Below are 271,804 nucleotides of genomic sequence, written 5' to 3' on the forward strand. Positions count from 1 at the left end.
TTATTATTATAAGGAAATCCTGTTGTCTTCTTGAAATCTCATAGCATCCCATGTTTCTTGGATACAGTAATATTATCACATAAGTTCATGTTAAAGCACATATTACTTAAAATCTAAGATTCTGTTATTGTTACTTAATAGACATTAGTAATTAATACAATAGTAATTCATGAATTAAAAAGTGTGTGTTGAAAAAAACCGCTATTTTAAAATGTTTATCTCTTTTAGAACTGGAAAATGTCAAACAAATCTTGTGAAGATTTTATTTGTGTTCCGCAGCTGGTGCTCCTTTCCAGTCTAATCGCAAAGAAAAATGCAAACAAATGTGTCCCCACTCAAGATATACATCCAATGAAATGCGGATGTGATCTTTGTTTATTAAAATATAAAGTTGCATCTGAGTGGATTAGAAACCGGAGCTTCTGCTACAAAAGGTGAATATGTTACTTCTTGACCACCCAGTCATACTCAAAACAACTGAGCTTATTGATGTACTTGTCCACTGACCAACAACATCTCATGAATGAAAGTAGCTGTCAGGGTTGTATGTGTTTTGTTCCATGCCATGTTTGTTCCTGTCATGTGATCTTGTCATGTGGTCCCCTGGTCATGTGATTTCATGTTTCCCTCCATGTTCATGTGTCTTGTTTTCATTGGTTTATTGTCTTGTTAACTCGTTTTCAGTTCTAGTTTGTTATTGGTTTAGTTTTATAGTCTTGTTATCTTGTTTATAGTTCTGTCTCTTCATTGGTTGTCTTGTTACCCATGTCCGTGTATTTAAGCCCTCATGTTTGCCATTGTCTCTGGTCTGGCATTGTTAATGTAACATTGTTTTGTGTAACGAAGTCAAGTCAAGTCGTTTATATTATTTTATGGTTTGGATTCACGTTTTTGGTTATCACTTATGTAAATAAATGCACTTCGGTTCTTCACATCACCCTCTTTTGCCCCGGATCCTGAGTCTGCTCCATGCCATGTCACAGAAACGCCTCAGCCTGCTCCATGCCATGCCACAGCCACACCTGAGACTGCTCCATGCCATGTCACAGCCAAGCTTCAGTCTGCTCCATGCCATGTCATAGCCAAGCTTCAGTCTGCTCCATGCAATGTCTCAGGCTCACCTCTGGTCAACGAGCCAACGCCCAAGCCTGCCACAGTCAATAAGTCAATGCCCACGTCAGCCTCGTCCGTACCAGAGCCATCACTCACTGGGCTATTTGAGTTGGAATTGGTTCCCGCCCTTGTGCCCACCCTGAGTTCTCCTGATCAGCCGGTTTCCCCCAAGCCACCGGCTCGATCATCGCCCTCTGAGATATCCCAGACATGGAGAACTTTTGAACCTCCGACTCTGCCTAGACCCTCCGAGCCCTGGGCTCCGCCTTGGCCTGTCGATCCCTCCACATCACCTCGGCTCTACGTTCCCTCGGCTCCACCACGGTCCTTCAGCCTGTCGGCTTTACCGATCCCTCGTCCCTCCAGCTCCTCCTTGGTCTGTCGGTCACATGGCTCCCCCTTGGCTCTCCGATCCTCTGGCTACACCTCGTCTCTCCAATCCGTCAGCTCCACCGGGGACCTCCATCCCTAAGGCTCTGCCTTGGTCCTCCGAGCCTTCGGCGTCGCCTTGGTCCTCCCTGCCTCCGGCTCCACCCTGGCCCTTCACGTCAAGTTGCCCCCCACCCCGCCAGCTCCCTCTTGAATGACGTGTTTTTGTTTTGGGGTGTCAGGAGCCACCCCTAAAGGGGGGGATATGTCAGGGTTGTATGTGTTTTGTTCCATGCCATGTTTGTTCCTGTCATGTGATCTTGTCATTGTCATCTAGTTTGGCACTGGTTTAGTTTTATAGTCTTGTTATCTTGTTTATAGTTCTGTCTCTTCATTGGTTGTCTTGTTACCCATGTCTATGTATGTAAACCCTCATGTTTGCCATTGTCTCTGGTCAGGTATTGTTAATGTAACATTGTTTTGTGTAACAAAGTCAAGTCGTTTGTTTTGTTATGTTTTGGATTCACATTTTTGGTTATCACTTATGTAAATAAATGCACTTGGGTTCTTCACATCATCATCGTCTTCGTCACTGTCATTGCCAGCGGCAACATTACAGTTGCAGACGTAGAGCTAAAGTTATTTAAAAAAAAAAATCACCCCAATTTGGAATGCCCAATTCCCAATGCACTCTAAGTCCTCTTGGTGGCGTAGTGACTTGACTCAGTCCGGGTTGTGGAGGACGAATCTCAGTTGCCTCTGCGTCTGAGACCGTCAATCCACGCATCTTATCATGTGGCTTGTTGAGCGCGTTACCACAGAGACATAGCGCATGTGGATGCTTCACGCTATTCTCCGTGGCATCCATGCACAACTCACCATGTGCCCCACCGAGAGCGAGAACCACATTATAGTGACCACGAGGAGGTTACTCCATGTGACTCTACCCTCGCTAGGAACCGGGCCAATTTGGTTGCTTAGGAGACCTGGCTGAACTCGCGACTCCAGGGGTGGTAGTCAGTGTCTTTACTCGCTGAGCTACCCAGGCCCCAAGTTATAACATTTATTATATGAAATATTTATTTTAGAGCTTGTAAGAATCTCGCAAGGATGATGATAAAAGGATCCCTTCTAGACACGACTGGGAGAAATGGAACGGTCAACAAGTGTAGAAAAGGAAGTCCCACGTTACAGGTAAAAGCTATTTTAGAGCTCCTTGGGTAAAAGAGACTAGAAAAACTTTGATGTTGACTAGACAAAAGTCTTGTCTGAAAGTTAAACGTTTTAAAAGTTTAAAGCATGAGGCCACGTCAGAGTCTATTTAGAATGTGAGAAATTGGAACGGTCAACGGATGTAGAAAGGAAGTCCCGCCTTACAGGTAAAAGCCAATCACCTTTTAGATACAGACATTTCCTTTCAGTCAGCTTGAAAACACACATGCGCATTAGCTATAAAAACCGGGGAAATTACGTTTTGTTTTTTTTTAGGTAAAGAAGCACAATGTGATACCAGTGTTGTCAGATTTTACTACCATTTTGAAAAAAATTTTTTTATTATAATCTTGAACGACATTTTTTGAGATTTCAGTCTTTCCCCATTCCTGCAGAAAGGAGCTGCACTTTTTGAACTTTATACCACTGGTTTACATAGAAAAATAGCTGCCCTAGAGCGTACCAAAGATGGCCGCCAAGGGGACTGACTTGCTAAAAAATACTTTGATTTAACTTCATTAGCTATACATTTGACCAGCAGAGGTCGTTAGTTTAGCAAGTATCTCCTGTGAATTAACTTCAGGGATCTCATGTAAATTCCTTATGTCAGGTCTTCTCATGTGTTTTCGTGCCTTACCAGGCGAATGACAAAGTTCACAACATAACAAGCATATACGGGCTGCTACAACACCAGACAGTGTAACCAAAGTGTAATTGGGCCTATAGATTAATATTATATTCACAAGACCAACTTGTTTAAATATATGTAAGAGGCTTCATTCCCAGTCGGTGTTGCAATTGCTGTTGTGTCAAGTTTTATCAATGGATCCACGTTTGTGCTCCAGAAAAAGGGGCTACTATGAGCCCGCAAATCAAGCATTTCCAATCAGAGGACCCTCATATCCCTACTCGGTCACAAAGAAAATGTATTGGTAAAATTAAAAATGCATTTCTATTATTGTGCCTTTGTTATGGATCAACTGGGGATGTGCATGTGCAAGTGAATAATTAGGGCCCAAGCAGTGAAAGTGCGGAGACCCTATTGTTCTTCTAAGGATTATTATTATTAGGGCCCGAGCACTGAATGTGCAGAGGGCCTATTGTTCTTCTAAGAAAACCTTTTCAAGGTTTCGGGGGCTTTTGGGGCACTTAACATGCTCAAAAACTCATGAAATTTTGCACATGCGGTCAGAGTCATCGGCTATTAGGGGTTGGCAAAAGTTCATACATGGGTGGGTAGAGGGGGCTCTGTAGCACCACCTACTATATGGGCATGTTCGAGGGGCTCTGTAGCACATCTCTTTTGAGCTACAGTCACCAAACTTTGTACATATGTAGATCTCATCAAGCCAGACAACTTTCGCCCAGACAGTCATAAGCTCCGCCCAACAGGAAGTCGGACATTTTGGATTGTTTGAAAAATGCATGCTTTGGCATTTGAAATACTCTTAGGGGATTCATGTTACAGGTACCAAATGTGGGCAACATCATGCAAAGACATTGACGATGCTAAATTGTGAACAGATTTTTGATATATCGAACGGTGTTGCCATGGCAACACAATAAATTAACGTAAAAAAATGGGAAACAGGAAGTGTCTCATATCTTCTACGGGCATCGTGTGATTTACATCAAATTTGAGCTGTATGTTTGGCCTTACGGGCTGATCACATTGATGTGGCTAGTGTGGGTCATGGTCATAGCGCAACCAACCGGCAGAAGGAAGTGTAGCACTTTAAACAGACTTTGAAATATCCCTCTTATGTTTATCTGAATTGCTTCAAAACATTTTTGAATAATGTCAAGACAGGGATTCTTGATATCTTAAATAGTGTTGCCATGGCAATGCAGTAAATGTCATTATTCCTTTTTATGTATATTGACATGTTTTTGAGGTACTTGACGCTTGAATTTTCATGATATTTTGCACACACATCAGAGTTGTCTGCCATTAGGCCTGGGAAAAAGTTAACATGGTTGGCATGGTTGGGGAGCTCTGTAGCGCCACCTTTTGACAAAAGTGGTGGGGTCAGTTTCTTGTACGGTCACCAAACATGCTACATATATTGTTCTCATCAAGCCGGACAACTTTCAAAATTACAGTCATTAGCTTCACCCAAAAGGAAGTCGGCCATTTTGGATTTAATGTGCATTTTTTGAAAATTGCAGGCCCTGAACTTTTGAATACTCCTACTAGGGGATTCATGTGACTGTCACCAAATTTAGGCAACCTTATGACAAGACATTGAAGATGCTAAATTGTGAATAAATTTTTTATATATCGAATGATGTTGCCATGGCGAGGTAATAACTTAAGGGCAAAAATGTGAAACTGGAAATTCCTTATATCTTCTGTGTATATTGTATGATTTTGATGAAAATTCAGCTGTATGTTTAGTAATGGGGGCTGATCACATTTATGCGGCTATTATGGGTAACAGTCATAGTGCCACCAACTGGCAGCAGGAAGTAAGGCAATTTTAACAGACTTTGAAATTGCCCCCTTGTGTTTACATGAATTGCTTCAAAATTATTTGGAATAATGCCAAGACACTGCTGGTGTAAAACTGTAAAGGGATATTTGATATCATAAATTGTGTTGCTATGGCAACACATTAATTGTTATTATTCCTTTCTTCCTATATTTGAGTGTAAACTTAAATGGTTGTAACTCGTTAACGCTAGGGAGTACAGACCTAAGACTGATCTCTTTTTAAAGAAGACACATGGCAGTTTATAGTGCAAGTGAAAACAGTTTTTAAAGTGAAATAAAAAAGTTATAGAAGTTTAAGTTTATTGTAATGAAAATGTACATCACAAACTTTTTATTTTTTATACAAATAAAATATACTAAAAATATCACCTGAAATGTAAAAATAATAGAAAATCAAAGCCACATGTCTAACCCAGATCTGATCCAATTTTTAGGTTGATATATCAAAAAATGACCTTTTAGTGGCAGTTTATATTCAGAGACAGTACCAGAGGACAGCCAAGCTCTATTGGTGAATGATTCCCAAAAGACCACATCTGCACAATTATCTGAGTAAATGTGATTTTAATGCATCCATTTATACAGTTTATAAAGATGCATAGAGCACATTTCTGTGTGTGCGTTCCTATTAGATCACCCTCCAGCTTGTTGCCGATTTCTCATATTATGTGATGGTCAAATATGTACTCCTGCAATAGTTTTTCTAACACAAAACAAATCGCCTTGACTGACAGTACTCTTCAATTGGTTATATATATATATATATATATATATATATATATATATATATATATATATATATATATATATATATATATATATATATACTTAAATCCTGTGAAATCCAAATTAAAGTTTTGCTGCTTTTCATCTACATCTATTACCTTTAAGGTCATCTATTTGCTAGTGTACTTCTAAACATTGACAAAATTAGATTTCATAAGATACAAGCATTTAAAATCTGCAGTCTCTCTCTTCCACCAATACAGATCAAAAATTTTTATGACTCATTCTACACTTCAGACTTTCATCAAACTTTCTGTCCAATCAAATGCTTTTTTAAATGAAATCGCACCCCACCCTTACAACGTCTGGCTGTGTTCTAACTGGTGCTGATCAAGCCTTCATAGGGCACTTTGAATGGAACAAAATCCATGAAATATGGTCATACTGAACAGATTTTCCGATAAACATTGCTTAAAAAGTGAGTTCTGACCTTCAGTTATCACCTTTCACCTCTCTGAAGCTCTCACAGTGGAGGGTAATTGTCTTCAAAGGAAATAATTCATAGGGGTGTCTGGGTGATCATTTATGAACAGGACTCACCAACGCTGGAGCTAGATGAAAGGACAAGTGGCTGGAGTTTATTTTTATTTTTTTGTGCAGTCGGAGGTTTCCTGGACTGTAGAGTTCTAGTAAGTGTTCTCTAATTATTATGCTTGGTGTAATTGTGGTTCATAAAATGGATATATTATTTTTTATTCCTTTGTTTTTCATTCATCTGTATTGCACAGCGGCTCCCACCTTGTCATAAACAAAGACTGAGATTTACTGTGTGCATTTGTGGGCAGGTTATGTAGTAATGTTGACATAGATCATCGTTCGTTGTTTTGTTTTTTTTTGTTTGTTTTTTTTTTTTTTGCAATTAACAATTTTTTTTTATTCCAATGACAAATCCAATAAACATAACAGGAAACATGGAATCATATTATATAAACCAAAACCCTTCCCACCAAACATTCCCACCCCCCACCCAACACAAACACACACACACTAGTGGCCTGACATCAAATCAATAATAACACACAAAATAAACAATAAATCAACAGACAGTATTCAGAGAGAAAAAAAAAGAAATAAAGAAATAAGAAAAAATAAAAAACAAAGAGAACGCACACACATACCCATCTCCCTCCACTGTCTCCCCCCGAGAGCCCTCCACAAAATCCAAATACCTACCCCATTTTTTATTAAATAATCCTGTGTTGCCCACCCTGCCCAACTCCTCACACCACTCCAAAAACAAGGGCGCTCCAGCTGATTTCCAACCCCTAAGGATGACTTGCCTTCCGATCATGACACCAGCCAGAACCCAACTCTTCATGAACCCATCTCCTACATCATTGCCTAGAACACAGAGCCTGGGGCAAAATGAAACCTGAGCAGCCAACACCTCACAAATACAATTCTTGAATCTTTACACACCCCCAAAAAACATGGGTTATAACCCCATCTTCTGATTGGCATCACCAGCAGGTGGTGTGTCTTTGAGACCAAGTCTATACAATATAGAGGGGGTCCAATAGAATCTATGTAAAATCTTAAATTGCATCAGACGCACCCTTGCATCTCTAGATGTAGACTTGATGTTTTTTAGAATCCTAGCCCACACTCCCTCCTCCAATACTAAATTTAAATCTTTCTCCCATACTCTCTTAAGAGAAGTTGAAGCTGCATCACCCAGGCTCTGAATTAACAGGGAATAATACACTGATGCCTCATGGCCTTTTCCAAAGGCAGTAATCACCACTTCCAGAGTATCTGCTGCTTTAGGGAGATGTGTGCTACTCCTAAAAACAGTGCAATGCAGGTGGCATGGCTGTAAATACCTGTAGAAATTAGATCTGGGAATCCCAAAATGTTGAATAAAATTTTCAAAAGATCTCAATACTCCACTCTCATACAGTGTATTAACCCCCCTCACAATCCAGTCAGTCCAGCAGAAAGGGGACTTAGTAATACATAGTTCAGGGTTCAGCCATAAGCTCGAGGCAACATTTAGATAAATATCCGAATTAAACACTCTGGACACTTTTGTCCATACCGAGTACAAATGTGAAATAACGGGGTGTGATTTAACTTCTCTGGTTAAATTGATAGAAGGGCTTTGCAATGGCAAAATAGGGGCAAGAACTTCCTGTTCAATAGAAAACCAGGGAGGGGCTCTTTCAGGTGGAAGCGACCAATGAGCCAAATGCCTGAGACCGAACGCATAATAATAAAACAAAATCTTGGGTAGGCCTAGCCCACCTTTGTCAATCGGCCTATGTAATTTGTTGAAATGTAGTCTGGGACATTTACCATTCCAAATGAAGAACTTCACTATGCTATCAAATTGCTTGAAATAAGAGAGGGGGACATCTATAGGGAGTGATTGTAGTAGGTAGTTGAATTTTGGAATACAATTCATTTTAATAACATTTACCTTCCCAATCACTGATAAATGTAATGAAGCCCACCTGTCCACATCGCTCGAAAACCTTTTTTATTAAAGGGTCAAAATTAACTAACTAAATCACACAAATTAGCTGGGAATAAAATACCCAAATACTTAATGCCCTGTTTGGGCCACTGGAAAGCGCCCAGCTGGAGGGCCGTTACTGGACTGTATGCTGTCAGAGCCAAAGCTTTGGATTTAGACCAATTGACTTTGTATCCTGAGAACTTGGAAATGGAACTAATAATTCTGTGGAGGCAAGGCATAGATCTAGTAGGGTCAGAGACAAATAATAAAATATCATCTGCGTAAAGCAGAAGCTTATGCGCCACACCTCCCGCCATCACCCCTGGAAAATCATCCTCCTTTCTTATCGCGACTGCTAATGTTTCCAGGGCAAGACAGAACAATAATGGGGAAAGAGGGCAACCCTACTGAGTGCCCCTATCCAGAGTAAAATAATCTGAAATGAATCCATTTGTTTGTACCGCTGCTACAGGGTGTCTATAAAGTAACTTAATCCAACCAATAAAAGTATTCCCGAACCTGTACATTTCCAAAATCTTAAAAAGATAATCCCATTCTACCATATCAAACGCCTTTTCGGCGTCAAGTGAGATGGCAGTGACCGAAGACCGATCATTCGCCACTGACCACATGATATTGATGAAACGCCTAATGTTATCAGAAGAGCTATGGCCCTGAATAAACCCCACCTGATCTATATGTATAAGGGATGTCATAACTTTACTTAATTGGTTAGCCAAAATTTTTGACACAATTTTTACATCTAGCTGGATCGGGGAAATTGGACGGTAAATTGGATCTTTATCCTTTTTTAAGAATCAGACTGATCCGGGCTTGTTTCATGGTTGGGGGAAGCTTTCCATTCTTTAATGATTCCATATAAATTTCTAACAAAAGTGGAGCCAATTCTGTGGCATAAGATCTAAAAAATTCAGCTGCAAAACCATCTGGCCCTGGAGCCTTGCCTGTAGGTAAGGCCTTTATTACCTCGTCAAGCTCCTCCAAGTTTATCTCAGAATCAAGAGAATTTTTTAGCTCAGTCGTCAATTTAGGGAATTCTAATGGTTCCACAATTTTCTAATATCTTCATCAGTAGATGAAGACGTGGAACTATAAAGATCAAGATAGAACTCTTTAAAGGCATTATTAATATCAATGGCCGAGGTAAAAATTACACCACCAGCAGATTTCACTGAGGGAATGGTAGAAAAAGACTCTCTCTGCTTTATATATCTAGCTAAAAGCTTCCCTGCTTTGTCCCCCAATTCAAAGTATGACCGTCTTGCCCTGAATAACCAAAACTCCACTTTCCGCGACAAAACAGTATTATATCTATATTTCAATCAGGTCAATTCTCTGAGGCCATCAGATGACATTTGGCGCTTCAGCTCTGCCTCTGCACTTTTAATATTCCCTTCCAACTCCACGAGTTTACGTGCTTTGGATTTTTTGGTGAATGAGGCATACGGTATGATCCGACCCCTAAGAACTGCCTTAAGTGCCTCCCAAGCCACGCCCACAGAAGATACTGAGGACCAGTTGGTCTCCATATAAACATTGATTTCAGTCTTTAACATTTTTTGGAAATCAGGATTTTGCAAAAGGGATATATTAAAGCGGCAACTGTATGATTTCTTTTTCTCTGTATGTGGCAACATCTCTAAACTCACCAGGGCGTGATCTGAGACTAAGATGTTTCCAATTGAGCAATCCACAACAGATGAAATGAGGGATCTGGATATATAAAAAAAATCTATTCTAGAATAAATCTTATGGACTGATGAAAAAAATTTATAGTCCCTACCAGATGGGTTCAAAAGTCACCAAATATCTGCATGACCAAGATTTTTACACATCCTGTGAAGCGTCAATGTTGCTCTAGGGGGCTATGGCAGCGGGGGCGTGGTCAAGCGCCCATCCGGAGAGAGAGAAAGCGGTAAGCGCGCTTACACCTGAGCTAAATTATGCCTAACACCTGTTTCTAATTCCAGTGAGCATGGGGAGAGTGACATAAATCAGCCACACAACCAGCAGACGAAAGAAAGTTATTATTGTGAAGCTGAAGTGATTATTATTGTGAAGCTAAGAATTTATTATTGTGAAGCTGAAGAGATTATTATTGTGAAGCTAAGAATTTATTATTGTGAAGCTGAAGAGATTAGTGTGTGAAGCTGTGAGCACTGAAGGGTGGTCATTAAAATCCTTAGCTGTGAGTGGAGCAACCTGCCTCCTGTGTCCTCCTTATCAACCTCCTTCACAGGGGCTTACACACTTTTGCTTCACTATGAAAAAATTAAAGTCTCCTCCCAATATTATATCATGAGGGATGCCAGTGGCTTGCAACATCCCTTCAAGATCAATAAAAAAGCCCTGATCATCAACGTTAGGTGCATAAATATTAGCCAAAACCAACCTTTGCCCCTGAATTTCTGCTAAAACAATAATGATTCTCCCTAATTTATCTTTAATCTGTTTGAGAGATTTGAATTGTAGATGTTTACTGATCATTGTAATGACTCTCCTGCTCTTACTTGAGCCAGCACTAAAGAAAACATGTCCACCCCATATCTTCCCAAATTTTTCAGCTTCCTGCAGGGAAAGATGTGTTTCTTGAAGATACACTATATCATATTTCTTACGCTTAAAAAAAGAAATAACCTTCCTTCTTTTTATGGGGTACCCCAACCCATTCACATTCCACGTGAAGAAAGATAACCCACTCATATTAACATTTGACATTTAGATATAATATAAAAAATAAACTGTGTGTCAAAAACAAGATTATACAGACCACATTTCAACATTAGTGCAACAATCAATCCCCGAACTCCCCCCTACCAAACCAAACAAACAGAAAAAAGAAAAATGTGCGCATTAACCCTGCGCACGACAGCGCCAACCGCCATCAATCACTCTAAACTCAAAAGGTCCATGTACGCCTACGAAAGCCCCCGCGACAACTTTGCCATCGGATTGCTCAAATCTGGTGCTTCTGCAAAAATTTTGTGAGGCAAAATTACATAACAGAAAATACTTTGTAAAACAAACCCCAACAATAGGCAGAATAAACACAAATAACGTGTAGATTCATTCACAGAACTGTCTCGAAGGTGTGTTCCTCCACAAAACAAATTCCAGCTGATATAAATCCATTCAGTTTCCTCAGAGAGACAAACAAGTGTTCAGTGAGCCGGCTGTTTATGAGTGCAGCAGATGACGTAATCATTCCAATTTCCCGCAAAAATATTCCACGAAACAAACTCCAGCCAACAGGAGGCATAAGCACAAAGAACGAACAGATTCATCCACAACTGTCCCGAAGCAGTGTTATTCCACAAAAAAAACTCCAGCCGCTAGGCGGAACCAGCACAAAAAGAAACAAAACAGGCGTCCCGGTTCCTCGGATGGTCAAGAGTGTATTGAGCGGGTGACGCCATGCAAGGAGCAAACGTGTGAGCGACGAACTCTGCGCACTTTGCTAAAATTTTTATTATTCTCATGTTATAATCTGGTGAATTTTAATACACCCAGTTACACATTTGCTCTTTGATGCAAAACATGGCAAAGATGTCAAAATCCTGATATAGATATAATACTATTTTGTCGTGGAAAGTGGAGTTTTGGTTATTCAGGGCAAGACAGTCATACTTTGAGTCGGGTGACAAAGCAGGGAAGCTTTTGGCTAGATATATAAAGCAGTGAGAGTCTCTTTCTATCATTCCCTCAGTGAAATCTGCTGGTGGTGAAATTTTTACCTCAGCCATTGATATTAATAATGCCTTTAAAGAGTTCTATATTGACCCTTATAGTTCCACGTCTTCGTCTACTGATGAAGATATTCGAAACTTTGTGGAACCATTAGAACTTCCTAAACTGACGATTGAGCAAAAAAACTCTCTTGATTCTGAGATAACCTTGGAGGAGCTTGATGAGGTAATTAAGTCCCTACCTATTGGCAAGGCTCCGGGGCCAGATGGTTTTGCCGCTGAATTTTTTAGATCCTATGGTACAGAACTGGCTCCACTTTTGTTAGAAGTTTATACTGAATTATTAAAGAATGGAAAGCTTCCTCCAACCATGACACAAGCCCAGATCAGTCTGATTCTTAAAAAGGACAAAGATCCAAGTGAGTGTAAACGTTACCGTCCAATCTCCCTGATCCAACTAGATGTAAAAATATTGTCCAAAATTTTGGCTAACCGATTAAGTAAGGTTATGACATCTCTTATACATATAGATCAGGTGGGATTTATTCAGGGCCGCAGCTCTTCTGATAAGATCAGGCGTCTCATCAATATTATGTGGTCAGTGGCGAATGATCAGACTCCAATCGCTGCCATCTCACTTGACGCCAAAAAGGCGTTTGATATGGTAGAATGGGATTATCTTTTTAAGATTTTGGAAATGTATGGGTTCGGGAGTACATTTATTGGTTGGATTAAGTTACTTTATAAACACCCTGTAGCAACAGTACAAACAAATGGATTAATTTCAGATTATTTTACTCTGGATAGGGGCACTCGGCAGGGCTGCCCTCTTTCCCCTTTATTGTTCTGTCTTGCCCTGGAACCATTAGCAGCCATGATAAGAAAGGAAGATGATTTTCAAGGGGTGGTGGTGGGAGGTGTGGCGCATAAGCTTCTGCTTTACGCAGATGATATTTTATTATTTGTCTCTGACCTTACTAGATCTATGCCTTGTCTCCACAGAATTATTAATTCCTTTTCCAAGTTCTCAGGATACAAAGTTAATTGGTCTAAATCCGAAGCTTTGGCTCTGACAGCGTACTGTCCAGTAATGGCTTTTCAGCCGGGTGCCTTGCAATGGCCCAAACAGGGCATTAAGTATTTGGGGATTTTATTCCCAGCAAATTTGTCTGATTTAGTTAGTGTCAGTTTTGACCCTTTAATAAAAAGATTTTCGAGCGATGTGGGCAGGTGGGCTTCATTACATTTATCGATGATTGGAAAGGTTAATGTTATTAAAATTTATTGTATTCCAAAATTTAATTACCTGCTACAGTCCCTACCTGTAGATGTCCCCCTCTCTTATTTCAAGCAATTCGATAGCATAGCGAAGTCCTTCATTTGGAATGGTAAACGTCCCAGATTGCATTTTAATAAGTTACATAGGCCGACTGACAAAGGTGGGCTAGGCCTACCCAAGATTTTGTTTTATTACTATGCGTTCAGTCTCAGACATTTGGCTCATTGGTCACTTCCACCTGAGAGAGCCCCTCCCTGGTTTGTTATTGCACAGGCAGTTCTTGCCCCTATTTCGCCATTACAAAGCATCTCTATCAAACTAATTGGAAAAGTTAAGTTACACCCCGTTATTTCGCATTTACACTCGGTATGGACTAAAATGTCCAGATTGTTTTAATTGGACACTTATTTAAATGTTGCCTCGAGCATATGGCAGAACCCAAGATTATGTATTGGCAAGTCTCCTTTCTGCTGGCCAGAGTGGATTGTGAGGGGGGTTGCTACACTCGGTGACCTATATGAAAGCGGAGTGTTGAGATTGTTTGAAAACTTGGTCCAACATTTTGGGATCCACAGACCTCAGTTTTATAGGTATTTACAACTGCGCCACCTGCTTTGTACTATTTTTGGGAGTAGCACACACCCCCCTAAGGAGGCAGATGCTTTGGGAGAGGTGATTGTGGCTTTTGGAAAAGGTCATGAGGCATCAGTGTACTACTCCCTGTTAATTCAGAGTATGGGGGATGGAGCTTTAACTTCTATTAAGAAATTATGGGAGAAAGATTTTAATTTGGTATTGGAGGATGGAGTGTGGACTAAGATTCTGAAAAATGTCAAGTCTGCATCTAGAGATGCAAGGGTTCGCCTTATGCAATTTAAGATTTTACAAAGATTTTATTGGACCCCCTCTAGATAATATAGGCTTGGTCTTAAAGAAACACCCACCTGCTGGCAATGCCAATCAGAAGTTGGAGACACAGCCCATGTTTTTTGGGGATGCATTAAGATCCAAGATTTTTGGTTAAAGATTCAGAATGATTTGCATGACATTCTGGGCACTCAAATTTTACTTTGCCCCAGACTTTGCATTTTGGGCGATGGGGAAGTTATAAATTCGGGCAACAGATATATAAAAAATTGGGTTCTGACTGGTGTGATGATCGGTAGACAAATTATTTTAAGGGGATGGAAGTCAGACAGAGCGCCACCATTTCCGGAGTGGTGTGCGGAGATGGGGAGGGTGGTGGCTTATGAGAAGAAGATAGATGAAAGGCTGGGGCTGGAGGACTTATTTTTCAGGAAGTGGGGTGGGTATTTGGCAGTTTTGGAGGACTCTAGGGGAAGGGATGAGGAGGGATATGTTTAGTTTAACTATGTATGTTTATTATATATTTTATTTTTTATTTATTTTTATTTATTTATTTTTTATTTTATTGTTTGTGTGTGTGTATTATTTTATGTGACCACAGGGGTGTTCTTTGGGGTAGGGTGGGGTTGGTGTTTGGGGATGGATGTTAATGAGTGTTCAAAGTTAAATGTCAATTCGGTGTGTATATGTTGTGTTTCTCTGTTGTGTTTTCTCTTTGAATCAATAAAAAATGTTAATTACAAAAAAAAAGAGTGTATTGAGCGAGTCAAATTCACTCGGAGGCCGCATAAAAAAATACACCATGACTTACTCAGTCCGTCAACTTTATTAAAGACATCCTTTATGTGGGCATGTAGATATTTTGCGGCCATCCTTAGTATCCATTCTCAGTCTGGCCAGGAACTTCAGTGTAAAAGCGATCTACCGTCAATGCAAGTTATTCTGAGTGTTATTCCACAAAACAAACTCCAGCTGCTAGGCGGAACCAACACAAACATAAACAAAAATGGCACCCAGCTTCCTCAAACAGCCAAGAGTAAGTACAGCGAGTTAATCCACTCTGGAGCTACATGAGAAACACCAAATGGCTTACTCACCCATTGTTTCTATGAAGGACAGTGCTTGCTTGGGACACGTAAATTATTTGCGGCCATCCTGAGTATCTATTCTCAGTTTGGCCGGAAACATCAGTGCAAAACTGATCTTCCGTTGATGTAAGAGTTTTTTACATTCCTTGAATCGATCGCGTTTCTCTCTTGTCGAATTCGCAAAGTCCGGGAGCAAGAAAATATTGTGATTCTTCCAAGAAAGCTTTCTTTTGCTCCTCTCCTCGTGCAACACGAGATCTTTATCGGATGATCTCAGAAATTTGGCCAGAATTGATCGAGGCCTGTCCCCCTCAGCAGATCTGCGAGCCAGGACTCTGTGAGCTCGCTTGATTTCCAGCTTATGGCCTGTTATATCGAGCAGACTTGGGAAGAGCTTGTCTAGGAATTTCACCTTATCTCTGCCTTCTTCATGCTCAGGAATTCCAACAATCCGTACGTTATTTCATCGACTCCTATTTTTTCCAAAATGCTTTCCACATCTATCTTGGTCGCTAACAGATTAGCAGATAATTCCCTTTCCGATGACGTCCAAACCGAATCCCTGGTCCTCAGGCCCGCCAGAGTTTTCAGCTTGAGCACGTAAGTGTCTTTTAATGTCTCCAGAGCCCGAGGATTTTTACTTCTTTACCATGTTTACCTCAAAGAACAAATATGTAGCTAGGTGTATCGAATCTCACCGGATTATAACATGAAAATAATTTTAAAAAAACTAGCAATGTGCGCAGAGCTCTCCGTTTACACGTCTGCTCCTCACATGGCGTCACGTTAGATCATCATTTGGTTTTAAAATATTTGGAAAAGCTGGCCGATATTGAGATAACCTCTAAAGCTTCCCCTGTAAGAGTGCTCTAGCTTGATCAGCATGATGGAAAGGGGTGTGTGTCATTGTGTGGCTTTTGACTAGTTTTAAAAAAGGGGCGAGTAGTTTGACATGTCCTGCCCCCACTTCCTGTTTCATTAGGAAGTACGTTAAAACAATTACTCCAACCTCGCTTGTCAAGGCACTTCAGGGCAACTTTAAGGGAAACCAAAAGGGATTATGACGTTTTACTTATAAACCCCTTAAATAACACATAATGGTTATTTTCTGCAGCTCCTTTCATTTTAAGGGAAACTTTAGGGCGTTCTTAAGGGAAAATTAAACTTAAGGTGCTTTATGCAACCGGGCCCAAGTATTTTAAAAGTTCATATGTGACGTTGTTTCTGTGACAGCTCCAGAGGTCCGACGTTCTGTGTATACTCAGCGTCTGAATTCACTCACTCATTTTGTTCACTCACTGCTGAGATATAGTGCTCTCACTGCCATTCACTATATAGGAAATAGTGAATGAGTGACTGATTCCGGACACAGCAATCAATTTTGATTGCAAAAAAATTTTGTATCAATATTTTATTGAAATTAGACATTTCTGATTACATGATAACAAAAAAAAAAAAAAAATAGAGGATACGTTTTTTTCCCCCCCATTTACTCCCTATTTTCGATGTTTTGGATAAAATGGTTGAGTCCATTTTCATCAGTGGACCCTCATGTTAGGATCGTTTGAGATGCCAAACGCCTCTCCTTGTAAGTAGAAGAGAGCAGGCTGGTGCAGTCTGGAGAGGAGTGAAATAAGAGCTGTCAAGTCAGACAGTTCTCACTTCTCGTAGTGGATCAGCTTACAAAATCAAAGGCAGATATCGTGTGATTCACGTTCAAGTGCTTTATTGTTAATAAAGTGGATGCAATTTAAATTCTGTTGCTTTTAAATGAAAATAGATATGATGAAAAAACACTCAAAGTACCTGTTATTTAATTCCCTCATATGACCTGTCTTTCCATAATTTTTTTTAGTATAATAGACACGTGTTACGTCCCAGGGTGTAATTATTATTTTTATTTGTATAATACATTGGCAGTGATAATTGTACTCATTTCTGTGTATGTGTTATCTGTATTGTGGCAGTGTTTGGTGGTGTTTTGCTCTCTCTCTCTCTTTCTCTTTCCTTCTCTCTCACTCTCCTCATTGCAAAGGTCAATGGACACCAGCAAACAATGGTTACCTTTGATTGCTGCCTTGCTCTGATTGGTTGCTGGACGGAGAGCTTGAGGATAAAGCTGGAGAGTTAACTTATTTCAGAGAGGCTGTTTGTCTCCAGGCTGCTGAGATGGTTTTCTCCTGCCCCAGACAACTAGCAATTGTTGTATTATACTAAGTGTTTCTTCAACTTATTTTAGTTGTTACCTGTTGTTTATGGTACAGCCTGTTGCTTATTGAAGTAATGGTGGTGAGTGTTGATTCCTTGTTTCATATTTTTAGATATTGATACTCCCAGAGAATCCTTTTATTCATTGTTTCTTTTTGTTCCTTTTGGAAGCCATAGGGAGGAGGATACCACTTTTATTACTGACCATGTTTTCTCCTGTTTTTGGCTTAGAGAAGGAGTAAGGAAAGTTGTTTGTAAAGGTTAGAAAGTACTCAGACAGAATAAGTTGTTTTTGGCCTGGTCCCCTCCTGAAGTGTGTGCGTGTGCCCTTTCACATTCAGTCACCAAAATTGGTACATATGTAGTTATCAAACTGGATAACTTTCATAGTTTTAGTTATTAGCTCTGCCCAACAGGAAGATGGCCATTTTGGATTTGAATATTGCAGTCTCTGAAGTTTTGAATACTCCTAGGGGATTCATGAGACTGTCACCACATTTAGACAACATTATGCCAAGACACTGAAGATGCTAAACTGGGACAGGGTTTTTTTTAATTTTTTTTATATATATATATTTATATATAATATAAAATATTGAATGGTGTTGCCATGGTGAGGCATTCAATTAATGGTGAAAAAATGGGAAACAAGTGTCTGAGTGCAATGTGTGATTTCAATCGAAATTGAGATGTAGATTTAGTCTTGGAGGCTAATCACATGGATTTGACTATTTTGGGTCACGGTCATAGCGCCACCACCTGGCAGCAGGAAGTGTGGCTCTTACAACAGATTTTAAAGTAGTCCTCTTATATTTACCCAAATTGCTTCTGAATTGTTAAAAATAAATGCCAAATGCATGTGTCCACCTTGCGTTGTTTTATGAAAGCCACCGGGAGGAAATTGACCCATGGTGCTTGGGGCCCATCATCGCTGTTTGCAGCTGTATTTTTACTTGCTATTTCAGCAGATTCGTTTAATATGAATTGTCAAGGAGCAAAGAAGAAACATTTAGCACAAGACATTTTGGTATCATTTATTAAAGTTTATCAATGTCTGTTCTAATGAATTTGATAGTTTAAGAGCGATTTTAATTTTCATATAACACGGTTGCCCATGTTAACGTGGGACATTGGTTTGAATGGGAAATGGCGATTACATTTGTCGGAGCAGTAAATTGCATGTTCAGTTTATTTTATTTGCAACAAAAGCATCATATGCTGATATGTCAATAATATACGTTCAATTGCTTTTAGTTCATTATTATAATGGCTTGAAACTCTCTAGTTAGTAACTTCCCCCCCGACCATTAAATAAAACAAAATGAATATCTACTTATAGATAGGACACGGGTCCAGTGGTACTACATAATCGTAGTAAACACTGTGATCGGAGTTCAAATCCTGATCAATCAGGACAAATTTATAGCTTTGCTGCAGAATGATGTATTTTTAACAGGTCTATTGAAGACAATTTAAGTGTCAGACACAATTTGTTTTAAATATCAGTCAGATTCAGTTGCAATTTTGACGGCCAGTAACTACAGTATACCCTACTGAATTTTCTGAGAACGGTTGAATTACTGGGGGGAACGTGAACTACATTTTCTAAAGTTGACAGGCTTTTTAAGATTTTGCTTAATCATTGTTTCTTAAGAACTTTCGCATGCTTTCTCAGAGTACCATTTATTCTTACCAATTGGTCAACTTGCTCTCCACCAAAAATATTGCACTTTTCTGAAAGATCGTCTTTTGGCAGTGTCATGGGTAGTCATAAACATACGACATTGTCATGCATAGAACCTTTGAAAAGTAAAATGTTATTTATTTAAAAAAAAAAAAAAAAAAATGCAGACGCCCACAGGGAGTTGCATCCAGGTCTGTATGCATGGAAACAATCACACTATCCCTAGACCAACAGATCTTCTACGTGGTCATTTTATGAACTTTATCAAGCTTATATTTTTTTTAATAACAAAGTAATTGAAGCGTATAGGCCAAATGTTGACACATCAGCCTATAATGCTTTTGTGTTGCAAATAAAAGCCTTCCACATGCGATTTATTGCTCTGACAAGTGTAATCGCCAGTTTCCATTTAAACCAATGTCCCACTTTAACATGGGCAACCATGTTACCCTGTGAAACCACGTTAAAATCACTCTTAAACTGTCAAATTCATTGGTACAGACATCGATCATAAAAAGCAAGTTAAAAATGATACCAACATTTATGATGTGCAAAACGCCTTTTCTTGGCTCCTTGGCAATTCACATTGAACGAATCTGTTGAATGCACGTAAAATTATTAATGTGCATGCGCACATCCCCAGTTAATTCGATCACCAGATGATCCATAACACCTTCACATTATGGTAGGTCGGACTTACCTGGCTGACTGTGTGTGGTACACACCAAGTGAGTAATTTCTGTACAAGTTTAAATTAGTTAAGTAGAAATAATTGCTTTTTATAGGGTTAATAATGGCTTTTAAGTGTATATTGACGCTGAATTTATAGCGATTGTGGGACAATCAAATTGCTGTAAGCAATCTCGAAGGAAATGGTTTACGTTGACAACATTTGTGGATCATACTTTTACTCTGCTTTATCTCTTCATTATTAACCAGGGTCATCCTGGATGCTACAGGAGCACTTAAATGTTTCTTGGGAAACTTGGCTGCACATTGTGCTGCTGTGGTTCATCATTCACTCACCCAAGTCTGAGAATGTGTCATCAAGAGCAGAAGTAGCGGAGAGACTGATGGACCAAGATATGAATAATCTATATGTTTGATGTAGCCATAAATTGATTCTTAATGGGAGCCCAGTGGTAAAGGCTTGGAGCTGATACATAACATTCAATGCCAGTTATGGAAATCTATCCTCATTTTATTTTGTGCAAATCACTGAACACCTGCTTGCAAAGTGTACTTTGTTGCTTTAGAGCATTTAAAACAGATTACTCATAGGATTTCCGTGAACGCCTGGGATAATTCCATGGTGACATTTTGGTCAGTCTACCATCAATAATTAAATGTAATTGTAAACGAGATGAGATGTCTGGCAGCAAGGGTTTTTTTCCTCGCCTTTGTACACAACTGCTTCCTAGTCGCAGGACAGGGATGCAAAAGTAAAGTCCAATCTCAGCAGAGCACGGAAATGAAACCCAGTGTAAGTTGTACTATGTCTTATTTTTATGTCCTCCATAATATCTATTTTTTCCACTGTAGTTACAGTTTGCGTTTTAAAATGTCTTTAGTGACGGTGCTTAAGTACACAAGTCCATTTGTTTTTTCTCACACTTTTAATTATTGCATGAACGTGGCTATTTTTTATTTGTTTTGAATAGGAGGCGTCATATTTTTAGTCACCCAAGAGAGTATCTTGAATTAGTTCAATCGAATTATTTCAGGTTATGATTGCACCTGCCACAAAGAGCATTTACCTATGGGCAACTACGTCACTAGGTTTAAACAAAGAACTCATACTTTGATCTCAAGAGAAGCGAGGACATTTTTCAAAAGGCGATAATTTGGATGCTAGAAACATGTAACCAAAACAACTTTTCAGCTCAATGATCCAATCAAACAGTCTTAAATTCTCCTACAATATTTAACCCCACGAGAGGGAGACTCTGTATCGTTTTGAAGGCTGCGTCCTCCGGAGGTCGCATTTCTCGGCCGTATACGTTTCAGAAAAGCGAGTAGGACACTTCGAATGCGACCTTTCACGGGAATTCGGAGGATGCATGAGGTGTATCCTTCGTGGGCACTCGCAACCCACAATTCTTTGCTTCAACGGAAATGTCTAAAAAAAAAAAAAAAAAATTACGCCATTTTGCCCGTAAATATGATGTTCAAACGCTAGGAATGTTAATTCCCAAGTTGAAGTACCTCAGATGGGTGCAGAGTATATATGTATAATAGTATTAATATATAAAGTATTAGACTACAAGTACACCTGTAAAATCTATTTTCTTTTCTCTTTACATCATTATAACTCTCCTAAAATGTACCTCATACATTCCCATCTAAAGGGACTTTGTTCCCTTCTCACTCAAAGCGCTCGCGCTTGTTAAAGAGTGGCGTGCTGTCATAGCAACCATGTTACGTTTATCCTACGAAGGTCGTCTCGTTTAAACGAGGCTTGTTTAAAGGAGGACACTCGGTATACTGCATTCTTCAAAGGACGCGTCCTACCTAGCACGCAGCCTTCGAAACGAGACATAGTCTAAGGGGCTGTTCAGACCGAACGTGTTATCGTGTTAAAAAAAAAAGAAAAAAAGCAAGACGCTTCGCAACGAATGGAAGAGCGCTGATGTCTCGAGACGCGTTTTTAAAAGTTGACGTTCTTTTAACTTGCAACGGTGTCTGAAAGACGCGGAGCTGCTGCGCGAGACGCTGAAAAAAACAAACAAACAAGAAAATAATTGATAAACAGCGCGGACGGATGTAAATACGAGTTCGGTGGGAACTGCCCCTTACACAGGACGTAAGGAGAATAGGGCCTTTCAGAGGAGAAATTCTGCGCATGCGCAAGCGCGTACTCTTGCACCGTGTAGGTGGATCCGCAAAGGTTCGCGTTAACATCGCGACTGATATTCATGGTCGCGAGAGAATCCGAAAGTCAAAACCGTGAAATCTCCGCGACACAACACGATGTCGAGCTGATTGCTGGAATACGACTAGGTATTCGGAAGGAGTTCATAACCTTCGTTAGACATGCATGCTCTTAGGGTGTCTGTTTTGCTGTGAACTATGAAGCTAATTGGCTAGGCTATCCGACTGGGTTTGGCTGTGTGAATAAGGTAATTGTAATTATGTTGACATGTCAAGAGGATCTCGACTAATGTTGTGACTAAGATGTTGAGACTTTAGGAATAGGTGGTTTATACTTCATTAAATAAGACATGGCTTGTTGTACGAGTCAGTAATTGCTCTTACTTGTACTGTAAAGTTTGCTGGATCAGCTGTATGCCCATGTCTCACACCTTAAACGGAGACTTTATCACTTGGATGACTGACCTAACGATCAAAGCTGATCAGTTTTCCTTAATGTCAACATGATGTCCGCATGTAATAGGACTTCGAGCCGGCGTGGTTTATAGTCATTTCCTGCACACCTCTGCTTATGTCATCATGTCACTTATGATGCACTACACACACAGTCATTACTCATTCTTCTTCTGAGCAGTGTGTGTGTTGTCATGAATGTAACCTCAGATGTTATGAGCTGTAATGTGTGCAATGTTTCTTATGAAAATGGTATGTTATAGGCTTTTGTTCTATTAGGAACTTTTACTTTGAATCAGTGACATTTACATACCTATTATTATTATTATTATTATTATTATTTTATATAGGTATTGCAGTTGGCCAGGACTGCTCCTCTGGACTGAATCTTTTGTGTGTAGCTGTCAATGTGACTGGAGGAAACTCTACGGACGACACCATGGGTCAAGACAGAGGAAAGTATGATTTCTATATAGGCCTCGGCTTGGCCATAAGCTCCAGTATATTCATCGGAGGTAGTTTCATCTTAAAGAAGAAAGGACTCCTTCGACTGGCCAGAAAAGGCTCTATGCGAGCAGGTATGCCTGTTTTTTTCTTTCTACAAGTTAATATCTTTGATTTAATGAAACCGGGTCATGAAACTAGTGGTTTTTAAAACGTACACAACTCCGTCAGAGAGGTTAAACTGGTATGGGTGGTAAAGTATTTTAGATATTTTATTCGGACACCTGTTTGGGCTTGTCTCCAGTTATAGTCATTGTTTAAACGTAAAGGTGCAGCATGGTACAGATCACTCAGTCGTTACTCACTTTTGTAAATCATTAACAGTGTTTCCATGTACACCTTGCCATACTGAGATATTTATCTATGGGCCCATGTCATCTATATAGAAAAAAGCAATAAGAAATTACTTTTCACTTTTATTTAATCTTAGTTTTATGTTCTGTAATGTGATCGAATTAGCTGTGAAACATACACAAGCAATGCAAGCATTTGAGACATTTTTGAAGTGTTTAAATACCACAAAGTTGAATTAATGTTTCTGCTTTAAGATGTTTTAAATAATTTACATTGTGTACAAATGAAACATTATGGCTTTTTTAATAGTTTAAAAATGTTTCATGAATGAATAGCAATGGCCCATAATGTAATATATTTAGTGCAGATTTTTTAGGTTATATTAACTAGTATTGATAAAGGTTAATATTGATTTTGTTCTCATGTAGAAATGAAACGGGCATGATTATGAAGTAGTGTTCGTTTATTTTTTTTATTTTTTTTTCTCTCCATTGTGGTTGAATCTAATGAATTAACAAAATAGGATTGCCAATGATCAAATGACTAAAAACAAACAGAAAAATAATTTCAAAGAGGTTTACAGTCCATTTCTGAGATGGACACATACTAAGTCTAGGACATTTAAGTAGGCTTTTTAAATTATTGTAAAACGTTAAACTTTGTGGTCCATTGTCATGTATAAATGATGTTTGCATTAAACAAACAATCTTTGGTACGTATAGTAGTTGACTTTAAAATGCATTTAAGTTGATTTTGACAAGTTATTTAATAATGTGCTCCATAGAGGGTTAACAGAACACGTGCACAACCTCTGTTTGGCATTAATACAAAGTTCAGGGTTGGCAAAGTTTGTTATTTATCTTTTACCTTGTAGCAGTGAAGTTGTCTGTCTGTTGACAGTTAAAATAATTTCTTAGTGATGATAATGTGGCAACACTTTACAATTATGTTCAATTTGTTAACATTAGTTCACAAACTAACAATGAACAGTACTTTTACAGCATTATTAATCTTGGTTAATGTTAATTTCAACATACAACTCTTGATTTTAAAAAAATTTTACTATATGTGAACATTAGTTAATGCACTATGAACTAACAAGAACTAACAATGAACAATTGTGTTTTTATTAACTAGCATTTTCAAAGATTGATAAATGCTGTTAAAAATATATTGTCCTTTTGTTTGTTCATGATCCCTAATGCCATAACTAATTTTAACGAATGGGACATTATTGTAAAGTGTTATCAGTAAGGTTAGTTTCGAGTAGTGATCGACTGGTATTCGTTTTTCAGTGGGTGATGTCAGTGCTGATATCTCCAGAGCAGGCTGGCTGATGGCGTTACAATGCAGATATATATATATACAGTGCTCCACCCCCAACCATTATTTCACACAAATGATTTGCACAGCCTGAGATTGAGTAATTCAGTTGATTTTAAATTTATGAATAACTGAACTCTGCAACAGTGCAGAAATTAAAATTAAGCATATAATAATAAAATACAGAAATGTCAAAATTTAAAAAGTATTCATCTCCCTACTTTTAAGACTTGGTTGAACCACCTTTTGCAACTATTAATGCCATCAGTCTGTTTGGCTAATTCACTATCAACTTTGCACAATGTGATGGAGCAATATTAGCCCATTGCTCCTTGCAAAATTGCTCATACAGTACCAAGTTAGCTGGGGATCTGCAATGGACAGAAATGTTGGTCTCTTTACAGATCAGAGGTCAGGACTCTGACTAGGCCACTCAAGGACATAAGTTTTCTTCATTTAAAGCCACTCCAGTGTTGCTCTGGCTTTGTGTCATTGTCCTGCTGAAACACAAACTTCCCAATTTTACACTTTCTGGCAGAGGGGAGTAGGTTCTTATGCAAAATCTGTATAATTTGCAGCATTCATTATCCCATCAGTCTAAACAAGATTGCCAGTCCCTGCTGCTTAAAAGCACTCCCATAATATGATGCCACCACCAGCGTGTTTCACCTGTAGGGATGGTGTTATGTGGCTGATGTGCAGTGTTTGCTTTGCACCATGCATACTGATTAGTGTTTAAGCCACAAAGTTCCACTTTAGTCTCATCAGACCACAAGACCTTCTGCCGCACCTTTGCAGTATCTTCCAAGTGATATATTGCAAAGTTTTTGTGGGCAAGCATGTGCTTTTTTTCAGCAAAGGCTGCTCCCTAGCCACCCTCCCGTACAGCCACTTTTTGTGCAATAGTTTTGAGATTGAGCCATAGACATTATTTTCAGTCACAGCCACTGACTTCTTGCTGTAGTTACATATTTCTTCCACTTCTGTACAATGGACTGCATTGAGCTCCAGTGTATGTTCATTGGCTTTGAAATGGCCCAAATTTGTGCTTCTCCACAATCACTGTATATACACTGTGTGTGTGTGTGTGTGTGTGTGTGTGTGAGATATATGTATATGTCAAGCCTTTAGGCAATTAGCTTCTGATAGGCAAATTTGAGTCAACTGGAAGTGTACCTGTGGATGTATTTTAAGGCCTACCTTCAAACTCCATGCCTCTTTGCTTGACATCATGGGAAAATCAAAAGAAATCAGCCAAGACCTCCGAAAAAAATTGTGACCCTCCACAAGTCTGGTTCATCCTCGGGAGCAATTTCCAAACGCCTGAAGGTACCACATTCATCTGTACAAACAATAGTACGCAAGTATAAACACCATGGGACCACGCAGCCATCATACCGCTCAGGAAGGAGACGCATTCTGTCTCCTAGAGATGAACGTAGTTTGGTGCGAAAAGTGCAAATCAATCCCAGAAAAACAGCAAAGGACCTTGTGAAGATGCTGGAGAAAATAGGTAGACAAGTATCTATATCCACAGTAAAACGAGTCCTATATTGACATAACCTGACAGGCTGCTCAGCAAGGAAGAAGCAACTGCTCCAAAACTGCCAAAAAAAGCCAGACTACAGTTTGCAAGTGCACTTGGGGACAAAGATCTTACTTTTTGGAGAAATGTCCTCTGTTCTGATGAAACAAAAATTTAACTGTTTGGCCATAATGACCGTAGTTATGTTTGGAGGAAAAAGGGTGAGGCTTGCATGCCGAAGAACGCCATCCCATCCGTGAAGCATGGGGGTGGCAGCATCATGTTGTGGGGGTGTTTTGGTGCAGGAGGGACTGGTGCACTTCACAAAATAGATGGCATCATGAGGAGGGAAAATTATGTGGATATATTGAAGCAACATCTCAAGACTTCAGCCAGGAAGTTAAAGCTTGAGTGCCATGACACTCAAAATTGAGCTCAGGTGCATCCTGTTTCCGCTGATCATCCTTGATGTTTCTACAACTTGATTGGCGTCCACCTGTGGTAAATTCAGTTGATTGGACATGATTTGGAAAGGCACACACCTGTCTATACAAGTTCCCACAGTTAACGGTGCATGTCAGAGCACAAACCAAGCCATGAAGTCCAAGGAATTGTCTGTAGACCTCCGAGACAGGATTGTATCAAGGCACAGATCTGGGGAAGGGTACAGAAGAATTTCTGCAGCATTGAAGGTCCCAATGAGCACAGTGGCCTCCATCCGTAAATGGAAGAAGTTTGGAACCACCAGGACTCTTCCTAGAGCTGGCCGCCCGGCCAAACTGAGCGATCGGGGGAGAAGGGCCTTAGTCAGGGAGGTGACCAAGAACCTGATGGTCACTCTGACAGAGCTCCAGCATTTCTCTGTGGAGAGAGGAGAACCTTCCAGAAGAACAACCATCTCTGCAGCACTCCACCTATCAGGCTTGTATGGTAGAGTGGCCAGATGGAAGCCACTCCTCAGTAAAAGGCCCATGACAGCCTGCCTGGAGTTTGCTAAAAGGCACCTGAAGGACTCTCAGACCATGAGAAACAAAGATTGAACTCTTTGGCCTGAATGGCAAGCGTCATGCCTGGAGGAAACCAGGCACCGCTTATCACCTGGCCAATACCATCCCTACAGTGAAGCATGGCAGTGGCAGCATCATGCTGTGGGGATGTTTTTCAGCGGCAGGAACTGGGAGACTAGTCAGGATCGAGGGGAAAGATGAATGCAGCAATGTACAGAGACATCCTTGATGAAAACCTGCTCCAGAGCGCTCTGGACCTCAGACTGGGGTGAAGGTTCATCTTCCAACAGGACAACGGCCCTAAGCACACAGCCAAGATAACAAAGGAGTGGCTACGGGACAACTCTGTGAATGTCCTTGAGTGGCCCAGCCAGAGCCCTGACTTGAACCCGATTGAACATCTCTGGAGAGGTCTGAAAATGGCTGTGCACTGACACTCCCCATCCAACCTGATGGAGCTTGAGGTCCTGCAAAGAAAAATGGGAGAAACTGCCCAAACAATAGGTGCCAAGCTTGTAGCATCATACTCAAAAAGACTTGAGGCTGTAATTGGTGCCAAAGGTGCTTCAAAGTATTGAGCAAAGGCTGTGAATACTTATGTACATGTTTTTTTTTTTTTTTTTAAATTTGCAAAGATTTCAAACTTTTCACGTTGTCATTATGGGGTATTGTTTGTAGAATTGAGGAAAATAATGACTTTAATCCATTTTGGAATAAGGCTGTAACATAACAAAATGTGCAAAAAGTGAAGCGCTGTGAATACTTTCCAGATGCACTGTACACTTCTGACCCACTGGGAATGTGATGAAATAAAAGCTGAAATAAATCATTCCCTCTACTATTTTTCTGACATTTCACATTCTTAAAATAGTGATCCTAACTGACCTAAGACAGGGAATGTTTTCTATGATTAAATGTCAGGAATTGTGAGAAACTGAGTTTAAATGTATTTGGCTAAGGTGTATGTAAACTTCTGACTTCGTGTGTGTGTGTGTAATAATAATATATATATTATATAAGTGTGAAATTTTGGCATTGATTTTGAAAATATGTCTGATCATGCAAAAATGTTTTAAGGATAGTGATCATATGAAGCCATTTATTTTAACATAGTTCATTGGCTCCTTTTTAAGTCATAATGGTAACAGAAATCACCCAAATGGCCCTGATCAAAAGTTTACATACCCTTGAATGTTTGGCCTTGTTACAGACACACAAGGTGACACAAACAGGTTTAAATGGCAAAGGTTAATTTCCCACACCTGTGGCTTTTTAAATTGCAAGTAGTGTCTGTGTATAAACAGTCAATTAGTTTGTTAGCTCTAACGTGGATGCACTGAGTAGGCTAGATACTGAGCCACTGAGATACTGAGGGAAATTAACCTTTAATTGCCATTTAAACCTGTGTGTGTGTCACCTTGTATGTCTGTAACAAGGCCAAACATTCAAGGGTATGTAAACTTTTGATCAGGGCCATTTGGGTGATTTCTGTCACCATTATGATTTAAAAAGGAGCCAAACAACTATGTTATAATAAATGGCTTCATATGATAACTATCCTTAAAATACTTTTTTTTTTATTTTTTGCATGATCAGTCATATTTTCAAAATCATTGCCAAAAATTCACAATTTCTGCCAGGGTATGCAAACTTTTGAACTTTCAAAAGTTTGCATACCCTTGGAGAATTGGTACTAAATGTACCATTTTTAAAGAAAACATGAGTGAGCAGGCAATATACATTTCTCTTGTTTCTTATGGGATTCATATTCAACTGTAGGTTATAACAGAATGGCACAATCATAAAACAAATCATGGCAACAAAGAAAAAAAATGAAATGACCCCTGTTCAAAATTCTGCATACCCTTAGTTCTTAATACTGTGTATTGCCCCCTTTAGCATCAATGACAGCGTGCAGTCTTTTGTAATAGTTGTCTATGAGACCCAGATTCTTGCAGGTGGTATAGCTGCCCATTCGTCTTGGCAAAATGCCTCCAGGTCATGCAAAATCTTTGGTCGTCTTGCATGAACCGCACATTTGAGATCTCCCCAGAGTGGCTCGATGATATTAAGGTCAGGAGACTGTGATGGGCACTCCAGAACCTTCACCTCTTTCTGCTGTAACCACTGGAGGGTCAACTTGGCCTTGTGCTTAGGGTCATTGTCGTGCTGGAAAGTCCAAGAGAGTCCCATGCGCAGCTTTCGTGCAGAAGAATGCAAATTGTCTGCCAGTATTTTCTGATAACATGCTGCGTTCATCTTGCCATCAATTTTCACAAGATTCCCCATGCCTTTAGAGCTCACACACCCCCAAAACATCAGTGAGCCACCACCATGCTTCACAGTGGGGATGGTATTCTTTTCACTATAGGCCTTGTTGACCCCTCTCCAAACATAGCGCTTATGGTTGTGACCATAAAGCTCTATTTTGGTCTCGTCACTCCAAATTACAGTATGCCAGAAGCTGTGAGGCGTGTCAAGGTGTTGTCGGGCATATTGTAACGGGCTTTTTTTGTGGTATTGGCACAGTAAAGGCTTCTTTCCATGCAGCTTGTTTTTGTTCAATTATCGTCATATTGTGCTCTTTGAAACAACCACACCGTCTTTTTCCAGAGCAGCCTGTATTTCTCCTGAGGTTACCAGTGGGTTTTTCTTTTTATCCTGAACAATTCTTCTGGCAGTTGTGGCTGAAATCTTTCTTGGTCTACCTGACCTTGGCTTGATATCAAGAGATCCCCGAATTTTCCACGATCGGTGGATCAGATCAACTTAAATGCACGATCAGTCATATTTTCAAAATCAATGCCAAAATTTCACAATTTCTGCCAGGGTATGCAAACTTTTGAGCACAGGTGTGTGTGTGTGTGTGTGTGTGTGTGTGTGTGTGTATATGTATATATTAGGGCTGCAAATAACGATTATTTGGCGATTTGCAACGATTAATCATTAGCCCTTAACCAATTATTCAGCTTGTGCTCTGACTTAAAAGGTTGTATTAAATGTGCTTACTAACAATAAAGAGCACAAAATTATCTTTTAAAAATACCTCTAAATGAAATTACTTTTAATTCAATAAAGAAATTCACTGCAAAAAATCCTATTGTTATCAAGTGTGTCTTTTTTCCATTTTCTTTTTCACTTGGTTATACTTCTGTGAGTGCAGGAAAGACAAAATATACTTCTGTTCGAGATCTATTCTCTAAAAGCAAGTCTAAATTTTTTTAAGGATTTTTAGATATTTTGAAATTGTATTTTTAATATTGTTCAACATTCTCAGATAACAATTTTTAGTATAGCTGCTATAGAAAATGTACGTTGTTTTAAAGGAGTTTTTGATATTTATATTGGGAAAACAAGCCAAAACTTAAATGAAAAACGTATTTTGTTGCTGTGTATAATGGGGCGAAGACTACCCTCCCTCACCTTTCCGTTCACTTCAATCATTAACTCTGTCTTATTAATAAAGCTGCGTATTGCCAATTTTCTTCATGATAAGAAATGCACAGTGACATATATTAGGATTCAATAAGTTGCGAGCCATCACGTTATAATCTAGCTGCATTAAGCCTGTATGCTCGAGGGATGAGCGTCCCCTGCGACAGAGTGTGCTTCAGCTGGGTGCAGTATCATTCTCTCCCCCTTAGATCGGGACACTTCGCAACTCATAGAAAAGGCGCTGACTGCAGAGAAATGCCAGTTTCGGAGTTTGTAGTTATTTACATGATTTGCTTCTGTATTATTTGAACTTTATTAAAGTTATAATGCATTAAAACAACTGCATTAAAGATGTAACGCCAGGGTGTTTCCTTTAAAGATGCTCTGCAAGTTTTGCTTCAGCGGAGCGGCAGCTCCAGCTCCACTTATTCCACAACAAGAGTGCTGTATGTACTTATTTTGTATTTTTGCATTATAATTTCCTCATACTTTACTATCTACATCACCTGAAGCTGTGAAAGTTTAGAGTGCATCTGGACTGTGAGCTGTGTAATTCTTCCTCTCCTCAGTCAGGCGCGCACTGCAGTGCTGCTCTCGCGCGTCAGCAGTACAGTTTAACGACTATTCGACAAAAAATGTTTACTTTTTTTTTGTTGTCGACTAATCGTTTCAGCCCGATAATATATGTAGTCAATATATAACGTGTATTTAAAAAAAATATATATATAACACACAACTATAACATATTTAATATATAGGTCTATCACTAGTTTCAAGCATGATGTTTTATAAATGTTGAAATGATCATGATTTTCCTTTCCAGGCCAAGGTGGTCATGCATACTTAAAAGAATGGCTTTGGTGGGCCGGCTTGTTATCAAGTAAGTGACATAGACAAGAAAAGTTTCAGGCAGCATTTCACATACAGTGAATATTTATCATGTTTTGTGGCTTAGCTCAGTTTTGTTATAACAATTCCAATTCTGTCTGCTTTTGACAGTGGGGGCTGGTGAAGCTGCCAATTTCGCTGCATACGCCTTTGCTCCTGCCACTCTCGTCACTCCTCTCGGGGCCCTCAGTGTACTAGTGAGGTTTGTAAACCTTTTGTGAATTCCTCAATGTCACACACATATTTGCTATTTAATGTTCAAATAGAATTTACAGGTATGGGAGGTGGAAAATACTGTAGAAATATTTTAAAGAATGCAACTTGGGAGGGAGTTACTTGCACTGAGAACTAAAGTGTGACTCCATGAGTGGTTTAGCAGTAAGCTTTGTACACCGGACACATCTGGGGGATGACATGGTGCATTCTAAAATTTGAAACAATTATTTTCTATGAATTTATGCACACCGCCCAGCTACGACTCCGAAGGCTGCTCAAATTTCTGCTGCACAACGGAGCGTAACTCAAAGTTTTCCATGAAATTTGACCCAAATCATAAATCAAAGGACATAGATTATTTACTCTAGCCATCACTGGATTATACATTTTGTATGTTTCTTTCATATAGTCTACACAATATTTTAAGTCTTGTGGTGTGACAGCTCAAATGAAGCCCACATAGAGAAATTGCATAAACGTCACCATTTTTTTTTTTTCGTCTCCCCGATTCCCAATGCGCTCCAAGTCCTCGTGGTGGCGTAGTGACTCGCCTCAATCCGGGTGGCGGAGGATGAATCTCGGCTGCCTCCACGTCTGAGACCGTCAATCCGCACATCTTATCCCATGGCTTGCTGAGCACGTTACCATGGAGACATAGCGCGTGTGGAGGCTATTCTCCGCGGCATCCACGCACAACTCGCCACGCGCCCCACTGAGAGCGAACCACATTATGGCGACCACGAGGAGGTTACCTCATGTGACTCTACCCTTCCTAGCAGTCGGGCCAATTTGGTTGCTTAGGAGACCTGGCTGGAGTCACTCAGCACACCCTGGATTCAGACTTGTGTCTCTAGGGGTGGTAGTCAGTGTCTTTACTCGCTGAGCTACCCACACCCCCAACGTTGCCATTTCTAATCATTTAGTTTGCACAGTTAAACCAGTTTCATACACTAACCTGCAAACTCATTAACGTCACTTTCTTCATTCTTGAAGAAGGGAAGAACCTTGGTAACTCTTGTGTGTACTGTCTGCCACCTGAACCGTATCAACATGCCTTGTGTTTGATACATGTGCCTTGTCCTACCCGCAACACGGCATGGCGCTTCTCGCCCGGTGTGTGACCACCTTCAGTCAAGTTCAGTCAATTAACACACTGGCATGCAGAGTTATTAGTGAGCTGGTGCAAATTTACCTACATCTGTACGATTGTTTGCATGGATACATTTTCCATGACCATGTCATGTGATTTTTAGTTTGTTTAATTAGGCTACAAAAGGAATCCAATCTACTCATACTCAAGTTCCCATTCACTCATGTGCCATCTGCAGCGAAACCCATTCAAACATCTGCCCATAGTAAGGTGTCTTACCATCATTCTGTATCTCCTTTATACACCTATCTTTGCAATAGTATCAGTGTCATCATAAATTACAATAACAGAGTGTAACCGGCGCATTGTATAGTGTGTGAGCGCATTAGCTTCATGAATTCAGAATGTAAACAAGACAAATTAAAAATGTTCTACTGTGTGTGTGTGTGTGTGTGTGTGTGTGTGTGATATATATATATATATATATATATATATATATATATATGTATGTATGTCATCATCGAGTGGTTAAAACCAAATTATTTTACTGACCTCATGTGAATTCTTCTCATAGAATGAAGCAAAGTTATTGATAACACATTTTAATGGCATATTAGTTTAGGTTTTGCATGTAGCATCCTCATATTTAAATGCTCCTCTAAACGCCTCCTGAGTGGCGGGTGTCTAAATGTTCTCAAAGTATACCATTGCTCGGCTGCTTGGAACTTTTTACCCCTGAACGAAGTAGAACTTCTCCAGAAGTATTCCGGGGTCTTAAGTGGTCACAACTATTGTGCTGGAGGTCATCATTTACTCACACTCATGTCATTCCAAACCCACAAGACTTTCTTTCTTGTGTGGAACACATAAGGAGAATGTGTGCAATATTCTGTTCCATGCAACAAAATCATGCAGGGGCTGATGAGCTCCAAATTGACAAACTACCAAAACTAGTCCAAATGACTCATTCCAAGTCTGGTATATTTCATGTCTTCTGAAGCCATATGATAGCTTTGTGTGTGTTTTCACAAAAAATCTTGCACTTCTGCATTTTTAAACTTGTCACCAGTATCGCAACAGGTTTGATGTTAATGGTGCTAAACGGCATTGGTTTTTGTGTGTCTCGGAACAGATTTTGACATGCCAAGTTTGAATATGCACAATTGCAAATGAGATTTAAGAGCTACTGTGGAGGATATTTCTGTGAATAACTACTGTTAATAACACAAAGCTATTGAATGGCTTTGGAAGACTCAGAATACAGCACGAGTAGTATGGACTACTTTTATGGTGCTTTTGTCATTTCCCCTAGTCACTATGCTTTCAATTGCAGTGTGAATATTTATTCTAACATCTACTTTTGTGTTCCACGGAAGACATGAGGGGAAGGAAATGATGACAGAGTTTAAGCACATTAGGTTTAATGTGTGACTGTTTTTGCAGTGCGGTCTTGTCTTCATACTTCCTGATGGAGAGGTTGAACCTACACGGGAAGCTTGGTTGTTTGCTCAGTATCCTGGGCTCCACTACCATGGTGATACATGCACCTAAAGAAGAAGAGATCGACAGCCTGAAAGACATGGCCAAAAAACTGGTTGATCCAGGTAAATGATTCTGTGTAAAGACAACAAAGGGCACTGTGGAATGTGACACTTATCACTCAGCCGTCACATGCAAATTTACTAAACCAGGGTTGTTAAAGAAACGTCCTATAGGCTGAAAATGGCCATTGAAGGGGTCCAATCCACCCCATGGTATAATTTGTGGGATAAATTAAGTATAATATGCTACCAAAAGATGCGTCCAATTATTATATTGTTTTGATGTATTCACAATATTTTGTTTAATTTGAGTTGCAAGATGTAGCTCACAGCTTAAAGTTTTAACCATTTTTTGGGGCCTGTGTTAATGTTCAGTTTTAGATGGCTTTCAAAATCTAAAGTTATTGAAGCAAGGCATTGAGTGATTTTTATCATTTCTGGTCAATATTGCCTATTTACCTATTTTGTATTTACAGTTGCAAGAATAAGTATGTGAACCCTTTGAATTAGTTGGTTTTCTGCATTAATTGGTAAAAAACACAATGTGCTTAAGCTAACAACACACAAACAATTATAATCTTTCATGTCTTTATTGAACACAACACATTAAACATGCTGTGGAAAAAGTAAGTGAACCCTTTAATTGATTCTTTTGCAGCAATAACCTATACCAAGCGTTTCCATTAGACCTGCACAACATTCATGAGGAATTTTCTTCCTTGCAGAACTGCTTCAGCTTAGTCATTCATCCCCTTTTTCTCCCAATTTGGAATGCCCAATTCCCAATGTGCTCTAAGTCCTCAAGGTGGCGTAGTGACTCGCCTCAATCCGGGTGGCGGAGGACGAATCTCAGTTGCCTCTGAGTCTGAGACCGTCAACCCGCGCATCTTATCACGAGGCTTGTTGAGCGCGTAACTGTGGAGATATAGTGCGTTTGGAGGCTTCACACCATCTACCGCGGCATCCACGCACAACATGAGAGCGATCGTGAGGAAGTTACCCCGTGTGACTCTACCCTCCCTAGCAACCGGGCCAATTTGGTTGCTTGGGAGACCCAGCTGGAGTCACTCAGCACACCCTGGGATTCGAACTCCAGGGGTGGTAGCCAGTGTCTTTACCACTGAACTACCCAGGCCCCCAGCTCAGTCATATTCTTAAGATGTCTGGTGTGAACGGCTCTCTTGAGGTCATTCCACAGCATCTCTATTGGATTAAGGTCTGGGCTCTTACTGGGCCATTCTGTAGTGGATTTACTTTGATGTTTAGGGACATTGTTCTGGTGCATCACCCAACTTCTACTGAGCTTCAGCTGGCGCACAGCAACCCTGACATTATCCTGTAGGATATCTTTAAGCTTTTCAAGGCCCAAAGCAGCCCCAAATCATGATGCTCCCTCCACCGTACTTCACCAATGGGATGTTTTCATGTTGGTACGTGTTGCCCTTTTTTTACACCTTACGTTGTGCTGTGTTTTCTTCCTAAACAATTCAACCTTAGTTTCATCATTCCTCAAAACATTTTCCCAATAGTGTTGTGGAGTGTCAAGGTAGTCTTTGGCAAACTTTAGGCACGCAGCAATGTTTTTGTTGGAAAGCAGCACCTTCCTTCATGGTGTCCTGCAATGGACACCATGCCTGTTTTATGTTTTCATACAGTAGACTCATGAACAGAGATGTTAACCAGTTCCAATGATTCTATCAAGTCTTTAGCTGTCATTCTAGAGTTCTTTTTTTTGCCTCGTTGTGCATTCTGCAGTGTGTCCTTCGAGTCATCTTGGCTGGACGGCCACTTCTAGGGAGAGAAGCTACTGTAATCATTTCCATTTATAGACAATTTGTCTAACTGTGGACAGATGAATATCTGAGCTCTTCAAAATAACTTGGTAACCCTTTACAGCTTTATGCAAAGCAACAATTGTTGATTTTTAGTTCTTCTGAGATTTTTTTTTTTTTTTGAGGCATTGTCCATGTCAGCAGATGCTTCTTGTGAATAGCAAACTCAATGTCTGAGTGCTTTTTATAAGTCAAAGTAGCTCTAACCCACACCTCCAATCTCGTTTCATTAATTCGATGCCAGGTTTGCCAACTCCTAACTCTAATTAGCTTTTGTTGACGTCATTAGCCTAGGGTTCAAATACTTTTTCCAACCTACACTGTGAATGTTTGAATGTATACTATATGTACAAGGACAATACAATAATTTGTGTGTTAGTTAAAACAGATTGTGTTTGTTCAATAGGGAATGAATAGTGAAAAATATGTTTTAAAGTGTGAAGCAATAAATCAGTGTTTTTCAACTTTGGGCACTTTTACAACTGCGGACTGCTAGACAGTAAAGTCTCATTAAAAAATTTTTCACACTCACTAATTTATTTGTATATTGACAATGTCCAACAGTGTATGTACATGCATCACATGAGATTATTTAATTTATTTTTTTCTTTCTCCAAGTCATGAAAATTTCCACAACAGTCATTTCCACCACATCTCAAATCCTGTAATGTGTTTAATAGAATTCCATGGTGGAAATGACAGTGATGGAATGACATTTTTAATGTTTTTGTAATAAAATGGAAGACTTCATATTACTATGGCTAATTTAATAGCTAACATTTTATGCATCCTAAATGCACACAATTTAAAAAAATAAATTATTTGCACGCTTCTTGCACAATTTAGCAAAATTACAGCTTAACTGGAAATGATGGCCAATTAAAATATTCATTGTCTCTTAACTTTTTTTTTTTTTTGCTTTGTACACTCACTTTAGAAGTTGTTTGTGTTGGAAATGATGCCACAACTGAGGGACAGTTGTAATGTTTGAAGAATGTATATGTTAATTTCACTCTTTGTTTAGATTACCATAGTTTTTAACATGTAGTAATTTGTATTGTATCAGGCCTTGTAAAATGTTTCCAAGTCAGTGGCCTTCATATAACAAAAATAAGTTAAAATCTGTTCATTTTATTAAAAATCAACCCTTTGGACATGAAATTGCATGAAGTTGTAGAAACACCCATATATAATGGTGCATTATTTCAGTCTTGAGAGAGTGCAGATAAATAAATATTTCTGTTGATACTGTTTGGATCTTTAAGTGATCTGTTTTGATAGTGATTTTTATTTGACAAAAAGATTGCTTTATAGAACCTAATCACATTTGTTATCTTTCCTCCATCTGTCTCCAGGCTTTGTGGTGTTCGCGACAGCTGTCATCATTGTAGCTCTCATTTTTATCTTCGCATTTGGCCCACGCAACGGGCAGACCAACATCCTGGTGTACATCACTATCTGCTCTGTGATTGGTGCCCTATCCGTGTCTTGTGTAAAGGGATTGGGCATTGCCATTAAGGAGGCCATTGCTGGAAAGCCAGTAGTGCAAAACCCTTTGGCTTGGCTGCTGCTCCTGAGCCTGATAGCCTGTGTCAGTACACAGATCAACTACCTGAACAAAGCTCTGGACATATTTAACACATCTCTAGTAACACCCATCTACTATGTGTTCTTCACCACCTCGGTGCTGTCGTGCTCAGCCATATTGTTCAAAGAATGGGAACACATGGGTGCTGATGATATCATCGGCACGTTGAGTGGCTTCGTCACTATTATTGTTGGCATCTTCCTATTGCACGCCTTTAAGGATGTTAGTATTAGCTTGGCGACACTTGCGGTGTCCGTTAGGAAGGAGAGGAATGGGCCTGTATTAAATGGCATGGCAGCTCACAACCACTCCAATTATGAGCTGCTACATAATGAAGTCACAGAGGACATTGAGGATAGAGAGATGGGCTTGCCATTTGACAGCATTTCAAGAAGAAATGGCACTATGACAGCATCTTAGGGCCAAAAAAGTAACCAACGTGCAGCAGGTCATTAATGAAAATTATTTTTTGCTGCTAACATTTTTCCTTTTCGAATTTTTTTTGCTGCTAGCATTTTTCCCTTTTCCGATATGAGATTAAAAACCTAAGACAATCAACTCTAGAGGGCAAAAAAAAAAAAAAAAAACCTAATGGACCAATTGATTGTACTAAGGGTTTTGTCTTATTCGCCTTACTTTTTGTTTTTCCCCCCCTCTTGTTTCTGACTAGACTACATGGTAAGGCTTTATCTCATTCCTCATGTAGCACTGTAAATATACAACTGTGTGATTTTAAGAGACTTTTGTTTTATATTTATGTACAGATATCTGTATTTACATGCACTGAATTCCTTTCTACAAAAATTGGTAGTTGCTTTCATTTTGTAATAAAGATATCCAAGTGGAATGAGTTGACCTTATGTAAATTTCAGTCTAATTTAAAGGAAAAGTTCACTCAAATGAAATTTTAGATATCATTTACTCACCCTTTTGTCACTCAAAACCAGTATAATATTTTCTTTATTCTGTTGAACATGACCTTTTTTTTTCATAAAGTAATAGTTCACCCAAAAATGATAATTTTCTCATCATTTATTCACACTTCTGCCATCTCAAACTTGTATGACTTTTTCTTCTATGGAACACAAAGATATATGTTTGTTCATTCAATGTGGGGTCCAAAAAAAAAAAAAAAAACACTTTAAAGTTCGAAAAGGACAGAGGCAGCATAAAGGTTTTTGAGTGGTTTAATCCATGTTTTCTGAAGCAATACGATTGTTGTTAGTTGAGAAACAGACCAAAATGTAACTCCTTTTTCAATATTAATCTTGACATCTGCAGTCTCCTTGGCGCGTTTGAGAGGCGCTAGTTGTTCTGCACGTGTTAACTGCAAGATTACACTTGTGTGGCAAAGAAGTCTAAGGGTGAGTAAATAAGAGAATTACACATTTTGGGTATACTATTACTTTAGTCTATCAAGCTCCAAAACTGACAAAAAAAAAAGCCACTAAGTAGTCCATAGAATTTCCCTCTCTGTAGCAACTTAAATATCATTTGCACTTACTTTCAGTTCAGAAATGGTGCGCTAAACATGTGTAACTACAGTTTGTCATTGATGTCAAACCTGGCTCAATGTTTCTTGATGCACCATATCTGAATGAGGGAGAAGACTTTCAGCTATCATATGGACATGGCTGTCAGCCTCCAAAAATATAATCTCCAAAGCACTCTGTTAGATATCTACTTTTGTATTTCAAAGGCAAATGGGTTTAAAGCGAAATTAGGGTGAACCTGCTTATTTGTGAAGAAATCTTGAAGAAAACATGATTTGATACATATTTATTGAATTAAAATCTGGTTACATAATACAAAAAGGCACTTTATCAAGAGTAAGAACTTGGTTATGGAAGAAAAAAATCTAGCATGCAATTGTTCAAAAACACCAAATAGAAAATAAATGCGCTGGTCTCTCACCACAGCAAAACTTTAAATAATCAATTAATAAAACACACTTGGCCATTTTCATACCCTCATCCCCAGCTTTCCCCAAGTATAAAACATGAAAATGCATTGTTCTATCATTAACATACAAAAGACAAGTCATTTGTCTATAATAAGGCACGTGTGTGTGTGTACAAAAAATCAACCTGAAATACACTAAGTGAAACTGGGCCACTTTTGTCGACATCAGCCGATTTAGGCTGATTGACCAAAAACTGATATATGTGCAAAACCAATGATTGGTACATAACAAATCATGTTACAGATCACAAGGCAGCTTACTGGCTCTGTGAACACTGCAGGCTTACATAAGGAAAGTGGCTCCATAAGTAGAATGTGACAGTGAATCTGGTCGCTAAATATGTTCCCCACTATCATGATACTCTTCCACTGGTGCAAATATACTGTAATCTCAGTTGCTGGCCAGTGACTGATGGATGGGTGGCTGGAAGCATCGCACATGTTCTACTGGCATGTTCTCTCCGTCCCCAGACTTCAGATACTTGTTCAAAATGGCAAAAATTTCATCATTAAGAACCTGGAACTTGCGAATTCGGTCAACCATTTTCTTTAGAGGCTACAGAGGGAAAGAGAAAATGACGATACAGAATCAGGATTTGGGTAGTGTCTTAATTGCACAGGTTATATTACTAAATACACCAAGCTGACCGAGACAAATAAGGGCACTTTTTAATACTGTGGGAAATTGGGAATGACACTGTCTTAACCAATGCTGGTGAAGCTACTTTAAAACTGTAGCTTGCTACAAGCTACTCATAACTTAAAGTAGTTAAGCTACAGTCAAGCAACTGGCTAAAATAAAAGCTACTAACAAAAATTAGCTTCTGCAAGATTGCAGAATTCAATAATATCACCTGATACATAGTAACTGCAAAATGAACCATGTTTACTACAGTCATGGTTACTACAATATTACTATTGTAAAACCATAGTTCATTTTCATAAGGTAAAATAAATAGGGTGACAACATTAAATTGCATTAAAGGTGCACTCAGTAAGTTTCTGTTCATGTTGTCTTGGACTTGCATTGATACCTAGGGGCACGGATGCAGCATCATTCAAACACAATAGTTTTCAGGTATGCCATTGTCGAAAATCAGTATTCCACAGTAAGCCATGATTAATTTAATCCACTAGTGAAAGTGTCCAATAACAGGGCGGTTACTGAGATTAAGCGAGTAGTGTTCAGGTCATGTGATCCTAACATGGCACCCCCAGTGAGGGGACTCCATGTAAAATAAAACATCAGGATTATATACATTTCTTTAGGAGTAATACTTTGTTTCATGAGGAAAAATTACTGAGTGCACCTTTAAATAATATACTTAATATACACTAATACAACTTGAAAACAGCGGTAAACTACTTTGAGTTAAACACTGGTCCTAACCAGAGGTTGCGCTAGAAAAAAATAGTTTTTTTTCTAGAGTTGTAAAATTTCCATCATGGTCTATTTTTATCCCTCATAGTTACTAGAGCTACATTCAGGAGTGTAGCATCCATTATAATAGTAAACACATGACAGTGGATATACAGTATAATAGGTTTTTGCTCCTCAAGCGAGTGGGGTGAAAGTTCTACATGTCAATCAACTAATGCGCAACAACAAGATTTTGCCGATTACGTGCGGCTTAGAAATAATTATTTCGAAATAATCGTTAGATCGGAACATTTAAAAAAGGCGCATACATACATGCACATGTTCACAGAATGTTTATTACCTGCTATCAACATAAAGTGACAGATGAGAAGCACACATGTAAATCTTAGTTATTTTAGTGGAGTAAATGTATTGAGAATTCTGCTTTAAACTTCATGTTTGCACTCAGATTGAATGCAAGTATAATTAGCAGTTGGATGCACAAGTTTTTTCGCAATTTCTTTTTGTTCCAATACTTTTTGCAACCAAGTATCATGCAGTAACACACTGACGTAATAACTGATGTATGCAGTCATTAAATTAGAGACCCCCCCTCGAAATCCCAACAAAAGTGGTCAAAAGATGCAAATGACCACATATGGCAATGGCACCTGTCCACTTGTGACCGGATCGCCCAAAACACATCTTTAATACCAGGCAATAAATAGGGCACACACACACACACACACACACACTGGGAGAGTGAGAGAAAGAGTTAAGTAAAAACAGATGCACTATGTTAAAATGGTTTTCTTGTTTTTTTAAATCTGTCAAAATGACTGACAACATTTAGAATTATCCGTCAATGTTTAAAAAAAAATCTGTAGGGGTCCTGGGTAGCTCAGAGGTAAAGACGCTGGCTACCACCCCTGGTGCTAGTTTGAATCCCAGGGTGTGCTGAGTGACTCCAGCCAGGTCTCCTAAGCAACCAAATTGGCCTGGTTGCTAGGGAGGGTAGAGTCACATGGGGTAACCTCCTCATGACTGCTATAATGTGGTTCGTTCTCGGTGGGTTGCGCGGAGGCAACTGGGATTTGTCCTCCACCACCCGGATTGAGGTGAATCACTACGTGACCACGAGGACTTAAAGCGCATTGGGAATTAGGCATTCCAAACTGGGAGAAAAAGGGAGAAAATCCCTTGTAATGATAATGATGTATGAAGTATGACACAGCTCGATAACAGCCAATCAGAAAATATTTGATATGTACAGTGATGAGTGGGATTTTGGACCAATGAGACTTCTCCATGGGCAGGGCTACTCAGCAAGATGCAACAGAGATGGAAACCAAAGAACCAATAAAATGTCCCGTCAATTGTCGAGACTGGTTAAGGCAACTCAAACTAACATGGAATGGTTAGATTTTATCACTTTTTTTCTTTATGGCGTGACTCTTTGTTTGAAGATGCAACAGTTCCGTTAAAAAAAGTTCCGATGTTAAACTCACCACACTCTTGATGATCTCATCCTTGCCATCGTGTTTCTGCACCTTGAGGAGATGATAGCTGAAGTCGAGGATATCAAAGCGTCTGTGCTGACCCAGTAGCGTGATAATCATGCAACCAGCCCAATTCAGTCCATCTCCAAAACATTGCCTATGAAATGATCAAAAGCTGCTTATCAAGTGTTTCGAAGTCAAAGCAACAATACAATGATATTTTAACTGCTGCAATAAACAGTGCCGTATCAAGTTAAATTATACAGCAACATCTCACTTTATACAGCCTCTCAAACAACTGTTAAAATAGAATGAGATATGAAAAGAGTTTCCATTCATTCACTCACTCGACAGTGAACTCGTGTGCTCCCACAGGAATGCAGTACACAAACTGCATGGCACTCCACAACCTGTGAAACTCCACGCACTCGTCCACGTGCATCACACCATTACTGGGCAACGGGCCACGCCAGATAGGGTCGTCCAGATAACCGCGTATGCGAGTCAGGATGACCTCAAACATGGAGAGACCACAGCATAGCCTCTCTTTGGTCAGAAGGTCACCTTCACGAGCAATGGCAATTTGCTGATGAGAGATTATAAGGGATAATGATAGAAATTAGACCATCATAACAATTCTCAGATTAAACAAAACATTGTTCTGACAGCAAAGACTTTTCTTCTAATAATAAAAGTGATAATCTTTTGACATCCATTAAATGTATCACATAATTTAAAGCCACATGAAGTAATTCTGTGTTTGTTTCACTTAAAGGAATATTCCAGGTTCAATAAATTAAGTTCAATCTAAAGCATTTGTGGTATAATGTTGATTATCACAAAAATTTATTTAGACTCATCTCTGAGCAAAAATGACTGGAGTCTCCAACACATGTGACTATAAATCAATAAGTAAACATGTCAAAAGTACTATTATTTTCATTTGGTGTAAAACTTTTAAGATGCACCTTAAAATTATAACACAGAATGAATTTGCCCCTTGACATAACAAAAAAACAACAAATTTGGAATGCTTAGGGATGAGATCCAAGAAGCAGCTTAGTGTGTAACTGCTGATGCTAATGACAATAAGTACAGTTGAAGTCAGAAGTTTACATACACCTTAGCCAAATACATTTAAACAGTTTTTCACAATTCCTGACATTTAATCATAGAAAACAGTCCCTGTCTTAGATCAGTTAGGATCACTACTTTATTTTAAGAATGTAAAATATCACAATAATAGTAGAGAGAATGATTTATTTCAGCTTTTATTCCTTTCATCACATTCCCAGTTGGTCAGAAGTTCAAATACACTTTGTTAGTATTTGGTAGCATTGCCTTTAAATTATTTAACTTGGGTCAAATGTTTTGGGTAGCCAAAAGCTTCTCACAATACGTTGCTGGAATTCTGGCCCATTCCTCCAGACAGAACTGGTGTTACTGAGTCAGGTTTTGTTAGTGTACTTGTTAGGCCTCCTTGCTTGCACACGCTTTTTCAGTTCTGCCCACAAAATTTATATCGGATTGAGGTCAGGGCTTTGTGATGGCCACTCCAATACCTTGACTTTGTTGTCCTTAAGCCATTTTGCCACAACTTTGGAGGTATACTGGTGGCCAAAAGTTAGGAATAATGTACAGATTTTGCTGTTTTGGAAGGAAATTGGTACTTTAATTCATGAAAGTGGCATTCAGCTGATCACAAAGTATAGTCAGGACATTACTGATGTAAAAAAACGGCACCATCACTATTTGAAAAATGTAATTTTTGATCTAATCTAGACAGGCTCCATTTCCAGTAGCCATCACTCCAACACCTTATCCTTAAGTAAACGTGCTAAATTGCTAATTTGGTACTAGAAAATCACTTGCCATTATATCAAACACAGTTGAAAGTTATTTGGTTCATTAAATGAAGCTTAACATTGTTTTTGATTTCGAGTTGCCACAGTATGCAATAGACTGGCATGTCTTAAGGTCAATATTAGGTCAAAAATGGCAAAAAAGAAACAGCTTTCTCTACAAATTCTTCAGTCAATCATTGTTTTGAGGAATAAAGGCTATACAATGCTTGAAAAGATTTCATACAAAGCTAGACTGTAAGGTGCGTGAGAAGTGCCCGACAAGACAGCCACATCTATGGCAAGTGCTACAGGAAGCGTGGGGTGAAATGCCACCTGAGTATCTAGACAAACTGACAGCTAGAATGCCAAGGATCTGCAAAGCGGTCATTGCTGTAGAGGATTTTTCTGATTAAAAATCTGTATTAATTCATACAGTAAATAAAGTAGAATATATACATAGAATCAACATTTAACCCCCACTATTACCCCTCCCAATACTCACACCCGCCCTGACCCTCAACAAACATTCCTGTGGTCACACGAGTATATACACAAAAAACAAACAAACCAAAAAATATATATATAATCATCACACACATTTATACCTCTTTCTCCACTGCCCCTCCCGAGAGCTCTCCAAAAAATAGTTGCCCCATTTCCCAACAAACAAATCCAAGTTACCCGGTTTTCTAAATTACACTTCCTCAAAAGCCGCCACCCTCCCCATCTCCGTGCACCACTCCTGAAATAGGGGCGCTCCAGCCGACCTCCATCCCTTTAAATCAATTTGTCTGGCGATCATTACACTGGTCAGAACCCAATTTTTTTATGTGTTTATTCCCCACATCGATGACCGCCCCATCGCCCAAAACACAGAGTCTAGGGGCAGAACAAAATCCGAGTGCCCAATACGTCACACATAAAACTCTGAACCTTCAACCAAAATTTTTGGATCTTAACACACCACCAAAAAACATGGGTTGTGTCTCCATCTTCTGATTGGCATCGCCAGCAGGTGGGTGTGTCTTTAAGACCAAGCCTATACAATCTAGAGGGGGTCCAATAGAATTGATGTAAAATCTTGAATTGCACAAGGTGCACTCTTGCACCTCTAGATGCAGACCTGACTTTTTTAGAATCCTAGTCCACACTCCCTCCTCCAATACCAAGTTTAAATCTTTCTCCCATAATCTCTTGATAGAAGTTAAAGCTCCATCCCCCAGACTCTGAATAAGCAGGGAGTAATACACTGATGCCTCATGACCTTTTCCAAAAGAAGTAATCACCATTCCCAGAGTATCTGCCACTTTAGGGGGGTGTATGCTACTCCCAAAAATAGTACAGAGCAGGTGGCGCAGCTATAAATACCTAAAGAACTGAGATCTGGGAATCCCAAAATGTTGAAACAAATTTTCAAAAGATCTCAACATTCCACTCACATATAGGTCACCGAGTGTATTAACCTCCCTCACAATCCACTCTGACCAGCAGAAAGGGGACTTATTAATACATAATTTTGGGTTCAGCTATATGCTCGAGACAATATTTAAATAAATGTCAGAATTAAAACACTCTGGACACTTTTGTCCATACCGAGTGCAAATGCAAGAAAATGGGGTGTAACTTAACTTCTCCGGTTGGTTTAATAGAAAGGCTTTGTAATGGCGAAATAAGGGCAAGAACTTTCTGTACAATACAAAACCAGGGAGGGGCTCTCTCAGGTGGAAGCGACCAATGAGCCAAATATCTGAGACCGAATGCATAATAATATAACAAAATCTTGTGTAAGCCTAGCCCACCTTTGTCAATCAGCTTATGCAATTTACTGAAATGTAATCTGGGACGTTTAACATTCCAAATGAAGGACTTCACTATGCTATCAAATTGCTTGAAATAAGAAAGGGGGATATCTATAGGGAGAGACTGTAGCAGGTAGTTGAATTTTGGAATACAATTCATTTTAATAACTTTAACCTTCCCAATCATAGATGAATGTAATGAAGCCTACCTGCCCACATAGCTCGAAAACCTTTTTAATAAAGGGTCAAAATTAACTAACTAAATCACACAAATTTGCTGGGAATAAAATACCCAAATAGTTAATGCCCTGTTTGGGCCACTGGAAGGCGTCTGGTTGAAAAGCCATTACCGGGCAGTACGCTGTTAAAGCCAAAGCTTCAGATTTAGACCAATTAACTCTGAGAATTTAGAAAAGGAATTAATAATTCTGTAGAGGCAAGGCATAGATCTAGTAGGGTCGGAGACGAATAGTAAAATATAATCTGCGTAAAGCAAAAGATTATGTGCCACACCTCCTGCCACCACCCCTGGAAAATCCTCATCCTTTCTTATCGCAGCTGCTAATGGTTCCAGGGCAAGACAAAACAATAATGGGGAAAGATGGCAATCCTGCCGGGTGCACCTATCCAGAGTAAAATAATCTGAAATTAATCCATTAGTTTGTACCGCCGCTACCGGGTGTCTATAAAGTAACTTAATCCAACCAATAAAAGTATTCCCGAACCTGTACATTTCCAAAATCGTAAAAAGATAATCCCATTCTACAATATGAAACATCGGCATCAAGTGAGATGGCAGCGACCGGAGTCTGATCATTCGCCACTGACCACATGATATTGATGAAACACCTAATGTTATCAGAAGAGATATGGCCCCGAATAAACCCCACCTGATCTATATGTGTAAGAGATGTCATAACCTTACTTAATCAGTTAGCCAAAATTTTTGACAATATTTTAACATCTAGCTGGATCAGGGAAATTGAATGGTGACTCTTACACTCGCTTGGATCTTTGTCCTTTTTAAGAATCAGACTGATCCAGGCTTGCGTCATGGTTGGCGGAAGCTTTTCATTCTTTAATGATTCCGTAGAAACTTCTAGCAAAAGTGGAGCCAATTCTGTAGCATAAGATCTAAAAAACTCAGTGGCAAAGCCATCTGGCCCCGGAGCCTTGCCTGTAGGCAAGGCCTTAATTACCTCGCCAAGCTCCTCCAAGGTTATCTCAGAATCAAGAGAATGTTTTTGCTCAGCCGTCAGTTTAGAAAGTTCTAATGGTTCCACAAAATTTCTAATATTCTCATCAGTAGACGAAGACGTGGAACTTAGAGGTCAAAATAGAATTCTTTAAAAGCATTGTTAAGATCAAAGGCTGAGGTAAATATTTCACCACCAGCAGATTTCACTGAGGGTGAGGGTGAATGGTAGAAAAAGGCTCTCTCTGTTTTATATATCTAGCCAGAAGTTTTTCTGCCTCGTCCCCCAACTCAAAGTATAACTGTCTTGCCCTGAATAGCCAAAACTCCACCTTCCGTGACAAAATATTGTTATATCTGTATTTCAATCGAGGCCATCAGACGACATTCGGCGCTTCAGCTCTGCCTCTGCACTTTTAATCTTCCCTTCCAACTCCGTGAGTTCTCATGCTTTGGATTTTTTAGTGAATGAGGCATACTGTATGATCCGGCCCCTAAGAACTGCCTTAAGTGCCTTCCAAGCCACGCCCACAGAGAATACTGAGGACCAGTTGGTCTCCATATAAACATTGATTTCTGCCTTTAACATTTGTTGGAATTCAGGATTTTGCGAAAGGGATACATTAAAGCGCCAACTACAGGTGCATCTCAATAAATTAGAATGTCGTGGAAAAGTTCATTTATTTCAGTAATTCAACTCAAATTGTGAAACTCGTGTATTAAATAAATTCAATCCACACAGACTGAAGTAGATTAAGTCTTTGGTTCTTTTAATTGTGATGATTTTGGCTCACATTTAACAAAAACCCACCAATTCACTATCTCAAAAAATTAGAATATGGTGACATGCCAATCAGCTAATCAACTCAAAACACCTGCAAAGGTTTCCTGAGCCTTCAAAATGGTCTCTCAGTTTGGTTCACTAGGCTACACAATCATGGGGAAGACTGCTGATCTGACAGTTGTCCAGAAGACAATCATTGACACCCTTCACAAGGAGGGTAAGCCACAAACATTCATTGCCAAATAAGCTGGCTGTTCACAGAGTGCTGTATCCAGTGCTTGTATTCCTCTTGTCAAGCCACTCCTGAACCACAGTCAACGTCAGAGGCGTCTTACCTGGGCTAAGGAGAAGAAGAACTGGACTGTTGCCCAGTGGTCCAAAGTCCTCTTTTCAGATGAGAGCAAGTTTTGTATTTCATTTGGAAACCAAGGTCCTAGAGTCTGGAGGAAGGGTGGAGAAGCTCATAGCCCAAGTTGCTTGAAGTCCAGTGTTAAGTTTCCACAGTCTGTGATGATTTGGGGTGCAATGTCATCTGCTGGTGTTGGTCCATTGTGTTTTTTGAAAACCAAAGTCACTGCACCCGTTTACCAAGAAATTTTGGAGCACTTCAGGCTTCCTTCTGCTGACCAGCTTTTTAAAGATGCTGATTTCATTTTCCAGCAGGATTTGGCACCTGCCCACACTGCCAAAAGCACCAAAAGTTGGTTAAATGACCATGGTGTTGGTGTGCTTGACTGGCCAGCAAACTCACCAGACCTGAACCCCATAGAGAATCTATGGGGTAGTGTCAAGAGGAAAATGAGAAACAAGAGACCAAAAAATGCAGATGAGCTGAAAGCCACTGTCAAAGAAACCTGGGCTTCCATACCACCTCAGCAGTGCCACAAACTGATCACCTCCATGCCACGCCGAATTGAGGCAGTAATTAAAGCAAAAGGAGCCCCTACCAAGTATTGAGTACATATACAGTAAATGAACATACTTTCCAGAAGGCCAACAATTCACTAAAAATGTTTTTTCTATTGGTCTTATGATGTAATCTAATTTTTTGAGATAGTGATTTGGTGGGTTTTTGTTAAATGTGAGCCAAAATCATCACAATTAAAAGAACCAAAGACTTAAACTACTTCAGTCTGTGTGCATTGAATTTATTTAATACACGAGTTTCACAATTTGAGTTGAATTACTGAAATAAATGAACTTTTCCACGACATTCTAATTTATTGAGATGCACCTGTATATGATTTCCTTTTCTCCATATGTGGCAGCACCTCTAAACTCACCAGGTCGTGATTTGACATTAAAATGTTTCAAATAATCAACAACAGATGAAATGAGGGAATTTATATATATATATATATATATATAAATCTATTCCAGAATAAATCTTATGGACTGATGAAAAAATGCATAGTCCCTACCAGATGGGTTCAAAAGTCTCCAAATATCTGTAAGACCAAGATTTTTACTCCTCCTGTAAAGCGTCAATGTTGCTCTAGGGGGCTTGCACATTTTTGCTTCACTATGTTCAAGGACTGAGTCCATCCAAAGACTGAAGACTCCTCCCAATATTATATCATGAGGGGTGCCAGCAGCTTGCAACAACCCTTCCAGATCTATAAAAAAAGCCCTGATCATCAAAGTTAGGTGCATATATATTAGCCAAAATAAGACTTTGCCCCTGAATTTCTGCTAAAACAATAATGACTCTTCCTAATTTATCTTTAAATGTTTGTTTGAGACATTTGAATTGTAGATGTTTACTTATCAATGTAATGACTCCCCTGCTCTTACTTGAGCCAGCACTAAAGAAAACCCAATATCTTCCCAAATGTTTCAGCTTCCTGTGAGGAAAGATGCGTTTCCTGGAGAAACAACCTTCCTTCTTTTTATGGGGTGCCCCAACCCATTCACATTCCACATGGAGAGAGACAATCCACTCATATTAACATTTGACATAGGAGAAAAAATAGATTGTGTGTCAAAAACAACATTAGTGCAACAATCAAACCCCGAACTTCCCCCAGAACCAAACAAACAGAAAAAAGAAAAACGTGCGCATTAACCCTGCGCATGACAGCCCCAACTGGCGTCCATCCCTCTAAACTCAAACAGTCCATGCACACCTAATTTGAATTTGGCCCCTGCGACAACTTTGCTGTCGAATTGCTCAAGTCCTTTGTTTCTATACAAATTTTGTGAGACAGAGTTACACAACAACAGATAATCTATAAAACAAACTCCAGCCAATAGGCAGAATAAACACAAAGAATATCTAGATTCATCCACATAACTGTCCCGAAGGTGTGTTATTCCACAAAACAAACTCCAGCCGCTAGGCGGAACCAGTTAAAAAAAAAAAAAAAAAAAAAAAGGCACTCAGTTTCCTCGGACAGTCGGCCCATTCGGCTGCTACATTAGTGCAACAAATGACCTAATCACTCCAATGTCTTTCAAGAAATACTCCACAAAACAAACTCCAGCCAATAGGAGGCATAAGCACAAAGAACGTGCAGATTCATTCACTCAACAGTCCCGAAGGAGTGTTACTCCACAAAACAAACTCCAGCCACTAGGTGGAACCAGCACAAAAAGTAACAAAAAAGGTGCTCAGTTCCTTAAGCAGTCAAGTGAATGTTCAGTGAGTCGGTCCATTCAGCCACAACGTGAGTACCACAAAATAACTTACTTCATTGACTTTATGAAGGACATCATTTGCTGGGGACATGTAAATGTTTTGCTGCCATCCTTAGCATCTATTCTCAATTTGTCCAGGAACATCAGTGCAAAAGCGACCTTCCGTTGATGTAAGAGTTTCTTGCATTCCTTGAATCGATCACATTTCTCTCGTCGAATTCGCAAAGTCTGGGAACAAGAAAATGCTGTGGTTCTTCCTTTACTCCTTGCCTCACGCAACACGAGATCTTTATCAGATTATCTCAGAAATTTGGCCAGAATTGATCGGGGCCCGTCTCCCTCAGCGACAGGTTACAGTTCTCCATGTCCTCCATTTTCTCCCAGACGCGCTCCAAATCCATCTTGGTCATTAGCGGATTAGCAGCTAGTTCTCTCACCAATGACTCCACATAATCAATCTGTTTCTCGACATCCCCCACTCTTGTGACCACCTCAGTGAATTTCGTCTCCATGGCAGTGATCAATCGACGTATTACAGCAAGATCTTCCAAGTCAGCAACGATCTTCGTCAGCATTGTCGACATGTTCAACATTTCTCGCCGAATTTTCCACACTTCCCTGACCAAATCGAGTCCCGGGCTTACAGCCTTATCAGGTGTATCAGCTTGAGCACGGAAGTGACTTTTAATGTCTCCAGATCCTGAGGTTTTTTAATTCTTTGACATATTGTCCTCCTAGAACAGTTATGGAACAGAGTGTATCGAATCTCCAAACATAACGATGGTCATTATGGCTGAAAAGTTACATTTTTGTTTAATTAGACCAGAGGACATTTCTCCAAAAAGTAAGATCTTTGTCCCCAAGTGCACATGCAAATTGTAGTCTGGCTTTTTTTATGCCGGTTTTATAGCAGTGGCTTCTCCCTTGCTGAGCAGCCTGTCAGGTTATGTTGATATAGGACTCGTTTTTACTGTGGATATAGATACTTGTCTACCTGTTTCCTCCAGCATCTTCACAAGGTCATTTGCTGTTGTTCTGGGATTGATTTGCACTTTTCGCACCAAACTATGTTAATCTCTAAGAGACAGAATGTGTCTCCTTCCAGAGCGGTATAATAGCTGCATGGTCCCCTGGTGTTTATACTTGCGTACTATGGTTTGTACAGATGAACGTGGTACCTTCAGGTGTTTGGAAATTGCTCCCAAGTATGAACCAGACTTGTGGAGGTCCACAATTTTTTTTCTGAGGTCTTGGCTGATTTCTTTTGATTTTCCCATGTTGTCAAGCAAAGAGGCACTGAGTTTGAAGGTAGACCTTAAAATACATTCACAGGTGCTCTTCCATTTCAGTACACCTCCTATCAGAAGCTAATTGGCTAATTGTCTAAAGGCTTGACATCATTTTCTGGACTTTTCCAAGCTGTTAAAGGCAAAGTTAACTTAGTGTATGTAAACTTCTGACCCACTGGAATTGTGATATAGTCAATTAAAAGTGAAACAATCTGCCTGTAAATAATTGTTGGAAAAATGACTTGTGTCATGCACAAAGTAGATGTCCTAAACGAATTGCCAAAACTATAGTTTGCTAATATGAAATCTGTGGAGTGGTTAAAAAATGAGTTTTATTGACTTCAACCTAAGTGCACATAACCTTCAACTGTAGATGTGTGCTGTGTGTGAAGTAACAATCATCTGTCTAAAGCGCATGCCAACATTGATGTTACTCCCACCTGTGGGGTCCCCAGACGCTCAATTAGAGGCACCAAATGCAGCGCTGTGTATTTGGCCTCCAACCGCTTCATCTTTGCATCCAGCCGCTCACCCTCTGCATATAGTGGGGGGTAAAGAGGGATTATATGGTATGTATGAGGAACTACTCATATAAAGCATGCTAAAATCTTTGCATAAATACAATTCCGTGAACTATTAGCACAATACATGCAGGCATTCGCATTAATGTTAACTTTAACCTTTAAAGTTCAGATGTTGTACAGTACATACCTGTATATGTACAGTATATATGTGTATGTATGTTCTGTATATACATTATATTTTACTGTAAAAAAAAAAAAACATACTGTACATACCTTTAACATGAACTCTTGGCAAGATGTTCTGGAAGGGTGCTGCATGAAGCAAGTCACATACTTCTTCTTGAGACTGCATGAAAGAGGGAAAACATTTAATTTTCAGAAATAAAGAAAAGCACACAAGAGGTTTTTGGTCTTATGAGAGCAGAAAGCCAAGTAATCAATGGAACTGCTGTTTCAAAGCCTGGGTTAAATTCAAATAAGTAATCCGAGAGAAGTGTCCATTACTGCTCCGACATGTACACACAAAATCAGTCTTGGTGTATTAATTTAGCTCTCAAGATGAGAAGGATAACAAATTCTGACTGGTTAACTAGAAGAACACTGAAGCCATTTAAGGGATTCTGGTATCATTTGCTGTTTCTTATGTTCTGAGGCAAAATGCTAGCCTAAATCACCATGCATTTTCATTGTATCTTTTTTCCCTCATACAAAGAAAGTAGAGGGCTGGCTAAGGCTATCATTCTGCCTAACATATCTTTTTGTGTCCCACAGAAGAAAGGGGTTGAGACAACATGAGTGAATAAATGATGACAGAATTTCCATTTTCAGGTGAATGTTCCTTTAATCACTGGCTTAAGGTAATATGCATCTCTTCAAATTTAGAAAGGATGCTTTAAATCACATCTGATGCAGCCTTTTAGAAATCCTCTGCACAGGTTTCGTTAACTAAGTGCAGTTCCAGTAGATGGAGCCATGCAGTCACACATCCCATTTACAAGAGCACCATCTGAGACAAGTTGTTTATGCTAGAGTCAAAATGCCAAGAAATAAAACTGCCACCCTTGATTGCACTGACCTTGCCATCAGGAATACAGATAACATTACAGGAGGTGCTTTCACACCAGAATAAAAAATTCCTTCAGGTGTGAAAACAAGACTTAATTTAAACATTTGAACAACCCTTGATTGCTGACACTCTATAATTTGAAATTAATGTGGATTCAAGGTAATGGAAGAGAGCATTTCCCTAGGTAACTTTTATAATTGTGTGAAGAGCCTCTTGAGTGTCTGGATTAATGTCAGGTTATTCTAAATAATTCTCAATTGATGTCCATTCATATTGGAATTAAAATCTGACCCAAGCTTCACCTAAGATTGAAAAGCTTTACGATCGTATGATTTTTAGATTTGCTTCATTATTGGATAACCACCAACATAACAAGCTGTTATTTGTTGATTTGATGCATGAATGAATTAAAACTTTAATCAAATGAAAATATAACAATTAATTTTCAACATATTATATTATTTTTATCAAATGAAGTGCTTTTATACAGAACCTCACAGCACAGTCCAAAATACAGCACTGGAGTTGTATTTTGTCAAATAGTGCATAAAAGAGCATGTGAGATATTGATTAAATATAATACAATTACTATTGATTTATTGTTGTTGTTATTAGTAGTAGTAATACAGTGAATATTACATAACTTTAGAGTAGTGATATATTTCTCTCATACATTTTCATTTAAATTGAGCTTTTATTTTAACAGAGCTTTTATTTTTAAGTGTTTCTGCGTGATGACAGTAGCTTTCCAGTCCGGAAAAGCCGGTCGCTATGTGACTCAAAGTGATTATTAAACCACAAAGGCTGCTATTTATTTAAATAAGTATGTACTCTGTTTGTGCCTTGCACTACAATGTAAATTTGTGCTCTGTTTGCTGACATCTGCTACAAGCCGAGCCTGTGATGCTCATGATGGTGTTTCCCGTGTATGAGCCAAGGAGAAGCTTTAAAAGGTACGTGCAGCCGGTGTCAGCACAACACTGTCTCCACACACTCACAAGTGCTCACATTTGATGCACGCCGCACATGCCAACTACATATTTATTTAATTAAATTACAGCTTTTGCAGTGAAATAATCTCACTAGGACATAACGTGATTTTGATTTGTGCGCTGAATGTTTACGGAATGACATTCGTACATCAGATGGTATCGGTTTTTGGTATCTGAGCATTTTTACGAGCACATGAGAGTGGTATATCCCTAATTATTATGTATGCCATTGATATATGAATAATATGACCTTATATTATTTACATACAGGTGCATCTCAATAAATTAGAATGTCGTGGAAAAGTTCATTTATTTCAGTAATTCAACTCAAATTGTGAAACTCGTGTATTAAATAAATTCAGTGTACACAGACTGAAGTAGTTTAAGTCTTTGGTTCTTTTAATTGTGATGATTTTGGCTCACATTTAACAAAAACCCACCAATTCACTATCTCAAAAAATTAGAATATGGTGACATGCCAATCAGCTAATCAACTCAAAACACCTGCAAAGATTTCCTGAGCCTTCAAAATGGTCTCTCAGTTTGGTTCACTAGGCTACACAATCATGGGGAAGACTGCTGATCTGACAGTTGTCCAGAAGACAATCATTGACACCCTTCACAAGGAGGGTAAGCCACAAACATTCATTGCCAAAGAAGCTGGCTGTTCACAGAGTGCTGTATCCAAGCATGTTAACAGAAAGTTGAGTGGAAGGAAAATTGTGGAAGAAAAAGATGCACAACCAACCGAGAGAACCGCAGCCTTATGAGGATTGTCAAGCAAAATCGATTCAAGAATTTGGGTGAACTTCACAAGGAATGGACTGAGGCTGGGGTCAAGGCATCAAGAGCCACCACACACAGACGTGTCAAGGAATTTGGCTACAGTTGTCGTATTCCTCTTGTTAAGCCACTCCTGAACCACAGACAACGAAGAAGAAGAACTGGACTGTTGCCCAGTGGTCCAAAGTCCTCTTTTCAGATGAGAGCAAGTTTTGTATTTCATTTTGAAACCAAGGTCCTAGAGTCTGGAGGAAGGGTGGAGAAGCTCATAGCCCAAGTTGCTTGAAGTCCACTGTTAAGTTTCCACAGTCTGTGATGATTTGGGGTGCAATGTCTTCTGCTGGTGTTGGTCCATTGTGTTTTTTGAAAACCAAAGTCACTGCACTCATTTACCAAGAAATTTTGGAGCACTTCATGCTTCCTTCTGCTGACCAGCTTTTTAAAGATGCTGATTTCATTTTCCAGCAGGATTTGGCACCTGCCCACACTGCCAAAAGCACCAAAAGTTGGTTAAATGACCATGGTGTTGGTGTGCTTGACTGGCCAGCAAACTTCACCAGACCTGAACCCCATAGAGAATCTATGGGGTATTGTCAAGAGGAAAATGAGAAACAAGAGACCAAAAAATGCAGATGAGCTGAAGGCCACTGTCAAAGAAACCTGGGCTTCCATACCACCTCAGCAGTGCCACAAACTGATCACCTCCATGCCACGCCAAATTGAGGCAGTAATTAAAGCAAAAGGAGCCCCTACCAAGTATTGAGTACATATACAGTAAATGAACATACTTTCCAGAAGGCCAACAATTCACTAAAAATGTTTTTTTTATTGGTCTTATGATGTATTCAAATTTTTTGAGATAGTGAATTGGTGGGTTTTTGTTAAATGTGAGCCAAAATCATCACAATTAAAAGAACCAAAGACTTAAACTACTTCAGTCTGTGTGCACTGAATTTATTTAATACACAAGTTTCACAATTTGAGTTGAATTACTGAAATAAATGAACTTTTCCACGACATTCTAATTTATTGAGATGCACCTGTATGTCATATTACATTGAGAGACTACATGGAGTATTTACTTAAACATTTGTCATATTGCAGGAACATTAAAAGGTAATTAGAATTGGTGGGGAATGACAAAGAAATGGTGACCAGTGTATAAGGGAAAGAGTAAAATATATACTTTCCCGTATGCATATAAATTATAACCCCAAATCTTGTTGAAAATACAGTTCCCTATCTGTCACTCACTCGACGTTGTGTCAATGTAGTGACACTAGGGATCACTCTTGGGAGCCCATGACACCTCTAGTCTTGTATAAAAGGCTATTGAATATTGGCCAGTGGTATTTGCATGCCACTCCCCCGGACATACGGGTATAAAAGGAGCTGGTATGCAACCACTCATTCAGATTTTCTCTTCGGAGCCGAACGGTCATGCTCATTGAGCTGAATTTCTACTGTTCATTCACCTCTGCTGGATCTGATGGCGCATTTCAGCGGCTTCTCCCTCCTCTGCACTGGTGCACTGCAGAGAACGGCCCTGGGTGCTTCGGCAGAAAAAAGAGAGTATATTTTCTGAAAGAGTTTAATTCTCTAAAAGAGTATATTTCTCTAAAAGAGCGGCACAAACGGAATGTCTTTTTAAAGACGCGTCTTTTTAAAGATGCCTTTCCGATTGTGTGTTATTCTTGGTTGCGGTCATTATCTCTCAACTTCGGATGGTCATGATCGCTGTCTTTCGTGTCTGGGCGCGACCCACATGGAGGCAGCGTACTAAGTATGGATGGTTCATGTTCTCACTGTGAGAACATGACCATGGCAACGTTGCGGTTGCGGCTTGCTTTCTTTTCGTAAGAAAGCAAGCCACCCCAGCGGCTCCCCGCCTCGGTCCTTCTACCTACGGGTATAAGGCCAGCGCGGCTAGCACTGGGGGCGATTTGGGGACCCCAATGGGATCACCTCCACCGGGTATCCCCCTGCGGACCTTCGCGGCTCGATGATTGGTTCCTGGGCTCGCGGTGCCGCTCAAAGCAGCCACGCCCTGCTCCAGTGCCTTTTGTGGGGAGCACGTTTTACTGCCCAGTCCCAATTCCTCAGTTCCCCCGCCCTCACTACCTGCGAGGCCCCACCTGCCGGTACGTCCGACGACGTTGTCCCCTTGGTCCCCCTTGCGCGGAACTTGGATGCGTGGCTTGCACTTTCCAATCCGTCACGATGGCTGGTCCGGACCGTCCGACTTGGCTACGCGATTCAGTACGTCAGGCACCCGCCCAGGTTCAGCGGTATCCACTTCACCTTGGTGAAGGACGAAAATGCTGCTACCTTGCGTGCGGAGATTGCTACCCTCCTACGGAAGGGCGCGATAGAATCTGTCCTTCCGGCCAAGATGAAGAAGGGGTTTTACAGCCCCTACTTCATCGTACCGAAAAAAGGCGGTGGGTTGCGGCCAATCTTGGACCTGCGAGTACTGAACCGGGCTTTACACAGACTCCCGTTCAAGATGCCGATGCAAAAACGCATTTTGGCGAGCATCCGGCATCAAGATTGGTTCGCGGCGGTAGACCTGAAGGATGCGTACTTCCACGTCTCGATCCTACCTCGACACAAACCCTTCCTGCAGTTTGCATTCGAGGGTCAGGCGTATCAGTACAAGGTCCTCCCTTTCAGCCTGTCCCTGTCTCCTCGTGTCTTCACGAAAGTCGCAAAGGCAGCCCTTGCCCCGTTAAGGGAAGTGGGCATTCACATTCTCAACTATCTCGACGACTGACTAATCCTAGCTCACTCTCGGGACATGTTGTGCGCACACAGGGACTTGGTGCTCTCACACCTCAGACGACTAGGGTCAACTGGGAAAAGAGCAAGCTCCTCCCGGTTCAGAGCATTTCTTTCCTCGGTTTGGGGAAACAGAAAACAGCGGTTCCACTGAAACTTTTTCAGAAGCTCCTGGGGCATATGGCATCCTCAGCGGTAGCCACCCTGCTCGGGTTGATGCATATGAGACCACTTCAGCACTGGCTTCAGACTCGAGTCCCGAGATGGGCATGGTGCCACGGTCGCGTGGTCATCACGTCGGTCTATTACCGTCTTTTCAGCCCTTGGACTGACCTCTCGTTTCTACCGGCAGGTGTTCCCCTAGAATTGGTCTCTAGGCGCGTCGTGGTCATGACAGATGCCTCCAAAATGGGCTGGGGCGCTGTTTGCAACGGGCACACAGCCGCTGGCTTGTGGATGGGCCCGCGACTGCACTGGCACATCAACTGCCTCGAGTTGTTGGCATTTCTGCTCACCCTGCGGAGGTTTCGGCCATTGATCCATGGCAAGCACGTGTTAGTTCAGACAGACAACACGGCAACGGTAGCATATGTCAACCACCAAGGTGGTCTGTGCTCTCGTTGTATGTCACAACTCGCCTGCCGCCTCCTCCTCTGGAGTCAGCAGCACTTCAAGTCGCTGCGAGCCACTCACATCCTGGGCAACCTCAACACTACAGCAGATGCGCTGTCACGGCAGGTTACCCTCAGGGGAGAGTGGAGACTCCACCCTCAGGTGGTCCTGCTGATTTGGAGTCGATTCGGACAGGCACAGGTGGACCTGTTCGCCTCCCAAGAATCCTCCCACTGCCCGCTCTGGTACGCCCTGACCGAGGCACCCCTCGGCATAGACAAACTGGCACACAGCTGGCCTACGCAAATATGCGTTTCCCCCAGTGAGCCTACTTGCACAGACTCTGTGCAAGGTCAGGGAGAACGAGGAGCAGGTCGTCTTACTGGCACACCCAGACATGGTTATCGACCTCACACTCCTCACGACAGCCCCCCCCACCGGCGAATTCCCCTGAGGAAGGACCTTCTTACTCAGGGACGGGGCACCATCTGGTACCCACGACCAGACCTCTGGAATCTCCATGTCTGGCTCCTGGACGGGACGCAGAAGACCTGCGGTGGTAGACACGATCACTCAGGCTAGGGCCCCCTCTACGAGGCGCCTTTAAGTGGCGTCTGTTCGCTAAGTGGTGTTCTTCCCAACGGGAAGACCCCCAGAGATGTGCAGTCGGATTGGTGCTTTCCTTCCTGCAGGAGAGGTGAAGGTGTACGTTGCTGCTATAGCAGCACACCAAGACACAGTGGACGGTAAGTCCTTAGGGAAGCACGACCTGATCATCAGGTTCCTGAGAGGCGCCAGGAGGCTGAATCCCTCCAGACCGCGCCTCGTTCCCTCATGGGACCTCTCTGTAGTTCTTCAGGGTCTACAGAGAGCCCCCTTTGAGCCTTTGCAGTCAGCTGAGCTTAAGGCACTCTCTTTGAAGACTGCCCTCCTGACTGCGCTCACTTCCATCAAGAGGGTAGGAGACCTTCACGTGTTCTCTGTCAGCGAAACGTGCCTGGAGTTCGGTCCGGGCTACTCTCACGTGATCCTGAGACCCCGACCGGGCTATGTGCCCAAGGTTCCCACGACCCCTTTTAGGGACCAGGTGGTGAACATGCGAGCACTGCCCAGGAGGAGGCAGACCCAGTCCTGTCGTTGCTGTGTTCGGTGCGTGCTTTGCGCATCTATTTGGATCGCACGCAGAGCTTTAGGATCTCTGAGCAGCTCTTTGTCTGCTTTGGTGCACAGCGGAAAGGAAGCACTGTCTCCAAGCAGAGGATCGCCCACTGGCTCATTGACGCCATAGCTATGGCATATCACGCCCAGGATATGCCGCCCCCGGTTGGGCTACTAGCCCATTCTACCAGGGGTGTAGCGGCCTCCTGGGCCGGGTGTATCACTTGCACATAGCGCCTTCCACCTCTTTTGAGCTGAAAACGTGCGCCATTAATTCCCAGTAGTGTTCACAAACTATGTTCCCTGGTTGACTTCCTCCGAGCCCTGTGGCAGTCGAGTTTTCGGAGAGACTCGCTGCCGGCCCTGTTCTGGGGTAGGTGCTCCGCATGTGGCTGTTCCCTGTAAGGTAACCCTCATGTGATGTATATCTTCCGCTAATTCGTTTCCCTGTTGGCAAACTGCATCTTCCTTGGGCAGAGCCCCTCTGCCCCAGTCTCCATGTTTGTAGTAACTCCTCCTCCGTTGGGTAGGATCTACCTTGAGACTCCATGTGACACATTTTTTCCACTTAAATATCCCCCCCTCTCTTTGGGCGAGGTGTGGTCTACGCGGTATCCTCCCCTTGGGAGGGACACTCCCCGACTAGACCTGGCGGCCCAGTCGGATAATCCCCCTTCTTTTTTAGGGAGTGGAAAAAAAGAAGGGGAAAAGAGGCCACGACTGGGTTAGCCTGTCTCTATCTCTTGGGTAGTCGACTTGTCCCCAAAGGGCCATTCGACACTCATAACTATGTTGGGGGAGGTTACGTGTCGGCCTGGTGCACTGGCTACGAGGCACACAGTGGTCTGCCCGTCACACACCGCCAGTTCACGTAACACAGTTCAGCCAGTTGTGGCATTTTGTATAGGGACCCCTAGTGTCACTACATCGACAGAACGTCGAGTGAGTGACAGATAGGGAACATCCTAGTTACTTGCATAACCTCCGTTCCCTGATGGAGGGAATGAGACGTTGTGTCCCTCCTGCCACAATGCTGAACTACCCGCTGAACTGGCCGGACCTTGTCTCGGCTCCTCAGCATAAAACCTGAATGAAAGGTTGCATACCAGCTCCTTTTATACCCGTTTGTCCGGGGGACATACCCAATTCAGGGGACATCTTATCAAAGACCAGAGGTGTCTCGGGCTCCCAAGAGTGACCCCTAGTGTCACTACATCGACACAACGTCTCGTTCCCTCCATCAGGGAACGGAGGTTACGCAAGTAACCAGGACGTTTATGTCCATGTTTATTGTGAATTTCCCTTTTAAGTAGAGTTTAGTATAGATGATATCAGTCTTTTCACTCAACAACCACAACTGTTTACTTATTTGTGCCCTAAAGGGGGTAAACTCTAACAAATTACGAATCAACCCAAACACATTTAGTGTGATGGAAAAGATATGGAAAGCTTGCGAGGAGCCAAATGGTCTGACACTGTGGGGCAAACAAAAAAAACAAAAATGATAATTATACAATGGAGTGCCAAAGTATGTGATAACTCTTCAGTTTTGATTATTAAAGCTACCATTCAGAAAATAAAAGACATTGAAAGGAACATAACATGAAACTCTTGTAATTTGATCACACATGGTAAAAACATGTACCGAAACCGAACAGTTTGTTCAGATGGAAACCAAAATCAATGCTTTTTCACTTCGTAAGACTGCTCAAATGGGTTTGATTGGTGTTAATAACAGATTTCACAGTGAGCAGTTTAAGTAAAGGTTTTTCTACTCAAAAGCAAAGTGAAGCTGATCAGCAATTTAAAAGGGTCAAAATCTGACATGGAAAAACTGACAGTGCTGCTACTTGCAACACAATTGCAGAGGTGTTCCCATGACACCAGTGTGTCTGCCGCAAGTAACTCCTGTCAGAGTCAGACATCCTAAACACTGAGCAGGTGGCAGACTAAATGATAGTGTGTGTGGAAGTCTCTTTTATATCTTTAATCATCTGTGCTGTGTACTCTTTTTTTATATTCCTTTTACTTGTCATGAGCTCTCTCTTTTTTTTTTTTTGCAATTAACATTTTTATTGATTCATATGCACATGACAGTGGAAAAAACTCAACACATATATAAAGAATCAATATTTTACATTTAAACCCTACTAATACAATCCCACCCTGACCCCTAACGAACACCCCTGTGGTCCCACATAACACACAATCCAAAAAAAAAAATAAATAAAAAAAAATAAAATTATATAATATATATATATATATATATACACACACACACACACACATAAATATATATACACAAATAAATAAAATAATAATAAACATACATTATTAAACTAAACTACACTCTCCACATCCCCTCCCCGAGAGTCCCCCAAAAAAAAATTTTTTTAGCAAATATGTCCCTAAACCCCAGACTTCTACTTACCACCTCTTCAAATGCAGCTACCCTTCCCATTTCCACACACCACTCCGAAAAAGAGGGTGCTCCACTTGACTTCCAACCCCTTAAAATTACTTGCCTGCCGATCATGAGACTGGTCAGAACCCAATTTTTTATGTGAATATCCCCTAAATGCATGACTGCCCCATCACCCAAAATACAGAGTCTGGGACAAAGCAAAACCTGGGTGTTCAAAACATCACACAAATACCTCTGAACCCTCAACCAAAACTCCTGGGTCTTAACACACCCCCAAAAGACATGGGTAGTGTCTCCAACTTCTGATTGCATCGCCAGCAAGTGGGTGTGTCTTTAAGACCAAGCCTATATAATCTAGAGGGTGTCCAATAAAATCTATGTAAAATCTTAAATTGCATAAGGCGAACCCTTGCATCTCTAGATACAGACTTGACATTTTTAAGAATCTTAGTTCACACTCCATCCTCCAATACCAAATTCAAATCTTTTTCCCATACTCTCTTGAGAGAAGTCAAGGCTCCATCCCCCAGACTCTGAATTAGTAGGGAGTAATACACTGATGCTTCATGTCCTTTTCCAAAAGCAGCAACCACCTCTCCCAAAGCACCTGCCACTTTAGGGGGGTGCGTGCCACTCCCAAAAATAGTGCAGAGTAGGTGGCGAAGCTGTAAATACTTATAAAACTGAGATCTGGGAATGCCAAAATGTTTAACCAAATTTTCAAAAGGTCTCAATACTCCACCCTCATATAGGTCACAAAGTGCATTCACCCCCTTCACAATCCAATATGACCAACAAAAAGGGGACTTATTAATACATAGTTTTGGGTTCAGCCATATGCTCGAGGCTGCGTTTAAATAAATATCCAAATTAAACACTCTGGACACTTTTGTCCATATCGAGTGCAAATGCAAAATAACGGGGTGCGACTTAACCTCTCCGGCTAGTTTGATAGAAAGGCTTTGCAGTGGCGAGATAGGGGCAAGAACTTCCTTTTCAATACAAAACCAGGGAGGGGCTCCCTCAGGTGGAAGCGACCAATGAGCCAAATGTCTAAGACCGAACGCATAATAATAAATCAAAATCTTGGGTAGGCATAACCCACCATTGTCAATTGGCCTATGTAACTTATTGAAATTTAACCTGGGGCGCTTACCATTCCAAATAAAGGACTTCGCTGTGCTATCAAATTGCTTGAAATAAGAGAGGGGGACATCTACAGGGAGAGACTGAAGCAGGTAGTTGAATTTTGGAATACAATTCATTTTAATAACATTAACCTTCCCAATCATCGATAAATGTAATGAAGCCCACCTGCCCACATCGCTCGAAAACCTTTTTATTAAAGGGTCAAAATTAACACTAACTAAATCAGACAAATTTGCTGGGAATAAAATCCCCAAATACTTAATGCCCTGTTTGGGCCATTGGAAGGCACCTGGCTGGAAAGCAGTTTCTGGGCAGTACGCTGTCAACACCAAAGCTTCGGATTTAGACCAATTGACTTTGCATCCTGAGAACCTGGAAAAGGAATTAATAATTCTGTGGAGGCAAGGCATAGATCTAGTAGGTTCAGAGACAAATAATAAAATATCATCTGCGTAAAGCAGAAGCTTATGCGCCACACCTCCCGCCACCACCCCCGGAAAATCAACCTCCCTTCTTATCGCGGCTGCTAATGGTTCCAGGGCAAGACAGAACAATAATGGGGAAAGAGGGCAACCTTGCCGAGTGCCCCTATTCAGAGTAAAATAATCTGAAATTAATCCATTTGTTTGTACCGCTGCTACAGGGTGTTTATAAAGTAACTTAATCCAACCAATAATTGTACTCCTGAACCCATACATTTCCAAAATCTTAAAAAGATAATCCCATTCTACCATATCAAACGCCTTTTTCAGCATCAAATGAGATGGCAGCGACCGGAGATTGTTCATTCGCCACTGACCACAAGACACTGATGAGACGCCTGATGTTATCAGAAGAGCTGCGGCCCCGAATAAACCCCACCTGATCTATATGTATAAGTGATGTCATAACTTCACTTAATCGGTTAGCCAAAATTTTGGACAATATTTTTACATCTAGTTGGATCAGGGAGATTGGATGGTAACTTTTACACTCGCTTAGATCTTTGTCCTTTTTAAGAATCAGACTGATCCGGGCTTGTGACATGGTTGGAGGAAGCTTTCCATTCTTTAATGATTCAGTATAAACTTCTAACAAAAGTGGAGCCAGTTCTGTAGCATAGGATCTAAAAAATTCTGCGGCAAAACAATCTGGCCCCGGGGACTTGCCTGTAGGTAGGGACTTAATTACCTCGTCAAGCTCCTCCAAGGTTATCTCAGAATCAAGAGAGTTTTTTTGCTCAATCGTCAGTTTAGGAAGATCTAATGTTTCCACAAAGTTTCTAATATCTTCATCAGTAGATGAAGGCGTGGAACTATAAAGATCAATATAGAATTCTTTAAAGGCATTATTAATATCAATGGCTGAGGTAAATATTTCACCACCAGCAGAATTCACTGAGGGAATGGTAGAAAAGACTCTCTCTGCTTTATATATATAGCCAAAAGCTTCCCTGCTTTGTCACCCGACTCAAAGTATGACTGTCTTGCCCTGAATAACCAAAACTCCACTTTCCGTGACAAAATAATATCATATCTACATTTCAATCTCTGTATGTGGCATCACCTCTAAACTCACCAGGGCATGATCTGAGACTAAAATGTTTCCAATTGAGAAATCAACAACAGATGAAATTAGGGATTTGGATATTAAAAAAAAAATCTATTCTAGAATATATCTTATGGACTGATGGAAAAAAATGTATAGTTCCTACCGGATGGGTTCAAAAGTCTCCAAATATCTGTAAGACCAAGATTTTTACACATCCTGTGAAGCGTCAATGTTGCTCTAGGGGGTTTACACACTTTTGCTTCACTGTGATCAAGGACTGAATCCATCAAAAGATTAAAATCTCCTCCCAATGTTATATCATGAGGGGTGCCAGCGGCTTGCAACATCCCTTCAAGATCTATAAAAAGGTCCTGATCATTAGTGTTAGGTGCGTAAATATTAGCCAAAATCAGACTGTGCCCTTGAATTTCAGCTAAAACAATAATTACTCTTCCTAATTTATCTTTAGTCTGTTTGAGACATTTGAATTGTAGATGTTTATTTACCAATATAATAACTCCCTTGCTCTTACTTGAGCCAGGACTAAAGAAAACATGTCCACCCTATATCTTCCCAGATTTTTCCGCTTCCTGCGGGGAGAGATGTGTTTCTTGAAGAAACACTATATCATATTTCTTACATTTAAGAAAAGAAATAACCTTCCTTCTTTTTTATGGGGTGCCCCAACCCATTTACATTCCATGTGGAGAGAGATAGTATACTCATATTAACATCTGACATTTTGATATATTAGAAAAAATAAATTGTGTGCCAAAAACAAAATTATACAGAACACATTCCCCATTAGTGAAACAATCAAACCCCGAACATCTCCCCGAACAAAACAAACAGAAAAAAGAAAAACGTGCGCATTAATCCCGCGCATGAAAGCGCCAACCGGCGACAATCCCTCTAAACTCAAAAGGTCCATGAACGCCCACGAGCCCCCACGACAACTTTGCCATCGGATTGCTCAATTTTGCCTCACAAATTTGTAAAGCAAAATTACATAACAGAAAATACTTTGTAAAATAAACCCAGTCAATAGGAAGAATAAACACAAAGAATGTGTAGATTCATTCACAGAACTGTTTCAAAGGTGTGATCTTCCACAAAACAAATTCCAGCTGATATAAAACCGTTCAGATTCCTCGAACAGACAAATTAATGTTCAGTGAGCCAGCTATTATGAGTTCAGCGGATGTCGTAATCATTCCAATGTCCCGTAAAAAAACTCAACAAAACAAACTACAGCCAGCAGGAGGAATAAGCATGAAGAACGAACAGATTAATCCACAGCTGTTCCAAAGGAGTGTTATTCAATAGAATAAGCTCCAGCCGCTAGGCGGAACCAATACAAAAAGAAACAAAACCGGCATCCTGGTTCCCCAGATGGTCGAGTCAATTCACTCGGAGGCCGTATAAACATATATACCATGACTTACACAATCCGTCAGCTTTATAAAAGACATCCTTTGTGTGAGCATGTAGATATTTTGCGGTCATCCGTAGTGTCCACTCTCAAACTGGCAGGGAACTTCAATGCAAATGTTTCTTTAAGGAAAAGTGTTATTCACAAAACAAGCTCCAGCCGCTCGGCGGAGCCAACGCAAAAAACCCAAAATGTTGCCCAGCTTCCTCAAGAGTAAGTACAGCGAGTTGACCCACTCACATGAGAAACATCCAACGGTTTACTCAGTCATTGATTCTATAAAAGACATAGCCAGATTTAGACATGTAAATACTTTGCGACCGACCTTCGTTTCTATTCTCAGTTTGGCCGGGAACATCAGAGCAAACGAGATCTTTTTCTGATGTAAGAGTTTCTTACATTCCTTGAACCAATCGTGCTTCTCTCTTGTCGAGTTCGCAAAGTCCGGGAACAAGAAAATATTATGGTTCTTCCAAGAAAGCTTCCCTTTGCTCCTCGCCTGGCATAACACAAGATCTTTATCGGATGATCTCAGAAATCTGGCCAGAATCGATCGTGGCCTGTCTCCCTCAACAGATCTGTGAGCTGGCACTCTGTGAGCTCGCTCGATTTCCAGCTTGTGGCCTGTTATGTCGAGCAGACTCGGGAAAAACTCGTCTAGGAATTTCACCATATCTCTGCCCTCCTCATGCTCAGGAATTCCAACAATTAGAACGTTATTCCTGCGGCTTCTATTCTCAAGATCTTCAAGCATTTCAAGGAGATGTTCCAAATCAACTTTGGTCGCGGGCGGATTAGCGGTTAATTCCCTCTCCGAAGATTCCAGAAAATCGATTCGTCTCTCAACATCAGTCACTCTTGTGACTAACTCAGAGAATTTTATTTCCATCGCCGTAATCGATTGACGTATTACAGCGAGATCCTCCAAGTCAGCAAGAACCTTCGTCAACATCACCGACATGTTGGACAACTGACGCTGGATCTCCTCTCCCGCCGCGCCATCCAAATCTGTAGGGGCTTTCATCCTGAACACGTAAGTGTCATTAATGACTCCAGAGCCCGAGGATTTTGACTTTTTTGCCATGTTTTGCATCAAAGAGCAATTGTGTAACTGGGTGTATCAAATTCACCAGATTATAACATGAAAATAATTGAAAATTTAGCAAAGTGCGCAGAGCTCGTTGCTCACACGTCTGCTCCTTGCATGGCATCACGTGACCCCTCTGTCATGAGCTATCTTAATAATTCATAACAAGTCAAAACAGGATCGAAGACTTAAGTGAGTCTGAGTGATTATTTTGTAAAATATGCCTCGTGTATCAATTGTTACAGTACAAAGAGGAGAATATGAAATTAGCTATGAAAGAAAGTTTGGGATGTGAAGTGACTGATCTGTTTGGTGACTGTTTGTGTCTGTGTGTTAGTATGGTGTATATGGTAAACAATGACTTGGTGACAGTAGTGATGTTGTCTTACCAAGCTCTGTTCACTAAGTAGGCAGAAGAGGACAGCGTTTCCAACCTCCCTTAGGTTCTGGAAGCACACAGTCTTAAGCTCAGCATACTCCACAATGTCCTTCAACTGGTGGTGGAAGAACTCCAGAATACCTATATTCAAGGGACACCAATATAGTTTCAGTTTTATGGTAGCTTTGTTTGGGATGTTTTAGGAAACATTAAAGTGTTTTATTGATTAAAAATATTTGCTTTCTTTCTTTGCAAATTGCACCATGATTTAAGTAGAACATGTTCCTGGCTCAACATCGTCTTGTCAATAATTGGTCAATAGGAATGTTTTTCCAGACCAACAAAGATGTTAATCAACAAAATGTGTTGATCCACTGACATTTTTGAGAGCTATTTGTGCGTATGTCTTCTTCTAATGCCACTATTTCTGTCTTTTCACTAAAGTCAAATACGGCATTATTGCTGAAGAACAGCAGGATTTCTACTTACCAGTAATTGCATATTCTTGAATTTCTTATTTGTCAGACTGTTTCAGAAGTGACTTTAGCATCAAAGAATAAGTAACACTCCTCTAAACAGAGGCTTTAGCAAAATGCTGTTTCTTTTCTGTTTTTCTAACCTGTGCCGGCCTCTCTCTCTTCCACCCACTTTCTCATTCTTCCTTTCATTTCTTTTTGTGCCAGCTTTCTGAAGCCCACATAATCAGACACAGTCATGATTTCAGTGTGGAATGGACCCTCTCAGTATGGTCACCAGGAAAAAATAAATAAACAAAGAGAGAAAGAGAGTCTCTGAGAGAATGAGTGAGAGGCAATTACTGTACCAAGCCTTCTCATGTCAAGAGGGGTCTGATTATGGCTTATAAAACACCCAGCATGTACGTCTGCCACATAAACACAGCAAAAAGACACTGTGCCCTGTCAGTCTACCCAGCTGCACTGTTGGACTTACGAAACTTCATAAGTTAGTGGTTATCTTATGCTGTGTGATAGTGGGAGCTGATTTTGTTAACAGGTACAAGGTTGCACTCTTGGGTATGAAAAGTGTCATTTTCACCTGGCGAGCCATACTCATGGCGAGGCAGACGGCAGATCTTGGGCATCACTTCCATCAGGGTCTTCACATACTGCAGGATGGTGCCTTGAAGCTGCACCAGGTAGATCAGAGAGAAGACTATTTAATTTAAATAAAAATGCTTGTTAATAATACCCAAAAAACCACAAAATGAATTTAAAAAGATAGATTTATAATTAGGATTGTAAATATTTGCTCTGACAATGAACAAATACGATTACAATTCTTTACTAAATGATGTGATTCATAATGGAATGTAAAATTTGGTCATGATTTGGTTCGATTTGATTATTTTTGAGCAATTCATAACTTTACAACTAAAATTGGTCAAGAATTGTATTTTGGTTGAGAATTACATGCGTAAAGGGGCTGTTCACACCGGACAATGTCTGTATTTTCTATGTACACATGAAAACCCCTAGATCTTCCGGGTTTACTTCAGGGGGCGTGGCTCTGCTGCTGACCCTGTACTACACCTGCCTGTTTGTACTTTTCATTGTAATACTAACAGTTTTATTTGTATTTTCCTGAGTTTAAGTTTGTTTTTCACCTGATCTTCGTGTATGACGAAATTCGCAAGTAGTTGTATGAAATGGATCTTTTAAAGTTAGTTTTGAATTTATGCTTGGTAATCGGCCTGATAAAATGCATACGTCGACTTGGATACAGGATATTAACCTACATGCGTGAGGATCCATTGTCTTTGACACATCGCGGCTCCGTTGAAGATATATAAAGCTTCTGAATTATTGCTGGAAAATAAGGAAAAGATCTAGACTCTCTGGGAGAGCTAAGATTAAAGCTAAGATGTGCAACCTGTACATACAGGGTTCCCACTCTTTTCAAGGCACAACTTTACAGGACATTTCCAGGACATTTTATGTGCCCAACAAGTGTAATATTTAAGCAAAAACACATGCGTCCATTTAAATCGTGCTTTTATTTTGGCGTTTCTGTGTGTTTTGGAATGTAGTTTCTTTCCTCCAGATAAGCAGTTCGCTACATGGCCCAGTGTGATCATTAATCCCCATAAAGCTGTGATTCAAATAAATAAATACATTGTCTGCATGTGCTGCACACTTCAGAGTGCTCTGCTCTCTGTCATCTGACACAGACAAGAACGCACGTGATGATCACTATGAGGTGTTTTCTGTGTGTAAGTGGCCGTATTTACACATTAATTTTGAAGCGTGCATTACTTGCAGGTTGTATATTTAATTAAATCACAAACTTTTGCAGTTTAATTATCACACTAGGACATATCTTTAATTTACAACTTTAATTAATTGTGCATTCAAACATTAATTTTTGTCCAAATATGTCATATGACATTCTGCATTTTATATCCAATGCCATTTTTATTACTAGATTCCATGACTCAGTCTGTGTTTTTCACATACTACATGTGGTAACCATTGTATAAGCAGACTCTTATCGTTGAATTATTTAACATTAATTAACATCTCGAGGTGTGAAGGCCGAATCACCATGCTACCAACTCTGGGTGTGAATTATTTGTTTTTAAAAAAAATCAGTGGTCAGACCGTCAAATGTTTTTTTGGTTAGCATAACAGCAATGTTGGAACGAAAAAAAATCGTACTTTGTACTATATCAATACTTCAACTATTTTGTTGGAGCAAAGCAGAAATGACAGTAGATGAGCAGAAAAAGTATGTGACAGAGATAACGTTTATAACAGTTAACCGTTGATGTTGTTTAAGAATGTGCAACCGCCAGCAGTGACAAAATGCTACGAATGTGTATTTGACTCCTATTCCAAGTCCAAATCAGTACCATGTTTTTGTACATTTAACAAAATCCTTGTTAGCAACACAGTTAAACAGTTCTAGTATACAAAAATATTTTCCAGGACAAATCTTTATTTTCCAGGACATTTAGATATTTTTCTAATTTTCCATGACTTTTCTATGACTGGAAAACTGCACTGCAAAATTCCAGGTTTTCCAGGACGCGTGGGAACCCTGACATATCTGTTAACATCTCAAATAATGTGTTTTGGGGTTTCATGACCCTTTAAAAACGAGTCTTGAGGCACTGTAATATTAGTCTAGCTTTTGTTTTTTTTAGCGCAAGCACACACTCGCACGACTTACTCAGGATTCTCTTGATATTGTGCCGTAGACTACTTTTTTTTTTTTAACGCTATAGAGGAAGTCAAACATCTCAAACGGTTAGACAACCCCATTCTAACTACCACTGATGAGCAAAACAGCTACAACATGGAGTAATGCGCAAAATAAATGGTTTTTAAACTAAACATTATCACCTTTACACTGTAAACCCTAATGTAGTCATTACTTGAAAAAGTAATGTCTTCATTAAACAATACTTAAAATGTCAAGTTTTAGGCTCAAAATGAAAAAAAATCTATGTTCCTTGAACTGTTTTTTTCTTAAAACTGCATAGACTTAAGTTTTAAGTGTTAATAACTCAAACTATTGAGTACAAAACCGAGGCTATGGGGAATAACCATAATGCCTTGCTCTTTAATTATTTAATTATGTTTCCTTGGTCAAAGGGAACACACGGGGCATTTAAGTAGTTGTTATTAAGAATTCATAGAGGTTTTAGTTCTTTTTGTAGTATTATTTATGTTGTTTTGGGTGATATCACCATTATGGTGATCTGTGTCCCCTTTGGTCAAGTTGGACCCTTTTAATACTATCTCAGTTCTCCTTGTGCAAGTGCAACTGATGTACATGTACATGTATTTCTGTGGACAAATACGTTTATTTAATGACTGATCTAGATTCAGTTATAATCTTTATTTAAGCAACCTTGAGGTCTTAAAAGGCGCAATATAAATACAAATTATTATTAAGCTGTTATTGTATAACCTAAATTTGAGTCAAAATTATTAAGTAGAAATGTCAACATTTAAATAGCAAGAATTAGATAAGTCTACTTGCATCGAGTTACCTTAACTTAAATAGTTAAGTTAGTCTAGCTGATTACCAAGTTAAGTGAACTGAATTACACAAGTTTTGGAGATGCCATTACTCAATTGACGGAGTAATTTTATTGAGTAAAGTCTAATTAGGGTTTTCAATGTACACAAATTTATCATTGTAAACTATAACAAAAATTTTAAATGAAATGATCTCTTGGGGAGAATCTGACACTTAATATTATGTAAAATAGTTAAATTTACTCATTACCAATACCCCAGTAATAAGGACACATTCATGGTCTTATCTGTGGTTATGACATTACAAATGGCACAATGAAATAAATATGGTAAACATAAGGGCACGTAGAATGTAGAATAAAAGGGCTTTAAAGTCTGGACCTCCAAGAATTATGAAAAAATTATGAGCAAAGTTGTCCTCCTCTGTAATATACTGTATGTTCTGCTCAAATTATATTTGGTATTAGGAAACAAAATGGCAATTTTGCCTTTAGATATTCATAGAGATCATTAAAAGCATGATGAAAATAATAAATAACTGTTTAGTAGGAAAAAACATTTTCACCTAAAAGCATAGTTTCACCTAAGTAAGGTGCTACGTATTCATGTACAGTCAGAATATTATAACTAGCCCTATAGAAATCAGGTGTTGATTAAATTAAGTTTGGTTTGACACCTTAAAAAGTAAAAAACACAAAACAAAACAAACAAAAAAATAACTAACTTCTTATCCAATGCACACATGATACATACTAACGTTGAATATTAATTAATTGCAATTATGTTAAAAAAACAACAACTTCACCATGTGGTTGACCGTGTACATCAGCTACCGAAGACCATTTTTGGCACAGGAAAAACCCAGTTATAATCAATTGTTAAATTCTGTAACCGATACATTGAATTGTTACTGTCAGATCAAAGCTTCACAATGTGTCAAAGCATTTTTATATGCCTATTAATAACAAATCAATTTAGTAAAATAAAGAAGCCATTTAGGTCCAGGCTTTTCTATTTTTTTAATTAAACTACAAAGTAGGCTCACTTCAAAACACTCTTTTCAAAGGCTTACACCAGTTAAAAAAATCCTACAACTAAGACATCACTGGAGAGGTTCTTGGGGGAATGTAGCTATATATATATATATACTTAACTCAACATGTATGTGAGCCATTGATTAGAACAAAGCATATGTATAGGGTCTTGAAAGATCTCCACTCTCCATAAACAAAGTGTACTTGCATGCTCGTGCACGTACCAGGCTCTTGACAACCTTTAACAGCTCTTCCATCACCACGGCGATGCCCTGATATCCCAGCAGTCTACAAATAGCCTTGATATGTGGGGGTCCCAGGAAGTTCCGGTAGAGGCCGTATACACTACTGTAAGCCAAATTCATGGCCTGCAATCACAATCAAAAGAAAAGACAGAGTTAGGAAATGTACCAAGCAAAATTTATGATTTCATGTTGAGGCAGTGCTTCATTTTTGTTTCACAAAAAGTTCAAGAATTTCCAGAACAAGAATTTACATGACCTTTCTAGTTTTGTGATTATTGAAAAGAATCAACTCTAAAGACCGATTCACTCACAAATCGAACATTACTTTGGCTTGTGAGCACGTTTTATCTACACAAGTCCAATGTATGACATTTCCAGGCCTGAATTTTAAAATTTCCTGATATTTCCTGGTTTTTAGTGACAGTGTTAACCACGCTGATTTGATCTCCACATATTTTGTTAAAAATGTACCCCCCACTCACAAGTGTTAGGGTTAGTCAACTGACCAGTAAAAAATATATCAATGAAACAAAATCTGCAGACTTTTTTTTTTTCATGCCAGAACTGATTTAAGGAAATCTGTGGAATTATCCAGAACACATTTAATTATGTTAAAAATGGTAGACTGAACTAAGAATACTGCACTTTTATTGATAGTTAAAGCATTAAAATCAAGCTGGGAAAAAAAAAAAAATTGTACAAAAGGGGTAGGGATGTACAGACCATTGTGAATGATGGGTGTTTTAATTCTGTGGAAATCTACAGTTTCATTCACGTTCAAGTTTCATTCACCTTTCGTAAGTGTCATACAACTGAAACAAAATGAAAACAAAAACAGGGCTATATTTGACTCTGTAAACTACACTAGCTTACAGAGTTAAAATACTGTTATGGGTGGAAACAAAAAGGGAGAAAAACAAGTTTCTGCCTGTTCCTCTAATTAGTGTGCAGTGGTTGTCTGTTGGCTGATTAAAGATTAATCATAAATTCATGAGCATACAGGCTGTAGTTGGTGAGGCAGTGACTCCAGTCACCAGTATGAGGGAGTAATTCAAATGAGAGTGGAGGAGGAAAAATGCCACAAGCGCCACCATTGGTGGAGAGAGAGCAGGGATGCAAGAGACGGAGGATGAGTGAGAAAGTTCAAGCTCTCTCAGCTGTTATGCTGTTTAAAATTCAATCTACGAAGAACGCTGATGTGGTCTCCCCCTCCCCATACGCACTAGCGCTCTCTCTCTCTCTCTCTCTCTGCTTTATGTGTTGTCTGCTACCCTAATCAGATAGAAGAGCTTTTCCTGTGCAGTTGTGTGGATGTGGAGCTCTTGCAGCGGGACACTTGAACCATGCCAAAGAGAGGCTGCTACTGGTCAGACTTTCCAGGGGGTTACTCTCTACAACGCGACGGCAAGACCATCTGTCCATGAAGTGACTCTCTTCTCATCTCTTATGGTAAGACTGTTGCTCATTTATATCTCCAACACTGATTTCTACACCTTGCTTTCACTCTCACTTACAAAAAAGTACCATGGTAATAGTGCTTTGTTTTTGTTTTTTCTCATGGCATCATGGTACTACTATCTTTTTTTTGGGGTTTTTTAGACATGCACAATGGTACTACGTTTTTTTTTTTTTTACATGTACCATGGAATTACCATTGTTTTTGGACATGAACCATGGCACTACCGTGGTTTTTAGACATGTATTACCATGGTTGTTTGGACACATTCCATGGTATTACAATGGTTTTTGTACATGCACCATGGCATTTTCATGTTTTTCTTTGGACACGTATCATGGTATTATCATGGTTGTTTGGACATGTACCATTGCACTATCATGTTTTTTTGTACATGTAGGATGGTATTACCATTTTTTTTTGTACATGTACCATGGTACTACCATGTTTTTTTTTTGTACATGTACCATGGCACTACCATAATTTGGATTTTTTTGACAAGTTCCATGGCATTACCATTTTTCTACATGTAAGATGGTATTACCATGTTTTTTTGGACATGTACCATGGTAGCACCATGGTATTCTTAATCGTACCATGAAGTAGCATTTCAATACCATGGTACATGACCTAAAGTACTTTGGTATATATCAAAGTGCTATGGTTTTAGCATCTGATACCATCATTGTACCATAGTACCACCACAGTGCTTTTCTGTAAGGGTCGGTCTCTTAGACTCCCAAAGAAATCATTCTGTAAGAAATATGGATGTGGTTTACCTATAAACAGCGGTGAAAGAAAGTCTTTTGACTTATTACTAAAATCACTCCCAGCTATCTGGATTGGTCAAGAGTTGAAAGGGTGACAGAATACGTGTCTCACACATGAGAGACTTTTGTGAGTGCTGTTGACTGGTTGCTTCTGAAAGATCAAAAAGATTAGTGCTCAAACTCTCGTGTGGTTCAGACTGGTGAGTAATTACAGTGTGCTTGTGTAACGTACAGGGTTACCACTCATTTACAAGTCCAACGTGGCGATTCACTGATTATTTTAGTTAATGGGCATCAAAGCCTTTAGTGACAAGAAAAACAAAACAGATGGTGTGTTGCATTTTTTTACAAACAGAAAGATTTAATCCAAAAGTGAATTTCCTTTTTCAGGAATTTCAAAGTAGCAGAATTCTCGAGGATGATATTTAAAAATTAAAAAAAAAGATGGCACATGGACAAGAAAAATATCTTCTGCTACAGCTGAAGTTTGCCATCTCTTATTCATGAGATAAATCATGCAGTGTTAATCCAACTGTGTTTGTCCAAGCTTAATCCATGGCAGATCTTAAAACGGTACAGATAGAATAAACACAGTTATGACATCAATCATTTCTCATGTTATATATGTACCATGATATTTACATAATTTCAATCTCAGAATTATATTTGGATTGAGTGGGGAGTAGTGCAATTCAATAATAATGACACAAGAGAATCCCTTAAGAACTTTCCTCTTGGCAAGCAGCTATATGGATGTAAGTCAATTGGAAACTTCACTCCAACTCATTCACATAATCCTGCTTTAGATACCTTGATACATAGTTTTTAGCTACAAAGCAATCAAAGCAGATAAATACAATCTGTTCTTGTACCCTCTCTTGTTCTCAATAACCCAGTGCTTTTCCCCACTAGATAAAGCTGCTTTAGCTAACACTGAGATGGAGCAGGGAAGTTGTACTTGAATGTAAAATAAAATTAAAAAATTAAAAAAAACAAACAAACAAACAAACAAAAAAAAAAAACATTATTAGTTGCCTGCTTATAGAATCATTTTAAATGCACAGTTCACCCAAAAATGGTGCACTAATGGAAATATGGTAATGATATTATGGACAAAAGATGCAATGAAAATGAATGGTGACTGAGGCTGTTAGCCCTTAACATTCTACCTTTTCATCTCCTTTTGTGTTCCACGACAGAAAAAAGTAACACAGGTTTAAAACAACATGAGGGGTCAGTAAATTATGACAATTTTCTTTTTTGGGTGAACTATCCCTTTAAGGTCAAATAAGACAGAAAAGCAGCCAAAGAAAAGAAAAATCAGTTTTGGTCAATCCTGATTTTACACAATGTAAGACTAGATGAGTCAAAAAGGGTCTTTACAGGCCAAAACATATTAAGTTTTCATATCATAGCTGCAGTTATTTTTATATCCCTGCCCTTTGCTGTCAGTGTTACCGGTAAAATCCTCTGGATACAAAACACTTCAGTTCAAAATCTATTTCAGCTTTAAACCCAACAATTGAAGGTTCTCACACTCTCTTGCCTGAAGCAAGCCTATTATTAATGTATTAGGGTCGCTAATTCATGTTCAAGGGTTGGAAGTGGTCTGAATGAAGATATTTTCTCTATTGTTCCAGATTCTTCAATTTTGCTGCGTGTCTATTCAAAACAGCCTTCATCATCAAACCGTCCATTAAGCCCCAACACATAAACCCAATATGACGATCACCATTCAGAACGTCACTGCCACCTCCGCCATCGTCAGCTGGCCCTCATCTCCTGGTTGCATTGACACGTTCTACAGCATCATGTACCACCCAAACTGGAACAACCTTCTGATGGGTTATACTCGCAAGAGCTTCCTACGTGAGGACAGGGTTCCTGTAAGCCAGACCTCAACCAGTCTGGGCAACCTCAGTCCACAGACTACTTACATCCTGTGCGTCACCTGCCAGTCTGCGAACCCCACCAGAGAGCAGTGCCAGGTTTTCAGTACCCTGGATGAGGGTACAAACCTTGGGGAGAATGGTAGGGAGCTGGCCATGGGAGTCTGGTTGGCCAGCAGTATCCTTCTATTGATTATTGCTGTGGCTCTACTTTGGGGATGTCTCCACACAATCTGTCCAGCAAAGAGAGACTCAAACCAGGACAACCAGCAAGGTTCTAACCCTCCTCACCTGGCTCTGGCACCCATGGGTGGGAATGTGGGAAGCGAAGGAAGAAAACATCTCTACACGCCAAGTTGTAGCGAGGAGGACTCTCAGAATGCAACAGTGATTGAGAACCCTTTTCGAGCAGAGCACGGACGAGAGCCAGGAAATGGGCCAAGCCGTGAAATTAGAACGCAGGGTAATAAACAGTACTTTGGGCCACAGTCAAATTCATAGGCCCGCAAAACCATCATAATATAGTTACCCCAAGAGTTCAAACTATTAGAACCTACACTATGAGGATAATCACTGGGGTGGAAACTATTTTGAGGAAATGAGACCTTAACGGTCAAAGCAATTCTGTTGCTGTGGTACATTTAAATGTCAGATGAAAACATGCCTTCCTAATTAACCTGAAGAAATTAAAGAAACCCCTTTCGCTTGCATCACAATCCTAAAAACTTTAAAGTGCTCCAAGTAATTTTTTCACAAAAAAAAAAAAAAAAACTTTCACCAGTGAAGTTTTACCTAATATTACCTTTGACAAATATGTTTAAAATGAGGCCAAAGTGTACTTTGGTTTTCCGTGTTGCGGTATCTCGGTATCTAGCAAATTTCATCATCAGCACGGTACGCATGGACTTTCCGTGTGCAGCCTAGTTTGCTAGACACATGGACAGTCTTTGTTTATGGTCAGTGGATGCGCCTGCCATTGACTGTGCAAAAAGAATATCACAAAGCAGTCGAAAGGCTCAAGTGCTCGAAAATGTGTGAGATGGAACAGCACATGGAAAAACAAAGTACACACAAGGCCTTAAGACTTAAATCATATCAGGTATCTAGATACAACTATTTTATTCTACATAAGGTAGGTTGCCCCCTCATGGTGGCTGCCACTTGAGATCAAATGACTAATCTTGTCTTGCATTTCGAGTTAATAAAACTTCATGCTTCAGCGAAATGTAAACATAAAATTACTTAGTGCACTTTTAAAGCATATATAAGTGTTTATTTTATTGCCCTGTGTAAACTGAGTCTCTGTTGTGTGTTAAACGAATAGAAATCCAATGTATCTTGCCTGCCTATCTGTCTTGCAAATTAAAAAGCATCTCATGGTCATTATGAATGTATGTCAATGATGGCATGTTAATGTTAAATAGAGTTTTATAAACAAAGTTCGGGTGGAGCATGTTCATTTAATCCGACCAATCACAACAATAGAGTAAGCATATATAAACTGCTGCTTACCTCACTGCTATGACCATTCTTATGGCATCCCTCCTCCATCCCAAATCCAGCTTCTGTCTATTATTTCCAAACTCGATTTAAAGGGTTAGTTCATCCCAAAATTAAAATTCTCTCATTATTTACTTACTCTAATGCCATCAGATGAATATGATGTTCTTTCTTCTGCAGAACACAAAGATGTTTTGAAAAATATCTTAGCTCTGTAGGTTCATACAATGCATGTGAATGGTGACCAGAACACCAAAAGCTCAAAAAAAGGGGATAAAATCAGCATAAAAGCAATCCAAAAGACTCCAGTGGATTAATCAATGTTTTCAGAAGTGATCTTGTCTGTTTTGGGTGAAAACAGACCAAAATATAACTCCTTTTTCACTTTACATCTTAATAATAATAATAATAATAATAATAATAATACGTATATTTTATATAGCGCCTTTCTACAAACTCAAGGTCGCTTTACAAGTAATAAGCAAGCAGTAGACAGCAGTATTCTTGGTGATCATGATTTCAAGCTTGATTACACTTCCTGTAGCACCATACACATGTGTCAAGCAGTAGGATGTGTAATTGAGCTTGAAATCATGATCGTGCCTAGAGATTGCAATGATAAGATGTAAAGTTATTTTACATTTTGGTCTGTTCTCACCCAAAAAACTGGATCGCTTCAGAAGACACTGATTAAGCCACTGGAGTCTTATGGATTACTTTTATGCTGACTTTATCTCCTTTTTGGAGCTTTTGGAGTTCTGGTCACCATTCACTTGCATTGTATAGACCTACAGAGCTGAGATATTCTTCTAAAATTTGTGTTCAGCAGAAGAAAGTAAGTCATACACATATGGCATGAGGGTGGGTAAATGATGAGAGAATTTTCATTTTTGGGTGAACCATCCTTTTAAGTAAAGTCCGGTGAGGTGTTCAGAGCTTGGGTCGAGTCTCGAGCTCGAGCCCTCTCCACTATGAACAGTGAGCCAAATCGGTTTACCTTCACTTTCATTCAAGGATTACATTAACACAAAAATTACTGAAACAATTAAACCCACCTTTGAGCCGTACAGGTAATGAGGCTGGGCATTGGGAGGTTTGTCTCTCTGGAACTCTTGTGAAAACTGCAACACAGTGCGAACAAACCTAAAAGGAGGGACAAATTTTATTTAAAAAAGCTTCAGTCTGCCGGCATCTACATTATTTGCCCTGTCATCCAACTATTGTCATCTCCGTTTAATCAAGCTATGCTCAGCGTGTCCAACCTGGACCAATGCACAGGTAAGCATGGAGGGAAAAACTCAAAGTGTCAACTTGAAGCTTTCAGACAAAAATAATTATGTCTCTAAGGTGAAATGACAAAGTTACAAATATCTGCTCTGACATGACCATCTTTTGGGAGCCAGATAGTCACTTTGGTGTGAGGGTAATATAATAAGAGGACGTGAGGAGTGATGGGCGTCTATGTACTCTCTCCATCACTCTGAAGGTCTCCAGGGAATCACCCAGACAACACTGAAATGAGTCATCCTTTATATAAAAAAAATAAATAAAATAAAAACTCTTCTCTGCAATACACAGTGACCTTATTAGCAGGCTGAAGCCAATAATGTGTCTTTGAGTTTCCAGAAGCTGAAAAAGAAATGATTGTGGCCTGCAGAGGCGGCATCCTCCTACCTGTGCTGTTTTGAGACCACAGCTAAATCCTGATGGCTTCAGCTCACTTTGATATTATATGATGCCATTTAAGATGAAGTTGGCAGTCATCAACACGTCTAACTCCACTGAAAGGCCACAAAATGCTGCATTTATGAGACTCTCTCTCCCTGTATACTGTAGTCAGCCACTTTCCTTTTTTCCCCCCATCTCAGTGAAATAAATTTGAAATATGTAATCCTACTCCACACTCTACATCATCTGCTTCTTTACAAAGCAAAGGCAGCACAGAAGCACATCTGAAGCATAATACACTATCAGTCAAAATATTTTTTCACGATCTTAAAAATAAAATAAACCTTTCTGATCTAAAGGCTCATGAAGTTGGTTGAGATAATGTGCAAAGCTGTAATCTTTGCAAAGGGTGGTTACTTTGAAGATAAAAATTAGCCAGTTAATTCATAGTTTTTATGATTTTACTATTGTTCTGAAATGTTGACAATAGTAATTATAAAGAATGTGTCCAAACTTTTGACTGGTAGTCTATATAACACAAAAAGTTGAGTTTAAACAGAATGCAATTTGGCAGTGATATAAATTTTCATCCTCATTCAGCTTATTTCCTCACCTATCTGCCCATCTTCTCCATACACAGTTTAGTCCTTGAAATATTTCACTATGGTTCTTTAATATGTTCTCTTACCTTCTTTCACTCACTGTCTTACAGTTTTTCAGCCAGCATACACTAAAATAAAGTGTTGTGTTTAAAAAATTAAGATACTGGTCAGACAGTACCTTGTGTTCAGAAACCGAATTGTGTCTGTGCTATGTGACAGTAAAAAATAAGTTATGGATCCAGCTGCACAGGGTATACCAACACTACAAGAAAAAAAGACTAAATGTTCAAAGGGATGACTGAATCGCCTTCAATTTTTTTTGTAGTCTCGTCTCAAAAGCTGCCAAACAAAAGCCTTTCTAAATGTGTCTTAATTAAAGATAGAATAAAATACAATAACAGGGAGCCCTGCAACGTCCGGAGTGGTGGTGGTGTAGTGGACTAAAGCACTGAACTGGTAAGTGGAAGATTGTTGGTTCAATCCCCACAGCCACCACCATTGTGTCCTTGAGCAAGGCACTTAACTCCAGGTTGCTCCAGGGGGATTGTCCCCGTAATCAGGGCACTGTAAGTCGCTTTGGATAAAAGCGTCAGCCAAATGCATAAAATGCAACAGATGGCATGGTCCCCACAGATCCCCCTACTGAATACTGAGTCAGTCTGGGATTACAAGAAGAGACAGAAGCAATTAAGACAGCTGAAATAGATAGAAGAACTGTGGTAAATTCTTCAAGAAGCTTGGAACATCCTATCTGCCAACAACCAAGAAAAACCGTGTCCAGGTGTACCTAGGAGAATTGGTGCTGTTTTGAAGGCAAAGGTGGTCACACCGAATGTTGATTTAGCTTTATTATGTTTACTGGACTTTGTATGACGTTAATTGATAAATGAAAACTATTTATGGCATTATTTTTGAAGACATCCTCACTATGCAACATTTTTCTCAAGTTTCTCAAGACAATACAAAAAGTGGCTTTAGAATCCAGTATATTGTTTATTTCCATATTACTGAACATTAGCCTATCATTGGCCTACAGTTCACAGCAATGCATTTTGCAACTGAATTCGTCAATCAGTCCGACTACAAATAGCCCATTCCTACAATGACATCGGTAACACAGAACTTCTGTTTTTGCATGATGCTGCATCTGTGCCGCTACGTGTCACACAACATGAACACAAATTTTACTAAGTGCATCTTTAACGAATATAGAAAATATGACCTCAAGTGAGTGCACTGATGTACCTGTTTGTGGAGCCATTGTAACAGTAATTGGGCAAGAAGTCATAGTTGAGTTCCCAGAAGACATGCAGAGTGATTCTGCCATAGGGTGCGGACACATTGTGGTTTGCCTCGCGGAACATGGCGTCCATGCTGTCCAGTGTCAAATATTTACTGAGGAGCTTATGGGTCAACCTGTTGATATCCAGCAAACCCTCCAACTCCTGATCACACAGAGAGAGAAGGAAACTGATTGTCAGAACACAGACATTGTTCCATTGCAAAGCACTCTCACTATCTGAAACCACAATGGTGTTCGCCCACAATGCATTTCTGTGCCCAAGCACATACAAACTTCCCACAGCTGTTTGTATTAAAACTGATAATGAGCTGTGGAACAATTTCATGGCATTTTGAAATGCATGTGTCACAGTCAGACGTTTACTTGGCCAAATACCTACAAACAAACACACACACACACACCTTCTCTTTCATTAAAAAAAAAACAAAAAACAAAACCTGTACCAGCAACACAGTACATACAAATTCAACAAAAGCTGAGATGATTCACCATAATGGAGGTAAGGTCCTCGCTCTCAAAGCGGTTGATGGCCAGCTCTAGGGATTTGTAAAGCGCAGAGGACACTCGCTGAGTGATCAGGCGGTTCAAATCGATTGATCGACCCAGGAGCTGCAAGAGAGAAGAACAAAACAAGGTTAGTGGACATTTTAGCATCAATGGACAGAATCAAGACAGAATCAATGAACAGAAGGATGGCCATCCATACCTGAACATGCCTCTGTTTGAGCAGTGTCTCATAGCGGTTGGAGGAAGGCCATGGAATGTTGGCACCCTGATTCTTACATTCAGCTCTTAGCCTCTTATCCAGAAGAAGACTACAGAGAGAAGCCATGTCACCAAAAAAAAAAAAAAAAAAAAAACAACAACCCCCACAGACATACTTAAAGACCCCATGAAATCAACTTTGAGGGTTTTGTGGCTTCTAGTCCATGTCTATTAGCTTTGAAGCCATTGACAAAATACATATTTAAATGTAGTCTTTCTCTTTGGGAAAAATGGACCAAAAATATTGATGGCTCATCTTGCCCTACATAGATCATAGGCCAAAGAAATGCTCTCAAAAATAAGATTGTCCCTCTAAGAAAGTAAGAAATCATGGTTCATGTCTGTGTTGTAACTAAAAGCCTATTGGCAAAAAAAAAAAAAAAAAAAAAAAAAAGTCATTTGATATATCCCACCCAAACCTTCCATTTCAATAGGACATTCGTCAACACAGGAAAGAAAACAGTACTTATCAGGTGATTAAATAGGGTTTTTAGAAAGACTTGAAGTACACTATACAAGGATGAGCAAGCAAAATGGCTTCTACCTTCCAGCAAGAATCTTGTAGTAGGCGAAAATTTGATCGGCAAGTTTGTAGACAAACTGGTCAAAGCAGAGGTTCACCTGACAGCGAGAAAAAGGACAGAAAGCCAGAAGCATCATCACTAAAACCAAAATGAGTTCTGGCATGAAACATTCTACAAGAGATTTGCTGGATGAATGCAGAAAAACAAGGGTCTTACCTCAGCCTCAATCTCATCATAAAGGAACTGCTTTTTAAACTTGGTGAGAGCGTAGTGTGCGCTGTCGTTGTACAGGTCCAGTGAATACAACACATACCTGTTGTGACCAGACAGATGCAGAATATTTCAATGGCTAACCAGTTTTTTTTTTTTCAGTTGGAATAAAATCTGACACTAACAAAAAGTACCAAAATGTACCATGGTAATACCATGTTTGTTTGCGTTTGATCACGTACCATAGTAGTACCATGGCACTTTTGCCTTGGAGTACCATGTAAATACTATGGTATAAGTATATTGTAAACATTCATGGCCATAAATGTAATTTTCAGTGTCTGTGGAAGTCCATTTGATACAAGCATTAAAAAAAACAATTGTCCTCACTCCATCATAGAGGCCTCTTTAGTCTCCAGGATGTGGTCGGTGAGAATCCAGGGCACGGACATCTCAATGGGGAACTGGATGCGGCGGCCCATTGTAAGCTCCAGGAAGAACTCACGGAACCAGAGCTGGGACAAATCACAGCACTGCTGCAGTGTCTCTAAAACAACACACATAAAGAAGGGCCAAAACATTAAAGGGATTGTTCCCCCAAAAAGGAAAATTCAGTCATTGTTTACTCGCCCCTGTGTTGTTATAACCCCATATGACTTTTAACACTTTCGGTAAGCGAAACCTCCAAACCACTTTGGTTTCCTGTACTCTCTGTCTGACTGCAGCTTCTGGGTGTGTATGTGTAGTTTTCTTAGCCTCCTTATCTCTGTTTAATTTCGGAGTACTCCGGTTCAAACAAATAAGGCTGGGCATAGAAATGCATATATTCTTCGACCACACACTCTTTAGACATGTTTTGTAAGTTCTGTACTCTGGTTTGTATGCAACTGTGTTGTGTTCTGTTGTTACTATTGAAGTGGCGGACCTGTTTTTAGATAAACAAAATGAGTTTTCACTTGAACACCCCATATTGCGAAAGGGTGCAGCATAACTACTGCTCTCATGCACTCTCATGAACAGTACAGCAAAGGAAGGTCAAGAGTTTCACTAATAATACATTACATTTTGGTTTCTTTCTCACCAAACCTTATCGTATGCCTTCGGAACAAGTCATGAGTCGCATACAATAATTTATTAGACTTCTGAATTATACTTTTGTGTCCTTTTGAAGCTTGAAGAGGTGGTTACCATAATCTGCCATTGTATGACATCTTTTCACAACTTTTTCCCTTTGTGTTAAGAAAAAGAGTGCAAGTCATATGGGCTCATAACAACATAGGGGTGAGTAAACAATGACTGAATTTTCATTTTTGGGTGATCTATCCCTTTAACACACTGTGTCACCACATCCAATACATTAAATGTGTCTTTTCAACTAAATACGGATATTCATACTCACAAATGACATTTCTCAGAACTAATTACATTTTTCTATGCCATTTTTACAATAATTTTAAACAAACAGATCCCAAGATGATTTTCAGTGGATGTATGAAGTCAGGTGCCCTAAAATTCATGCGTCTTAGCAGAGTAACCACAGGTGCAAGTCATCACATTAACTATGCACATGTGCTACTAATGTTTAACAACCAGAAAGTGTCCAAATACTTTTTCTTAACTTTAAACAATATCTATGGTTTTATAATGTAGATCCTAACAAAAGTAATAAACGTTTTGCTTGAAAAGCGCTTAATAAATGCCACTTGCTTTAATATTTTGTTCCCTTATGCAATGCCATTCAAAAACTTTTAAGTGCTTAAGTTTCCAAATACTTTTAAGGGCCACTGCAGGTGCACAAAAGATCAATAATGGGTAGAAGCATTGCTCTACACTACAGAAAATGTTTGCAGATTTGCACTTCAACAATTCATGTTTACCATGTGGCACTTTGAACGGAGTACTGTTCGTAAAAGGTGTGTTGTTAATAAACATCTTGATGAGGCTGAACAATCCTATAGCTTGTTTCTTACCACTGAAGTTGAGCAGGTGAGTGTAGAAGAAGGACTCGCGATGGAACTTCTCAATGTCCAGGATGGTAGGCCCCTCCAGACTGCTGCGTAGAGTTTTCTTAGCGCCGCTCTTATCAGCAATCAGAGACTCCAGCATAGTCCTCACCATATACAGCTATACAGAAGAACAGACCAAGGAATAAGATGAAAGTAACACGAAGTCTGATGTACTTTCAAACCCACATTTCCATTCTGCGACCTCTCGGTAGGTGGCTTTGTAGGGATACGTCAGGATGGTCAAGAAGTCAAGTAGTGAGGTCAACTAGTTTATAAAAAAATTGTGTTATAGCGTTAGCATACATTTTCAGATGTATATCTTTGACAGTTGCATCTCGCATCATTGCTTTCTTAAGATGACGCTAAGTTAAAACAGTAAAAATTTTAAAACGCATCTCAAGAGTCATTCACTCGGTTCAATTCTGTTGCACTCTGTCCAAATATTTTTGAACATAAAGAACGTGTCTTACATGAACAGCACATAAGAAACACAACTGATCGAAGTGTGGTGGATATGCCACTAAATCAGCCTTATTATATAAGTCTTCCTTAAGACTGGCTCGTTAACATGCCATTCAAACAACCCAATGTCTAGTCGATTGTGAAAATATGTAGATTTGCACATCCCTATTGGTTTCCCTGTGGAAATGGAGACAGTCCTTCTTGGCATTCTGGTCTGAGAGCATCAATGTGCTGACAGAGGGCACGCAGGTGGCAAAGCCTCCCTAGAGATGTACAAGCATGATCAGAGGACTAAACTCTGCCCTATTAGAATCTAGTCCCATCTGGAATTGTTCATGTGTCTGTAAAATGAAATGTATTTAAATACTGACATGCTTTGTTCACACAGTCAGTGTTCGGGAGATGGCAACCATATTTACTTACAGGAACATTCTAAGACCACACAATACCCCTATTTTCTGACATTACCTAAGAGATGTTGCGAGCCTTAACATTAGTGATCGAAAGCATCCACTTATCTTAAATGTACAGTGGCAACAAGAAGTATTTGGACGCTTAAGCTGAACTTAAAAATGCATGAATTTGGGGGCCTGGGTAGCTCAGCGAGTAAAAACACTGACTACCACCCCTGGAGTCGTGAGTTCGAATCCAGGGCGTGCTGAGTGACTCCAGCCAGGTCTCCTAAGCAACCAAATTGGCCCGGTTGCTAGGGTGGGTAGAGTCACATGGGGTAACCTACTCGTGGTCGCTACAATGTGGTTTGCTCTCGGTGGGGCATGTGGTGAGTTGTGCGTGGATGCCGTGGAGAATAGCATGGAGCCTCCACACACGCCATGTCTCCGCGGTAATGTGCTCAACAAGCCACGTGATAAGATGTGCGGGTTGACGGTCTCAGACTCGGATTCATCCTCCGCCACCTGGACTGAGGCGAGTCACTACGCCACCACAAAGACTTAAGAGCGCATTGGGAATTGGGCATTCCAAAAAGGGGAGGAAAAAAAATGCATGAATTCCTTTACATTTGAGAACAAAATATCAAACAAATTTGCATTCATTGTAAAGATAGATAACATTAGCACATTTTTCAAGCAAAACAAAGATGACAGTGGCAATAACTTCACCTTGGACACGAGCGTGAGTAAGCGTGCAGTGTAAACAAAGATGCAAATGAATTCCTTGCAATCAGCTGTCTCCTCAAAAAACGCCATTTGCGAGCAGCAGCAAGCCGCCTTTCCCTGGACATCTGATGAGTTACACCATGAAGCGCACATATACGCAGTTGTTGTTCACTCTGCTGTGCATAATGGCACCAAAATAACAAAAAACAAAGTATGATGAGTCGCGTTGTGTTCTCCATGCGTGTTTGTGATGACGTAAGATGAACGCAAATGGACCGGGGTTCGATAGAATCAAGTGAGTGTGAAACCAGACCAACGCTGCGGGGGGGCACCGGGAACAATCACACTCGGAATCGGACCGCAGCAAACGTGCCCAGTGTGAAAGCCCCCTTAGTTTTAAGTTTGCAATCTTTTCATCTGCAGAATTTCTTGACAACGTCTGGGCAAGAATCAACAAGTTTCTGTAAAAGCTGTGGTGAAAGTTTCCTCCAGGTTTCAGCCACCAAAGCTTTCAGTTCATCCACACTAGAACATCAATGATCAGACATTTTCTTCACAGGTGCTCTCGCCAGATAAGCAAAACAACTAAATCTTCCATCCTCCACAGTTGGGTATATTGCAAAAAAGTTCAAAGATGAAGACTTGTGAATGAGAACAGAAAGTGCACAGGCAGACCCGGAAAGACAACCAGCAGACTAGACAGGATAATTTTAAGTCAAATCAAGAGACACAGGCAAGAAACAGCTCCAAGTTTTGCCTCACACTTCATTGAGAATTACCAGATACTTATAACTTAGTTAGCAAACCATTTGAAACAGGATCAATGAATATGGGTAAAGAGGGAGAGTAATGCAGGGAAACCCATTCATTAGCTTAAAGAATAAAAAAGCCAGGACAACATTGGCAAAATAACATGCACAGAAAGACAGCAGCTTTTGGAGAACTGTCTTATTTTCAGATGAGTCCAAATTGAACCTGCATGGATCTGATGGCAGAGTATTTGTGTGCAGAAAGGCAGGGGAAGAATTCCAGCCACAATGCACTAAAGGCACCTTAAAGCACAGATGTGGACATATAAAAGTATGTGGCTGTTTCTCTTAGAGTGGTGTTGATGAGCTTGTGTTCATTGATGGAATCATGAACTCTGAAGTGTACAGAGAAATTCTGGATGCAAACTTACAGAAATCAGTGAAGAAATTATTTAAGACACAGAAGAGATCTTTCAACAGGCTAACGATCCAAAGCATACCAGCCTCCTATTGAAAGAATACTATGCAAAAAAAGAAAATGTAGGTCCTAGTAATGGCCCTCCCAGAGCCCTGACCTAAACCTTAGAGCACTTATGGGATGCAATGGAAAAGAAAATTTCAGATCGTCGATGTTCTAGTGTGGATGAACCGAAAGCTTTGGTGGCTGAAACCTGGAGGAAACTTTCACCACAGCTTTTACAGAAACTTGTTGATTTTTGCCCAGATATTGTCAAGAAGTTCTGCAAACGAAAGGATTGCAAACTAAAAACGAAAACACTTGAACTTGTAATCTTTAATGAAGCCATTCTCAAGTGCCCTTGAGAATGTCTCAAGTCTCTGTCATAACTTTAAACCATATATCTGTTGTTTTATAATTTAAAATGTAACAAGCTTCTTTTTGTTAAATGTTTTGCTTGAAAAGTGTGCTTCTGTTATCTTTTTTTTTTTTTTTTACAATAAATGCAACTTGGATTGATGTTTTGTTTGCAAAAGCAAAGGCATTCATGAATTTTTAAGTTCCGATTAAGCGTCCAAATACTTTTTGGAGCCACTGTATGTCAATGACAGAACTTAACTGCGGTTGATGATGAAACTGCGGTTCTGTTCATACAGCATCTTGAAATAGATTGTTGTGAAGCTCAGAGCATGAACACAGAGCTTGAGGCAATGATAGAAAAGCTGTCCTTCGTGCACACCAACACAAAGCATTGATGAGTCAAGCATCAACTCCACCTAAAACTACAACAAACAAACAGCAAGGGAGGAATCATCACCATCTACTCTGTCAAATTGAATTAACTGTTAAATCGGCATGCACGGATGAATTTCTCTTAAAATGCCAGTAGCAAAGAACTGAAATCACATTTAGAGGCTGCAGCAATTACAGCGCAAATCCCAAAGGCGCTATTGACATTCAATACTTACGCCCTTCTACGACATATCCGATCAACCTAGTTTCATATAACATCTGTGGCAGAATTGAGGCAAAGATTACAAGCTCTTCTGAATGACACTGGGGAGCCACGTGTGTGTGTGTGTGTGTGTGTGTGTGTGTGTGTGTGTGTAACAGGTAGAGATAGCATATCAGTTGAACAAAGAAGGCTGGTTAGGTTGTTTCAGGTGAAAAGTTGTATAAGGTAACAATGTGGCTATCCTTTCAGTGGCTATTATGTTAAATAGCTTATAGCTAACAAGCTAATCACGTAGCTACTTTCATTGCTTGTCAGCTAAGTGGAAGCTAATGTGCAAACATGTATTCACCAAACTGTTTTGTTCAGGATTCACAGTTTGGTACCCCCTTCAAGCGAACAATTCCAGTCGTTGCATTTATAAAATTTAATATTTAAAAGTCTGGTTTTCCACCGTTGAAAGTTTCCCCTGAACTTGTATAGCAGAATACGGTGTAACACCGCTGCCACCGTTTTTCTCTTGACTCGGCAGGTGTAAAATGCTTTTTGTTTTACAACCTGCCAATAATTGACTGGCAGTATTAAAATAGTCAGTATTTGACTGATACTAAACAGTACTGATGTTTATTTAGCTATTTATTTTATTTATTCTTTATTTTAATGGTCAGCATTTGACTGATACTAAACATACAGTCCTGATATTTATTTAGCTAGTTATTGTATTTTTATTTATTCTTTATTTTAATGGTCAGCATTTGACTGATATTAAACAGTACTGATGTTTATTTAGCTATTTATTTTATTTTTATTTATTCTTTATTTTAATGGTCAGCATTTGAATGATACTAAACAGTACTGATGTTTATTTAGCTATTTATTTTATTTTTATTTATTCCTTATTTTAACGGTCAGCATTTGAATGACACTAAACAGTACTGATGTTTATTTAGCTATATATTGTGTTTTTATTTATTCTTTATTTAAATGGTCAGCATTTGACTGATACTAAACAGTACTGATGTTTATTAAGCTATTTACTATATTTTTATTTATTCTTTATTTTCTCAGTGTTCATTTCTAGAATTTGTAGACAATGTATAATAATAATGTCAAATATTCTTTGACAAAAATATTTAAGAAAGCCGCCTTCTGAGTACCTTTGCATAGTCATACCGGTGCAAAATCGGTGAAAAATCCACATAGAAAAAAATTACCTATATCGGCCACCATATCGGTAATCGGTGAATTTTCCCTCTCTAAAATCGGTCTCAAAAATCCCATATCAGTCAGGCTCTATTTATAACTGCGTGAGACTGTGACAAAGGCATGATTTAAAAAGACAGTTCACTCATTTACTCACCTTCATGATGTTCCAAACCTGTATGACTTTCTTCCATGGAACACAAAAGGAGATGTTAGGCAGAATGTTAGCCTCAGTCACCATTCACTTTAATTGCATTTTTTTTTTTTAATGAAAGTGAATGGTGACTGAGGGTACATCTCCTTTTGTGTTCTACAGAAGAAAGTCATCTAGGTTTGGAACAACATGAGAGTAAGTAAATGATGACAGAATATTAGTTTTTGGGTGAACTATCCCTTTAAGAGTGAACTCCGTGTCTGCAAAGGGAAGCCATACTTGAGTGCTAGAGGGTCCAACAGCACGACGAGGAACTTTTATATCAAATCCTCCTTTAGGGTCCTTCTCGCCCCGCAGCGCCGGGTCATTATGTGGCTCTCTGCCCGTCTCCCAGTCACAGATGGTCTTACGGATGGCCTGGAGTACACTGCAACAACATTACTGTTACTCTAAACAGACATATGACCACATTGACAATATACCAAAAGTTATTGCTTATTATATATTAAAGATGAAATCATTTACTCACCCTCATGTTGTTCCAAACATGTACAGTATGACTTACTTTCTGCCATGGAAAGTAAAAGTAGATGTTATGCAGAATTTCACCCTCAGTCATCATTTACTTTCACTGCATGAAAAAATATGTAATGAAAATGAATGGTGACTGAGGCTAACATTCTGCTACTGAGGCTAACATCTTAAATCAACGGAAAAAGCCATACAAGTTTGGAGCAACATAAGGGTGAGTAAATGATGACAGAATTTACAGCATTTGTATTTACAGATTTTTTTGGGTGACCTGTCCCATTAAAACTATTAACTTTTTTCCCAGAACCTGTTACTAATGTCTTCTAAAGGAGAGTTCACACTGAAAGCAGTTTGCAGCGACAAAGCAATCGGAAGCTATTAATTTTCAATGAGAGACAGCTAATACTGATGCAGCCAAGTTAAGCAGAGTTTAACATCATGCCCCAACTCCTGATACATTTGGATAATGTTATCAAGTAGGAATGCCTATCAGTGACCAACAGTACAGCAATTCAGCGACCACAAGTCATTAGATTGCTTTCAGTGTAAAATTACTTAAACTGGCATTTAATAAAGATGTATAACAGTTGTGGTGCTTTGTCATACCTCTGGATGACATTCTTCTTCTTCTTGACGGCCTGGCGTAGCGGTTCTCTGAGTGTGACCTGGGCAAAGTCCTGCAGGGCAGAGTAGATGGTGTGACGGATGGCATGGTTGAACACACTCTCCATTCGGCCCATCAGCACCTGCAGGCCCTTGATCATGGCAATGACCTGAAAAAAAAAAAAAAAAACAGACAAAAGTACATTCAGACTTAGCACTAGAACAATAATGCTGCTTGTGTCCTCACGTCACCTTCAGGACAATCAATTTTCACATCAGAAGTATTGACACCTAGTCCAAATACCAAATGTTTGTCATTCTCAGTAAATGGTTCAGATAATTGAATGAATTATTCTGATTTTTTTTTTTTCTTTTTTGAGAAGGCACTCAAAATTATAGCTGAATATAATTAGAAAAATGTATTTTCACAAAATACATTTCAATGACATTTAAAGATTTTGTAAATGTCTATGATTCTTCCAAGCCTGGAAGAGCATTGATCTTGCCTCTGAATAATTAAAAGATAGATTATTGCAGTACAATCTTTCAATTTCAGACTTGTGTCATGTGGAGTTCATTATGACGCATTGACTGTGCAGAAAATTCATACTTGCTGTGAATAGGCTAAGTTATAAGCAATAAAGATCAAACAGCATGTTGCATCTCACAGTGGCATTAAAGCAGCTCTTCGCTGTATAGCAGAGCTTTGGACATTTGGAGTACTAACCTCCACCAATGCAAACTTCTCCTCACTGGTGTAGTTGTATCTGGTGGCACGTTCATACTCCTCGGCATTGTCGGGGCAATCTTTGTTGGAGTATTTGTCAGTGGGGTGCACCAATTTCCAGGAATACTGTAAAAAGAAAAATATCCCATAATATTTCCACACAATATTAAATTTGCAATATATGTGGCATTCAAAGATGCTTTAAAATCAAACAACCAGCCAACAACCAGATTTACACAAATTTCATGATCCATCGCCAATCATTTCCAAAAACCTAATTAGCTACAAAGATCAAATTCATTTTTGTTATTTGGCAAGAACCTGACTGGTTTCAATCTGTCTCCAAGGCAACCATTTTTCTATGCCCAACAGTATGAAACATTTTAATTCTAGCCTTAATGCATGTTCCAAGAAAACAGTTGAAGTGTATAAGTGTTGCTAAATCCGTCCATTAAAGTAAAATGAATCATTCTAATGAAAGGTGAAACCAGCTGGCATTGTTGAGGTATGAAGGAACACCCACTAGGAGACTGAGGGGCCCTGTCTACTTAATAAATAACGTTCAAGCTTTTTTCTTGAATGGGTGGGTGGGTGGTGTTGAGAAAAATATATTTATATATATATATATACACAAGTCTTCAGAGAGTGCGACACTTCTGTAAAGACAAGATGCAAAAGCAAAGATGCAGTATATTTAAAGAGCTGCATTATTATTTTACAACTAGTAATTATAACTGTGATGTACCTTTTTTAATTTATGGGCTTTTTGTACGATTAACAAACAGGACAGTTGAGATCGATAGGATAATGTAGAGATCATGATGCGATGCAGACCAGACTCAAAGTAACTTTCCAGTGAGCACGACGACTCAACATGTGTATGGATGGACGACTAGTGGGATTATCAGTTGAATTTTATTATGATACAATATAACAATGAATTATTATTATTATGAGGATTGTATTTGTATTGTACAATAGTAATATATTATTTACTTCATCTGGAGCTTTTATTTTGGTGGAAAGCTAAAAGTGCTGTTATATTTACTTCACCTTCACCTGGAGCTGTTTTTAATTTATAGTCTAATTATTTTTATTTTCTGCTGTGAACTCCTTTTCTGTGATACCGTGTCCCCTTTTTAATATTAATATAATAACTTGTAACGGCTACAAATGTTTGAAACTGCGTGTATGTGTTGACCTGCAGCTCTTCACTTTCACAATGCACACAAACTACCCCGAGACCGCTTAAAAGAGCACATAATGATCTCCCCACGCTCACACAGAACAGCGCGTCACCTGTTCACAAAGACCATGCTTTCATTGACTTAATGACAATGCTGAGATTTTGATGTTATTTAATAATTTTGTAGCCCTGAAAAATCATGAAATGATTGACACACTCTTCAGGAGATACTTGTCCAAAAAAATCTTAGCCAATCGTTGCGATATTCACACTACTGCTTAATTTTAAATTGCCAGCAAACTCATCACAATAATATTGTGAGTATTTGATATAGTGCCCAGCTCTACTTTCACTGCATGGAAAAACAGCAGCATCATGTTCCACAGCGGAAAGAAAGTCATACGGGTTTAGAACGACATGAGAGTGAGTAAATGACGTTTGAATTTTCATTTTGGGGGTGAAATATCCCTTTACGTTTAACTCACTGGTGGTCACATATATAAATCTTGGTGTGACAGATGCACTTACCACTTCCATGACCTGAGCACTCCACTGAGAAAGCAGCTGCAGGCCCTGCAAAGCCAGATCAAACAATTTCCTGTACTCAGAGTCCGTCTTTTGAGCATCCTGACGCCCTGAACCCGTCACCACCTGAGAACATAGGAATGCCAGAGAAAGCAAGTTAGACAAAGTCAAAACACTAAGCAAAACAATATTTCATCTAATATAACAACTACAATTAGAGAACAAATAAATGAACCATTGAAATGTCTTCTTCAAACAAGCTAATGACAAAAATCAAGACCACTAGAGTATCTACACAACCTGACCCACTGGATAGCGTTGCATGAACCACAAAGCCTGCGCAAGCCAGTGAGAGGTAATCTAATTTCAATAGGGGTCGGTAGACATGGGTGTTTTAATGGCCGATGCCAATACGATTTCTTAAGAGCAGGGTGGTCAATGGTTGATATAGTGATGCAATTTAATAATAGCAAATACGATATGCACACATTTAAATAAAACACTTATTTTACACAATATTTACTCAAAATTCACCAAAAAAATAAAATAAAATAACATTTGAAAACAGAAAATGCACAGTATATGTTAAAAAATATGTCGAAAGATTTTGGAAAATGCTATACCTAATGCTATATCCAACACGATAACTAATGTTAACAAATAGAACCTTATTGTAAAGTTTTACCTTGATTTGTTGTTTTTTTGTGTGTGTGTTTTTTTATTTTTTTATTTCCAAACTATTGTATTCTGACAACTATGGTTGGGTGGGCCAGCCATCACTCTGAGTGGACAAGTGCCACCCTTGCCCTTATATGGCCTGGCCTCTGATCTGCACTTCTGCTTGCAGCAGTTCAAGACAGCACAAGACACAAGCACTGTCAAAACCCCTGACATCTGACAACCAGTGATGCGCAATGAAAACAAATTTCTCCCCCCCTTCCTTCTCCTCGTCACCCTGCTGCCATCACAGATAGCGGCGCTCAGTTATCCTCTGGCTGACAATGCATTTTCATTAGTTTCCACATCTTAATTCAATCCCAGGACACCCACCTCCCCTCACATTTCCATATTCATCCCTGTGAATTCCGACCCGGGTTGTTCTGACTAACAGCGAGCTAGCAGTTGCTGAGATTGAGCCATGAAACCAATCATTTGTGGAAAAGGGAATCTTGTATAAAGCAAGAGCTGTTCGCACTCCTAACATGAATGAATATTCCTGCATTTATACAAATGCGCTCATGTGAGCAAAAATGAGCTCAGCAAGAGCCACGCAGCCATTGTGGTATCTTATTCTCATGAAGCTGTACGATTCCAACCATTAGTGTATTGTGGAAGAGACTTAGTTTCACAGCTTCCAATATGGTGAGCCTCATTAACTTTAATTGTCAACTATTAAGCTGAAGAAAATTAGATTCACCATAAGGAAAAAAGTCAAGGCTAGCCGACACGTAACAGCTTGATTGTGGTCGGGGTGTCACACCAACAGACTGTTTTAGCTTAAATCTTCTTTTAGTCTTCTTTTGGAGATCGGCCACACACACAGATTATGAATGGTAGTGGGGTGACAGATTTAATGGCTGCCTCAGAGCTCAGACTTTTCATGAAACAAGAAGAGGTGAAACACATGAACATAAATTTGTGGTGCATCTTCACCCTGTGAATGTGATTGTAAAAGCATGTATCAATGCACAGCTTCAGTGACAATAAGAATTCAATTCAAAATTCAATAAACACAGACTGCTTTTCCTCTGCTTTATTGCATTAGTCATTTAAGATGAAGTGAACCCAAGGAAAAATATAAATAAAAATAAAAATGCATTTCATATTAGACCAACAGTATTCCACCAAATGTTGTCCCAGCTAGCCTAACAATGTTGTCTGAATGAACATTTTCGCTGATTTGCACCCAGCATGCATTGTAATATGAATAAATTATCCAGTTAGTTTTATACGCTTATTTTTTGCTGTTTATTGACTATGCTGTTATTGTTTTTTTTGTTTTTTTACCACTGTCAGTTGTTGTGTGGTGATGTTAGGAGCTCACCTTTTGACTTAATAAGGTTTGTTGATTGGCACCATTATTGAGGTTTGTGTGTTTAGGGTTGAGGTTCATGTTAAATCAATTGTACATACTGCCTTGCAAGACATAACTCTCTTCAGAGGCAAAGATAGCAGTCAACTTCATGTAAAAATAATTGATACGGTGACAAAATGAAAGTTCTCGCATTGCGAATTGATAGTTGGCTGAACAAGAAATGAGTAGTTCTCTCAACAGGAATGTCTGCATTTAGTGAACAAAAAATTCACACTGATTAAACAAAGCATTGTTGAAGACAACTATTAAGACAGTTGTTGAGAAAACTCAAAAATCTTACTGCATCAGAATGGCTTGATTTTTTAAAGTTTGCTCAATTCTTTTTTTACAGAGTGGGTTATACAATCACCGTTGATAACAACCAGCATTATTCATATGTGGCCTTGTGTTTGCCAAGGACAAAATTTGGATCAGCAGGACAATGGCGGCGACTACCTTGGATTCTCCAACGACTATGTGAATGAAGTTAACGATTTAAAAATGTCCTAGTGAGATGCCAGCATAACTGGTTTGATCAGTGAAAAAAAAGTTTTTTGTTTGGTTTTAGTGGGATGGGGGGTGTTCATTCACCTCATTGTTGCTGTAGCGAGCCAGCTCAGAAATGAAGCGCATGTGGTCTTCACGGATTTGAATCATCTGCTCGCAGATATTATACTGTGGGCTACTGCCTGCAGATGTGCATGACCACCTAGAGGATGGAGAGGGAGGGAATCAAAGAGTTTAGTATTAATTAAAATAAGCTAAAATTAATCTGCAGCTAAAGTGTTTCCATTTAAGGTCACAACCTGACTTGATGTGACAAATGTTGTTAAACGCAACGACCATGTACGTGGACTTTAGGTTAATTTTCCTTAAAATATCCTACATTCACTGTGCACTCACACTAAGAATCAATGGATGCATCCAAAAGCAGGGAAATGTTGCTTTCAGAGGCTGTATACAGAGTTAGGATGAAAATAAGGTGCATTTCAAACTGTTCTGAGACCAGTGCAGACAGACAGCGAGGTTAAGTCACTCTCTAATTAGGGAGCCTTTAGCTTTCCTATGCAGCCAAGTGCATTCACTCCTAACATCTGGTCAAAAGTTCAGTTTTAGGCTGCAGATGATGTTTGGACCACTCAACATGTTTGGCAGACATGGGACAATGGTAATCAGTACATAGATTCAGAATTTTTATGCAAACTTTTATTTTAACATGGTTGGCAGTGATTGGATGATGCTGGACATTACTTTGAATCAGAATTAATTATGCTAATTTCTGATGTTGTGTCTGTAACATCTCAAACATGAATAACCAACAGTCCTGGAAACATAATAAACAAAATCTTACTTTCAATAGCTTGGTATTATTTAAAGTCCCACTAAGCCCACATCGATTTTTAGAAAACTATTTAGTCAAAAAAAAAAAATTTTACAAATCAAAAAGGGGAATGAAAAAAATAAATAAATAAATAAATAAAATTCACACAGCAGTCACGCTTGGGTCTCAAGAGGATAGAGCACTCACCTGGACTTGTTTTCCTCATAGTGAGCACTGGTTTTGATGTAGCGGGCCAGTTCAATCTGCATGTCACCAAACAGAGGTACTACCTGCAATTGCTGTAGAATGCAGAGCAGAATGTCGAATAGCATTAACATTGCAGTAAAGATGGATGAGCAAAAAAATCCCTTTTGTTTTCTTCAGGTGTCAGAGATCACCATTTACATCTTCAAACGTGAACACACACAAGCACCTTGAAAAACTTGTCAATCTTGGTGAGGTTGATTCTCTTCTTGGCATCCAGTTTGTAGATGTTACTGTTGGTTCCATCCATCAGATAGAGACCAAAGCCCATCACCTACAAGACATAGCCACATAAAACCATATCATGTCCAGATCTGAAGATTCCTTTATGAACAGATCCTCTCCCTCAACTAAAAAAACGGAACTGTCGCATATTAATATACCATCATTTACAAAGTACACTGAGGTACTTGTTATTACCATGAAATGACAATGGTATGACTATGGTACGTCCAAAAAAAAAAAAAACATGTTACTACCATGGTACATATTTTGGTACATTTATGTTCATGTAAATACAAATACTTAAACTTTTTAAAACTGTAAATGAAAAAATATATGTACATAAAATCCATAAATTTAAACTTCACAGCAATTGTCAGTTTTTCTAAACAGTAGAGGACAGCATGTTAAATGTGTTCATGCTTACTTTGAGTAGCATGTGTTTCTCGCTCGGGGTGAGGTACATCTTGTTTTCGTAGTAGTCCACACACAGGTTAACAATGTCTGCCAGTAGCTCGTCATATCCATTAATCACCTCAAGCTGCTGCTGAAGGGACTGAAACAGAGACACCAGTCGATATTAATAGCACTCTACATGTCTGAAGCACTGAGGTTCGTATTTGTATTTATTATGCAGCTGTTTGCAGGGACTCTGAGTCAATTTAGTGAGTTTTAGACTACCTAAAATGGTGAAAGCAGCATAAAATGCAAATATGCTTTCATTACCATTACAAATTATTATCAGCACTCCTGTTTTCTTCTAATACTGTGAACTGAAATCTGTTCATCTGTACTTGATTATATCCAGTACATTTTCTCTGTATTAAAGGTGCACTCAAGTAATTTTTTGTTTATGTTTTCCTGGCCAATATGAAAGTGGTTTTTGACTTCATATTGACACATTGTGGCATGGATGCAGCATCCCACAAAAGCAAAACCTTTTCAATTAACTATTGGCAGGTGTATTTGTGGGTGGGTGATAAATTTATTCCCGATTCAAATGTTTCCCATAACAGTCGGATTGCTAAAGCTGGCTCTACACTAGCAGACCCAAAACAACTAGTTTTGGCCGAGTGTGTCACACATGCAGACTGTTTTGCTGAGATCTCACTCTCTTCAGTCAGAGGTATGACACACTTAATGATTAAAAACGGTGGAGGGGTGACACACATAACGACTCACCACAACTATCTCTCTCTGATTCTTGTCAAGTGGCACTCGCCCAAAATAACAACATGAGTAAAACTGCAATTGCAAAAGAGTGATTTGGGGCATTTTCAGACCTGTAGTTTGCTTGATTGTTCCGAAACAGGGGCAAAAATAGTTACAATGTTTCATTTTCTTCATGGTTCGACTGGCTTTCACATGGTTATATTTTAAAATGCACCAAAACTGTAAAATGTCCGTCAAGGTTATTTTTATCTGTCAATAGTTGCTTTTGCATTATTTCTGCAGGATGACAGAATCACTATGGATTTTAATCAGCTTTGGTGATATGCAGCTGAGTGTGATAAAAAAATTTAAATTCCGATCAGCTTGTCATCTTGTCAGTTCTTCTCATTGACAGAATTATTTTTTCAAATAAAACAGATGTGTTTTTTCAGTGCTTGAAGCCATTAACTCAGCAGGGAGTGCCGATGGTCAAGTAATTAACACCTCTCGCTGAGAAGTGCTAATGGACGCTCTGTCTCCCTCTGCCTGGCTGGTGATTATGTTTATGAAGCTAACACCTGAAAATCATTGTAAAAATCAAGATAGTGTAGAGACAGCTTAAAATTCTAAGCGAGTAGTAGTGAGTGACACCAATTAAAAACATGTTCAAAAGTACTATGGATTTCTTGGGGGCAAAACTTTTTTACTGAGTAAAAAATGACTATGTGCATCTTTAATTATTTCACATAAGATGTGGTGGTACCTGAGTGATCTTATTGTGGTTGGCCAGGAACATGGATAAGTTTTGAGATTCCTGAATGGAGGACGGTTCTGACATTTTCCTCAGGAACTGGGCAGCTCTGATAGACAGAGATGAAGATATACAGTTGAAGTCAAAAGTTTACATTCACATAGATTGAAGTCATTAAAACTCATTTTTAACCACTCCACAGATTTTATTTCAGCAAACTATAGTTTTGGCAAGTCGTTTAGGACATCTACTTTGTGCATGACATAAGTCATTTTTCCAATAATTGTTTACAGACAGATTGTTTCACTTTTAATTGACTATATCACAATTCCAGTGGGTCAGATGTTTACATACACTAAGTTAACTGTGCCTTTAAGCAGCTTGGAAAATTCCAGAAAATGATGCCAAGCCTTTAGACAATTAGCTTCTGAAAGGAGATGCACTGAATTGGAGGTGTACCTGTGGATGTATTTTAAGGCCTACCTTCAAACTCAGTGCCTCTTGGTTTGACATCATGGGAAAATCAAAAGAAATCAGCCAACAATTTCAAAATTGTTGACCTCCACAAATCTGGTTCATCTTTGGGAGCAATTTCCAAATGCCTGAAGGTACCACGTTCATCTGTACAAACAATAGTACGCGAGTATAAAAACCACGCAGCCATCATACCGCTCAGGAAGGAGACGCATTCTGTCTCCTAGAGATGAATGTAGTTTGGTGCGAAAAGTGCAAATTAACAAATTAACAGCAAAGGACCTTGTGAAGATGCGGGAGGAAACAGGTAGACAAGCATCTATATCCACGGTAAAACGAGTCCTATATTGAGATAACCTGAAAGGCTGCTCAGCAAGGAAGAAGCCACTGCTACAAAACTGCCACAAAAAAGCTAGACTACAGTTTGCAAGTGCACATGGGGACAAAGATCTTACTTTTTGGAGAAATGTCCTCTGGTCTGATGAAACAAAATGGCCATAATGACCACTGTTATGTTTGGAGGAAAAAGGGTGAGGCTTGCAAGCTGAAGAACGCCATCCCAACCGTGAAGCATGGAGGTGGCAGCATCATGTTGTTGGAGTGCTTTGCTGCAGGAGGGACTGGTGCACTTCACAAAATAGATGGCATCATGAGGAAGGAAAATGATGTGGATATATTGAAGCAACATCTCAAGACGTCAGCCAGGAAGTTAAATCTAGGTCACAAATGGGTCTTCCAAATGGACAATGACCCCAAGTATACCTCCAAAGTTGTGGCAAAATGGCTTAAGGACAACAAAGTCAAGGTATTGGAATGGCCATCACAAGGCCCTGACCTCAATCCGACTTTGTGGGCAGAACTGAAAAAGCATGTGCGATCAAGGAGGCCTACACACCTGACTCAGTAACACCAGTTCTATCAGGAGGAATGGGCAATTCCAGCAACTTATTGTGAGAAGCTTGTGGAAGGCTACCCAAAACATTTGACCCAAGTTAAACCATTTAAAGGCAATGCAACCAAATAACAAAGTGTATGTAAACTTCTTACCCACTGGGAAGGAATGTGATGAAAGAAAGAAAAGCTGAAATAAATAATTCTCTCTACTATTATCCTGACATTTAACATTCTTAAAATAAAGTAGTGATCCTAACTGAACTAAGACAAGCAATGTTTTCTATGACTAAATGTCAGGACTAAACAAAACTGAATTTAAATGTATTTGGCTAAGGTGTATGTAAACGTCTGACTTCAAATGTAAGAGAAGAGAGACTGAGGCAGTAATTTAATGAGGACAAAAAGTAATGAGGCCAGTTCAAGTGTGTGGATCAATATGATGAAGAAACAAAAGTTTTCCAGGTCAAAAAGAGAAAGAAATACATAACTAAACAAAATGAATGACAGAGACAGAGAGAGAGAGAGAGAGAGAGAGAGAGAGAGAGAGAGAGTGAGTGGACTGCAACGTGTGGAAAACTGCATGGGTGGATGGCAAATTTGACATTTCAAACAGTGTGTTCAGCAGGTGGGCACACTGAAAATAAACTTAAATCGACGCAGACACACTGACACATATACACACGCACTTTGAAAGAGAAGCAAGGGTAAAATGAGCCCACTCTCTTTAGAGTTCTGTGCAGTTTCTCTGTTCCATTTTCACATTTTATATTGACACTGTGGATTCTTGCATTCCTAGTGATAACGGGAGAGATAATGAGTCTGAAGCTAAAATAACACGACTGCATTACTAAGCACATTCTATAACAACATGTCTTTAGCTTAAAGAAGGATGCAGACTTTGACAGCAAGAGACAAAATATATGCATGTGACACTGTGCTATAATGATCCTGTTACTGTAATGAATCAGGGTGTACTGAATGACAAATTGAATCACAGTGTATTCTCATATCTCAATATACATATGCAATATCCTCTCTTATTCAATATTATCCAAACAAAAATCAAGACATCCATGACTGTCAAAAAAATACCCGTTGGCACAGAAATGCTGACATCTTGTCTTATATAGTGAGCAGATTTACTCTTATTTCCCAATTGGAACCAATAAAGCACCAAACCACTAATGGAGCTGGAAAACACTGGGCTAACTTAATCAGGTTTTTAAAAATCCTTTTGATTCATACCAATTTGCAAATTAATCATTTAGTGAACTGTTTTGACAAATTTATTGAAAAGAACTGACTTAAAAGGACGATTCACTGACAAAGTGGACATTACTATGGCTTGCGAGCAAATTTTACTCTCTCATATCTATCTCTCATATGTAAATATTTTAGAGCAGAGAAAAACTAGAAAAAGATACATTCACTATAGAAATGTCCATTGCTTTTGAGATTTTATTAATTTCCATGACTTTTCCAGGTCTGGAAAACAAAATTCTTAAACTCAGGTTTACCATGACCATGGGATCTATGCTGCATTACTGACCAAAAGAATTCAGATATAGATTGACTGCCATCTAGAGGCCGCATGTATTAACGAAGAGACTAGAGGCAGAACTGAAGCTCAGAGAAAGCCTGTGGTTACCTCTTATAGGCTGAGTGGTCATTTTTGACGCTGCACTTCATGTTCTTCAGTTCATCCAGCACTGCAAACATGTTGATGAACTTCCCCAGAGTGAGCAGATAAGCTTCAGACACAAAGTCCTTCCTCCGCTCAGCATGACAAAGACGACGTACTTCCCCACAGAAACGATCAATTGCTGTCCGCTGAGAGAGTGAAGTAAACAAGAAAGAGAACATAAGCACTTTAGTGACTCAGGCAACATAATTTATTCAAATCCAGAAAATAGTGTCAGATACAAGCTTTACCTGAAAATACATGAAGTTCATCAGTTTGGTGACTTCAGGCTCTAGCACCTCCACCGTCTTCTCATAGATCTCCACTCTGTTGGGCTGTTCGTTACATTTCACCTGAGAGAAAACAGTACGTAGATAGAGATCAAAGAGAAGACCACTAGAAATGCATAATATTGTAGCAGGCTATGCTCTTTTTGAAACTCGAAAGGCAAAAGTAACAGCTTTTAGAGCACAACAGGCGTGTCTGTGGCATGAGGTGTGACTTGCATACCTGAGGAATGGCTCTTGAACAGCTCCTCCACGTATACAGCATCGTAGCATACTCCTGTCCTTCTTCTAACATTTCATTCTGCAATAACAGCAAGAGCTTATGAAAATAAATAACACTAGAGAAACTGAATGCATACAGACGTATTGGTAACACTTTACAATAAGGTTCCATTTGTTAGCATTAGTTAAACTACATAAGTTAACATGAACAATGTTTTTACAATATTTATTAATATTGGTTAATGTTAATTTCAACATATACTAATACATTTTTAAAAACAAAAGTTTTTGTATTTAGTACTGTATTTAGAATTTTGGGATAAAAAAGAAAAAAAAGTGACTATGTAAAATGAAGAAATATTTATTACATTTACACATTAATTCTGCTGTATTTCTTCACTAATCAAATGTAAGCAAACTTGTGATCATGTTAACTTCGTACAAAAAGGTCAGATTGGATCATCAGATTTCGAGAACTTGCAAAGGGCATGCTATCATTACAGCAAAAGGGGGGAATACCAAATACTGAAACCCATGTTAATTTTTCAATTTAACTTCTTACAAATTATATACAGTAAGTTGTAATGAAAAGAATGCAAAAAGAAACATTTTCGCTTTAAGTCTCAGACTTTGACGCTTTACACTTGATAGTATACTAAGACTGTCAAATTAAAATGAAAAATTCAAATATTTGTCGAATTTAGAATAAAAATGCACAATAGAATGTTAAATGAGCATTCGAATTTTAGATGTGTGCCAAGCACTGACGATGACTTCAGGCTGTTAAGACTGATCACATTATTGGGCTAAAACAGATGCAGCGCAATGAATAGATCAGGATGCGGATGTCTCTAGACATGTTTTAAAGGCTGAATTTCCTTTTAAATTGATGCAGTGTCTAAAAAAATGCTTCGCTTCTGCACGAGAAGCTGAAAAAACAGCGAGAAATGGCGCAACAGTCAAAGAAGTCTGTCTAGCGCAAGCTTACATAGAAAAAGACAGACGCATTCGGAGTGAACTGCCCCTAAGGTGGAGGTCTTTGGCGGTTGTGTCTTGACTATGCCTAGCTCTTATCAGCGTCTTGCCGCATAAGCATTAGGTACATACATACAACTGGATTTAACGAAAAACGCTGAGGTACTGCCGGTATTAAGAAGCTTGAGTCTGTGGTAGTGCTATGGCACCAGTATAGGCTAGTATGCAACACTAAGTTAACACAGAAACATCTATTGAAGCGTTAACTTTTTCGTTTTACTTTTATGTTTTTTTGCCATAAACAAAAGCTAAAACAACAGGGTTACTGCACACTTTTTAAAATCAAATGTATGACTTAAGACCTTTTTTTCAAGACTTGAACAAATAAAATGAATACCATATGTCGATACCAGAACAACTCCACACAAACTCAAAATAAACAGATTCTTCTACTTGAACAGTCTGGGGCACATTCAACAAAACCTTAACACTGCTTATCAGAGTTTAACAGGGTATCTGCAAGTTTAAAATACTCAGAGATGTTTTCCATTTGCAGTTTTTACATGAGTTTATTAAAAATTTATATTTAATCATATATCATATTAAACTTGGTTTTTGTACCAATATATCAATGCATATGAATTACAGGTCGACTGATATTGGATCTTGCTGATGTGATAATAAGGTGTTTGAAGAAAGGAGAGAATTGATTTATCAGCCGATAAGTGTTTAAAATTGAAACATTGAATGTGTTAAAACATTTTCTTAATCTTTCCTTTCTATGACGGGGCAGCCTAGACAGACACTACAAGGGTCCAAACTGACTAAAATACCAGATTCAGATAGCTAACTATGCAACCAAAATCCCAATAATTACTAGAAATAAAATATTTGATGCATAACGAGGGACATTTAACTATAAACTAGCCCAAAATACACAGAAGACTCTTATTTTTTTAAATGTCTGCTTCCAGCTGCTAACTAAACAGATAAGGGAAATCAAATATTCACTCTTACAATCAATCATTTGCAGCTTATTACAGTATCATCACTATAAAGTAAACACTGTCACACCGTATAACAAAACTGAGCAGTAATTCATCAATAGCAGATCATCAACAATCGCTTGTAATAAATGTGCAGTACATACTAATTGTGAACCGCTCTGAAATCGTTAGAAACACCGAATCAAGAGCCCACCATGTACTTGGTTAATGTGCACTTTGAAGCGCGCAGCACATGCAGACTATGTATTTAATTAAAACGCAGCATTTTGCATTTTAAAAATCACATTAAGCTAAATTGCAATTCCTGTCTTTCTGTCCTCAAATTTAAGACCTATTTAAATTATAGTTTTTAGACCATATTAGTTATTCAAGACTTTTTATTACCTTAAATAAAAAAATAAAAAATAAAAAAACATTTCAAGATTTGTTAAGGATCCTCAGGAATCCTGAACAAGGTGGTGGTTGGTTTATATTGTTTCTTTGCATCCTCTTGTGGACGTAGGAGACAAAGTAGATTGAAAACATCAGATGTCTTGTAGATTTTTCCCCCTACCTGAAATAATGTCTTTAAAATTTGAATATAAATTCAAATTTTGGTAATATTTCAGTGAAAAATTCAAATTTAGTTTTCAGCACTGTTGACAGCCCTACAGTATACTCACATTAAGTCCACAATACACCCTCATCACATACTGAATGCATTCCCAAAGAACAGATTAACCCACTAACAATGATAAAAAAAGAAACTTTGGAAAAGAAAAGCTCCCCTCTAGTATAAAGAAAGGCCAAAAAAATCCTTTCATTCTCTCACAGACACACTGTGCCCTGATTGTGTGTGTGGCACTGCACCACTTCCACACACTCTAATTCCTCACTGATGCCAAACCCTCCCTGACAGCTATTACCTCTCACTAATAGAGCACACAGCGGTTCACATTCAATACAGCTCCATTCATTGCAGCCCACTCCGCTTCACCAGGCTCTTCAAATCTGCACTGTGAACGAGGACAATGAAGGCCTTTAATGCGCCTTTTTAAAACCATTAGCGGGGCTTCCAGAAGGCATGATGGACTGGTTTGGTCAGTTGTTCAGCACAGGTCAGGTTTTCAGAGCTGTGATGGAGCTGAGGTTTAGACTCAACTCAGTGAATTAAAGAAGAGCAGCTTGAGGAGGTGGAGCGTTTCACCCCACCTGTTTGTATGGATACCATCACAGGGATCTAATCTTGCATAAACAGAAAGGTCCGGTCTATTCTGTGGGGAGGAAGAGTGGTAGGGATGTGCTAAACGACTAATTTCACTGATGTTCTGAAGCTGAATTTCACTGAAAAGGGGCATTTATCTGCAATGTGCTTGCCTTGCATTATGATCACTGTACATTATACAGTTGTGCTCAAAAGTTTGCATACTCTTTGAGAATTGGTACTAAATGTACCATTTTTAAAGAAAACATGAGTGAGCAGGCTAAACACATTTCTTTTATTTCTTATGGGATTCATATTCAACTGTAGGTTATAACAGAATGGCACAATCATAAAACAAAACATGGCAACAAAGAAAAAAATGAAATGACCCCTGTTCAAAAGTCTGCATACCCTTAGTTCTTAATACTGTGTATTGCCCCCTTTAGCATCAATGACAGCGTGCAGTCTTTTGTAATAGTTGTCTATGAGGCCCCAAATTCTTGCAGGTGGTATAGCTGCCCATTCGTCTTGGCAAAATGCATCCAGGTCATGCAAAGTCTTTGGTCGTCTTGCATGAACCGCACGTTTGAGATCTTCCCAGAGTGGCTCGATGATATTAAGGTCGGGAGACTGTGATGGCCACTCCAGAACCTTCACCTTTTTCTGCTGTAACCACTGGAGGGTCAACTTGGCTTTGTGCTTAGGGTCATTGTTGTGCTGGAAAGTCCAAGAGCGTCCCATGTGCAGCTTTCGTGCAGAAGCATGCAAATTGTCTGCCAGTATTTACTGAGAACATGCTGCATTCATCTTGCCATCGATTTTCACAAGATTCCCCATGCCTTTAGAGCTCACACACCCCCAAAACATTAGTGAGCCACCACCACGCTTCACAGTGGGGATGGTATTCTTTTCACTATAGGCCTTGTTGACCCCTCTCCAAACATAGAGCTTATGGTTGTGACCATAAAGCTCTATTTTGGTCTCATCACGCCAAATTACAGTGTGCCAGAAGCTGTGAGGCGTGTAACCGGGCTTTTTTGTGGCATTGGCGCAGTAAAGGCTTTTTTCTGGCAACTCGACCATGCGGCTCATTTTTGTTCAAGTATCGTCGTATTGTGCTCCTTGAAACAACCACACCGTCTTTTTCCAGAGCAGCCTGTATTTCTCCTGAGGTTACCTGTGGGTTTTTCTTTGTATCCTGAACAATTCTTCTGGCAGTTGTGGCTGAAATCTTTCTTGGTCTCCCTGACCTGGTATCAAGAGATCCCCGAATTTTCCACTTCTTAATAAGCGACTGAACAGTACTGACTGGCATTTTCAAGGCTTTGGATATCTTTTTATATCCTTTTCCATCTTTATAAAGTTCCGTTACATTGTTACGCAGGTCTTTTGACGGTTCTTTTCTGCTCCCCATGGCTCAGTATCTAGCCTGCTCAGTGCATCCACGTGAGAGCTAACAAACTCATTGATCATTTATACACAGACACTAATTGCAATTTAAAAAGCCACAGGTGTGGGAAATTAACCTTTAATTGCCATTTAAACCTGTGTGTGTCACATTGTGTGTCTGTAACAAGGCCAAACATTTAAGGGTATGTAAACTTTTGATCAGGGCCATTTGGGTGATTTCTGTTTTCATTATGATTTAAAAAGGAGCCAAACAACTATGTGAAAACAATTGAATGAATAGCGCAGGATCAATGGAACAACCATTAAAAGCCTGTTCTAAATGGAATTCACAATGTAAAAGTTACTTAACATATTAAAACAGTCAGGACATTGCTGAAAATAATTAACAGGTAAACCAAATCTATGAGAGAGAAAAAAAAAAGTGCTGAAAAGTTGTGCGTATTTCACAACGTGCAGTTGTGCATTAGCCATTGATCTAATGTCACGGCTCCGGTGAATTTGTCGGTTTATTCTGTGTGTTTTGTTATTTTCTCTCCCTCACATCTCGCATGCATGATCAGTGTTTTCATGGGAACATTGATTGTTGCCAGGGGAACACTGATCATGCCACTAATTAGTGTGCTAGCAATACCCGGTTCTCCTCTAATTCACTCCCTACTTAAACCCTCTGTGTTCTCAGTATCCTTACTAGATTGTTGTTTGATGTGAAGTAACTTACCTCACTCTCTCTGCCTAGTTGGTCCTGTTTCGTGTATCTGTTTGGTTGCCCGTCTCTGCCCATGTGTCGGGAGTGTGGTTACCTTCCAGCTTGCTGTACGCTTGTTCTCTGTGCTCACGAATCTTCAATGGAGGATTCCTCGTCTCTGTCCGCGTGTCGGGAAAGCAACTGCATTCCAATCTGCTGGCCGTTGTTCTCTGCACCTCACTACGCTTCTACGGAGGATTCCTACGAATCTGCTCCTGACTTCTACAACACACGCACTCGTCTACAAACACACTTTTCATGGATCTACCCATTGTGCAGCTACGGCGCGCACTCATCCCCAAAACTCCTTCCCCCAAATGCAGCCGGTGCCTGGATCTCCAGTCTTCATCAGCACAGTTAAAGTCATCATTTATTGTTAATAAATCCTTTGAACTGTTCCTCTGCTCTTGGGTCTCTTTGTCTTGCTCTCACTCTCTGACATCTAATATGACAGCTGTTCGGTAAAGAACAACAGCTACGATGTTAAAAAAAGTAGCCATAGGATGAAAAAAATAGGCCTGTGGTGTAGCCTACAATAAACCTAATGTATTCTAAACATGACGTGCACACAGAATAAAAGATAGTTTAACCCGTTAAACAGTCGGCACATCATTGAAAATAAACTTTCTAGGCTACTTACTCAAAAGCATAAATATTTTGATGAGCAAAATTAACACGTCGACATGGTCCGGTGAAAGACGGGATTTGACTTACCTGAGGCTGCTATCCTGTGCTTGAAAAAGTCTGCACAGCAGAAAAATAACATACAAGTATGCACAGATGTAAAGAAGACTCAAATGTAAAAACATCTATAGGGACTTTCAAACGTTTGGAAATCCGATTCCTGCGCCACCACCATAGTGATTTCATAACTACTTTGCTGAGTTTGCTTGTCTAGCGAGAGGACATTTTCCTGCACTCACCACGAGTGAGAGAGGGAAGCAGCACGCGCAGCCTGAGGTGAAATGAAACTTTGTATCTGCTACAGATATAAACTTTTAAAAATAATATTTGTATTATTAATTCTATTTTAAATATGTAACATTAATATGACAGTAATTTAAGCGCAGCCTCTGTAAAAATATAAAGCCAAATGTAAATGTGTAAAAATGATGATCAGTTTAATGGCGGAAAATATTAACTGACTAGTAATTCTAGTGTCGACTAGCAGCATCAGAACCGTATAGTCGACTAGTCTCCCACATCCCTAAAGAGTAATTCACCCTTGCACAGCTGAGACTGAGCCATGAGTGACATGTAAACTAGCGTGGAGATGACCAGTAGGTCTTACCATGTTGGAGTGGATGGTGGCCTGCTCGATGTAACGGGCAATGCCTGTCACAAAGGCATTGCGGTCCTCAAAGTTGGTGTTGAAGTTGGGCTGAGGGTGACAAAATGATAAAGTATGTTGGACATATTGGGAGTTATATTAGCAGTCCTTTAGGTACACAGCAATAGAAAGACATGGGTTGAGCATGTATTATGGGTTTGAGTTCAAAGAGCTGATCTGGGGTCAGCTGCTACCTGGTAAATGAGGGAGGAGGGCAGAGATTCAATGCAGGGCTGCTGATCTGGGAGTGGCAGTTCCTCCAGCAGGTCCACATTGGACAGAGCATCTTCAAGAGTCACTGTAGACGCCATGAATCTAGAGCAGGTGAGAAAACAAAGATCATGAAATATATGCGAGACACGAACAAAGCCACACTTTGGCAAAGTTTGGAATCACATACTACTTGAAAATACATTTGCAACATGCACTGAATATCCAGATGACCTACTACATTTTTGTATACTACAAAGTGTGCAGTATACAACAGAGCATGCAGCAAAGAATACTATATAGCCCTTATTCAAAGAAGTGACATATTTGATTTTTGATTGGAATGAACACTAGGCTGTGAGGAATAGACTTATGTCTCTTTAATGGCATGCACTGTATAAAGCTACTAAACACATCTAATTGTACACAAGTCAGGTTTTCAGAATTGTCTTGGAAAGATCCCATCAAACAACAAAGTTGGCATTGCTGTGAATAAGGTCAATATCACAATGCAATGCTTAACTTGACAATGAATGCTTGAAAAAATATGAACTGTGATTTTAAATATCTTTATTAATTTTTACTCGACTGCCAGATGTTTCTTAAATCACTAAGAAATTTTAAAGTTGGTATAAAAACTCAAAATAACCATTTTCATTTCTGAGATGACAACTGGACACCACTCGCTGAATGCATCGTAATGAGATTGCTATGTAGTGTGCTGCCGTTTCAAACAATATGGCTGCATGTTGCATACTGTTTTAAATACTTTCTAAATAAACAGCAGGCATTACACAGTTTGCAGTCAATAGTACAGCCCGACCGATATGGGATTTTTGAGCCCGATACCGATTTTAGAGAGTGAACATTCACCGATTACCGATATGGTGGCCGATATATTTAATTTTTGAGCTGGAACGAAAACAGACCTTTTCTATGTGGATTTTTCACCGATTTTGCACTGATATCAGAATCAGAATCAGCTTTATTGCCAAGTATGCTTACACATGCTTGAACAGGAATCTGTCTTGGTGACAGGAGCTTCCAGTGTACAACAATACAAAAACAATACAAAAACAGCAGCAAGACATAGATAATAATAAAAAATAAAAACATACACATACGTACAGACACACACATACATACATACACATGGGTAGTGCAAATCAATTACAATCTGTTATCTGTTATGTACAGTGCAAATACAAATCTGTTATGTACAGTGCAAATGTTTTTTGTTTTTCTTCAAAGGAATGAAATGGCAGAAGAGGTTGGATGTGTTGGATAAATATAAGAAAGACTAAACTGTGTATTGCACATAGTTATTGCTCAATGGGGCAATTTAACTGTTCATGAGATGGATAGCCTGAGGGAAAAAACTGTTCCTGTGCCTGACGGTTCTGGTGCTCATAGCTCTGAAGTGTCGGCCAGAAGGCAACAGTTCAAAAAGGTAATGGGCAGGGTGAGTGGGGTCCAGAGTGATTTTTCCAGCCTTTTTCCTCACTCTGGAAGTGTATAGTTCTTGAAGGGGGGGCAGGGGGCAACCAGTAATTCTCTCAGCAGTCCGAATTGTCCTTTGTAGTCTTCTGATGTCTGATTTCATAGCTGAACCAAACCAGACAGTTATTGAAGTGCAGAGGACAGACTCAATGACTGCTGAGTAAAACTGTATCAGCAGCACCTGTGGCAGGTTGAATTTCCTCAGCTGGTGAAGGAAGTACAACCTCTTCTGGGCCTTTTTCACAATGGAGTCAATGTGGGTCTCCCACTTCAGGTCCTGTGAGATGGTAGTGCCCAGGAACCTGAATGACTCCACTGCTGCCACAGTGCTGTTTAGAATGGTGAGGGGGGTCAGTGTTGGGGTGTTTCTCCTAAAGTCCACAATGATCTCCACCGTTTTGAGCGTGTTCAGCTCAAGGTTGTTTTGACTGCACCAGACAGCCAGCTGTTCAACCTCCCTTCTGTATGCAGACTCATCATCATCTCGGATGAGGCCAATGACAGTGGTGTCGTCTGCAAACTTCAGGAGCTTGACAGAGGGGTCCTTGACGTTGCAGTCATTGGTGTAGAGGGAGAAGAGTAGTGGGGAGAGCACACATCCCTGGGGGGCACCAGTGCTGATTGTACAGGTGCTAGAAGTGAGTTTCCCGTCTCACAAGCTGCCGCCTGTCCGTCAGAAAGCTGGTAATCCACTGACAGATAGACATGGGAACAGAGAGTTGGTGTAATTTATTCTGGAGTATAGCTGGGATGATGGTGTTGAAAGCTGAACTGAAATCCACAAAAAGGATCCTTGCATATGACCCTGGTCTGTCCAGATGTTGCAGGACATGACGCAATCCTATGTTGACTGCATCATCCACAGACCTGTTTGCTCGATAAGCAAATTGAAGGGGATCTAGAAAGGGTCCAGTGATGTTCTTCATGTGGGCCAACACCAGTCTCTCAAATGATTTCATGACCACAGACGTCAGGGCGACAGGTCTGTAGTCATTAAGTCCTGTGATTTTTGGTTTCTTTGGGACAGGAATAATGATTGAGCGTTTGAAGCAGAATGGGAATTCACACTGCTCCAGTGATCTATTGAAGATCTGTGTGAAGATGGAAGCCAGCTGGTTAGCACAGGATCGAAGACACGCTGGTGAGACGCCATCTGGGCCTGAAGCCTTCCTTGTCTTTTGTTTCCGAAAGACGCGGCTCACATCATCTTCACAGATCTTAAGTGCAGGTTGAGCAGCAAGAGGGGGGATGCAGGAGGTGTTGGTGTTTGTGTGGTCAGAGTGGGTGTGGGGTGTGAGATTGGGCCTTTCAAATCTGCAGTAGAACACATTCAGGTCATCAGCCAATTGTTGGTTCCCTACAGGTTTGGGGGTAGGAGTCCTGTAATTTGTGAGTTGTTTCATGCCACTCCACACTGATGTAGGGTCGTTAGCTGAAAACTTGTTTTTCAGCTTCTCAGAGTATCTTATTTTAGCCACTCTGATTTCCCTGTTCAGTGTGCTCCTGGCCTGATTGTACAAGACTTTATCCCCACCCCTGTAAGCATCCTCTTTGGCCTGACGAAGCTGCCCGAGCTCTGCTGTAAACCACGGTTTGTCATTGTTGAGCTTTAAATAAGTCCAAGTAGGAATGCACATATCCTCACAGAAACTGATATATGATGTAACAGTATCTGTGAGCTCGTCCAGGTCTGTGGCTGCAGCCTCAAAAACACTCCAATCCGTGTAATCGAAGCAGGCTTGTAGTTCCCGCTCTGCTTCATTGGTCCATCTCTTTACAGTCCTTACTACTGCTTGGTTGATTTTAATTTCTGCCTGTAGGTTGGAAGATGAACCAGACAGTGATCAGAGAATCCCAAAGCTGCTCTAGGGACAGAGCGATATGCATCCTTTATTGTTGTGTAACAATGATCCAGTATGTTCCTGTCTCTGGTGGGGCATGTGATGTGCTGTTTGTATTTGGGCAGTTCACGTGTGAGATTTTCTTTGTTAAAATCCCCAAGAATAATAATAACTGAATCCGGGTATTGTTGTTCCATGTCTGTGATCTGATCAGTTAGCTGTTGCAGCGCCACATTCAAACATGCATTTGGCGCGATGTACACATTCACCAGAATAAACGAGGAAAACTCCCGCGGCGAGTAGAAAGGCTTACAGTTAATAAAGAGCGCTTCCAAATTAGGACAGCACATCCTCTTTAAAGTTGTTACATCTGTACAACTTTCATTAATATAAAAGCATGTTCCACTGCCTCTCGCTTTCCCCGTTAACTCCGTAATGCGATCCGCTCTGAACAGCTGAAAGCCCGGCAGATGTAACGCGCTGTCCGGAATGGCTTCACTCAGCCAGGTGTCTGTGAAGCACAAGGCAGCAGAGGTTGAAAAGTCCTTGTTTTTGTGGGTGAGGAGATGTAGTTCATCCGTTTTGTTAGAGAGCGGAGATTCGCAAGATGAATGCTCGGCAGCACTGTTCGAAATACGTGCCGACTGAGTTTAACCAGCGCACCGGCTCGTCTCCCTCACCTGCATCTCTTGAACAGCAGAGCTGCGCCTCCAACTAAAATGTCTAACAAAACGTCTGAATATTCGAAAACCCAGAAAAGATTGTCTGGTACATGCTGTCGAATGTTCAGCAGTTTGTCTCTGTTAAAAGTGACTTTAAAAAGATTACTAAACACAGGACAAACAAACAAAAACAACAAAAGAACTGAGGAGCTCCACACCGAGGCAGCCATCCGCAGCAGCCATCCGCGGCGCCATCATGATGATCATAAATGACCATCCTGATATGACTATGCTCATAGGTACTCAGAAGGCTGCTTTCTTCAATATATTTATCTAAGAATATTTGACATTATTATTATACAAATTCTAGAGATGAACACTGAGAAAATAAAGAATAAATAAAAATAAAACAAATAGCTAAATAAACATCAGTACTGTTTAGTATCAGTCAAATGCTGACCATTAAAATAAAGAATAAATAAAAATAAATAGCTAAATAAACATCAGTACTGTTTAGTATCAGTCAAATGCTGACTATATTAATACTGCCAAGACAAGAGATAAACAGCAGCAGCGGTGTTACACTGTATTCTGTTATAGATGTTCAGGGGAAACTTTCAACGGTGGAAAACCAGACTTCTAAATATTACATTTTATAAATGACATGACAGGAATTGTTCGGTTGAAGGGGGTACCAAACTGTGAATCCTGAACAAAACAGTTTGGTGAATACATGTTTACACATTAACTTCCAATATATCGGTCGGGCACTAGTCAATAGTATGCTAGTATTCCATTCTGAACAGTCTCATTCTATTCTAAATAAATTTTAAGAGCATTCAAATAATAAGAGCATTCGATAATTTTATCATTTAAATGCATTCAATAAAAATGACAACTTACCTTAAGGCCTAACACTATCAAATAAATGCAGTTATTTGCCATTAAAAAACAAAACCATTACAAAAGCAACTTACATTTACCATCAGGATCTCATAAAACCATAAATACTGTAGTTAAAAAAGCCAACAGTAGCTTAAAAGTGTGTGCACTTTAAATAAATAATAATAATAATAATTATCATTTCTCCCCATCACTGAAGAAGCCATTTTGAAAAACTCAACATCTCATCCTGGAGCTCTGTATAAAATATTACTTTACATCACTTTGATTTCACAGATGACAGGCATTGTCAAGAATAAAGAAATATTTGCTGAAACCATCGCAACAGGGAAAATACAAGTGCGAGTTTGAATAGTTGACAGGAAACAAAATAAGATCTACAAACAGCATAACTCTTCCTTACTGTGCCAAATGCAGCGCAACTTTTTCACACCTCACAGAGTTTACTGTCAGAATGAAAGTGCCCTCCTACGAGTACAATTTTCATTATTACCGCATGATTCTTTTTCCCCCTTTATGAGGCAAAATCTAAGGCCGAACATTTGTTAATGCCCGACATGCTCACAGCAGTGAACAGGGACAGTGAAAATAAAAATAAAAGAGACATCAAAAGAGGAAAGACGGCACAGGGCTGAGGAAGTGGGGTCGGACTACAGATAAACAAATGTAAACTTGAGTCAGAAAAATACTACAGGGCTCCTCAGTTTGCTCTGGACATTAGAAGCACATATCTAGACATGGCATATCTGTACCTGATCATGGAGCATTGATAGAAAGTTAGGAGAGTGCGAAAGAGACTGTGAGACAGGAAGTAAACATAAGACAAAAAGAGAAGGAAAAAGAGGATCAGGAAGTGAGGGACTGGAGGAAATAGTCAGAATGAGTAGAGGAGAGTGAGGGAGTGAAGTATCATAAGGAACAGAATGTCTCTAGAGAAAGAGAAATGTTATCAGACATATTTACACAGAAACACAGCTGGGGTGAAAACCAACTGCTGCTTCTGCAAAGTGCCTTTGACTGACCAGCTGCACTCTTGAAGCACTGCGAATGACATACTGATTATTTTCAATGGTATAATACTTTCCACTATCTCAGATTAATGCACAGAAACTAGAGATGAGAATCGTAATGAATTTTTACTATTCCGGGTCGAATTCCTCAACGATTCTGGTTCCTTCACGGTTCCACTAATGATTCTTTTAGTACTTTTGAGGAAGAAATCATTGGAATTATTGCCCTCAGCAGTCTGTTACCAAATGACAACATCATTTCATTTGTAACAGCACAGATTCTTGCAAATCATGTGTTTACACAAACTTTATTAATTTCTTCATTTTTATAAAATAACACTTAATTACAACTAAATTCATAGGAAGCGCTGTATGTTTTAAACTGTAGATTCAATCAGAGTCAGTCTTTCAGGAATCAGGTTACACTGGTCCTGCATCTGTATGTTGTGCGCTGTAGATTCAAAAGAACCGACTTATAGGTAGGGTTGGGTATTGACACAGATTTCGATATGATTTCAATTCACAAGCTCTCGTTTCATTTTGATTCCAATTTTGATTAGATTCATTTAGATATTGATTCTTATGGGTATAGTTCAATTATAATGTCCGTTTTGCTTACGTATGAAAGAAACTGTCTCCCAGCTAATGCTGTTAATTATACAGGGAACCTTCTAACTAGGTACATTACGAAAATACTAATTATTCATAACAAATTATATCATTTTGGTCACATTTTAGCTTATTAAAAATTTACAAATGCATGTTTTCCATCAATAAATATATTTTATTGCATATATTATATTTTGTTACATATTTATTGTTTAATACATAATTTATACTTTACAAGTATTTACACTGATTTGCAGAACACATGCTAAAAATCTGTCTCTTTAAGAAAACCAGCAGTTCTGTAAAGAGCACCTATAAATGAGCACATATTAAAGAGAGCGGACTCTAACGGCTTCTGTACCTCATTCGCGCTATTCGTGATTAGAATTAAATGTTTAAATGCTTTGTTATTTTTTATCAGCAATTGACTGTAAAGAACATCTTCGCTACTCAAATCACCGGTGAGTGAAATCTGAACATTTACCAGCCGGTGGCTAAACAAAGACATTTTTAGTTGCATAGCGCAAAATTTAGTCTCATATGCGAGTGATTTACTCGCATTGTAGAGAGTTGCACATATAGTAAAAGATCGATCTTGGGATTTAGGAATTGTTATTGGTATCGTTTAAATGAAAACCGCAATGCATCGCAAAATCTATATTTTCACTCTGTCCTACTCAAAGGAGTGATTTGTTCAGGAATCGGACTAAACTGGTTGCACTGCATGTTTTGTGCAGTAGATTCAAAGAACTGGCTCACAGGAGTCATTAGTTCTGGAAACAGACTACCCTGGTCTTGCGGTGTTGCTGTGCCGTTGGCAAATTTCCGAAACGCAGGATGGCAGACGAAAAGTCAGTGGGAAGTGGCAGTGATAACTGATTGGACAATACAGTTATATTCATCAGGAAAGTGCTACTTGATTGGTTAGAGAAACTATAACCCAACCCTAACAAATCAGGTAGCACTTTACTCATAAATATAAATGAGTCTTCCTTTGTGTTACATCCTGTGACATAGTTTTGTACATGTTTAGTTTTTTTCCACTTTCTCTTTCAGTTTTTATTTTTTGGTCTCACTTGCACTCCTGCATCTCCACATTTTACAGGACTGGGCCCTCCATGATTGATCTCCACCTGTGATTGGTGTAGCCCAAGAGACCAGGTGCTTAAAAGAGCTGCTGCACCTGTAGCGGGAGCTCTGCTAGATTCTGTGATTTCCTGTTTTACCCTTGCTAAGAATACACATTCGAGAACCGTTAATGGAACCAAAAGTCATATAAATCACATGGTTCCTGTATTCTTAAAAAATATATTTTTCTCATGACCTGTTAATGTTCAGGAATAAACCGTGGGAGCTGGCAGTTTAACTGACTGTTGGTATTATTGTCCTAAGGCACTACAGCATTCCTGCAACACCTGCCATTTCTGGCTGCATTAGGAAACCCCACAAGATGAATTTTCATCTGTTCATATTCACCACAGCATGTTCAAACTCAACAAGGTGTACTTTTTTATTCAAGAGCTAGAAACAGCATCTAACCCTGGAGGTCTGTATCTTTCATCATTCTTTGCTTAAAAGGGAAGTGGGATTGAAGGAATTTGAGAAAAACAAGACATTACATTTGAGTGTTGTGGTTTAATCCACCCTAAACTGGGTGTTTGTCACTGCCAAGCAAATACAGTTGCTGATGAAGTAGCCTAGGTAAAGCGAGTAGTCTAGCACTTTTTACTGGTGGCCCCTTCCTTCAAAAAATAACACTGCAGCTGTTAGACAAAAAGGAAGCAGTCTTAAGAAAGCTGACAAGCGTTCCTCTTCATTACAGCAGCAGTTCAAGTGTCCATAGCACAGGAACTGATGTGATGACTACTCGACCTGTAGTTAAGTGTTTTCATTTTTTAGAGAGGCTGCATCCATTCCACAGGCCTCACAAGCCTGGTCGTGCCCTGGAGAACCACATGCCTAAATATTTATCTTTTGTGCAGAAAATGAGGAAAACAGTCAAACTTTTGGAATTCCTCTACATGATTCTCTATCCTGTGGCATTGCTAGTAGGGATGGGAGAAAAGAAACTGATTAACGATGCATCGCGATTCATTCTACAATGACTTGATTCTGAGTTCAATTTAAACTGTAGCAGGGCAGTGACGCTTGTGCACGCTAGAGACAGAGTTGCTAAAAACAGATGGTTAGACACTAGCGATGGGTACCAGTACTTGACTACTCGGAAGTGACAGCAATGATCGATCATGAAAACGACGATTGAATATTATAATGCATGATGTGACTTTTCACTATATTTGTAATTCAGTGACAACTATGCACAACCTTGTCCAAGAGGGGACTTATTTTACATTTTAAAATTGAAAGAAAAGAAAAAGTCATTGCTTATTGTTTTCTGATGAAACTCCTGCCATACAAAGGCTGTAACTACACCAACAAAACTTTTGGTTTGATTTTAGAGTGAATTTTGTAGTTACTGTATTTTTCTCAAAATCTGGGCATAGTTGAGCTAGACCTGCAAGGCACAAGACAAATCAAAGTCTAAGAAACCCGATGTTGGTCAAAATGTGAAGTGATTGTATTTTGCCTTTGCATAGCAGAATAATCAATTAGATGTAAATGTATCAGGAATCATTTTGTGCCCCTAATCCCTAGCTACTGGATTATTCCACCATGGTGCTTTGGGGAACACTAATGGAGACCTTCTCTCTCTTCTGCCATTAAGCAGCGCAGCACCTCCTCCTTCACCTCCTCCCATGCTTGTCATTATGTCATGTATGACTGTTAGTGCACTCAGGAATGACAACATTGAATGTTGGCCTTTTTAGTGGTGCTTGCTAAGGCAAGCGTCAATACTACTACTGCGCATATTTAGGGTAGATGAACAAACCCCTGATCCCAAGAATAAAACTTTGACGTGTAACTCATCCCGCATCATTTATGCTATGGACGTAAATTATACCCCGAAGGACTAAAGGCCAAAGTGTAGTTCGGTCATCCGCGCTGTTGATCGGAACGTGCACAGTATGCGTGATGCAAATTTCTTCATCAGCACAGTCTGTCCGTGTGCGGCCCGGATTTTCACGACACACGGACTGTGCTCATCTGTGCGCATCATCGGCCAAGTTCGTATACGTTCACGATCAAAAGAGTATACATTGAAAGGCAACACGGTCGACCGGGCGTGATGTGATACAGAACAAAGAAAAACAAAGTGTACCCGGGCCTTTAAAGAGTTTTGGGTGGTCTCATCCTTCCATCCATTTACTTGGGCCAGTAAGCAACCACCTAGAAACCACCCAGAATACCCTAGCAACCGTATAACAATGCCCTGGCAACCACCCACTGCATCCTAGCATCATTGTGGCAAGTTTTACATAAGCAAGCGCAAATGTAAAAATCTAGTTTCTCTTTATTTATGGACCAAGCTACAATAAATGCACTTTTGATTAGTGGTCGACTGATTGGATTGCTTTTTTTTTTTTTGGTTGTTGGCAGATAGGATGTTCCAAGCTTCTTGGAGAATTTGCCACAGTTCTTTTATCTATTTAGGCTGTCTCAATTGCTTCTGTCTCTTAATGTGATCCCAGACTGACTCGATGTTCAGTGGGGGGCTTTGTGGTGGCCATGACATCTGTTGCAGGGCTCCCTGTTCTTCTATTCATTTCTATTCTATTTGCAAAAGAAATGTTTGGGAGTCTAACATTTTTATTTCCTATTGACACACTAAAGCTGAAGATATAAATAACCATCTTAAGACAAATCTTTTTGTGAAACATCTTCTGTGCTGAAGACTTTTGCAAATTACTGTTTATTTCACCAGACGAGGATTATTGAGGAATAAGGTTTATCATTATTCACAAGATATGAGAATGGAAACATATTCCATATAGTCACATTTTTCTTTGCATGCCCTCGCTTCAATTTAAAGCACTTGTTTATCTGATCAAAATAACTAAATATATTGATTTTTGCCAATAACCGATAGTTCCAAAAAGCAACTATCGGCACCGATTAATCTGTAAAACCGATATATCAGTCTACCTCTACTTGTAATTTTTTACACTATCAACTGTTCAGCTGCTTTACAGATTGAATCTGCAAAGGTGATAACTGCTCACTTACATTTCTGCTACATAACTCTATTCCTCCAGAGGAAATCAGACACTTTATCCTGCACAACTGTGACTTTACACAAATGTCTCCAGTCCTAAAGTTAGGGTGAAGGTAACGTATTAAAGGAATATTCTGTGTTCAATACAAGTTAAGCTCAATCGATAGCATTTGTGGCATAATGTTGATTACCACAATAATTCATTTCGACTGGTCCCTCCTTTTCTTTAAAAAAAAGCAAAAATCTGGGTTACAGTGAGACACTTACAGAGGAAGTGAATGGGGCCAATTTTTGGAAGGTTTAAAGACAGAAATGTGAAGCTTATAATTTTATAAAAGCAATAAAATGAATTCTTCTGCTAAAATATATGTATTATTTGAGCTGTATAGCTGTTTGAATTGTCCATTTTGGGTTTTAGGGTTTGTTGACATTACATCGTCATAGCAACAAAGTTATAAAATTGGCTATAACTTTACACAGAAAAGGTTAAGTGATTTTATAAAGTTAAAAAGTGAGTATTTTTAAAATTGGCCCCATTCACTTCCATTGTAAGTGCCTCACTGTAACCCAGATGTTTGCTTTTTTTTAAAGAAAAGTAGGGGCAAGACAAAATACATTTTTGTAGTAATCAATATTATGCCACAAATGCTGTTGATTGAGCTTAAATTGTATTGAGCCCGGAATATTCCTTTAAGTGGGTACATGACTCACAACCTAAAACATAATTATAATACTTAAGCTATTCTCTAAGTCACACAAAACTTGATACCCAACTCTGTGATAAAAAAAATATCAACGTAATCTTACATACTCCCTCCATCACAAACATCCCGGGCCAGACACTCCCTGACACGCTCTGCATAACAGCCCATCTGCCCTAGTCTGCTAAATTAAACAAAGTACAGGCTTTTAAAGGGATAGTTTACCCACAAATGACAATTCTGTCATCATTTACTCACCCCTATGTTCTTCCAATTCCATGGAACACAAAAGGAGATGTTAGGCAGAATGTTCAATCTCAGTTACCATTCACTTTTAATTCACTCCAATTTGCTGTAGATGATCTGCTGAATCATGAAGCGCACTCAGGCTCAGAGGAACAAACATCCTCCAAAAGCATCATCAGCATTTCAAAAGGGTGTGGGCTACATGAATGTCCTGCCTGAACTTCTAACAGTCCAACAGACCTCCAAACAGTGTAGACAACTGTGACTGTTGTCTCTATTTTCAGCCCTCTGACCACACAAGAACTGGATTAAAGTCAAGGAGAGAGGGACAAATAACATAAAGCTGGGTTTACTGACAGACTAAACCCAGTTCAAGACTTTAAGGGATTTCCAACATAATAGCGTCCCTGACAGAGCAGATTAATCCAAATTGAGTCTTAATCTGTATTCAGGAACAAACCAACAGTGTTTCCAGATGACAAACTGAAAAGTTGAACTGTGCTGTGATTAAGTTGGTTGCTTTGATTAGAGGTTGCCCAACTAGAGAAACCCAATCAAAATCTTTAATTATCTTTCATTTATGCCATTATAACATAGTAGACCATACAATAATAGATAGACAGACAATGGATGGATGGATGGATGGACAGATAGATAGATATACGGACGATGTATGGATAGGAAGATGGATGGATGGATGATAGATATATAGACAGACATACGATGGATAGACGGACAGACAGACAGATAGATAGGAAGATAGATAGATAGATGGATAGATAGACGGACGATAGATAGATAGATAGATGGATGATGGGAAGATGGATGGATGGATGGATGATAAATAGATAGACGATGGATGGATGGATAGGAAGATAGATGGATAGACGGACAGACAGACAGAGAGAGAGACAGACAGACAGACGGACAGATAGGAAGATAGATAGATGGATGATAGATAGATAGACGATGGATGGATGGATGGATAGATAGATAGATAGATAGATAGATAGATAGACAGACAGACTGACAGACGATGGATGGATAGGAAGATGGACAGATGAATGGATGGATGGTAGCTATATAGATAGATGGACGGACAGATCATAATCAATTATATTACAATAAAACTAGATAATTACCATTCTGGGCCAATATAACATGCCTTTCTATGCCATATACAAGACTACAATTGCCCAAACAGAAACACTACTACATAAAGTGTCTATATGTTTTAGTGTCTGACAAAATTGTGCCGATTTCAGCCCATTACAATCGTCTTGTTTATTCATTTGCGCAGTCGCGCGCACAGGCCCACCTCACTTGCGACGTGAAACTTCAAACAACTCAAAGGAATTCAACCGGGCAATGCCTTTCCTTCCCCTTTTGTCCTCCACTTACTAAAACATTGCATTTAGAAAAGAACTATGAAAAAAGGCTACCATTTAAAACTTACTAGAGTGAGATTGGTTGAAAAAAGACAACACCCAGAAAGAAAGTCAAGGCTGCACTCTACCCAACCTTACTTGAGTTTTCCAGGACAAGCTATCCGCTCCAACTATTCACACAAGCATTTTTCGAGGCTATGTCGAAGTTTGAGGAAGCTGGCGGGATGAAGTGAACTCCTAAAGCCGTTTTCAGTAGTTAATCTCCGCCGGTTTGAAGTAGTTGAGGGAGCATGCGAAGGAATCCTGCTCGCGGTGAGCGTTGTCGCAGGTTCAGAGCTCAAACTGGAGTTCCTGTTACTGCTCTACAGGGAAATTCAACAGGAAACTCCAGCGGCGCGATACAGCACAACACCAGCAGAGGGCATTCAGGATCAGAGTCACTCAGGAATGGAATTCACTCACTGAGGGATGAAAATTCTCTCATTTACTCACCCTCAAGCCATCCCAGATTTGTATTACTCTCTTTCTTCAGCTGAACACAAACGAACATTTTTAGAAGAAGTGAATGGTGGCCAGAACTTTGAAGGTCCAAAAAGCATATAAAGGCAGCATAAAAGTACACCATACGATTCCACTGGTTAAATCCATGTCTTCAGAAGTGATATGATAGGTGTGGGTGAGAGATGGATCAATATTTAAGTCCTTTTTTTTCAATAAATTCTCCTCCCTGCAATCGAATGTGAATCGCCATAAACAAAGGAAGAATGTGAAAGTGAAAGTTTAGATTTATAGTAAAAAAAAAAAAAAAAAGGACTTAAATATTGAAATGTGCTTAAGTTGGATTTGTCATATGGCACCAAATGTGAAATGTAAAAACAGGTGAGTTATCTGAAGCGAGAGAGACATATTTTGTACTTCTGTTTTTATAAAAAAAGAAAAAAGTAAAAAAAGCAGCTTTATATCTCAAGGGAAAGGACTTTAATATATGCATCTTTTCATTCAGCACAATAAGCAGCATTAAGCAAACAACACATACAAAGTTTTAAATGCATACAAATTTACTCTACAATTTCCAAATGTTGTTTATATTCTGTACAGTTCTTGACTGAGTTTTAGTTAGGATGCTATTCATTGTTGAGTTTATCATACATATTTAAAACACCACAACATTGAGTTGTTATTGACATAAAAAAAAAACAAAAAAAAAAAACAAACAAAAAAAAAAACACACAGCTTACACCAGCCTAAGGTGGTTTGCTGGTCTTGAGTGGTTTAAAGCAGGTCTCCCAGCATCAGCATATCTCACAGCCTGACCAATGAAAGTGTCCAAGACCCCTCTAAAATCAGCAAACGGACCAGGCTGATCAGGATGGGAGACCAGCTAAAACCATCTTGGGTTGTTTTCAGAAGGGATGTCTACTTTTCTCGCATATCCACTATATTCACGTTGTGGACACTGAGATTTTACATACAATCTGACATATTCAACCATAACACAGGCCAACACAATGATGAAAAAGTACCAGTCAGACTGTCCACAAAATGCTAATTCATCTTGTAGCATTACCTGTGCTGTAGACAGACAACTGTAACACAAGTTTTACTCTGTTTACAGACACAAACTGCGACTTCTGATGTACTATGATGTCAAACATCCTGGTCGAGACAGACAACAACAGTACAGCAGCCATCATACAGAAGTACAATACATAATTGGTCTTGTGTTCAGTGCTTTGGATTGAATAACCATGTTCTGTTTGTTAACACTGTTCAAATCCAGCCATCAGCGACAGCGCCAAGGACTCCACTGTAACAAAACACAGGAACATACATTGTGAGTAATAGGCTTCCAGCTTGAAGGTTCAAGGTTAAAGCTGCAAAAGTGTGGGAGAGAAAATTTGAGTGGCTCTGACAAAAATATGTCTGGGTCACATTTTTCATGACAAGCACATTTCCCCCCAAATTTCTCATTACGGTAATATGTCTGGATGTTTTACTTTATTGTTTTTATTTCTCAATGATGATTGTTATTACAGCAATGAAAATCATGACTTTCTAGACATTTTTATTTTATTAAAATCTGAATAAATGCAAGTACAAACAATACTACCATAATTTATAAATACTTTACCATTTAATTAATACATATTTTTTGCATTACAACAGAATTATATGTTTTTGTATTACAGTAATGAGAACTGGACTGTGAGGTGCTTAAAGGGATAGTTCACCCAAAAATGAAATTCAACAGGAAACTCCAGCGCTGCGATACAGCACAATGACAGCAGGGGGCATTCAGGATGGAATGGAATTCACTCACTGAGGGATGAAAATTCTCTCATCATATACTCACCCTCATGCCATCCCAGACGTGTATGACTTTCTTTCTTCTGCTGAACACAAAGATTTTTAGAAGAATATCTCTGCTCAGTCAATGCAAGTGAATGGTGGCCTGAATTCTGAAGGTCCAAAAAGCACATAAAGGGAGCATAAAAGTAATCCATAAGGCTCCAGTGGTTAAATATATATCAGAAGCAATATGATAAGTGTGGGTGAGAAACAGATCAATATTTAATTCCTTTTTTACTATAAATTATCCTCCCTGCCCAGTAGAAGAATGTGAATGTGGAGATTTATAGTAAAAAAGGACTCTCCCACACCTATCAGATCACTTCTGAAGATATGGATTAATCCACTGGAGTCGTATGGATTACTTTTATGCTGCCTTTATGTGATTTTTGGACCTTCAAAATTCAGGCCACCATTCACTTCCATTGTATGGACCTACAGAGCTGAGGTATTCTTCTAAAAATCTTCATTTGTGTCCAGCAGAAGAAAGTAAGTCATCTAGGATGGCATGAGGGTGAGTATATATGATGACAGAATTTAAATTTTTGGGTGAACTATCCCTTTAATTGTCAATGTTGAAATGCAGGGAAATATTATTCGTACAAAAAGTCTTTATTTTTATGCAATAGAGTAAATATATATTATATAACTTGTATAGTTTATTTTTTTCCTTTTGAATTTGGGGTAAAATGGAAATGTTATGGACAGGCTTTGTTAGATTTACCCAGTCACTTAAAGTAATGGAGTGGAGAACTTACAATGAGGAAATGAGCCTCTGCACACAGCCTTGTTTAAAATAGTCACCAGAAACATGTGACAGTTTTTCAAATCCGACTCCATTTTGTCAATCGACTCAATTCTGCGGAAGAAAAGAAACACATATAAGGAATTGTAAAAATGAAAAGCAAAAAAGTAAAAAAGGGAAGTGAAACCTCAAAAAATGAAGTGAAAATTGCAAGACATCTGTGGAGAACCCACAAGTGATATAGCTCTGAACTTACTTCCAGGCCCCAAAACCAGCCTGCCATCTGTCAGAGAAGATGAGCACCAAATTTAGCACCTTCGTGATGGCCTCCTTCACAAAACTGACCTGCAAAGACACAATAACCTGAAGTGATGAATCTAAATATTATGTAAATTGGACACTGAATTGAATCAAATGTAATGTTGACAACATATAAAATGCTTTCAAGGTATTTCGGGGCTTTTTGTGACAGATGCAATATCTGGTCAGTGTAATTCCAGCATACTTTCTCTCGGAGCAGGCATCGGTCATGAATGGTGGACAAGTATCTATAGTGGATTTTGATGAGCTGGTCCAGGTCCTTTGCCTCCTGTACTTGATGCTGAAATTCAAGACCTGTACTATGAAGGATCTGAAGAACATAAAAATTGATTAACATTTTGAAAGAGTGAACTGATACTAATCTACTCATCAAATGTAACACATACCCTTGTCATAATGTAGGTGTGCAGGCTGTTGACAAAGTGCATAAGTTTGACTCTCAGGAGAAACATTCGGTGAATCTGCTGGTTTATGGGCTCTTTGGCTGTGCTCTCCTCAGACTGGCCTCCTTCTTGCCTTTTAGCAGCTACCGTCAAATCTGAGGGAAGATTCTATTTTAAGATCCCGTATGAACTAGTGAACTGAAATCACCCTGATCTGTCAGTAAAGTAAATAAAGATAGTTCCTGTGTCACATGGGAAAAGATAGAGAAGACCCGTGACAGCTGCATGGAAAGGAGTTACAATGGCTCTATGAACTAAAGATACAAAATTAAGTGGGCAGGGACGTGACGCCATGCAAGGTTTGGACGTGTGAACGGCGAGCTCTGCGCACTTTGCTAGTTTTAACACTATTAATGACATAAACCAGTGAGATTCGATACACTCTGTTCCATAACTATTCTAGGAGGACAATATGTCAAAGAATTTAAAATCCTCGGGTTCTGGAGACATTAAAAGACACTTACGTGCTTGGGCTGACACCCCTGGGCAAGCCCCGAGCCTGGGAGTCAATTTGGTCGGAGAGGTGGGGGAAGTTTGGCAAGGGATGTTGGGCATGTCGGCGATGCTGACGGGGGTCGTTGCTGACTTGGAGGATCTTGCTGTGGTGCGTCAATCGATCGCTGCCATGGAGGTGGGATTCTCTGGGGTGGTTTCAGGAATGGGGGATGTCGAGAGACGGATCGATTGTCTGGGGTCATCGGAGAGGGAATTGGCTGCTGGTCCGTTGGCGACCGGGGTGGATTTGGAGCGTGTCCGGGAAAGGGTTGGAGGACGTGGAGAACCGTGGCCGGCGGAGTGGCGTCCGAGTCGTTGCGGTTCCTGAGGCCAAGGAGGGTCAGGATGTGGAGGAATTCCCGGACGGGCTCTTTCCGAATCTGCTTGACATGGCAGGCCATGGGCTGAGGGTCGGGCGGGCTCACGGGGTTCTGACTCGGTGGTCCGCTGGGGGAGACAGGCCCCGATCGGTTCTGGCCAAATTTCTGAGATCATCCGATGGGGATCTTGTGTTGCGCGAGGAGTAGGGGAAGGCTTTTTTGGAAGAACCACAAAATTTTCTTGTTCCCAGCCGGATCATACAGTATGCATCATTCACCAAAAAATCCAAAGCATGAGAACTCGTGGAGTTTGAAGGGAATATTAAAAGTGCCGAGGCAGAGCTGAAGCACCGAATGTTGTCTGATGGCCTCAGAGAATTGACCCGATTGAAATACAGATATACAGTTGTGCTGAAAAGTTTGCATACCCTGGCAGAAATTGTGAAATTTTGGCATTGATTTTGAAAATATGACTGATCATGCAAAAAAAAACTGTCTTTATTTAAGGATAGTGATCATATGAAGCCATTTATTATCACATAGTTGTTTGGTTCCTTTTTAAATCATAATGATAACAGAAATCACCCAAATGGCCCTGATCAAAAGTTTACGTACCCTTGAATGTTTGGCCTTGTTACAGACACACAAGGTGACACACACAAGTTTAAATGGCAATTAAAGGTTGATTTCCCACACTTGTGGCTTTTTAAATTGCAATTAGTGTCTGTGTATAAATAGTCAATGAGTTTGTTAGCTTTCACGTGGATGCACTGAGCAGGCTAGATACTGAGCCATGGAGAGCAGAAAAGAACTGTCAAAAGACCTGCGTAGCAAGGTAATGGAAATTTATAAAGATGGAAAAGGACATAAAAAGATATCAAAAGCCTTGAAAATGCCAGTCAGTGCTGTTCAATCACTTATTAAGAAGTGGAAAATTCGGGGATCTCTTGATACCAAGCCAAGGTCAGGTAGACCAAGAAAGATTTCAGCCACAACTGCTAGAAGAATTGTTCAGGATACAAAGAAAAACCCACAGGTAACCTCAGGAGAAATACAGGCTGCTCTGGAAAAAGACGGTGTGGTTGTTTCAAGGAGTACAATACGACGATACTTTAACTAAAATGAGCTGCATGGTCGAGTTGCCAGAAAGAAGCTTTTACTGCGCCACAAAAAAGCCCGGATACAATATGCCCGACAACACCTTGACACACCTCACAGCTTCTGGCACACTGTAATTTGGAGTGATGAGACCAAAATAGAGCTTCATGGTCACAACCATAAGCGCTATGTTTGGAGAGGGGTCAACAAGGCCTATAGTGAAAAGAATACCATCCCCACTGTGAAGCATAGTGGTGGCTCACTGATGTTTTGGGGGTGTGTGAGCTCTAAAGGCATGGGGAATCTTGTGAAAATTGATGGCAAGATGAATGCAGCATGTTATCAGAAAATACTGGCAGATAATTTGCATCCTTCTGCACGAAAGCTGCGCATGGGACACTCTTGGACTTTCCAGCACAACAATGACCCTAAGCACAAGGCCAAGTTGACTCTCCAGTGGTTACAACATAAAAAGGTGAAGGTTCTGGAGTGGCCATCACAGTCTCCTCAAACGACATCTCAAATGTGCAGTTCATGCAAGATGACCAAAGACTTTGCATGACCTGGATGCATTTTGCCAAGACGAATGGGCAGCTATACCACCTGCAAGAATTTGGGGCCTCATAGACAACTATTACAAAAGACTGCATGCTGTCATTGATGCTAAAGGGGGCAATACACAGTATTAAGAACTAAGGGTATGCAGACTTTTGAACAGGGGTCATTTCATTTTTTTCTTTGTTGCCATGTTATGTTTTATGATTGTGCCATTCTATTATAACCTACAGTAGAATATGAATCCCATAAGAAATAAAAGAAATGTGTTTAGCCTGCTCACTCATGTTTTCTTTAAAAATGGTACATATATTACCAATTCTCCGAGGGTATGCAAACTTTTGAGCAAAACTGTAATACTATTTTTTCATGTAAGGTGGAGTTTTGGCTATTCAGGGCAAGACAGTTATACTTTGAGTTGGGGGACAAGGCAGGAAAACTTGTGGCTGGATATATAAAACAGAGATTAATTTCTTTTTTAAAAAGAAAGTGAAAGGCCAACACGGAGCGGCAGCAGGAGAGAGAGAGAGGAGAGAGAAAGAGAGAGGAAAAAAAAAAAAAAACGTACTCGCCGGTTCTCCGATACGCCATAGCCTGGTCCTCGGCCACTCCTCCACCCTCTAGTGGACGATAGCCGCGCCTCCCTGGGCGGATCGGAGGCAGTCCTCCGGACCCTGGCGGAAGGAAAGCCCCGCCGCGTTTCCGGTGGATGGAAGGGGTCTCCCCCGCCCCTGCAGAGGTTCTCCCGCTCCAGGTGGTCAGCCAGGAGCCCCTCCCCTCTCGCGGTCCCCGGTCTCAGACCCCGCCGCGTTTCAGCAGCTTGTAGGGGTCTCCTCTGCCCCTGGCAGCGGCCCTGACAGCTCTAGGCGGTTGGTTAAGAGCCCCTCCTCCCCTCGCGGTCGGCGGCCGTTCCTCCGCTCTCAGGCGGCCGGGCTCTTCCGTCCCCCGGCGGATGGCCGCTGCTGCTCCGTTGGGGTGGATGGTAGTGGCGAGGACTCTACTACGGCGCATCCCTCCTCCTTCCCAGATTTCGGCACCAGTGTAACACATTTGATGGAAAGGAGGCGGCGAGAACCGGCTTGATAACATAAATAATATTTTAATAATAAACTAAACCAAAAAGACAACCACACACACAGGTGTCAGACAGCTGTCCATAACTCTCTCTCTCGCACTGCCGTCTCCGGTTGGCCTTATCCCTCTCAGGCTTAATCAGCCTAATTAGGGGCCGGGTGTGTGGAATCATGACCCGGCCCCGCCCTCCGCCCTGCCACATAAGGTTATGACACCTCTTATACATATAAATCAGGTGGGGTTTATTCAGGGCCATAGCTCTTCTGATAACATTAGGCGTTTCATCAATATCATGTGGTCATTGGCGAATGATCAGACTCCGGTCGCTGCCATCTCACTTGACGCCGAAAAGGTGTTTGATATGGAAGAATGGGATTATCTTTTTAAGATTTTGGAAATGTACAGATTCAGGAATACTTTTATTGTTTAGATTAAGTTACTTTATAGACACCCGGTAGTAACGGTACAAACGAATAGATTAATTGCAGATTATTTTACTCTGGATAGGGGCACCTGGCAGGGTTGCCTTCTTTCCCCATTATTGTTCTGTCTTATCCTGGAACCATTAGCAGCTGTGAAAAGAAAGGAGGATGATTTTCCAGGTGTGGTGGCGGGAGGTGTGGCGCATAAGCTTTTGCTTTATGCAGATGATATTTTATTATTCGTCTCCGACCCTACTAGATCTATGCCTTGCCTCCACAGAATTATTCATTCCTTTTCTAAGTTCTCAGGATACAGAGTTAATTTTTCTAAATCCGAAGCTTTGGCTCTGACAGCGTACTGCCCGGTAATGGCTTTTCAGCCGGATGCCTTCCAGTGGCCCAAACAGGGCATTAAGTATTTGGGTATTTTATTCCCAGCAAATTTGTGCGATTTAGTTGATTTTGATCCTTTAATAAAAAGGTTTGAGCGATGTGGACAGATGGGCTTCATTACATTTATCTATGATTGGGAAGGTTAATGTTGTTAAAATGAATTGTATTCCAAAATTCAACTACCTGCTACAGTCTCTCCCTATAGATGTCCCCCTCTCTTATTTCAAGCAATCTGATAGCATAGCAAAATCCTTCATTTAGAATGGTAAACATCCCAGATTACACTTCAGTAAATTGCATAGGCCGATTGACAAAGGTGGGCTAGGCCTACCCAAGATTTTGTTTTATTATTATGCATTCGGACTCAGACATTTGGCTCAATGGCCGCTTCCACCTGAGAGAGCCCCTCCCTGGTTTTGTATTGAACAGGAAGTTCTTGCCCCTATTTCTATCAAACTATAGGATAAGTTAAGCTACACTCCGTTATCTCGCATTTGCACTCGGGATGGACAAAAGTGTCCAGAGTGTTTAATTCGGACATTTATTTAAATGTTGCCTCGAGCATATGGCTGAACCCAAAATTATGTATTAATAAGTCCCCTTTCTGCTGGTCAGAGTGGATTGTGAGGGAGGTTAATACACTCTGTGACCTATATGAGAGTGGAGTGTTGAGATCCTATGAAAATTTGGTTCAACATTTTGGGATTCCCAGATCTCAGTTCTTTAGGTATTAACAGTTGCACCACCTGCTCTGTACTAATTTTGGGAGTAGCATACAACCCACTAAAGTGGCAGATACTCTGGGAGTGGTGATTACTGCTTTTGGAAAAGGTCATAAGGTATCAGTGTATTACTCCCTGCTATTTCAGAGTCTGGAGTTCGAAGCTTTAACTTCTATCAAGAGATTATGGGAGAAAGATTTAAACTTGGTATTGGAGGAGGGAGTGTGGGCTAGGATTCTAAAAAACATCAAGTCTGTATCTAGAGATGCAAAGGTGCGTCTTATGCAATTCAAGATTTTACATAGATTCTATTGGACGCCCTCTAGATTGTATAGACTTGGTCTCAAAGAAACACCCACCTGCTGGTGATGCCAATCAGAAGATAGTGACACAACCCATGTTTTTTGGTGGTGTGTTAAGATCCAAAAATTTTGGTTGAAGGTTCAGAGTTTTATGTGTGACATATTAGGCACTCAAATTTCATTTTGCCCCAGATTCTGTATTTTAGGCGATGGGGTAGTCATCAATATAGGGGATAAACACATAAAAAAATTGGGTACTAACCAGTGTTATGATCGGAAGACAAATTGTTTTAAGGGCATGGAAGTCGGCTGGAGCACCCTCATTTCAAGAGTGGTGCACAGAGATGGAGAGGGTGGCGGCTTTCGAGGAAGTGTCATGTAGAAAGCTGGGGATCTGGGATTCGTTTGATGGGAAATGGGGCAGCTATTTGCCATTTTTGGAGGGCTCTCGGGGAGGGGCAGTAGAGAGAGAAGCATAGTCTTAAATGCATGTGACTATTATATATGTATATATACTGTATACATTTTTTTTGTGTGTGTGTGTATATACTTATATGTGACCGCAGGGATGTTTGTTGAGGGTCAGGATGGGGTTGGGGATTGGGGAGGGGTAATAGTGGGGGTTAAGTATTAATTCTGTGTATATGTTTTGCTTTTCTTTGATATCTGTATGAATCAATAAATAAATGTTAATCAGAAAAAAGATACAAAATTAATCTGCCACTCAAGAATAAAGGAAGATTTGTGTCTGACCCCCCCCTTTTAATTCGATCAAAGAATACAGATTAATGTAACCTTGTTGCTTTTCTTGGCTTGTGCATACAATAGTGTAATAAAAGAGTATTAGTATTAGTAATCCATACTAATTGCTTCTCTCTGATTTTATTCCATATAACCAGAAGTAGTGAGAACTTCTCCATCATAACTTACCACTGAATCGCAATGTGTCCAAACTATATTTAGCCCATTTGATTTGAAGTAACAGTAGGAAGACCTGATTGTAGATTTTCTGACACTCTGAACTAATAACAATATCTACAGGCCATGGAACCTGGTGAGAGACAGACAATAAATACAACCATTATATGATTACAATAACTCAAAGCAGAATAGAATAATTGCAGTAGTCAAAATCAAATAAATGCATTAAATAAATGTTGGATGTGCAACCTTATAACTCAGCGTAAGACCATCAAGGTTATTGACTGGCTGTTTTTTTCTTGCAGGGTCAATCGTTTCGAGAAATATTGACAGCCTGTGGAATTGAGAGAAAGATTTTTATTAAACCACAAATAGGAAGGATATTGAGTGGTAAAAGGTAGGTTTGAATGGTAAACCACAGAATCTCAAGAGCAGCATTGTTAGATAAGTGGCAGTACCGACTGCTGTCCTCTGGGTGGCGCTGTCCAACAGCCTCTTGCAGCTGAACATTAAGAAATGCCAGCTGCTGCCAGCTCTCCTTCTCCAGAACTTTGTCAAAGATGGCTGTGTAGAAATCATACATAGTGTCCCCAGCCTCCAAGAGGAAGTAGTTTCTCATTGCCTGCAAGTATCCCAGTAGCCTTAGATAAAAAAAAATATATATATATTGATGAACTAAATGCTCTTTAAACCATCTAAATCTACATTTAGGTTCATGTACAAAAGATTCTTCAGCAGTATTTCACCTATAGTCCTTCTTCAGGGTTCTCATGAGGTTTCCGCAGCATTCGATATATCTCCTCTCAATATGTGGGTACAGACAGGAGCGTAGAGTGAGCTCAAAAGTTTGACATGTAACAGACTCCGAGGAACGGTCCAAAATCACACTACCGCCAGAGAATTTCTCATGGAAGTCATTCTGCTCTAAATATAGCCTACAAGAGTTGGGGAGGGAATTACTTCAGGTGGAAAATGATATAATGCATCCTAATGATATAATGATCCACACCAAACACTGTTTAGAGTCTTTGTTTACAAGTTACAATGAGACTGAAGAAAGTTTTAATCTTTTTTACAAACACAAATTTGAGTTAAGTTTCTGCTTAGCATTTTGCTTTTTATATGAAATGTTAACCAACAGCAAATCATTATGCAATTTAACATGCGCCTGCCGTCACCTTGCAAAATTGATAGCCAGAAGGGAGTCATGAATGTCGTCCAGCTCCAGATGCCGTGCCACAACGGACTGCATCTTGATAAGGCTTTTCTTAGTAGCCTGTTGCTCTGTAACTGTATTTGTGGGTGACTCTTCTCCATGGCGAAGGCGTGTCTGTACTGATTCCAGGAAAAGCGTGTACAGACTCTTCCTTTCGGCATCTGTAGAAGAACACAAGTGTGGGAAATACTAAAACAATCTTGTTTGTTATCTAACAAGTCTAATTGCTATAACAAACATAGACAAAACAGGACAAATTTAAGCGAAAACAGAAACATAAATAAAACAACTATTTCAAAAATTAAAAAAGAAAGACTAAAACGCATAAAACAGCTGTTTGAGGTGTTTCCTTTCCCCAGATCCTCACTGACCTCTGGAGGAGCCATCTGGCTGCTCGGTCTCCTTGCAGTCCAGGTTCTTCAGTAGCTGCATGGATTTGCCTGCCATGATGATCTGCTTAAGTACAGGCTTGAGGAAAGACACCATGGTGTGTTGTCTGCTACTAGAGGCCTGCTCCCCCCCAGAGCTTCCACTGGCAGCATCACTTAGCCTCTCCTCGCTCTCCACAGGCTCAGATATGCTGTACAGTGTGTAAGTGGCATACCAGAAGTCCCTGTGGTTTACTGGTACATCTTTGTTCCTAGTAAACACCACCAAACATGATTTAGGCACATTATGCAAAAGCATGTATGCATGTCCCACTTATATGCTGTACATACATATACACTTTATTGGGAACAACTGTACACCTACTTATTCATGAAATTATATAATCAGCCAAATGTGTGGCAGCAGTGCAATGCATACAATCATGCAGATACAGGTCAGGAGCTTCAGTTAATGTTCACATCAACCATCAGAATGGGGAAACAATGTGATCTCAGTGATTTCGACCGTGGCATGATTGTTGGTGCCAGTATTTCTGTAACTGCTGATCTCCAGGGATTTTCACGCACAACAGTCTCTAGAGTTTACTCAGAATGGTGCCAAAAACAAAACAAAAAAAAACATCCAGTGAGCGGCAGTTCTGTGAACAGAAATGCTTTTTTGATGAGAGAGGTCAACGGAGAATGGCCAGACTGGTTCGAGCTTACAGAAAGGCTATGGTAATTTGGATAACCACTCTGTACAATTGTAGTGAGCAGAATAGCATCTCAGAATACACAACACATCGAATCTTGAGGCGGATGGGCTACAACACCAGAAGACCACATCGGGTTCCACTTCTGTCCACCAAGAACATAAAGCTGAGGCTGAAGTGGGCACAAGCTCACCAAAACTGGACAGTTGAGGACTGGAAAAATGTAGCCTGGTCTGATGAATCTCGAATATCTGCTGAAGCACACAGATGGCAGGGTCATACTTTGGTGCCAACAGCATGAATCCATGGACCCAACCTGCCTTGTGTCAATGGTCCAGGCTGGTGGTGGTGTAATGGTGTGGGAAATGTTTTCTTGGCACACATTGGGCCAGTTAATACCAATCAATCATTGCTTGAATTCCACAGCCTATTTGAGTATTGTTGCTGACCACATGCATCCCTTCTTGGCCACAATTTACCCATATTTTAATGGCTACTTCCAGCATGATAATGCACCATGTCACAAAGCAAAAATTATCTCAAACTTGTTTCATGAACATGACAATGAGTTCACTGTTCTTCAGTGGCCTTCCCAGTCACTGGATCTGAATCAAATAGAGCACCTTTGGGATGTGATAGAATGGGAGATTCGCAGCATGAATGTGCAGCTGACAAATCTGCAGAAATTGCGTGATGCAATCATGTCAGCATGGACCAGAATTTCAAAGTAATGTTTCCAACATCTTGTGGAATCCATGCCACGAAGAACTAAGGCTGTTTTGAGAGCAAAGGGAGGCCCTCTGCAGTATTAGTATAGTGTTCCTAATAAAGTGCTCAGTGAGTGTACTTGTGTGTATATACATGTTTCTTGTACCTCTGAATTATAAACTCTTTTGCTGGGTCAAATAAGTGACCATGAACAATCCATTCATCCACAATCTCAAGGTATGGCCTGACCGTTTCTACCCAGAGAGAGAAAAGAAGTGCCACCTGAGAGGAAGGGGAAAATGGCATCATTTTGTAGGCATAAATTAAAATACTTCTATAATAACCAATGCCAGACACAGTAACACTTACGGACTGCTCGGAGGCCTCACCCACACTGTCATATTCTATGATGGCCTTGTAAAGGGTGTTGAGTAAGTGTGAGGCTCGTAACACATTGGGCGTTCCGGGCGGGACCTCAGCCACTCCGGTGCAGAAAACCCTGTGAAGCACTGTGATCTGAGCCAAATGAGGGCTTAATCGTTCTAACACGGCTGACAGGGTCACAGTCTCATCTGTGGAGAATTGATTTGTCAATATTCATTAATAATAACATGATCAACTTGTTTTTGTTACATGCAGACACTTCCCTAATTTAATGTTCTCAAACTATAAATAAATACATAAGACAATGGATAAGACAATAAGAAGCTTGTTCAAGTGAAGCCTGCCAAGATTATATCATGACACTAATACAAGGCAAAGCAAGCATCATTATTACTATTGCTCATACTTTGGGTGGGAGATTGAATAAAGTATTAAATATTAAACATATTTTGTGCTACGGACATAATGATACCTCAAATCATGTGGATTGTTGAGGAGAAGTGTGCTATTACTATTGGCATTAATCAGTACTCGCATTGTAAAAACTCTAATGTAAATATCTTGTTAATATTTACTGTTAACATATTTTTATTCAAAGTGTTGCATGCAAACACACAGACATAACAGACACCAACCTTTGCCAATAATGTCTCTCTCTATCGTATTGAGCTCTTCTTTAAAGGTGGTAAAATATTTATACAGGGCCCAAACAAATGCTTGGTAAGTCCTGAAGGGAGGCTCTGAGCTCTTCTTGGAGGAAGCAGAAGGGTTGAGTCCTGGAGGACAGGGCTCTGCACTGTGGCCAGTCACTTCATCGATAAACCTCTGCAGTCGGGAAACAGCCTGCCCATAAGCTGCTATGTGCTCCAGTACTGACTGAAGACAGTTCTGTAAACACACGTATGATTACACATGAAAAGTACCTGAAACCCAGAATCCTTTGATTCCGTCTTACACAATTAAAAAATATATTTTAAGTAATGCTGTCAATTAAATGCACTAATTTAGTGCGATTATATGAAAAACAATGCGTAAATTTTTTTACGGAATTAATCATGCCACCGACCCATACGTAAATTCCGTAATAAAGAACGTTCCTACTATTGGAGCAATTTGGCAGTAGGGGACAGTCAGCTCCAGCTGTACAGGCATCAAGCCTCATCAAACTAACGAGAGCAACAGGCAGCCCAGCGACAGCTGGATTGAGCAAGGACTTTTTTTCTTTTTTTTTTACCCAATTTGGAATGCCCAATTCCCTATGTACTCATGGTCGCATAGTGATCTGCCTTAATCCGGGTGGTGGAGGACGAATCCCAGCTGCCTCCGCGTCTGAGACCGCGAACCCGCGCATCTTATCACGTGGCTTGTTGAGCGCGTTGCCACAGAGACATAGCACGTGGAGGCTTCACGCCATCCATCGCGGCATCCACACTCAACTCACCACGCGCCCCACCGAGAACTAACCACATTATAGCGACCACGAGGAGGTTACCCCATGTGACTCTACCCTGCCTAGCAACCGGGCCAGTTTGGTTGCTTAGGAGACCTAGCTAGAGTCAGAGCAAGGACTTTGACCAAGTACAACAGAATGCAGAATTCTCTTCCTTTTCCTTTTCCTTTTTCAAAGTGTCAAACTATGCTTAACTTAACACAGCATCCTAATCACAGAGCTTATGACGAGATGCGTTGCAACCAAAGCTAGAGGCTCCAAAAAGCATCTAGACCAGTGCTTCTCAACCCTGTTCCTGAAGCCCCCCCCCAAAACTGCACATTTTGTATATCTCCCTTTTCTGACACACCCAATTCAGGTCTTGGAGTCTCCACTAACGAGCTGAATCAGGTGTGTTTGATTAGGGAGATATCCAATATGTGTAGTGTTGGGGGGCCTCCAGGAACAGGGTTGAGAACCACTGGTCTAGACCATCAATTAAAAATAGCACAGATGGAGCTGTTCAGCCATGACGTTCATTTGTAGGCGAACACGCAAGTCTAATTCGCCAGGGGTTCCCTCGAGATTTTCCTTTTGGTTTTTATAATGGGGTTTTTGAACTTATTTGTAAAATAAGGTCTGCGCTAACATTACTTGAAGATAAAAATAAAAAAAAGGATGTAATACAATACAGCTTTAAAATTCACGTTTGAGGTAAGAAAGTGTGTCATAATTTATGTTGTAGAACAAAATGTTTACCACAGACCTTATTTTCCTCATAAGTTGAAAAACCCCATTATAAAAACCCATAGGAAAATTCAGAGAGAACCCATACCCAATTCTCTTCCAGGTTTTTGGACTACAACCTGAAAAGCTCTATAGGGTTATGTTCAATTTGGAAATAAAAAAACAAACAAAATTTTGATGTTTAATGCCACTTTTTTTTTTAGATGCTAAATGCTTTACTTTCACAATATATGTTTATTTTGTAATGTATTTGAGTTATCTACATTATAATATATTATTATATTTATAATTGTTTAAACTGTTATATACTAAATTATTTTATTTGGGGGTCTGTCTCAGTAAATATTTATATGCAATTAATTTGATTAATCAGCACATCATGTCATTAATTCGATTTAAAATGTTATTTGATTGACAGCCCTAATTTTTTTAGCTTTCTTTAAAAAATAATAGTAACTTAATTCAAATAGACCATTGCATATATACATAATATAATATAATATATCTTAAAATAACTAAACTATTAGTGAATGAATGGTAACTTGCCAAAACCAAGAATGAATATATATGTAAATATATGTTTTAATGTTCTGTAGGTTAAAAGGTTTCATCTTAAAACAGAACAATGTAAATAATTAGTCATATTTAGTATAAAAAATAATAAGAGTATCATATATTACATTGGTGCCATATTCAAATTAGTACCATTTTAGAAATCCTCCACATCTTCCGCAAAGATTTTAACTCAGGAAATTCTTTAATTTAAAGGGATAGTTCACCCAAAAATTAAAAGTCTCTCATCATTTACTCAACCTCATGCCATCCCAGATGTGTATGACTTTCTTTCTTCTACTGAACACAAACAAAGATTTCTGTAGATCCTTTAAATGCAAGTGAATGGTGGAGCTTTGAAGATCCACAAATCACATATAGGCAGCATAACAGTAATCTATACGACTCTAGTGGTTAAATCCATGTCTTCGTGGAGTCACGTGATGCCATGCGAGGATAGGATGTGTGAGAAGTTGGAGGACATGGAGAACCGTAGCCGGTGGAATAACGTCCATATTGTCGGAATTCCTGAGGCCGAAGAGGGTCAGGATATGGTGAAATTCCTGGATGGACTCCTTCGGAATCTGCTCGACATAGCAGGCCATAAGCTGGAAATTGAGTGAGCTCACAGGGTTCCTGCTCAGCGATTCGCTGAGGGAGACAGGCCCCGATCAATTCTGGCCAAATTTCTGAGATCATCTGATAAAGATCTTGTGTTGCACGAGGCAAGGAGTAAAGGACGGCTTTCTTGGAAGAACCACAGCATATTCTTGTTCCCATACTTTGCGAATTCGACAAGAGGGAAACGTGATCAATTCAAGGAATGCAAGAAACTTTTACATCAATGGAAGGTTACTTTTGCACTGATATTCCTGGCCAAATTGAGAATAGATGCTAAGGATAACCATAAAACATTCACATGCCCACAGCAAGCGATGTCCTTCATAAAGTCAATGGAGTAAGTCATCTTGTGGTACTCACGTTGCAGCCGAGTGGACCGGCTCACTGAACATTCACTTGACTGTTCGTGGAAACCGAGCGCTTTTTTTTTTTTGTGTGTGTGCTGGTTCCGCCTAGCGGCTGGAGTTTATTTTGTAGAGTAACACACCTTCAGGACAGCTTTATGGATGAATCTACATGCTCTTTGTACTTATTCCTCCAATTGGCTGCAGTTTGTTTTGTGGAGTATTTTTTGCAAGACATTGGAGTGATTAAGTTGCACTCATGTTGCAGCCGAGTTGACCGGCTCACTGAACATCCGCTTGACTGTTTATGGAATCAGAGCGCTCTTCTTGTGCTGGTTCCGCCTAGTGGATGGAGTTTATTTTGTAGAGTAACACATCTTCAGGACAGTTTTATGGATGAATCTACATGCTCTTTGTGTTTATTCCGCCTACTGGCTGGAGTTTGTTTTATAGATTATCTTTTGCTGTGTAATTCTGTCTCACAAAATTTGTATAGAAACACCGGACTTGAGTAATCCAACATCAAAGTTGTCGCGGGGGTTCTCGTAGGCGTGCATGGACTGTTTGAGTTTGGAAGGCTGGACGACAGTTGGCGCTGTCGTGCGCGGGGTTAATGCGCACGTTTTTCTTTTTTCTGTTTGTTTGGTTCTGGGGTATGTTCAGGGTTTGATGGATGCAATAATGCTGGAATGTGGTCTTTATAATCTTGTTTTTGACACACAATCAATTTTTTTTTATATGTCAAAATGTCAAATGTTAATATGAGTGAACTGTCTCTCTCCACGTGGAATATGAATGGGTTGGGGCACCCCATAAAAAGAAGGAAGGTTATTTCTCTTCTTAAGCATAAGAAATATTATATAGGAGAGTTGCGTGGCACAATGCGAGGGTCGGATGTGTGAACGGCGAGCTCTGCGCACTTTGTTAGTTTTAATACATTTTATGTAATAAACCAGTGAGATTCGATACACTCTGATTCTTAACTGTTCTAAGAAGAAAATATGTCAAAGAATTCAAAATCCTCGGGCTCTGGAGACTTTAAACATTAAAGATTAAAACATTAAACATTAGAGATTAAAAGACATTTACGTGCTCAAGTTGAAGCCCCTGAGCAACAGGCCGAAAGCCCGGGACTCAATTTGGCCAGTGAGGTGAAAGAGATTCAGTGTCCACTATTGAACATGTCGGCAGTGCTGACAAAGGTCGTTGCTGACTTAGAGGATCTTGCTGTAATACGTCGCTCGATCACTGCCATGGAGACGAAATTCACTGAGATGGTTATAAGTATGGCAGATGTTGAGAAACTGATCGATTATCTGGAGTCATTGGAGAGGGAATTAGCTGCTAATCCGCTAGCGACCAAGACAGACTTGGAGCGCATCTGGGAAAAGTTGGAAGACCTTGAGAATCATAACCGGTGAAATAATGTCCGAATTGTTGGAATTCCTGAGGATGAAGGCCGAGATATGGTGAAATTCCTAGACGGGCTCTTCCCGAGTCTGCTCGACATAACAGGCCATAAGCTGAAAATCGAGCGAGCTCACAAGAGTTCTGGCTCGGAGATCCATGGAAGGAGACAGGCCCCGATCAATTCTGGAAAATGTCTGAGATCATCCGATAAAGATCACGTTACACGAGGTGAGGAGTAAAGGAAGACTTTCTTGGAAGAACCACAACATTTTCTTGTTCCCAGACTTTGCGAATTCGACAAGAGAGAAACGTAATCGATTCAAGGAATGCAAGAAACTCTTACATCAACGGAAGTTCACTTTTGCACTGATGTTTCCGGCTAAATTGAGAATAGATACTAAGGATGGCTGCAAAATATTTACATGCCCACAGCAAGCGATGTCTTTCATAGAGACAATGGGATGAGTTAGCCATTTGGTGATTTTCATGTTGCTCCCAAGTTAGCTTGACTCGTTGAACATACACTTGACTGTCTGAGGAAGCTGGATGCATTTATGTTCCTTTTTGTTTTGGTTCTGCCTAGCGGCTGTAGTTTGTTTGGTGGAATAACACTCCTTCAAGAAACTTTTGCATCGATGGAATGCAAGAAACTCTTACATCAACGGAAGGTCGCTTTTGCACTGATGTTCCCGGCCAAATTGAGAATAGATACTAAGGATGGCCGCAAAATATTTACATGCCCACAACAAGCGATGTCTTTCATAAAATCAATGGACTGAGGAAATCATGGTGTGTTTCTCACGTTGCCCCCAAGGGAGCTTGACTCACTGAACATACACTTGACCATCCAAGGAAATGGAGCGCCTGTTGTGTTTCTTTTTGAGCTGGTTCAGCCTAGTGGCTGGAGTTTGTTTTGTGCAATAACACTCCATCGGGACAGTTGTGGATGAATCTGCACATGCCTTGTGTTTATGCCTCCTATTGGCTGGAGTTTTTTTTGTGGATTATATTTTGCAGGACATTGGAAGGATTAGGTCATCTGCTGTACTCATGAACAGCCAGCTCACTGAACATTCGTTTGACTGCCCAAGGAAACTGAATGTTTTTTATTGTATTTATTTTTTGTGCTGGCTCTGCTAGCGGTTGGAGCTTGTTTTGTGGAGGAACACACCTTCGGGACAGTTTTCTGAATGAATTTACACGTTCTTTGTGTTTATTCTGCCCATTGGCTGGAGTATGTTTTATAGATTATTTTCTGTTATGTAATTCTGTCTCACAAAATTTGTATAGAAACACCGGACTTGAGCAATCCAACAGCAAAGTTGTCACGGGGGCTCTCGTAGATGTGCATGGACTGTTTTAGAGCAATGGATGCTGGTTGGCACTGTTGTGCGTGGGGTTAATGCACACGTTTTTATTTTTTCTGTTTTTTTTTTTTTCAAAATTATTGTATTCAAAATTTCTCCTGTTAATTATTGATTGGGATTGGAGTAGCACAATAAACTGCATCTGGGATTTCATTCAGTTTACACTCTTGTATTCTCTGTGTGTGGGCCTTCTGGTAACAGTAAAGAAATTTATATAATGTACACACACACACACACACACATACATACATATATATATGTATATATATATATATATGTGTGAGATCAAGCTTTTGACACTTGAGGGACTTTCACAACTGCTACACAAGGTGAAAACATTAATTGATGCTCAAGACAACAAACTACTATATGCATACTATACTTTATGTAATTATCTGTAATGTAGATTGTGAAGAGCAGTATAAAATAAAAAATATTTTTATCTCTTATATTTGTATAAATTATGAAAGGGGTATGAACATTTATGAGACAAAAGGGAATGCAAACATATCTTCTCAACTATATACTGTATACTATTTGTTAAACCTCAGATTAATGGGTTATCAACTGTCTTCCTTTTCTTCTGCTTTCTATCTTGTTTTCTGAACAGCAATCTAAATCGAGCAATTCTGTGATTTGTCGAATAAAAACAGCCACTTGGCTCCTTAATGTTTCAGTTTAGGAACCAATGGCTCCTTAGTAATTTTTTAGTCTGGAGCCCTGATAATACATTTCAAAATACTCAAACCAGTGTTTGGAGGGAATATGCTTGGAAGATACAAATGAGATTTTTTATAACACCTGTTATTCAAAGTAAATACAATAGTTTGGTAAAAGGGGATTGTTGGCGAAACTTTGGAGAAAATAAAGCTCATTACAGTCATATTCTATATGGTTGCTCTAAGCTGACAACTTATTAGAATTAAGTGTTTAAACAGATTAACTTAATATTTAATTACACAATAGAAATACATCCAGAAAACCTTATTTTGGGTAAAATGCCATTGTCCTTAAGAAATAAAACTAAACCATATACATTTAGGTTAATCACACTAGCTCTAAAACAGATTAAAAATTGTTTTGGTTTAAACCAGAACCCCCTCAATCTCAAAGATGGAGTGAAATGATTTCGAAAATATACCAAATGGAGAAAGTAACATTTAAAATAAATTATATAAGCCTGGAATGTGAACATAGCCACAAGTGAACATGGGATTTGCTCAAAAACATTATAATTAATAGACAGACTATTCTCTTCCGATCCTTGATTTTAAATTTTTGAACATAATTATTGAAATAATTATGAGGTATGATGTCTGATGTATGATGATCTCATTTAATACTTAAAACGAGTATGTGATATTTTAACTTTCCTGTTCATTTGAAATAAAATATAACATTTAATGAATGAATTACACATGCCATTTATGGAATATGCTTGAAAATACTGTATATAGTTACTGAAATTACCATCCTGTTTTTCTTTTTTTTTTTTTTTAAATGTATGCTTGGATGTATACATACATATATACATACATATATATATATATATATTACATAAAGTATTTTATGCATATAGTAGTTTGTTGTCTTGAGCATCAATGAATGTATTCACCTTGTGTGGTAGTTGTGAAAGTCCCTCAAGTGTCAAAAGCTTGATCTCATATATATATATATATATATATATATATATACATATATATACAGGCGCATCTCAATAAATTAGAATGTCGTGGAAAAGTTCATTTATTTCAGTAATTCAACTCAAATTGTGAAACTCATGTATTAAATAAATTCAATGCATACAGACTGAAGTAGTTTAAGTCTTTGGTTCTTTTAATTGTGATGATTTTGGCTCACATTTAACAAAAACCCACCAATTCACTATCTCAAAAAATTAGAATATGGTGACATGCCAATCAGCTAATCAACTCAAAACACCTGCAAAGGTTTCCTGAGCCTTCAAAATGGTCTCTCAGTTTGGTTCACTAGGCTACACAGTCATGGGGAAGACTGCTGATCTGACAGTTGTCCAGAAGACAATCATTGACACCCTTCACAAGGAGGGTAAGCCACAAACATTCATTGCCAAAGAAGCTGGCTGTGCACAGAGTGCTGTATCCAAGCATGTAAACAGAAAGTTGAGTGGAAGGAAAAAGTGTGGAAGAAAAAGATGCACAACCAACCGAGAGAACTGCAGCCTTATGAGGATTGTCAAGCAAAATCGATTCAAGAATTTGGGTGAACTTCACAAGGAATGGACTGAGGCTGGGGTCAAGGCATCAACCACACTCAGACATTTCAAGGAATTTGGCTACAGTTGTCGTATTCCTCTTGTTAAGCCACTTCTGAACCACAGACAACATCAGAGGCGTCTTACCTGGGCTAAGGAGAAGAAAAACTGGACTGTTGCCCAGTGGTCCAAAGTCCTCTTTTCAGATGAGAGCAAGTTTTGTATTTCATTTGGAAACCAAGGTCCTAGAGTCTGGAGGAAGGGTGGAGAAGCTCATAGCCCAAGTTGCTTGAAGTCCAGTGTTACGTTTCCACAGTCTGTGATGATTTGGGGTGCAGTGTCATCTGCTGGTGTTGGTCCATTGTGTTTTTTGAAAACCAAAGTCACTGCACCCATTTACCAAGAAATTTTGGAGCACTTCATGCTTCCTTCTGCTGACCAGCTTTTTAAAGATGCTGATTTCATTTTCCAGCAGGATTTGGCACCTGCCCACACTGCCAAAAGCACCAAAAGTTGGTTAAATGACCATGGTGTTGGTGTGCTTGACTGGCCAGCAAACTCACCAGACCTGAACCCCATAGAGAATCTATGGGGTATTGTCAAGAGGAAAATGAGAAACAAGAGACCAAAAAATGCAGATGAGCTGAAGGCCACTGTCAAAGAAACCTGGGCTTCCATACCACCTCGGCAGTGCCACAAACTGATCACCTCCATGCCACGCCAAATTGAGGCAGTAATTAAAGCAAAAGGAGCCCCTACCAAGTATTGAGTACATATACAGTAAATGAACATACTTTCCAGAAGGCCAACAATTCACTAAAAATGTTTTTTTTATTGGTCTTATGATGTATTCTAATTTTTTGAGATAGTGAATTGGTGGGTTTTTGTTAAATGTGAGCCAAAATCATCACAATTAAAAGAACCAAAGACTTAAACTACTTCAGTCTGTGTGCATTGAATTTATTTAATACACGAGTTTCACAATTTGAGTTGAATTACTGAAATAAATGAACTTTTCCACGACATTCTAATTTATTGAGATGCACCTGTGTGTGTGTGTTTCCTTCTCTTTTTTTCTTTCTCTTTGATGTATGATTTGTATATTGTTCTTAGTAAAAATATGTACAAATAAAAATTATTAAAACATGTTTTTTTTTTAAATAAATATGTTACTTTGCCTGAATTTGTTCAATTTCCAACAATCAATCTAAATTTGGGCCTGATGGGGGTGCTGAATGTGGTACTGTACAAAAAAAAAATTTAAACAAGGGATAAATATTTGAGATATTTTATAACAGCATTTTATATTTATATCGCTCACATTAGTCAGATGTGTGACCACGACATCATTCCTTACAGTAACCTTGCCATCACTGTGCTGGAAAATGAAAAGCTTCTTAACCCCAGAGAGAAGCCTGAAAAGGAGCAGAAAAGACCAAATGATTGCATATGAAAGTTGAGTAACTTGAGAGTAGAAGTATTTTGTTCCATTATCCCTGCAATCTTGGCTGATATAGGCAATTGTATGGGGTTCACGTTCTGTCAAACAGGTGTAATCAGTGCTAAAAATGTATTTATAGAATCAGACAACATTCTTGGGAGCAATCAGCTATCCTTATAATGCCTTCCCTTATGGGGTGAGTACACACTCTAGTGTCTTTAAACGTTGCAGATGTAATCATAGAAATATCTCCATTCTAGAACCCCTCATTCCTTGTACCGGTTTCAACTTGCATCCTAATCCTTACCCACTGATGCAATCTTCAAAACACTGTACATTCTTTTGGTAAACACGTGTCTGTCAAGATTATAAAATGTAAACACGGCAACAGATCTAGTCATACCACAGAGTTTCCCGAATCACTTGAGTCTCTGTAACAAAAGACTTCTCCTCTGGCAGGTAGAGAGGCCCAGTGTTATACAGGTGCTGATCCCTGGAGAGAAAGATAGTGACTTAAAAAAATGTATGCAAAATGATAAGTGTGAAGTCTGAATTGCATTTGCTTCTAAAATCCCACAAAATCATTAAAGAAAATCTGAATCAATGGACTTGTTACAAAAGCAGTAAAGTTAGAGAAAAGTAAATCACAGATTTATGTATCCTGTGTGTTTGTCTAAGGATGTCTTACCAAACATTATAGAGGTTGGAATGCAGGTGGAGGCTGTGTGGAAACCGGGGAGAGTTAGGAACCCAATACGAGGTGACAATATGCTGCTCCAACCAAGCCCTGGAGTCAGGCTCACCCACTATAAGAGAAAGGTTTGGTAAAAACTTGGAGTCTTGACAAGAACTTTCATTAGTTAAAAAAATAATGTGTGTTGTTGGTGCTGTTCCTCACTAGTCCAGGTGACTTGGACGGTCTTGTCATTCTGCTCGTGGTCCTCCTGTGGAGTCCTGTCCACCTGTATACCAGAATCTTCTCTGCTCAAGGGCTGTTGACTATCTTCCTCTTCACTTTCATCCTCAGACCACTCCTGCCAAAATAAAAATCAAATTACTTGTGCCACTTTGTTCTTGTATATTCAGCATAGTATAGAATAATATTGAGAAGTTAGGCCTCGACAGCCTAGATGGAACTGGAAGAGTTTATTTACATTTTCTGCACTGAAATCTCAATCTGTGGGATGGATATAAACATGGTCTGATGTGATAAACAGAGCTGAGAGTACTACACTCTTATTCTTAATCTTATTTCATAAATGAAAATGCAAAAAAATGGATGAGTGTTCTTCGAAATTTGTAAATGATGGATGGTTAAAATTCTGCAAAAATCAGTGGAGATTTCCAGTAACCAAGATTTATCATTGGTAAGGCTACTAGATATTGTAGGCTTTCCTACCTGCAACTGTTCTGCCGCAAATACAGAGAGGGACCAGACTGAACCGAGTAAATTACCTCAGTAATTTTTAAATAATACTTTTATCAACTGTGAGGAAATTTACTCCCTATGGTCTGAATGGCCGGGTCTAAGGGGGTATTTTGTAAAATAATTTTAACACAGAACTTATCTGATACTAGTGTAATAGAGTTCACTCACTGGAGTGTCTGGAAAGGGTCCAGTATCAATATCTTCTCCCTCCATGAGGTACTTGGCCCAATCAAACGTGTCCTCTTTCTCTGTAGGATTAAAATGTAAATGTATTTAGATCAACTGTCTTAAAAATATATTAGCCACATTTCTGTCCAACAGTATGCATTTGCAACCTCTTACCCGTTTCTTTCAGTCTGGGTCTTTCACAGAAGTTTGTGTTGGATGGAGAGTCAGACAGGTGGAGTAGTAAAGCCACCATACTGTAGTGAACATCAGTCTGCAAGTACACAGAGAGAGTGACAGAAGTATTTAGTGCATTTACTAAGGTGGGTGGGTTATTCTCTATATGGATGTCAGTGTTTCTTATAGGGATGTGCACAAGTAATCGATTAATCGAGTACTCGTTCAGCTTTAAATATTCGACTAGTAAAAACACTACTCCAATATTGCAATTTGATTTTCCTTTGTGCCTTTGCCTGCCGTGGGCAACACTGAAACTACTTTTCTCACCTAAATCTTGCCATTAGCTCTCCCAAAAAGAAAATTCTGCCATTATTTAAAGTGACTGTATTGCTTCAGAATACTTGGAAAGTATGTTTATATGTGAGAGTGCAAATGTTTATTATTTTTGTGTTCATTTTTTAATCTAGTTCTTGTTGTTTATGCATAGTGCTCATTTTTTTAAAAGACAAAAGTACGTTTTTTTTATGTGTTAGAGTACTTGACTGCAAAATTACTCTAAATGTCCATCCTTAGTTTCTTATCTCACCTTGATTCCGTCAGTATTAGGAAGAGGAGAATTGAGGAATTCCTCAGTTAGCCGCTGCCAGCTCTCTGCTTTACCCAAGTCAGAGTGGACCATGAGTTTCTCGTGAATCCTGAGAGAGAGAGAGAAATAATAATTTCATAAAGATATCAGCGAAACAGAAAAGGGGGGAAAACAGTCAATGAACGTGTGCAGAATTGTGCAAAGCCTCAAGTACATTCCTACCCATTTATGGATCGCTGTACATTGTGCCCGTTGACATCAAGAAAACGGTGAAACCTATTAACATGGGGGAAAAAAAACATGATAAGTTCCTTCTCATTTTAGGTGCAAAGTAGGTGCCTGCCCAGTAGGCGATATGCACGAAGAATGTTTATCACCAAAAACAAATGAAAAAAATGTGAAAATGAAAGTGGAGATTCATAGTAAAAAAAAAAAGGTCTTAAAGATATATCTGTTTCTTACCCACTCCTATTATATCGCTTCTGAAAATATAGATTTAACCACTGAAGTCTAATGGATTATTTTATGCTGCCTTTATGTGCTTTTTGGACTTTCAAAATTCTGGTCACCATCCACTTGCATTGTATGGGCCTACCAGGCTTGCATATTTCTCTAAAAATATTGTTTGTGTTCAGCAGAAGAACATGTGAATCAAACCTCTGGTATGGCATGAGGGTGAATAAATGACAGAATTTTCATTTTTGGGGTGAACTATTCCTTTAAGTGTACAAAAGTATTTCTTGTTTTCTGTTTCCCACCAGGGTTTCATTATTTTATTGTTCCTTATTCTTTTCAGCATTTATCTATTTATTACACTTTCATTGAAATCTAATGAAATTTGTTCAGTTCCATTTTCGCAAACACCTGAAAGTGCACAAGCCATTCAAGTGATAAATAAATGGATTAAATGTACCCTTACTTGAAATTGGACCAGGTAAACTTAAGTGCCATTTGAAAGTTCTGATCCTCCTCATCTTGAATGCCAGTTAAATGTGAGATCAGTCTCTTGGTCTCCAGATCCAGCTCCTTCTCAAATCTGCTCCAGTGAGCCATTTTGATGATCCCAACTAAGCCAAAACAAATAGCGACCTATATTAATGCATGTTAATGCTTTCTACTTCCTTTGCTTTGTCCCACGGGTTTATTGCATGTCTTTTGTATGTAATTAGTTATTTATAAGCACAAACCTGCTTTGTTTGTTATGCTGTGACAGACGAGCCGTTGACAACAGCTGAAAGCTAGCAAAATAAGAAACCCATGAGGACAAGGGCTGTGGCTACATACGTGACAGATAACTCCCAGTAATAATCCTTCGGCGAAAGTCGGGTTCAGGACTGAGTTTAATTTTTCTTTTTTTTTTCTTTTTTTTATGTCGTTTTCGATATTACATGTATTATGATTTCTCCCGTTGCCGCCTCTATGGCTTTAGACGCTTCTTCTGTGGTGCCATGAAGAACAATCATAGCGCTGAGGTGAACTTTACTGCCACCTACGACAGGTCCCGAACATGACGAGATGCAGCACATCAACACTGCTCGAGAAGAAACCTAACACATACACTATATTGCCAAAAGTATTCGCTCACCCATCCAAATAATTGAATTCAGGTGTTCCAATCACTTCTATGGCCACAGGTGTATAAAATGAAGCACCTAGGCATGCAGACTGCTTCTACAAACATTTGTGAAAGAATGGGCCACTCTCAGGAGCTCAGTGAATTCCAGCATGGTACTGTGATAGGATGCCACCTGTGCAACAAGTCCAGTCGTGAAATTTCCTCGCTACTAAATATTCCACAGTCAACTGTCAGTGGTATTATAACAAAGTGGAAGCGATTGGGAATGACAGCAACTCAGCCACGAAGTGGTAGGCCACGTAAAATGACAGAGCGGGGTCAGCGGATGCTGAGGCGCATAGTGCGCAGAGGTCGCCAACTTTCTGCAGAGTCAATCGCTACAGACCTCCAAAGTTCATGTGGCCTTCAGATTAGCTCAAGAACAGTGCATAGAGAGCTTCATGGAATGGGTTTCCATGGCCGAGCAGCTGCATCCAAGCCATACATCACCAAGTGCAATGCAAAGCGTCGGATGCAGTGGTGTAAAGCACGCCGCCACTGGACTCTAGAGCAGTGGAGATGCGTTCTCTGGAGTGACGAATCACGCTTCTCCATCTGGCAATCTGATGGACGAGTCTGGGTTTGGCGGTTGCCAGGAGAACGGTACTTGTCTGACTGCATTGTGCCAACTGTGAAGTTTGGTGGAGGGGGGATTATGGTTTGGGGTTGTTTTTCAGGAGCTGGGCTTGGCCCCTTAGTTCCAGTGAAAGGAACTCTGAATGCTTCAGCATACCAAGAGATTTTGGACAATTCCATGCTCCCAACTTTGTGGGAACAGTTTGGGGATGGCCCCTTCCTGTTCCAACATGACTGTGCACCAGTGCACAAAGCAAGGTCCATAAAGACATGGATGAGCGAGTTTGGTGTGGAAGAACTTGACTGGCCTGCACAGAGTCCTGACCTCAACCCGAAAGAGCACCTTTGGGATGAATTAGAGCGAAGACTGCGAGCCAGGCCTTCTCGTCCAACATCAGTGTCTGACCTCACAAATGCTCTTCCGGAAGAATGGTCAAAAATTCCCATAAACACACTCCTAAACCTTGTGGAAAGCCTTCCCAGAAGAGTTGAAGCTGTTATAGCTGCAAAGGGTGGGCCGACGTCATATTAAACCCTATGGATTAAGAATGGGATGTCACTTAAGTTCATATGTGTCTAAAGGCAGATGAGCGAATACTTTTGGCAATATAGTGTATTTACCCAAGACAAAAAACGTGTTCATTGTGAGGGCAGAATAGAGAATCCATCCAATGTACAAAAAGCTTAGTTCATGTCTGTGATTGTTTACTATCATAAAGTATTTACCTCCTAAAGAGACAGAGCAGGGACATTAAAAAATATGATGTTCTGTCTTCAACTGATATGTTACAGACTATGCATTTTTCATGAATGTCTCATATATTCCTTATTATTTTAAGTCGTTTTAAATAAAATCATCTGCCAAAATAAATTGTGTGCCCTTTATAATTGTCCCGTTTATAATATTTATCACTAAATAAATAAACAAATAGAAAGCCTCAAATGGCTGCTGCTAAAAGTAATCCATACTTTTAGAAGCGATATGATAAGTGTGGGTGAGAATCAGATCAATATTTAAGTCATTTTTTTACCATCAATCACTACTTTAACTTTCACATTTTTTCTTCTTTTGTTGTTGACGATTTGCATTCATCGTGCATTTTGCCACCTACTGGGCAGGGAGGAGAATCTATAGTAAAAAACTGTTTCTCATCCACACTTATCATATCGCTTCAGAAGATATAGATTTAACCACTGGAGTCTTATGGGTTACTTTTATGCTGCTTTTTTGTGCATTTTGGAGTTTCAAAGTGTTGGTACCCATATTCTTCTAAAAATCTTCATTTGTGTTCTGCAGAAGAAAGAAAATCATACACATCTGGGATGGCATGAGTGTGAGTAAATGATGAGAGAATTTTCATTTTTGGGTGAACTATCCCTTTAAGTCAAGTACATTGGTTGTGTGATTTGTTTTGTTTGCTATGCTGTGTTTTTATATATAAAAATTTTTTTTTAGATTCTGTAGACTGTGTATATAAAGTCTAAACACAAGTTAATCTGCCCAGGAACATTATATATGAAAATTAACCATCTTGCACATTTATATCAAAGTGATGAGATATAAGTGTATGGAGTTAGAATTGTTTCTAATTCAGAGACAATTGGAAAGAGATTCAAAAATAGAAAGTTGGTTCACAAATAAATTGAATGAGATCCACATATAAATGTAAGGAGTTTCACAAAAATGAAATTAATTCAAAAATAAAAAGAATGAGATTTACAAATAAAAAAAATATTTACAAATATATTTTTTAACTCACATACAACTCTGTCCAGCATTTATTTGTGAATCGCACACATTTATTTGTGGATCGCTTGCTGTGCATTTGCGGATCGCTACACGCATTTGTCGATTTTGAAACAAATCTAGCGTCAAGATGTGCACACAAATCTGCAAATAGGTGGACTCCACCCATCGTCCACTCAAGTCAATCAGATAACGGTCACATTACTCTGACCAATTATAGCACGTTCTATCTTGAACCAATCACACTTTGTTTTAATATCAGGGCAGGACCAGAGTCACAGTGCTCTCATGAGCATGGAATCAAGCACATACACTCAGTTGTGCTCAAAAGTTTGCATACCATGGCAAAAATTGTGAAATTTTGGCATTTTGAAAATATGACTGATCATCCAAAATAAACTGTCTTTTATTTAAGGATAGTGATCATATGAAGCCATTTATCATCACGTAGTTGTTTGGCTCCTTTTTATATCATAATGATAACAGAAATCACCCAAATGGCCCTGATCAAAAGTTTACATACCCTTGAATGTTTGGCCTTGTTACAGACAAACAAAGTGACACACACAGGTTTAAATGGCAATTAAAGGTTAATTCTCCACACCTGTGGCTTTTTAAATTGCAATTAGTGTCTGTGTATAAATAGTCAATGAGTTTGTTAGCTCACACATGGATGCACTGAGCAGGCTAGTTACTGAGCCATGGGGAGCAGAAAAGAACTGTCAAAAGACCTGCGTAACAATGTAATGGAACTTTATAAAGATGGAAAAGGGTATAAAAAGATATACAAAGCCTTGAAAATGCCAGTCAGTACTGTTCAATCACTTATTAAGAAGTGGAAAATTTGGGGATCTCTTGATACCAAGCCAAGATCAGGCAGACAAAGAAAGATTTCAGCCACAACTGCCAGAAGAATTGTTCGGGATACAAAGAAAAACACACAGGTAACCTCAGGAGAAATACAGTCTGCTCTGGAAAAAGACGGTGTGGTTGTTTCAGGGAGAACAATATGACGATACTTGAACAAAAATGAGCTGCATGGTCAAGTTGCCAGAAAGAAGCCTTTACTGCGCCAATGCCACAAAAAAGCCCAGTTATAATATGCCCGACAACACCTTGACACGCCTCACAGCTTCTGGCATACTGTAATTTGGAGTGACAAGACCAAAATAGAGCTTCATGGTCTCAAGCATAAGCGCAATGTTTGGAGAGGGGTCAACAAGGCCTATAGTGAAAAGAATACCACCCCACTGTGAAGCATGGTGGTGGCTTACTGATGTTTTGGGGGTGTGTGAGCTCTAAAGGCACGGGGAATCTTGTGAAAATTGATGGCAAGATGAATGCAGCATGTTATCAGTAAATACTGGCAGACAATTTGCATTCTTCTGCACAAAAGCTGCGCATAAGATGCTTTTGGACTTTCCAGCACGACAATGACCCTAAGCACAAGGCCAAGTTGACCCCCCAGTGGTTACAGCAGACAAAGGTGAAGGTTCTGGAGTGGCCATCACAGTCTCCTGACCTTAATATCATCGAGCCACTCTGAGGAGATCTCAAACGTGTGGTTCATGCAAGACGACCAAAGACTTTGCATGACCTGGAGGCATTTTGCCAAGATGAATGGGCAGCTATACCACCTGCAAGAATTTCTTTGTTGCCATGTTTTGTTTTATGATTGTGCCATTCTGTTATAACCTACAGTTGAATATGAATCCCATAAGAAATAAAAGAATTGTGTTTTGCCTGCTCACTCATGTTTTCTTTAAAAATGGTACATATATTACCAATTCTCCAAGGGTATGCAAACTTTTGAGAACAATTGTATATGCTCCAAGGCCACAACTTTTAAAGAAATGGACGCCATCAGAGGAATACTGTGACTTAAGGTTCGTATCATTTTCTCTTGGTTATAAACGTGTGTAGTGTCTTGTTAAATGTTGACAACTGAAAATTTGCCCATTTGTAGAGTGTCCTTATCATTAGCTTTATAGCTAACCTGGCTGACTTTATGAGTCTGCTATTTTAATTTTAACCAAGTTTCTTGACTGAAATGTGTCATCAAAACCTTTACTCATAATGTTACATGGCAGATTCAAACAGACACACTACTAGACACTGCAAAATATCAATAGTACAGATAATCTTTATAAAACATGAATCATATTAGATGATCTTAGGAGCACAAACCATATGTTAATACCCTTTATTACACAGTGTACAAGATCTGCTATGCCAATAATTTGGTTTCACATTATGTTAATGTATTTAATAAAAGCAGTTGTATGGTAATATTTATTAGAATTTTGCATTTTAACACTTTTGTGTGAATGTTTTAGGAGGTACTATTACGGGGTCCCTTCATAAAATAAACGTGTAATATGAGATTGTTTATTTTTCTGTTCTGTCAGATTTCTTTTAGTTACAATTTCATGTCTTGGAATTAAAGTGTAATACAAAATGTTAATAATCGTAACATTGTCTTTGGATTGACTTATTTGAAAATGAAAATTCTGTCATTTACTCACCCTCATGTTTTTTTTTTTAAACCTGTACTATTTAGTTTCTTCTGTGGAATATGAGAATACATTGGAAAATATAGATTCTGCTAATGAGGCTGAAATGAAAGCGAGGTTGTCAGTCCCTATCATAATTCCTGACATCTTCTTTTGAGTTTGTCCCACAGAAGAAAGTCAGTCGTTTAGGTTTGGAACAACATGAATATGAGTATAAATGATGACTCATCTCATTTGACAAAATATTTTTTGTCATTTAGTTGACAAATCTTTTACCGAGTTCTATCAAGGCATTTTGGGGTAAATAGGTTTTAAAGAGTGTCTGGTTTTTTTTTTTGTTTGTTTGTTTTTTTTAACACTTTAAAGCAAGTCTGTTGGCTAAAAGGTATGATTTTCTGGTTCCAAATTACAGGTTGTCATGCATGAAACTACAAAAGACAATAGATTTGAGTACATGCATTTACACACACAAACACTGGAACTGAACATTTCAACTGGAGTGCTGGCATTTTGCTCGAGTTTGTTGTACATGAACATCCTCATTGCCTCGTCATGATGTTGTATCAGTTGTCTGGGATGGATACTCCTAGTCAGGGTAAGGGCATTCTGCACAAATTATTGGAAAAAATAACAATTACATGTTAAAACAAGTACATTACTGTATAAAAAAAGAACACGTTACACAAACAAAATTGGGCCATGGAGCTTTGTGATGTCTTACCACAAGTAGCACAAAAGTCTCACAACTGTTTCCATCTTTTTGTGATGTGGAGCAGAGAGCACCAGTTCTCCAGTATCCTCGCAACTCTTTTATTATTATTATTATTATTATTATTATTGTCCTCCTGTATCTCACAGCCCATATACTTCCTGAGTAAATAAGTGAGACACGCATTTTTTTACAGGGTTAACATAATTATTTCTTGTGAGAAACACTGGACTGGTCTGCCATAACACTAAGTGCCAAAAATAGAAATCCCTTGAAATATTACTTATATATATATATATATACTGTATATATATATAAAGATTAACATAATGTGAAACCAAATTATTGGCATTACAGATGTTGTAAACTGTGTAATATAGGGTATTAATTTATGGTTTGTGCACCTAAGATCATCTAATATGATTCAGAATCAGAATCAGCTTTATTGCCAAGTATGCTTACACATCCAAGGAATTTGTCTTGGTGACAGGAGCTTCCAGTGTACAACAATACAAAAACAATACAAAAACAGCAGCAAGACATAGATAATAATAAAAAACTTAAAAATAGTTATACACATATGTACATACACACACACAGACACACACATACATACATACATACACACATAAACATATGTAGTGCAATCTAATTCATGTTTTATAAAGACACTATCTGTACTACTGATCTTTTGTAGTGTCTAGTAGTGTGTCATTTTGGATCTGTTATTTAACATTAAGAATAAAGGTTTTGACGACACAAACATTTTCCATTATCTAGCTAGGAGTTTCAGTCAAGAAACTTGGTTAAAATTAAAATAGCAGATTCATACAGTCAGCCAGGTTAGCTATAAAGCTAATGATCAGGACACTACAAATGGGCAATTGTCAGCTGTCGACATTTAAAGACACTACACATGTTTTTAACTGAGAGAAAATGATACGAACCTTAAGTTACAGTATTCCTCTGATGGCGTCCATTTCTTTAAAAGTTTGTGGCCTTGTAGCATATCTGTAAGTGCTTGATTCCATGCTCATGAGAGCACTGTGACTCTGGTCCCACCCTGATATTAAAACAAAGCGTGATTGGTTGAAGATAGAACGTGCTATGATTGGTCCGAATAATGTGACCGTTATCTGATTGGCTTGAGTAGACGATGGATGGAGTCCACCTGTTTGTGGATTCCCCACAGCTCATGCAAGAAATGTTTCAGAATTCACAAATGTGAGCCGCCATTCACAAATAAATGCGTGCGATTCACAAATGAATGCTGGACAGAGTTGTTTGTGAGTTAAAAAATATATTTGTAAATCATTTTTTTATTTGCAAATCTAATTTTATTTATTTGTGAATTGACTTTATTTTTGTGAAACTCCTAACATATATTTGTGGATCTCATTCAATTTATTTGTGAACCAACTTTCTATTTGTGAATCTCTTTCCATTTGTCTCTGAATTAGAGACAATTCTAACTCCATATAAATGTTACAATGTTTATTAGTAACTTCTCTAGACCAATACACATTAAATATATGCAGTTTGTTGTTGCTGCTGCTGCTGGTGGTCTTGTGCACAAATTGTCGTACATGTCAGCATTTGCGCTCTTATTTTGGTAGGCAGTCAACGCTTGTTTATATCCAACTGCGTAATTTATTTCCCCCGCCTGTTTTCCGACAAGTCCCGCCTTTTACTTGATCAGTGTTTACCATGATTGGTTCAAGCAACATGAACGACGTCTGAACTGTCCAATCGCAGACTGCTTATAAGTACACTCACTAGCCAATCCTGCAGCAAGAGGCGGGATTTGTCAGAAGGCGGGGGCCGTTCACATCGAAAGTGTTTGTGCTTCTGTCTGCGCTGTTTTTCAATTTGTTGTCGATGTAAACATGCGCTAGACTGACGCCAATGCTTCTCGCGCTGGAACGCCAAGTTCTCTAGACGCCTTGACAAGTAAAAAAAGAAAACGCGTCTCGAGACACCTCTGTTCAGTTCCATTCACCGCGCAACGTCTAGAGTTTTTTAGACGAAAGGACGTTTCTGTGTGAACGGACCCCGAGTAAAAAGATTTCAGCCTCTAAACTTTGCTGCGCCTCATCTGGAGTCGAGCAGTTCGCCGGGATCCGCGTCCCTCACTCCGCTGAGGCCATGAAGAGAAGGCTTCAAAAAAAATACATCATCTTAATTCTAGGATATTCCGTGGTGCTGCTTTTGATACCCTACGTACTAGACTACCGAAGTAAAACGACTCACATTAAAGATGGATTTCAACAACAAAAGTGTCCCGATCTGGAGAGCACCATCGCCCTGTGGAGCAGCAGCAGAGACAGGACGGGCAACTCAACGGAGATGGAGGACTATGGCAACAGCAGGAGTCACTCCAGAACAAACATATACCTGCATGCAACCTGGAGGACAGGTTCTTCTTTTCTAGGGGAATTATTTAATCAGCACCCTGACGTGTTTTATTTATACGAGCCCATGTGGAATATGTGGCAGGCTCTCTATCCAGGAGACGCGGGCAGCTTACAAGGAGCGGTTCGAGATATGATGAACTCGCTGTTTAGATGCGATTTCTCGGTGTTAAAACTCTACGCGGGTTCCTCCAACGTAACCACCTCGTTTATTTTCGGTTGGAAAACGAACAAGGTCATTTGCTCCGAGCCTCTGTGCAAAGCATATAAAAAACACGAAATCGGTTTGATTCGAGGCGACGTGTGTGGCAAATGCCAGCCCAGGGATCTTAAAGAGTTGGAAAGAGAGTGTAAAAAGTACCCCGTGATGGTAATTAAAGACGTGCGGGTTCTAGATTTGGGTGTTTTGGTACCCCTAATGCGCGATCCCGCGATAAACCTGCAGATCGTACAGTTATTTCGCGACCCGAGGGCTGTGCATAATTCTCGGCTGAAGTCCAAACTGGCCCTGGTGAAGGAGAGCATCCAGGTACTGAGGAGCAAGAAACAGACAGATAAATACAAGCGCCTTCTGGTGCCTAGCAACAGGGTGAATCGAGCCGAGAACTACGTCTCGAGCGCAATGGAGTTAATATGCGACAACTGGTTGAGCGACATGCTGCTGGTCTCGAACGCGCCGCCTTGGGTGAGGAGAAACTACTTGCAGGTCAAGTATGAAGATCTGGTCATGAGACCCGTGGGCGAGCTCCAGAGACTCTATCGTTTCTCCAACCTCACCCTCTCTCCAGACATGGAGAAGTTTGTGGTGAACATGACCCATGGACAGGGCTACTCTTCAGATAAGCCTTTCCTCATATCGTCCAGAGACGCGAAAGAGGCCATATTCGCCTGGAGGGAAAGGCTGAATGTGGAGCAGGTGAACCAGGTTGAAGCTTACTGCAGTGAGGTCATGAGACAGCTGGGTTATCAGAAGAGGAACATGGACAAGATCTAAGTTCATCAAAACACGAGTGTCTGGTAGGTTTAAGTGCCTAAATGTGTTTTTCTGTCCACTTAAAGTGCAACAGGATGCTCGTTTTATAGAGAGAGGATTGGACTCAACCAGCATTTTTGGCCGAAGGTTGTCAGGTCAAGTCACACTCTACATTAGTGTCCATGTTACAGTGTTATTACATAAGCATTATTCAAATTGATTGAAAATAATGAAAAAATTACAGTAACGGCATTTATAATGTTACAGTTGACTCTTTCTTTTAAAATAAATTGTGTATTCTTCAAACTTTCTGTGACGACCTGTGAGGAGTCTTTTTCTCAAATTAGAGACTCCGATTGTCCAATTCCCAGTGCGCTCTAAATCCTCGTGGTGGCGTAGTGACTCGCCTCAATCCGGGTGGTGGAGGACGAATCTCAGTTGCCTCCGCTTCCGAGAACCTCAATCCACGCATCTTATCACGTGGCTTGTTGAGCACTACCGCTGAGACCTAGCGCGTGTGGAGGCCCAAGCTATTCTCTGTGCATCCACACACAACTCACCGCGCGCCGCACCGAAAGCGAGAATCACATGCTATAGCGACCACGATGTGGTTACCCCATGTGACTCTACCCTTCCTAACAACCGGACCAATTTGGTTGTTAAGGAGACCTGGCCCATTAAACGATTTCTTAAGGATGATGTGACACATTATTTTCTTAGTAGACTGGAGTAATGGCTGCTGAAAATGAGGCTTTGTCATCATGGTTAAAACATTTATTATAAATAAAAACATAAAGCACTTATTTCAGATTGTAGAGATTATATCTCTGTAATCTATAACCACGTTACACTTGATAAATGAACATTCTTGGTCAATTATGAAGACTTTTTTTTTCTTCTTAAAAAAATAAATAATAATAGCCAGATCTACTGGATGTTTCGCTTCATTTTGATGAATGGGCATTTGATGTCAGTCATGTTAAACCACGCCCCCAGCATTGCGCATTTAGGTCAAGACCGCAGAACAGACGTTCTCGAAGAAGAATACCAATACAAACTGCTCAGCATTTATTTGTGCATTAAATTACACATTCACTTATGTACTTGTGGATAGAAGGATTTGTGAACAAAGAAACCCGTATATTTGTGCATTCTTCTGGTGCGTGGATTGTAAATTGAGCACGAGTGGATCTGTTGTGTGAATGTGTTCTGGCCACTCACGCTATTCAACTCTGTGCAACCACAGATGCAGAAGATCCCACGCATTTAAGTTTTTGTAGGCTATTTAGTGGAGAAAAGACAGAAATACTCTTTATTCCCCTAACAAATGTAGCCAGTTTGAACGGGAACACCGTTCCCCCACGAAATTCACTCCGGTTCCCCTGTGTTCCCCCCATTTCCAGCCCTGCATGTATTTAATGCGTAATTATATGGGTGATACCATTTTGGACATGAACCATGTTAATATCATGGTATTCTTAGTATTACCTTGGAGTATTCCATGTTATGTGAATGTGGTATTTATTAATGTTATTCTTTGATGTACCATGTAAATACCATGGTATGTGAGCATGGTAATCATTCAGTATAAATGGTATACACTTACTGAGCATTTTAGTAGTTACACCTGTATACCTATGCCATTATCTAATCCGCCAATGGTGTGGCAGCAGTGCAATGCATAAAGATGTGATCTCAGTGATTTTGACCGTGACATGATTGTTGGTGCCAGATGGGCTGGTTTGAATATTCCTGTAACAGCTGATCTCCTGGGATTTTCACGCACTACCATCTCTAGAGTTTACTCAGAATTGTGCCAAAAACGCCTTGTTGATGAGAGAGGTCAACGGAGAATGGCCGGACTGGTTCGAGCTGACAGAAAGGCTATGGTAACTCAGATAACCACTCTGTACAATTGTAGTGGGATGAATAACATCTCACGTCGAATCTCCAGGCAGATGGGCTACATTAGCAGAAGACCATGTCGGGCACTTTATTAGGACCATAGTGTTCTTAATAAAGTGCTCAGTGATTAAAGTTCCATACCATGTTTTTTGGACATAAAACAAAAATACCATATTATCATTTGGAGTACCTTGGAGTATAATGAATACCATGTTATGTGAATATGGCAATCATGCAGTATAAATGGTATATATTGAAGTTCCATATTATTACCATGTTTTTTGAACATAAACCAAAATACCATGTTATCTTTTGAAGTACCTTGGAGTATCATGTAAATACCATGTTATGTGAATATGGTAATCATTCAGTACAATGTTATTAACCTCACTGCACCATGGTACTGTCATCGTACTTTTTTGTAAGAGGAAAAAGTATTACTATAGTAATTAATTATATTTACATGTAATACATGTAACAAGGACACCGCAAAGTGTTACTACTAACTATATCAGGACAAACAGCAATGGTCAAAATAAATGTGACCTCCACTATAAGAAAGGGCATGTTTTCAATGGTTTCAACTGACCACCGTTAAGTATAAAGTTAGGGTTTAGCTACACTTATAAAGCAGAAATGTACATTGATGATTTCATCAGATACATGACAACATTGTATGTCGGAGATTGGTTACAGTATTGCATAACCAGTCTAGTTGTAAAATGATAAAAATGGATTATATTGGCAGTATGCAGTTATGCAGTGGGACTGAACTCTATGTACATATATAAAACTAAGTGACTGACAGCTATAACAAGGGATGAGTCACACTGTCTGGAGTCTATTTTGGTCTATACTGAGCGCCGTCTTTTAAAGAGAACAGATACGATTTTATAATGCTCATCTGCCCCTTGGGATGAGGAAACATGATGTTTATCAAATGATTGATTTCGTTATAGGGGGTTGAGCTCTTAACCTCCATAAATATGTCCACATCATTGCTTTGTAGGTGTGTTTTTGCACTCATTTCAGATCTTCACATCTTTTTGCTTTTATGTTTTAAATATTACACAATGCTGTTACAATGCTCTAGTAGAGTGGATATCAAAAAGTTACTTCAAGTTTGCTATTCTGAATTTCTGCAGATTAATGTTTCCCAGAGAAAGGTTAATAAGACAGTTACAGCGTCTGAACATTTTAATCAATAATTTTTACATAAATACACTGGTTTGTTAACTGACTGCAGAATCAGTGAACTACAAGCATTATACAGCATTAATAATTCCAATGTTGCAATTTAACATTTAAAACAAGAGAAAAGAGTTTAGTTAATGTCAGTGATCCATTTTGGATCTAATAGTACATACATGGTGCCAGTGGACTCATGAGGTTTTAATACTCTTCTTGTGAATTTAGGGAAGTTCTCAAGTGGTGTAATTTTGTGATTTGCCAAATAGATCACAGTCAGCAATATCATCAGTTTTATTTCTGTTCTAGCCTATATAATGACAAAGAAATGCTGTACATGGAGTCAGCATTAATTAAAAGTAATTTCCAGCATATACAAAATTATCTTCTCAGCAGTGTGACTGTTAAAAATATCTACCCATTTCAGTGACAGTGATACACAGCTCTGTTAGTAAAGTGTCACAAATCAATTAACTATCATTCTAGTGTTTAATTTCATGGTGAGGTATTTTTAACTGTGCTGTATAAAAGAATGGTGGATCGTGATTCAAGTTTCTTTGTTAGAGGTATGTGATGGGAGTCTGGTATGACCTAACACAGACCAATCACACATGGTTGTGACAGGCTGAAACAGGGACTGCTTTGTGTTGGGTGGAAGAACCAGGCCTCCTGCGCCTGTCACCAGCTCAATCTGTGAGGGCTTTAGAGGGTTTGCAAACAACATTACTCAACCAATAGCGTTAGTTGGGGGTGGGATTATCTCTTTGTTTGACCAATGGCAGATGGTAGGCGTATTCAGAAAGCTGTTTTGAAAACAAAGTTAATTTTGCAATTCTATTTGGTGGCGCAGAAATTACATACTTCAGCTTTAAACTCAATCAACAGAACTTGTGGCATAATGTTAAGGAGCACAAAAAAAAGTTTGCTTGCCCTTCGTTTATTTTAAAATAAAATCACGGTTACACTAAGGCACTTACAGTGGAAGTGAATGAGGCCAGTTCATAAACATTAGAGACTGTTTCAAAAAGGTTATTCAAAAAGATGTAAACAATATATGTTACTATTTTAGCGAGATCAGATCTATTAATAACTTTTATCTGTAACCTTTTCTAACTACAAGTTATATCCAGTATTACAACTTTGTTATGACGATGTGACACCACTAAACCCAGTAATCTTATAAATGCATAAATTGGTAAATCTCAGATTTTATCACACTAAAATAATGTTAACATGAAAAATGTTTGTCTTGTGGCTGTACAAATGAAACAGTGTGGGGGGGGTTTTTATGTTTATGGACTGGCCCCATTTACTTCTTTTGTAAGTGCATTGATTGAAATCACAATATTTGCCTTTTTTTTTTTAAATAAAAAGAGGGGCAGGTTGAAATTATTTTGTGTGATAATCAACAGTGAGTCACAAATTATATCGATTAAGTTTAACTTGTATTTGAACACACAATATATCTTTAAGACTAAAATGTTGTTAACATTCTATACAGCCTCCATGTTTTCAGTAAACATTGAAAATATCACTTAGTCTGATGATGAAATCATAAAAACACCAAAGCTTAAATCAAAATGTTATTTCATTGTAGATTTTTTTTTTTTTTTCCCCCTTGGTTCAGGAACCTGATGTACAGGAAGCAGAAGAGGATAGAGGAAGAACCTGACATGAATATAAAGCCACCTGTGTTGAAACACTGACAGAGTTGAGGAACGACACCATGAGATCTCCCTCACAGTGCCATCATGGGATGCAGAGTGGACGACACTATGGTTTGATAGGAGACTTCAAATGATACTGACAAAAGTCCTATGAGACAGACACTAACAATAACAGGGTGGAAACATAGATGAAAAAGATAATGGATCAGCTATGAAAGGCTCAGTCTCAGCTATGTCCTGACAGCCAGATTTCATCAGCAATAATCCCTGCCCCAATCCCTAGCAGCCCCAAATCAGCCACAGGAGACAGACGCTTGGGTCTTTGTGTGCGAGAGCTCATGTGCTTTTGCACATTCACAAGGCCTGAAGAAGGGGCTAAATAAAAGCAACATTTTTAACTGTCCAGTTCCATTTCTTGGCAAACAATTGAGTGTTCTCAGTATGTTGGAAGGAATCAACGAAAACTCAAACATTTCTAGGCGTTCCTGGATTCCTCAATACGGGAAAAGAAGATTATCCATCATGAACAATCCAATATCAGTGTCACTGCCCTTTAAATGAATACAGACGTTATTTGTAGTGTAAAGCGCAAAGTACAATGTGGTGAAATGAAGATTGAGAGAGAGGTAAAGGAGTAAGAGTTTTCCCAAAGGAAGCGCAAACACCTGTAGCCTCTTTTCAGCTATTTACAAACCGCCACTGGAGGTGTGAATTTTCCCAGTTCCCTCTGGAGATCATCATTTCATTCTTTTTGTATGAAGATGGCTTGAGTTTGCCCTGGGCTGTTAGTCTTCACGCATGTAAACAGGCCATGAAAAGGATAGTTTTACAATTTGAATACGTAAATGGGCGGAACATTTAGCCTATACTTTAATGGAATTAAATGGAAATGCTACTTGTCAAAAACGTTGACAGTATTATCATTTTTTTTAGTCAAAGTTATTTTGTCGACTAGTGTTCTTTTAATCCGCTGCATCACTTTCACTCCGATGGAATTAACAAATAAACCCTTCAATGAACAATTCTGTTATTTATAAGACTTATGTAAATAAAATTTTATAGTAATGTTTTCTTGCTTTATTGTTATTTAATGACATACAAAAAAAAAAAAAAAAAATTAAATAGCTTTGCATATTACTACTGAAGACCACTTTGATACATTGGCTATTTTTATATATGTACAGTTTGTTGAACTACAATGCATACCACAGATGTGTCACATTTCTTGACAGGTATAATAATAATAATAATAATAATAATAATAATAATGAGGACTCTTAGGGAAAAATAGAGCATCTTGGTAATTCAATACATCACAGACATGGAAAATGGCAGTTTGATTAAATATTTGTTTTGTTTGTTTAAATGGTGGATACTGACATATAGAAAAGCAAGTGAAAAAAGTTACATAAAGGTTTTACATGTACATACAAATCCACCATTACATGGTGAGCAAAACGCTATCAGACATGTGCCCAGGTTAATTCAGTCTTTTGCTACAAGCAGTTAAAAGGAACAGTTCACGCAAAAATTTAAATTATGTTATCATTTACTCACCCTCATGTTGTTCCAAACCGTATGATTTTCTTTTTTCTGTGAAACACAAAAGGAGATGGTATGTGGTTGGATCTTTTTGCCATACAATAAAAGTGAATGGTGACTTAGACTGTCATTCTGCCTAACATCTCATTTGGTTATCTTATGAGTTTGGAACAACATGAGGGAGAGTAAATGATAACATAATTTCAATATTTGAGTGAACTATCCCTGCGATTGCCAAAGTTTCTCAGGTCATCTGTTAGTGGAAACTACATTTAAATAGTGCAAATCTCCATTTTCATTCCCGCTTGGAAACCATATAGGAAACAAATATTCTGAGGTGTGAAACTCGATTCTTTTGAAGTTGTCTAATTATGCCGTTAAAAGCGAACGGCAGCCAGACGCGAGCAGACAATATTGGAGGCAGCTGTAATATTATCCCAGTTATTTCACAGAGAGAGTGCAAGGTTAGTTTATTGTAAAGTTGGATATATTAGAATGAAGGATGACTTTTCAAACTTTTTCCAGAACAGATAAGAGGTGACGTTATTCATTAACTTGAAAAAGCACTCGCACTTTAGACTCGCATTCATTATTCAGGAGATAATCCTTCTCTAGATGCAGTGAAAATATAATTTGCTTAGAATAGTAGGAGTGCACATTGGCGGTAAATGGAATGGAGCCATCCATTTACTGTAATGACTGAGAAATGGCCCACTGCCTTCTGTCAATCTCGTAGAGTTGGGGTACTCTAATTCGGAGTCGAGTCCGAGTCACGAGTCCAATTATAAGACTTGGACTTGTAGACTCGGATGCATTTTTACTCGGACTCGAGCCTTTGTGACTCAGGATTTTTTTCAGAGTCCAAGGCATTTGATTTGTGACTCAATGAACAAAATAAATAAATAAAAATAACGAAACAGAAATAAATGGGACACTCTGTCTGCAAGCAGTTGTAGTAGCACCCAGGGCCGTAACGAGGTAATCTGGGCCACTTTCCTATTAAAAAATACAGTTTATAATTTGTTGTGGGGACCTTTGGGCCCCTAGAATCATTGCCATCTTTCACCCCACTAGCTAGGGCCCTGGTAGCACCCGTGTTGAGCAAATACACAGAGTGGCACACTCAGTCAACCAATACACTTGAATGTTACTACAGAGACTAGGCTACTGTATAACATTGATTATCGAGGTGGCTGGCTCGACTAACACATAAAGACAGGTATGTGTCCAATATACTAGACACTACAGGGCAGTTTCGCATGGGACCTGACAACTGGTCAAATCGCACGCTCTGTTTGGGCAGTCAAGATGGTGTTCGCATCGCGGTTTCGTCATGGTTAAGAACTTCGTTAAGTCAAGTCACCCACATCATGTCTCTCACAGTTTACTAAAAAAACATAAAAATAAAAAAAATCTGAAAAATATTATTAATATTGGGCTATTAAATCTTTTCAGGCGTAATGTATCCACACATGTAGGCATCTGTAGTCTCTTGTGGTCCACGCAGTGTTGTCAGCTTAAACTGGTCCTTGATGAATTAACTGTAACTGGTATAGTTTGCAGAGAAGAAAATCAATTTTGTTGCATCGCATGTTGATTTGACGATACATTCATTCTAGTCTTCAGCAAATCAGCTGAAATGTGTCTGGTTACCATGGCAATGACATCATGCACTTAGCATTTGCACTGTGTCGTCCTGTCAGTCAGCACAAATGCCCAAAATAACGCAAAAACGCGTTTTCAGCAACGAGCTGAAAGCCGATCCATGTCTTCGCGCAACAAGTGAAAATGTAAGCGGGGTGTTTCCTGAACGTTCATTTTCCCACGAGCACGGAGGAAAATCAGACAAGTGTCACATTCAGACAGCTACACTGCACTTTTTACATAGTACAGGCACTTAAAGGAATATTCCGGGTTCAATACAAGTTAAGCTCAATCGACAGCATTTGTGGCATAATGTTGATTACAACAAAAATACATTTTGACTCTTCCCTCCTTTTCTTTAAAAAAAAAAAAAAAAAGCAAATATCTGGGTTCCAGTGAGGCACTTAAAATGGAAGTGAATGGGGGCCAATTTGTGAACATTAAAATACGCACTTTTTCAAAAGTATAGCCACAAGACAAAGGATATGCGTGAAACACGATTTTAGTGTGATAAAATCACTCACTAACCTTTTCTGTGTAAATTTATATCCAATTTTAAAACTTATTTGCCATGATGATTTGATGTCAACAAACCCTAAAACGACTGTAAAAATGACTATTTAAACAATTTTACAGATCAAATAATGCATGAGTTTTAACATAAGAATGAATGTAAGTGCTTTAATAAAATTATAAGCTTCAAATTCCTTTGTTTAAACCCTCCAAAAATGGGCCACATTCATTCACTTCCAATGTATGTGCATCACTTTAACAGATTTTTGCTTTTTTTAACGAAAAGGGGTAAGGAGTCAAAATGTATTTGTGATGATCAATATTATGCCACAAATGCTGTTGATTGAGCTTAACTTGTATTGAACGAGGAACATTCCTTTAAATGTTGAGATGTGGGGATTGGAACCTAAAATTCAAAAATACAATGTTGTGAACTTTGTGTTAAAATGTGTACCTGACATGACAAGTTTACTCATTATTACACATGCAATATGACATCATATGGATAGAATAGGCTAGGTGGAATATGTAAATAAAAAATTAAAAAACGCTAAAATGTGGTTAAATAGTGAAAAACAAAATATAAAATAAAATATAAATTCACAAACTATATATTGCAGAAGTTTGCATACCACATTTGTTTTAGCCCTATACGTTTTTACACCCCATTCAGAATGTATGTAGTACTTGTAGTACTTCCCTTCAAAAGCTACATTACACAAAATGTACTGTAATTTACACAAATCATGCTGTTCAAAAGTTTGCATCCCCTTGGTTCTTGTGTTGCCTTCTTGAGCATCAATGAATGTTTGCACCTTTTGTAATAGTTGTGTATGTGACCATCAATTGTCCTAAGTGTCAAAAGCTGGATGTCTATATCATTTATCCACTTGTTCTGAAGATCTCAAATGTGCAGAAGATGCTGGGAAACCAAAGAATGTACAATATTTTTGTAGAGAAAAGTGGGCAGCTTCACAGCTCAGGACAAAATAGGGACTCATGAACAATTATTACACAAACAGTCATTAATCATAAAGAAAGCAACACGCCATATTAAAGGGTTTGCTCTCGTGCCAGTAGCTCTAAAGCTTGCGTTCAGTCTGTCTCATGAACGCGCACAGGTCTCATTATTTTCCCAAACCAGTTGGCAGATATCTCAGTATATATTATTTCTTTAGATAGGGATCATTTTCGATAAAAGTAAACTAAATTGAAAGGACAAATTGAAAATGAAGTAGAAATAAAAAACAAAATTAAAATTTGAAACAATAATAACTCTGGTTTTAATGAATAACGCAGCTTTCACTTTCTTTGGTGTATGTTTGAGTGGAGGGGAAAAAGCAACAAATAATTGAAATGTCAACAGAACGCAATAAGAATTGTGTTGAAAGACAGTTTTGTCTTCGTACACCTAAAGCATATGCTTTCATTCTGAAACCACTTTGAAGTCTGTTCAGCAGAAAACGAATCATAAAATATAAAGGTGTTTTTGTTACATTTATATTGACGATTGTGTTTTCTTAGTTGTGAAAGTTAAAATAAGCTTAAAATATTGATGTTGAGTTTACGGTTAAATTTGAATTCAGATTCATGAACAGATTAATTCGGACTCGGCCTGTTATGGTTTCGGTCTTGAGTCTGACTTGGCCCATTTTGGACTCGGAGTCGATTGTTTAAAGACTCGGACTCGAATGAGGTGGACTCAAAACCAACACTACAATCTCATGCCATGGATTCCACATTCCACGATTGCGTAGTCATCAGCTGCCGTATAGTGGAAACTCATACATAATGCAAAGATCCAACTTCATGAACATTATATACATTGTGTGGAGGCGTGAAGGGAACACCACACACACATTTGATGCAGACATGTGGTCTTTTTGACAACTGCAAAATTCCTATCACTTCCAGCTCTGTGGATGTTAAGGTAAGCTAATAGAATAAGTAACACTCCTTTCAATTGCAATACATGCATGTAAGGACTTCAGCTAAAGTGCATGGGTCATACACTCTGGTTGTATCCCACTGTAAAAAAAAAAAAAAAACTCAGCTGTGAAGATTTACAGATTCATATTTACAACGATTGGCCAGGAGCCAACAATTCTAATTTGATGTCAGGAATGCAGCTGAGCTTCCACTTGACCTTTTAAAGCAAGAGGCGTTCACACAACCAAAATGTTGCTGGAAAATTTTTGAACTGAAACTCACTACATTGAAGTTTTACATGGTTTGAGTAGGCAGTCATGAGATGAGGCATGCACTCATGTCGAACAATGTTGCTATTGTGTTTGTAGGCTTTCATGTCCTGCCTAGTGTATTTACAAACACTATCAGCATTCGCTCATTTGCCTGATGGGAAAAACAATCATTTAAATGCAAATGATTGAGCGAGGTCTGATGTAGTACTGGTATGCCGGTTCAATGTTTATATTTTAGAAGAGTGACTCTGTGTGTGTTTATCAGTCATATTTCCAGCTTCTTCTATGTATTCAATTTTGTAGCAGCACTGCCAACAGAAAACAAAGAATGATTGACCCAACATGTCAATATGTGGCATGTGAATGTGAAGGGAAGCAGAAAAACACACTGCGACCATTCAATCCATTACCAAAAAGCATGTCAAGTCAATTTATGCCCAAAGCTTTCAATATTCAGTCTAAACAGGAAAGCTGTTTCTTTCCAGTCAGTCACATTATATAACAGGGAGTCACTGCTTAAAGTCTCAAGTCCTTTTGTCTGGAGATGATCAGACTGCCCCAGCATCTCTAACGTCACCTCTGCTCAAGAAAACAGATGAGAATGAAAAGCTCTTCGTCCAAGAGCTTGAAACCCTCCTCCTCTCCATCCTGGTCCATTCACATTTTCCGCCCGCCTGTATGAGATCTTTTGTAGGGTCCAGGGTGGTTAGATGGAGATATGTACGAGAAGAGCGGAGGTATGGAGCAAAAGGAGGTGTGGTTTAAAGTTTGAGGTCTTTAATCAGCTGTGTGTGAAAGGGAGGAGTCAAGCAAGGTCCTCGATGGGGAAAACAAGACGCGTGCCACGGCTCAAGAGCTCATGTTCACGTGTGTCCAGTTCTCTCTCCAGAGCGTCCTCTGACGTACTGTCACTGCGTTTGCCATTAATGCCCCAGCTCCAGGCCGATCCCTCGGGGCCGCAGGAAGATGACGCGCCATTGGCTGTGATGGCCGTGTCGCCGTATGCAAGCGTCAGGTCTCCTTCATTCAGGATGAGGTCTGAGTCATTGTCTTGCAACGGCTCGTGGTTCTGCAGAGCATAGTGACAAATCGGACATGAAGGGAGGAGGACGGGATGCTTGGATCACGATCACACACACACACACACACACACACACACACACACTGTTCAGTCTCAGCACAAAGGTTCATGAGGGACACTGTGGAGTCACAAGAAGACAGGGTAAAAAGTGAAGCTACACTTAGATGTTCTTCTTAGATGTAGAAAAAGCATTCACACAAACTTACCTGTGCGTAATAATCAAATACAGTAAAACAACAAATTCACATAACAGTCTGTTCACAAATGATGCATATGTAAAAAACATGTTGCAACACATCAGAAGCCTCCCACAGTTTAAAGGAATAGTTTACCCAAATATGAAAATTGTCATTTACTCACCAGTTTGTCATTCCAAACCCATATGCTGTTAATTGTTTCGTGGAACAAAAAAATAAACATTGTTGAATAATCTCAAAGGGGAGGTAACGCGCGCATGCGGGCTTTTGATTATAATAAATAATAAAATCACAAATAGCAAAAATATTATTATATTCAAAATGTTGAAATGATGAGGTCATTGTGTGATGAGTCACACATCTTCCAAATCGGGGGGGTTGTCAGTGAAGCACAATTACACCAGACCGCAGCGGGGATTACACACTGTGCCAACAGATTACGCAAACTAAACTCTGTTACACAACAGACAGCTTCACATTTAGCTGCTGTTAAATCCTTTGAGAAGGATGTAAATGATGCCTGTTCCATGTTAATGGCATAGTGGGGTGTAATTTTGTCTGTGAAGATCACATACATAATGAAATTGTCAATGCTTGGCTGTTGTCTAGGGCTTAAAGGAATATTCCGGGTTAAATACAAGTTAAGGTCAATCAACAGCATTTGTGACCTAATGTTGATTACCACAAAAAATAATTTTTACTAGTCCCTCCTTTTCTTTAAAAAGAACAAAAACAATGGAAGTGAATGGGGGCCCAATCGGTAAAGGTTAAAATACTCACATTTTTAGTATGATCGCGTACTAATCTTTTCTGGGTAAAGTTATAGCCAATTTTACAACTTTGTTGCCATGTTGACTGTGGCAGCAGGGGCGTGGTCAAGCGTCCGTCCGGAGAGAGAGAAAGCGGTAAAAGCGCTTGCACCTGAGCTAGATGATGTTTAACGCCTGTTTCTAATTCCAGTGAGCATGGGGAGAGTGGCATATAAGCACCAGCAGAAGGGAGAGAGAGAGTCTGGCACAAGGAAGGCCAGGGTGCTCCTGAAGCTGTTACATTTATTCTGTTATGTTTGTGAAGCTAATGAGTTGAAGTTACTACGTGCCTATGAAGCTCATGAGTTTGTGAAGTTGTAAAGCACTGAAGTGGCTGATTAAAAGTCTTACCTGAGCCTGGAAAACCTGCTTCCCTGTGTTCTCCTTTCACACTAACCCCCTTACACTGACGTAACGCTGTTAACCCTGCCATCTCTGTAATTTACTAATCTGCTTAAAAAAAAGATTTTTACATCTCAAATAATACACAAAATTTAACCAAAGAATTATTGTAAATGCTTTTATAAAATTATAGACTCCACATTTCTGCCTTTAAACCCTCCAAGAATTGTCCCGATTCACTTCCATTGTAAGTGCCTCACTGTAACTCAGATTTTTGCTGTTTTTAAAGATAAGGTGGGACAAGCCGAAATAAATGTTTTTGGTAATCAGCATTATGCCACAAATGCTGTCGATTGAGCTCAACTTGAACTGAACCTGGAATATTCCTTTAAAGCTGAAGAATGTAACTTTTTCAGTGTTAAAATACTTCTTTCCCAACTTAATATGCAGAGACAATTATTAGTAAGCTATTCACAGGTTAATAAAAAAAAAAAAAAAAAAAAAAAAATTGTGAACAGCGTCTCTTTGGCACTATAAAAACGCTGGTGTTTGTTTTGAGCAACACACTTAGACCCACCTCAACAACATTACTTAACCAATGGCGTGAGTTGGGGGCGGGACTATCTTACTGTTTGAACAACTGCATGCAAGGGGCATATTCAGGAAGCAACATTTTTGCAATTATGTTTGGTTGCGCTGATGTCGCAGAAATTACATCAGCTTCAAAGACAAAAAAAATATGCGGACACTAATAATAATTTAAATCTTTCTTATCTCTTATTACATGGCTCTCTAGAACACTTGGTTCAGATTTGTCCATCGTGGCATTCTGTGGACAAATATTTTTGTATAATCCCTACTAAACTGTGTAATTGATAGCCGTTCCAGTCAACTAATTTTGTACAAATCTGTGCAAGCTTTGTGTCAAGGTTTATTTTTGCGATAATGGCCAACTTACTTCACATTATCCCTTATCCTTCATAAACTAACCAATATAAACAAGAGAACTTCTGCACCTCAAAATAACATGCCCTTTAGTTGCATAAGGAACTGAAAACCAACTTTCAGTTCATCACAAAAGACTTTGACAAAAAGGAAATTTCAGTGAAAAATGGCTGTTTTATACATTTCTAACAGATTAACAAAGGCTCAACTTGCAAAACATAAAAATAAAGAACAAACAGCAAAATTAAGAACAACAAAAGAGAAGCAAATTAAGAAATAAATATTTAATGAGCTAGCAACTAATAAACAGATCAAGAAAGTGAATATGGGAACCAACATTTTTTTTAACCTAGACGAGACAGTGAAACAAAGGGAGAGTTGTGGTGAAATGAGTGGAGGAACAGCATAGAACAAAGACTTGATAAAATGATAGTTCATTTTCAATTACATTAAAGATATACACTGGCGGCCAAAAGTTTGGAATAATTAACAGATTTTGCTCTTATGGAAAGAATTTGGTACTTTTATTCACCAAAGAGGCATTCAACTGATCACAATGTATAGTCAGGACATTAATAACGTGCAAAATGACTATTATAATTTGAATTTTTTGTTTTTTTACTTAAACTACTTCAAAGAGTTCTCATCAAAACATCCTCCACATGCAGCAATGAGAAGTTTGCAGATCAATGGCATTCTAGCTGTTAGTTTGTCCAGATACTCAGATGACATTTCACCCCACGCTTCCTGTAGCACTTGCTATAGATGTGGCTGTCTTGTCGGGCACTTCTCACACACCTTACAGTCTAGCTGATCCCACAAAAGCTCAATGGGGTTAAGATCCATAACACTCATTTCCAATTATCTGTTGTCCAATGTCGGTTTTTTTGCCCACTCTAACCTTTTCTTTTTGTTTTTCTGTTTCAAAAGTGGCTTTTTCTTTGCAATTCTTCCCATAAGGCCTGCACCCCTGAGTCTTCTCTTTACTGTTATACATGAAACTGGTGTTGAGCGGGTAGAATTCAATGAAGCTGTCAGCTGAGGACATGGGAGGCGTCTATTTCTCAAACTAGAGACTCTGATGTACTTATCCTCTTGTTTAGTTGTACATCTGCCATCTGGCACTAAGACTTTAGTGTACACCTTTGTATGAAATCTTCAGTTTTTTGGCAATTTCAAGCATTGTATAGCCTTCATTCCTCAAAGCAATGATTGACTGACGAGTTTCTAGAGAAAGCCGTTTCTTTTTTGCCATTTTTGACCTAATATTGACCTTAAGACATGCCAGTCTAGATTGGATCAAAAATTACTTTTTTTCAAATAGTGATGTGCTGTTTTTACATCAGCAATGTCCTGGCAATACTTTGTGATCAGTTGAATGCCACTTCAATTGTAAATTTAAGTACCAATTCCTTCTGAAAAAGCAAAATCTGTACATTATTCCAAACTTCTGGCCACCAGTGTACATGGCAGCTTTTAGGAGTGCTAAAGAGAGAAAACAAATCAAGACAGGGAAAGAGCAATAGAAATAGATACAGAGACACACGCACACAGTGGGGCATTTCGAGAGACTGATCCAGTTCAAGAGGATGTACACGACAAACATTATGACTCATGTCCTGAGGTATAACGATGTTTATCATTGTTCTGAAAACAGATAACAATTGCTCTTTGCTGACATTCATACCGTTTCGCTGCCATTATGAAAGGGATAACAGTGTTGGGGGGAGAGAGGTGGGCGATCAAGCAGCCCTTCAGGACATTTAGCTCATTGTGGCCCAACAACACAATGAAGGACTGTAAGGTGCTTGTATGCTCAGCCAATCAGGCCCAGCTACAGTATGAGCATTGTGATGAATAGGGGAATTTGCTGAAATGAATGGAGCACTGACTGCTGTGAATAGCAGTGTTCTCCATGCTTGAGATATTGGAACGGAATGCCTCTCAGGCTCAGGATTATCAGAGTGCCATCAATGAAAGGCTCTTTTGTGACTGAGCGTACACTGAGTCTGTCTTCCTTTGCTCTGTGTCCAGTCTAAAAGCCCTAGTGCTTTTGTGCGTCTGTCTTTCTCTCTTCCCCTTTTCAAACAGGGCTTTAAAGAGCCGCAATAACATTAGACAGCAAACTATGGAAACCAAACTGCTGTTGAGAAACTCAGAAAGAGCTACTTTCTAAAAAGCACAGAGAGACCAATGTACACACACTGACTACTTTATTAGGTACACCTGTACACCTACTTATTAATGTGATTATCTAATCATTTAATCGTGTGGCAGAAGTGCAGTGCATAAAATCAGCAGATTTTTGTTTTTGGCACCATTCTGATTAAACTCTAGAGACCGTTGTGCGTAAAAATTTCAGGAGATCAGCAGTTACAGGAATACTCAAACCAGCCCGTCTGGCACCAACAATCATGCCACGCTCAAAATCACCGAGATCACATTTTCCCCCCATTCTGATTGTTAATGTGAACATTAACTGAAGTTCCTGACCCATATCTGCATGACTTTACGCATTGCACTGCTGCCACACGATTGGATGATAATCACATGAATAAGTAGGTGTACAGGTGTACCTAAAGTGGTCGGTGAGTGTATGTTGGCCAGGCTGATGAATCAGCCAACATATGGGTGATTTGAAATGATCAGTGAATTTTTAATTATGACATAATTAACCATTGTGAGTGAATCATGCTCAATCGATTCTTTGAAAAAATCTGACTCAAAAGAAGGATTTGTTCATGAATTGGGCCTTGTTACTTCTCTAATGAAGGTGCCAAGGAAGCTAGTGCAGATCTACAGTCAATAATTTCTCACAAAATGTATTGAGTGACTTCAGAAAACTTAAAATTTAGCACACATCATATGCACCACTTATATGATACATTTATGATGCTTTTGAAAACTTGAGCTCAAGTTCCCATTCATTGTAATTGCATGGACAAGAACGACCAGTACATTCGTCAAAATTTCACCTTTAGTGTTCATCGGAAGAAAGAAAGTCATATGTATTTTTAACAATTTGACAGAGGTGGGTAGAGTAGCCAAAACCTTTACTCAAGTACAATTACTTAAAAATAATAGTTACTCAAGTAGAAGTAATAATGTAATAAATTACTTGAGTAAGAAAGTAGTAACTAGTTACTTTCACATATAACATAATGGATGTTTACTCTCCTATATTCCAGTACATGATACACATTTAGCATGCATTACAGAATGATTAATAATAATAATAATAATAATATTATTGTTAATAATGGAAATTGTCATCATTCACCACCATGTTGTTTCCAAACCCATATGGCTTATTTCTTCCATGCATCAAATTAAAAGGATAGTTCACCAAAAAATTAAAATGCTCTCATTTTCTCACCCTCATGCCATCCCAGATGTGTATGACTTTCTTCTGCAGAACACAAATGAAGATTTTTAGAAGAATCTCAGCTCTGTTGGTCCACACAATTCAAGTGAATGGTGACCAGAACTTTTAAGCTCCAAAAAGCACACAGAGGCAGCATAAAACTAATTCATATGACTCTAGTGATTTTCAGAAGCAATATGATAGGTGTGGGTGAGAAACAGATAAATATATAACTTTAATAATATATAATGTCCTTTTTTTTTTTTTTTTTACTATTAATTCTCCTTCCTGCCCAGTAGGTGGCGATATGCACAAAGAATTGGATCACCAATAACACAAGAATAAGAATGTGAAAGTGGAGATTTATTAGTAAAAAAGGATTTAAATATGGTCTGTTTCTCACCCACACTTATCAGATCCCTTCTGTAGACATAGATTGAACCAGTGTCATTTGAATTCCTTTAATTCCATTCCAGAGCAGAGATATTCTTCTAAAAATCTTGGTGTCCAGCAGTAGAAAACACATCTGGGATGGCATGAGGGTGATTAAATGTGAGAATTTTCAATTTTGTAAAAATGATTTCTATAAGGAGATGTTAGATAGAATGCTAACCTTAATCATCATTTACTTTCACTGCATGATTTTTCCCCCCTCCATATTTTGAAAGGGAATGGTGACAGACTGTCAGTCGCTAACATTCTGTCTAACATCTTTTGGTTTCAACAGAATACATAAAGTTCTACGGGGTTGGAAGAACATGAGGGCAGGGAAATGATGATATAATATATATAGGCTGAACTATCACTTTAAGGATGCACCTCAGATTTGGACGAAACTGTCAGTTAGAAGTTTGGAAACCATTTTCTAGTAATTATTAAGGTGAAAAACGTGAACAATGTCACACAGCCCAAGTTACATATGTTTAATTATACACTGAAGTAAGATTATGCATTATTCATGCCTTCTGTCATTATTTCACAGCCTTATACATCCTGCATGAATTTATTTCAGTGTAGTTCCATCATTTTCAGTGTCGAAAGAATTTAGATAATTAGTTCTTTACACTAAGGGTAAATTGCACCTTTTCTCTGTGTTTGGAAGCTTGTTGTCCACAAGACAAACCAGCCCGCATCTGTCAAATGCTGTGCACGCGCTAACCTTGCATATGCAGAAATGGTCACAAAAGCGATAATCAGGGCAAAACATTTGCACTTAATATGGATGTTTACAAGGATTTACACAGTAGGCACTGATATATTGCAGTGCTGATATAAAAATGCAAACTTAGAAACTGAGGTCATTAGAGCCCACAGTTACAGATTCACGCTGAAAATTAATATCACCATAACACAAAACTTACCTCAACGTGTTTTAAGTTGGAGCTGCAATTTTAGCTGCAAATGAAGGCATTGTGTGAAGACATGTTTGTTTTGTGCATTTGCTGCTGTAGTGTTGAACGCAAGTGACAGCATGCAACTGTGAAGTTCCACTGTCTTAAGAGTCTAGTTCAAAAATCACAAGTTACGCATTTATTAACACTTATTACATTAAAACCAGTAATGGCAGGAACACTACTTATTGCAATGAAGTAGAAAAAAAAAAAGAAAATCAGAAATTTACTCGAGTAAGAGTGAAAAGTACCCACCATGAAACATACTCAAAGTAATTTCTTCCCAAAAAGTTACTCAAGTAAATGTAACGGAGTAAATGTAGAATGTTACTACCCACCTCTGTGACTTGAGGATTAGTAAATGATTACAAAATGTTTATATTTGGGTGAACTATTCCTTTAACAGAAGTGTTGGCAACCCCATGTGTTAGTTCCTAAATATTTTGTGTAAAATGTGTTAAATAAAAAGTTTCAGCAATTTTGTGTCCATATCATTTGCCATTATTAAATTCAATGGTCAACCATTAGCATGAAGACATAAGAGAAATCTGAGGAAAAGGGGGGTGGGGATTATTATAAATACAAAGCTGAACTTTAAAATGTATTTAAATACATTTACTGACAATGAGTGCATTAATGTGTGTGCTTACCTCATAAGCCTGGGGGCTGGTCAAACAGCGAGCCAGCGGACCACAGCAGGCCGGCAGGGTGGAAGTCAGAGGAGGGCCGCTGTGTGTCAGGATAGGCTTCAAGTAAATGTGCTTAGGTTAAGGAGAATAGAGAGTGTTGTCTAATTATGATCTCATCAGCTCAAGTGCCTATGTCAGACAGCAACTGGAATGAACCAGGAACTTACGAATCTGTATTGCCATATGAGGATTCTTAAATTCACTTTCATATAGTACATAATAGAGTTAAAGAGCACCTATTATGGTTTTTCAAATATTATCTTTCATGTAGTGTGTTATGTAGCTGTTTGTGAATGTAAAAAAGTCTGCAAAGTTTCAAAAATCAAAGTGCATGACAAATGGAGTTATTGACTCCCAAAAGGAAGAACCAATTCTGAACACCTGAAACAAGTCGTTAGTAATTCCAGACTTACTTCCTGTACTAACCTACATAATTTGGTAAAAAAAAAAAAAAAAAACACCTCTGGTCTTCATTGGCTGCTCACGAACAGCTTTGACCCGCCCTCAAACACTACACTAAGCGGTAGACCAATCACAACAGACTGGGACATTAGAACGGATCATTGAACGAGTCGTTTTTGACACTGGGAAAAAAAAAAGGTAATGCTGCAATTTAAATTATGAGCAAATTAAAGTGTTTTTTGACCATGGATGCATGTAACACTATTGTATGAGACCTTTAAAACAAAATTAGGCACGTTTAAAAACCATAATAGGTGCTCTTTAAGGTATCTTATACTGTATTATTCTGGTCCTGGAATCTTCTGACACAAATCCTTGACATCAGCACAAACGCACAAGACCTCTTCATACATTGGCAGCTTACAAAGGTTATCACACTAGCTAATGATATCTTATACCTGGTCACACAGAATTCTGCATTTTTCCCCAGAATTCAAACATTATTCACAAAGTCCAAGACGCTCCAACTAGGGCTGGGAACCGCTTCACTTTTGAGAAGAAAAAAAAAATAAATAACAAAACCAAATTACTTTATGACTTTCGATTCTGTTAAATGTTCTCAACCTTGCACTGTTCCGCGAATGCGGGCTGATAACCATGACAAAAAACTCTGACAGTGTTTCCTGCAACACTATTAAGCAGCACTGTAAAACTGCTACTGAATCAGCAGCATGAACAGTATAGTCTGATGTAATGACTCTTCATAGTCTGTTGAATCTACACTGCAAAACATACAGATCACAAAATACCACCGCAGTCTGTTACCATTTGGTAACAGGCTGTGGAGGGCAGAAAATTCAATAAGAATGACACTTATTTATTTCCAAATATTTATTGCTCAAAAGTACTAGAAGAATCAATAATGTAACCATTAAAGAACCAGAATCATTAAGGGGTATCGTAACCATAATCCTAACCCCCAATCCATGTGTGTTCATTAAATTAATATTTCAGTGGTCACACCTTACAATAAGGTTCCATTCATTAACATTAGTTAATGTATTAGGTATCATGAACTAAAAATGAACAATATATTTTTACAGCATTTTTTAAATTTTTTTTAATGTTAGTTAATAAAAAATACAATTGTTCATTGTTAGTTCTTAGTACATTAATGTTAACATATACAACTTTTGATAAAAAAAAAAAAAAATGTATAACTGCAGTAGATGTTGAAATTAACATTAAAAGTTAATACATGCTGTAAAAGTATTGTTCATTGTTAGCTCATGTTAACTAAATGTTGTTAACTAATGTTAACAAATGGGGGCCCTATTTTAAGAGCACAAGCGTTATGCGCAAGACAATGCCTTAAGTCATAAGTGCAAAGTCAATGGGCACGGCCATGAAGTTCTGGTATGTGCTAAGTCTAAGCGCAAGTGGGTTTGGCGAAATCGTTCGTGCAACGCACAAAAGGTGTGACCAAGTGCTATTTAATTCTGAGATTCTTCTCTGGTTATTCAACGTCTACGTCCTATAATATAGTCCATTCTCACAAGCACCAACGATTTAAACAAAGACAGCACATTAATAAGAATTTGGCAATGTAAGTGGACTATATGCAATTAATTAGAAGAATTACAAATTACGTTCTGCATCCTTGATGAATGTCGGGCATATTTATATGACAGCGACATGCTCCTTTTATACGCATGGAAAATTTGATTCTTGTCAGAATTTGGATGTATGCGCCTTTAAATTCATTATTATTAATCATTTTTATCTACTGACACACAAATCATGACTAGTATAAACAGTGATTGTATCAGTGCGCACTTCACTTCTACCAGTTGATTGAAAATTTTTATTCATTTATTGAAACAAGAAAATATTTAACCAAAATATATTTCGAAATTCAAATTACACTTCAAATGAAACAAATATATAATAAAATTTTTACTCTCTCCAACTTGTTCCACCGGCCCCTTTTGCAGTGACTTAATCATTTTACGACAACTGGTGGAAAATTACTAGTCAAAATGAAATCATAAATACAATTGTAAATATACAATAATAATAATATATAACAAATTATAATAGTTGAAAAATAAACCATGGATTCTAGAATTTTTAACACAAATCTCACAATTTGTTGTTTAAACAAACGGCTTCTTCAGCGATTAAAGGGACATAATTTGATGTTCTGTACTTTCAGAATTTGGACATGAACTTTATTACCACCTGCTGGTGAAATCTCCAAACTGCAAATGCAGGAACTGAATTTGGACTTAGCAGTTAAGAGGTGGTATGAAACATCTTAGCTCAATGACCAAATTCTTAGGAAAACAGCAAATTGCGCTTTGAGCCACTTCATTTACATTCAATACACCCACATTTTGCGCGCCTACACCCACTGTAGCGCAAAAACTCCCACCCACGCGTGCGCTGGCACGAAAATTGCACTAAGAATTAGCGCTCTCATGAAAATTGGATAAGATGTTGCGCACAGTCGTAGCGCATTGTGCTGCGCTTTGTGCACTCACGAAAATAGAAGCCTGGAACCTTATTGTAAAGTGTTACCATTTCAGCTACCAACAAGAGTGTTGTATTCTCAGTTCTGTTTAAAGCATTTTACATTTTGAAGAATACCACATTTTCCTCCAAATACAACACACAAAATAACATGCAAGAAAAAGATATGCCGATTCTGGGTTTTAAAAGACATTTGGGTGACATTTGATGACAGGATTATCATTTTTGTGTGAACAAACTCTTAAACATTTACACAATTCATACCAGCCATAAATCATAATTGACTGCATGACCTTTGAACCAACGTTCAACCATGAGCTAAGAAAAACAAACCAATACAAACAACTCAGAAACAGAAGTGCCTAAAATTGAATTTTCCTTATTTAGCATGGCAACGAATGTGATGGAAAGAACCAATATGATTGTCAGCCTCATGAACATGGAGTAAACAGATCATTATCCTCTTAAATCCTTGACAGAGAGGCCAGCACACAGATCCATGCAGGACAGCAAGTGCACATTTGGCAGCAATGCCGAGTTTCTTATTTTGACAGACGGGGATAAAATTGAAGGCGGCGCGATAGAGTGTTAATGGCTTGAACCCAAGAACACCATGTGATAGATTTGGAAGGGGGACCAAAGAACAGAATGCCCCCTGTCGAGTTAAAGAGAGGTTGCCAGATATACACTCTGAAAAAATATCCCTGTAGGATGTCCAACAGCATGGTCCAGTACCCAAAGAGAATGAACAACAGGCTGCTTGCCAACCCAATAGCACTGGCCTTTTGCAAAGCACACAAACACACACACTTAACTTGATGCTCAAAAGGGTTGTGGAAAGGAACTAAATACCTGTTTTGACAACAAGGTAACACAACCCACTTGTACATACACAGAAACACACAAAACTTAAGCCGAGACCCTAATAAACGTCTGACACAAGCTTCGAGGGCCTGTGAGTCACCACATGTGGAGATGGTAGCCACAGCTGTGCAGGAAGTGTTTTAAAAAGAGTGGAAGAAAGTATGTGTGTGGTACTTTCACCTTTGAGCATTATTTCCAGTAACCACATGCTTTTTTATGCTATTCTGTTCCTCTCACCACTCAAGACTGGCAAACTCAAAAGGTCTGCCGTTTTCTATTATAAACCACTCAAGACAAAATAATTACAGTTGAGGGGCCCTGCTGAGATCTCAAGAATCACAGATTGCACTTCCTCTGTGAAAATGGATTGCAGTCATTTCATTTAACTTTCCATATAAAGAACGAACATAATGACATTTCCAGGGGCTCGTATTGTAGAGGTGCAGAGCTCAAACTGAGCTGGGGAAAAGTAGGTTTTTTGGAGTAAAAGAAGCATTAGCAGGGTGAGGTCTGTCAGTTCAGGACTTTCGAGGTACAGTTAAAGGAATGGTTTGCAAATGAAAATTCCACCATGATTCACTCATTATCGTGTTCTTACAAACCTGTATCCTTTCCTCCTTTCTGCCTCATAACATATTTTGGGTTCCATGGAAGACAGTACATCATACGGGTTTGGAACGACATGATGGCGAGTAAAAAATGACAGAATTTTCATTTTTGGGTAAACTACTCCTTTAATGTCTCAGAGAATCTCAATTACTGATCAAAACAGCTATGCTATTACAGACTGGAATTATTCATCATTTCCTCAATCTCACTCCACATTTATATTCATCCAGATCCACTTCTGTAAAAATACCAGGTCTTGTTAATATGCGTCATTAATATGAATAGAGTGGAGCTGTGAAAAGAGTGGATATGGGGAGGAATCACTGCCCGTGCTTGAGCTCTTAATGACAAAGCCACTGCGTGTTTTGAATGGCATCCTGAAAGGATACTTGTGGTCAAAAGTGTACCAGAGTCTGAAAAGCCAGGCGCTCTCCTGCTTGGTCTTGCTTTGCCCCTCTGATTGGCTCCCATCCTGAAGAAAGAAATATGACAACAAGTGAATCTAAAGCCCTGGATATAGGTTTTGGTCATTTATACAATTCTGGATGGATAGACGGACGGGATGGATGGAATTACTCAACCTGTGACCTATAATAAAAACAATTTCTGTATCCATCCACTGAATTTCATATTGTGAAACTTCAAAAAGTCGCACTCTGTTCTCCAGATGCTCAGTACGTTTATTCAAACTCATGTAAACTCATGAGTGCAGCTTCTAACATTGCATTTAAAGAGATTAAAGATTAATGCTATCAGATGCAAGCTCACAGTAACACTATACTTCAACCAATCTAAGCTTGCTACATTACTGTTAATACTGCAGTGAGGATCACTGTTACTAGAAGGTGTGTGACTCTGTGTGTGTGTGTATGATAGAGACAGAGCAAAAAAAGAAGAAGAAAAAACACTTAATTAAAAAAAGCTAAACAATGGATTTGTAAGATCAGATATTTTGCGGTGTATGCTATGTACATCATATACATCTAAACTTGTGTGATCAGATTTTTGTCATTGTGCTATTGTGGAACTAATTTAAACCAGGAGGATGAGAGACATGTCATTAGTTTCCAAGGCATCCACTCCCAATTAGCTTTGCTATTCTAATTCGAGTAACAATTTGTGATATATAAAGCAACTCCTCTCTCTGCATCGCTGCATGTATACACACACTCCTTCAGAGAGACGCACACGGGTTTCAAATACAGCACTGGCAGAAGTCCTGACACACTGTACTATCTAACAGATAAGAAATGTCAGAGCTGTTTGTGTAAAGACAAGCAACTGCTTTTAAAGGTCTTCTACAGTCCTTTATCTTTAGAAGCATTGCTGGCAGGCTGGTTTCTTCAATAAGCCACATGGTTTGAGGTAACACTAATGTCCATGGCACAATGGTGAATACTTAAGGCTAGAGGTTTGTTCAAACCATGCCTTTGCAAGCCCCACAAATGTCATGTTTGAGCATTGAGAGTTTGAGCACAGTTTTGCTTTCTATACCTGGGTATTGATCCACTGATTTTTGTTTGATGTAATGTCTGTTCTACCATCAACACTTCTAAAATGGTGAAAGCAAAAGCTTCAGTGGCAAGAGAAAATCACATTTAGACTTACTCCCTGAAGAACCTGGAAGCTGTCCCCACAAGACTGAAGATCCTGATCAGGGTCCACTCCAACTCTAAAAGACATAAAAACTTCATGTCATGCTCTGGCTGTTTGTTTGTGTGCATCCATGACATGAGCAATTGACCCCAAATAAGAACGTGGCCTTTTACCAAAGCCCAAAATCAGCAGCAGCATGATGAAAATATAAAAGCGCAACATGCACTCATTATCTTATTTCACAGATCATGCTGATTGCAATGTTCAATGTTTTCTGCACCGCTATGCTATACAGAATCTACAGTTCCACGTCATAAGGAAACACATTTTAAGATGTGTTTTTGTTGTGAGTTTGCAGTCACAAATGAATGTGATGAGATACAAACAATAGTGCCATTTTTGTATGGTGTAATCCATTTTGTTAGCAAATAACTCTTCTGAGCCGGTTCTTTTAATGACTCGGTCAAAACCACTCACAAATGCATGCATTATCAGTTTGAATCAGTCTAACAAGTAAGTCGCTGAATCTTTTAAAAGCGGTAACAGACACACTGATAAAGTTCTGTGAAGTTTTTGTGCATGTACATGTAATTGCTTTTTAAAGTTTAAAAATTTTGTTTTAGAGCAGCAGTTGATTGACAGGTCAGCGGGCAGCACTTTGCTGTTGTTCGAACACATTCAGAAGGATTGCGTTTGCACTATGAGCGCAATGAGGTCACATGCATTTTCCAACTACTTCTAACCACATCCGAATGTGAGAAACACACTGCTGCCTTGTGTTATTATTAGTCACCCATGATCTAGCATTCTAGTTTGAATACCTGAAATATGAGAACCCAGAAGACCTTAAGTGCTCAGAGGGGGTGAGATAACTCTGCTGAGATAAATGATACACTAGGTGAACTTTCACTTTGACCTTTACTGTGGATACATTTACTGATTCTTAATCCAATGGCTTGAATTTCATTTTCAATCTCATTGAAAACACTGGATATGATTAGGTTGAATTTAGGCTACCTTTTAAACCCTGTGGATCAACAGAGACCTCATTGTCAAGTTAGACTTCGTTTGAAGATAAGCAGATGCTTAGGCATTCTGCAACTCTAGTGACACCCATGAGGACAAGTGCCAATTTAAACAGAAGAAGCTGACTTTTTATCTGTCTTGGCACTTAAAACCTTTACTCAATGTATTATCTTTTCACAGTCACAGTCAGCAAGAATATCTCAATAGGTGGACAACATTAAATTTAAATTGCAAAGGGAAAAAAAGGATAACATACTCCTCCTAAACCCATTGACGAATATCTGCGACAGACTTGGTGTTTTAACGAGCTGCTGCTATTTCTACCACATCTGGAGGAGTACTATCTGTGAAACAAAAGACAAGAGATTTCCTCTCCAATGGTTTATAGCAAGGGGGCTTGAGCCATCCAAACAGAAATATGGCTTAGAGCTCTGTGTAGAGATCAGGGGAGATTTGCTTAACTCCACCACTGGGGACTCGCGTGAAAGCTATATAGGGAAAGGGGAAAAAGAGGGAGCTTGAACCCGTGTAGTAGAAGGAAAAGCCTGAAGCCAAAGATTGCTTAAAGGTTGAGAAGGGATAATATTGAAAGAGTTTGAAAGAGCTGGAATGTAAAAGGAAAGCAGAGAGCCAGTGGTCAAGGCTATTATAGCTTTGATTTTTTTTTAAAGGTATAGTTCACCCAAAAATGAAAATTCTCTCATTATTTACTCACCCTCATGCCATACCAGATGTGTATGACTTTCTTTCTTCTGCTGAACAAAGATTTTTAGAAGAATATCTCAGCTCTATGTCCCCACACGCTTCTGAAGATGTGGATTCAACCACCGGAGTCATATGGAATAATTTTATGGTCCCTTTATATGCTTTTTAAACCTTCAAAGTTCTGGCCAGCCTTCACTTGCATTGCTATGGCCTACAGTGCTGAGATATTCTTCAAAAAAAAATCTTTGTTTGTGTTCAGCAGAAGAAAGTCATACTTATCTGGTATGGCATGAGGATGAGTATATAATGAGACAATTTTCTTTTTTGGGTGAACGCTCTCTTTAATTTAGTCTCAACTTTGTCACCATTCCCACATCTTTGCGCCTGCCGTCGCTGTCGACAGTGTTGCCAAATATCGCTCTGTTCTAATAAAAAATTAAAAAAAGATTACATTTTGTCTCTTTGTTGCTGCTTGTTGCTGGCCTTGTGAATGGAGCTGCAGGCTGGAGGGTGGGCTACATTTTAGGGTCACAAGGTCGTTAGAGGGGGTTATGATGACAAAAAGGCAGTGCAAAGATCAAGGAAAGAAAACATACAAAGATAGAGAGGATATAGAGTAGCGAGCCCCGTACCTAACCACAGTTCACACAGTAAGCACACGGTTGCTTGTATGCAGAGCAAAAGTGTGTGGTGGACAGTCAGCATTTCCTTCCTCCAATATAGTCAAAGCAACTCTTGCTATCAGCTGCAGAGGTACTTGAACCAAGCAAACCAAGGGCTGCAGATTCTTTGTTTTGAATGCAGGTATAAGTGGAAGCTGATCAATATCAAATGATTAATGTGCTTTTGCTGCCCTGGTCTTACTCATCAGTAGTGTTCTGTCAGGAGGGTGAGTGTTTGCCAGTGAGTTTTGTGTGAAGATTTCTCACCTCAATGTGAAAATTGGAGCGACAGCAGAGAGGGAAGAGGTCCCCAACTCTATCGTTCCCACATACATACAAATTCCTTCAAAAGGTGACACCCACAAGCATTAGCAAAAGTGCAGACACATCAGGGAGACCAACGACTAAGCAAAGACATCTGAGTGCAAAGGAAGTACTTGCTTGTAAAGAGGTGATGAAGGACTTTATAGATTATGAGTAGAAGCAGACCAGGAGTAGAGATGTTTGTGTGGAAAAAAGTGCTAAAAACGAAAGACCAGGACATTTGTTATGGTTACAGTTACACACACACGCCAACAAAGCACTGTTCCTGAAATTCAAATTGCCACATAAACCCCAAAAGTCACCACCACTTGTGACAAGAATGCAAAACATATCACCTGAGGTAATTCCACAGTTTAAGCAGGCTCTCCTTCTCTGCTGTTGAAGACTCTCCAACCCTGAACACAACACGGCAGCTCTTGAGACCAGCCTTTCATGCACCAAACATCCTGACAGCCTTATTACAAAAAGTAAGAAAGGCTTCAATCTCTGATGTCTCTTGGACCAGACCTTCTAAGATTGGTGTATGTGTCTATTTATTAATATTTGTGTATTTTGGGAAAACAGTTAGCCTATATATGACAAGTTTAAGACTGAAAAAAAAGAGATGAAATGAAGATATTTCAGTTTCAAAATCAAGACATTTATGAAAAAGTGATGGTTTATCTCAATTTAAAATAGTTACATTAATGTTTCAACATTGCAATTCAGTCTGCATTTTAAACCAATTCAATACAGCAGAGAGAACACAAAATGGCTCAAGATTTATGCAAAAACTATGAGCAGTTTCTCAGTTGACAAGACCTAAGTGGCAATAAATTAGCCATTCACTGTATGCAATGGATAAATGGTAAATTATTGCCCCTTGCCCAATAAAGAGAAAATCAAATTATGAAGTTTTAAATACTATACATACTATATACTCTTCCTGCAAAACAGACATCTCTTTTACCATATATAAAATCCACCAAATGTGTTTGGGTCATGGTTTGGTGGTTCACATTCCTGCTCTGAATTGGCTCTCTGTGCACAGAGCTCAATGTTTATAAAGTCAGTGGAACCTCCCGGGACTGCTCTAGAAAGGAGAGAACTGGCCAGCACAGAGGGAAAGTCTAAACCAGGCTTAAGAGAGCAGTCTAATTAATGCAAGAGCAGAGCATTAATGTAAAACAAAAAGTGCAAATAAAGCACTAATATCACTTATGCAAAAGCCACTTGAATACTGTATATTTGTGAGAAAAATGGGGAATTGAAAATGGCCTTGCTTTGGATTCTGATGTCTGTTTTTCCTCAGCACTCTGACATTACACTGATCAGGGGACTAACAGTCCAACATTGATTTCAGTCTCAAAAGGGAGTTATGCAAAAGCCTTTTTAATCTCTGGTGACCTGGTCAGCTTGAATAAACGCAATGGTGTCCCATCTGTTTCTTGGAGCAAAACATGAGCCACTTCTCTCACTTCCTCATATATACAGTTGCACTTTTTTCCCCAATGAGTTATCTGATTGCTTTATTGCGCATTGATTAGTCAGCAGTCGCCCAAAGCACAAGACAACCACAGTCAAGGATTGCCAGTGCGTGTGTGTGTGCGTGCGTGCGTACAAAGTATTGGAGACTAGCCCAGCCTTTACTCAACATGGAAAATTGTAGCCTGAGCCACTCCAGAGGTCAATTGTAGTGCATTTCTAGAAATGGAAACCCACCCCTGAATGAGAGAATTAAATCCATCAAATTTTGTTGAAATGTGAAAAAAAAAAAAAAAAAAAAAAAAAAAAAAAAAAGGTCAATGATGCAATCCCTTAATGCTCAGCCAACACAGCTGGACAAAATATTACAACAGTTAATACACTAATGTACCATGTGACCAGAGGAATACTCTCCAAAGACTAAAGGAATAGTTCACCCAAAAAAGAAAGTTATGTCATCATTTACTAACTCAAACCTGTGTGGTTTACTATCTTTTGTGGAACACAAAAGGAGATGTTAAAAGAAAGTCATACAGGTTTGGAACAACATGAGGGTGAAAAATTATGACAGAATTTGCATTTGTGTGGGAATTATCCCACTAAAGCATGGAGTTAATGAAGGAATGTGCATTTTTATAAATGAAGCCTCTAACAAATGAATAAACAATTAATGTCCAGAACAACAGCCCCACTGTAAGTTACAAAGGAAAATTAAAGGGATAGTTCACCCAAAAAGGAAAACTGTAAAAGGTTTTTAAAAAATCTCAGCTCTGTAGGTCCATACAATGCAAGTGCATGGTGGCCAGAATTTTTAAGGTCCAAAAAGCATATAAAGGCAGCAAAAAAGTAATCCATAAGAAGTAATTTATAAGACTCAAGTGGATAAATTTATATCTTCAGAAGCGCTACAATAGGTGTGGGTGAGAAACAGATCAATATTGAAGTCTTTAAGTATAAATATCCACTTTCACTTCTTTTATGTTTAGTGATTGGCATTCTTGCATATCGCCACCTACTGGGCAGGGAGGAGAATTTATAAATAAAAAGGATTCAATATTGATCTGTTTCTCACAGACACCTATCATATTGCTTCTTAAGATATGGATTTAACCACTGGAGTCATGTGGATAATTTTATGCTGTCTTTATATGCCTTTTGGACCTTCAAAATTCTGGCCACCATTCAATTGCAATTTATGGACCTACAGAGCTGAGGTATTCTTCTAAAAATCTTAGTTTGTGTACAGCACAAGAAAGTCATACACTGAGTAAATGATGAGAGAATTTACATTTTTGAATGAACTCTCCCTTTAAAACATTTTTATTGCAGGAACTCTCACTTCTCTGCTTTGCATGAATGTGCACTTGCATGATTCCATCCTTTACAAACAAACTCACACACCACACCAAAGAGCAATAGTTAAACAGTCCTCTCAATTAAAGAAAAGTAATAATGATAATAAAGTGAAGTAACTCCAAATATACAAGGTTACTCTGCCTTGTCATCCTGGACCAGTGAAGACAGTCAATAAGAAAAGAAAAATCATAAACTAAAATAAAACTTCCACTCCACTTCAATCAAGCCATTTAGACATTTTCAAGTTATCTTAAATGAATAGTTCATCCAAAAATGAAAATTCTATCATCTACTCACTCACCCTCATCTCATTCCAAACCGGTATGACTGACTGTCTTCTGCAGAACACAAATAAGTTATATTCTACAAAAAAATTACATGACAATAAACTCAAACCTCATTGGTTCTTATGTCATGTTGTCATGACGTTTGGTCACAAGACGCGCAACAGCCAATGAGGTTGATATTACTGATATGTCGCAATAGTTGATGTTAATAACTGATTTGTGAGTGAATAACAAATAAAATTTTGATCCGTTCATCATACAACGTGATGGAATGGATTCAAAAGACTACTTTTACGACACTTGAGTTCCTTCAAGCTGTAAATAAGTCATTATCCGCTGCTATCGCATGGAAATCAGTGATCGTAACATTCTATAAAATATCTCCTTTTGTGTTCTACAAATAACGAAAAAAGTCACAAGGTTTTTGGGACGACTTAAGATTGGAGTAAATAATGACAGAATTTAAATTTGTGGGTGAGCTGTTCCTTTAAGAGGCAAGGGAAAAAGTTTACAACATTGAAAACCTTTTTCAAATTGAGAGAAAAAGTAAAATAAAATTTAAAACAATAGCTAAACTTGGTGGGTTTATGGTGAATTCAATGGACAGTAACTAATACAAAAGTTCCAGTCTGATAGACAGGAGATGGGCCAGCATTTCATGGTTTTCTGTATAGTGATAAACCATTCATTGACTACTCTGCTTTGTTTTCAGAGATATTTTTTTGGTCATACAGAAATCCTGATCAAAGTCTACACTGTTAATTTCTCAGATGTTGTCTATACAGCATGCACCATTATTTAAATGTGTTACTATTTCATAAAATTACCAATTTCAGATTTACCTGCCCAAAAAAAGTCACATAAAAACAAGGTGAAATGTGGTTGGTCACTTAATGTCTGTCTGATAGTCTCTTCATATTTAAGTGGGAAGTCATTGGACATAATAAACTGCCTAGTAGACCAGATTTTATGCAGAGTCAAAAGTCTACTTCAGTACAGGCAGTTTTAGTGGCCTTCCAGTATACTGTATGTGGAAGTCCTTGAACAAAAACATCCTTTAATAATGGAATTAAAATGCATGATTGTTTACACAATATAAAAACTTCCTTTTTGGTTGCTCAGGTTTGGCAGTGTGGCCAGAACATGACTGTCAATAATAATCCAAGATTATGCTGACTGATAGATTTGTTTCCTTCTTTGAACCATCCAAAATCCCTGTACTCAGATTTCCTCCAGAGAGAGCACTGCTTGAGTTGCTGCTACCACAGTGTTGGGTGGTGTGGGTGCTTGCTTATGCATTCTGAGTGTATGAGCAATATTAGTAGTGATGCCTTAGCAATCGCCGATTTAAAAGTATAAAATAACCTCTGTGGTGGTATATAAACACAGCACTATCTGAATTTATCTGTTTGGCCTACAAACAGTGGTTTATATGATTGACCCCACACACTGCTTTACAACACTGTTCCACCACATGCCTCATGTAACCTAGAAAACAAACAGCTTTGTTGTTCCAAACTAACAAACTACAGTCCCTTTAACTAAGGTACAAGGAGTTTGTTGTTTGTTTAAATGGCTGCATCAGCTGACACACCAGTGCACTGACCGCATGGCATCTGAACAGCTTCTCCTTGCACACATTTTGGTAACACTTTATTTTACAGTGATTTGTTACACATATTACATGTATTAACTAAAGTAATAACAATCAATTATGCATAATTACAAGCAACTAATCCTAAACCAAACCCTTACCCTAACCCTAAACCTATAGTAAGTATATGTTGTTAATTAGTAATAATCAGTAATTACTTGTGTAATTCTACTGTAACAAGTACACTAAAATAAAGTGTAACCCACATTTCATCAAGACAGTGATGCACATCTGCATTCCACTTCATGTAATCCGCTTTCCCTGTCTAACAGTTTTACTGTACTAACAGTTTTTTGAGGAATGAAGGCTATACAATGCTTGAAACTGCCAAAAAACTGAAGATTTCACACAAAGGTTTACACTACAGTCTTCAAAGACAAAGGATAACTGGCTCTAAAAAGTATAGAAAGAGATGTGGAAGGCCCAGATACAACTAAACAAGAGGATAAGTACATCAGAGTCTCTAGTTTGAGAAATAGATGCCTCACATATCCACAGCTGACAGCTTCATTGAATTCTACCCGCTCAACACCAGTTTCATGTACAACAGTAAAGAGAAGACTCAGGGGTGCAGGCCTTATGGGAAGAAAAGCAAAGAAAGACACTTTTGAAACAGAAAAACAAAAAGAAAAGGTTAGAGTGGGCAAAGAAACAGACATTGGACAACAGATAATTGGAAAAGAGTGTTATGGATCTTAACCCCATTGAGCTTTTGTGCGGTCAGCTAGACTGTAAGGTGTGTGAGAAGTGCCCAACAAGAAACATCTTGAAAAACCACATCTATGGCAAGTGCTACAGGAAGCGTGGGGTGAAATGTCACCTGAGTATCTGGACAAACTGACAACTAGAATGCCAATGATCTGCAAAGCTGTCATTGCTGCACGTGGAGGATTTTTTTGATGAGAACTCTTTGAAGTAGTTTAAGAAGTTCTGAATTTTTTTTTTCAAATTGTAATAGTAATTTTAATGTCCTGACTATACAGGTACATCTCAATAAATTAGAATATCATGGAAAAATTCATTTATTTCAGTAATTCAACTCAAATTGTGAAACTTGTGTATTAAATAAATTCAATGCACACAGACTGAAGTAGTTTAAGTCTTTGGTTCTTTTAATTGTGATGATTTTGGCTCACATTTAACAAAAACCCACCAATTCACTATCTCAAAAAATTAGAATACATCATAAGACCAATAAAAAAAACATTTTTAGTGAATTGTTGGCCTTCTGGAAAGTATGTTCATTTACTGTGTATGTACTCAATACTTAGTAGGGGCTCCTTTTGCTTTAATTACTGCCTCAATTCGGCGTGGCATGGAGGTGATCAGTTTGTGGCACTGCTGAGGTGGTATGGAAGCCCAGGTTTCTTTGACAGTGGCCTTCAGCTCATCTGCATTTTTTGGTCTCTTGTTTCTCATTTTCCTCTTGACAATACCCCATAGATTCTCTATGGGGTTCAGGTCTGGTGAGTTTGCTGGCCAGTCAAGCACACCAACACCATGGTCATTTAACCAACTTTTGGTGCTTTTGGCAGTGTGGGCAGGTGCCAAATCCTGCTGGAAAAATGAAATCAGCATCTTTAAAAAGCTGGTCAGCAGAAGGAAGCATGAAGTGCTCCAAAATTTCTTGGTAAACGGGTGCAGCGACTCTGGTTTTCAAAAACCACAATGGACCAACACCAGCAGATGACATTGCACCCCAAATCATCACAGACTGTGGAAACGTAACACTGGACTTCAAGCAACTTGGGCTATGAGCTTCTCCACCCTTCCTCCAGACTCTAGGACCTTGGTTTCCAAATGAAATACAAAACTTGCTCTCATCTGAAAAGAGGACTTTGGACCACTGGGCAACAGTCCAGTTCTTCTTCTCCTTAGCCCAGGTAAGACGCCTCTGACGTTGTCTGTGGTTCAGGAGTGGCTTAACAAGAGGAATACAACAACTGTAGCCAAATTCCTTGACATGTCTGTGTGTGGTGGCTCTTGATGCCTTGACCCCAGCCTCAGTCCATTCCTTGTGAAGTTCACCCAAATTCTTGAATCGATTTTGCTTGACAATCATAAGGCTGCGGTTCTCTCGGTTGGTTGTGCATCTTTTTCTTCCACACTTTTTCCTTCCATTCAACTTTCTGTTAACATGCTTGGATACAACACTCTGTGAACAGCCAGCTTCTTTGGCAATGAATGTTTGTGGCTTACCCTCCTTGTGAAGTGTGTCAATGATTGTCTTCTGGACAACTGTCAGATCAGCAGTCTTCCCCATGATTGTGTAGCCTAGTGAACCAAACTGAGAGACCATTTTGAAGGCTCAGGAAACCTTTGCAGGTGTTTTGAGTTGATTAGCTGATTGGCATGTCACCATATTCTAATTTTTTGAGATAGTGAATTGGTGGGTTTTTGTTAAATGTGAGCCAAAATCATCACAATTAAAAGAACCAAAGACTTACTTTAAACTACTTAAACTACTTCAGTCTGTGTGCATTGAATTTATTTAATACACGAGTTTCACAATTTGAGTTGAATTACTGAAATAAATGAACTTTTCCACAACATTCTAATTTATTGAGATGCACCTGTACATTGTGATCAGTTGAATGCAACTTTGATGAATAAAAGTACCAATTTCTTTCCATAAGAGCAAAATATGTATATTATTCCAAACTTTGGACGCCAGTGTGTATGTATATAATCGAAGTGGCTGGTAAAAAAAAAAAAAAAAGAAAAAGTGCCTGTTAAAATTGGGCATTCACCCGCCACTGTTGCTGGTGGGCAAAAAAGTTAATTTCATACCCTAAATGTATACCTTTCTAACATCTTTATTTTTTGAACCGATTCTGATTGGTCAGTCATGGCATTTAGCAGCTGAATTGTTAATGGATTATGTACAGTCAGCCGGTCGTTATCGTGAAATAAAATAAAGTAAATAAAGCGGAGGGGTCTTGTATTAACCTGAATGGATTTATTTTGCGATAACAACTGGCTGTCTGTATATGATCCCGCTTATTACACTGCTAATAACCAAATACATAAATGTACATGAAATATTGATTTGCACTGAAATTATGTTATGCGAGTAGAAAAAAAAAGAAAAAAAAAACCATACAAAACCACCCTATTGGGTTTATTGTGCGATAATGGCTGGCTTATTGTACATTTTACCTTACATCTGTTTCTACGTATTATACTGTGTTATTGTCTGGCTGCTAATCCACCACAAATTGAAAACACATGAAGTAAATATAATATCTATCTATCTATCTTAAATACCATTGTTATAATTGCTTAGATTCTTGTTCTTCATTCTTATTAACATTACCATACCTACCAAGCATGATTTAAACTCTGAGGACACAGCAGTTTTGCAGATAATAACCCAAGCTTCTCAATCCCATTCTGCAGCAGCTGCCATCAGCATTGGTCCTCAATAATCCTCTTTATTCTGATAAACTAGCAGCTCTTATTAATGGCCCCGTTGTGTCCAGTCAGCTCCTGCTGAGAGATGACCAGACAAACACTAGCGCTCTGCGATATAAACAACTCCAGCTTCTCTCCCATCTGCACTATGTCTACCAGTATATCTGCTTTGGAGTGTAAATCTCAGGTTTATGTTCTGTTCATATCTTCAATTTCAGACTAAACCAGACAGTGCAAAAGGGAAACCTGTCTATTTTGAAAAATAGTGTGAAATAAGACACTGTCCAAAATCAAAAGGGTTAGTTCATCCTAAAATGAAAATTATGATATCATTTACTCACCCTCATGTCATTACAAACTAGTATGACTTTCTCTCATGAGAGGAAATTGTGAAGAATGTTGACAATGTTTTTTTTTTTTTTCCATAAAGTGAAAGTATATGGTGACCGAGGCTGTCAGTCCCTAACATTCTGCCTAATACCTCCTTTTTGTGTTCTATGAAAGAAAGTCATAATGAGAGGGAGCAATTATGACAGAATTTTCATTTCTGTGTGAAAATAAATGTACATTACACCCTGTATATCACACTCCAACCCTTATCATAAGATTAATCGATTAAGTCCTGAAGTTTGCAGACGACACCACTGTCATCGGCCTCATCCGAGATGACGATGAGTCTGCATACAGAAGGGAGGTTAAAAAGCTGGCTGTCTGGTGCAGTCAAAACAACCTTGAGCTGAACATGCTCAAAACGGTGGAAATGATTGTGGACTTTAGGAGGAACCCTCCAACACTGTCCCCCCTCACCATTCTAAACAGCATTGTGGCAGCAGTGGAGTCATTCAGGTTCCTGGGCACTACCATCTCACAGGACCTGAAGTGGGAGACCCACATTGACTCAACTGCGAAAAAGTCCCAGCAGAGGTTGTACTTCCTTCGCCAGTTGAGGAAGTTCAACCTGCCACAGGCGCTGCTGATACAGTTTTACTCAGTGGTCATTGAGTCTGTCCTCTGCACTTCAATAACTGTCTGGTTTGGTTCAGCTATGAAATCAGACATCAGAAGACTACAAAGGACAGTTCGGACTGAGAGGATTATTGGTTGCCCCCTGCCCCCCCTTCAAGAACTATACACTTCCAGAGTGAGGAAAAAGGCTGGAAAAATCACTCTGGACCCCACTCACCCTGCCCATTACCTTTTTGAACTGTTGCCTTCTGGCCGACGCTTCAGAGCTCTGATCACCAGAACCGTCAGTCACAGGAACAGTTTTTACCCTCAGGCTATCCATCTCATGAAAAGATAAAACTGCCCCTTTGAGCAATAATTAATGTGCAATACACAGCTTAGTCTTTTTATATTATCCAACACAACCTACCCCTGCTGCCATTACATTCCCTTGCGATGTACATAACCGATTTGTATTTAGATTTGCACCATGTATGTATGTATGTATGTATATACACTACCGGTCAAAAGTTTTGAAACACTTGACTGAAATGTTTCTCATGATCTTAAAAATCTTTTGATCTGAAGGCGTATGCTTAAATGTTTGAAATTAGTTTTGTGACAAAAATATAATTGTGCCACCATATTAATTTATTTCATTGTAAAACTAAAATCTAATTAAAAAAAAAAAAAGTTTTTGAAATTGATGACTTGGACCAGATAATAAAGAAAAGCAGCCAATAAGTGCCCAACATAGATGGGAACTCCTTCAATACTGTTTAAAAAGCATCCCAGGGTGATACCTCAAGAAGTTAGTTGAGAAAATGTCAAGAGTACATGTCTGCAAATTCTAGGCAAAGGGTGACTACTTTGAAGATGCTAAAATATAACACAGTTTTGATTTATTTTGGATTTTGTTTAGTCACAACATAATTCCCATAGTTCCATTTATGTTATTCCATAGTTTTGATGACTTTACTATTATTCTAAAATGTAAAAACAAAAGGTAGTGTATATTCATATATGTGTATATATGTATGTGTGTGTATATATATATATATATATATATATATATATATATATATATATATATATATATATATATATATATATATATATATATGTGTATTCCATGTATATACTTTTTTCTTTTCAATATTTATCTATTTTCAATTCAATTGTAATAATTTTTTAGAAGTCTTGTTGCTGTTTTTGTATTGTTGTGTACTGGAAGCTCCTGTCACCAAGACAAATTCCTTGTATGTGCAAGCATACTTGGCAATAAAGCTCATTCTGATTCTGATAAATCTACTGGATTATTCATGTGAGAGATCTATGTTTACAGTGAGCTTTTCCACCACCTGCTGGACAGTCTAAGTAACTGACTGGCTCTCTGCAGCTAGGCTAGTCATTCCTCACTAATAATTGAAAACCTACATTGGTACTTGCCCATGCAAACCCGCCGCCACAATGCTAGGATGCTCTGGGTTGTTGCCAGGGCGTTGTTATGCAGTTGCTAGGGGGTTTTGGGTGGTTGTCTACTGTCCCAAGTCAAAATAGACAATAGTCAAGTTTCTATGTGTTCACTGTGGTCCATAAATATGGCTTGGGTCCCTCCTTTAACATAAGTCTATAGGATTTTTCCAACCACTTTAGTGTCCACTGAAAGTCTGATAACTTACAAATGTAACAGCACTACACTTCTCAACAAGCTGCATGATTTGAGGTATCATTCATGCCTGTGGCCCAAATGGTGCAGGAAAATTTAAGCACCAAAGTTTAACACTTGAGGTTAGGGGTTTTGAAAAGTAATAGTGAGTGCAATAGTAATAGTGATGCTTGCCTCTGCAAGCACCGCTAATAAAAAGAAGGGTCAAACAGACAGGGCATTGATTAAGACAAACACAGACTAAAGCAGGGCCTCTGGAACTCTGACCTGATATGTAGCCAGGACAGCATTGGCGTGGTACCTCCACCAAACACCCAAACGGTGAAGAACACGATCAGCAGGGTCGTGGTAAACATCATCTGCCGTGCATACGTGGCAGTGTCACGAATCGCCAGTGCAAATGCCATTGCCCCTCGCAGCCCTGCAGAGCACAAACACACAAACCACACAGTTGCAGTGTTTCCCCTATATGCAGAATTATGCATTCCCTATAAGTATTCCCTATATGTAGAATTCAAAATTTCACATGGTTAATTTACATTCTTGACGCAACGTAACGCTCGCTAGCCTTAGACAGCTGCACGCTTTCTACACTGTGCGCAGTAGTGATGTTTGGTTTGTGAACGAATCTGGCTTTTTGAACGAATCATTCTTGTTCACCGCCATATACTGACTCATATTTCTCATTCGCTGATGTCTCTCCCTTTCAAAGCCCATGAGCTCTAGTTTGAAGCATAAGATTGATTTGGTGCTTTTCATGCCTGACTATAGCGTGAGCCAACAGCATTTGAGTGCAGGCTGTGAAGGAGCATATCATTGGGCTGACACACTGAACAAATACACCCATTCACTGAATGAGCGTAGATGAGGATCTGTTGATCGACTAAGGGAGAGGAGGAGGTACTTCCTTCATTTTCTTCAGTAATCTCATTCAACAAGGAGAGAAAGTGGTTGGATGAATTATGAGTAAAATTGACTGATGACATTACAATGACATCAGGACGTAATTGAGTCACTTATAATTTTTAGGTTAATACTTTCTTTTTGTATAGTCAAGCACAGCAGTTCACAAAATGATAGCTCTGCTTTGTTATCAGTTGTAGGGAAAACACTTATGATGCTTAAACGCTCTGAGGGACAGACTTACCGTCTCTTCAATGGCATGCATGGTATAAATCTGTAAAAAGCTCCAATATCCCATCTGATTTTCCACAACTCATGTTGTTTGGAGTTTTTTGAAAATATATTTTTCCAATGTTTTGTCTGCGGAACGATCCAAAAACACTTTAAACTGCAGTACAGCCCATTGAAGAGACTGTACGTCTATCCCTCACAGCCTCGTTGTCATTCTTGTCAAAAATTTAATATGCCACTGCTGTGAATAAGGTCTAGCATGTGCTGAATAACATTTATAAATTTTTTCTTGGCAGATACCTTTACCAAATACTTTAACAGGTAGTTAAAGGGCAGTTCATTTAAAAATGAAATTTCTGTCATCACTGGTCACCCTCAAGTCTGTATGAATTTCTCTCTGCCATGGAACAAAAAAGGAGATGTTAAGCAAAACGTTTAGTCTCAGTCACCATTCACTGTCATTGCATCTTGTTTTTCATTCAGTGTAAGTGAATGGTGACTGAAACTCCCTAATATCTCCTTCTGATATCCACTGAAATAGTCATACAGGTTTGCAACAGCATGAAGTGATGACAATTTTAATTTTTGTGTGAAATATCTCAAGTAAAAGTCCAAACTCGTAAGTTACCTTAAAAATGCCCGTTTAAAGTTGACAATTATGTATTGAAAATGTTAACTTATTAAATTATGAAAGAGAACTGTGCTGTATAATTAGTTATGATGTATATTGAAAACAGATTGTATACTAAATATTATAGATAATATATTTTCATATTATGTATATTATTAATATTATAATTTTATATAATTATATTATTATTGTTTTGTATATTATTTAAAAAAAATAATTAATTGACTGATTCAGATGGCAGAGAAAATACCTGTATATGTCAGATCTAGAGAGATGGGGATAAGAGATATAACAGGTGTAACTCTGCAGCTGAGTAGTTCTGTTAGCTTTACAATTATTGTCAAAGATAATGTAAAATAAGGAAGCACCAAGATTTGCAAGGCATCAAAAGACGCTCCAACCTAGCGCGCTTGCAAATTGTCACGTTGACAGCTTTTTCGATTATAAACAGGAGCAATAGTGTTAGTGCATCACTCGCTTATAGAGACGCAAAATAACGCATTTCTGATTAACAGGTTTATACATGTGTAACATCGTAAGTTCAGTAAAAATGCACTTCCCTGCACGTGCTCACACTAAACTCAAGCGTCGGCTTCTAAATGACAGATGGAGAGAGAGAGATATGATTTTGACTCACGCACATTCTGCTGTTTTAAGCGTCTCCTCTATTCACACCCTAAAATTTAAGACCTCAGCAAATGAAATTTAAGACTTCTTGTAATTTAAGATATTTAAGACTTTTTATGGCCTTAAATTTTAAAAAGTAAATTTCAGACTTTTTAAGGACCCGCGGAAACCCTGTGTGGTCATCTTACCTGCGAACATCATCATATGCTGAAAGTTTCCACTGATTTTGTGTCTTCGGCCCAAGTTAATCAAGAAGGAGAGAGGGTAGATGTTTAAGGCCCGGCCGATAAAGATGGCAATCTGGTAGTCAGGATGTGGTGAAGGGAGAATATTCTACTCATGAATTACAGTCAATTTAAGCTTTGAAGTAAATTATGACATGTATAGTTTGTTTTACATTTAAAGAATAGTTTGCCAGAAATGATAGAATCATTCAATCATTTAATCGTTCTTTGAACTGGATTAACCAATTAATAAAAAATAAAAAAAATCAGACTTAAATTAATTGGACATCGCAACTTCTCTTATGAATGTGCCAAGGATGTCAAGATATTCATTGAATAATGACTTAAATTTCAATCCACTTTTATGGTGTTTTTAGGTCCTTTTTGAGGCTTGAAGGCTCAAGTCCCCATTCATTGTAATTGCAAGAAAATAACGACCAGTACATTATTCAAAATGTTTTCTTTTGGGTTCCAAAGAAGAAAGGAAGTAATATTGGTTTGTAACAGCATGAGGGTGAGTAAATAATGTGAGAATTTAAATATTGGGGTGCTATATCTTTTAAGTGGGCAGTTTAAGGTTTTAAATTACAGTAAACCCTGATGATTAAATATGTAAACTGGCAAAAAGTGCAGATCCAAGTTCGGAAACAAACATCTGCATTGTTGTTTTTCTCAGACACTCTCACTTGTGCTTTTTCTGAGAAACAATTATGATCCTCTTAAACCTGAACAAAATGCCTCCTAATGGTCAGTATGACATAAATCAGGAAGGTGATAAAAGCCGTATTGCAGATGTGCTTGTGCCTTGAAAGTGCTTTGGTTAGCCTTTTTTTCCTCCACAAGTACATGACCTGTAATGCGCTGTTAAACTCTCAGAAGAAAATGCTGCACTGCTGATTAAGCAGACAGACTATTGAGCCGAACTCGGTGCAGTCACTGATGTAAATGCTGAGGGTGAACAAGAGAAAGCCACCACTGCGATCATACAAAGAGATTCAATTACATTTCAAAAGCTTCATTTAATATACATTAGCGCCTACTCTTGTTTAAAAAAAAAAAAAAAAACAGCCTCTGAAACTTTCATTTCAAATGCAGAATGAGGATACAAAGGCTCCAATTATGAAAATGGGGCTGAAGACATGATTCTGGAAGGTGAAGAGAGCCAGTCCCATGTACGAGAAGATGAAATTCTCAGCCAGGAAGTGCAGCACCTCAAAAAGCTGCAAATATGAGCAAAGAAACATGCCACATATCATGCCTTCTGCAATTTACAACAGCATACATATGGCATAGACAGCTGAAATAACATTCACAAGCAAAATGGCAGGTTTGGGGTGGCAGGACTATGCAGTCCCCCACCCCTCAAAAAACATCCTTGCCTCTTTTTTCCCCCCATACCTTTTTCATTTTCACACAGTTTTCATCTTCGTACAGTTTGTAGTTTTCAACTGTACTCTTAAGAGTTTTGATTGCCCTTGTTGAATGATCTTGGTCCATTTTAAAATCACAGTGAACTCCTACACTTACAAAAAGTACTGTGTCGTAAAAAGGTACTGAATGATGACAATGTTCACATACTATAGTACTTCCATTCTACTCCAATGCACTTCAAAGAATACCATGGTACATGCCCAAAAAACATTCAAATCCACTTTTCTGAACAGTAAGAAAAGCTTGTACCTGTTTACAGCGTTTGGTTGACTCCTCTGAGAGATTGTTGTAAGTATAGTGAGCCTGTGTGATTCCACAAAACAGCACAGCAACAACACCTGTAACAGTAATAGAAACCAGCATCAGTAGAAATATATACACATTTAATCCATGTAGAGAATGGGATGAAGTTTCTATACAAGCTGGAAGTTTACCACAATCAAGCACAGCTAAATGACAAGTAACTAGATATATCGGTTATTGATTGGCATGTTATTTTATCGATATATTTTTGAGGCATCAATATATTAACATTAGCCGGTATTTAAATTAGAAGCCTGTGATGGCTAGAGTAAATAATCTTTGTGCTTTGATAATGATTTGGGTCGAATTTAAGGGAAAACTATGCAAGCTGAGCTCTGTGGGGTTGAAGAGTTTTGAGCAGCCTCCGGAGACGGCGAGCGGCAGTGTTTTTAACCACCGTAGAAAATAATTGTTTTGATCGCGCCATGTCATCAGTCAGACGCGTCTAGTGTGCGACCATAGGAAAGTAGGGTAGAGAATAGGGGAACGGGTTGATTCAAACTTGTGTCCCCATGAGCACTGCCCACTCTGCCATGACTCCAATTTATGGTTATTTATCAGATGGTTTTTATGCAACAAAATAAAAACTGTTCTGCTGTCAGACACATTTTCATCCCTAGTATGAAAAGGTCAAGAGGAATGCATGGTGTCAATATAAAGTCTTGCTTGTGATAAATATTTACAGTGAATATCCAGTCTCAGTGTGGATAGACCTTAAAGGGTTAATTCACCCAAAACAGAAAATCTGTCATTTACTCCCTCTCATGTTGTTCCCAACCTGTTAGTCTCAGTCACCATTCACTTTCATTAAATATTTTTTTCCATACAATGAAAGTAAATGGTGACGAGGCTATCATTCTACCTAACAACAACTTTTGTGCTCCATAGAAGAAATACATGTCATACAGGTTTGAAACAACATGAGGGTGAGTAAATGATAACAGAATTTTCAAGTTTGGGTGAACTTTCTCTTTAACGGCACACAGTAAACCCAATGGGGTAAAGAGCATACGGTACATCAAACTCACACTGGATGGTGCACAGCAATACCCCAGTTCCTGAATCACCCCTTCCAGGGTTTAAACAAAGGACCTTTTGGTAAACAACTCAGATGTTTATCCACTATTCTTTCGCTAACTTACACAAAAACACTCACCTGTGAATCCACAAGCTTCAGCTAGTAGGAAGGTACTCCAGGACATGAGGAAGAACAGAGCAGTCTCCAGCAGAGGGAAACAGTGCAGCTTGGTGAATTTTGTCACGTGACTAGAGTTAAGACTTTAATCCACATATCTAAAAACCTCATGAGACAATCTAAGAAAATAATGTTATAATTTCATTAATTTTGCAATGCAATGAACAATCTACACACCTCATTTACATTAAATCGACATATATTCAGCCTGATTGTAAACATCCAAAAGGATATGAGGGCAGTGACTACTCCAGTGACTGCACCCATAGCAAAGGAGCCACTGAAGATGCCAAGGAAGATTCCCACTGATTTGAAGAAGGCAGAGGCATCGAATGTGTGCATGTTGGCTCCTGTAGGCTGATATGCCACAATCGACCTAAAATCAACACAAAACAAATCAATTGAGTATGTTCTAGGGCCAATGCATTCAATAAAAAATTTGATTGATTCAGAATACACTTTAACATTGCATTCATTTCAGTGAATTAGGAAAATAATATAATAAATAATAAACATTTAATATAGTTTAAGACATAATGCTATGATGTTTTGACTACAGTAAATGGGAAATCAGAAACAGAAAGATCATTCTGTCCACAAGGGGGAGTCACAATTCCATTTCAGGTTATTTTCTGGAAAGGCTTTAGTGTTGCAGTGTCATTTGTTTTATACTACACTACAGTGAGAAATTTCCCCAACATACACACTGAGCTGGCAGCCTGGAAAACCCCACCAGCTTCTGCAGAAAAACGTGTGATTTTACTCCTTTTTTCAAGCGACAAGAAGGGGAACAAGAAAGTGATACTGTGTGGGAAAAAAAACAAAAAAAAACAACAAAAAAAACACTTACGATGAGAGGACAAAAGAGACTGCATCGTTCATGACGCTCTCTCCAAACAGCAGTGCATAGAGATCACCATCAGCATGGAGCTCATTAAAGATTGCAAGTACAGTGACTAAAATCATCCACAAACAACACACAAAGGCAAAAAAACCACAACAATGTATTAAAGGGATAGTAAAAAAAAAAAAAAAAAAAAAAAAAAAAGGTCACATACCCAAATGTTGTTCCAAAACCATTTGACTTTCTTTTTTCCTTGGAACACAAAAGAAGATGTTAGGCTGAATGTTAGCCTCAGTCACTATTCATTTTCATTGCATCTTTTTTTCATACAATGAAAGTGGAAAGGGACTAGGGGTGGCACAACTACTGATTTTTGATAGCCGACCAGTCAAGCCCATTAGTCGAGTCAAATTTGACTAGTCATGAAATCATTCCACCCCAAACCACTGCACACCCGACCCCGTAACGTAGCTATAAGTTAACATGGGTGTCTGAACATATTTAACAGCCTGGATTACCTGTAGCTGCAGGAGATTCCCTGTCCTCTTCAGGCACTTGTTCGTATGGTTTCGGGCAGCCACGGGATCAAGCATGCAGACTACAATGGGAATGCATTCCGCAATGTCAGTGGACTCCAACTTGAAGTGCTTTTCTAAACTCTCGCTGTATCACATTCTTGAAGGCGCGAACAGCATCAAAGTCAGATTTCCCAACACGGACTTTTTGGGGGGGATTTTTACCCTTTTTCACCCAATTTGGAATGCCCAATAGTGATTCGCCTCAATCCGGGTAGCGGAGGACGAATCCCAGCTGCCTCCGCATCTGAGACCGCCAACCCGCGTGTCTTATTACGTGGCTTGTTGAGCGCGTTGCCATGGAGACATAGCGTGTGTGGAGGCTTCACCATCCACCGCGGAATCCACGCTCAACTCACCACGAGCCCCACAGAGAACGAACCACATTATAGCGACCACGAGGATGTTACCCCATGTGACTCTACCCTCCCTAGCAACCGGGCCAATTTGGTTGCTTAGGAGACCTGGCTGGAGCCACTCAGCACGCCCTGGGATTTGAACTAGTGAACTCCAGGGGTGGTAGCCAGCGTCTTTTACCACTGAGCTACCCAGGCCCCCCGGTCATCAGACTCTTAACTTACAGTGCTTTTCTAACTGTCACCGAATCTCATTCTTGAAGGCGCAAACAGCATCCAAGTTGAAGTATAGCTCTCTGCGGAACAATAATGGACGTTTCCCAATCTGTGAGCATTTTCATACCGGTGATGGCCATTTTTCAACTATCCAATGAAAGTAGGGAATCTCATTTGCTGGGCTTTTATCTAAATGTTTAGCGCATTCCTTTTTTTTTCTCCCCTTTTCTCCCCAATTTGGAATTCCCAATGCGCTCTAAGTTCTCGTGGTGGTGTAGTAACTAGCCTCATTCCGTGCATCTTATCACGTGGCTTGTTGAGCGTGTTACCGTAGAGACATAGCGCGTGTGGAGGCTTCACGCAATTCTCTACGGCCTCCACGCACAACTCACCACGCGCCCCACTGAGAGCAAGAACCACATTATAGCGACCACAAGGAGGTTACCCCATGTGACTCTACCCTCCCTAGCAACCAGGCCAATTTGGTTGCTTAGGAGACCTGGCTGGAGTCACTCAGCACGCCCTGGATTCGAACTTGCGACTTCAGGGGTGGTAGTCAGCATCTTTACTCGCTGAGCTACCCAGGCCCCCCTTTTTTAAGTACATTTCTAAAAATTTGACTAAAGAAAACACAAATAATTTCCATCCACTATGTCATGCGCATTCTCTTAAGGGAGCCTGCCTGGTCTTGATGGAGCAGCTGAATGACCTCCTTACTTCAGGGAGAGTTTTATTTGCAGGATTAGAGCAATTGTACCTCTTTTTATTAAATGCTGCCAGGATACGCCACAGAATAAGTGTAAAAGCTAATAATTAGGGGTGAAATGGATGCGATGCCCACAAGCCACCACCCTCCACATACATGGGAGCGCCGATGCTCAAAACTGTTCTGGCAGCACGGATTGTGAGGACCCACTTTAAAGACCAGCTGTGGGTTAAACATTTCTGATGGCTATACACGAAAAATTGTGTGCCAAGCTCGGACCTTTCTTTGGGCCATTCACATCAAGCTATCACACACTCAAAACATGTGCACTAATGGTCAAAACATGTCCTCGTTTTGCGAATAAATTGTTTCCATCACCTTAATGCGCATTTTAACTAATGCAAAACTGTAGAAATCCACTTCCTCCTAACGCATTACATTTTAAGCTAATTTTGAGAGTTTATTCGCAAATCAAGCATTTCCATTTAGGATTTCTTTTGCGCAATTTCAAACTGCGCATAAAAATTGTTGGATGGAAACCCAGCTAATGTAGTGTGCATGTGCAATACACATACAGTGCGTAAGACTGTTGTTGAAACATTGATGCATCGCATTGTTGAGCGGAGCGCACACAGTAAATAAACTTCTGAAGTGCATTCTGTGTGTGTCTTTTAATGTTAGTTGTAGTCGACTAGTCTGTGTAACCCTTAAAAGGGACTGAGGCTAACTTTCTGCCTAACATCCCCTTTTAGGTTTCACATAAGATAGAAAGTCATATCAGTTTGGAACACACTGAGGGTGATTAAAAGACAGAATTTTCCTGTTAGGGTGAGCTCTCTCTTTAACATACTAAATGTTAATGCTCCCGAGTCTTTTCTGATCCACTTTGTAGCCAGTTTGATAAAAGAATAAAAATGCTTCAGTTGTAGTTCATATAAGAGTTCCTAAATTTCAACACTTCACAATAGCAGCATGTTAAAAAGTGACAAAGAGACAAAAGAGGAACAGGGAGATGATATACCTGGATCTGTGGCAGATATGATGGCACCAAAGAAGAGGCAGTCTGTGTAGTAAAACTTGTCAGTGAGTTGACCCAAAACCTGCATCAGTTTTACCACTCCATACATGAGGTTTCTTAAAATACAAAACAAAACCAAAAAGAAGCTTTGTGTTGTGGGTGCAAAACCCTAGGTTACGTATAATGTGCACAGTATGCAATGCAATGTGTTCAACTTGACCATCTATTTACCATGTGGTATAATGCTTCCATTCATTCCAATCAAGACATGAGTGACATAAATAGGCCATCTCTGAGCCTCTGACTGCTTATGACCAATCCTTCTGGTTCTATTTCTCCCTCAGAATATGGGTACATGAGGACACTTCTCACTTTTGCTGGAACCCCCTGGACTTTCCCAAACTACCTGAACAGTTAGCTATTTTAGCAAATTAAAGCTTTTCTGAGGCATGTCACGGCTCATCCCACTGTCTTTGAACACAATTCCATGGTTGATAGAAATATCCTCAATCACTGTCACTTACCCAATAACAAAACAGGAAATGGCAGTGCCCAGGAAAGCATATGTTATGATGGATCCTAGGTTTCTGAAGAAATGTCTCTGGAGGAGGAGGGAAGAGCATGTTATTACTAAACATCACCTCACCAGTTAGATTAATAAAACTTTATTTCATTTTCAGTTTAGTTCCAACAGGTAGTGATTACTAGCAGTATTATTCAGTAATGTTTTCTTAAAGGGTCTCAGAAGCAACAATATTGAACCAGGAAGTTGTATGATATAGATTACAGTGTCACATGAGAATAGAAACTAGCATAGAAATGTTAGGAGAGTAGGGACTTTACTATAGTCTTCATCTTGTCACTTGGCCTGACAAATGCTACCATTCTGATTGCTCTATTATTCTTTCCTTGAGGTTGTTTAAAGAGCAAGATTCAGAGATTTTTCCTGTGTGAGTATCAGTCACAGGGTGTTGAGTCACTCTGTTGCTAAAAAAACTCAGCAACTACATGATAATTTGACAGGGTGTAAAACTTATTTCCTGTCAAAGGGTTTCTTCATTTGCTGAATTTGCTGAACTACATTGTTCTTTAAGGCTGTGCAATGAATAGACTGGAATTGATAGTACTCACTGAGATTGCAAAATGAAAAACAAATCACTATGTTCAATGCAATAACTTTACAACCCAAAATGAACTGCAGTAAACCAAGATCTAAAATCTAAAGAGCTGAATGTTTTGCAAGCACAAACACCTGTACACCTACTTATTCATGCGATTATCTAATCAGCCAATCGTGTGGCAGCAGTGCAATACATAAAATCATGCAGATACAGGTCAGGAGCTTCAGTTAATGTTCACATCAACCATCAAAATGGGGGGAAAATGTGATCCGAGTGATTTCGAGCATGGCATGATTGTTGGTGCCAGACGGGCTGGTTTGAGTATTTCTGTAACTGCTGATCTCCTGGGATTATCATGCACAACAGTCACTGGTTCAAGCCGAGTTGCTATTCTGCTCACTATAATTGTACAGAGTGGTTATCTGAGTTAACATAGCCTTTCTATCAGCTTGAACCAGTCTGGCCATTCTCCGTTGACCTCTCTCATCAACAAGACATTTCTGTCCACAGAACTGCCGCTCACTGGATGTTTTTTGTTTTTGGCACCATTCTGAGTAAACTCTACAGACATAATCAAACCAGCCTGCCTGGCACCAACAATCATGCCACGCTCGATCAAATAAAAACCAAAAAAAAAAAACAGATCAAATTTTTCCCCTTTCTGATGGTTTGTGTGAACGTTAACTGAAGCTCCTGACCCGTATCTGCATGATTTTATCAATTGCACTGCTGCCACACTATTGGCTGATTAGATAAATTGCATTAATAAGTGTACAGGTGTTTCTAATAAAGTGGTCGGTGAGTATGTATGAAAGTTGTCTGGCAAGCAAACCATCAATCATTCAATCATTCAGGGGCGCTGTATCATGGCTGACCCTGCACTCTGACCCCAGCCTAGCTGGGATATGTGAAAAAGAAGAATTTCACTGTATATGTGCAAATGTATAATGTGTGATAAATAAAGAAAATTATAATTATAATTAAATTATAATTTAGCTGACTTTTGACCTACAGTATATATAATAGTATTAAAGATGTCTCTGTATCAGAAGTCACTTTTTTTTTTTTTTAATAAAAACCAAACATTATCACATCTTTTGTAAGTGCTCAGCCTCAGACATGTATAATCTGTTATGGAGACCAACTTTCCAGCACTAAAACATTTAGTTAGCATCTGACCAGCCATACATACACACATTCTCACATATCTTAAATGTATGGATGTACAGATTCATTAAAAAAAATAAATAAATAAATAAAAAATAAAAAAACACAGCTTAGTATTTTGGGTGTATTCTAGGGATGCACCGATACAAATGTGTGTGCCAATACTGATATCCAATTATTTAAACAACATCCGTCGATTTTGATTACGATAGTTTTGTGGTTCTGCTTTTTTATATTACCTTGTTTGAAATCACTAATCACTAATAATAATTAAATCACACAACTTCGGAAGGAATTTAAATATTAACTTTATTCTGTCTTTCTACATGGATTCCCATGTTTAAGAGTAGAGGTCTGCAACCCGACCCAGGCCTGACGGGACCAGAGAACCCATCAGGTTTAGGATCGGGTTTGGGTCAGTTTTACAAGTAGGACTTCGGGTTTGTAATTAATTAAACTAAACAGGCCTACCGAACTTGTTTTGCACATGTACTCTCACTCACAGACACGAGCGAACGGATGAGATAGGGGCTGTTCACACCAAACATGTTTTTTTTTGTGTGTGTCTGCTCTTTTTTTTCCCCATTGTTTTCCTATGTAAACACATGCTGGATAAAAACTGTATATGTTTACCGTTACAAAACCGTTACGAATGTTGCCTACAATGCTTACATTAAACACAGCTTACTGCAACAGTACTTGCTATGAGAAAAATTATAAAGAGAGAGCAAGCGATTTTGGGTTTGGGTCAGGTTAGGGCTTCAAATCTGACGGTACCGTTCGGGCTGAGTAGAGTCGGGCCACACTGTCTCGGGTACAGGTCGGGTTTGGGTTTCATTTTAAGGCCAGTACAGACCTCAATTTCAGAGTTCTAAACAAAAACTGAAACAAAAAGCACACTGTTAACTCACATTAACTTTATTTCACATTAACTGAATTGTGAATAGAATCCTGTCAGGTTCATGTTAAATAGGTAAGATTTCTAAAAAAATAAATCTAATCACATTAAATTAATTCTGATGAAGCTTGTACTTTTATTTTTTATCAGAAACAGCTTCCGCTTTAGCTTTAACAAACTCATCATATTCCTTGCGGTGTTGAGTTTAAAGGGGTCATGACACGAGGAATCAAATTTTCCTTAATCTTTTGACATAATTTGGTCATTGTACTATAAAACATACTGTAAGTTTCAGAACTTACAACGTCCTCCTCAATACAAAAAGAGCATTTGTAGAAACCAAGCTGCAAAAATGACTTGTTCTCTACTTGTTCCACATTGTGATGTCGCACTGTGGTAGATATTTGCATCTGACCGCCTCTAAAACAACACATCAACACCTATTTTACCGTATCACTTTCATAGCCCATAGCGACATCAAGTAGAGAGAGCAGGTCAGTCAGTAGCAGAGAGCCAATCATAACAGTGGGCATTTACTGTCAAGTATTAAAGGGTTAGTTCACCCAGAAATGAAAATTCTCTCATCATTTACTCACCCTCATGCCATCCCAGGTGTGTATGACTTTCTTTCTTTCTTTCTTTCTTTCTTTCAGAACACATTTGAATAAAAATAGATATAATGTTTTAGCTCAGTAGGTCCTTAAAAAGCAAGTGGATGGTGATACAATCTTTGAAGCTCAAACAGTCAGCATAAACGTCATCCATACGAATCCACTGGTTAAATTAATGTCTTCTAAAGCGCAATGATTGCTTTTGGTGTGAAAAAGATCAATAGTACTTTTTAACTATAAATCGTCGTTTCCGATCAGCAGCAGTACACGCAGTATACGTGATGTAATTGTGTTGGCACGTATACACGAGAACAGGCGCAAGTGCGACACACCCAGAGGAGCGGCGCTGTTTACAACCGAGTAGGAAGAATGCTGTACAGAATTTTTGTTGATTTTGGGTTAGATCTGTATTTGTATCTGTATGTTTACTCACAATGGTGCGTGTCTGTGCTCATCCTTGATGTCTCAACCGAAAGAAAAACATGATTATGTCCGAACATGCCAACGCAAATACGTCACACGGCAGACCGTGTGAACTCCGCCCTCTCTTGAATGCATATACTACTGCAGACCGGAAGCGATGATTTATAGTTAAAAAGAAGTACTTAAGTATTGATCTTTTTCACACCAAAAGCAATCATTTCCCTTTAGAAGACATTAATTTAACCAGTGGAATCTATTTGTTCTGTCTGTTCTTTTTGGAGCTTCAAAAGGTCGTATCACCATCCACTTGCATTTTAAGGACCTACTGAGATATTTTTTTCTATTTTCTTCAAATGTGTTCTGCTGAAGAAAGAAAGTAATATACATCTGGGATGGCATTTTTGGTTGAACTATCCCTTTAAAGGAGAAGCAGCAGCAAAAACCGAGTGTTTCTGCCAGAGGGTCAGAATGAGGGTGTAAAATGATAATGTTTTACAAATATATGACTGTTTTTTTGTACAACAAAAAACTTTACTGATATTATAAGTGAACCTCAAGGTACATATTAAAATGATAAAAAGGCATGTCATGACCTCTTTAGGCAAGTAATCAAAAAAGATAAATTGTTAAAAGTTTTAATGGTAGCTAAAACTCATGAAATTCTAGTAGTGTAAAGTTTACAAATTGCTACCCAACATTTTCTTACAAGTATGAGTTGTTGGCTAATTGTTCGACACATTTTACCGGCGCCCTTGATTGACAGGAAATAATCAGCCCGATTATCGGCTGTTTTTAAACAATCAGCTGATATCCGATAGCGCAGAGAACTGCTTTTATGGCATGACACCAATCATTGAAAGATACATCAGTACATCGCTAGCGTATTCCCAACCTTAAAAAAATAGGTCACATTCACAGCTGTCCCAAAAAAAAAAAAAAAAACATGCTCTGTGGTTCTCTACTCTGTAAGCCTCATCAATAAATAAAAAGTTTTACAAAGGGAAGAAACAATGTTGCCTTGTCTTTCTGTCTCACTCACACACACACACACACACACACACACAGCTGGCAGAAACCCATTCCTCTCACTTCCTCAGGGCCTTTCTGCTCACTCCGCACAATGTGAAACTTTACAACAATCTCTGGAATCCAGAGGCACCTGAAACATGCAGATAATGTGTATACATTCTGCAAGTGCTGAAGGTGCAACAGGTAAAATAATAAGTGATACTTGCTAAGGTTAATGAGCAATACTCAAATTGCTCTAGAAGGAACCCTAACCCTAAACATGAAACATTTAATGCATAACATGTGTAAGCACCGTTTGTGCTATGGACATGAATGATACCTCAAATTCTGCAGCTTTTTGAGGAGAGGAGTGCTAATACTTTGCTTAATAATCAGATTTACGATTTCTGCTGGACTGATGATAAAAATGAATTAAATACTCAAGATTTAACAAACAATAAGAACTGCAGACTAGTTGTACTACTTCTGTGTGTAAGTCTTTTTTGTGCCAAAATTGTTTACTGCCAAAGAGCTATGTAAAAGCTCCATAAATAGGGTGAAGTAACACTGTAAGCAGTTGAATAAGAGGTCATGAGGAACAATAAAGCCGAACACTGAAACCAAACTTGGCTTTACAAATAATACACAAAAGGTCAAGGTCTGATTACACACATATGGGTTATGGAATGTTAAATTCAAATTAAAATAATCGAAATTTAATTAATTCAAACAAATATAAAATTTAAAATGTGCCAGTATAACATAAGAACAAGAAAAGTTTCATCATAGCTTTTAGTAACTTTATCATGAGCATGTAGTCTGAATCACACTTCTCTCCTGCGGATAAACTTCCACTGAAGCACAACAGTGAGAGAAAGAGATCAGGTTACACTAGAATCCAGATCATCTCTCACAATTTCATACTGTACATAGATAAAGACAAATGAATATTCTACTAAACAGGCAAAACGAAAGCTAATATCTCATTTAAAATACTGGCAAGTCCCAGCTCATGATTTCAGTTGTACCTTTTTGAGGCTGTATCCAGCATGGAAAATGATGGGAGGTAGCAGAATGTTGAAGAACACCTCTGGGTCAAAGGTCAACTGCAAAAGCACATTTTTTTAAGATTTAATTTAGTAGCTATTAACAAATGAAAGTTCACCAATGTAATATATATATAAATATACACACTGATCAGCCACACCATTAAAAACACCTGCCTAATATTGTGTAGGCCCCCCTCGTGCCGCCAAAACAGCACCAACCCGCACCTCAAAATAGCATTCTGCAATACTTTTTTCTCCCCACAGTTGTACAGAGCAGTTATCTTAGAGTTACTGTAGACATTATCAGTTCGAACCAGTCTGGCCATTCTCTGTTGGCCTCTATCATCAACAAGACATTTCTGTCCACAGAACTGCCGCTCACTGGATGTTTTTTGTTTTTGGCACCATTCTGAGTAAATTCTAGAGAATGTTGTGCGTGAAAATCCCAGGAGATCAGCAGTTACAGAAATACACAAACCAGCCCATCTGGGACCAACAATCGTGCCACGGTCCAAATCACGGAGATCACATTTTTTCCGCATTCTGATGGTTGATGTGAACATTAACTGAAGCTCCTGAGCCATATCAGCATGATTCTATGCACTGCAGCCACACGATTGGTTGATTAGGTAACTGCATGGATAATTGTTGGTGGCAGACGGGCTCAAACCATTCCTGAACAATTTTTGCAGTGTGCATTATCTGAAAGAGGACACTGCCATCAGGGAATACCGTTGCCATGAAGGGGTGCACGTGGTCTGCAACAATCTTTAGGTAGGTGGTACATGTCAAAGTAACAACCACATGAATGCCAGCCTGCCTCCTTCCCATGGTGCATCCTGCTGCCATTTCTTCCCCAGGTAAACGACGCACACACACCCGGCCGTCCACATGATCTAAAAGAAAACGTGATTCATCAGATCAGGACACCTTCTTCCATTGCTCCATGGTCCAATTGTGACGCTCACGTGCCCATTGTAGGTGCTTTCAGCAGTGGATGGGGTCAGCATGGGCACTCTGACTGGTCTGCAGCTACGCAGCCCCAAACGCAGCAAGCTGCGATGCATTGTGTATTCTGACACCTTTCTATCATGGCCAGCATTCATTTTTTCAGCAATTTGTACTACAGTAGCTCTTATGTGGGATCGGGCCAGACGGGCTAGCCTTCGCCCCCCAACGTGCATCAATGAGCCTTGGGCTCCCATGACCCTGTCGCCGGTTCACCGGTTGTCCTTCCTTGGACCACTTTTGGTAGGTACTAACATACCGGAAACACCCCACAAGAACTGCCGTTTTGGAGATGCTCTGACCCAGTCGTCTAGCCATAACAATTTGGCCCTGGTCCAAGTCGCTCAGATCCTTATGCTTGCCAATTTTTTCTGCTTCCAACACATTCAATTCAAGAACTGTCTGTTCACTTGCTGCTTAATATATCCCACCCCATGACAGGTGCTATTGTAACGAGATAATCAATGTTATTCACTTCACCTGTCAGTGGTTTTAATGTTGTGGCTGATCAGTGTATATATATCAGTGAGGTTCACACATAATACACACTAAAACTGAGCAAACATTAACGTTTATAGCTAAACAAATGTTTAAAAAGGGTAAGTTCACCCAGAAATGTTAAATTCTGTCATCATATACTCGCCCTCATGTCATTCCAAACCCGTTTGATTTTCTTCCGTGGAATACAAAATGAGAGTTCTTAAGAATCTCTGAGCTGTTCTTTTCCATACAATGAAAGCATACAGTGAACAGGTGCTATCAATCTCCAAAAAGAACAAAAAAATACCATAAAAGTAGTCCATATTAGTGGTCAACTGATATATCACTGAGGCCGATAAATCAGACGATATTCTGAGAATTTTAATTATCATGTTTGGCCTATTTTTTTTTTTTCTTAGAATAGTGAGGGTGCTGAGAATCGCCTGCTTGCATGTTAAGTACGGCTGGGCGAAATGTAAAAAATATTTTAGCGACAATTGCCTTAAATAATTGCGATATCCGTTTACATCGTCAAACCACCTGCCGAGGGTCAGTGAATTTCTTTTGCTTTTATTGATTTTGCTTTAAAAATGTAATTCATTTGTTGAAACACAAACTTTAAAAGACATTTCTAAATTCAAATTGCACTTTAAACTAACCTAATAAAGAATTAAAATAACGATGAGATCATAAAATCGTATTTAATCACCACCGCAAATCCAAACATTTACCGTCTCCAACGACTCCATTTGCCATCATGTAAGCATCCGTCAACAACACCAGATGGAAAATTACTAATAGCCTACAGATTAAGAACTGAAGACAATTATAAACGTAAAGACAATGATAATCAAAATAAATAAGCCTAATAAATTCCCTTGTGTTCCCAAAATAATCCTGCCAAATGTGTTCTTATCGAATGTGTGTTTGTATTGCATTTTGGCTGCCAAAAGAAAAGAAAATAATACTCAACTTTAGATTCAAGGTGAACGTGTCTTTTTTTAACTTTATGATTTAATCACTTTCGTCTTTGTTTCTTTAATACAAAGATATATATTACTGAACCTGCAGAGTTGTGTTCACAATGCATGCCAACCGCATGGAAATAAAGTGAACTAAAGTCACAGCACCTCCTGAGATGATCAGAGATCATTTACAGCATTCTCATAGACGACAGTTGTCTAGCAAACAGTTTTCAGATGAATGAAACAGAGAAAAAAAAAAAAGAGGAGTGAAAACTCTTTACATGCGCTTGTTCCACAAGACACGAGACCTGTTTCAGCTCGCACTGCACACCCCTGAACAAACAGCAAATCAGACAAAAGCAGTAGCTATGTTTCAATCTAAGTTGCAAATTTAATTTATGCGAAAAATCTGAATATCGCAAAAACAATGTGCAGATAAAGCCGCGTTTCCATCCCTTGCGTTCAAAAGAACAAAACTGTCACTTCCGGGGAAATTGTAGCAACTGTGTGACTCTTATTAATAAAACACTCGCGGTTTAGGATGCACAGACAAAACACTTTAACCATTTCATGACTGGAAATTACAGCGTGTCACACAGTTCTGGAAGCACTATGTGTATGTGCGTTCCTCCATCATGACTTAGCAGTGCAGATCTTTAAGATATTCTTTAAAAGTATCAATAAACCTGCTCTTTGTGAAAAAGTGCAAGTTTGTGTTTAACTTATTGTGTTTAAAAGTCTGCAAATATGTGGATATCTTGTTTAAACAGATGTAATAAACAAACCTCACAGAACTTTAGGAAATCCAACATCCTGTGAAGCATTCATACAGTATTTCTTCCTCTAAAGCACATTTTCTATCAGCCTCTCCTCAGCATTTCCCTGTAACTTTTAACTTTCTTGTCTAATGATAAAAATCATATAATGATATCATACTTCTATCATATACCATCTGTAAAAAGGCGAATGTCTCATTTAAACAGATGGAATTCACGAAACTCATGGAAATCCAACTATTTCTTCCCTTCGAGCGCTCTTCTAATAACTTCCTCTGTAAGCATATCCTATCAGCCAGAATCAAAACTTCAGGATCAGGATCAAAAGTTCCTCTAATTCACAAATCATGATGATCAGTTCGTGACAATCCAAGCAGGTGATTCAGCCCATTTAAACTGTCTGGAGATTGCAACTCGCGCTGGATCCGCACGAGCACTTGAGTGCAACCTTAAAGGAAAGCGCTTCACATGCGCTATGAGTAAATGTCATATTCATTATGTACTGTATGTACAATGGGTTTGATTCGGCCTTTTGTGAGAAAATGCGATTACTAATGCGCACATGCCATCCATTGTTGCTTGACTACTGGGTGTACTGTTATATCCTTCTTCCTAATATATTAGTTTCTTCATGTGCAAATAACTCACAAAAATTTTATGAATAAACAGAAATCAAAAGAAACTGCGATCTACCATTTAAAATACAATCTTATTTTTTAAAGATTCTATTTTTCCAAAGTTACAATTTTGTGTAAAATGTAGTAAATATAGTTTATTTATTTTTTAGCAATTTTATGTTTATGTTATACTATATTAAATTGTGCGATATATCGGCATTGTATCAGCCTATTGGCCACCCTCTCTGGATATCAGCATTGGCCAATAAAAAACCCATATCAGATGACCACTAGTGAACAGGTGCAATCAAGTTCCAAAAAGAACAAAAAAGCATCATAAAAGTAGTCCATATGCCTCCTCCTTTGTCTTCTGAAGCCATGCAATAGCTTTGTGTGCAATACACCAAAACTTCAGTTGTTATTCACTGAAAATCTTGCCCTCCACTGCAGCTCTCAAATCTCATTTTCAAACTTTTTGCACGAATGAGAATGCCCTTTTTGGAGCTTAATGACCATAGGTCACAATATGCTTTCATTTTATGAAAAAAAGCAGCTCAGAGGCTCTTCAAAATATATCATCTGGAGTTACACAGCAAAAAAGGCAGTCATTCAAGTTTGGAATGAAATTAGCTTGAGTAAATGATGAAACAAATTTTTGGGGGAACCATTTCTTTAAGGAACGACTGGACCCTCTTTTTTGAATTGCAAAAAGTGCACCAAGAATAACGTTTCTGAAAGGCACATGAATTAAACCTCAAAAAGAAAAAAAATTACCTATGACTAACCTCTTCTACAGGTTTAGCAGTGATAAACCTGAGTGTATTGTTGCTGACGTACCTTGCGCAGCATGTCGTTCTGTTCTACATTGTGGATCTCTCTGGAGTTGATCTCCCCCTTGAGCGTGTACTCAAAGAACTTTCCACTAACGTTGAGGAGCAGCGTGCTGACAGGACCCACCTTCAGAGAGCAGCTCGGAGGAGTTTTATTGTGGTAGCTGGTGGAGGGGATGCCATACCGCAAAATAACACCCACCAACAAACCTGCTCGCAGACAGATAGACAGACAATAAATCATCACTCATACACACATGGCTTTACAGCAATAACAGGGTTACACTTCTGACCAAACACACACAAAAACATAATCCCTTCAACTGAAATCCGGTTTCTTGAAAGTGAAAAGATAAAGGTGTAGCATGTAATTGTTCTGATGTTAAAATATGTCCTCCTTTTCTAGTTTAATGTGAACTGACTATACGCAAGCCATTCGTAGTTTGACTACCCCAAAGGATGTAAACACTGTGGCACTTTCAAATTGCATGAAATTGTTGTAGCACTACAGGTTTGGAAGAGTGTTCGGGAAACCTGTCTGGAAACAGTTTGGTGTGGATGTGGACCTTAAACAATTTTTGCAATTTTTTTTAGTTATGAGCATAAGCCTATGGAGTAAAATCTGTTGGAGGGTATTTCCATACTTGCACATAGTCTTAAGTATCTATAAAAAAAAAAAAAAAAAAAAAAAAAAAAGGGATTCTGTCACAATACAGACCTACTTCGACATGAAACCAAAACAGACCCTAGAGCTGGGCGATCTGATGATATATATTATGGCGTTGATATAAAGCGTCAATTGATACAGATTTTGCTATATCATGTATCTCGTGATATGTTAATACCCATGTGCATGGTGTAGGCATGTCTATCAGTGAGCAGGGCTTCAAGTGAGACTGAGAGAATTGAAGAAACATGGACAGGGTTTTTCCGACATTGATAATTTTTGGCAGCCACCAAAGAAAATTAAATGACATTCATCTTGCGTTCTGCTCTAAATATGCTTATCTGACACCCGCATCTGTGTTTCACGTGAGTGTTGCGCGCAGGCTTCCCCATATTTATGCTCTAGAGACAGGAGAGTGCAAAGCAGGATCACTCGTGCTACTCAATCCGGCTTCTCTCGATATCGCGGTGCAGACCACAAAACATTCTTGACCCATTTGAATTCTAGTGAGAAGTTTTTTCCCTTAAAGTGCTATGGAGGAAGTTAAACATCTTAAGACATTACTGGACATCAAAAGAAAACACTGTGTCATGCACCAAAATAAAGGGTAAGCATCACCCTTAATAAAATTCTGTTCGAATGATGTTTGATATTTGGAAACAATCTGGCCACGCTTGCCTTCAGATATTCTCTTTAGAGATGCCTTAAATCATTAAGGGCCTAATGAAAAAAAAAACATATTTAAAAGCACAGTCCCACCTCAGTATGGTGCTGTATTCATTTACAGTCAGAAGATAACCAGCCCTGTAGAAATAAGGTGTTAATTACATCAGGTTAAACAAAAACCATTCCAGATGCTTACATGATCAAAAATAACTTGTGTATTCAATGTATACATGAAATGCAACTACATAACTACATAAAATATTAATTAATTGTAATTATGTAATAAACCATACAAATAGACCATGTATGTCAGCCACCAGGGAAGACCCTTTTTGACCAAGGAAAAACCATGATGGAGAAAGTCTCCACAGAAAAGGATAACTCCCAAACAAGTCAAGAATATGAAGAGGAGCTCATTATTAAAATAGGTGGGACATCTGTGGTGTGGGTTCACAAATGCGACACAGAGAGGGACACGTGACGCCATGCAAGAAGCAGACGTGCGAGCGACTAGCTCTGCGCACTTTGCTAGTTTACTTTTATTTTCATGTTATAATCCGGTGAGATTCGATACACCCGGTTACATACTTGCTCTTTGAGGTAAACATGGCAAAGAAGTCCAAATCCTCAGACTCCGGAGACATTAAAAGACACTTACGTGTTCAAGCTGACATTCTCAAACAGGCCGTGAGCCGGGGACTCGATTTGGAAAGCGCGTCGGGAGAAGAAATTCAGCGTCAACTGTCCAAAATCTCGGTGATGCTGACGAAGGTTGTTCCTGACTTGGAGGATCTTGCTGTAATATGTCGATCGATTACGGCGATGGAAACAAAATTCTCTGAGTTGGTCACAAGAGCGACAGATGTTGAGAAACGGATCGATTATCTGGAGTCATCAGAAAGGGAATTATCCGCTAATCTGCCCGCATCCAAAACAGACTTGGAACACATTTTGGAAAAACTGGAATATCTCGAAAATATGGGCAGAAGGAATAACATAAGGATTGTTGGAATTCCTGAGCATGAAGAGGGCAGAGATATGGTGAAATTCTGGAAGAGCTCTCCCAGAGTCTGCTGGACATAACAGGCCATAAACTGGAAATCGAGCGAGCTCACAGAGTCCCTGCTCGCAGATCTGCTGAGGGAGACAGGCCCCGATCAATTCTGGCCAAGTTTCTGAGATCATCTGATAAAGATCTCGTGTTGTGCCAGGCGAGGAGCAAAGGAAATTTTTCTTGGAAGAATCACAATATTTTCTTGTTCCCGGACTTTGCAAATTCGACAAGAGAGAAATACGATCAGTTCAAGGAACGTAAGAAACTCTTACATCAACAGAAGATCGCTTTTGCAATGATGTTTCCAGCCAAACTGAGAATAGACACCAAGGACGGCAGCAAAGTATTTACATGTCCCAAACTGGCACTCTCCTTCATAAATACATTGGAGTGAGTAAGCCATTTGATGTCTTACATTAGTGGACTGACTCGCTGTTCAGCTACTCGATTGTCTGAGGAAGCTGGGCGCCCGTTTTGTTTCTTTTTGCGCTGCTTCCGCCTAGCTGCTGGAGTTTGTTTTGTGGAATAACACTCCTTCGGGACAGTGTTGTGGATGAATCTGTTCGTTCTTTGTGCTTATGCCTCCTGTTGGATGGAGTTTGTTTTTGTGGAATATTTTTTAGGGACATTAGAATGATTACATCATCTGTTGCACTCTTAACAGCCGGCTCACTGATCACTTGGCTGTCTGTCCGAGGAACCTGAATGGCTTTATATCAGCTGGAGCTTGTTTTGTGGAGGAACACACCTTCGAGACAATTATGTGAATGAATCTACATGTTCTTTGTGTTTATTCTGCATGTTGGCTGGGGTCTGTTTTACAAAGTATTTTCTGTTATGTAATTTTGCCTCACAAAATTTGTGCAGAAGCACCGGATTTGAGCAATCCGATGGCAAAGTTATCGCAGGGGCTCTCGTATGCGTACATGGACCTTTTTGAGTTTAGAGGGATTGACACCGGTTGCCGCTGTCGTGCGCGGGGTTAATGCACACGTTTTTCTCTTTTCTGTCTGTTTTGTTCGGGGTTTGATTGTTGCAGTAATGGGGAATGTGGTCTATATAATCTTGTTTTTGACACACAGTTTACTTTTTTCTATTATATCAAAATGTCAAATGTTAGTATGAGTGGATTGTCTCTCTCCACATGGAATGTGAATGGGTTGGAACACCCCATAAAAAGAAGGAAGGTTATTTCTTTTCTTAAACGTAAGAAATATGATAGTGTTTCTTCAAGAAACGCATCTTTCCCCGCAGGAAGCTGAAAAATTTGGGAATATATGGGGTGGACATGTTTTCTTTAGTGCTGGCTCAAGTAAGAGTAGGGGAGTCATTATACTGATAAATAAACATCTACAATTTAAATGCCTCAAACAGATTAAAGATAAATTAGGAAGAGTCGTTATTGTTTTAGGAGAAATTCAGGGGCAAAGGTTGATTTTGGCTAATATTTACACACTTAACTCTGATGATTAGGGCTTTTTTATAGATCTTGAAGGGAAGTTGCAAGCCGCTGGCACCACTCGTGATATAATATTGGGAGGAGACTTCAATCTTTTGATGGACTCAGTCCTTGATCACAGTGAAACTAAAGTGTGTAAGCCCCCTAGAGCAACACTGACTGTTCACAGGATGTGTAAAAATCTTGGTCTTGCAGATAATTGGAGACTTTTGAACCCATCTGGTTGGGACTATAAATGTTTTTTCATCAGTCAATAAGATTTAATATATATATATATATATATATATATATATATATATATATATATATATATATAGTCCCTCATTTCATCTGTTGTTGACTGCTCAATTGGAAACATTTTAGTCTCAAATCACACCCTGGTGAGTTTAGAGATGTTGCCACATACAGAGAAATAGAAATCATATAGTTGGCACTTTAATGTATCCCTTTTGCAAAATACTGATTTCCAACAAATGATAAAGACTGAAATTGGTGTTTATATGGAGACCAACTGGTCATCAGTATCCTCTGTTGACATGGCTTGGGAGGCACTTAAGGCAGTTCTTAGGGGTCAGATCATACAGTATGCCTCATTCACCAAAAAATCCAAAGCACGAGAACTCGTGGAATTGGAAGGGAATATTAAAAGTGCAGAGGCAGAGCTGAAGCGCAGCATTTCCTCTGATGGCCTCAGAGAACTGACCCGTTTGAAATACAGATATAATACTATTTTGTCACGAAAAGTGTAGTTTTGGTTATTCAGGGCAAGACAGTCATACTTTGAGTCGGGGGACAAAGCAGGGAAGCTTTTGGCTAGATATATAAAGCAGAGAGTCTTTTTCTACCATTCCCTCAGTGAAATCTGCTGGGGGTGAAATTTTTACCACAGCCATTGATATTAATAATGTTTTTAAAGTGTTCTATCTTGATATTTAAAGTTCCACATCTTCGTCTACTGATAAAGATATTAGACATTTTGTTGAACCATTAGAACTCCCTAAACTGATGACTGAGCAAAAAAAGTATCTTGATTTTGAGATAAACTTGGAGGAGCTTGACGAGGTAATTAAGGCCCTGTCTACTGGCAAGGCTCAGGGGCCAGATGGCTTTGCCGCTGAATTTTTTAGATCTTATGCTACAGAACTGGCTCCACTTTTGTTAGAAGTTTATACGGAATCATTAAAGAATGGAAAGCTTCCGCCAACCATGACACAAGCCCGAATCAGTCTGATTATTAAAAAGACAAAGATCCAAGTGAGTGTAAAAGTTACCATCCAATTTCCCTGATCCAGCTAGATGTAAAAATGTTGGCAAAAATTCTGGCTAACTGATTAAGAAAAGTTATGACATCTCTTATACATATAGATCAGGTGGGGTTTATTCGGGGCAGCAGCTCTTCTGACAACATTAGGCGTTTCATTAATATCATGTGGTCAGTGGTGAATGATCAGACTCCGGTCACTGCCATCTCACCTGACACAGAAAAGGCGTTTGAGGTGGAATGGGATTATCTTTTTAAGATTTTGGGAATATACGGGTTCGGAAATACTTTTATTGGATGGATTAAGTTACTTTATAGACACCCTGTGGTGGCGGTACAAACAAATGGATTAATTTCAGATTATTTTACTCTGAATAGGGGTACTCGGCAGGGTTGCCCTCTTTCCCCATTATTGTTCAGTCTTGCCCTGGAACCTTTAGCAGCCGTGATAAGAAAGGAGGATGATTTTCCAGGGGTGGTGGCGGGAGGTGTGGCACATAAGCTTTGCTTCACGCAGATTATATTTTATTATTTGTCTCCGACCCCACTAGATCTATGCCTTGCCTCCACAGAATTATCAACTCCTTTTCTAAATTTTCGGGGTACAGAGTCAATTGGTCTAAATCCGAAGCTTTAGCTCTGACTGCGTACTGCCCAGTAACGGCTTTTCAACCGGGCGCCTTTCAATGACCCAAACAGGGCATTAAGTATTTGGGCATTTTATTCCCAGCAGAGTTATGTGATTTAGTCAGAGTTAATTTTGACCCTTTAATTAAAAGGTTTGAGCGATGTGGGTAGGTGGGCTTCATTACATTTATCGATGATTGGGAAGGTTATTGTTATTAAAATTAATTGTATTCCAAAATGTAACTATCTGTTACAATCTCTCCCTATAGATGTCCCCTCTCTTATTTCAAGCAATTTGATAACATAGTGAAGTCCTTCATTTGGAATGGTAAGCATTACAAATTACATAGGCCAATTGACAAAGGTGGGCTAGGCCTACCCAAGATTTGAATCATTGGTCGCTTCCACCTGAAAGAGCCCCTCCCTGGTTTTGTATTGAACATCAAGTTCTTGCCCCTATTTCGCCACTGCAAAGCCTCTCTTAATTGTAGATGTTGTGTTACATCCCGTTATCTCGCATTTGTACTCGGTATGGTCAAAAGTGTCCAGAGTGTTTAATTCAGACATTTATTTAAATGTTGCCTCTAGTATATGGCTGAACCAAAAATTATATATTGTTAAGTCCCCTTTCTGTTGGTCAGAGTGGATTGTGAGGGAGGTTACTACACTCGGTGACCTATATGAGAGCAGAGTGTTGAGATCATTTGAAAATATGGTTCAACATTTTGGGATTCCCAGATCTCAGTTCTATAAGTATTTACAGCTGCGTCACCTGCTCTGTGCTGTTTTTGGGAGTGGCTTGCACCCACCTAGATCGGCAGATACTCTGGGAGAGGTGATTAATGCTTTTAGGCAAGGTCATGAGGCATCAGTGTATTACTCACTGCTAATTCAGAGTCTGGGGGATGGAACTTCAACTTCTCTCAAGAGATTGTGGGAGAAAGATTTGAACTTAGTATTGGAGGAGGGAGTGTGGACTAGGATTCTAAAAAACATCAAGTCTACATCTAGAGATGCAAGAGTGTGTCTGATGCAATTTAAGATTTTGCATCGATTATATTGGACTCCCTCTAGATTGTATAGGCTGGGTTTAAAAGACACACCCACCCGTTGGCAATGCCAGCTGGAGTATGGCGATTTAATACATGCCTTCTGGTCTTGTTTGAGGATTCAGGAGTTTTGGTTGAGAGTCCAGAATTTTGTTTGTGAGGTCCTGGGCACTCAGGTTCTGTTCTGTCCCAGACTTTGTGTGTTGGCTGATGGGGCGGTTATTGATATAGCCGATGGTTATGCAAAGAGCTGGGTCTTCATCGGCGTGATGATTGGGAGGGGTTGGAAATCTACGAACGCTCCCTCTTTTTATGAATGGTGCACTGAATTGGGCAAGGTAGCGTCATTTGAAGAGATGTCGTATAGACGGCTTGGCAATTCGGCTGCATATGATAGAAAATGGGGAAGGTTTTTGGCCTTTTTGGAGGGTGCTTAGTGACAGGCTGTGGAGAGAGACATTTTGTTCAGTTTGGGTATACATTTGTTACATTTGATTTTGTTTATATATATATATATATATATCTATATAGTGTATATCCTATATGTCTTAAGTGTTTCCTTTGTCTTTTTTTTTGTCTGTGTATATATATGCCCACTTTTCAAAATCCAAACAATTTGCAATCTCTTTTTGTGTCAAATTACAGAAGTAAAATGGGCTGTTAAAGCAGTTTCATGTTAACTTCAATATTGACAGTCATTACATAAATAAATGAACATGAACTCTGTATGCAAATTTATTTACAAGCCAGGTGGCACACCAGGTAACCTGCGTACAAGCACAGACATCTACTGTATTAAATTGCAATAGGTAAGATAGTGTAATTTTAGAGTATGGAGGGAAAGAGATTGAACATGGTCAGAGCTGTTGTATTAATCATATTTTCTTTAGCAAAGCATCTCATATTTCAGTAACAGCTAGACTAATGTCTGCAATGAAACTGAATTAGAGGGGAGAGAGGTGTGAATGCACGTGTGTGTGTGTGTGTGTGTGTTACAGTGGTCATCAGAGTGTAGAAAAGGTCTGACTTTCAGTTCTAAACTCAACATACGGAAGAGCGATTTTACAGTTGAAGGACAAAAAAGCACACACACACTAGCTGAGTGCCTATGTTTCATGCACTGGCTTAACTGAGCATGTGCAGGGCATTAGTAATTGGGTTTGCATCCCATTTAGAACCAGGCCTAGACAATGAGTGACTTCGGATACCTCCTGTCCAATCAGAATCCGAAAAAAGCTTATTATCTTTCTTTCCCTGCACTGTGGAGTATGTTACAGTACACCAAGCACAACAGAATAACACCACTTTACTGGTAGTGTGTTGTTCTCAAAGGACAAAGGTGGTGGTTGCAGAAAGCCCCTGACAGCTCTTTCTGAAGGGTTTGATATACAGTAGAGAAGCAGTAGAGTAGCAAGAAATATTACCTTGAACCTTGGCAATTGATTCATTTTGGGCAGGAGTAGAATGGTGCATATAAATAGAAAAGTAGTGCAAACTAGGGTTAAAGGTGCAGCTAAGTTTTTAGCTGGCTCGTATTCATCCCAATAGAACAAGTTAGACTTTATAATGTTTCATCTCATCCTGGCTGCACAAAGATTGTTTACTAACTGCTGTCACTTCAAACAAAGATTTTTGTTAGTCTTATATTTTGTTACTTTTAAGGCACGTTCACATTTACCTTCGCACTGCGAAATTTTGTGGGCGAAATTCGGTCATCTCGCTGGGATTCCGTGCGATCGTGAATTTCATGTGATGGATTTCAGGTGGCGAAGAATTTTACATCACGGATTGCATGTGGAGTTCAAGTTCGGTGAACTTTGATAGGCAGATCTGTCAATCTGACCAATAGAAAGTTGCTTGGTTTGGCAGTTTAGCGGCAAGTTTCTTTTTAACGCCACTCTCCAAGAGTATAAAGTACAGCATTAAAAAGAGGCTGGTTTCTGGTTTCACACACACTCAACATCTGCCCAGGCCTTCTTCGCCACCTGAATCCTAAATGAATTTTTGCGTTGTTGCACACTTGACTGTGACCAGACAGCCGCTACTCGCGAGTTTTCTGCTGGCTGTAGGGTTTCGCGGTATACCGGTACTAATGAAAAATCGCAACTAAAAAAATTCTTAAACCGGTACAATATCATCTTGTTGCTAATTTTGGTACCATACTCCAGTATAGTGCTATTAGAAAACTTTAACGGGATGTGACATTTTTATTTTTTTATTTAAACAATGACAATTTGACAATTAATCAAATTCAAATGTCAATATGGCCAAGCGTGATCATTAAACAGAACAAGGATGTCATTTTATTAAATAATTTACAGTCTGCGAGTATTTCAGCATTTCATGTGAAATGCAGAGATTAAAAACTACAGTCAAAAACACACAGGAAGAACTCAAAAGGTCAGACAAAATAAAAGTTCCACCTAAATAAAACCTCAGTTTAACTGGATGCATGAAATTAAAGACATTATGACAGAAAAATCTCACTACTGCATTATTATTATTATTATTATTATTATTATTATTATATGCAAGCAATATCACAAAAGCAAGTGTATAATGAATATCAGCAGGCTGTGAGTAAGCTGTAACAGCCTTGTTCTACAGGTAAATCAGATTTTTTTCATTAATATTTTCATTTATACTGTGAAGCTCTGTTGTGAAGCATTTTATTTAACCAAAAACAAAATTTAATGTTCATATTCATTCGATTAAAGTATTACGTATGCATTGTTTTTGTTCAAACAGAAAACCTGGAATCCAGAAATGTTTTAATGGAAAACAGAATTTGTAACTATAAAACTTTATGCAGTTCTTTTAATCAAGTCCTTTTCTTTACAGTGAGTGAAAGTCTTGGTGCAGTTCCATAAACATGCAGTATCTAAATGTGTATACTGCATGTTTATGGAACTGCACAAAGACTTTCACTCACTGCTACACTTGTGCATATGGTGAAGTGACAATAAAACTGATGTGATTAGATTTTGATTTGGTTTAATTTCATCAGTAATCTGAGGCTATTTATTTTTTGCCCAAGTATCGATACCGAGGTACCAGGGCTGCAACCAAATCAATTATGTGACATTAAAATCTGATGTGTGAGATGGCTCTATATTGATCAACTCTTTAGATGTGTCAGAAGATGATTTTGCTCCATTTCAAAACTGGCACATGTCTGCTAGTGCAACATACAGCCAAGTCTGCAGCATTTATTTACTTTATACTATACAATCCAGAGAATGTCAAGCACATGTATTTTAAGTTATGTTGCTGTGTAGACTCATCCAACCTTGAGTCACATTACTCAAAGCCAGTATAAGGAACTCAACAGTTGTTATGACAGGTACTAAACCGAAGTAAAGCCCTGGTGTAACTGAGAAAACTGATAATTTCCTACACATGTAACGCATTACACAATACCAAATCTGTGTGTTGCATATAGCCTAATACTTGTGTCAGCTATTATGGTACGTTCCAGAATGCGAGTGTCTCCTACACCCATCTAAACAGTCACTTACCAAAACCAATACAACATACAGTACTTCAAGACCAAATATTATTACTTTTGATCCATATTAGTGTAACTGGTCCTGCTCAACCCCCTCCGAACGGGATTCGAACTGGCGTACAAGGAGGCTAAAGGCTACAGCCTCTAGCATCAGTCGCTAGTGCACCTCTTGAGGCCAGGGGAGTGAGGTTTACATACTGTACAGCTACCTACCAGCTGGCTTTCCTTACACTCCCCCCAAACCTCACTCCAATCTGGGTCACGGCACCACTGTAACCGGTCCTGCTCGACCCGCTTCGAACGGGATTCAAACCGGCGCAAAAGGAGGCTAAAGGCTACAGCCTCTAACATCAGTCGCTAGTGTGCCTTTTGAGGTAAGGGGAGTGAGGTTTACACACTGCACAGCTACCTACCAGCTGGCTGCCGTTACACTCACCCCCCAAACCTCACTTCCATCCGGGTCACGGCACCACTGTAACCGGTCCTGCTCAACCCACTACGAATGGGATTCGAACCGGCGTACAAGGAGGCTAAAGGCTACAGCCTCTAGCATCAGTTGCTAGTGCACCTCTTGAGGCCAGGGGAGTGAGGTTTACATACTGCACAGCTACCTACCAGCTGGCTACCGTTACACTAACACTGGTTCAAGCTAGCAGGCTACACAGGCTCACTCATTCATATGAGGCTTAGCTAAGGGTTTACATGATGGATGTGTCTCAAAACACAATATGTTGCCTACCTACACAGAACATGCGCAATAAATCAAAAACAAACAAAAAATGTTCCAATAATGCCTAAACATATGTCCGCTCAGCTGAACGCGCCTACGATGCCCCAAAATGTGTCTAGATAAGTGATCTAGATCGGTAATAGTAGCAGTAACTCAATAGGTTTTGAGACGTGGGCGGCGATGTTGCTTAATACCTTTAGCGACGTTTAAAAGACCAATTTCTCACCATATATCATAGCCAGCCCGGTTTCGTGCAGGAAGCGCACTCTTCTGTGTTTGAAGAGCCATATTGTGAGGATAGTGAGGGTCAAAAGCAAAATGAATGTGAGTAAATTCACGCTGTCCTGCCTGTGACTTTCCTCTGCCTCTTTCTCCGTGGTAAGTTCCTCCATGCCGCCGTCATCTGCTCTTATCCGATAACTTTGGCTTAAAATGCAAATTAAAATAGGAAATAGTGAGCTTTGTCCTAATATATAAGATGTCCATGGCTTTGGTGCTGTGACCACCTCCATGGTGCAGGATGCTGTTACCTTACTCACTCACTGCCTCAGCTGCGTCAGATGAGCAGCAGACAGCAACTCGACCTCTTAAAGACACATGCGCGCGCGCGACTAAGTTAAAAAAAAAAAAAAAAAAATATATATATATATATATATATATATATATATATATATATATATATATATATATATATATATATATATATAAACATTAATAAAAAGGGCAATTTCGTCTCTGGAATGTGAATACAAAACACGTGCGCAATATTTAATTATCTGTGACTGACACTTTGCGCTTTATCATGAATTTAAATACAGAATAGTAATGGTAGCTAAATATGGAGATGGAATTGTTGCATATTAACATACAAATGGAAAGAGTTTCACAAAAATGAAATGAATTCATAAATAAAAAGAATGAGATTTACAAATATATGTTAGGAGTTTCACAAAAAGAAAGTGAATTCACAAATAAATAAAATTAGATTTGCATATTAATTATTTTTTATTTACAAATATATTTTTTAACTCACAAACACAACTCTGTCCAGCATTCATTTGTGAATCATGCGCATTAATTTGTGGATCGCTTCCTGTGCATTTGAGGATCGTTACATGCATTTGTCGATTTTAAAAAAAATCTAGCCTCAAGATGTGAACACAAATCTGCAAATAGGTGAACTCCACCCATCATCTACTCAAGCCAATCAGATAACGGCCACATTACTTGGACCAATCGTAGCACACTCTATCTTCAACCAATCACACTTCGTTTTACTATCAGGGAGGGACTAGAGTCACAGTGCTCTCATGAGCATGGAATCAAATAGTGTTGGGTTTGAGTCCACCTTAGTCCGAGTCAATGGGCTGAGTCCGACTCAAGACCGAGTCCATAACAGGCCGAGTCCGAGTCTGAATGAATCTGTTCATGAATCTGAATTAAAATTGTAACCGTAAACTCAACATCAATATTTTAAGCTTATTTTAAACTTCACAACTAAGAAAAACAGTTTGTCAACATAAATGTAACAAAAACACCTCTATTTCATATATACATTTTATGATTAGTATCCTGCTGAACAGACTTCAAAGTGGTTTCAGAATGAAAGCATATGCTTTTGGTGTATGAAGACAAAACTGTCCTTCAACACAATTCTTATTACGTTCTGTTGTCATTTCAATTATTTGTTGCTTTTTTCCCTCCACTCAAACATAGACTAAAGAAGGTGAAAGCTGCGTTAGTTTCGAATTTTAATTTAGTTTTCATTTTTACTTAATTTTCAGTTTGTCAATTCAATTTAATTTTAAATAGTTTTATTTAAAATTATCCCTATCTAAAGAAATTATAGTCTATACCTGAGATTTCTTTCTGAACCTTTTTTCTCTATCTGCTGACTGATTTAGGAAAATACAGTACATACAAATGAGTCAACACAGAAGTTATTAGCACTCGCTGAGAAGTTACATCTCATGATTTGACTGACAAATGCTACATCCAAAAACTCTGGGAAAGCCCACTGATAATATTAGGGCCATGTCGTCATGGACATGATTTTCTAGTTAATTTACGGGAAACCGCACAATGCAGGGCAGTTCTGTGTGCTGCTCGTGTACCTAAATCCCTGATGCGTCCATGTGCGTCTCGCAGCTGCTGCTGCAAAAGATAAAAAAATTATAATAATTGATATCTGCTTCAGTGGCAGCTGCGTTGGACTGCAATCAGTCTGAAATCTTTAAATACCAACCAAAGAAAATTTCATTGAGCTCTTCTTTAACCACAGAAACATGAAAAATAATAATTTTGAGTCATAAATTTAACAGAATTTTCCTTTAAAAGTGTCAGAGATACAGGCTATAAAAAATTTAAAAAAAAAACGTGCATAAGTTACCTAGTGGTTTACAATAAAATAAAATAAACATTTAATATAAAAACATCATAACCAACTAAATTAATCTCATAACATGAAGTTTACATTCATACACAAATCATTGTGTCATTGAATAATACATTTATTTTATAGTATATAATTAAATTATAAACAAAACATTTCACTGCCCAAAATATCCTAACATTTTATTGTGCATGGTTGAATGTTGTGAATGGTGGACAAATTCTGTAAAAGAATGTATTTTAAGCAGCTCGTCAATGTTTTGAAAATAGTCAGTCAATAATTAATAGGTGCTGTTTATCTGTTTAGAGCTGCTGTCTGCTTTAGCAATAATGCTTTTTTCCCCTGACTATTTAAAAAGTTACACAGTTAATTCATCAAGCTATTATGGACCAGTTCAAGCTGACAACACTGCGTGTTGACCACAAGAGACTACAGAAGCCTACATGTGTATATACATTACGCCTAAAAAGGCTTAATATCCAATATGAATACTATTTTTATGTATTTTTATTTCGATATGCTTTTTTAGTAAACTGTGAGAGACATGATGTGGGTGACTTGACTCAATGGAGTTCTTGATTTTAAGTTTTTAACCATGATGAAACCGCAATGCAAGCACCGTCTTGGCTGCACAAACGCCACGTGCAATTTAACCAGTTGTCAGGTCCTGTGTCATGTGAAACTGCCTTGTTTAGTTTCTATTACATTGGATACATACCCATCTTTATGTTTTCATTGTGCCAGCCACCTCGGTAGTCGATGTTATACAGTAGTCTCTTTAGTAACAGTCAAGCGTATTGGTTGACTGATGAGTGTGCCTGTGCGCGTGCGTATATGTGTGTTTGCTTAATCACAGTGAAACAACTCTGGCTACGTCTACGACTTCAGGGGCTAATACAGCTACATGCAAACAGAGATGTGTTCATTAATTTCTGTTTTGTTATTTATTTACATTTTTTTCATTAGTCACAAATGTCATGGACTCGGTTGGACTCGGCTGGACTCGGCTCGAGTCTGAGACAAGTCTGAGTAAAAATGCACCTGATTCCACGAGTCCATTAACTCGACTCGTGACTCGGACTCGTGGGTATTAATTTATGGTTTGTGCACCTAAGATCATCTAATATGATTCATGTTTTATAAAGACACTATCTGTACTGCTGATCTTTTGTAGTGTCAAGTAGTGTGTCTGTTTGGATCTGCCATGTAACATTAAGAGTAAAGGTTTTGACGACACATTTCATTCAAGAAACTTGGTTAAAATTAAAATAGCAGACTCATACAGTCAGCCAGGTCAGCTGTAAAGCTAATGATCAGGACACTTTACAAATGGGCAATTTTCAGCTGTGGACATATAACAAGACACTACACATGTTTATAACCTCCTGGTTTATGGGGACCTGAAGAAGACCATCCTGCAGCGGGTTGGCCGCAGTCCAGAGCAGCATCGCCAGCTCTTCCAGTCGATGAAGTTGGAGACGACCGGCCGCCCGTTTGCCTTCACCCAACGGCTCCGAGACGCCTGCCGGAGATTGCTGCTGGCAGGGGATCGCGACGTTGAGAGAATATTCAACCAGGTGGTATTGGAGCAGCTCGTCCATTAGCTACCGCGAGGAATGGCGGAATGGGTCCAGTGCCACCGCCCGGCGTCGCTAGAGGAGGCTGTTCAATTGGCGGAGGATCATATGGCAGCGTACCAGAGGGCAGAAGAGCCCTCCCACTCTCTCTCCCCTCCCCCTGTGTTTTCCCCATTCTCTTCCCCCTCCCCTCTTCTCTCTCACTCTGCTCTCTCCCCAGAGCCCGTTCCTGTCCCGCGGAGGCGAGGAGTCCCGCCACTGAAGCCAGTTCCCCACGCACAGGGTGTTGCATCACCCACAGCAGCGACAGTGCCCCGCCGCTCTCCCCCTCAGGTGGAAGTGTCCGCCGACACAGGTGCAGGCATGTCGCCTGGGCCGGTCTGCTGGAGTTGCAGGGATCTGGGACACTTCTGGGATCAATGCCCTGTGATGGAGCTGGGAACGGTGGTCCGGATTCCTGACACTCTGCAGAATGACCTCGATTGGGCCGGAGCATACCTGATACCGGTAAGTGTCAAGGGGGGTACTCACTAAGCATTGGTGGACACGGGTTGTAATCAAACCACTATCCACCAACACTTGATTCAACGCGAGGCTTTGGGCACAGCTAAAACGGTGAGGGTGAATTGTGTGCATGGGGATATTCACGACTACCCTGTGGTGACCCTTATTAAATTTCGGGGAACAAAACATAGAGTGGAGGCCGCGGTTATTTCCCGCCTCACCCATCCACTGATTTTGGGGACTAAATGGCCTGAATTTAGAAATGTATTAAAGGGAATATGCGCGGATGGGTCCTGCACTAAAGCAATGAGATGTGAGATGTGCGATGCTCTGGCAGGGGAGGCGGAGCCAGGGCCGTCTTCGTCTGCTCCACGTCAGGATGGTGTGGGGGGGGAGAGGCTGCAGCCCCTCCCGTCCTCGGGGGATTTCCCAAAGGGGATTTCCCTTTGGAGCAGTCATGAGACGAAACCCTCAAGCATGCCTTTGACCAAGTGAGAGTGATCAATGGTCAACAACAGCCGGGTGTCGAAATTTCATATCCTTATTTTGCAATTATAAACGAGCGGTTGTATAGAGTGACGCAGGACGCTCAAACAAAGGAAGATACAACCCAGCTCTTAATACCGCAGAGCCGTCGGGAAATGGTGTTCCAGGCGGCTCATTATAATCCCATGGCGGGTCATCTAGGGGAAAGGAAAACACTGAACTGCCTAATAGCCCGTTTTTATTGGCCGGGCATTGGCAGCGATGTTCGCAGGTGGTGTGCGGCATGCCGCGAATGCCAGCTGGTGAAGCCGCCGGCCACACCAAAAACGCCATTGCGCCCTCTTCCGCTGATCGAGGTCCCCTTCGAGAGGTTTGGAATGGACCTCGTCAGGCCATTAGAGCGGTCAGCATGCGGACATCGCTTTGTATTGGTCCTAGTGGACTATGCAATGCGATATCCGGAAGCAGTGCCTCTGTGCAACATCTCAGCACGCAGTGTTGCGGAGGCACTCTTCAAAATAATCTCCCGGGTGGGGATTCTGAAAGATATCCTCACCAATCAGGACACAACCTTTATGTCACGAACACTACGCGGGCTTTACGAATTATTGGGCATTAAATCAATCCGCACCAGCGTTTACCATCCACAAACAGATGGCCTGGTGGAGCGATTTAATAAAACCCTTAAAAATATGATTCGTAAGTTCATGCACAAGGATGTTAGAAATTGGGACAAATGGCTCAATCCCCTGTTATTCTCAGTACAAGAGGTCCCGCAAGCCTCCATGGGATTTTCCACATTCGAGCTGCTATATGGGCGGCACCCGCGCGGCGTGCTTGATGTTATGCGTGAAGCTTGGGAGGAGGGACCATCAAACAGTAAGAATGAAATTCAATACGTTCTTGATCTTAGAGCAAAACTCCACACTTTGGGGCAACTAACACAGGAGAATTTGCTCCAAGCTCAAGAATGACAGAGCCGACTGTACGACAGGGGAACACGGCTGTGGGAATTTGCACCGGATAAGGTACTCGTATTACTTCCCACATCGCGCTCCAAATTACTCACCAAGTGGCAAGGACCCTTTGAGGTCACACGACGAGTGGGGGATCTCGATTATGAGGTAAAGCGAACCGATAGAGGGGGCGCATGTCAAATATATCACCTCAACCTCCTGAAATTGTGGAGGGAGACGGTCCCTGTGACGTTGGCTACGGTTGTCCCGGAGAGGGTGCAGCTCAGGCCAGAGGTGAATACAAAACCCAGTCATTTCACCCCGGTCACTTGCGGAGACCACCTCTCACCGTATCAACTCACAGAGGTTGCCAAGCTGCAAAAGTTGTTTGCAGACGTGTTTTCCCCTCTACCGGGTCGTACGAGCCTCATACAGCATCACATCGAGACCGAGCCGGGGGTGGTGGTACGTAGCCGTCCCTACTGATTGCCCAAGCACAAAAAGAAAATTGTCCGGGAAGAATTGGATGCAGTGCTCGATATGGGGGTAATAGAGGAATCCCACAGCAATTGGTCCAGCCCGGTTGTTCTAGTTCCTAAGAGCGACAGGTCTGTACGGTTCTGTGTGGATTATAGAAAAGTCAACACGGTGTCTAAATTTGACGCATACCCATTGCCTCACGTTGATGAGTTGCTAGATCGGTTGGGCACTGCTCGATTTTATTCGACACTGGATTTGACAAAGGGTTATTGGCAGATCCCCTTGACAACAATTTCTCGTGAAAAACAGCCTTCTCCACGCCGTTTGGATTACACCAATTTGTGACGCTTCCGTTCGGTTTGTTTGGAGCCCCAGCTACATTTCAGCGTCTCATGGCCTGAATCCTCAGACCACATTCGGCTTACGCCACTGCCTACTTAGATGACATCATCATTTACAGCAATGATTGGCAGCGGCACATGCAGCATCTGAGGGCGTTCTGAGATAGCTGAGACGAGCGGGACTCACAGCAAACACCTAGAAGTGCACGAATTGGGCGGGTGGAGGTACGGTATCTGGGCCATGGGCAAGTGCATCCCCAAATTGACAAGACTGCGGTGTTTGCGACCTGCCCGAGGCACAAGACCAAAAAGGGGGTGAGACAGTTCCTGGGGCTGGCTGGCTATTATAAGAGATTCATGCCTAATTATTCAGATGTCACCAGCCCGCTGAATGATCTCACTAAAAAGGGAGCTCCAGAGTCGGGCGGTGGGGATATGTGGCAGCGGGGGCATGGTCAAGCATCCGTCCGGAGAGAGAGAAAGCAGTAAGGGCGCTTGCACCTGAGCTAGATTATGTGTAACACCTGTCTCTAGTTCCAGTGAGCATGGGGAGAGCGGCATATAAGCAGCCACACCACCAGCAGAGAGTGAGAGAGTCTGGCACAAGGAAGGCCACGGTGCTCCTGAAGCTGCTACATTTAATCTGTTATGTTTGTGAAGCTGATGTGTTTAAGTTACTAGTGCCTGTGAAGCTAATGAGTTTAAGTCTACGTGCCTGTGAAGCTGACGAGCTTGTGAAGTTGTAAAGCATTGAAGTGGCCGATTAAAAGTCCTACCTGAGCCTGGAAAAACCTGCTTCCCTGTGTTCTCCTTTCATTCTGTTTGTGAGCTGTTATAAACCCATATATAAATCAATAGTTATAATAATAATAGATATATTAGATATCTATGGTGAAACCTATGTTATAAGTGCCACAAGAATCCTGAACTTTCCGGTAAAAATTTGTCTCCGACCCTGTCTTAAAGGTATAGTTTACTATTTCACCCAAAAATCATTTACTCACCCATTCAAAACTCGTATTTCCAACTAAGAATTTTTGGTTTCCAGAACGTTCTGGTAATGTTAGGTTTTGGTTCCCAGAACAAAGCTTAGGTACTTTTTGGTTTTCAAGGAACCATTTTTTTTTTTTTTTTTTTTTTACTGGAAAAGAACGTTTGTTTTAAGTTGTACATGGTGGTTCCCCTATAATTACCTTAAAGGAGCTGTAAGCAATTTTTGCCATTCTACTTCAATGAGACTGAGCCGTTGAATTAGCCACGCCCTCTCTTTCCAAAACCCGCACTCCAAAGATACCAAACGAGCTTTATTAAGACCGACATCGTGCAGAAACGGTTGTTTAAAACAACAGCAGCAAAGTAGCTCCCTCAACAGAAAATTGCTATGAGCAACATGACATAAAAATAGCAGTAAGCCTCAATAATTTGCTGCAACTACAATACTACGAGAACAAGTTAAAAGAGTGAGCAGCGAAAAACGTCAATGTCCACGGTCCGCAGACACATTTTTGTTTGCTGTTTACAAAGTCTACAGCTGTCACAGAGACCAGTGAGATATCTCAGAACACTTATTTCATTAATATCTTTAAGGGAGTAGGAACAATTTTTGCATACCTTTCCATGAAAAAAATCGCTTACAGCACCTTTAACCTCTCAGAACCTTTCTGCAACCATGCTGCAACCTCAATAAACAGATAAACCATTGATAGATTCATTATTTACTAATTAATTATAATTATAAAATCAGCCTAAGCACATTTTGGAAGATTAATCTTTTCTGCAACCCTGCTGTGCATTAATACCATACTGAAAACTGAGCCTTGATTTTGCATTTCCTAAAACACTGTAACTCAGCTCTGGACATTATTATGCAAAAATTGAAGTAAATTATTTCAAATAGCCATTGTCTTCAACACAGTCGAGGGTTTTTAAAATCAGAAATTTATTGACATATAGTACATTAAAAACTGAATGAACATTCAATTAACCTTAACTAGGCTAACATTAAATTCATTTCTTACCACTTAAGTGTCCAGTTTAGCAGAGACATTCCTGCTTCTCTTCAGTCAATAAACAAAAAACTTCTTGGTTACACTTATACATCATGTTCTTCTCAGTTATATGAGTCAAATCATTATCAAATCAATAGCATAGGCCTATGTATTTAATCTTACATCTTAAATGCTGTACTGCACTAATGTCTGTCAAAGTTGCCTGTCAACCTCTCTACAATGTTAATGCAATAATGAAAAATAATGAAACATGCAAATGAAATTTAAAAAAAAAAAAAAAGCACATTAGAGAACGTTCTGTGCAAGTTCTTATTAGGGTGTCATACAAAAACCTCCCTGCAATGTTCTGGGAAGGTTAGTTTATGGTTATAAAAATAAAACCTAAAAATAACCATTAGAGAATATTCTGTATAGATTTGTTTTTGGTTGTCACACAAAAACATTCCTGCAACATTCTGGGAACATTAGTTTATGGTTATAAAAAAATATAACCTAAAGAGAATGTTCCTAGAACATTAGGAATTGGTTCCCAAAAAAATAAATAACTAAACGTGAACCATGTATGCTAACGATAGGGGAACGTTCTGTGTTTGCTGGGTTCTTTCTTCCTGACAAGCTTAAGAACTATTTAAAAATATTTATAATCCAAGTCTTCTGAAGCTATAAAATAACTATATAATATATACAATAACAGACATTTAAGTAATTATTTACTGAAAATCTTCCCCTCTACCACAGCTCTCAAATCTCATTCACAAAATTGGCACCAATGACATTGAGCATGTTTACATTCACGTTCTTACACCGATTATGCTTAATAAGCCGACAACGCGTGTGGTCATGTAAACGCAATTAACCACGTACCTTTAACGGCGTAAAGGCCCTAAATGGCTTATGAATAACCCAATCAACATGGGTATATTTTTGCCCATTACGCCGATTTCGCTTGGCATGTAAACACCTTACCCGGTTGTAAAGCCGAGGAGGGCGGGGCCGGGCTGGAATGACGCACGCCCGGTCCCCAATCAGCCTGATGGGGCGCGTGAGGGATAAAGGCGGCCGTGGATGACAGTTCGAGAGAGAGAGAGAATCACAGGCAGCTGTATTGTGTGTTTATGGTTGTGTGTTTTTGGTTAAGTTGTTTATTAAATTATTATTTAAGTTGTCAAGCCGGTTCTAGCCTCCTCCTTTCCACTGAACCCCCTTACACCAGAGTTCTTACTAGCTCATCCAATGTGCGCATGTGTTGAGCGCATGCCTCTTCACGTCAAAAGCAGAGAATAAAGTGATTATTTCAATGTCATGTAAACGAGGATTTCTTGCCTTGTCAGATTTTTTAAATACGCTGATTTTAGAGAGTAATCAGCATATTGGTGTGCATGTAAACATGCTCATTTATGTTAAACCCACTCCAATATATCCTGAGGTGGCAAATTTAAATGTTTTCAGAGCTATGTGTTTGGGATGATATGAGAGCACATGATGAAAGAATTTTCATTTTTAGGTGAATAACTATAGAATAACTAGTTTTCAGAGACCAATTCATTAAACTTCACAAAGACTGATGCAAATTTTCAAATCATTCCTATACAAACGCATTAGCACAGGCACAAAGTGTTTTGTTCTAAATCACTGAAAATGGGGTTGTTTAGAATCATGTGACACCCTATCACAGACCACCAGGGTCTCACTGTCACATTGATTGAAGAAAACAGGAATTTGAGATTTCCTTTTTACTCTTCTGCATGTTATCACACTTCCTTTGCTATTTGAAAAATGGAAAGCCATAATTTCCATACTTAAAAGCTTGTTCACTGTGTTAAACTAACTTTATAGAATAGTAATGACTATAACCCTATAATAATACTGAAAGTTTGCAAATCCATATGTATTCGGTCTGTATTTGGTCCAGTCAGAAAAATCAAAGCTGCCAGAACTTTCTGTCAAAATGCTATAGACATCGGCTTTTGGGCCATCATATATGAAAATAATTTCCTTATGTGCTTCCTGAAAAAGGTATTAGCTTATTGGTAAGTCTTATTATTGCTGTATTTTCTATCAAGTGACAACATTTAAATTGCACAGATGAGTCCATGCATGCTGTCTACAGGAGAACATTTTATTTGTGTGCTTGTTTGTTTTACCAAAGGAACACTTGAATAGCTTTGTATGCACATTGCGCCAATTAAACAGCAGTAATTTAATCCAGTTCAGCAGCACCAATATTTGTGTTTCATGCACAGATGTGTATGTGAGTGCTGAGTCATATACAAAGACAAATAAAAAAAAAATACACAAATAAGTGTAGGAGTGCATGTGCATTTTATGCCACTCCAAAAGTTTCGTTTTCCTCAGTTCTCTAGTGTTTACCTCAGCAATTCTCTCCTTAAAAACACCATGTGATCCAATCCTGCATCTACCCTTTTAAAATAATTTATTCATAATATTGGTTCAAATTTAGTTTCTTGCTGCTGCAGAATGTCACTAATGTAACCATATTTCATAAGCATAATATCCACTTGTTAAATCAACTTAAATGAACAAATTCCAGTTGTTAATTCTCCTTAAAATATCCATTAAGATTAACAATTTTTTATGTTTTTAAATATTAGTGTAAAACATTATGCAAACACAGGGAAAATGACCCTCTGACAAAGATAAACACAGATCAGTATTTCAATATATTATAATTTTGCTCGCATCAATGTATAGGCTAAAAGATTAATATAAAACACCAGAAAGCATGCAACAAAGGTGGAGTTGCTCAACTAAAGCAAATGATCAAAAAAGGGGAAAATAGGCTGTTTTCATTTGTATTTCATATTCATGCTAAAAATTATATGATTAAGAGAACAAATTGAAATAATGTATTTTCTTTTATTGCATGTAAATACACTGCATTGTTCACTGAACTGCACTAAACTGCTATTTAATCATTATTATTGCTATTAATCTTAATAATAAACTCATAACTTGACTTGATATGCTGTCCCACTTTACCTCTTTATTTATTTATTTCATAAATCATAACATAAGTCAACTTTAATTTTTTTTTTTTTTTTTAACCTTTAAGATTTTCCTCAAATTTATATGTAATTTTCTTTCCCACTGCTTTTCCCACCACCGGTCATGAATTGAACTCATGCACACATGCCAACGTAACATCATTAACTTAAAACCTCCAAAAGTTAATTGTGAACTTTCTAAAGATGAAGATTAGTAATGATTTTTAACCATTTAATGGAATATTCTGGGTTCAATACAAGTTAAGCTCAATCGACAGCATTTGTGGCATAATGCTGATTACCATAAAAATGTATTTCTACTCGTCCTTCCTTTTCTTTAAAAAAAGCAAAAATTGAGTTTACAGTGAGGTCCTTACAAAGGAAGTGAATGAGGGCCAATTTTTGGAGGGTTTAAAGTCAGGAATGTGAAGCTTATAATTTTATAAAAGCAATAACATTAATTCTTCTGTTAGAACTCATGTATTATTTAAGCTGTAAAGTTGTTTAAATCATCATTTTCCAAGTTGTTTTAGGGTTTGTTGACATTACATCGTCATGGCAATGAAGTTGTAAAATTCGCAAAAACTTTACACAGGAAAAGGTTAGTATGTGAGTTTATCTCACTAAAATCATGTTAACATGCATATTGTTTATGTCTTGTGGCTATACTTTTGAAATAATGAGTATTTTATGGATTGGCCCCCATTCACTTCCATTGTAAGTGCCTCACTGTAACCTTGATTTTTGCTTTTTTTTTTTTTTTTAAAGAAAAGGAGGGATGAGTCACAATTAATTTTTTGTGGTAATCAATTTTATGTCACAAATGCTGTTGATTGAGCTTAACTTGTACTGAACTCAGAATATTCCTTTTAAGGGAATACATATGGATATAACAGGGACCAAGCTTAACTGTCCCACTTTACCCATATTCACCCTTATAATACAGTTGAAAACCACATCTCAGTTGATTGGTATCCAGAAAAGCAGATAACTAACATCTTTTGTTCTTGCCGCACACATATAACACATAAAATAATATTGTTAATATGTTAACATATATTAGTAATTGAAATATTTCACTTTCCATTCTCCTTCCTCATACACTTGGTTTTTCAATAACATTACTTGTCTGAAAATGAGTGGTGGTTATTTATGTAATGAGCTTAGTGTTAAAAATGAGGGTATGATTGCATGCCCACTAAAAGGGACTTACAGAGCAATAGCACACAAAAACACATGAATAACAGTAAATGTCCTCTCAGCACAATTTGTATTTTGCACTTTTCCAAGATAACGTGACCCTCGGCTGCAGTGTGACTTTCCTCTAATCTAAAAAATAAATGCTTAGCAAGCAGTAAAACATAATAGTAATAAACAAGAAATAGATGGCCATTTTGATTAGAATGTATGTACCGTAATGTTATTTATTTGACAGCACAAACTGACACATTTGATAAATGGGTGGTCAATTTTTGCAAATGTTGAAAAGGTCACCACTATGAACTCATCAACAAATCAGATTTCAGTATAAACTTATTAATAGTAAGTATCTAAAAAATAATTAAAGCAACTAGTCCGGAGTGGCTTATGTTATTAGATGATGAATGGACTAACATGCCTGATAGGTCTGAGTTTTAACACAAACCAAACAGTACCTACCAATTTTATGTTTCACATTTACAACTGTACATATTGTTAATTAGTCATTTACAAAGATGAGCGTTCAAAACACACAAGCAAAACTGCTTAAAGGGATAGTTCACCCAAAAATGAAAGTTCAGTCATTGTTTACGCACCCCTGTGTTGTTATAGCCCTATATGACTTTCTTTCTTTTTCTTAACACAAAGGGGAAAATTTTGAAAATATGTTGTGCTCAGTGATGTCATACAATGGCAGTTTATGGTGACCACATCTTCAAGCTTCAAAATAATGCAAAAGTATAATTCAGAAGTCTAATCAATTATTGCATGAGACTCATGATTGTTATGAAATCATACGATAAGGTTTGGTGAGAAACAAACAAAAATCAAATGTATTATTAGTGAAAATGTTCACTGACCGTTGATCTCCTGTGTGCGTTCATGATAGGGCAAATTCTCTTTTTAACAGTAAGAATAAAAGTTTGGATAAAAGGTCCCAAGGGTGTATTGAAAGTGTGTTTTTCTCTAACAATGAATTGAATTACTTCATATGCAGTTTGTGAGTAGACAAAATGATGAAACATTTCAAATGTACAGAAATCAGCGTTTCAGCTTGCTGAAATTGATCTGACTCAGGGGTGCTGGCTTGACCTCTCTGGACATGGCTTTCCACATGCAGGCCCCTGATGTGCTTGCTGTGTCTGTCCTTCCCATCCTGACATACAGCTCAACCTTAAAAAGCAGCGCGGCTGCATAGCTGCAGCACGACCCAAACCTGCGATGATTAGCCTTCTATTAGAGCATGAATTTGATGTAAACAATAGATCTAGATAATATTCACATATGCAATTTATAGAGGGCATACTGTATTAGCCCTATATTACTTACAGCATGAAATAATATTCAGTCCTATATCTAAAAATACAATTTTACATAGACTAGATTGTAGTAGCAGCAGCAGTTTTACAATAAAAAAAAAACAGTTAATACTAACCCAGCCATGCAAGTGCAGTTCGCCATCAGTATATAGTTGTTTGAACTGTTTATAATAGCCCATGTCATGTATAGCTGAGTTTTATGTAGGTGCCTTGACGCTGGCTAGGCATTACTTTGGTCTGTAATACACAAAAATCATTCGACAAATCTCGGTATTCAATGTCCTGGACATGACCGCAAAGTACAAAATTATATGCGTCAAGAGATTTGTATGCCTTGAGTTTTTCTTTCGTATAGACGCTGGGTTCTTCCACAAGGTATACCAAGATGTCCGGCCACTGTAACTTTGGCCATTTAGCTGGATCCTTGAACCATTGATCCGACAGTGAGTACGGGTCAGGAAACCTCACCCCATTGCTAAGGGTTAGCTTATTTGTGTAACACAACCCGTTTTCTGCTGGCAAACCAATCAAATAATTGGAGAAGGCGTCCGGATGATCCATATTCCTATGGATTTTGGCCCTCACAACTGACACCGCTACTGCAGAACTGTCATTTTCTGCCACCAGTTAGGCTCCGCCCACACAAAACGTCATCGCTGTTTACGAACACAAAAAATAACTATTTTCACAATTTCTCCCTTTGTGTTAAGAAAAAGAAATTCATATAGGGTTGTAACATTACAGGGGGAGTAAACAATGACTGAATTTAAATTGTTGGGTGAAGTAATCATTAAATTATACATGTACACATAAACAGAGTAGCTAGAGCAGGGGCCAAGTCCCCCACCCTCGATGGACTTCATAGATGCGGCTCAGCTTTGATTCGCTGTTACCTGGCAACGCGGTCCACTACACTGATTGGCTGGCTCGCAGGTCAAGGAAACGGGAAGCACACAGTTTGCCTGTGCTTGATTTAGGGCGATTAAACCAGCTGTAACTACGGACCGAGACTATTACAGAAACGCGTGACATTTACGACAGGAGGGGCGCCCTGACATATCGCGGAATATTCACAGGTACTTTGAGAGACATCTCGCCCGCTGGTTTGCATAAATGGGGTGCTTCTTCTCCAAAAAGTCAAGGAGAAAATCTAAAAAGGACTCCGCTTTGCCCGCTGGGAACGACAGCGTTACGGGCAATGAGCTACCCGAAACCAACAACACTGCGCTCGGCAGCAACAGCAACCAAGAGGCGCCAAAGCAATACAGCTGGGATAAACGAGAAAAGGTACAAAGCTGAATTATAACCTGTTTTTGTATCTAGGGTATTGTATTGCGTAAACAGCTAATAGTTCCTAACAGTTGCGTTAAGAATGATACAGGGTGAAATTCAACCAGAGTCCACAAAAAACAGCTAATCACAAGAGTACAAGAACCATAATGACATACACGTTAGCTGAATTCGCCTATATAAAGCACAAGCACAAACACGAGCCGAGGTGCATATGATGCAGTTCCAGACATGCATAATCACGCTAGCGAAGGGTTTGGCCCCTCTCGGTCAGTGTTAATGACTGCCAGCCACTGTTGCTTTCGATTGGCCAGCGATACGAGTCTCACTCGTTGGATATAGGTTTTCCTATGGTAAATTATAGACAGAGCTTGTTATCGGCTTAAATACAGGGTACGTAATTTGTTTGCCTGGTGGTTGTCCAGATAATTCTGTGTTAGGGATTAGCACATAAGTGGTGTTGCCATCAACATGTATGTCAGAATGAGTGTCTGTTCCTGCGATCGCAATACTATAAGCAAAGCTTTGAGAGTTTTTAGGTGTCCTGAAGTTTCCATTTTATGAAGCTATTATGTTTAAATATTGCCCTAGTTGAGGCTATTAAGTGCAAATGAAATACATGAATCAAGTGCAAAGTACATCAATGTTTTCCCTATTAAAATATTGCCTGTCAAGGACAGTGTCTGATCTGATGGATTAGACATTTCTGTTGTCTTGTTACATGGCAGTGGTGGTAAACATATGGACTGGAAACCCAAATGCCTCAAATTTGATCCCTGCCAGGCTGGGACAACAGTTGAACATTACCATCTGTCACTGCTTTGCCCCTGAGCAAAGCACTTGACCCTAGGTCACTCTAGTAGAGGGATACTCTAAAATGTAATAAAAGCTCTAAATGTATTGAAGGCCCTAAATGTAATAATATTGGCTCCTAAATGTACACTGAAACCCTGAATATGTTAGCAGAACTAAACAATTTAGGGTACATTTTTAAGTTAATAAATTACAAGATTTTGTACTACTCATGCGTGTTGATTTTTTTCTTAACTTGAAATATTGAGTAAGCAAACTAATGCATTTTAATGGTACTTAACTTTAAATTGAACTCTTTGTCTGAACTTAAAATCACCATGTAGGCTCAACTTAAATATATCAAGTAGAGGGAACCCAACAAGGTGGTACAGTGAATGTTAGCATGCTAAATTCACTATTCACTATAATGGTAACCCCCATAAAATAACATGACAGAAACTCTTCTAAACAACACAACAAAACATTAAACACTAACAAATATCTCCCTTTAAATTCATCTTGCACAAAGACACACTATATAACACAATTTTAACATTTACTCTCCCTGTCGTGTGCCATGTAAAGCATGCTGGGAAATAAAAATCCCCTTCACAGTTTCAGTTAAATTTAAGTTCCTGTAAATTTCATTAAACAATTCAGGTTACTTAAAAGGTGTAAGTTTCATGAAAACAAAAGAAAGAGAAAGTTCTAAATACTCATCAAGGTTCATTTATTTGAACTAATTTGTATGATGTAATTTTTCCCTACTCAAAACAATTAATTATTTTGAGCAATAGGGTTTACAGTGAGGTGCCATGAGGATGTTTAAGGTAAGGCAGTTTACATTTGTGTTTTAATATTAGTGTATTATGTAGATATAATGTTTATGCATTAGCGTTTTTGATAATGATATTTAGATTAAAGATGTTAGTATAGTTGATGAATGTAAATGGTAATGGTAAGTTTATTTACTTAAAGGTGCTACAAGTGATTTTAGCTGTTTTTGAACTTCCATGAGACTGAGCTGTTAAATTAGACATGCCCCCTCTTTCCAAAACACCACCCTCCAAAAATGAAATTGAAACTGACACCAAACAGTAGAGCAGTGCATCATATCATGGTTGTCAACACAAAAGTAGCGTCTCGGCTGACAACTGTAATATGCCATTAAACCTGAATTTTCCGCTCCAACTATTATGCACAAAATGATTGACAGGCAGAAAGCACATCAAAGGCTTCTGATTGGCTGATCAAAGAATGTGTCCACGGCCCGTGGTCACATTTTAGTTGAGACTTTATCACTGCAGAACAAAAATGGGCTTTTCCCAATCAGTGGGCACTTTCAAACCATTGAGTTCCTACTTTCATTGGTTAGTTTAGAAATGCCCACCCTGGTTTGGAAACGCCCACTGATTTGTACACTTGAGATTCCCTACTTTCAGTGGATAGTTTAGAAACGCCCATCCCTGCTTCAATATGCCCACAGATTTTGAAAACAAATCTCTGTTCTGCAGAGTCCTATACTTGTATTAGTTTGCTGTTTACACATTCTAGTGCTGTCACAGAGACCGGTAAGATATCTCAGGACACTTATTTCAGTGACATCTTCCGGAGAAGGAATTTTGCATACCATTATAAAAAAAAATAAATAAAAAAAAAATAAAAAAAATAGCTTACATGCACCTTTAACATACAGTTCAGTATGGTTTCAGTATGGCTTAATGGCCAAAAGTCTTCAAGTTTATATTCATCTATATCCTTGATTCTATTTTATCGGGATGAATATATGGGGTTATATTATGTTTTGTATGACATCTTTTTAATGATAAATTGTTCACATTTACTAAGTACATAATCATTAACTTAATCTCTAAACATGATTGTCTCACTAGTTACTAATTAGTAAATGGCCAGTAGGAGCTGTAAACATTATAAATCTAAATTATATATGGTTAATTGGTGTAAAATGTAAGAATTATAACAATCAGAGCCTTTATTACATTTAGGAACAAAAATTAGGATAAAAGTTTAATTACATATAGGGTTTTTTATTACATTTAGGACCATTTATTACATTCATAACCTCAACACTGTTCCTGTAAACAGTGATTACCATAAATCAGATTGGATCAAGCATAAACCATAATTTACTATGTAGAGTTTTACATTTTCTGAAATGTAATGCATGGTGCCTGCCCATGCAATAGTGTTCCCGGTGGTTGCCAGGGCATTTTTAACGTGGTTGCTGGGATTTTCTTTATGGTTGTTATCACGTTGCAATGTGGTGCTAGGTTGTTTCTTACTAACCCAAAAAGAGCCAACCCCCAGTTTGGATTCGGTCCCTACTTCAGTGAAGGTCAATGAAATTCAAATGCCATTTTTATCGTCCGCAAGGTGAAAATTGTAAGTCAGATTGTTTAGAAAAGTAATAGCACACCTAGTCCTCAAAAGCCAGGCGATATGAATCACTTAGTATTACCAATACTAATGACTAACAAAGTTGATTTTATCATCATGCATGTAACTAATAAAACACCCTCTGTGGGAGCGGACATCCTGTTGCAAAAGTGTGAATGAAGTCAGAAAGCTGATTGTAGTTCTCCATTTATTGACCTTTTTTGTGCTATTTACCATTTTATTGCAGGTTGATCCCAAAGACTTCATGCTGACAGGCCTCAAGAATGAGACTGTGGGCCGGATGCCAGGCAAACTGAATGGCCAGCAGTTTGTCATTCAGGACTGTGAGAACTGTAACATCTTCGTATTTGACCATTCAGCAACTATTACCATTGACGACTGTGTGAACTGCCATATTATGTTAGGTCCAGTCAAAGGCAGTGTGTTCTTTAGAGACTGCAAAGATATTAAGTGTGTGGTGGCCTGCCAGCAGTTCCGTACCAGGGACTGTAAGAAAATGGATGTGTTTTTGTGTTGCGCCACCCAGCCTATCATTGAGTCTTCTACTGGCATGAAGTTTGGCTGCTTCCAATACTACTACCCCGAGCTGGCTTTCCACTTTAAAGATGCAGGCCTCAGTATTTTCAATAACAACTGGAGCAATATTCATGATTTCACACCAGTCTCTGGAGAGACCAATTGGAGTCTCCTACCGGAGGATGCTGCTGTCCTGGATCATGTGCCTCTACCGGATCCAGAGTCGGAGTTCAAGTCTGTGAGAATATCTACTGAAGCAAGCCGAAGCATAGTGCCTCTGACTAAAGGAGGGCGGCGTAAGGAGAGCGAAGAGACCTGTCTGTTTGTATTCTTTGCTGGAGACTACACCACTGCTAACGCCCGCAAACTTATTGATGAGGTTAGAGACAGCTTAATAGAAAGAGTCTTTCATGGTTACAATGGTGGGCGATCTACCAATTGTACAAGCATCATGTGTACAATTATGTGTTAATCTTTTAATTTTATTTGTGTTCAAAGCTGGAAGTTTCTGAAGCAGGAACTTAAAAATGAGTCAAAAGTTCCAGGTGTCAAATTAAAAAAAAAAAAAACTTGAGTGCTGCCACATTAGATGTTGATATGTACTTATGTCTAATGGAAACATGTTGTTCATAGCAAGTTTTGCCATGCTAACTGGGAAATGAATTTGGCTTTCTTCAATTACTCTACCTATATAAATAGAAAAGGGGAAATAGGCTATTCAAACTTCAATAAGATTTGTAATTTTTGTACTTCTGGGCATACTGCCTGCAAAATATTTTCTGGATGACTAATTTTGTCTTTTAGAGAAATTTTCAGCAAACAACATCCACTTATTGATTACAATATGTTTCTAGTTTTAGGCAATAATATGCTAAATTGGCTAAATTATGGTCTACTCTACTCACTTGAGTGTTTTTACTAACAGCAGGAGGGGGTAGACAACAAGGGGAAAACCTCTGCTACATAGTTGTAACTGTTTGGATGTATCAATCCTCAGTATAATTGCCTACAATTAGCAACAAATGCTGTTCGGGAATTTGAATGTCATGTAAATGGCAACGTTTGCTCTGAGTGACAATCAATTTCTCTGTGGTTTCAGAAATTATAATCCTTAAGTAGTGGTAGAGATAATCCTTATGAGAACAACAGATATGGAGTTCATTCTGGCCTTTTTTTTTATAAGAAATTGCTTTATAATGGGTTGAAGTACATGAGGTATTATCAATAAAAAGTTTCAAAAAGACCATCATCGTACATTATAGAAAGTTAACTTCTTTGCCTCTCATGCAAAAGCTATTTAGCCCGAGACGGAGCACTTGTATTAAGGTGCACTCAATAATTTTTTTAATTATGTTTAAGTGGCTTACATTGTCTTACACTGACACTTAGTGGCCTGGATGCTGCATCATTAAAACACAGTAGTTTTCAGTTACCAGTGCCATTGTAGAAATTCACTCTTCACAGTAAACTAGGATTAATCCAATCCATGATTGAAACTGTCCAATAACAGGGCAGTCACTGAGATTAAGCAAGTAGTATTCAACTGGTCATGTGATGCTAACATGGCTGCCCCAGTTAGGCGCTCCTGCTCCATGTAGAATAATAGAGCCGTTATAAGGTTACTGATATAACTAAAATGATTTTATACTTATGTTTCAAAATTTCTATTCATTTCTTTAGAAGTAAAACTTTTTAAATGAGGAAAAAAAATTACTGAGTGAACCTTTAAAATGAATGGAAGAAATTGGAACCCCAATATGACAGATGTAGAAAAGGAAGTCCTGCCTTACAGGTAAAATAGCCAATCACCTTTAAGATACAGACATCACCTGTCAGTTAACTCGAAAATGCACATGGGCATTTGCTTGATCTGAGATAAAGAAGCACAATTGAGGATACCATTGTTGTCAGATTTTACTGATGAATTTGAAATACAGCACTGTGCCAGATTTTTAGGCACTTAAGATGTTTCACAAAAACATTTGTCTTAAGATGGTTATTTATATCTTCAGCTTTAGTGTGTTAATAGGAAAAATACATTTTAGACTCCCAAACATTACTTTTGCAAATAGAAAAGATTAGAATAGAAGAACAGGGCGCTCTGCAAGAGATGGCATTGCCCCCACAAAGCCCCCCACTGAACATTGAGTCATTCTGGGATTACGTGAAGAGACAAGCAATTGAGACAGCCTAAATAGATAGAAGAACTGTGGTGAATTCTCCAAGAAGCTTGGAACGTCCTATCTGCCAACAACCAAGAAAAACTGTGTCCAGGTGTACCTAGGAGAATTGGGGCTGTTTTAAAGGCAAAGGTGGCCACACCAAATATTGATTTAGCTTTTTTTTATGTTTACTGGACATTGTATGATGTTAATTGATAAATGAAAATTATTTATGGCATTATTTTTGAAGACATCCTCACTATGCAGCATTTTTCCCAAGTGCCTAAATCGTTTGCACAGTACTGTATGTTCTTTGATTGTAATCTTGACCAACCGTTTTGGAGATTTTGGTCTTTCCCTATTCAAGCAGATAGGAGCTGTACTTTTATGCTTCTTGTATCCATAGAAAATAGCTGCCTGGAAGCATTTCCTAGATGGCCGCCGAGTGGGCTGACTTGCCTTGAAAGGGACTTTGACACAACCTAGCCCTCTTTTAATTAGTTTTTTCAAAAGAATGAAAAAAAGCTATAAACTTCAAGATATCATCTAGATTCTAGTTAACTTGGTTATGATGTAGGTGTGAGAGAAAGGCAGCAAGACCACGAGAAAGTACTTGCTATCATGTGTTTGATCTTTTTGTCACTGGCTACACTGTAAATAATTTAGAAATTCTTACTTATCGCACTTTAAGGTGTATTTTTTTATTTTTTATGTTTTCCTCTATAGTTCTGAACAGAATACATACATCCAAGCCTTTCCACCAACAGTTAGCAGGGTTATGGTTAACATAGCTAATTTACAAAACTTTCAAGTAAAAAAAAAAAAAACTAAAACCTATTATTGTGTAACATTTTCTGTTTAAACCTATTTTACTGTCTAACATTATTTGCATCCACCATGCAGGCGAATGCCAAAGGCTTTGTCCTCATTCAGACCAAAGAGGTTTCCATGCGGCCTGAGGATGTGAACAGAGTTTTCCAGAACAATGCAGAGAGCCTCACTGAGTGGATCACCAAAGGTGCCATAATGTATTTTGTTATAACTAAGAACATGTAGACCATCTTGGAAAAACTGTTTGTATCATAAATCTCTGTTATATCAGGTCCAGTGGTAGCCCTTGAGCTGAATGGAGATGGTGTGGTGGAAGCATGCCGAACCATTGCAGATGAGGTGTTCAATGGGACTAAGGTAATTACAAGAGGACGTGTTTCTTCTCAAGTCCATCGACTGTGGATGTATGTACCCTGATAAACTAATGCTTTCTCTGCTGTTTTCACAGGTGTTTGTTTCTGAGAGCAAAAATACATCCTCGCGTGATGTTGACAACTTTTTCAACTTTGCTGACATGCAAATGGGACTGTGAAACTGAGGAAGAGGGTCATGTCACCTTAATGTGGGTTTCTTGATTTTGTAATTTCAGTGTTGTGACTTGAATTGGATTGACTTAATTTGAGAAATGGCATGAAATTCATGCCACTGGTCTCAACATGTTGAGAGATTTCTAATCACTATTTACTTTTTCAGACAATTTTGCTCAGTGATCTGACAATTATACATGTTCACGCTAATGTAACAATGTTGAACGGGCATGTAGTCAGTTAGGTTGTTTAAATGGAATCAATAAGGCAAGTTTCTTTAGATAGAGAACAAACTCAAACAGAACTGGAATTTTAGTCTAATCAAACATAGCTGTGGCCATTTTTATCAGATATGCTGAAAATCATACATTTGATTTATATAGATATATATATTTATTTGTTTAATTTTTTTTATAAATTCAAATGTGTGGCTGGATATAATGATGTTTTATTCTGCTTTGCTTGTATACATGTTTCCATTACATATTTGTATAGTAGGTTGTGTTATACTTGGTAACTGTACAAATTCTTGACTTACAATATTTGTCACATGCCAGAAAGCATTAATTGTGGTGAATCAGGTTTCTTATTTAATGGATATATAGACACATAGTGATGTATTTTATTTCCTGTTATATTGGCATGGCTTTTGACCATGTATTTTTCTCATAATTGTATTTTCTATGTTGTTGTTTTTTCCCCATTATAAACACACAAATTATATTTGTCCTACATGTATGTTTTTTAGGTAACACTGTTCTGAAAAGAATGTAAAAAGTTCAAACTGGTATGTTTATCAAATTGAATTGAATGTACTACTAAAAGGAGCTTTAGTTGTCTCCTCTACACTTCTCTATTTTTGTAGGAATGTTTTAGAAAGCACAACTTTCCTGTAACCAAAAAAAAAAAAAAAAAAGTGTAGATTTGAGGTAATCACAATGTACTTTTTTTTTTTTTTTTTTTTTTTTTTTACAGTATGAATAGTTCTTATTTGTATGAAACAATTTCTTGAATTTAATATAAGCTGTAATTTGTCAATACATTAATTTTGATTGAAAGTTTTGTCTCTTTTTTTTTTTTCTTTCTGTAAATGAATAGCAAGCTCAATTTAAAGGGATAGCTCACCCAAAAATGAAAATTCTCTCATCATTTACTCACCCTTATGCCATCCAGGATGAAGATGAATTTTTTTCTTCAGCAGACCACAAATGAAGATTTTTAGAAGATTTTCTCAGGTATTATCCAAAAAATCACATAGGTCAACATAAAAGTAATCCATATGACTCCAGTGGTTAAATCAATGTCTTCAGAAGCCATATGATAGGTGTGGGTGAGAAACATGAATATTTTAGTGACTATAATTTCTACTCTCTGCTCAGTCAGTCTCCACTTTCACATTCTTGTAGTGTTTTGGGGATTCACATTCTGCATGCATACACCTCCTACTGGGCAAGAATTTCTAGCAAAATAAATATTGATCTGTTTCTCATACAAACCTATCATATCACTTCTAAAGATATGAATGTAATCACTGGAGTCATATGGATTACTTTTATGCTGCCTTTACATTATTTTTGGAGCGTCAACATTTTGGCACCCATTCACTTGGATTGTATGGACCTACACAAATCTTAATTTTTCTTCTGCAGAAGAAAGTCATACACATCTGGGATGTGGTAAATCTGGTAAATGATGAGAGAATTTTCATTTTTGGGTGAACTAGTCCTTAAAGGAATAGTTCACCCAAAAATCGTGATTTTAAATAATTATTTTACATAATAATTATGTAATTATTTTTAACTTTATCAAGTTAAAAATAATTACATAAAAACATAATTAAGAAAAATATGAAGTGATACAGTTAGTTTGTGTTATTTCTAGCCTTACAGGGGCCCTAAGCAAACTGAGGGATGGGGGGCACTTCGGTACAATTCATTAGGTCCCCCTGGTGGCTTGGGGGCCCTAAGATGCTGCTTATACCGCTTATGGGGTGGTCACACTTCACTTCGCGCTCCCATTCAAATGCATCCCAATGTGGGAAACCGGAAACGCAAACTCATGCAAAGAAATTTTGTACTACGCTGCGTATTGAAATCCATGATACTGCAAATCCGTATGACGAGAGGACTCGTGACCAGTAGATTGAAACGTCACACGCTGACCTCTTGGCACAATACAAAGAATACATATTTCAAAGCTGTGTGTTTTATTGTTGCAGGAAAGTGAGAAGACAATATATATTTTAACATTTTTTAAATAATATTATTTGTTATTTATGATGTATTATTTACTTACACCAGAAGCACTCCAGTGTGACATCATATCCTGGCTGTTACATTCTCCTAAAATAATTTGCGTGCTCAAAGCCTAGTGTGACTGCCCCTTTATTGCAAAAAAAAAAAAAAAAAACTATCCTGGATAGTGATATATGACTTTGCTTGCACAATGAGATTGGTGAGTTACAATTTTAAAAGTTTGTTTGAGTGGTAATATAGAATTTATAGGGAACTTGCATGCCATTAATCACTATTATGGTATAATATTCCAGGTACATTTGGCCCTAGCTATGTTGTGGATTGCAAATATTTCCTTTGGTCCTCAATATGCTTCCATAACAAGTCAAAATAATTGATGATACCGAGATTTTTCATAAATTAATTACATTTGAGTAGCACTCCTTAGTGGCTGTTAGGGAACATTTGACTTTCACTAAAAAGAAATATGCAAAACAGTCCAGTTTGCACTGGCGGTCAGTCAGAAGGGCCACGGATGAGGCGGAGTTTAGGACCCAGCGGTCGGCCAGTACAATAGGGCTGTTGTGTCGTGGTGAGAGGGTGATTGCTGCTTTTGGGATATTGACAGTGGGATAGAAAAATTAACAAAAAACACACGCTTATTTGCCTCATCTCTGGACTGCTGACTTGAAGACAGCCCAGCGGACTCTTTTGCCTCGTGCGATCGGCCTGTAAAAGTGGAGTTTTGGATTTGGGGTAAGGGTGCCGCACGAACAATACTGCTCGTGTCTTCACACAGGACTCAGTGTGCCAGTTATCCAGGCAGCGGCCTGCTGCTTCCTACAGGTCCTTTATGAGCACGGTTTTACCGTCTATATCAGATAACTGACAATATTGGTGTCAGCGATACCGACATATTTGCGCTAAAGTTTGAGAGTACATACTGAGTGGCGTTATATACATATAGGAAGTGTAATTGTGGCAGTAGGAGTGACTGTAGTGACTGGAGTGTGTTCGTCATGTAGGGCGGCTCGAGTTTGGCGCCAAGGCCGTCAGAAACCCTTAATCATTCAGCAATGGAGGACACATAATGCTCACACATAGTTACAGTACTACTCTTTAGGAACGACTTACAGTAAACCTTAACTGTTTTTGCCATGCCATTCTGTATTAGACTGTATGAAAAGTTGTATCTTTTGGTCCAGCACGGACAGAGTGTAAATGTATTGGCCATAGCTTAACACAGACAACTGTGTAGCAGTTCAGTCACAATAATGCACAAATGCTGGCTAAAATATACGCCCTCGTTGCATCATCATTTAATTTACAAAGGAAACGAGGCTATGTTTGATTGTTTTTGTACGTTGTGTAATGCCGTAGGTTGTTGCATAATTACACTGCTTTATTTAATGCTAGAATTTGTAGCCTGCTTTGATGTTTTGCGTTCGGTATCAGGCTTGGAACTCGTGCAACCAAGCTATTTTGCTTCCGAATGTTGCTTTGCGTTTGTATTTGTTTTCTTTGTTCAGTAGAGAGAACGCTGTTGACATTGTTTAACCATAAACGCAATGAATGAGACAACAGATACAACTTTGCATAAAAATCTAAAATTAAATGTAGAACTGACATAAAATCTCTTCTTATTCTGAAGCGATACGTCCACAGTGGAACAGAAAGTTTGGAGCGGAAGTACAGTTTATGGAATGCGGGAATGCCCTCCTCGAACTTCCGTTCCCCCTCTACTTCCCGCGAAATACCTAGCCATGGGCTTTAATGAGTATGCTTCTTGTCGATGGCCGATTTAACACCTAAGTATAGGCTGAACTGCAAGTATTCACAAAATAAACTGCCATAATTTAAAAAGATGATTAGCATATGTAATAAAGGAGAGGGATAACGTGTAAGATCAGTCTTGTAATTTATTTTTCTATAGAGCCAGCAAATGGGAGGGTTTGCTAGTACACTAAGCCAGTGTGAGGTAGGGTGTGGGGTGTAGTAGCCACTGATCTGTTTTAGTGTTGGGGTGTGGGGTGGTCTGTCTGGGCAGTGCATTGTGCTTTATCATGGTGCAATAGGGGTGGGGGTTGGCTCTGTCATTTTGTATCACAAAGCAAGCCAAGGCCACCCTGTGACTCTTTTTTTTTTCTTCTTCTTTTTCTCCCCTTTTCTCTCCAATTTGGAACGCCCAAGTCCCAATGCACTCTAAGTCCTTGTGGTGGCGTAGTGACTCGCCTCAATCCGGGTGGCGGAGGACGAATCTCAGTTGCCTCCATGTCTGAGACTGTCAATCCGTGCATCTTATCACATGGCTTGTTGAGCGCGTTACCGCGGAGACATAGCATGTGTGGAGGCTTCACGCTTTTCTCTGCGTAATCCATTCTCTGTGAGCGAACCACATTATAGCGACCACGAGGAGGTTACAACATGTGACTACCCTCCCTAGCAACCGGGCCAATTTGGTTGCTTAGGAGACCTGGCTGGACACCCTGTGACTCTTGAACAGACTAGGTTGTCTCCATTTTCCGTTAAGGTAAACATACTTCAGGCAAGTACGCAGATGCGAGTGCTTGGCCAACGCGTGGTCCCGTTGTACATACATTACGTGCACTCTTGCGTTGCTCTGGCGGTTACAAACCTCAGACCACAAGAGGGCAAAATATTTTTAGGTGTGACCACGAAACCGGTGCTGCATCCAAAACCAGAAAAATGCCGCTTTAGGAGGTTTTATATGAAGGCAGGATGAAAATAAGGTGCTTTTCAAACTGTTCGGAGACCAGTTTCCTCAAGGCCGTGTGTCCACCAAAGCGTTTTTTGTCTGCTGGAAATGCCAGGCGCTCTTCTTAAAACGGCCAGCTGTGAGCGCTTGTAAGCGTCTTTGGAGGCGCAGCGTTTGTTCAGCTGAGACGCTTTGGTTGCTATGATACGGAATTTCAACGGAAGTAATGTGTTGCAAGTACCTAATTTCACAGATAGTTTGTGTTATCAACAAATACTGAATGTACAAATGTTGGCACAAGAAAGAGTACTTGCTCTGGCCCTTGCTCTGGATGAAGGGAAGGCTGAAGCATTCATTTTCATAATAATATTGTAGTCCGGGAATGTCATCTGGTACAGACATGAATACTCAGAGACCAGCAAACTTCTACTCCATTGTTGTTCAGTCATTGTACAAGTAGGATGTGATGGTTGGTCGGTGTGGTATTTGTCCTGCCCCTTCTCCACTGTGATTGGACGGCTGGGTAAAAAGTGACAGTGATGAGTGCTGCATTTTACCCAAAGTTGAAAATATTCCATCTCTCGGCAACCAGAATAAAACGGCAAGCATGCAGTTTTCAGCATGGAATAGGCGCTCAGCACCTCGTCACGCTGCTGGCTTCTTAAAATATGTGTCGCTCCCATTGCAAACAATTGAAAAAAATACGCTGGCCTCAGGAAAAACGCTTTGCTGGACACACGGCCTAAGAGTTCCGTTCATTCAAAACAGCTGTCAGTTAAGCCATTAAGTAGTCAGCTGCCTAAGTTTTTGGATGCAGCCCGGATGTGGTAGATGAGTCAATAGTTGATGAGTGGGGAGAGACACGGAGAAAAAACAAGTTTGTTTGAATGGACTGGGGACAAAAATTTGTATATATTTTTTGAAAAGATTCAACTCAAATTGCTGCCCGAGTCCGCCATGACAGTTGTTGATTGAAAGAAAAAATCCGTTACAGCAACGCTTATGGCAACGCTGAAAATACAGCGCGTAATTGCGTTGTGTAATGTATTGAGCGCGGACATATTTCACAACGCGTGAAATTGAACTTGCGTAGCAAGGTGCGTCTGCATTCACATACTTGCTTAGAGTATGTTTGGGCCTTAAATGTGTTGCCTTAAAGCTGATGTGTGTAATTGTTTAGGTGTTAAAATTCTCTTGTGTCTCAGCTAAATATGCAGAGTCAACAATAAGTAAGCCATTTCTATTTACCTTTCATATTGTTCTCGATTGACAGCCTTATTTAACGACAGGAGTCAGCCACTGACATTTTCAGTCTGTCTGGTGTGTAAAAGAGAGAATCACTTTTGCACCTTAAAGGCCAATTCACACCAAATAAATAATTATTTTTTTTTTATCAGAATGAGCTTTTGAATTGGAACAATGGATTGCTATGGGACTATTCACACCATGTCCGACAAATCGTCCACCGACAATCCAAAGTTTGACTTTTTTCTTCAGACTGCAATGAAAACTGACTGACCAATCATTTTGCCAGAGTCGCTGCTGTTCCAGTGTGTTGGTGGCGCTAATCAACTGGCAAACAGGTGCTGTGGTCTTTTACTCGTTTCACGCACAAAAACTCTGAACTCAGTGCAAATATGCTGTAAATAAATTATATAGAAGCTGTAAACACTTTCTTTCTGTTTAGAATATTTATGTAATGTACAGATAGCTCAAATTTTATACTAAATCTGGTGTTTTGTCTTAATGTTCAATATTTATTATATGCATATTACTGTGCATGTTATATTATCCTGGCAGTAAAATTAGCAGCTAGAGTCAGCAATTAGTTTGGACTATGCTCATTGTAAAATATCCCTTAAAAAAGACTTGCATGCAGTATTTTACTACGAGTGTAGACAAATGAATTGCCGAACCTCACTGCTATTTTATTGAAAGGATAATATTACAAAGTATTCCTGTAACTGTGCTTTATTTCTCACTACACCCAAGAGACCCTGAATTGAATACAAATACGCAGTAATTAAATACAGAAAAGACCATGAGCCAGTGTTTTTGTTATTTTTTATTTTTATTTTTTCCTTTTTCCCCAATTTGGAATGCCCAATTCCCTATGTGCTTTTAAGGCCTCGTGGTCGCGTAGTCAATCCGGGTGGCGGAGGATGAATCCAAGCTGCCTCCACTTCTGAGACCGCCAACCTGCACATCTTATCATGTAGCTTTTTGAGCATGTAGCCACGGAGACATAGCACGTGTGGAGGCTTCACTCCATCCACCACGGCATCCACGCTCAACTCTCCACGCGCCCCACTGAGAACGAACCACATTATAGCGACCACGAGGAGGTTACCCCATGTGACTCTACCCTTCCTAGGAACCGGGCCAATTTGGTTGCTTAGGAGACTTGGCTGGAGTCACTCAGCACGCCCTGAGGTTCGAACTAGCGAACTCCAGTGGTGGTAGCCAGAGTCTTTTACCACTGAGCTACCCAGACCCCCCGTTTATTTTCTTTTTAATATTATGCGTCATTTGTTATACTATATCTGTTATTCTTAATGTACATTATTACACGTGTATTTATATTGCTATACCTTGTGTTATATTATCCAGTCAAAAAGAGATGTTGGGTTTGAGAGTTTGTTTGGAATATACTCGTAGCAAAATACATGTGCCAATTTAAAGACAGGTGCGCTCACTGCACTGCGCTTATGTAAACAAAGACATTTTCACGTACACACCAGATTCGAATGGGTAAAGAGGAGTGTTCCTCACAATACTATCGCATGGCTTCAAAATAATTAAAATATAGTGCGTGAGTGATATGGGTGACCTTTATGTGGTTTTGGAGTTTGACTGTCACACTCCCAATCCCCTCATCCCTCATTCTTGTGATTTACGGATGAAAAAAGTCATAATCATTTTGATCGAGGAGGGTAAGTAAATGTTGGCAGAACTGTACATTTTTGAGTGAGCATTGCTCCTTCAGCAGTTACATTTTTGGATTTTCTTTTTCAACTATATAGGTAATATTTAAAAATGTGTTATGTATTAATGTAACACAAAGTATTCTGAAAATAATAGAACAATGTAGTCCAAGTGACAAAAATTTTATTCAAAAGTTCATTCAGCTCATGGTCCTCCTAAAATTCAAGCCTGCAGGTCCTCAGTAGCCATTCAGTCTCATTACTGCTTCCTTTTCAAAACATTCAGACTGTGTGTTCGGAGAAGCATGTGCGCCAGAAGCTGATGTTCGTCCGTGCGTTTGAAAGCGTGCCTGTTAATGTCACAAATGTGGCTTCAGATCCATGTCAAAAGTCCTCCAGGGAGTAAGTCAGGGGGCATACTGAGTGCCTTTTCCATTTACTTACTGAAGCCATTATCAAAATTCATAGCTGGATTCATAAAATGCCTGTTTTGTACAGTACTAATGATCCATACATGATTGATGTTAAACATTTATCATCAATAATCATCACCAAAAATCATAAAAGGGTATTCTGGTAAATTCAGTGAAAGACAATATTGGTACAAATATTATACCAACAATAAATAATGTTTACCATACTGTTTACAGTGTACCATACTAGAACTACACTAAGTTAGTGCTTCCTAAAGGAACCTTGGATTAAATGCCTCACACAGAAGGCACAGTGACAACAGCAAGGATCACCTTTTTATTTTATTATTGAATGTAGGTCATTTTGTGACTTTAACAGTCTTCAAGCTGCTCTGAGCAGTCAGAAATGGTCATTATTACACTTATCGCTGTGGACTTCGGGGGGTCTGGCTTGACGCCACTAGTACTCCATCCTGTATGCTAAACTGTTACATAACACTGGCACTTTTGTTTCAGATTCAAAGCATTTCTTTCCTGGACTGAAATTATAGCTGTATAACACAAGCTAAATACAAGCTTCATGCTCCTTTCTTATGATAGGTTTTCTGGTTGATATGCAGACAGTGAAATTACTGTAAAATCTTGAAGTTCCTGTTTACGTGTGTGTAGTGACTGCACTGTGTGTATCAGAGGGCACTATGCATTTAATGCAGAGTTACATGCTGCCAAATAGGCAGATCTCAAGCCTTCTCTGTTTCCCGTCTATGGGTATTTATAGTATCCACAAACACTACCACATAAGTAACAAACTCAAGCAAAATGTCACCATATTAAACAAGTGGGATGACATTTACAATTCTAGGTTTTAAAAAAACTTGCTTTGTCGGAGATGTGGCATATCAGTTTGTGCGTATGCTCCAACTCGTTGGGTCATGATGCTCTTGTGGGTGACGCAAGTTCGAGTCTTGCGTCATTTCTCAATTCCACCCTTTCTTCCTTGTTTTAAGTCTCTTCTTTCAAAAAAACATTTCCTTGGTGATTATCTATCTCTATGTTGCTTTTTACAATGGTGATTAACACATTTTGTCAAAATTAAGATTGCACTAAGCTAACTGAAATCTCGTCTCTAGTCAGAGAATTGTCCTGACAGGCGGGTTTGGCTCAACTATGTTCAGATTCACAGAAGACCAAGTGAGACTATTTTATAATCCAGCTTTGGCTGGATAAATCACTTTAAAACAGTTTTTGTTCATTTCAGTCATGGCATAGTTACTGTGTTTTGGCTTTGTAGTGCAGTATAGACGCCACTATCAATATTGTGCTACTTTGAGAAATTTGAGCTCAGACATCCACTTTTCATGAGTTATCTTTGCTGTTCACTTTATCTTCCAGAATCCTTTGTGCAGTATATTAGTAGTTCTCTCTCTATTTGTCTTTAAAGAAATGGAGGTATTGTTTTAGTTTAGGCCCGAGTGCATTAAACTCATCAGAAATAGTATTACTTTAAGTAATGTGCCTTGCTTATAAGCTGTCCATTCAAGCTGTTTGTGTTTATAGGCTACATATTTCCATTTGTGTGGGTTGGCTGCAATTGCTCCTAGTGAGCCTGGTTAATATTTATTTAAGGAGGCCACTCTCAGTCTGGTATTGGAGCATAATAAATCACGTTACACGCTGTCCTTTGCTTGGTATCTAATACCCGTTTTTTAACAACATAAAAAGTTTTGTGTTCTTTGCTAATGTCTTTTTGTTTTTTGTTTTCCAGGCATAAATGAGGCGGAAGAAGCACGGTGGAGGAATACACTAGCGTTCGCTTTGGATTTATGGTGAGTGCACAAAAATCAGCTCAACAAAATGTGGTGTTACAAAAAAGTTCTGTGGTGGTATCATGGTACAGTGATCATGTCAGATTGTTATACCATGGTACTAAATGAGCTTAGGCTGGTTTTAGCAAGGGTGGGAACTGAGAACTTTTTTTTGTTGTATTTTTTTTGGTTCAGAACAGTTCCATATATATATATATATATATATATATATATATATATATATATATATATATATATATATATATATATATATATATATATATAAAAAAAAATTATTTTGATGACTTTTGGTATAGTTACGTGCAATTTTCCACCTATTCAGACCAAGCACTGTACTAAAATACTCTTCCCAATCTTATACTGATGCGCAAGTTATGAATGTCCAATTCTAAATGTAATAATAACTGTTAAAGTCTCACAAGCATGAAGTACAACATTAGGCTACATAACAGTCTAATGCAGGGGTCAGCAACCATTTTGACATGGAGTGCCATTTTTTATTTTCCTGGTCAATGGCTGTGCCGACAACCCTTCCTCATGATAACACAGCATTTTTCATCAGCTGAATGGGAGGCTAAACACTATTAAAGTGTGACGAGACTTGCGCTGCGGGTGCAAGCCATTCGCACATCACAAGCCGATCAACTATTTAGCCCTTTTCGGTGAATCGCACCTGCAAAATCCTAAAACTTTGTTTCCAGGTTTAATTTATATTTTGAATAGACTCAGATTTTTGAATCCCACAATGTGGGTTTATGTTTTCTCTTTTAATGTAATTTTTTATGTGACCATGGTTTAAGGACGGTGTACCTGTATGCTGGGTTGGAATCTCAAGGATTAATAGTGTTGTTTTTATTATATCATTAAGTGTTGTTCTGAAAGCAAAAAGAAACAAGTGAAACACGGAATGTTGTCATCCGTGCAGCCTGACTGAAGCAAAGTGGGCACTTTACTTGCACGATTAACCGAAAGTGAAGCGCTGCCAGCTTGTGATGCGCGAATGGCTTGCACGCGCTAAACGAGTCTGTTGGGTATACTGCAGTCTCGTCACATTTTAACTTTTTGTTTAGCCTCCTATTCAGCTGATGAAAACACGCTGCGTGATCATGAGGAAGGGTTACATACATCATTTCATATGAATAAATAGTCTACTCCTCTCTTGCCATTGATGGCATGCCAGTGATTACCTCTCCATGTGCCAATGCATAGGTTGCCGACCCCTGGTCTAATGCCTAATGTACACTACATGACTCAAGCTTGTCTCCTTTGATGTCGGTGACTGGTCTGCGACGAGAAGTCTCTGATCTCACGACGAAAGGTCTTGTTGTGTGCGCACTCCTGCGACATGCCGAGACTAGTTCCAGACGCTGCAACAGTTTTCAAAACTGCTTGATATCTAGACGTCTTGTCGTCAGATGTGCGCACTGTCCTGACGAGCGAGAGTTAAAGATACACGTGAATTTTGTTGTAACGAGTAGAATAATGTAATATAAAAATTATAATATAAATGTTATAATCTTGTTTAGACTTTTTATTTAATTTATGGTAACTTCGGATCAGTTATTAGATTGCATTTATGCCTCAAAGTATGCAAACAGGCCTTTTACATGAATTGTATAAAAATGATTTCTGATTTGTTATATCTGCTCAGTAGAAATCTGAAACTACCTTATCATTTGGCAACAGGCTGCTGAGGGCAGTAATTGCAGTAAAAATTGCATTTCTTATTTTCAAATAATTCTTCCTCAAAAGTACTGAAGGAACCGTGAAGAGGAATCAGAACCGGAACCATTTATATGAAAACGGCTCTATTATGAGGTGAAATTATCATTGTACCTGAATGGTTCAGGTGGAAAGTCTTTCTCTGGTGCTTGATCTGAGGATGTACTTGAACTTTTGTTCTGTTTCTCATTGCAGGATACGTCAGGATGAAACGGCTCAGGACTTCAAGCAGCAGTGACAGTTCAGACAATGAGAGTGAGTATAAATGTGCCATATTGAATTCTTTATGAAGGTAGAAGTCAATGAACAATATTTAAATGTCCTTTGTGACAAGATAATGGAAATATTATTTGTCTCAATCCATTGTCTTACCGTAAAGGTCCCTCGACGTCCTTTTCCTTTAACAAGTATGGAAGCAAACCAGGCACCCCCGCCTCTGCTCATAAGAAACCGGCAGAGGTAAGCACAGAAGACCTCAACCTTTTTTGCAACGCTTGATTTGCCAACAACAGAACTATAAGAACTACACTAAGAACTATAGAGTCTTTTTTATATATATATATATATATATATATATATATATATATATATATATATATATATATATATATATATACATATATACACACATAAAATCAATCATATCACTCATTCAGGTTAATGTGTGGATCTCTTCCAATTTCTCCCTTGTAGGTGTTCAGAAAAGACTTGATCAGTGCAATGAAGCTTCCGGATTCTCACCACATCTCTCCAGAAGATTATTACCTGCTGGCTGACACGTGGAAGCAGGAATGGGAAAAAGGTGTACAAGTACCCGCCAGTCCAGACACCATCTCTCAGCCCTCTGTGAGGTATGTCATGCATTCTCATAAAAAGCTTTTTTAGTACTTTGGCATATATCAAAGTACCATAGTATTACCATCTAAAGGCCCTTTCCTACTGCAGGAACTAAAGCCCGTTTTTGGTACTTTAATTAGGAACTAATACTTTTCATTGTTTTGGAACTATAGTTCCTCTAAGCCATTTAGAGATACTTTTTTTTAGCTCCTACTCCAGGGTAGGTAAATTTTTGGGAGAAGAAGGACTGTAGTAGGTGCTGCAGCCTGTGATTAGTCAAACACGTATGATGCACAAAGCAATGAGAAATGCGAAGAGTCAACAGCCGCCATGATTAAACAAACTTCTAGCTGCTCTCCTTCTCTGAGGATTGCACTAAATTTCCAATTCCGTTAACAGAAATAACATAAAACCAACAAGGTATCCAAAGAGTATCGCCTGTTTCACATATTATGTGTGTGCGAGGAGGGGAACAGAGCCCTTACAAAAAATTCTAAACTGTCCACAAACTTGCCGCAAATTTGCTGCTCGTTATTTTCACATGCAAATTAGCTTTTGATTCACCGCTAATTTTTGCCTGAAGTTTGCAGCTCTCCGCAGGTAGTGGTGAATCTCTGGCAAACCTTTAGCAACAATGGACAGTTTGCCGCAAAGCTAATTTGCATGTGAAAATTCTCAGTGGCGAATTTGCGGCAAATTTGCCATGAACTCTCGATTTTCGTAAGGGAGCTGCTGCGGGACTTCAACGAGAGACTCGTTTTGAGATTCCATTGCATCTGCACTGTGTGACTGTTAGCCCTTTTCCACCGACATGGTTCAGGTGCGGGTTCCACACCGGCCCCCAAAGCTTGCTGGTCTCTACACAGGAACCGATTACGTCGGGGGATGGAGGGCGTAATTATGTTTCATCACCAGGTATTTTTCCAAACAACAACAGTAGCTACCGTCTGCAGCAAGGAGTACTTTTTTACTCTATAACAACAATAAAGACCCCACAAAAATGGCAGACATCAAAAACGTTTAGGAAGTGCAGAGGAAACAAGCACTCTACTTGCGATATGGTCTTCTACGGATATTCAAGATAAACTAGAGAGATTGCAAAGGAAAAAAGTCTATGAGGAGATACGGCAAGAAATTATGCACACCGGCTTCAATCGGACAATTGTCCAAATCAAGAGTACAGGGAGCTTAAAAGACCCAAGCAAAAGTGGCAGTGGAGGGAGCAACAATGTCTTGGACATGTTTGTTTATGCTTGAAGTAGTCACGTTAAACAACCACGTAGCCACATAACCTGTTACGTCACCGTTCAGCTCTCAAGTCAGTGGAAAGCACAGCCGGTTTACAATAGGCTCCAGATTGCCGGCTGTGAACACGAGAACCATCGCCATTTCAGTGGAAAAGGGCTATGTGTGTACTGTGTGACTATACAGAAAATAAAGTGATTTCTGGGTTACTACATTACATTTTTCCTGTGATAACAAAAATAAATAAGATGTTTATCGAGTGTGGTAATTTAAATATATTATAAACTAAAGCGACATGAAAATTAACTAAGAAAAGTATTGCGTGCCTGTTACTGCGTGGTTAACTTGCATCAAGACATCTTTTTTTTTTTTTCAATCAATAGGTGAGTTGTTCAGTACATTATTTTATGTATGAGTCATAAAAGCCTTTACTGTAAAAGATTGTGTTGATAAATAGGTTTATAGTGCATTTCCAACATATTTTGTCCCGCTGAGTTCAGTGTGTGCTGTGTGGTTAAAATAACTGAACGCCTCATCTCTCCTCTCACTGGGGCTTTGGGGACGACCTGAAGACACAGTTTGTGTAAAACAGACCTAACAGAGTTGTAGCTCCGATTCTGATGTCCTCCATCAGTGTTGTTGATTTTGTTGTTGCTATTGAATCGTGCGTGCAAACAACAGCAGAAGAAAAATGGTCTGCTCTAGATGACGTCAATAAGGTGGTTCCTTTGTGTGTGCGAATGTACGAGAGGGAAAAGTCTTTTTGAGTGTGCCTTTCCTCTTAATAGGACTGTTTGTGGGAAAGGGGCTTAATACATCAATGTACCATGGTACCACCACAGTACTTTTTTGTAAGTAGGGTCTGCTAAATGAGTTCTTGCAAGTGATTTGATTGTGTTTTTTTTTATTATTATTTTTTTTTTTTTTTTTTTACAGAATAATGGCAGAGAAGCCAAAGGAGGTCCTCTTCACGAAACCCAGGAAGTATATTCAGTGCTGGAGTCCGGACTCTACAGAGATGGGTTACGTCAACATCAAAGAGCTGGCAGAGGCCATGTGCAGATACGACCTAGACAATATGGACTTATACTGGCTCCAGCAGCTCAATGCAGAGCTTGGGCAGATGGGTAAGAGAGAAAATGGCAATTAAAAAAAGATCTAGATTTGGTGTCATGGAGCACTACAAAGGTTCTGTTTTTTTCCCATTTGTGTTATAACTTTCACAGGGTGATAAAGGGATGGTTCACCCAAAAATTCTGTCAATATTTACGCAACTGTAGGTTGTTCCAAACCCATATGCCTTACTTTATTCTGTAGATCGCAAAAGGAGATGTAAGGCAGCAGAATGCCAGCCTCAGTCTCCATTCACTTTCATTGTATGAAAAAAAGATGCAATGAAAGAGAATTGTGACTGTAACATTGTGTCAAATCTTTTGTGTTCCACAGAAGAAGAAAAGAGTCATATGTGTTTGGAACAACATGAGGGTGAGTAAATGATGACAGAAGTGTCATTTTGGGTGAACTATCCCTTTAAAAAACAATGATCAACTACACAATGAAATAAAAGTTCTGTGTCTGTTTCAGGTGATGGGCCGGTGGACGAGTTGACAATGGAACGGGTGATGGAGGCCCTGGAGAGGCAGTGCCATGAAAACATGAACCATGCCATTGAGACAGAGGAAGGGTTGGGAATAGAATATGATGAGGATGTCATCTGTGATGTATGTCGTTCACCTGACAGTGAAGAGGGCAATGACATGGTCTTTTGTGACAAGTGCAACATTTGCGTGCACCAGGTATGACCTTAATATCCCGTAAAGTAGGCAGGATGTTCCATCAGCTCTTCTGTATGTGCTTTTTGGTTAAATTTTTGTAATGTTGTTGTAGAAGTTATAAAATAGCCTTCATTCTGACATAGATCATACTCATCATACTCTGTTCTGTTGCAGGCCTGCTATGGCATTGTGAAAGTGCCAGATGGAAACTGGCTGTGCAGAACGTGTGTGCTTGGCATCAATCCTCAGTGCCTTCTTTGTCCAAAAAGTGGGGGTGCAATGAAGGCCACCAGGGCGGGCACCAAATGGGCTCATGTAAGCTGTGCTCTCTGGATACCGGAGGTAAGCTGGATGCAATAATGCCTGAATTATTATTCTTGTATGCTCTTAAGTTTGGTAGCCGTTAGTGGAGCTTGCCTCAAATCATGCATCTTGTTTAGAAGAGGTGGTGTGCTACTCGTTTTCTAAGCAATCAGACCCATTTACTTGCATTAAGGGATCCAAGCCAAGGCAAGGGATCTTTTGACTTAAGCCGCCTAGCAACCACGTAGCAATGTATTAAACTGCTTTGAAAACTGCAAAGCAACAGCCTGGCAATTTCCCTCAACAAACTTTGCATGGGCAAGCACCGCTCACATTTTCTTCAGCTAATATTAAAAATCTAGTTAATATTATTGGAAGTATTAAGAGTTGTATATGTGCTTAGGTGAGCATTGCGTGTCCAGAGAGGATGGAACCAATCACCAAAGTGTCTCATATTCCCCCCAGCCGCTGGTCCCTCATCTGTAGTCTCTGTAAGCTCAAGACTGGAGCCTGTATACAGGTAATACAAGAGGACAAAGAAGCATGAAGGTTTTCTGTTTAAGTGTCTGTTTTTAAAGGAATGGTTCACCCCATAAATGATCATTATGTCATCATTTACTCACCCTTCTACTCATGTAATTTCAAACCCTTATAACTCTTTTTCTTCCATAAAGCACAAAATTATTTTTATTTTTTTTTAAGAATATCCTGGCCACTCTTTTCCTTATAATGGAAGTAAATGAGTACTGGGGCTGTCAAGCTCCAAAATGACAAAAAAGCACCATAAAAGTGGTCTAAATGACTTCTTTTTATATGTACTGTATAATGACTTTGTTCAGGGTACAGACTGAAATTGAAGTCATTATTCACCGATAGCCTTCCCCTCTGTTAACCATCGCAGCTGGATCACAGAGTCAGTGATCATTCAGATTTTTGTAAACTGGATCAACCTATTCCTGGAAAAGATCCAGATATCGTATGGCTTCGGAAGACTTAAAATGAAGTTCACAAGACATTTTGATCAATTTTATGATAATTTTATGGTTCTTTTTTTCTCAGAATTTACATTTTTGAGTGAACTCTCCCTTTAACGCTGTCTCTAATCTTTCAGTGCTCAGTTAAGAACTGCACCATCCCTTTCCACGTCACTTGTGCTTTTGAGCATAATCTAGAGCTGAAGACCATCCTGGATGAAGGTGATGAGGTCAAGTTCAAATCCTACTGCCTGAAGCACAGTAAACCCAAAACAGGTGAACTGGGCTTGAGCCCGGCCCGTCATAAACCTCCAACCGAAACGGAGAAGCTGGGCCTGAGAGCGCAGAAACTTCAGGAGCTGGAGGAGGAGTTCTACACCCATGTGCATCCTGAACAAGTGGCCCAGGACCTTGGACTGCCTGTCCACTTGCTGGATTTCATCTTTCAGTACTGGAAAATGAAGAGAAAAAGCAACTTTAACAAAGCCCTGCTGCCACCTAAAGAAGATGAAGAGAACATGCTTCTGCAGCCACAGGAGGACAGCATACATACGCGAATGCGCATGTTCATGCACCTACGGCAGGACCTGGAGAGGGTGGGTTTTCCCGTTATCATGGATGAGATGGTCCTGTTTTGTTTTTTCCCCCCAACTTGTTACAAACAGAATTTATTTTTCCGTTTTGTTCGATTGTAATACACTTACGATGGAAATCTAGGGGCAAGGCATTGCACAGAAATAATACTGCACTGTTACTACACACTGTTTTGAATGTATAGCCACAAGACTTTTTCATGTTAACATGACACCAATATTTCAAAGCAATAAAGCCTGTAACTTTTGCATGATGTGTACGTACTGTCTTGTATAGTCCCTATACCCGACTGGGACTGCTTACGTGGAGGAAAATTCACCCAGAGGAATTACGTTGGTACTACATAACTGCTTAAGTTCATCTGCGTAGAACAGTAGTCCCACTGCCAAAAAGACAATCTGGACAACTTTACAGCTCAAGTAAAGCATTTTTGTATGGAAGAAATACCCTAATATAAGTGCATTAACAAAAATACAAGCTTTACATTTCTGCTTTAAAACTCTCCAGAGAGCCTTGCTGCTTAGACGTCCATTGTTAGTGCATTAAACACAGTTTTTATGTGGTAATTGACAGCATGCTGTCAATAGAGCTTAATTTGTATTTAACACTATTAAAGGAATGTTCCGGGTTCAAGTGCATTCCTGCTTCTGTATCATCCGTTATGCTTAAATGTATGTGGTGGT

General features: G+C 39.1%; 8 protein-coding genes across 22 annotated transcripts in view; 5 read left to right on the plus strand and 3 right to left on the minus strand.

The window, feature by feature from the left end:
- Positions 1–21,855: 21,855 nt before the first annotated feature.
- LOC127445708 (magnesium transporter NIPA2-like) lies at positions 21,856–38,682 on the plus strand. Of its 3 annotated transcripts, none has more exons than XM_051705933.1 (6): positions 21,856–22,265; positions 22,940–23,167; positions 31,501–31,557; positions 31,677–31,767; positions 34,315–34,475; positions 37,600–38,682. In XM_051705933.1, the coding sequence occupies exons 1-6, from the start codon at positions 22,181–22,183 to the stop codon at positions 38,250–38,252; spliced, it is 1,275 nt and encodes a 424-aa protein (XP_051561893.1). In that variant the 5' UTR covers positions 21,856–22,180; the 3' UTR covers positions 38,253–38,682. The 3 variants fall into 3 exon arrangements, with proteins under 3 accessions (XP_051561893.1, XP_051561895.1, XP_051561894.1); XM_051705935.1 differs by having other exon boundaries at positions 22,100–22,384; XM_051705934.1 differs by lacking the exon at positions 21,856–22,265 and adding an exon at positions 22,685–22,841.
- A 914-nt stretch (positions 38,683–39,596) lies between these two features.
- Positions 39,597–124,298, minus strand: cyfip1 (cytoplasmic FMR1 interacting protein 1). Of its 3 annotated transcripts, none has more exons than XM_051705922.1 (31): positions 124,074–124,298; positions 110,946–111,066; positions 110,713–110,802; positions 104,103–104,180; positions 103,844–103,945; positions 103,560–103,741; positions 100,556–100,652; positions 99,068–99,196; positions 98,588–98,692; positions 98,362–98,453; positions 97,425–97,542; positions 94,763–94,885; positions 93,049–93,174; positions 92,325–92,491; positions 91,467–91,614; positions 86,057–86,210; positions 84,477–84,633; positions 84,093–84,189; positions 83,897–83,973; positions 83,294–83,402; positions 83,077–83,196; positions 82,530–82,729; positions 80,070–80,157; positions 73,379–73,522; positions 69,173–69,263; positions 68,127–68,257; positions 52,999–53,071; positions 52,642–52,736; positions 43,001–43,239; positions 42,663–42,810; positions 39,597–40,350 (listed from the first exon to the last, which is right to left on the minus strand). In XM_051705922.1, exons 2-31 carry the CDS (start codon positions 111,060–111,062, stop codon positions 40,186–40,188), a joined length of 3,762 nt encoding a protein of 1,253 aa, XP_051561882.1. In that variant the 5' UTR covers positions 111,063–111,066; positions 124,074–124,298; the 3' UTR covers positions 39,597–40,185. The 3 variants fall into 3 exon arrangements, with proteins under 3 accessions (XP_051561882.1, XP_051561883.1, XP_051561885.1); XM_051705923.1 differs by lacking the exon at positions 124,074–124,298 and adding an exon at positions 124,004–124,022; XM_051705925.1 differs by lacking the exons at positions 92,325–92,491; positions 93,049–93,174; positions 94,763–94,885; ... (9 more) ...; positions 110,946–111,066; positions 124,074–124,298 and adding an exon at positions 89,498–89,660 and having other exon boundaries at positions 91,467–91,595.
- On the plus strand, positions 73,545–197,215 carry LOC127445710 (fibronectin type III domain-containing protein 9-like). Of its 2 annotated transcripts, XR_007898039.1 has the most exons (3): positions 73,545–74,848; positions 77,266–79,110; positions 197,203–197,215. XR_007898039.1 is itself a non-coding variant. In XM_051705938.1 (2 exons), the coding sequence occupies exon 2, from the start codon at positions 77,347–77,349 to the stop codon at positions 78,013–78,015; it is 669 nt and encodes a 222-aa protein (XP_051561898.1). In that variant the 5' UTR covers positions 73,545–74,848; positions 77,266–77,346; the 3' UTR covers positions 78,016–79,116. The 2 variants fall into 2 exon arrangements, 1 of the variants encoding a protein (XP_051561898.1); XM_051705938.1 differs by lacking the exon at positions 197,203–197,215 and having other exon boundaries at positions 77,266–79,116.
- On the minus strand, positions 124,892–151,425 carry tubgcp5 (tubulin, gamma complex associated protein 5). Of its 2 annotated transcripts, none has more exons than XM_051705927.1 (24): positions 151,273–151,425; positions 150,908–151,055; positions 150,211–150,264; positions 149,989–150,097; positions 149,400–149,496; positions 149,226–149,305; positions 148,527–148,662; positions 148,317–148,434; positions 148,032–148,121; positions 147,509–147,602; positions 138,120–138,372; positions 137,470–137,672; positions 137,267–137,382; positions 135,683–135,951; positions 135,274–135,472; positions 134,842–135,030; positions 134,554–134,736; positions 134,345–134,429; positions 134,105–134,225; positions 127,737–127,888; positions 127,535–127,660; positions 127,286–127,374; positions 127,043–127,143; positions 124,892–125,742 (listed from the first exon to the last, which is right to left on the minus strand). In XM_051705927.1, exons 2-24 carry the CDS (start codon positions 151,039–151,041, stop codon positions 125,696–125,698), a joined length of 3,045 nt encoding a protein of 1,014 aa, XP_051561887.1. In that variant the 5' UTR covers positions 151,042–151,055; positions 151,273–151,425; the 3' UTR covers positions 124,892–125,695. The 2 variants fall into 2 exon arrangements, with proteins under 2 accessions (XP_051561887.1, XP_051561886.1); XM_051705926.1 differs by having other exon boundaries at positions 151,176–151,425.
- LOC127445709 (carbohydrate sulfotransferase 7-like) lies at positions 158,992–166,361 on the plus strand. Its single transcript, XM_051705936.1, has 2 exons — positions 158,992–160,576; positions 165,253–166,361. The coding sequence occupies exon 1, from the start codon at positions 159,294–159,296 to the stop codon at positions 160,551–160,553; it is 1,260 nt and encodes a 419-aa protein (XP_051561896.1). The 5' UTR covers positions 158,992–159,293; the 3' UTR covers positions 160,554–160,576; positions 165,253–166,361.
- On the minus strand, positions 167,165–231,293 carry LOC127445706 (sodium/hydrogen exchanger 7-like). 6 transcript variants are annotated; one of them, XM_051705931.1, is made up of 17 exons: positions 230,980–231,293; positions 219,740–219,942; positions 215,036–215,113; positions 209,304–209,380; positions 208,783–208,895; positions 205,915–206,020; positions 205,299–205,440; positions 205,026–205,131; positions 203,816–203,904; positions 203,242–203,355; positions 202,100–202,211; positions 199,787–199,940; positions 189,066–189,125; positions 186,026–186,089; positions 184,807–184,889; positions 179,972–180,077; positions 167,165–172,261 (listed from the first exon to the last, which is right to left on the minus strand). In XM_051705931.1, the coding sequence occupies exons 1-17, from the start codon at positions 231,263–231,265 to the stop codon at positions 171,998–172,000; spliced, it is 2,157 nt and encodes a 718-aa protein (XP_051561891.1). In that variant the 5' UTR covers positions 231,266–231,293; the 3' UTR covers positions 167,165–171,997. The 6 variants fall into 6 exon arrangements, 5 of the variants coding, with proteins under 5 accessions (XP_051561891.1, XP_051561892.1, XP_051561888.1 ...); XR_007898038.1 differs by lacking the exons at positions 167,165–172,261; positions 179,972–180,077 and adding exons at positions 187,296–187,383; positions 188,674–188,927 and having other exon boundaries at positions 184,815–184,889; XM_051705932.1 differs by lacking the exon at positions 189,066–189,125.
- A 14,676-nt stretch (positions 231,294–245,969) lies between these two features.
- rp2 (RP2 activator of ARL3 GTPase) lies at positions 245,970–254,560 on the plus strand. Its single transcript, XM_051707481.1, has 5 exons — positions 245,970–246,309; positions 249,749–250,417; positions 253,104–253,218; positions 253,303–253,388; positions 253,480–254,560. The coding sequence occupies exons 1-5, from the start codon at positions 246,136–246,138 to the stop codon at positions 253,561–253,563; spliced, it is 1,128 nt and encodes a 375-aa protein (XP_051563441.1). The 5' UTR covers positions 245,970–246,135; the 3' UTR covers positions 253,564–254,560.
- Positions 254,561–256,362: 1,802 nt separating this feature from the next.
- LOC127446382 (protein Jade-3-like) overlaps positions 256,363–271,804 on the plus strand; it is a 22,159-nt gene continuing 6,717 nt past the window's right edge. Inside the window, exons 1-12 of one of the 4 annotated variants that reach the window (XM_051707289.1) lie at positions 256,363–256,548; positions 259,906–260,091; positions 263,611–263,671; positions 265,589–265,648; positions 265,773–265,852; positions 266,087–266,244; positions 268,412–268,602; positions 268,922–268,960; positions 269,060–269,271; positions 269,425–269,592; positions 269,957–270,073; positions 270,665–271,123. In XM_051707289.1, coding sequence (XP_051563249.1) covers positions 265,600–265,648; positions 265,773–265,852; positions 266,087–266,244; positions 268,412–268,602; positions 268,922–268,960; positions 269,060–269,271; positions 269,425–269,592; positions 269,957–270,073; positions 270,665–271,123 — 1,473 coding nt within the window. In that variant the 5' untranslated portion in view covers positions 256,363–256,548; positions 259,906–260,091; positions 263,611–263,671; positions 265,589–265,599. Of the gene's footprint in view, positions 256,549–257,899; positions 258,323–259,905; positions 260,092–263,610; positions 263,672–265,588; positions 265,649–265,772; positions 265,853–266,086; positions 266,245–268,411; positions 268,603–268,921; positions 268,961–269,059; positions 269,272–269,424; positions 269,593–269,956; positions 270,074–270,664; positions 271,124–271,804 lie in introns of those variants that run through there. The other 3 variants (XM_051707288.1, XM_051707286.1, XM_051707290.1) reach the window with 3 other exon arrangements.

Source organism: Myxocyprinus asiaticus, chromosome 9 (genome assembly GCF_019703515.2).
Source record: "Myxocyprinus asiaticus isolate MX2 ecotype Aquarium Trade chromosome 9, UBuf_Myxa_2, whole genome shotgun sequence".
Taxonomy (NCBI): domain Eukaryota; kingdom Metazoa; phylum Chordata; class Actinopteri; order Cypriniformes; family Catostomidae; genus Myxocyprinus; species Myxocyprinus asiaticus.

Bases quoted from the DNA above. Each gene is read 5' to 3' on its own strand.
- LOC127445708 (XM_051705933.1), top strand. From the start codon at position 22,181: ATGGTCGCGAGAGAATCCGAAAGTCAAAACCGTGAAATCTCCGCGACA. The intron at 22,266-22,939 runs GTATTCGGAAGG...TATTTTATATAG, and splicing joins GATTGCTGGAATACGACTAG to GTATTGCAGTTGGCCAGGAC. The intron at 34,476-37,599 runs GTAAATGATTCT...ATCTGTCTCCAG, and splicing joins CAAAAAACTGGTTGATCCAG to GCTTTGTGGTGTTCGCGACA.
- rp2 (XM_051707481.1), top strand. From the start codon at position 246,136: ATGGGGTGCTTCTTCTCCAAAAAGTCAAGGAGAAAATCTAAAAAGGAC. The intron at 246,310-249,748 runs GTACAAAGCTGA...ATTTTATTGCAG, and splicing joins GCTGGGATAAACGAGAAAAG to GTTGATCCCAAAGACTTCAT. The intron at 250,418-253,103 runs GTTAGAGACAGC...TCCACCATGCAG, and splicing joins CCCGCAAACTTATTGATGAG to GCGAATGCCAAAGGCTTTGT.
- tubgcp5 (XM_051705927.1), bottom strand. From the start codon at position 151,041: ATGGCTCACTGGAGCAGATTTGAGAAGGAGCTGGATCTGGAGACCAAG. The intron at 148,435-148,526 runs GTGAGGAACAGC...TTTCTCTTATAG, and splicing joins CGTCCAAGTCACCTGGACTA to TGGGTGAGCCTGACTCCAGG. The intron at 127,889-134,104 runs GTAAGTTATGAT...ATCTTCCCTCAG, and splicing joins GGACACATTGCGATTCAGTG to ATTTGACGGTAGCTGCTAAA.
- cyfip1 (XM_051705922.1), bottom strand. From the start codon at position 111,062: ATGGCGTCTACAGTGACTCTTGAAGATGCTCTGTCCAATGTGGACCTG. The intron at 97,543-98,361 runs GTGAGTGCTCTA...TCCATCCTCTAG, and splicing joins TATGAGGAAAACAAGTCCAG to GTGGTCATGCACATCTGCAG. The intron at 69,264-73,378 runs GTACGTGCACGA...TACCTGGTGCAG, and splicing joins TAAAGGTTGTCAAGAGCCTG to CTTCAAGGCACCATCCTGCA.
- LOC127445710 (XM_051705938.1), top strand. From the start codon at position 77,347: ATGACGATCACCATTCAGAACGTCACTGCCACCTCCGCCATCGTCAGC.
- LOC127445706 (XM_051705931.1), bottom strand. From the start codon at position 231,265: ATGGAGGTGGTCACAGCACCAAAGCCATGGACATCTTATATATTAGGA. The intron at 208,896-209,303 runs GTAAGTGACAGT...TTGTATTTTAAG, and splicing joins ATTTCCTGTTTTGTTATTGG to AAACCTCATGTATGGAGTGG. The intron at 189,126-199,786 runs GTCAGAGTTCCA...TGTTGTGTTCAG, and splicing joins CTGTCCTGGCTACATATCAG to GGTTGGAGAGTCTTCAACAG.
- LOC127445709 (XM_051705936.1), top strand. From the start codon at position 159,294: ATGAAGAGAAGGCTTCAAAAAAAATACATCATCTTAATTCTAGGATAT.